The following is a 288,358-nucleotide window of genomic DNA, read 5'->3' on the forward strand; positions in this document are numbered from 1 at the left end:
TGGCCTGGGAAAGCAGTAGAGGATGGCCCGAAGCCTTGGGACCCTGCACCTACGTGGGAGACCCAGAAAAATCTCCTGGTTCCCATCTTCAGATCAGCCCTGCTTGAGCCATTGTGGCCACTTCGGGTGTGAACCAATGGGTGGAAGATCTTTCTGTAGCTCCTTCTCTATGCCTTAAAACAAAACAAAACAACAACAAAAAAACCCCAAACCTTAAAAAAGGATTTACTTCATTCACATTTTGTCAATTACACACTTTCTCAAGTGAACAGTAATAAAAATCAATTGATTTAGTATAAATATGTTGTGAAAATATAAACTGGCATAAGAGAAAGTCTTCTATTAAATTTTTAATATATTGCTGGTAAACTTTGATTATTCCACTTCTGCTGCAGAGATGCTTCCAAATCATTTCTTCCATTTCCTCGTTTGCTTTCCATCCACCTCCTTCCTCTTCTCTCTTATCTCTTGTTTTCACCATTTTCTCGATAGTTCAGTTACTCAATCTAGTTGGAGAACAGTGAAGAAAAATGGAAGAGAATATTTTAAAAATTAAGCTTTTTATTCAGTGCTTTTCTCTATATTAAAATCTACCTCATTGAGGCAAATCTCCACAACTTTGGGAAGAATGGAGAAGAGCCAACCGTGGAGAAATATTTGGTGGCTTGAATGATTTCTAATTTTATTGTGATTTGTGCTGACAACGACGTGGTATTTCTGGGTAGAAGGTAAAATAATGTTAGGTCTATAATCACTTTACATTTTTTATTGCATTAAATTTATACCAGTTTACTTGAGTATTTAGAATCTCATTGCCTAAAATACTGCAAGTATTATTCAGTTTGAAGAATGAAAAAAGATGGCTAGTAGAACATCCCCAAGGATCTTTACCTCTAGGGTAAGACTGCTGCTGAGGTTCAAGTTCTGGGTCCTTGTCTCCCAGCATATCCAGCGGATCGCCTCCTGCAGGTGGAGTGACTAAGCCTCCACTCCTGAACCTAAACGATCCTGCTAATCTGTGCTGAGCCTGTCTTCCAGTTCCTCAGCCACACATGTCATCTTGCTGCTTTGTCTACAGTGACTGCGCTGACAGTTTCAAATCGGCTAGTACATTGCACAGGAAGTTTTCTTGAATAATTGATAAACCTGCATAATTTATGGAGGTGAAAAATGATAATGCAGAGGAATTAATAGCTGTTCTAATTCTTTCTTCAGGGGTATGGCATTTTTACATGTGTTTCAGAAAAGGAACATCTCCTGACGATAGAGTTCATTTTGCGTAGGGAGATAGAAACGGCACTAGCAGGGAAGTGTTGTTTCCAGCTATCCATGCGTGCCCCCGGATACTTTTCACTTTGTAGTGAATGTTCAGTAAATGTTTGTTGAATGAATAAGAAAATTCAGTTCTATTAAAATTCTGATTATGGAAAAATTACCAAAAACCCCAAATCCTGTTTGTTAAGAGAACTAATTTCGAGCTCTGATTTAATTCGTTGTTATGTTGTTACCACCTATGTCACTAGCAGAGAGTTCCAGACTTTTTAGCTGTGCTTAGATTTCTCTTTTTACTTTTTAGTAATTAATTTTGCTGACTTTGGTCATTTTTTAGGGTCCCTTGGTCAAAGACACCGTATAGCAACCCCACCTAATGCTTCAGAAGTACACAGAAGAGTCATCTAAACAATTGATTATTTTTATTAGTTTTTATTAATAGTCAGCACATAAGTATAAATACAAATGCCAATGTGGTGTTTAATCCATGTGTATGTTGTGGAATGAACAAATCAATATGATTAATATATCCATAATGACTTGTAAGCTCAGTCTCTGAAGTTCTATCATACTGGGGCAGGGCAAAGGTAACTTTCAAAAGCCCTCTATGTGATCTTTTTTTTTTTTTTAAAGATTTATTTATTCTATTACAAAGTCAGATATACAGAGAGGAGGAGAGACAGAGGGGAAGATTTTCCGTCCAATGTTTCACTCTCCAAGTGAGCGCAATGGCCTGTGCTGTGCCACTCCGAAGCAGGGAACCTCTTCCGGGTCTCCCACGTGGGTTCAGGGTCCCAATGCATTGGGCCGTCCTCGACTGCTTTCCCAGGCCACAAGCAGGGAGCTGGATGGGAAGTGGAGCTGCCGGGATTAGAACCAGTGCCCATATGGGATCCCAGGGTGTTCAAGGCGAGGACTTTAGCAGCTAGGCCATGCCGCCAGGCCCTCTATGTGATCTTTTTTTTGTTGTTGTTAAAGATTTATTTATTTTTATTACAAAGTCAGATATACAGAGCGAGGAGGAGAGACAGAAAGGAAGATCTTCCGTCAGATGATTCACTCCCCAAGTGACCACAATGGCTGGTGCTTTGCCTATCCGGATCCAGGAGCCAGGAACTTCTTCCAGGTCTCCCACATGGGTGCAGGGTGCCACGGCTTTGGGCCATCCTTGACTGTTTTCCCAGGCCACAAGCAGGGAGCTGGATGGGAGGTGGAGCTGCTGGGACCAGAACCGGCGCCCATATGGAATCGCAGCGTGTTCAAGGCGAGGACTTTAGCCGCTAGGCCATGTCGCCAGGCCCAAGAGCTAGCAAATATTTTTTTAAGATTTATTTATTTTTATTGCAAAGACCAATATATACGGTTAGAAGGATCTGAAGATAGAGAGAAAGATCTTCTGTCTGTTGGTTCACTCCCCATGTGGCCTCTACAGCTGGAGCTGCCCCAATCCGAAGCCAGAAGCCAGGAGCTTCTGGGTCTACCACATGGGTGCAGGGTCCCAAAGCTTTGGGCCGTTCTTGACTGCTTTCCCAGGCTACAAGCAGGTAGCTGGATGGGAGAGGGAGCAGCCAGGACATGAACTGGCACGCATATGGGATCCTGGCACATGAAAAGTGAGGATTTTAGCCACTAGGTTAGTGCAGGGGGCCCAGGCATTGTGTTTTAACATATATAACTCTAAATATAACAGCTTGCACAGAAATAAGTAAATAGATACAGCTTAGTGTTTTTGTTACTAATCCCTGTAAAAAAAATTTGCTTAGGGGCCCAGTGCAGTAGTCTAGCAGCTGAAATCATTGCCTTGCATACCAGGATCCCATGTGAGCACTGGTTCTAATCCCGGCAGCCCTGCTTCTTATCCAGCTCCCTGGTTGGGGCCTGGGAAAGCAGCAGAGGATGCCCCAAAAGACTTGGTATCCTGCACCCATGTGGGAGAACTGGAGGAGGCTCCTTGTTCCTGGGTTAGGATCAGCTCAGTTCCAGCCGTTGAGGGCACTTGGGGAGTGAATCATCAGACGGAAGATCTTCCTCTCTGTCTCTCCTTCTCTCTGTATATCTGGATTTTCAATAAAAATAAGTCATTTAAAATATATTTTATATATAAATATATAAAATATATAACAATTTGCTTAGAATTTGTATTTCATACTCAGATGTTGATTAAACTGTTTCTCTCACTCTTGAAATAGTTTCATTTTTACATTGCATTGTATCATATTCTCCTGATTATATTTCCTTAACTCACAGATGTTGAATACAGGAAAAAACAGTATCTAGAAACAATGAAATTCTGTTTTTGCAAGATGCCACAAAGTTTTCAAGCAAATGAAGAATTCCATAAATATGCCTGAGGAATGGCAGAAGTGGGGTAGGTGGAAGGAAGCTTGAGAAGCGACGGAAAAAGTGAAGGAAGGCCGGAGAGGGAATGAGGAAGAGGCGGAGCCTGTGCAGCACATAAGAGGAAGGACGGCATGAAAGAGGTCAGAGCAGAGCAATAACAGACGCTTTCCCAAGAAAGGCATGAGTTGGAGGTCTCTTGATGAAAAACCTTTTTTTAAAAGATTTTATTTATTTCTATTGGAAAGTCAGATACATAGAGAGGAGGAGACACAGAAAGGAAGATCTTCCATCCGAAGATTCACTCCCCAAGTGGCCACAATGGCCAGAGCTGAGGTGATCCAAAGTCAGGAGCCAGGAGCTCTTCTGGGTCTACCACGCGGGTGCAGGTCCCAATGCTTTGGGCCATTCTCTAGTGCTTTTCCAGGCCACAGACAGGGAGCTGGATGGGAAGCAGAGCTGCTGGTATTAGAACAGGCACCTATAGGGGATCCTGACATACAAGGCAAGGACTTAAGCTGGTAGGCTACTGCACAGGACCTGGAAAACTTTTTGTCTTTAACACAGCTGAGGAATTTACTTATCAGATTAGTAGTAATTTGACCATTTGTTAATAAAGTTAATAAAAATGAAGCTACTGAGTTGACATCCTGTAACCCCAGGCCTAATAATCCTTCATGTTTTTCTGCCAGGTGGAAGGCAAGAAGAATAGATATAGCTGCCTTTGAACCTTGGTGCATGTACTGCACTTAGCTGTCTTGTCTACATCTTAGGTCATCCTTAGAAATGTCCTCCTGGACTACCCAACCTAAAGTCGATCCCTGGTATTGTTTGCCTTTTGAGTTTTTACTCATAATCCCAGAGGTGGGGAATAATCAGCCCATGGGCCAGGACCTCCAAAAAGATCTGGTGTGGTTCTTCCAATGCCACCTCAGGTAAGACTTAAAATTCAACATATCTACAGTAGGGTATGTTTTAAGCTGATCATGTTTGTATAAAAAAGAAAAGAGTTTCTAAATATCCAAGTGGCCTATAACAGAAAAGAGGCTCCTTTCCCCTCTATGGTACATATCAAGGATGTTTTAATGCATGATTATTTTCTACAAGCATATATAGTATGACAAAGATAACCAACATTAAAAAAAACCCATTAATATTAGATAGCATTGGGCCTGGTGTGATAGCTCAGTGGCTAAATCCTCACCCTGCATCTGCCAGGATCCCATAAGGATGCCGGTTCATGACCTGGTTGCACCACTTCCCATCCAGCTCCCTGCTTGTGGTCTGGGGAAGCAGTAGAGGATGGTACAAAGCCTTGGGACTCCGCACCTGTGTGGGATCCCGGGAGAAGCTCATGGCTTCTGGCTTCGGAGTGGCTCATCTCCAGCCATTGTGGTCACTTGCGGGTGTGAACTGGCAAATGAAAGATCTTTCTCTCTGCATCTCCTTCTCTCTGTATATCCACCTTTCCAATAAAAATATTTTAAAAAAGATTGGACAGTGTTGTGGTGTAGTGGCCAAAGTTGCTGCTTGCGACACTGGGGCTCTGGTTTGTGTGTGGACTGCTCCACTTCCAATCTGTCTTCCTGCTAATGGCCTGAAAACAACAACAACAACAACAACAGAACTGTAGATGCCTATCACCCAGGGATGGCTGTTGAGACAGAGGAGGAGTGAACTAACAAATGGCAGATCTCTCTCTTTCTCTCTCTCAGTGTCCTTCCCTCTGTTTCTGTAACTCTGACTTTTCAGTAAATAATCTCTTTTTTTTCCACAAAAAACTCCTTGTGAATTGGAAAGTGAGGAGGAAAGCTAGGAGGAATTTCATTATATTGTCATAACTGTATCTCTGACCTACACTGAAACTGTTAAAAGCTAACTAAAAATAAAATCTTTAAAAAATTTTAAAAATCCTTAGGACTGGGGTGTAATGAACCAAACCTATTCTTGCTGATGCTGGCAGCCCACATGGACAGCAGTTCATGACCTGGCAGCTTCACTTGCAAATCCAGCTCTCTGCTTATGGCCTGCGGCAGCAGCAGGGGATGGTCCAAGTCCTCGGGCTGCTTTCCACATGTGGTAGACCCAGAAGAAGCTCCTGCCTTCCTGCCTTGGACTTGCCCAGGTGTGGCCTTTACAGCCATCTGAGAAGTGATCTAGCAGATGGTAGCTCTCTCTCTCTTCCTCTCTGTGTAATAGAATTTGCAAGTAAAATAAAATAAATAAATCTTTAAAGAACTCAAAACCTTGTAAGAACCAAAGCATTAGAAGCCTACATATTAATTAGAAGTTTCAGTTTGACTTTTCTTCTCTATCACTGTGGTGAACATACTGGATTCCTTCTTATCATGTCTTCTTATAAAATCTTCAGTGTTAAATTATTCCTGGCTAAGACACAAAAGTAAAACAACCCCAACTCTTGTGGATTCAAATGAAAACTGGCAATGAAATCAGGCATAACTCCCACAGGAGACACTGGAGAAGAATCAAGCTGGGCCTGCAAGGTATCACACATGAGATGGATAGCATCCATATTTTTGCTGTATCATTGTCAGTGTCCTTCAAACTTACCAAGCTCATATGTGACTATGGTCTGGTTGGCTGGATGTGTGTGATTGGGGTTGTGATTAGTGATTTGATTCAATGATAAATAAATGAAGCCTTTTGGGAAAAAAAATAGAAGGCTTCAATTTGAAAAATAAATAATGCACTACTAGTTATTCATTTTAAAACCAGAAAATTAAATTTGAGGTCAAAGTGTTACGGTAAATAAAAACAAAAGCATGTATCCGGGACAACTAGATCAGGGCAAGCGTAATTTGAACTTCCCACTAAAACAGCAAAACCACCCCTAATTTTACCTTCACCTCAACCCCTGGAACTCAGAATCATAGACAGCTCTGCTGTGTCTAAGTTATCTAGTTGTGACATTCTTAGTATACAGGTCAAGGTTAAAAACAGTGGCTAACTATCAATGGCTGTTTTCCTGGCTAGTTTTGTAGTAGTTATAAAACTGGAGAAGCATTTTAATACACTATGTTTTCAGCATGAGAAAGGTACTATTTCATATTAGTTTCCAAACAGGAAAGAAAAAGTACCATACGCAGTTTATGTTTATATCATGATTTCCTTTAGCCAACAGGGCTCAACTGAATTTATGTTTCTTGCCTGGTTGTATGAAAGTCAAAAGGCCAATATGCAATAAGCAGTAAGTCACAGCAATGAAGGAAACATAATCACAGATTATTTCCTTTTTCATTCGTGTGCAACACGTTCTTGATGTAGAGCCAAATTGTGAAGCCATTTCACAGGACACTCTTTGCTCAACAACACAGCGGTTCCTGTCACCTGCAGCATTCACCCACATCCCTCCACTGTCCATGCTGATGGAGATAATAAATACCCAAAGGCCATTTTAAAATGGTGGGTCTCCACAGAATGCTTTGCATGTTTTTATGTATATGCCCAGGGAAAAGATATAATAAACATCAAGTGACATCACAATATTAAATACAAAGATCTAAAAGAATCCTGCTTCTCTCTGCTGTCCTCATTCTAGCTCTTTAAAAGTAAATATATTTGACAGGCAGTGTGATAGAGGGGGAGGAAAAACACAGAGATCTTCCATTTTCTGGTTCCCTCCTCAAAGGACTGCAACAGTCAATTTGGACCAAGACGGAGCCAGGACTCCGTCTGGGTCTCCCTTGTGGGTGGCAGGTGTCCAAATACTTGGGCCAGCAGCTTTTGAATTCCCAAGTGCATTGGCAGGAATTTCACATCACAAGCAAGTTGCCAGGGCTGAAACCAGCAGGCCCACCTGGGATATGGCGATCACAAGCTGTGCCCTGCTCTGCTGCACCCTACCCTTGCCCCTCAACCCCAGCCTTTCTGTACTTCTCACCTCAACCTTTGGTGGCCCCAGTCCATTCAGAGATGAGCATGGGCAGCCCTGGACTAGTTACCAAGAAACAAGAAATTAGAAAATATTAAGCATTTCTGTTTACCTTTTAGTTATTCTTTATGGTTAAATTGAGAGGACGCTTTTGGGCTACAGACCTAAATCTACATCCCTGATAGAGGGAATGCAGAGAGATAAAAACAGCTGCCTTCAGAACCGTGTTCCTTCTCTCCCTCTGTTCACTCTTACGCTTTGACTTGAAGAAACACACCTCCGTGGTCTTTTGTTTTCAGCCATTCTGTTTACTGGCAGGAATGGACTTTAAAGACCTCAATAATTATTGCTTCAGCAGTTTAGCACTGTATTAATGTTTATTCTATGTAAAAATACAGGCTATGTGTAAAGCCAGATTTGGAATCATGCCACAAAGAACCCAAAGACACGCTGAAAGTAGGCTTGATGCTGTTTGTAACATGAAGCCTAGTTAACCATAACTAGTCTTGACATTCACTATCTTCTCTCTATTCTCTCAATTTCTCTGTGCAAAAGCCACCACTGTGTAGAGTGAGGAACACATGCCAACAGTGCTTTCCAGTATAAAACTATCTTACTTTCAAAGCGTGAACATTTGGGGGGGAAATGGAGATGCATTTAAAAACATCATGAAATGCTAGCTTCTCCAAGGAACTTTTAGTTCATAAATCATTCAGGGACTGGAGAAGGCAAACCAATATTTACCCCTAGGCTGTTGGAATGGTTTGGTCTTTACAATGGTAGAAGACAAACAGCAAAAAGTCACCCAACGGAAATTGCACGCAACCCTAATTGAGCAACATGTGCCCAGCAGGTTATTAATTATCTTGTGGTTGATAGATTTATTTAATCTCTACAACTTTTAAGGTGTTTCAAGAATATGTGTGTGTGTCTGTGTGTGTGTGTGTGTATATATATATATATATATATATATATATATATATAAAATTTAGACACAGCAGAGCTGTCTTTCTATGATTCTGAGTTCCAGGGACTGAGGTGAAGGTACAATTGCTGTTTTAGTGGGAAGTTCAACTGGTTGATCCATTTATAATGAAAAGCCCGGGCCATACAGGTGCCTGGGCGACTTTCTGATATTTTTTCCAGGGGCACTTTCAAGACAAAATAAAGATTTGTCTTCTGACACTGTATGGTGGCCACTGCCAGGGTCAGAGAGAAGTGATCTCCCTTTGAGCTGTTTGCAGTCTGCACTTTAACTTCCTCCTCCTGGCTCAGTTTAGTCCAGACATTTCAACAGCTTGACTAAGAGCCTCATCACCATGTAGCTGCCAAACTCGGTGGCTGCCAACATCACTACTAGCTTTTAAGTACACCCGTTGCCAGCACTATGTCTGAGTCAAGAAGGCTAGACCTTTTGGGCTTGCCCAAGTGGCTAGGGTGTTTTTTCAAAGGAGAATTATTTTTAATATCATTTCATCATCATCCTTCTTCAAGGAAAAAAAAATCACCTTGTTTTGGTAGTACCTGGAATAATAATGGGCTTGATAATCAGTCCTACCTCTAATTTTCATTTTTACTTGTGTGAGGCCAGCCAAGCTGAGTAACAACACACAAAGACTTTATGTGAACCAAGAGGTGTTGAAGTGTAATAGTCAAATACAATCTATGGCAAAACTAATCTTAAAGCTGATGGTATATAGTGCATGGTAACTATGAATACATGCTAAGCAGTTCATAGATGAGGTTGTAATGATTGTATATTATGGGACTAACAATCATTTCCAGAGCAAGCTCATGAGGACATGAACAGAAAAAGCAGTTAAAGCTGGCTCCTGCTGTAGAGATCACTGGACCCAGAAGGGCCTTTTTGGCTAGGGCTCATGGCGTTTCCATTGGCATTGATTGCAGGCTGGAAGGCCAGGGGCTAGGAACAACCTTTCCTGTCTACCACAAAGGTGACAGAAAGCTGTAAAAAGAAAGTGTATGGATTCAGTGTGCAGTCTTCCCCACCTTTGAAATACTGCGTTACTGCTTCGACGCGCTTTTACAGTCCTGTAAGGTGGAGATTGAGCAGGCAGTAGATTGTTTCCATACTTCAGGCAGTCCAGAATGCCTGCTAGGATTCTCCTTCACAGCTGGTGGGGCCCCCTGAGCTTGTTTTGATCTAGTTGCTCACCAACTTGTGGTCCTATGGTGTGTTTCCTTCATACCAACAGGTTATATGCTCTGTAGATGAATCTGGAGCTAATCTGAACTGGACTATCTTAGAGGTTACTTTTCTATCTTCATTTTAAAAAGGTGACATAAAAGATAGTAGGAAAAACCCGCTTACCTATGCTTGGGGTCTCAAGCTGGAATGGTTCTGTACTGGCGTGTTTCTCTTGCAAAATGTCTCTGTGCCTGATGTGACTCTGTTCCAATTTTAGTGTGCTGGTGTGAAGTGACAGATGATTTGGCTCAAATGCTACCTTTGCTGGCTTCATTTATCCTGGCATCTTTTCCTTGCCTCATATTCACTGCCTCAGCAAATCCTGGTCAATCCATCTTAGAAATGCTTTCTGGGATCCGACCACGTGTCACCACCTACCATGAGCATAATAGTTTAAGTTGTCCCTAAATGTCACCTGGACCAGCAAAATGGCTTCCTATCTTCTAGTTGCTTCTGCCCCAAGTCAGGTTTGGTCACCCTGCCAGTGGCTCTCTATGTCATCCTGAACACCTTGGGAAAGTTAGGCTCTGGAGTTAATGCCTTCCCACACCTTAGCCTCCTTCTCACTTCCCCAGCCACTCGTCTCCCTGCTCTGCTCACTGGATTCCACTGACCTCTTGGATATTTTGGGGGCATGCCCAGCCCACTTCTGCTGGGGGATATTTGCATCTGTTCTTTTGTGTGACACACTCTACATCCTGAGAGAACGCAGCTCATCTTCACACGTCTCCAGGTCTCTGCTCAAACGCAAGAGAGACCCTCCCAGGCAGTGAAATAGCAGCCTCCTTCTCTAGGTCTCCACGGCCTGTGACTCACTGCTTGCCCCAGTAGCTATTTGTTCAGTCTATTTTTTCCCTTTTCCGCTTATGAGGTAAGTTCCAGCAGAGCAGGGACCCTGTGTCTTGGTGAGCTCTTGTGTCCAGCGTCCTTGGAACCCTGCCTGGTTCAGAGATGGACGCTTCTGCAGCTACTTGAATCAATAAACCATTGATTTTCTCCCTAAAAAGAAGTCTGAACTCTGCAGCTTTAACATTTTGAATGTTTGAGCTCTAATCTACCCCTTCTTGGCTCTCGTCCCATTGGCTGAAGGGCTGCAGAGTAACTACTTCATGAGCGCTTCTTGCAGGGAGAGTTCGTGCGTCAGCACTCGGCGGTGTCGCCTTTCACTCAGCAGTCTTGACAGGTATCACGGCTATTGTCTTTTTTTTCTTTTTCAGACAAAGCCAGGGCGATCTGGAGCGATTCAATAATTGGCTGGGTCACGAGACTCCAGGTATGGCTGACTTCATACCGCCTCCTTGTTGTCTCCTCCAGGAGTTCACGTCCAGTTACCTGAAGTGAGATGGTGAACCCAAAGCGTTCCTCCGTGCAATTCTCCATATTCGGGGGTGGGATGGGGACAACATTTGTACACACATGCATGTATATGACACATAAAATATATTTATGTATGCAACCCAGACCTTAGAGGGACACAGATAATACACACATTTAAACACAGCATGTGTGCGTTCCCCCATCGGAATCTCCATACAACAGGTGTTTCCTCTTTCAGAAACGTCCGGCAACTGCGCACCTGCTCTAGCATAAGGTGCGCCCAGCTGACTCAGGAAAACGCCTCTTTTCCCCTCACTACCCTGCAATATCATTAAGCACGAAGGTACCTCGCGCCACCTGGGAAAGACCAGATAGGAATCCCTAAGAGAGGGGGGACGTCTCCCAAGTCAGCTCCAGGCTTGCCACCGGTGGGGGGGGGTTCAGTCCCGGACGCCCAGCCACCCCCCGGCCCCTCTGCTCTCCCCCCCCCCAGCCGGGGTCGGGGGACAGGCCGAGGGTGGGGGTGCCCAGCACGAGCCGCCCCCAGGCAGGACCCGCACTGGGCCGAGCCCGCGGCCGGCGTGGGGCGGCGGGGAGGGGCCGGCGCCCGCCCCGCCCTTCTCCTCGGGGATGCCGGGATGTTTACACTCCTGACAGCGGCGGCGGCGGCGGCTGTGGCAGCGAGGCAGCGGGAGTCGCGCGAGGATGGGTCGCCGCTAGCCTCGCCCTCGGGCCGCGCCTCGCCGTGCGCAGCGTGGGGGCCGGCGCCGGCAGCGTCCGCCGGGGCGGCGTGGCGGGAGGTGGCCGATCGGCTCGGGGCCTCGCAGCCACAGCCCCCGGCCCAGCGGGCCTCAGCGCGGCGGCGCCTGGCCGAGCCGCCCGCCCGCCCCGGGCGCCTCGCGGGCGGGAGAACGGAAAACTCCCAACTTCCTGGTGAGTCGCCGTCGGGGTCGCCGGCGGCCGCCTCAGAGACGGACGGGTGGCCGGGCGGCTGAGGGGGCTCAGCCCCGCTCGGGGTGGCCTCCGGGAGCCCTCGCCCCGGGATGGTGGTGGGGAGTCGGAGGCGCCGCGCCGGGTCCCGGAGCGGGCGCGGCCCGTCGGGTGGGCAGCGAGGACGGCGGGCTGGCCGGGACGTCCCGCCCGGTGGCGGCCGAGGCTGCTGCAGGCCGCGCGGGCGCCGCCGTAACTAAGAAACTCGGCGGCCACGGCCGCGGCAACAGGTCTTGGGTTTCGGGACCGGAGGAACTTGGGCGAAGTCCCGCCCCGCGGCGGCCGCCGATTGGCCGCGACTGTTATTTATCCCTCGAGGATTGGCTCGGACCGCCTGTCAGGATTCGGCCGCAGCCCGGACTTAGAAAATGAAGTTGAGGAGGGGAAAAAAAGTTGGGGTGTGCGCGCGGGTGCGGGCGCCGCGGGAGGAAGCCCGCGTGGCCTGGAGGAGGGCGGAGAGGCTGAGGGAGAAGGACCTTCAGAGACACCGGGTTAGACCAAGTCGGAGACCGGGACTGAATAGTGGCGGTGGAAATTGAAAAGTCTGAGGGAGGGAGGGAGGGGAGTCCAGAGCAAAAGTGGGAGAGTGAGAAGCCCACGAGGCCCTTTGAGCGTTTCTGGTGGCGGAACCTGCGAATCACAAGTGTGATTACGGCAGAGAGCGCACTGCCCTCCGCCTACCAGAGGCCTGATCATAAAGATGCGGTTGAGGGCGCAAATACCCGCGTTGGCGGGGCAGGAGGTCCCTGTCCAGCGAACCCACGGTTCTCCACTCCTCCTCCAGGGGACTCGGAGTATCCGGGAGCTTGCACGCGCCCCACGAGCGACCGCAGCGAGCCTTGTCGGGTTGTGGTACAGAGATAGTATGGGGTGTGCTTGTCACGGGTTTGCACAGGGTGGCACTTGCACTTAAAAAGTTTGCGTTGTGTCTGGGACCACCGGCCCCACCCTGAACCGGTGCTGGGTCCACCATAAGAGGCAGCTGCTCCCAAAGCTTTGGAGCAGCCTTGTCTGAAGGGACACTGGGAATTCCGGAGATGGCTGGTGCACTTGAGGGACTTAACGAACAACTTCAGCTGGGGATCCTGGGCTCCCTTTGGGGAGATCCTGTCCACAGCTTGCTGCATTCGAAAACCGCAGCATCCTCTATTTGAGTTGGCCTGGGAACCTGCCGGGGAAGGGGGACAGTTGGTGGGGTCAAAAGCGCAGTTAGCTGCAGGTGGCCAGGAAGATGCTGGCAGAGGATCTCTGGGGTTTCTTTCCTCAGCAGAGAGATTTGGAGCTGCGGGAGACCCTCCAGGGGTGCCTGCTAGGGATTCCTCTCCGGGGCGTGAGTCCACGCCCGCGGAGGACTGACTGCCGGTGCAGCCAATGCGCGGCGAGGACACCGCGGCACCCTGCTCGCAAGGGCGGGTACTTCCCATCCCGGCGGCGGCTGGGAGAGGGGAGTGCAAGTTTCTGCTCTCGGCTGTCTGCCGCAGGCTGCACGCCGGCCGGGCAGAGGCAGGGCCGTGGGGCGCGGATGCTGGACGCAAAAGGTGAAGGGAGAAGGCCCCCAGTGTCCGTCAGCCTGCCACGCTCCTCCCCTCACGACTGCCGCACCCTTCAACTTCCCACCCGGATTGAGTCCTGGACTGGAGAGGGAGCTGCGCAGCAAACTAAATACCGCCCGCGGCGCTGATGGGGGCTTACTGTGAAATCACCTGAAAGTGAAAACCAGGAAATGTCTGAGTCTTTATCGTTAGGGTACTCACAGCTGCGGGGAGTCGCTCTACTTAATTGAAAAAGTACAGTCCGTTTCCAGAACAGATGGAGCCGTTTTATAATCTGAACCATTTGCGGGTGTGTTTCTTTAGATAACAGCAGTGGAAGCCCTGTTGCCCCCTTACCTAGCCTCCAGTACACATTCTGCTGACCGGAGAGTTGCAGGAGCTCGCTTCCAGCCCAGTAAAGTAGCGTCTGCTCCAAGCATGAGGGCAGCACGTCTGGGACGATGGCAGCGCGCTAGTGGAGGAGGGGACGCTCCAGTGTAATGGGTTTACCGGATTGATTCGCAAATGGAAAGTCAGCCTGCGGTTTAACAGGATTCGACCCGAATTGCAGTGCGGTGCGTGTGTGTGAATCAGCTCGGACGGTCCTGGCTCCCGCCTGTCATGCTCCTGGTCTCAGTGGACACTTGGGAGCTCAGATTTGTTGCAAACATTTAAGGATTCCTTTCTTTACAGCTGTTGTGCATTTACTGAAATGTAGACTCTTTTTTTAAAACCCTTAAAATGTGATACAAGATATCGGAGAACTTGATAGTGTTTCTAGAACCAAGTGCTAAAGGAATTGTCTGGTGTTTCATCAAAGCCGTGTCTCTGCAGTATTGCCAAGGTGGCCCTCATTCCTGACATTTGGGGAGGAGGCAGTGGTAGTTGTTAAGTGCAGTTTTGTTCAATGCAGTTGCTTAGGTAGATGATGAACTCTTAAATTCCTGTTAGGTTTGTTCCTTTTCATTTTTTAAAAAATAGGGCCTGGCATTTAAAACATGTGCAGCGCAGCTGCAGCCCTCTGTCCCGAGTGTGGGTTTCATCCACGTTCAAGTATTTGTCCCTAGAGACATTTGTTTGGAGAGCTATATGGGTAGGTATTTCAGTGCGTCAGTTACAAAGCACGGAAGCAAGAACAGTATTGTTGGAGAGTGTTGTGGCATTTGCATGCATGTTGTTGTTTTCTCTGAATTACTGTGTTGGCGGTTGCTTTAAACAGCATTCTGTACGTTTTTAGCATTAAGCCTTTCTTTATGCTCTTGAAGAAGTCTAAATTCTGGTTTTCTCCTTCTGCCATTTTGACAGGGAAGGTGGGTCAATAGCACTTGCTTATATAATTGTAATCAGATATATGCCACTGTAAGATATAGTGGCAGTTCAGAAGTTTTAAATTTATGCTATTAAATGTCAAGGTTATAAATTTCCACACTGCTGATTGTTTTGAATAATTATTTGATTATTCTCATATGTTACACATTTTTGCAATTTTTTTCACTGTAAAGAAAACAGAATGTATTTTGTCATTTTTTAGTGAGAAGTGGGCTTGAGAAGAACATGTGGTTGTGGATTAAGTATTCTTTATCGAAGCAGGGTAACTTCTTTTTTACCCTTTGTCAAAATAGCAGCTCTCTTGTACTATTTATGTAATGAGTTTATACATGATGTAATGAGTTTATACAGTAAGCTGTTTTGTAGCAATAACTTTCCAAAGTGTTCAGCCAAATTAACAAAACGTTTTTAAGGAGGACCTATAAACATTTAGAAACACACATTTTCAGTGATTTATGAAACCAGGTCCTTTTGTAACTCTTTTAGTGAGCATACATTGAGGCTGGTTGTGGGCTGCTGTGGTGTAGAGCTGGGGTTCACCAGTTCATTTTCTGTGAAGTGCTGGGCACTAAGTATTTCTGGTTGGGAGGATGTCTAGTCTGTCTGCAGCTGCTGTCCCTGCAGCCAAAGACAGTGCCTGACCAGGTGAGCCCAGCTGGTTGCCAGGATAACAGTGCTGCTACAAACAGGCCCCAGCCGACCCCCCCTCGCAGAGATAAGACCCTTGAAATAGGGTTCTAGGCCACTGTGTTTGGGTTGGTGGGGAATTGGCTGTGGCAGTGTTTTGTAGTTTTTTGTTGCTTTGGACCCTCGTGGCGTTTGTTGGTTTTCTCAGGTTCCCTCAGGTTAGCATCTGGCTGGGTACCTCCTGCCTCTGGGTTTCCTTCCAGGAGCTCAGGAACCCAGAAACCTCTGGCAGCGGTGTCTGTCTCTGCTGAAGGGGGCGGGGACTCCGAGGACACTGGGTTTCTCCCTGGCCGGTGGTCACTACCAACCCGAGATAGAATCTGGCAGCAGCCATTGCTTGCAGTTGACTGCCTAGCGCCACTTGGTACTGATGACTGTCTCACTATGCCTTTCGTTTCAGGCCTTGTGATATGACCGCCTTTGTTGCTTTTAGAGGGAATTTCTGGTTTGAGTAACAGGGTGGGCAGATTTTTCTTTTTGAGAAAAATTGACTTAATCTTTCAGTAAAAACTTACTTTTTTTTTCCAGTTAGGAAAATATCAGCAAATGCCTGTACTTTGGAGGGTTTATAGTCCAGGTGTGTGTGTAGCCTGGGGGAGAGGTTACTCCTAGCCTTGCTTTAGAAAGAACTGAGCTGTAGACTGACCTGGTGCAGCCACTGAGAGTCTATGTAGAGCGGAATGGAAATTGTAGTAGCGTTGAGTTACACAGGAGAATTTCTCAGCCTTGGCCAGGCGTGGGTTTTGGATGTGCTAGAAGTTTGACCTCTTAGCCCTCAGGGAGGCCATGTGGAACCTGGCGTATTCAGAGTTTCCTGGCTGGTTCCCACCAGTGACAAGCAGCCTCTTCATTATCACTTCCGTGTTCACAGTGACGTGGAAAACACAAGTTAGGCACCAGGCCCTAGATCTGTTTCCTATTTAATGACCTTGGTAGAGTCACTTAATTTGTTTAGAGTAAAGTTTTCTCAGCTGTAAGGGTTGTTGTAGGGAATAAATGAACACATCCTTGTACATGCATGATAGGAGGCCCAGTAAGCGTTAGTTTCATTTCACCTCTTCTCAAGACCCCGTGTGTGTGCGGGGGGAGTGCACTCCCACTCCGCTGATCCGTTTCTTCCATGACAGGCCTCCTCACCCACTCTGCCTTGTCGCTGTGTCTCAACAGGCTGCTTTGCAGGTCTTCTCTGTTGGAATTCCCCTTGCCTTTTGCCCATGATTTCCATATTCGTAATTCAGTGGTTACCACATTGGTTGAGTTACTGTGTATGATTTTCTTTTTTTTGTAGATGTATTTATTTTTATAGGAAAGGCAGATTTTACAGAGAGGAGACAGGGGGATCTTTTATCTGCTGGTTCAATCTTTAAATGGTCGTAGGCTCAGCTCCAGCCGCTATCTGAAGCCAGGAGCCAGGAGCCTGGAGCTCATTTTAGGTATCCCTTGTGGGTCCAGAGGTCTTGCACTCTCCTCTTCTAGTTTTGCAGACCTTAAGTAGGGAGTTGGATCAGAAGTGGAGGAGCCTGGACATGAACCAGCAACCATGTGGGATTCTGGTCCCACTGGTGAAGGAGTAACTTGCCACGCCACCACCTCGGCCCCTGCTGTGTGGTTTTCTTTGGAGGGTGGGAAGAACAGCAATCCTTACTTCCTCTGGGAAAAGATCCACATGAAGCTTGAGGGCCTGTGCTCTGCAAGTGTGAAGGAAGTTTCAGAAAATAAAAGCAACAAAAAATTATTTTTTATTTATTTGAAAGGCAGAGTTACAGAGAGAGGGAGTGAGATATTTTCTGTCTGCTGATTGGCTCACTCCTCAGATGTCTGTAGTGGTCAGGGCTGGGCCAGGCTGTCGGGAGCCAGGAGCTTCTGGGTTTCCCACGTGTATGTAGAGGTCCAAGCACCTCGGCTGGCCCTCACTGCACTCCCAGGTGCGTTAATAGGGAGTCGCATCAGAGTGGAGCAGCCAGAATTTGAACCAACTTCATTTGGGATGCCTGTGTAGCGTTGAGGGTGGTGGCTTAACCCATTGCAACACAACACTGGCCCTCTCAGAAAGACTCTTAATAGCTGATTCAAAAATGGCGAAATTTAAAAAAATGTCATTTCTAGCATGTTTAAAATTCTGATTTATTTCATTCTTCAAATGTCTTGTTTATATTGTCATATTTAACTAAACATATTGTTGTAATTATTTATTATAACAAAGCCGCATATTCTGTTATATCATGAGTTGGGAAGAAATGAATGAATATGCTTATGAAATATATACAAGCTTCCAAAAATGTAAGAAATTCCAGATCTTATGTTGCCTTTATATCTAAGGATGAGCCCTATAGTAAAGAAATAAGATGGTTTTGTACTCTGTCACAGAGACACCCACACCTGGCCAATGCGTGAAGTATTGTAGGCAACATGTCCTTATTTCAAGCAGTTTCCTTCTAGGCCGGATCTGTTAGCAGACAGATACATGTAAATTTAAAGGTATTATGCAAGAAGATGATGTTTTGATGGATTGGTTTTGTGGAATGAAATTAATTTCACATGGCAACAATACAAATTCACTTCCTTTGTTTTCCTTGGTGTTTGTTGTTCAAGCATGTAGAAAACATGTTGTATTTGGTAAGAATATATTTCCATTCAAAAATAAATCTAAAATTTTAAAATGCCTTTTTGATTTAATAAGGATTTTATCATTTATTTATTTATTTAGAGAGACCAAGAGACAGACTCACACCTCTTATCTTCTGGGTCACTCCCTCAAAATCCACAACCAGTGGGAAACCAGAAACTTAATCCTGGCTGCTCCCTGGGTGGCAGGGATGCAGTTCCCTGAGTTGTGACCATTGCCTTCCAGGGCCCGGGGTAGCAGGAAGCTAGAAATCTGGGGTTGGGTTTTGTGTTCAGTGTGGGGCAGCTGTTTGAAATGATTATCTTATGTGCCAGGCCAAATGCCCTCCTCAGTTTGATAAATGTTTTGATTGTTGAATGACAAATGACATATTATCTCTGTCTTCACTTGGATGAGTTATGACTCATTGAAATATCAGCTTTTGATAAAGCTTGTCTTTTATTACATAATTCTCCCATTTTCTCTTTAATTGCTCCTTAAAGTAGGAAGTTATTTCATGGTATTTAGTAGTATTTGATGGTTATGAGGGAGTTCAGGCTTCGAGCAAAATGTGTCTATCCTAGGCTACCAAGAAGTTGCTGCCTGTCCTCTGATCACACAACCTCCAGTTTGTGAACACACAGCTGCTGCTGCCATGAGGACAAGGCCCTTGAGTTAGCTCTGACCGTTAAGGTTCAGAAAGTGGATACCGTGGGCTCTGGCTGTTGCACCTGATTTTGTCTGGTTGCTGGTGGGCTGTAACAACAGAAAGCCGTTCTGAAGTCCAGGAGTTAGAAGTTAAGGTGTTGCCAGTGCCATGTTTTCGCTGAAGGCCACAGTGAAAGTCCACCATGACTTTCTCTTGGCTTCTCATGCTGAGGGGAGTTCTTGCCTTTCCATGCCTTGTGTCTCCGTGTCTGGCACAGGACTTCTTCCTGTATATCCTCCTCTCTTACAAGTCCACCCTCTGGTGCTTCTCAGCACATACACTGAAGATTGCAACAAGGTCATCCTAATGACCCCATCTTTACTTCTACTCATTCTTACACTTGAAGACTTGACAAGTTACTCTACTTCTCTACTCTGACACTTTACTATGCCAAAGGTTTTCATATGTCTGATCTTCCTGGTTTTAACAGCAGATTTTAAGGTTGTGCAGTGATTGTGTTTGTATATATACATAGAAAGTTTTCTGTAGGTGTGTGGGAAAGTGCAGATTATGAAAAATGATGTGTGGATTTCAGAAAATTTTGGGCTCAGATAAACAATTCTTTCCATGTGCACTTTGAAGTGCCCCCTTCAATGTAGTTATATTCTATTGTTACTATGAAAGAGATGGTACAGAGTCAAGCTGTCTGTTTCCATTATCATCCTGGGATTTCACTCAGGAGAAGGTGAATGCGTATTTCACTAAGTCAAATACTGGTAGAATTGGAAGGAAACGTCAAGATTGTCTAAATTTGTCTTTTCATCTAATGTGAGGTAAAAACAAGCTCAGCTAATTCAAACTGGCTTACCCCTGTTCCACTACATTTCATGTGTCTGGAGTTGCGGGTAGGGGCCTTTTCTGTTTGCTTTGTAACAGTGCGTGTTAGTGTATAAGGTTGTTGACAATAGGTGCAGCATTCTTTTCCATTCTCCTCAATTACCAGAATCTTGCTTTTTTCATATTATGTGTTCAAATCAGTCCTTTACTTCATTATTCCTTTATCTAGTGTTATTTATACATCCAAAAAATTTTAACAAAATTTCTGTAGCTATTTAAGAGTATGTTGCTGAGCTTTTCGCTATCATTGAGATTGGTTGCATTTCCAAAGCATTGGTCCTATTTCTGCGTTCTCATGGGTCTCAGTTTACCTGCTGCGATCATCAGAGGTTCTGATGTGATACCTGTGAACATTGGCTTTTTCCGGCAAATCTCCCAGTTGTTCCTTATTGTTACTCGTAGTTAGAAATATCCATCCATCATTCCTCAATGCCTGCAGTATCCAGGGCTGAGTCAAGTGGAGACCAGCTCAGAACTCTGCATCTCCCATGTGGATGTCAGGGACCCAACCAACTCCTTGAATCATTCCCTGCCGTCTCAACGGCTGCACATTGAGGAGTCTCAAGCCTGGGCACTGTCTCAAGCAGTGTTTTAACCTGCAGTGTCAAATACCTCCCACCCCCTTCTCACTCCCATTGGTGAATTTTGTAGGCAGATTTGGAGGCCTTGCATGTAAATAGGCAGTGCAGGTGATGCAGGCTGTGCTGAGAAGTACCACATGATCTTTGTTTTTCTGGTTTCCTAATGAAAGGCCTTCCTCCTTCTGACGTCACTGTGGGGATGTGCAGCCCTTTGGAATAGCAGTATCTAGTGATGGACTCTTGCAGCACATGAAACCAGTGTCTTAGCAAGGAAAATAGAAGATACTGTACTTTTGCTGTTAGAAATTTGCTATAATTTTTAAAGAGATGTAATTATCTTATAAATTAACATTGGGTCATAAAAGGAGAGAAATTTTCACTTTAAACAAAGTGAAAGAAAGTTTCTTCCCTACCAACTCATCTCCTGTTGGGGTACTGCTTCTGCTGTGAGCTGTTCTCTCACCATTTTTGGCATTTGTACAGCTGGGTGTGAAAGCTTACCACTTCCCGTACCCCTGTGGTGGCTTGTTTTCTGCGTAAGGACAAAAGCCCCTTGCCTTGCTCTGTAGAGTTTTGGCCTCTTAATTAGCACCGCCCGAGACCTACCTGTTCTCTTTGTTCCATGGCGTGGCCGTACCAGGCGTTTCGGTCTTGCATATCTGGCTGTGCTGGAAAGTGTTCAAGAACACTGATGAGTAACCTGTCCCTTATTTCCATGACTGTCTTATTTCCATTTGGGACTGTGATAACAAGTAACTGGGCCCTGGTCTCTTGTAGCTTCCCTCCATGTCAGTACATGCAGTCCTCTCCATTCGTGAGGTGCTTTATTCAAGAGTACCTGTCTGGTAATTTAAAATCTGCTTTCTATCAATGGTTCTTTTTACCTCCACTTCATCTTCCGAAAGCAATTTGAAGCATATAAACAGTATAGAACCTTTTTGTTAATGACACTCTGCCATTTCCCCCACTTAATTTGAGTAGAAGGGTTCCAATTTGATGTTGTCAGTTTGTTTTGAAGTCCTGGATTAAGTCGGGTTCATTTTTTATGTTTTCAAATGCCATTTCCAAGTTTAATAAAAGTGAATTTAGTATCTGTGGAACTTGGTTTAAGAGTGGAGTGTCTGGCCCAGCATCTGTAGTGTGATTAACGGAGCACATGACGGAAAGAAGCTGGGCTTTCTGCACTAGCCATGGTTAGGAATGCCGAGACTTCTTTTCCCAACTAGCAGAGCTACCATTACTAGACCTTTTGTGTTTATTTGTGTTGTCATCCTCAGAATGTGAGCATTTCCACACTTCCTGATTTGTGAACTCTGTTGGAGTGTTTAAATGTTTTGAGAGTACTCGTAAGGTGATGGAGCTGACTGCACAGCTTTGCAGGCGAGCCTTATCTCAACGCAGGAGCCAGACTTGCCTGAAAGCAGAGCATCCCCTCTGCCTATAAGGTGTGAGTGATAGTGAGGTCACTTTCTCTTTATGATCACTCTTTTTCCTTTTCTTTCTGTTCACAGTCCAGAGAAAGAGAAATTTGGGGGCTGCTGATGGGTAACTGAAAGTGAGAAGAAATGGTTACAGTCGAGGAAGGAACCACAGGGGAGTGAGGAGGAGACATTTAGGCAGTAGTGCTAGGCACGAGTGAGTGGAGAGATTTAATGGTCATTTTAAACCTGGGGGAAAAACGAAGACGTTAAAAGGCAGAGGGAGAGCAGAAGACAGGGAGAGGAAACTGGGAGGTGACTTTCTGTAATGTTTGCTTGATTGAAGAGCATGTTCTGAGATTTATCTAGATTACTGTTATTTTTAAAGATTTATTTATTTTCATGGGAAAGGCAGATCTACAAAGAGGAGGACAGAGAGGAAGATCTTCCATCAGATGACTCACTCCCCAAGTGGCCACAACGACTGGGCTCCAAAGCCAGCAGCCAGGAGCCAGGAACTTCTTCCAGGTCTTGCACATGGGAGCAGGGTTCCAAGGCTTTGGGCCGTCCTCGACTGCTTTCTCAGGCCACAAGTAGGGAGCTGGATGGGAAGTAGGGCTGCCGGGACCGAACCAGTACCCATATGGGATCCTGGCGTGTGCAACGTGAGTACTTTAGCAGCTAGGCTACCATGCTAGGGCCCAGATTGTAAGATTAACACAGGTACATAAGCTGCCTGGTTGGTTAGTGTGCTTAATTTGCAGTTTAAAACTGAGATGGTATATACATGTCACCTAGATTTATGTGTTAGGTTTTAAAAATCTACATTGTTTGCAGTGTTTGATTATTAATTAACTCTGGATATGACTACTGCTTAGCAACCTCTTCATCTTTGTTGGTTAATCTCGGAAGGAAGATGCGATTGTTAAACAGATGGCTCAAAGGGATCCTTCCCAATTTTGCTGGGTGATGCTAAGTTTTCACAATGAGAGAACACTTGAAATCATGCGCTGTGGATCATTTCTGATCCTCCTTTGAGCCTGGAGGTTCAGAGTTCATATGGAAGCAAATATGCAGTGAGTGCCTTTTAGAGTAACCTCAGTTTCTATTGTAGATGGGACACCAAGGGCTGCCCTGCCGCTGTGTTCTCTTGCCTGGCTTGGTCATCTGTAATGCTGTATGTGGAGGCGTTCAGCCTGGTCCTTACCTAGCTTTCTAGGCTTATCACTCATTTCTTCCCTTGTACATCTAACAACTTACCTTTTTTTAAAAATATATTTTGTATTTCTGTATTCTCTATGGCCTTTTCATTGCTTTTGATACTCAGTTTCCAAATCTCACCTACTCAGTCTCTGTTTATTGTAGTCATCTTCATCCTACAAGCCTCTACTCAAGTATACAAAAGATCCATAAACTTCTCTTTCATCTACCTCTTTAGGCCTTTTATACTGATTAACTCTGTTATTTGTCTTCGTCTTAGCTTCCTTCCTGGAATATATGCTTCTGAAAGGTGTGAATCATGTCCTGTTTTGTATTTGTGTTTCCTGTAGGGCCTAACCTTCTTGTCAGAACTGGCCGTCTCGAGAATGGCACGTGTGGCTGCTTCCCAGAGAATAGAGAGGCAGGAGGTCTGGGCAGGTCTTGGCAGTGAAAGAATGTCCAGAACAACTGAGCTGTCAGTTTCAGGGAAGTCTGGCATGCTTGCCAGGTGCATGTTCCTACATGCCTGTAGAGCATGATATGAGGGAGGTCTTACTGTGTGAACAGGCAAAGGTGTGCTCCTCTGCTGGTCACCGTCAGGACCTTCAGGGGTCTGGTTAGTGTGTGGAGTCTAAGGTCTGAACCATCTCAGTGGAGCGGCTGAGAACTAGGACTCAGAAAAGCAGTAGTGTGTTGGACACAGTCCAGTCTGGGTCATGAGTGCTGTGGAAGCAAGACAAAGAGCAGTTTGCACATTAGATATAAAGTAGAAAGGCATCGAGTGAGAAGTGAAGTTCGTGTACGACACAGTGTGTAATGGGATCAGAAGCCAGATGTAGTTGACGTAACAGGATTTAAATTGTTCAATACATGTCTTATTAGACATTTAAAAGCTCGTCATACTTCATGTTTAGTGTTCTGGCTTTCTATTAAGGGATAGTAGCCGTTATGTTGTAACAATTACTATTTGCCAAATTAATGTCATTTTGAGGTTCGTCACGACTGTCCCTTTATGAAGAAAATATGCTGAGCCAAATAAGGCTAATACTTGAAAACTATGGTGGATAGGAACTTTCATTTGATGTAGGACTATCAGATACTGACAAAAGATGGTCTACTTTAAAATGGACACATTTAATTAGTGTTATCTCATGGTTTTATTGTAAGAAATTGTAAAGTTTATATTTAAAAAAAGTCATTTAAAGTAATTATAAAAGGCCTAATGTGTTCTTTCTCCACCTCCTTTATACTTAGGATTGGGTTGAATTTAGTTATTCATGCTTTTTTTTTTAATGGCTCAGTACCTTCTACTTGCTTTGAGTTAGTGTTTTCCTTATTCAAAGTCTGAGTTGTTTTCTTCAGAGTAATTTCAGCCTCTGAGTTTCTTAAAAATGCTTTGTGATTTGGGCCTGTGTAAGCCTTGCCTTGTGACTGAGGGGTCCGGCTGCTCCAGTTATGTGTGTATTCCTAGCTGTAAACTGGAATGTCAATCAGGTCCGCTAAAACCACGGCTGGAGTTGGAGATGAGGGATGAGCGGGAGAGCTCAGGAGGCAGGAGCTGAGGAGAATAGGGTTGTCTGTAGTTTCAGCTCTGTTTGACTAGCTGTGGCTTTTGGTGTCAGTGGATTGAAATAAAGTAATTAGAGGCTCAACTGTATTCTTTTAACATTTGTATTATTTTCTGTGGTACAATTTTGTAGGTCTAGGTATTTCCACCCTTTTTCCTTCCTTTCTGCCTCCTCAATTTCTCCCCCCGCCACTTTTATCCATATTAATACAGTAATGTAGTCCTTTAGTAACAGTTTAACATTCTGCTGTTTAGTTGCATAATGGCATTATAGGTATAGAAAAGGTAGAAAGCCTAATATCATATTATCAAGGTATATTTAACTGTTTTGCTGGGAGTCCTTTTATTCAGGGTTAGAGATTCCTGCTGCAGTATTTCTTATGTTCTCATAGATGAACTGTGTAACAGAGGCTAGCGTACTGGGAAGTCGAGGCTCAGCTTTATTGCAGATTCCTAGGGCGTTTCTTTATGCTGGGTTTACTGCCTCATTGTGGGCGGGAATGTCTTTGCACTAGGGATGAAGAGGTTCAGTGCTTCTGTTAGAATGTTTTTCTGATTCTTTTGTAGCTTTGACTTTTTTTTTTTTTAAACTAAATATGACTTAGAAGGACCAGAGTGTTCCATTCTGGTTTTGAAGATTTTTTTCTTCATGAAAAAAGTTTGCTTGCCTGTGGCTTTTCCATGCTGCCTGGTGCTGACTGAGACATTGTCCCCTGCCTGGAGTCTGCTAATAACGTGAACATCAAAATTGTGAATTCTCTTGTTGGCTAGGGAAAGTGAGAGGTCAAAGAGTCTGAAGCACAAGGAGATGCTGGTTTGGCCTTGGTAGGGAAGAAGCTGTCACACCTGATAGTAAAGAAAAATAAATGTTGACCAGATGTGCTCAGAACTCAGAAGCCTATTGTGGAATAACTCAGTTCTGATTAAATTGATGTCTGACCAGTAGTTTCGCTGGGATGCTCGTGAAATGTCCAGGTGACAGTGCCCGGCAGACAGGTGCTTCTGCATGTCCTGAGCATGACAGAGGTCTGTGCTAGAGCGGTGCTCCCTGGAATCACCTGCAGTAGCAAACAGTAGTGGCTTCAGTGTGCACAGCATGTTGGACTGTGTAATGGGGGTAGGTAGGGCAGCATGTTGCCCATTTAAAACAAGTTACATTTTGAAGAGTAAGCGCTTAGTGAATCTTAGGCAAAGTTAAAGGAAAACTTGTGAGTTACTGCTTAAGTGTAATACAACTTCAAAAAGTTTGTTGCTGGTGGGCAGGATGGTGGTGAGGGGAGTGAAGGCACTGTGGCATGGTAGGTTAAGCCGCTCTCTGCTGTGCCAGCATCACATATGGACACTGGTTCGAATTATGGCTTCTCCACTTCTAATCCAGGTCCCTGCCAATGTACCTGGGAAAGCATAGGCAGATGGCACAAGTCGTGGTCCCTGTCCCCATGTGGGAGGGCCTTTTTTTTTTTCTTTAGTTTTTAAACAAATATCTTTTTTGTTGTTGTTAAATTTTTATTTTGAGGGCCTGGCATGGTGGCCTAGCAGGTAAAGTCCTCGCCTTGAGCATGCCAGGATCCTATATGGGCGCCGGTTCTAATCCCGGCAGCCCCACTTCCCATCCAACTCCCTGCTTGTGGCCTGAGAAAGCAGTGGCGGATGGCCCAAAACCTTGGGACCCTGCACCCGCGTGGGAGACCCGGAAGAGGTTCCTGGCTTCTGGCTTCTGGCTTCGGATTGGCACAGCACTGGCCGTTGCGCTCACTTGGGGAGTGAATCATCAGACAGAAGATCTTCTGTCTCTGTCCTCCTCTCTGTATATCTGCCTTTCCAATAAAAATAAGCACATCTTAAAATTTTTTTTTATTTTGAGTTTTTGATTTTTATGGTACAATTTTGTAGCGACTGTGATTTCCCCCCTAAGCTCCCACCCTCCAACGGATTTTCCATATGGGAGATCCTAAGAAGGTCTTGGCCTCTACCTAGCCCAATAGCAGCTGTTGTGGCCATTTGGGGAGTGAACCAGCAGATAGTAGATCTCTGTCTGATCTGCCACTCTGTGTAACTCTGCCTTTCAAACAAATGTTTAAAGTGAAGTTTGTGGGAAAATGGAATTTAAAGATAAGTTTGTTTTGGTGCAGAATGTTTTTGAAATTGTATTTACTGATTTAGGTTATTTTTCTTGTGAACCCTCAAATACTCTCCCTTCCATCCTTTTTACATTTGTTTTTAAAACCTTCTTAGTGGGTGCCATCTTCAGAATATTTATCATCCTTTAGTAAGAATAATGGATTTTCACAAATTTGGAAGCTTTCCTGAAAACAGAATTTATCTGGACATCAATGATACAATTCTACTTGGCGTCTGTAAGTTTGTTGTCAGCGTTAACTAGATTTCCAACACTGGTCAGAGTCCTTCATGTTCAAAGTCTCCGATGTAACAGTCTGAATACCTTCATCAGCATGCCATAGTTCCTAGTGCTATGTAATCTTTATTTGGTTATTATCCCCATAAAATCATAATTTCATGTGGCAAGTACGTCAGGGAAAGGACACTTGCCTGGTGTCTGTGTCTGCCATCCACGCACCTTTCGTGTGACGCTGTTGTGTGCTTCAAGGAGCAGGAGAAAGGCTACAGCATAGTGAGGGTCAGGACTGAAGGGTTTGATAGAGTTTGGTGAGAAAGCTTGCTTAGCAGCTGCAGAATCCAGCCAAAGGATAGTGTAGCTTTGGGATATTAAGAGGAATTTAAGAAAGAACATGTGTACATAGTTTCTCAGAAGTAAATTCTAAAGCATAAACTATAACCATGGCATACTTTATAAGGGCTTTAAAATATTTGGTTATTAAGCACAAGGGCAGTGTAACTGAGCCAGCAGCCTTTCGTATATGTGCTTTCTTCTTTCCATCTTACAGTTCCTCTTTTCTTCATCTTGATTTGCATTGGAAGTCTATGCTTGATAAAAAAGGTAAGTATAAGGTTACAGGAATGCTTCCTGTGTGTGGTTGGAAGGAAGGGGCAGGGAAAAGAGGTAAGAACATGTGAATTTTCGAAGAATTAAAACAATGAGCTAAGCTTGCTAATAATTGATTTTATGTCCCACCAACGTAATACTCATGAAGAACCACCTCTTGTTATGATTAACTTGAAGAATGCCGTCAGGGCCTGGAAAAGTTACCTGGAGAATACATCAGAAGCTAGTCCTTTACTGATTAGCCCAAGGCCTCAGTTTGCTTGCCTAAGGAGCATCAGCAGCAACTGGTTGAAAAGCTTTTAGAAACACTTGCTTTTATTGCCAAGAAGATTTGGGAAGCCTTGGGATAATCAAAGCACAGAGCAGTGTCTTTAATGGAATAGGTGTGCAAAAAAGCTTTACCGAATTAATATGAGCACATGTTATGCCTTTCTGTGAGGATAAAAAAATGAAACCATAATTTGTTAATTCAGAACATTAATTATCTTTTGATTTTATTAAAATAAGTTTTTTTTTTGGTTACATTTTTTTCTGTTAGTGACTGTCATAGCCAATTTATCACAACAAAGGTTTTTAGAAAAATTGACCTTAAAATAAGTAATGCATTCTAAAGAAAATATTTGAAATAATTCACCAGTACAAATTGTTTAGTACAGGGAATTCAGAAGAATGTTTTAATCATCAGGCGTGGCTGGTGGGTTGGATCTATTTATCTTAGCTCTTCGAATGATACCAGTTTGGTTGCCATGATTTTCCTTGTTCTTCGGGAGCATGATTAGCCTGGTGAGCGTGTCCTTTTGTCTGGCTTTAATTGTTGCTGTGTGAGTAACTGAAATAGCAGACAGATATGGGAAAGTTAAAACAGTGTTTTATGTTCATCAAAAGGTTTTTGGACACACTTTAAAAGGGTTTTGTAGGGGTCACTCATCTTGTACATTTCCAGAGGATCATTCATCTGTAAAGATTAGTAGAAGAAAAAAAATGGTATCTGTCATTGTGTACCACTTAGGATACTTCATTCTTGCAACCACAGTAGAAAGTGCTCTGTGTTTGTTACTTCTGAGATAAGAATTTGAACCTCACTGTGTTACCTTGTGCTGTGTACTCATCAGGAACATTCTTTTTCTTCTTTTTTTTGTTCAGATTCTGTTTATTTATTTGAAAGTGTTGTGTGTGTTCACACACACAGACACACACGCAGATCTAGTTTTCTTTCATCTGCTGGTTGGCTCACTCCCCAGATCGCCAGTTGGTCACACAGCCAGGACTGAGCCAGGCTGCAGCCAGGAGCTAGAAGCTTCATCAAGGTCTCCCATGTGGGTGGCAGAAGCCCATGAACCTGCGTCATCTTCCGCTGCCCTTCTCAGTCCATTAGCAGGAAAACTGGATGGGAAGTAGTTCAGCTGGGACTTGAACCAGTGCTCTTATCAAATGGCAGTATCAGTGTCCCAGGTGGTGACTTTATCCAGTATGCCACAGTGCTGCTGGCCAAGTGACCTTTGTTTACAGGAGAGGACACTGAGACACAGAACCAATGTATTGTTGACAAGTAGACGTTCTTGTGAATTTGAACCTGGTGTGAAGACTGTTAGATCTGAAGTCTTTATAATATTCCCTACCTTGACAAATTTGCTTGGTTATCAGCAAATGTTTATTGGATCTCAGCTTGTGCTAAAAAATGAAGAATAAAAAGATTCGGCTCTTAAGCAGTGGTTGCTAATATACAGTTAATGGACTGGATCTCAGGTTTACAGACAACCAGTGTATGGAAATATGAGGGCATTGGGCTCGGCATGGTGGTGCAGTGTGATAATCCTCCTTCCTGTGGTGCTGGCATCCCATAGGGGCCCTGATTCGTGCCACTGCTGCTCATGAGAGTCTGCACTGAGTAGACATATCTAAGAGAGAGAAAAATAGGAATTGAAGACTTGTGTGGAGTAAGAGGCAGAAGGATTTGCTGTGGCCTTGGGAATATGTGAGGCAACTGGATGGCAGAGTAGAATGCATTTAGTGTTCAGGATCATTGACGCGATGGGCTGGGTATGTCAGGCAGGAAAAGACAGCAGACATGGGAATGCGATTCAGGAGCTACAGGTTTGTGAATCATCGGTATGTAGGAGGCAGTTGTGTGGCAACTGAAAATACATGATTATTGATTTAAATAACCAAGGGATTGGCCATGAAAGGAAATCTGGGCAAGAGTATTAGCAGCCTTGCTTATTGATTCCAGGGTAAAAGATTTTGTATTTCAGTAATGAAAGTAGATAAAATAATTTCCTTGTGTTCTTCATAGTAGTAGTTCACATTATTAGTTTGATTATTTCAAGAAACTTTCTTAGTGTAATAAATGCTCATGCAGTTTTACACCAGTGGTTGGTTAAAAAATGCTTCTGGAACTAAGATCTTTATCCAAGACATGGAAAGTGATCAGTTTTCTCCTTAGTATCCTAAAACTCTGGAAGAAATGGAACAGTTACTTTAGTGATTTGATGAGAACAGAGCTGAAGGTTGAAAATTGTATACAGAGCTAAACAAGTATAAACGTACAATGATATAGATGATTTTAGATGTTTCAAGAGCTAAGGAAAGTGCGTTGCATATGACATGTACTGTTGGAAGAAAACTAAAGTTGTGAGTTTGGGAAAGGGATGCCTTTGTACAAGAACAAGATTAAACCACTGTTATGAAAAACTGGAAATAACACAACATTCCAGAAATTACTTAGAAAGATGAACTGTGGGCTATAAAGTTATGGCTGTGCTCTGGAAACTGGGAATGGGGTATGAAGTGAAAGGGACAAGTACAGTGATGGTACTGTCAGCCCTCCAGTTAAGTTGGGGTTGGGTGCCAGAAAATAGGTTTCAGTTTTTTTGATTAAGAGTCAAAATATAATTGAAACACGACTTTAGCAACTTGGAATCATTGTTAGTGCGATTTTAACAAGAAAATACATGCTTGTTTTTTAATGGCTAGACAAGATCAGAGCAAGCAGACTTAGTACACATTGCAGAATATCAAACGAATAAACAGCAAGGGAACAATAAAAAAAGAATATAAAGTGTGTCAATAAAACAATTTATGTACAGCATATTAAATTCCATTTTAAAAGATGGCTCAGATTAAAAAATAATCCTGATTTCTAAACATATTCTTAGCACAAGAAAATGTAAAAAGGTTAAATGTAAAAAGATAAACTGAGATTTATAAGGAAAACATAGAAGACAGAGGAATAGTTGTGTGAATGCCAAAGTAGATATCAATGAGAAAAGTAACTAAATAAGATAGAGACCAGTTGTATGAATTGACTCAGGCCGACTGATGTTTGTGGAAGAAGGAAAATAATGAATTTCCTTTGTAATTAAGCCTCTAAATCCTGTTTAAATGTTTTACTTTTTAAAATGTATGGAAGTATTTCAGGGTGAACATGTGGCTCAATAGGCTAATTCTCCACCTTCAGATGCGTGCATTGCAAATGGGTACCAATCCATGTCCCGACAGCTCTGCTTTTCACCCAGCTCCTGTTTATGGCCTGGGAGAGCAGCAGAGGATGGTGCCAGTCCCAGGAACCCTGCATCCACGTGGGAGACCTGGAAGCTCCTGGCTTCAGGATGGCCCCAGTCCCGGGGACCCTGCACCCATGTGGGAGACCTGGAATAAGCTCCTGGCTCCAGGATGGCCCCAGTCCCGGGGACCCTGCATCCACGTGGGAGACCTGGAAGCTCCTGGCTTCAGGATGGCCCCAGTCCCGGGGACCCTGCACCCATGTGGGAGACCTGGAATAAGCTCCTGGCTCCAGGATGGCCCCAGTCCCGGGGACCCTGCATCCACGTGGGAGACCTGGAATAAGCTCCTGGCTCCAGGATGGCCCCAGTCCCGGGGACCCTGCATCCACGTGGGAGACCTGGAAGCTCCTGGCTTCAGGATGGCCCCAGTCCCGGGGACCCTGCACCCATGTGGGAGACCTGGAATAAGCTCCTGGCTCCAGGATGGCCCCAGTCCCGGGGACCCTGCACTCACGTGCGGGAAGCTCCTGATTCCTTTGGATTGACTCACCTCTAATTGTTGTGGATGTTTGGGAAGTGAACCAGTGGATGGGAGATACTTTTTTCCCCCCCTCTCCCCACCCTTCTCTCTGCAAATCTGCCTGTCAAATAAAAAATCTTAAAAAGAAAATCTTCCAACTCATGCTCTTTGTTTACTATGTTCTTTATACCAAATCTGCCAGTTTGTATCACTGAAGAACATTTTATTCAGAGTTGCCAACCTATGCTCAGTAGACTTTGAGGGTTTAAAAGACAATAATAATAATTGTGTGGAAGAATTTTGAGTCTGAATAGGCTTGGAAGAAGCTACCTGGGCTACCCTTTTGTGCTTTCCATCCAGTGCATTTTAGCATATTAGGATCCCTAATCAGTCTTAACAGTTCTTGACTTTAGCCTAGTGTTTTACAGATTATTTTGACCATGGATACCAACGTCCCTACCATCCCTTGTATTCTATTACTTATTAAAAATTCATAGGATTCTGATGTATTGAAGAGTAGAGTTTGAGTGTAGACATACAAAATCAATAAAATGGAAGCTAATGATATAGTTAAGGAGCGATCAGTATTGAACAAGGATGGTTTATCTGAATATATAAAAATGGTTTATAGGAAGATCTAATTGTAGGATTCATTTCTCATTTGGTTCTATAAGAAAACTGGTGTCTCATTGTCAATTGTTTTTTCCTTGAAAAATTTGGGGTATCCTTTGACATAGAATTTGGTCAACATTATCATTTTGTAACCCAATATAAGTTTGTTTTTGTTCTTAATTGCTACATTGTAAGTTCTTTGAGGGTGAGAAATCAGTTAATTTTGACGTTTTCTGTCACCTTATATTATGAGGCCTTGTGTTTTTGGAATTAAATGGTGTAAATATTTGTTAAGTGAAAACGTCTGGAAATACATCTTTGACTACTTTCTTGACTAATGTAGATTTTAGAAAAAAATTTTATGCAAAAATTTTTCAAAATGTAAAATATTCATAAATTTAAAAAACTGATACAGTTAGTTTTCAGGATGAACCTTTTGTTTGGTTTATTTACTTATTGTGCAGGCTCTGAATTTTTAAGATGAATTTAAATTTGGTGTGTTAAGTGATAGGGAATTTATAAAAATTCTTGGACAATAAAGGAATACGGTCAGATTGGCCAGGATCGTCAGCATGATGCACAGAGAAGACTCCTGCAGAGAGTGTGTGCTTGTGTTGGAATACCAAGGGGCCTGGGCTGTCTGCACTACTCTCCAGGATGTGGTTGGCTTTTGAGCTAAACATGATTTTTCTGTGGTCTTGAGGATGGCTTTTATAGTCCATGAAACCCTAGCCTTAAACTGTGGCTTTATAGAGTTTAAGAAAGCTTAGTGCAGATTGCTGAAATCTTTCTGAGGCTGGGAAGAAGCCTTGGTGGCAGCAACATGGTACCTCTGCGTAAATACGAAACACTAAACTCGCTTCTGATGTAGAGGAGTCAGGAAGACTACAGTCTATGATCTTTTCCTTGTGTAATTGTGAATACATTCAGTAACTTCTCTTTTGAGTTTCTTATCTGTAATCTGGAAATTTTTCCAATTTGCTCTACTGTAATGTTCTGAAAGATACCTGTGGCTACCTATTGATAATTCCAAAACTATGTGAAGTCATCAGTAAGGCATATTGAGGCTCATTTTTCTGGGCGAATACATACACACACGGAGTTTGGAAACCTTAAAAGTCATGGGATAAGGAAGCATGATGATCTTTCATTAACCATCCCTGCTTTTTGTCTTTTGAGATTTCACTTAGAATAAGTATTTCATTTAAATTATTATATTAAAGCCACCCTTGTGTAGAGAACGTTTATCAATAATGTAGTTGTGTCAGGATTCTGGATCTGTTTAAGGTGCTATCAATGTAGTTAGTTACTGCAAGGTTATTTAGGCTGTGTTCTGAGATGTGTGGTTTTGGCTGTGGCGCTGATGGAAGTGGGAGGTAAGAGGTTTGAATGAGGTCTCTGTAATAGGGTCCTGAGGGAGGGGCCAGTCCTGCCCCCGTGACACCGGGTGTTAGGAAGGGCTCTGAGGAAGGACTTCCCAAGCTTGTATTTGTTCAGTGGAGATGGAAGTCGGCGCTACCTTGAATAATGTTTGTTTCTGTTACTTAGCACATTCCTTTCGTTTGAGATCAGCATTTTCTTGCTGGTAATATTGACCTTGTAATGATTTTTTCAAAATTATAATCTTTTGGAAAGATCATCAAAGGATGTGTTGCTTCTTGAATTGAAGAATCACAGCGTGAATGCAAATGTAGTGTTTTTAATAGAGAACATTGAGTTTTTACTTTGAGGAAATAAGTTGCATTCATATAATTTACTAAAAATAAAAATGTGACTAAGCGGGAGGTTTATAGCGCACACATTTTTCAGTGTTGATTTATAATAGGAGAAACTGTCTGTAGAATAGTTTGTGGAATGATGCCCTAAATATACATTCTTAATATGATCAACTTTTTTTTAAATATCTGCATGGAAAAGGTTAAAGGGGGCAAGTTATAAAACTGAGTTCACCTATTTATATAATGTTCTCCTTAACTTTAAATGCATAGTTCCAGTGCTACTTTGATGAACTGTCTAATCAAACTGGAATCTTACAGCATTGCACCATCTTTAAATAGTATAGAAAACAGCAGTTAGAGTTCAAAACAGCTTAGCATTCTTTTTTTTTTTTTGGAGATCAACCACATACTTGGTATGTCTCTTTAAGTGAATAAAAGTTGATTTGTCTTGGCCTTTTAGATTTCAAATCAGTTGCTCATTGATTATTTTTCAATAGTGCTGTCATTCATGAAGATGTTCTGGTAAGGGGAAGTCTTAGGAATTAATCAGGTGTTACCAGTGAGGCTCTGCCCTACAGCAGCCACAAATCCACGGCACTCCAAAATTCCTTGTATGGAGCTGTTCCCCTTGAATTGAAATGTGAATATATTCTGAATTTATACATTAGAACTTATTTACCTATTTTAGAAGTACTTAAACTTGAGTAAGCTATTTAGAATGGAAGGGCCTTGGAGTTCCTGTAGCCTAATATCATTGGTGTATTTGAGGTAACTATGGCCTAGCAAACTTGGTAGACATTGTAAAACAATCTCGGTAAAAGTGAGTTAAGACTTATCTCTTTTATATCATATTCTAGAGCTTTCCTTCTTATGTTAAACATTCCAGTCCTTTCCCTCATGTGTTTGTGAGGCTTTCCTCAGCCACACTGACAAGGGTATGAAATCAGTAAACACTAAAAAAAAATAAAGATCTAAACTTGTAGGATTGTGTGATTGCTAGACTTCCTTCAGTGTTCTTTCAAAATTTCACTTAGAAGATTGACTAATCTCCAACTTGAATTGAACATATGTTTGGTTAACATTTACTAGGAAAAGGTGAATAAGTTCTTTTAAAAAGTCACACGTGAAAGGTTAAGTGTTTGTGGTGAACTCATGCTTCTCCACTTAACAGAGTTTTGTTTGTTAGGACTAGTGGTTTTTGTTTTAGTAGAAAGAAATGGTGAAATGTGCAACTTAAAAAAAAATTTGCTTTTATTTTTATTAGAAAGGCAAAATTAAAGACAGTAGGAGGGATGGAGACAGAGATCTTCCATCCACTGGTTCACTCCCCAAATGGCCACAGAGCCGCAGCTGGCCTGATCTAATGGGTCTTTCGTGTGCAGGGGACCACGGACTTTGTTTCCCAGACCATAAACAGTGAGCTATCAGAAGTGGAGCAGGCAGGACATGAACTGGCACCGATATGGGGCGCCTACATTGCAGGTGGAGGCTTAGCCTGCATATTGCAGAACCAGACCCCAAAATATGCTATTTTAAAGTGGCTTTGTATGTTTGACATATAAACAAAACTTATTTTAACCTAAGTGTCTAAGTGGGCAAAGTTGAACTGAAGAGAATGGATATGATTAGGATATGATTAGGGTGTGTGTGAGAGATACACAGAGAGACCGAGAGAGACCGAGAGAGACCGAGAGAGACCGAGAGAGAGAGAGAGAGAGAGAGAGAGAGAGAGAGAGAGAGAAGATTGAACTTGATTGATCTGTGTTGCCTGGTTCAGGTGGTTTTTTTTTGTTTTGTTTTGTTGTTGTTCTGTGGTCTTACGTTTTACATTTGTCCTTTGATTACTATATTCATAACAAGAAATTAAGTAGATGGGAAAAAAACAATGTAGGGACATATATTTATACATTAATGTATGTATATAAATGTGTACATAATGTTATGTATGTATATATGTGTATGTATGAGTGTATATGTGTGTGTGTGCATATGTGTATGCATGCATGTGTGTTCTGGAGATTAATATTTTCTTTGGTCTGTGCTAACCATCTACTTATAGCTTTCATACACTTAAATGATTCAGTAAAATACAACTAACTAATTAATGATAACTAATGATTCCTTGTTTTATCTTGCAGTCTTACTGTAGAAAAAGGATGGTGGAGCCTGGCATTGTGTTGCTGCAAGTTAGGCCTCTGCCTGCAACACTGGCCTCCAAATGAGCACCGATTGGAGACCCAGCTGCTGAACTTCTGATCTTAGCTCCCTGTTAATGCATCTGGGCAAGCAGCAGAAACTGACCCAAGTGATTGGTCCCCTGTACCACTGAGGGAGACCCAGAGCAAGCTCCTGGCTCTTGGCTCCAAGGCTTTGGCCCAGTCCAACTCTGGCCATTGTATGCTAGTGAAAAGAGATGGAATATCTCTTTCTCTCCCCGCCTCCTTTCTCCCTCTCTCTCTCTCCTAACTCTTTTTTCTCTTTCCTCTATTGCTCGCTCCTCCTCTCTCAGTAACTGCTTTTTAGAGAGTTCTACAAATTTTGTTGTAAGGGGCTTTATAATCATGATTGCAGTGCCATTTGCACGGAAGGCTGGCTTTTGGTGGCCCACGATAATACCATAGTACAGGAACACTGCAGAGGCTTCAGAGCAGGAGGAAGGCACTTTTGGTTTGGATAGATTCCATGAAGGCCTCAAGGGGCAGAGGGATCTGTGCCCAGCTCTGAGCAGAAGCCATTGTGGTAGGAGAAATCAGGATATCCGAAGCTCAGAAACGGGCTACTTTGGCAGAAATAGGGAGACACGAGGGTCTGATTCATTCTCTTTATAGCTGCCAAGATGGTGGTATTTGTAAAGTGAGATACCAAACTTCTAACTCCCCATCTGAGAACGAATCTTTGGAGGTTTCATTGGGTAGCTTGAAATCCAAGACCTTTCTTGCTTTTTTTTCCGACTGTGGCTTCTATTTTTCTAATTCTTTATTAGGCTGTGAGCTAAAAAATGAAAAGGTCTGTTTGTTGTTCCTGTTTTTATTCCCAGTACCTGTCTGGTTCAAAGAAGGAGTTTAGTAATCTTAGGTTGAGTAAGTGGGGCCTGTGGTTCTAAAGGGGAAAATTTGGCAAGATCATGGGGAAGTATTGGAACATTTTAAACAAAAGAATGATACAGTGAAAACTGTATTTTAGGGAGATGAATTTAGTGGCCGGACATTGGCTGCCATGCATTCTAACCTTCAAAATGTTCATTGAGATAGTGAATAAAGATTTATGGTTAATGATGTCCTCAATGTGGGGGGTAGTCAGTTGGTGGGAACAAAGGCTTAAATCTCTGCTGCTACATTTTTGACTGAATTAACATTTAGAGATAATATTTACCAGGGGTTTAAAAATTTATGAGAACCAAGCAGGTTTAGATACGATTTATTTTTTCGTTCTTTCAATAGATATTTGAATGCTGTGCTAGTGAAGTGTCCTGTGTGCTAGACGGGGAATGGTAAAAGACAAACATAACTTGTAACTCTAGGAGACATTTTGGAATGTTGAATGTCATTTGAAACTCTAAAGTGGTTCAAAATCTTGTGAAGATAATGTAAGGATTTGTTTTTCTTTAGTTTTATCCTCAAGAACCTGTGTTGTTCTGGTAGTTGAGGGGCTTCCGATTACTTAAACATCTTGTGTATTTGTGGTCAGTGGGTATTTGAATAGTTTGATGCTTATTTAACAGCTTTCATTTAAAATGACTCTTAGAGTGAGATAAATATATGCTAGATTTTAAGAATGTTTTAGAAAGTGCCTTTGTTGGGCCTGGCATGGTATCCTAGTGGCTAAAGTTCTTGCCATGCATGGACCAGGATCCCATATGGATGGCAGTTTGTGTCCTGGCTGCTCCACTTCCCATCCAGCTCCTTGCTTGTGGCCTGGAATAGCAGCCGAGGACGGCCCAAAGCCTTGGGACCCTGCACCTGCATGAAGACCCAGAGGAAGCTCCTGGGTCCTGGCTTCAGATCACCTCAGCTCCCAGCCATTGCGGCCACTTGCCGAGTGAATCAGCAGACGAAAGATCTTTCTCTCTGTGCCTCCTCCTTTCTGTGTATCTGATTTTACAGTAAAAGTAATTAAATCTTTTTTTAAAGATTTATTTATTTATTTTTTTATTACAAAGTCAGATATACAGAGAGGAGGAGAGACAGGGAGGAAGATCTTCCGTCCGATGATTCACTCCCCAAGTGAGCTGCAACGGCCGGTGTGCCAATCCGAAGCCGGGAACCTGGAACCTCTTCCAGGTCTCCCACGCGGGTGCAGTGTCCCAATGGGCCGTCCTCGACTGTTTTCCCAGGCCACAAGCAGGGAGCTGGATGGGAAGTGGAGCTGCTGGGATTAGAACCGGCGGCCATATGGGATCCCGGTGCATTCAAGGCGAGGACTTTAGCCGCTAGGCCACGGTGCCGGGCCCAAAAGTAATTAAATCTTAAAAAAATTTATTTGTTGCCTAGTATTCTTTGATTTTTTACAATGTACCAGGTACTGTAACAGTTTGCGAGGTTTGACTTCAATTATTGAACAGTTTTTACAAATGGTAAAGATATTAAAAATAAATGTTTGGAATGGTTTCCTTATTCAGATATCAAAACAAATTGTTATAATTGATTTACGACTTTCTCTATAACCAAGTGAGTTTTTTGAAGGAGCAGATGAAGCAACATTTTTTGATCTTGAACTTGATGTCTTTCACTGATAGGCTCCTTTCAGCCTGTTTGAATTAGAGCAAAAACTTTACTTGATTGTTGTTGGAAAATTCAAAATGTGTTTCCTATGATGTATGAATATATGTCGGGCTGTTTTTAAGTATATCACTCAGAGATCTAGAAGGCTAGTGGTTGACTTAAAGATTGATGAAATTTGAATGAAAACAAGTTTACCAACATTACATCATACAGCTTAATGACTGGCAGTATCAGTCACAGTTCTGCATGTGTGGCGTGAACTCACCTACTGGCAGCATCACGTTTGCCTCCCAGGTTGAACAGCAGCAGGAAGCTGGGATTTGAGCAGTGCTGGGCTGAAAGCTAGAGACTTAGATGTGGGATACAGGCACTGCAATCGGCAGCTTCACTGCTGGGCCAAATGCCTACCATTGACAAAATATTCTTAATTAAAATAAAGCCTTACTGGTGGTTGTAGGAAAGATCCATGGTAAGACACTTTTGGAAGATACCGAGAAGGAAAATTTATATTACAAACAGGGTCTTCACTTTTGTGTCTCCAAAACACAAACGAGCGTGCTGGGCCTGTAGATACCCTCTTCTACGCTTGAGCTCTGCTTTGCCTTACAAGTTACTGTCCGTGTTCTATAATTTTTTCTCAAAATCTTTTTGCTTAGTGATTCTCTGAGCAATAGGTGTGGTTTCCCAGTTGAGATAAGACACATTTTCTAGCAGATATTTGCATTTTAAAGGAGGGTTGTCAATGATCATTGCATTTGGTAAAATTTGTGAAACTACTTAAGGAGAGAAGTTTTCTTACTTTGTCCTCTCCCGGGTGCATAAAGTGAATTTGCCCAAGCCTAAATATCCCTGGGTAGAATTTTCTTGTTAGATCTTGGGAAATCTTGTTCTAATCTATTAGAACTAAGAATTCCATTTCCTAAGTAATGGTATTCTAATACGAAAAGCATTTGAAATGTAGGAAATATCTGATTTTGATAAGGACAGTTGCCAGCCTGGAGATGGATATGGTTTTTCTGGTGAAGGAGTATGCAGAGTCGCCAGGGTGGCTCCCATCTAGGCCCCATGTTCTTTCCTTCTCTGATTTCTTCAACATGGACTTCACCTACTAAGAGTACCTGGGTTTTAAGTCCCAGGTCTGCCTTCCTTTTCCAGCTTCCTGCGAACACGCACTTTGGAATCAGCACATGATGGTCCTTGTGATTGTGTCCCCGCTACACATGTCTGAGACCAGACTGAACGCTTGGCTCCTGACCCAAGTAATCAAAAGGGAGATCCCGTCCTCTCTTTTTCTGCCTTTCAAAGTAAAGTTAAATACATTTTTGAAAAGAAAAAACTCACCTTGGCAATAAAAGGGGGACTAGAGGAGAGACAGTTTCACTAAGACTTACATGAGGCATATTTTAGATAGGTGTAATATTATCTATTTTTGATTGTATAATATAAGGGGGACTCTTTTAAAACTTCATGGAAAATGAATTGTGAAAAAACCATTGTATGGATTTTCATTTTTTTTCACTGCAATAAACTTACTTTTAGTTCCATATATATATATATATATATATATATATATATATATATATATATGGGTTTTATTAAAAGAAAGGGTTAGTGCTGGGTTGCTGATTGTCTTCCAGTTTACTTTTCATTCTGTTTCAGTTTCCTGAGGCTATCCCAGAGGGTACACGTAAAATTACGAAAGATAAAAATAAAAATGTATAAATCATCTACTTTGTTAAAAAGAATCGTGACCCTTGGTTATCACTTTAGGTCAAAGCAGAAAACTTATGTCCTTTTCTCTTGAATACTTATATTACTGAATCATCTTTGCAATGGCCAGTCTGTTTAAATGTGTGGTAGATAAGTTTTGAATAGTGAAATGATTAATAGAAATAATTTTTGCGAAAGGATGTGCATAAATTTATTTCCATAGTTATTGAAATAATATTAGTTTTCTGTTTAATAGATGCTTTTAAGGTATGTAGATTGTGATATTTGATGAAATAGAATATTGAATCCACTGATGGGAATGTTTAGATGTACTGCACTTCCCTTTGCAGTTTTCTTGGAAGTTTTGAAATGCTTTAATACTGTGTAAAGAACAAGTTGTGCACATTTTGTTCTTTTTAGGGAAGAGCTCATGGTTTATAGATAAAGCGAGGGCTAGTCAGATACCAAGGAAATTACTCTTGAACAGATTGACTTGCCACAACTTCATAAGTGATGGAAGTAGATGAGATTTACTGATCTGAGCAAGGCGCAACGGAGGAATGGAGCACCAGTGTGGTAGTGCTTGGTCTGCTGCCCACAAGGACTTGGCTGGTAATCATGTTTGCTCTAAGCTGAGTTACAACAGAGGATCCCAGGGCCAAAGGCTCAGCACTTTTTGGAAAAGTAGGAAACATACAGCCACGGTTACCCAGGAGTGTGCGGTGATACTGAAGTTACACTGTGATAACCTTGGCCTATGTGACAGCTGTGGTAAGGAGGCAGGGCCAGAGAATGGCTGCACCTTTTGCTTTGTGGACTCTGATACGACATAGGCCATTTGGTCTCCTTGTCTCTCCTGCATGGTGATGATTATTAATATTGTAGTCATGTTCTATTACATTTGCGTTCAGAGTGAATAAAATACTTTCGTGATTTATGTCCATGAGTCACCATGAGTACTTTGTGATGTGGGTCAGGACAGCGTTAATCATCTGCATGTGCAAAAAAGAAAACCGACATTCAGGTTAAGTGCTGGTACGTGGAGGGTGTTTGTGTATGGGACTGGTGCGACAAGACCTGGGACCCTGTTTGCTTTCCCTGCCGTGAACCAATTCTGCTTGGATAAGTAGGAAATGATGGTTTATATTATGAATGAGCAGTGCATACCCGTGAATCTTTGAGCAGAATCATCACTCCCTGGAGGCTGGTGAATCCTAAGTGAGCAATTTGCTTAGGAAGTACATCAGTGTGAAAATCTAGTTCAGGTCATGTGTGACGCATTACATATTTTGAGAGTCTTTGAATTAGGACTGTACTAATTTTATTGTTATGTAAGAAAAGAATAAAAGAGGATGTTATTTGAAATATATATTCACTTTGTTATTTTTGCTTAATTCTGGTGTCATGAACTCCCATTTGTATGAGCTGACATCGTGTAGTTTGATGTTATATTTAAAACACAATTGAGCGGAAGAATAGGCATTTATACTTTGCAAGTTAAAAGACCTATGGATCCATTCTAACTGAGCAGTGAGCAGTAGGATGCTATTAAGCAGAATTTCATAGTAGACAGGCTAGTGTTTGGTCATATTTTCCATTATTAATCCTTTGGATATTTATAACTTTTGGTTAAAAATTCTTTCCAGGGAGTGATTTGTATATAGATTTTCATGATCCACTTACAGGTTTCTTTAAACATTCAGATTAACATTAAGGAGTTTTAAGATGAAAACATATTTTGTTTCAAAATATGTTTTCAAGGTATTTGTTCTTTTGGGACCAGCAGTTTCATGTTATTTTATTTATTTCATCTGCAGCTGTAATATTCTTAGTATTAAACTCAGAATACCTACTAAGCTTGGATGATGAATTATAGAAAAGTAAATTTTACCTATTATGAACATTATGAATTAAAAGATGAAAATATTACTTCAAGTTTCCTATTCCTAAACTTGCATGAAAACATATTCAGAGTTGGTTGTTTTCCTCATAAACCTTTCAGAATTGTCATCAAAATCCACTCTGAGATCCTGTCATTCAGTCTGTTTTAGGCTACTCATCTGGGAGCATGTTGCCAGTTTTCAGTCAGTAGCTACAGGAGTTACAGTCTTAAGAGTCTCTGATATTCTCTTAAAGCAGACAAGCCAACTTGAATGGGCAAACTGGTGGGATTTTTGTGCAAGTATTTTTTTTTTTTGATGCTTTTCAATGACTTTGCTTTAGTAGAAATTTCCTCTTAAGAGTGTTTGAAATGATAGAGCTAAAATTCAGTTTTACTAATCAAAACTGAGCAGGATTATTGGATATTACAGTGAGGGTGAGGACAAACGTCTGTATTGGAGTGGCTTCTTAACTCTGAATTTTTAAATCTGGGATTCATGGATTCATTCTGGTCCTTGATTATTATTTTGTCCTCTTCTACAGTAATAGTGGAATTGCAAATCTAGATGGTAGTATTTTTCCTAGAAATTATTGTTCTTGATTTTTATTTCCACCATTTACAGATTGACCCAGAAAGAGAGGGATGATAATTTTTACCTTGTTTTTAACAAATGGAATTTGTTAGATTCTTACCAGAATCTTGGTTTTTCCAAACCAGTAGAAGGATTTTGCCCTGATTTTTGTAAGACAAACAGTAATGGAGTTGTCCTAAATTTTATTAGGGTATTTTGTTTGGTGCCTTTGCTGTTATTTTCTGTGTTCTTCATGGCATCATTTTAGTAAGTCTGAAGTGATTTAGCACAAGTAATATCAGAAATCAACATTGAAATTTAAAAGTTTCTTTTATACTGTTCCAGTGGTTTTGAGTCCTAAACTGGGCAACAAGTGCGGTGGTCCCAGGCTGCTGCTCTGGATGTTTGTAGTGGAGGTGACGTGTTCCCTCCTCGGCTGCAGTCACCTGCAGTACTGTCCTAAGCCTTGCTGAGTCTGTCCTGTGCATGTGTGATTTCCTTGGAGTGCAAAGGGCCTACAAAATGTGCATGGAAGTATGTGTTGTGAAAAAAATTATACATGACTTCAAAATGTTTTTGTACCAAATTATCTTTGTTTTAATCCCATTTTGCTTGGACTTTCTAAAGTCCTCCTGTGTGTACTACAGGTGATTGGTGTATTGCAGGGACATTGTTCAGATATCTCCACTTGTAGTATATTTGAGTTCCATATCTGTGTGTCTCAAGGCACTAATAATCAAATTTCCATTGGATTGTGAAGTTTAACCTTACAAAATCACAGTAAGTACTTTGTATTTGAAGATGATATTTATCATTCTACGATAATTTAAGGAAAAAAGCAATTCCTTTCAGTGATCTGGTATACCTTTAATAAAGAGTATCTGTAGAAATATCTTCTGTACTGCTGTTGATATCAGCAGACATTTTTTTTTGTTCTGGAATTGGCCCTTAATGTGAACATTAAAATCAGTTCTGTTGAATGCAAATTGAAAATGTGTTCCAGGAAAACTTGAAAGTTTGATGGCTTCACACTTTTGAGGTACAGACTGCATTATAGCTTACAGACCAATGTCTGCAGAGTGGTGTTTAAATTCAGAGAGGGACCATCACAGGCTTCTTTCTTCATTGTCGAAATGAAGTAAGGTCCACTGAACCTCAGTTTTGGAGTGACACCTTCTTGACTTTACTATGAATTATAGCAGTCAGGCTTTAAACACATTCATGTGTGAGCTATTACTATTTACAGTGTACAGTAAACTTTCACAGAGAGGTTACCCAACATGATTGGAGAAAGAGGGACCTGTTTTGCACCTTACATGCTAACTATAAAACGTGTCTGTTAGGAGTGCTTGGAGCTTCAGTAGCAACAGTGGCACTACTACAGAGGGGCTTGTTTTCCTCACATGATGAGAAGTCTGGCTGTCTGCCTGTGGATTTCCAGTGATGGTAATGTTCATTGATGTCAGGACCAGTCTATCTATGATCCTTTGGCCTTATTATTTATCTGTTTACTTATTTGAGAGACACACAGGAGGTGGAGAGTCGGAGTCAGAAGAAATATCCCATCTTCTGGTTTGCTTCTCAGATACCTTCAGTGGCCAGTGGTAGGCCAATCCGAAATTCAGTGGGGCTCTCTGACATCAGTGGAAGTACTTGCACTCTTTCCACTGACTCCCAGGATTTGCATTAACAGAAAGCTGGAAACACAAGCTGGAACCAGGAGTGAAACCCAGTCCCTCTGACATGGGATCCTGATGGTGTTCTAACCACTAGGCAAAATATCCATCCCTCTGTGGCCTGTTTCTTTTGAAATGAAACAAACATGACTGCTTCAGTCTGAGTCATCATGTTCTCATTGTGGCCAGGGACAGGATAAGGACAAGAGCCTTTTGCTTATGTCTTAGGGCCAGGTCAAGTTTGCATGGTCTGTTTCACCTGGAGCAGACTGGGAGGTGAGTGATGAACTTGTTAGCCTCTGTGATAGTCTTGCAGGGAAGAGTTGGATATGGGTGTGAGTGGGTTGATCTGGGTTTATCTGGGTACCATATGTAACCTGAATAAGCCATACTGAATCTCTGGTATCTAGAATAATGCTTGACAGGTGTCCTTGCTTAGTAAACTAATAATGAAGATTATTTTTGTGGGGATTGCATTAATTATGTACATAAAGCTAGTTCTTATAAAGCTAATTCTATACTTGGCATATAGTTATGTATATACTTCTTTCAATCTATGCAGTGGTTGAATTGGTAGTGATGCAAGCACAAATGGAAAGTTTACAATTCATTGCATTTGTTATTATTATTCACTTTCTACATACTCTTGAGTTATACTGGTTTGTTGATAGTTAGCTTTTCCAATAGAGAACAGCTTTTAATTCATGTACTGTCTGACTTACTTCATAGAGTCACAAAGGTAAAGGTAGATACATGTAAATACAATTGACTGGGATGATACTCTGCTGGCTCTGTCTTCAGACCAGAGAGGGTATACCTAAGAAGCCGTTGAACTTGACGGGACAATAAGATACTGGACTCTATGTTTGGTATACGCTTGCAATGGGGAAATCTCAACTGAACTTGAGCTGTGGTTATGCAACAAGGTGGAGGAATCCACCATGGTGGGAGGGTTTGGGGAGGGGTGGGGAGAACCCAAGTACCTATGTAACTGTGTCACATAATACAATGTAATTACTGAAGTTAAATAATAAATAATTAAAAAAATAATAATAATATAAATTATCTTATCACAACGGCTCAAATGAGAAGCTATTAAATGATGAACTTTCAAAAAAAAAAGTTTCTCAAAGCACATTTTCTTGAAAGTGTAAATTGAATATACCTGCTTTTTTCTCCCCCAAGAAAATCTTTTTATTGAAATGCAGCAGATGAAAACAGCCATCTCTTTAAGTGTATGTTAGTACAGTTTTACAAAGTGAGTGCCCTTAGGAGTGTACCATGTAAGTGATTGTGTAGAACTTTCCAGCAATGTGGAATCCCTCCTCAGGCCTCTTTTTGTCTTTCCCTCATTCTATTGGCTGGCCAGGAGGGATTGTAGAAGGCCCGTGTGTCTTGGGTTACAGTGTCTGGGCTGTCTTTAGAGGAGAGAGGAATGGGTGTCTCCTGAAGTCTGTTTTTTTTTTTTTTTTTTTTTGCTGGTCTATATTCTGGCTAGGGTTGGGTATCTAATGTTGGGCATTGATGGTTTGGTTGGTGATCTGCTGACCTCGTTGTTAAATCTTGAACCTGATATGCGTAAATGTCTTTGTGAATTCAGAAGAGGGAAGAAGAGGGCCCTTCATGCAATGACTTTTCACATGTCAGTTTTTCTTCCAAAGATTTATTTTTCTTAGCTTTTCTTCCAAAGATTTATTTATTTGAAAGGAGGAGTTTCTGAAGGAGATAGGAAGAGACAGAGATCCTCTAGCCACTGGTTCACTCCGCTAATGGCAATGATGACGAGCTGGGCCAGTTCAAAGATGGAAGTATCCGGCTCCCTGCCTGTGGCCTGGGAGGGTGGTCTGGGATGGTCCAAGACCTTGGGATCCTGCACCCGTGTGGGAGACCTGGGTCCTGGCTCCTGGCTTCGGATTGGTGCAGCATCGGCCGTTGCAATCACTTGGGGAGTGGGTCATGGGATGGAAGATCTTCCTCTCTGTCTCTCCTCTTGTCTGTGTATCTGACTTTGCAATAAAAATGAGTAAATTAAAAAAAAAAGTCTCCTCTAGGCTCCCATGTGGATGCAAGTGCCCAAGCATGTGGTCCAGCCTCCACTGCTTTCTCAGACTTGAACTGGCACCAATATGGGATGACAGGGCCAAAGGTAGTCGCTTTGCCCACTATATTACAGCTTGGCCTGCAATCTGTTTTAATCCCTTTCTTCCCCCTCTTTTTGCAAAGGCTTTCAATGAGAGCTGATTCTGTAACCCTTGTGATTAATACTTCCTGTTAGCCCATTAGCTTTCTGAGACACTTAACATCTCCATCAGCTGACTGCAGTTAGCGTCCTGTCTCTGTTGATGCCTGTAGACAGTTTGAACAGTTGCACTCCTGGCCTGCTTCAGCTTTAGCTGTCATCAGGTGGGTTGGCATTTCTCATCGCCAACCAATGGCTGAACTGCAGATTCCTGTCTTTGAGGTGCTCTTAGATTATTTTTAGCTGTAATATGGGCAGTGAATTTATTAATTTTTAATCCAAGCTCTTGTTTCCCACAGAGGTAGAAATACCAAGTGGTGACTGATATTGCATGCAAATAAGACCAGTTTATTTGGTGATGAGGAAATAAACATATATGGTGTTTGCTGTCCTACACAGAGAAATGCACAGCACAGGAGCCAAAGTGTCTTCCATAAATTAGGGAGAAAAGAGAAACCAGAAATGCTGCCTGTGATAGAGAAAGTCTGTATGAGAACGGGAGGATGGGAGAAGGGGAAAAGCCGAGTCCTAGTGCTGAAAAGATGAGCATTATACCTCCAAGCAAGGTCCGAGGTGCAAATAGGGTGCTCTGCTGCCTTCCACCACCTTTTAACTCCAGTTCTTCCAGGTCCTTGATGCAACAGATGCATCAGGGGAAGACCTAGGTTCCTGACTGACTGATAGGTTATACAGAGAGGTGGATAGCAGCAGTTTATGACTCCTGGGTCTACAGACCTAATTCCACATACTTCTGGTTCTGCAGGCATAACTGGCTGAATGCCTGTTTATCCCCTATCAGTCCTGAGAGGACTGTGAGGTGGAGACCTGCATGCATGGAACTAATACATGTCTTTTGGGAGCCCACCAGGAATTATTTCAATTTATTTTTGTTAGTATTTACTTTGTCTATTCTGGCTATTATTCACGTTTTGTATTGTTTTGCCGAAGTGTATCTTTTATTTCATAGCATATTATTTTCTCAAATGTTTTTTGTCTGATTTTATTATTTTTATTTTATTCTTAACATTGTTTATATAGTTGAGAGGGATGCACACCCATGTGGGTCTCCAATTAGAATTGCGAGGGTTGAGGTATGGAGGAGAGTGGATGGGCAAATATTTCAATTATTTTTTTTCCCTCCAGTGTCTGCAAGGAGGGATGGGAGCGGGGCCATTTTTTGCTGTTAAATTACATCAGCACCCAGGGATGGGTGGCACAGTTGGTTGATGATACTTTAGGGGTCCCAATGAGGGGAAGAATGTTCTGAGGGTGTTAGTTGATTAGTTTTAATAGTTTCGAGTTGTTGTTGGCTTCCTTGCACCAGGGTTGAGAAAATCTTTCCAAGCTTTGTTGGCTGACCAAGTCTACCTTAGTGCATCCACAGACCCAGGAACATGTTACAAAGCTTGGCTAGGAGAGTGGTCCAACCTGTTCTGCTGGCCTAGATAAGCTGACTGTCATATCTTCCGTGTTGCAGTTGGGGCATGTTGTCCCTTGCAAAAACAGCAACAATAAGGAGACCCAGTCCTGATACATGCACTCCAAGGTTGGGCCACATATCTTGTGATTTTTTTCTTGTGTACAGGGTTTGAGTCCAGCCTGGGGAGACCCTAGTCTCCTAATTGGGGAGACCCTACTCTCCTAGTTGGGGAGACCCCCAAGAAACCTCACCTGGAATGACCTAAGACAGTTCTTGTATGTGTCAGCCACATCAGAGTCTAGTTCATTTTGTCGCCTGCCAGCGTACATACTGGTAGGTGGATGCAATTGTCTAGTCAGTTTTGCCCCCAGCCTCATCTCTCATGTGAACTGATGGGTTCTGCAACCTGTCCCAGCCCAGCCCAGCCCTTCACAGGCCTGGTTTTCACACACAGGAGCAGGTACCGCAGTCATGTTGGGGTGACCCCCAGTACCCCCAGCAGACCTTCCCCCAGCCATGGTTTTTGTTTGTGTTGGTGTGTTATAGCCTAGCCCAGTCTGTTCGGCATTCCATCTGGCTCTTGTGCACAACCATTGATGTTGCAGCTTAGCTCAGCCCACCCTGCCTCCAGACCCAGCCCACATGCATTCTAATGGGTGTTGCTGCCCTGCCCAGCCTGGTCTATCACCAGACCTGGCCCTCAGGCTCCCCAGTGGGAGCTGCAGCCTAGCAGAGGAGTGCCTACAGTTTCCCTACCAGGCCTTCTTCCAGACCCAGATCTTGTGCTTGACAGGGGTATTGTGGTCCAGCCTGACACGACTTGTACCCTGTCCTGGTACTTGCCAGCTGGTGCTGTGGTCTATCCTGGCTAGCTCATACTCATTTTGGCTGTCATACATACCAGTGGGTTTGGTAACCTAGCCCAATCGGGCCCATTCCAGAATGACCCACCCCCATTCCCAGCTCTCATGCTCACCAGTGGAACCAGTGGCCCAGCATTGAAATTCTAGAAGTTCTGCTATCAGGCCTGCTCCAAGCCCTGGGTCTTGAGCATGCCAGTGGGTGATGCAGCCCAGTCTGAGATGGCCTACCCCCAGGCTTGGCACTTGCTAGCAGGTGCTATATCCTGGCTTAGCCTAGCCTGCCTCCCATCCCAGCTCTTGCTGGTGGGTACATTAACCTAGCCCAATCTAGGTTATCCTCAGCTCTCAGAAGTTCATTGTGCTCCAACCCAGTGAGGACTGCACCCCATCCTGACTCTTCCTCATGTCAGTGTGTGGTGTAGGGTGGTCCAGCCTGGCCTGCCCTCAGACTGGGTCAGATATGTTCTGCTAACTGTTGCAGCCTCGTCTGGTCTGGCCTGGCCTGCCCCCAGCCCTGGCTCTTCATGTTCAACAGTAGGAGCTGCAGCCTAATAGGGGAGTTCCCTAAGTTACCTTAATGGGCCCATTTCCAGCCCTGGATCTCATGTATGCTGGTGGGTGCTGGCCACCAGTCTTAGCACTTACTGTGGGTACTGTGGCCTAGCCCAGCTGGCCTGCACCTTTGCTTTCCTTTGCTTTCAAGCATGTGCTCAACCACTCCTACTCCAATGCGTCCCCAGATCCCCTTCTCTGAGCAGTCTGCAGGCCCCTTCCCCCTGCCTAGGGGCTGGGATAGTGTTTCCTGGCCTGGAGTTCCCCACCGTTGTCACATATTTTTTAAAAAATAGGATAGAATTGGCAACTATGCTGGCATATTGTACAAAATTTGGCATTAGCCAGGCCCTAAATGCCCTCCAGCTGCTGGCTGCTTCTCTACCAGCAGTGTAACACTTTCCTAAGGAATAAGGCAACCTAGGCAGTTGCCTACAGCTGGGATTTTTCTTTGTCTTAGATGTTAGTTTGTGTAATAGAATATCAATATATAAGTTTTTTTAAGCCAGTATCTACAAGGTGTTGCTTTTTCATTTTTAAAAGTATTTATTTTTATTTGAAAGCAGAGTTACATAGAGAGAAGGAGAGACAAGAGAGATCTCCCATCCATTGGCTCATTCACCAGTTGGCCTTAAAGGTTGGGGCTAGGCAGGTCTGAAGGCAGGAGCCTGGTTCTTCTGGTCTTCCCACATGCGTGCAAGGACCCAAAGAGTTGGGCCATGCTCCACTACTTTCCTAGGCCAGTAACAGTGGTCTGGATTGGAAGTGGAATAGCCTGGACTCTAATTGGTGCCCATATGGGATGCTGTGTAATAGGTGGAGGCTAGGTTTGTTACGTCATGGCTTGAGCCTCTTGTATTCATTTAAAAAATTATTTTGTGATCCCATATGTCATATATATCTTTACAAGCAACTTAGGAACTTTAGAATCCATTCAGATAATTTTTGTTTCATCATTGAAACATTTAGTTGATGTTTCTTTCTTAATCAGCTGTTATTCTACCTCCTGCCCATTATGTTGCTGTTTTTAGGTTCATTCATTCTTCTAAGTGATCATCATAGTTTCATTACATCTTTGACCTAGTAGAACTGATGTTAAATCAAGACTTGTGTTATTTCATGGATAATATGTTTAATTTTCATTATAGATTACAGGCTTTTTTTTGAGAACGTGTCCTCATTTTAAGCTAATTTTTATCAAACATTGATTTCTTTTGAAGTTTGTTTCTGATGAGTCTAAAATCTGCCCCATTATATGGGCCTAGTTCTGTTGCCCTCCTGTCCCCCTTTTGGCCAGCTTGGTGATTTTTCTTGCACAGCAGCTGTTGTGTATGATACTTTCTGGAGCTTAGAATGGTGTCACTGTCTCCAGAGAGGATTCATTCTTTTCTGATGGGTATGCCACCCCTTACTGTAGTAACACGGAGGCTGCTCTGGGGTCAGGGTTCTGACTGAACTCTGCCCACCAGACCTCTGTCCTGGGGCACTTCAAGCCCAGTCCTGGGAGTCTTCTCACACCTCAACTTTTCTTTTTATGCTGGTGTCCCCTGCTCTCCCTCTGCTCTCTGGGCTTCTTTGGGATAATGGACTTCATTGGTACCTCTCCCTGGGGAGTTTGGATTTATTCCTGTTGCATTGTTCGGCATCTGTAGAATTTAAGACAGTACATGATTTTTGTTGCATGTAGTATATAGAGTATTTTTCATTATATAATTTCTTCATTTGTGGATTCCTTTTAGTGGAAGAGGGCTCTGTTCTTATTCACTGTGATACAGGTGGATAATAGAAGCAGACAAGAGTGTGTCCCACTGGAATTTGTTCCAATAGTCATATCTAGATTGATAAAGCATGTAGAGTAGCCACAAGATGTTTTTAAGTCTTATTTCAGTGTAAATGGGACAGATCTCTATTCTGTTCTGTCTCAAAAACTTACTTTGCTAAATCCATGTGAAAACTAGAGTTATGAGTTTTTAGTAGAGCCACTACCTGTTTTTATAAATAGTTTTTTTTAGAAAATAATCAGATTTATTCCTTTATATTTATCTATGACTGCTGTGCCTTCACAGAAATGGATAGTTAAAACATGCAGCATGTCTAACGTTGGAAACTGTTGTTGATGTTATGTTACGGCATTTAATTGGTCGGAACGATATTCTGCCAGCTATGTCTTCAGACCAGAGTTGGTCTCCCCAAGAAACTGTTGAATTGAACTGGACAATAAGATACTGGACTCTATGCATGACACATGCTTGCATTGAAAGAAACAAGACAAGATTTGAACTGTAATACTGCAATAAGGTGGAGCAATTCACCATGGGGGGAGGGCTTGGGTAGGGAATGGGGAAACGTCAGAGCCTATGAAACGTTGTTACCAAATGAAATGCAATAAAAAAAAAAACTAAAAAAAAACATACAGCATTTGATACCTGTGAAGATTAAAACATTTATTGTTTGGTCCTATAGAAAAGTTTGGTAATCCATGATTTAGGTTATTACATCAAAGCGATCAATTCTCTTCTCTTCTTTCTTTCTTTTCTTTCTTCTTTTTTTTTTTTTAGAATTCATCATCAGTATTCCAAGTAATTGGCTGTAGCTTAAAACATACATCTTCTGTCTCCCTTTGCCCTTACATGATTTTTAAAAATTTTTCCTCTTCCTCTCCTCTCTTCTCCCCTCCTCTCCCTTCCCTTCTTCTCTCCTCGTTTCTGTTCTCTCATATTTGCTACCCTCCTCCTCCCTCCTCTCCTTTCCCCTCCCCTCCTCTGAGAGACAAGTATCTTCCATTCACTTTTCACTCCTCAAATGGCCACAGCAGCCAGGTCTGGGTCAGGCTGAAACGGGGTTTAGGAACTTCATCCTGTACTCCAAGGTGGGAGGAAGGGACTCAGGTCCGTGTGCCATCATCTGCTACCTTTGCAGGTGCCTTAGCAAGAAACTTGTTCATAAGAGGAGGACCTGGGCTTGAACCAGTGCTCCGATAGGGAACGCAAGCTTCCCAAGTGATAACCAAAGCCACTGTACTACAACACTGCCCCTTACACAAAACTGCTGTTGTTTCGTTTTTGTTCTCTGTCTGGGGGATGTCACCTTGTTGCTAGTCTACTGTGATAGTAGATGTGATATTGAGATAGACCTGGGGATGCTGCCCTAGAGATGGACTAGTGTTGAGAGGTAGTGGGAGGAGCAGGTGAGTTGTCCCATGCAGTCACTCTGAACCTTGACATTGATTTGAGACACCTTGGTACTGGGGGCCCTTTGTTCAGCAAAGGCTTTTACTAAGCCATGCGGCAGTCACCGAGAGCACTGTAGTTTGGGTTTAGCACCTAGCTAAAGTTTCATGTCTGAGGACAGTTGATTACAGTCATTCATCTCAGGGCATCTAGTCTGCTGACTCTTTTTGGCTGTACCTAAAAAGTCAGGGATGCTTGAGCCATGTCTGTGTCCAAACCAGAAATAACTCAGACATAGCCTCAGCAGCACTTGAGTTCCACATTAGTTACACTGGCTTAGGGTTTAAATGTTCGCAGGCATCAATCATCTTGTTAAAGTTTTAGTGCTGTTGTAGGTGTTGTCAGAAATGTGAAAAAACGTGGCCCAGGCTTTGTTCCCACGGCGGACTGGGGAGGCCTGGTTTGGTGTTCTCATCACTATAGCAATCCCCTGTCAATCACTGAGCAACTTGCCTGAGATCCAGCATGGAAACTCATTACTGGGGAGGTGTTATTTTTGGGTTGAGAGCAGCTGACTGTAGCACCTGTGTGGGTCTGTGTGCCCAGCTTCTCGGCAGGTGGTGTGCAGCCTCCATGTGCTTCCTTCACCGTAGCAGAAGTCATGGCATTGGCGCAGCTGCTTGTTTCTCCCAGGTTCTCTCCCTTACCCACGGGACTCTAGGGTCAGGGTGGAAAGCCTGGTATTGACACTCTTACTGGAACATTCTACATTGGAGAATTGCCATAAAGGACACATTTTGTGTAATGAAGAGAATAAAAGCTTACCATTATCATTTGCAAGAAGAAGTTGAGGGCACTTCTCACATACGCGAACTGAGTTCTGCGTGATCCTGTGGGTCGCTGAGAAGTCTGGCAGACATGGCACTAAGACACTTCAGAACTCTGATACTTTAATACCCAGGAGAAGTACAGACTCATCTGCGCAAGCACTGCTGTTTCAGCCAAGGAAGCAGAGATGATTCTGTTGGGACTCAGTAATTCTTCTGAGTTTTTGAGGATAAAACCCTTGTTCACTGAGTAGGGAGTGTGATGAGTAAATAACATCAGGTAGAAGGGAACTTCAAAATATTAAAGAAAATAGATTAAAAAAAACTTACTGCAAAAATTACAAAATTCACTCATAGCTTTTTTATTATATGTATTTTCCTTAAATTGTTTGAAGACCTCTCATATGTGTGGATTTCAAAAAACTTTTTTTTTTGGCCAAAATAATTTTTTCTTAATTCAATTGTCCATGAACTTTCTGAAGTATCCCTCTGTGTGCTTACACTTCCTAGTCAGTGAAAAAGCTAGGAGCAGTAGAAACAGAATAGTAGAAATAATACATTAAACCTGCTAATAATGAGAAAAAGATGAATTGGTTTGACCTGTGGCCTAGGAAGTGACAGAAGTTGGATTTATTGGGCTTTTTGTTTGTGGCTTTGTCCTTTCTTTCCTGTGACCCTTTGAATTTGTTCTTCATGGATTCTTTTCAAGAAAGGAGTAGTCTGTATTTTGATGGTATAATACAGAACTCTAAAGAGGAAGGAATGTGTGCTAATTTTTGTATACTGCAAAGTTACTTGCTACCTGCCTCCTCAATTGGTAAATATTTTATTTTTTTAAATTTAGTAACTTAGATCCATGTATTTATTCAAAAAAATCAATGTCAGATATTTTACTTACTGGTAATATCTGTAATAACTTTCGAAATATTGCAGTTTGGAGAGGGACCCATACTATACTGGGTGGATTTGAAACTAATGGGTAATCCAAGATCTGTGCCATAGAACAGACAGGGCTGATGCTCATCTGTGTGTTCTGGAGAGAGAGGTTTGAATTCCTGCCCAAGTCTCCTCCTTTTTCAGAGTAGTGTGAAGAGTAGCAGTGTTGTTACTAACAGGGCCTTAGGGCAGCCGCTTCAACCTTCCTCTTACTCCTCCTCCTGCTGATCGGTCAGTCATCAGTCACTGGCCTTGCATAAAAGCCCCATTCCTTGTTTTGTTTGTGTGGATCCAGTTGAGACTCTGGAAGGCACGGAGCATGAGCAGCCTCTGTGCATAGTTTAAAAAACTTTATCAGTGGGGCCAAACATAGGTTCTGTTTTGGCAGCCATTGCCAGCTGCTCATCACTTCAGACATGGAGAGTTAAATGAAAATAGACTGCACCTACTACTTGCTAAAGTAAAACACTATAGGTCTCAAAATCTGTGTGTTCTATCACTGGTGTACCTTTTTACTTGCTTTTAAACAGTGGAAGGACGATCCCATTTCAGATATATGGAGCTTAATCCCAGGGTGGAAGTTAGAGTGGCTCACGCTGCTCTACTCAAAGAAAACAAGAACAACAACAAGAGCCCCCCGAACACAAACCTCCGCAGATGATCCTGACAGCCGCCCAGTGCTGAGAACATGGACGCAACACTGCACTCAGCTTCGGTTAACAATGCTGTATTCTGAGATAATAGATTTAGGTTTAAGTAATCGTATTGCCATTGGAGAAGTAGACTCATCTATAACTGGTACGCAGAGAAAACAAGAAAACGCACCTGCTCCTGACATAATCTTTGTAGTTTTTTTTTTTTTTTTCTGGCTTTTTCTTACAGATCCTTAGGACCACTCTTTAGATTTGAGGTGATCACTTTGCCTGTTTGGTAATGGTTTTTGGATGCAGTTTCTTCTAGGTTCGTTAAAGTATTGAAAGAACAAGAGCCAGTAAAAAGATAAGTGAAATGGTTCACTTTTTTTTTTCACTTTGGAAATATTAAAAAAATTTACATTAGAAATATGAAAGGAAAGTCGTTTAAAAGACAAACATGGCATTTTCTCTTCCATATTGTTATAATGATTTTGGAGAGAGGTGGGAAAGAGGGAGTGATTTGATATTTCATAGGTTTAGGATTTAGAATTTTGTAGAACAGATCCTAAAGGAGCTGTATGCTCCTTTGTTCAGTATTCCATTGTTCTCAGCTTACATTGGCATTAGCAACTATCTGATGAGAAATCTGCAATAAAGTTTGTGGTGGGTGCATATTATGAAAAGATTATGCATGGCTTTTAGCATTTTTTACACCAAAATAAACTTATCTTTTGGTTTCATCTTCCATAGACTTTTGATGTCCTCTTTTGAGCTCTCCATTTCTCCTCTCATTTGATGAGCTTACAAAAATACATTTCCAAATTAGTGATGATACACAATAATGTAAGTACATTTAGTATCATTAGCTGTACACTTAGAGATAGCTAAAATGGCAAATGTTATATCTTATGTATGTTTGAGCACAGCTTTGAGTAATTATGAATATATCCCAAACTGTTGAATTATTTGTTGTTAAGTGGCTGACTTGGATGGTATATAAATTTTATCTGAATGAAATTGTCATTTTAAAAAATAAAAAAAAACCAAAAAAAAAACAAACACAAAAACACATTTCCAGTAGGCAAATACTGTTTATCAACTTTTATGATAATTGAATTAGACTGATGAAGAATAGAAGAATGAATAAAAGGAACACCATTGAGACCATAGGGAAAGAGTGTGGGTGATATAGGGCCATCTGAGATTCTCTCTCTCTTTTTGTTTTATTTCTGGCTATGCCAAAGAAACTCTCTTTTTTCCATGCATCTTAAATTTGTTAAATTTAATATAACTGAGCAATTTCATTCCTAAATATTGACTCAAGTGAAAGGAAAACTTAGATGTATGTAGATCTGTGCAATGACTTTATTTATAACTGGCCCTAAGTAGAAGCAATGCATTGAGCCTCAGTTGCAGCTAAATTTGAGTGGCATTTCAATTTAGGAAATTGATGTTGCTGTATGCAATAACATAGGTGAATCTCAGATACACTGGACTGAGTGGAGGAAGCCATGTTTCTGTCTGGCTTACCAGAAGGAGAAAATTGTAGGCACAGAGTACAGATCTATGCTTTCTGCAAAACAGGGGAGGTTTGACTCTAAGGGGGCATTGGGGAGATGTATGGACTAGTGGCACTGTTTTGTATTTTGGTTCTCACAGTGGTTATATAACACAGTTTTTAAACTTGTTGAAATTTTACACTAAAAATGACAGTTTTACTGTATATAAATTGTAACTTGCTTTTAACAAGTGGTAAGAGTAAAACTAAAAAGCAAATGGATGGATGTAGAGGTGTGGACATTTGACCTGGCAGCTGAGCTACCAATTGACACCATGTCCCTGGTTCCTGCTAATGTGCACTCTGGGAGGCAGCAGGTGGTAACTCAGATGCTTGGGTGCCTGTCGCCCACATGGGAGTGTTACCCTCATGACTAAATGTGGAATTTGTCCCAATTGGTGTGTGACAATTTCTCAACATTCCTGATCATCACAGAAATGCATACTAAGCCTGCTGTGAAATGTCATCTCATACCAGTCAGACTGGCTATCAGAAAATCAGAAGATAAATGCCTGCAAGAATCTGGGGGTGGGGACAGAGGGAAGAAACCCTTGCACACTATAGGTGGGACTGTAAATTAGTATAGAGAATGTGGAACTTAGTGTGGAGTTTCTTCAGAAAATTAAAACTAGAACCACCATGGCATCTTGCAATCCCTCTTCTGGGTGTATATCAAATGGAAATGAAATCAGTGTGTAGAAGAGATTCCTGAATGCTGATGTTCAAGGACACGATCTGTAGCAGTTATGATGGGGAGCAGCCTGAAACCGAGACAAAAGCATAAAGAAAATGTAGTATGAGAATATTGTTCAGCCTTTGGAAGGGAAGAAATGCCATTGTGGATGGAATGGGAAGGTGTTCAGTGAAATAGCAGGGCATAGAAAGACACATACCACATGGATTCACTCATCTGTGGAACCTTAAAATCATTGAATTTACAGAAGCTGAGAGGCATTGTGGCTGCCAAATAGGGGGAGGATGGTTTGGGGAGATAATGACCATAGAATATGGAATTTTAGTTAGCTAGAATAATTTTCAGAGATCTTTTATACAATATGGTAACTATGGCTGATGAGGTGGTGTTTGCATGAGAATTGCTAACAAAATAGAATTTAATTGTCTGTGCCTCAAAAAATGTTAACTATGTGAGAGGTAATACATGTCAATTTGCTCAGTTTAGCCATTCCATGATGTAGGTGTATTTTGAAACATCACATTGTACACAATAAATATATTCAGTGTTTATTTGTCAAAATCTAAACACAAATTGGGGGGGTTGCATTTTTGGCTGGAATATCACAGAGGTGTTAGTTTTAAGCAAACTGATTTTTTGACTAAGGTGGCATCTAATCAGGTTCTATTCTGTGAAGTTGTGGTTCCCTTTTAATTAATAATTGTGTGAAATAACTAATTTGCTCAACTAATTTAATATCAGTTGGTGATTTTTTTAAATTGTATTTTGGCAATCTTTACGTTGTTAATTAGAGTAAAAAGGTACAAGGGCTATATGAAAGTGGGTAAGACCACTATTTCCCTATTGTTTCCTTCATATATCTGAGGTAAAGGGAATATTGATGGAGAAGCCCCACCCAGTCTCTCACCCACCCCAGGTCCCGGATGTAGGGCATGCTCTGAGATCCTTGTTCAAGTGGTTTTGATAGTTCACCAGTTATGAATCGCTGTCAATCTCGCCACTCCAGGCACGAGGAGGCTGTTGAAGAATCCACTGATTGGTATAGTCCATATCACAGAGTCTCCCTTTGTCCAGTATTTTGCTGGCAACATATAGCGAGGTGGTTGACTGACCTGTTCTATCTTCCATCTTTGCTTGGTTAAGGTTCTGAGTCCGCCATTTCAATTGAGGGGATCCTCAAAGAAACTTTGAGGTGTTTCCAAACCAGATTCCTATACGTACTAGCAAGCACAGGGCCCGGCACAGTCCATCACTCCGATCAGGTGGTGGTTGCAACTGCTGGGTTGGTTCTGTTTTCAGCCCCGACTTCCACTGGAACCAATGGGTGTTTGCAGTCCATCCTGACTCTGCCCATCACATACTCGGCCCTCACATAAACCAGTGGGAGCTGCAGCCTAGTCGGAGCAACCCACAATAATCCCCACCAGGCCTGCCCCTACCCTGGTTTGCCAGTTATGTGTGGCAGACTAGTCCAGTCTGCCCCCATATCCCATTTGGCTCTCGTAAATGTCGATGGGTATTGAAGCTTAGTTCCATCTAACTAGCTCATAAGTTGGTGATTTTTACCTCAATCAGTTATTTCTGTGATGACCAGCAAATAATGATTTTAAAATCCCATCTTTCTTTTTTGGCTGGGAGTTTTTTTGAAAATGAATATTTTCTTTTCTCACTGTTTACTGGTTTTACAATTTTTTCTAAAAGATTTGTTTATTTGAGAGGCAGAGCATGAAAAAGAGGGAGGCATGAGGCAGGGACAGGAGGGAGTGAGAGACAGAAAATCCATCTGGTCCTTGACTCTTCAGATGGCTCAGCCAAGATCCGGGGACTGCATTAGGGTCTTCTGTGTGGGTGGTAGGAGCACAGAGCACTTGATGCCCAAACCATTATCTGCTGCCTTCCTCACTTTCTTTAGTGTAATAGCAGGCAGCTGGATGGAAATTGAGAACCCCCGATCAAACTGACACAGGATGCAGCATCACAAGTTGGTGGCTTAATGTGCTGTATCATAACATTAGCCCTACTGATTTATATCTTACAAACTTTTAGGCTTTTCTTTTTTAATCAAAATGGGTTGTAACATTTTACTTTAAAATGACCCCAAATGTTGCCACTGGGGACTTGTTCAAGCTGATGTTTTTTCCTTTGTTGTTTGAGCACTAACTTGTTTTCTGGCAAAATAAGTTGTTTTGAGATCAGTTTTCCGGCTCTGACCCTGGAACTAGCCATTTCTTCAACTGATTGTTTTAAGAGTTGAATTGTTTAGAAATCAGAATTGGTGCTATGTTAGCTTAATGACTAGTACTCGAGGAATAGTCACCATTTCCGTCAATCTACCAGTTCTCTCGTTGGTTTTTAAAAGCTTGCCTATGATAACAAATTTAAGAATGGAATATTCTAAGCATTTATATGTAATGTTCTTTGCATTGTTTGAAAGAGACATGCCACTTGCATGATTATAGGAAATCCTGGATGACTCAGTGAGTGAAATGGAAACACGAGGGTGAGGTCAGGAATATTTCTGTTGAATGATGACTTAGGGCCAAGCAAAACATTTAACTTTGGTTTGAGTATTCACTCTGCCAAGTATCAATCACCCTAAAGTTTCCCTGATGTCTTTTCATTTTGTAGTTGTCACATGTACCTATGGCTAAGTCCGTAACTTTGTTTTGGACCAGGTGTATTGTTATTTTAATACGATTCATTCTCTTTCTGTATTGTTATTCATAAGTTACAGTTTTGATCAGTGAAAGTCTTAATATATCTCAGAATATTGTTCTAATGGTATGTATAACTAAGGAATACTGAAGATATTTTAGTAGCCTTGGTTGTCAAACGGAAATTCATCTCAAGGAAAGATAAATCATTAAATAAGTTTGGTTTAGTGTATTTTAGCTCTTTCTAATTCTGCAAAATTAAAAAAATTACTCTTGAAATTGTTCGTCTAGAATCTCAGATTTTTATGCACATAGTTTCAATATTTAAGATTTCATGTTTTGTGAAGAATCAGTTTTAAAGAAATTGTTATGGATCCAGCATTGTCAGTACAGATTCAGTAGTTACCTATGGTCCACTATCGCATATTAGGGTACTGATTAGTGTCTGGGCTGCTCTGCTTCCAATCCAGTTCCTTGCTAATGTCTGTGGGAAGGCATTGGAGGGTGGCCTGAATTCTTGGGCCCCTGCACCCATGTGGGAAGCCCAGATGGAGTTCCAGCCTCCTGGCTTCTTGCTGGCCCAGTCCTGGCTGATATGACCCTGTGGAGAGGAAACAGCAGATGGAGGGTGACTTTCTTTTATGTCTCTTCCTCTCTCTGTCATTCTCCCTTTTCAGTAACTAAAATAGCAATTATACTGCACGTTGTTAAATTGTTGTGGTAATTATGTAGGGAGGAGGTGTGATTAGGGGAAGACTTGGTTTTGAGCCACACATGCAGGTATGCTGGGTTTAGGAGAGAGCAGATACAAAGCTTGTGTTGCCTGAAAGGATCTGACAAGTTTCAAAAACTGGAGGGAATTGAAGGTCCACGGAAGGTGATCAGTGAGGGACTGGGCAGAGTTATGTGGCATAGGTTACCTGCAGGCTCTTTGGTATATGGCAAGAGGTTTGGATTTTGTTCTAAGAGTAATGGGAATGTCCTGATTTGATTTGTTTTCTGAAACACAAATGGAGAGATTGGTGGAAAGGAGAGGCAAAATACTAGTAGGTTCCAAGTGGAGACATAAAGAAAATTTGTCAGAGTGCAATATTAGAAGTAATGGCGGGAGATGGGCACTTTTGAGATTGTTTTGTAAGTAGAACAAATGGTACCTAATGATGGGTTTGATATGGGCTAGAGTGCTGAGGATACTACGAAGAGTGCAATGCAGATGTTTTTACCAGACCAGCTCTTCCAAAAGTATGGCTGTGGACTCTAGGAAGAATGTGTTCAGCATAAATCTTTTGGTGAAAACCTTTTTTGTTGCTGTTAAGATTTATTTTGTTTATTTGACAGAGTAGGAAAGAGAGAGACAAGGAGAGTCACAGAGAGAAATCTTCCATCTGCTGGTTCACTTCCCAAGTAACTACAATGCACAAGTTCTTAGGCCATATTCTGCTGCTTTCCCAGGTCAATTAACAGGGAACTGGATTTGAAGTGGATCAGCCAGAACTTGAACTAGTGCTGGCATCACAGGAGGCAGCTTTACCCACTACACCACAGTACTGGTCCCTGGTGCAATTCTTGACACTGTTTCATGTGATCTTCAGGATTAAATGTTTTTTGTAATAATGCTAAGACATTACCTGCAAAATCACTAATGCCCGAGTTTTAATGCAGTGGTGGCAAAGTATGTTATTCTTGTCTTCTTTATCTGCTTGAAATTGTAGTGCAAAAAATTGGAAGTTTCACTTAAAATGTCCCTGCAGAAGTGTTGAAGAGTTTTATTCCAGTGAACCTCAACCTGTATGTGATTGTGTGATACATGGTTCATGGGAGGTATCCTTAAAATACTATGGCAGCAGGATCGTATCCAAGCAAAGCATCTGTGCAGTTAAATGTCAAGCATGGCACCTCCTGCTACCACGGGGCATCGATTGTACTTGAAGGAACAACTAATAGATTATTCAGACACATATTCTATAGACACTTTCTTGAAACTATCTGTCATTTCAAGGGAAACAGCTGACATTTGTTGCTCATTTGGACTTATAAAGTGAAATTAGAGTTTTTGGAACTTTGTATTCATCAAAATGACCCTCATGTCCTGCCATTTTACAGTTTTCTGATGAGATTTGTGGTGATGTTTGTGTCATGCACATTTTAAATGATATGATTAAATGAAAAATATTTATAAGGCCTAAGAAATGCAGTAAGCTAAAAACTCCCAGATGACTGATGCATGTAATAGAATCATGGCTGAGTAAAAGATCTATTCCAAAGGCAAGGTAGCCCCTTGAATTTCAACAGAGTACAAACGTGCACTAGTATGATTCGAGAGTCCACAGTTGTCAAGGTTGTTGTAATACCTAAGAGAGATATTTACAGATATTTTTAGTGGCCATTAAAGTACTCTTATTTTTTCCAACTATACAATTGGGTAAGCCCAGGTATTTTTATATACTTAAAGTCCATACCGACAGATTAGATGCAAATGCTGACTCTACAAGGATAGACATCAAAGAAATTTCAAGATGTAAAACAGTGCTTCTTTTCCAACATTTTTGAACATGCAGGTATTTTATAAAAATAATTTAAATGTAAGCATGTAATGGATTTATTGTTACTTATAAGCACCTTAGTATATAATTAAAATGGCATATTCTAAAAATTGTGTACAACTTTAATTGCCAATATAAGGAAATATTAATAACTTAGGAAAAGCTGAATTTCTGGTTACTAGTAAATTAAAGGACAGATGCCATTAAGAAGGTTGTAAGAAGACAGAGTTGTAGCATGCAGGAAATACTTGTAACATAGATGACTCATGTTGAGAATATATAATGTTTATAATTTTATTTTAGATGATAACAATGTTGATCAGAGTGGGGTAGGTCAAGGGTTAGGGAAAAGTGGGTGTGATCTTTGTTTCCAAATTATCTATTTCTCCTTTCTGTTTCGGGGTATGGGGGGATAAGGGGAGAAGCCTTATCCAGCCTCCCAACTACCCCAGTACCCAGGGATGGGGAGCCGCCTCCCGATATCAACCCTGAGTCCCAATGTGGCTCACACGCCGAGAGTTCTGCCCAGGTGGTTTTGATAATTCTTAAAGGTTGTTGATCTTGCCATTCCAAGTATGAGGGAACCGTTTCAGTGTCCATTGGGTGACATAGTCCAGTCTCCATTTACCCAGGTATTTGCTGGCATTATTTGGCTGTGGTAGTTGTCCAATTTGTTCTGTCCTCCTTACATTGAGATGGTACAGATGTCCCCTGCAGGGCTCAGTTGGCTGCCTTATCATCCATGTGGATCTGGACTGATGTCTACTACTCTGTCTTTTCTACTGAGGAGGACCAGTTCTTGCAGGTGGGCCAGGGAGCCCAGCCAGTTGATCCGGACCCCACCAGTCCCCCATACCCATGGGGCTCACCAGCCCAACACCCATGACATAGGCAGGCCTAAGGACTTAGGCCAGGCAACTCAGGCCCCACCAGGACCCCCCACCCCTAGGGCTCACAGAACCAGCACTCACTGTGCACAGAACCAGCACCCGGGCAAGGCAATATGAATCCCACCACCCTCTGCCTCACCCCAACTCCCAGGGCTCACAGACCCAGGACCTACTGTGCAGGTGGGACAAGGCACAGGCCAGGGCCCTGCTAAACTCCCCACCCCCAGGGCTAATGGAACTGACACCCACCACACAGGCAGGCCAAAGACCTAGGCCAGGTAACACGGGCCCACCTGATCCCTTGCCCCCAGGGCTCACGGAAGTGGCGCCCATTGCACAGGCAGGCCAAGGACCTGGGCCAGGCAACCTGGACCTGCCTGATCTCCTGTTCATGGACCCAGGGCCCAGTGTAAAGGGGAATATTTCATACCTTGATGGAATGTGGAAGTGAAGATGATCTTGATTAATGGGACCCTAGGTTTGTGACTCACTAGATTGTAGTTGTAGAATAGTACTGATAATGGACTTAGAAGAACTTGGCAATGAATAGGGCAGAAATGGCTCCTGCAGGCCAGAAGCTGTGCCTTTTTGATATTGCAATTCTGGAGTCTTACATGGTGCCAGGGATGATGTTTACTGAATTCATGGATGAATGCTTTGTAACTATAAACAAAGTATGCATAAAAGGTAAACACTGTTGTAAAAGGACTGTCCTTTTACATTTAAGTCTAAGAAACGGCAGTAAACTTTATAGTTGGATAACAGAATAAGAGTAACAACATTTTTAGAAAGTGGAAATGAGGTGTATGTAAAAACACAGGGCTTGATTATAGGGGTTTACCATGTATCTTGTTTCTTAATGGGCAGGATAAAGAGAAGTATTTCTGATCAATAGACAGAATGGAGAGAAGAAATTTCATCGTAGTAATTTTTTTTAAAAAGCTCACAATGCTACTCTGGAGAGGTGGAAATGGTTGTATGGTGAATGTGAGCTACACCGGATGTGGGTGTAACCAGTGGCGAGAATGAGTGTGTCTTCATTCTTGGAACATCAGAACATATCTGTAGTGCAGGAGTGGGCACTGTCCCTCCAGGGCATCCACAGGAAGATTCAAAATTCAATCATGTATAGCAGGCTAATTTTTCAATTTATTTATTTATTTTTAGTTTTAGTTTTGATGATGTTCACCTTGTTGATTAGGGTGGGAAGCACTGAGGTTTAGGGGAAAGTGTAGGAGACAGTTGTTTCCACATTTTCTCTTCTTCATCTTGTGTCTGGGGAAGAGGCAAGACAAGGAGAGGAGCTGCACCCAGCCACCAACTGCCTCAGTGTGTGTGGCTGGAGAATGGCCCCATGACATCATTCCAGGGTCCCCAGGGTAGAGCATGCTCGGAGGGTTCTGCTCAAGTGGTTTCAATAGTTCGATGGTTCTGAAATGCTATCAGTCTCGCTGATCCAAGGATGAGGAGATCCTTCCAAGGTCTGTTGGTTGACATAGTCCATTTTAGATTCTCCATTCACCCAGGTATTTGTTGCCAATACTTGGATAGGGTAGTTTACCAACTTGTTCTGCCCTCGAGGTTTCCTCTGTTATGGTACTAGATGTCCTGTGCAGGCTCCAGTGAACTGCTTATCCTCCATGTGCAGCTGGGTATGCTGTTCACTGCTCCATTTGAGCCACAGAATCCTAGCTCTGACACATGCATTCCACGGCCACACCACACATCCTGTGAGTCTCCCATGGTTGGAGTTCTGAGTCCAGCGGTTCAGTTGGGTAGATTCCCCAAAGTGACCTAGTCTGAAGTAATCCCAAAACTGTGTGTATTTACCAGTATGGGGTCTGGCTCTGTCTGTCACCCACATCAGCCTATGCACATACTGGTATTAGCAATTGCTGGGTCAGTTTTGTCTCCTGCCTTGTCTCTTACATAAACCAATGGATGCTGTGGCCCAGCCCAACCCTGCCCACCTACACATTCAGCCCTCACGTACAACAACAGGAGCTGCAGCCTAGTTGGGGTGACCCCTAACAACCTTCACTGGGTCTTCCCCCAGCCCTGGTTCCTGTGCTTGGAATTTGTGGAGCAGACTGGTCCAGTCGGCCCCACATCTTATTCAGCTCACATGCATGTCAATGGGTGTTGAAGCCTAGCTCAACCCAACATACCCCTCTATCCAGCCTACACTCATGCCGGCAGGTGCCACCACCTGTCTAGTCAGGCCCATCCCCAGCCTGGTTCTTATGCTCACCAGTGGGAGTTGCAACCCATCAGAGAAGTGCCCACAGTTTCTCTGCCCACTCCCAGGCCTGGATCTTGTGCTTTCCAGGTAGTCCCGCAGTCTAACTTGACAGGATTTGCCCCAGTCCCAGCACTTGCCAGCTGATGCTGCAGCAAAGCCCAACCAGCCTGTGCTTCCTCTTGCTTATGCATGCATCGGTGTATACCGTAGGTTAGCCCAGTCTGATTCTCCCCCAAGCCAGCACAACAGTTGTTGTATCCCTGCCTGCCCTTGTCTGCTCCCGTCCCAGTTTTCACACTCACCAGTGAGTGCAGTGGCCCAGCAGGGGAGCCCCCCACAGGTCCCTAGCAGGTTCACTCTACCCCCATCCCCGTACTCCCAGGTGCACGTGTGCTGATGGGTACTCTAGTCCAGTCTGCCATGGCCCGCCTCATCTTAGCATCTGTTGGCAGGTGCTGTGGCCTGGCCTGGCCTGGCCCGGCCTGCCCCAAGTCCCAGCTCGTGCTAGTGGCTGTTGCAGCCTTGCCTAGTCCAGCTATCTCAAGTCCTGACTTCTGTGAATTGACTGGTGTTGCAGCCTGACCTGACCTGACCTGCACCCTGCTCTTGGTCTTGGATCTTGCAGGCTCATTTTTAAATTGGTAATTTTGTGTGTCCTGTGAATGTTGTTATAAATATCCAAATGACCCATAGCAGGGTTCCCCTCTTACATTGTACTGTTTAAAAGCTGGTATCAGGCCCAAAATGATGGCGTACATTAGTAATGGTTACTATATTCACCTTTCAACTTTCCCTTGCAGAGTTCTAAGTTGCTGTTGCTTCGTACAATGGATGCACAGTCACAAGGAATGCAAGGGCCACCTGTTCCTCAGTTTCAACCTCAGGTAATTTGTTCTGATGATGGGGTAGGGGTGTATGCATCTCTGTTAAATATGTGCAGGGTGACAGTGTGTTCACAATTTCCTGAGGAGATAAGGTAGCCCAAAATTCTAATTTTAAATCTCCAACTTTAGTCAGAGTTGGTTTAAAATTCTGTTTTTGTTAGTTTTCATGTGCTAACATGGAAATGAAAGGGTAGCATTGGGGCCCAGTGCCGTGGCCTAACAGCTAAAGTCCTCGCCTTGAACGCCCCGGGATCCCATATGGGCGCCGGTTCTAATCCCAGCAGCTCCACTTCCCATCCAGCTCCCTGCTTGTGGCCTGGGAAAGCAGTCGAGGATGGCCCAAACCTTTGGGACCCTGCACCCGCGAGGGAGACCCGGAAGAGGTTCCAGGTTCCCGGCATCGGATCGGCGCTCATAGGCCCGTTGCGGCTCACTTGGGGAGTGAAACATCGGATGGAAGATCTTCCTCTCTGTCTCTCCTCCTCTCTGTATATCTGGCTTTCCAATAATAGTAAAAATCTTAAAAAAAAAAAAAAAAAAGGAAAGGGTAGCATTGGCTTTTAACTTGGAATGACCGATAGACTTTAGGAGTTAGTAGTAGGCTTAGGGAAAGAGGGAAGGGAACATGTGAGGCTGTTTGGGCAGAGTCTGTATTTTTTGTACCTAACTGTGTTCTGACTGGCGACCTTGTCTTGCATGCTACAATCTTCCGTCATTGCTTTTTTCTTTCCTGTCTAGCAGTACATTGCTCCTGTTGTATAGCTGCTTGTTTCTTCTGATAATGCAATGGGGGAATCTCAACTGAACTTGAACTGTGGTTATGCAACAAGGTGGAGGAATCCACCATGGTGGGAGGGTTTGGGGAGGGGTGGGGAGAATCCAAGTGCCTATGAAACTGTGTCACATAATACAATGTAATTAATGAATTAAAAATAATAAATAAATAAAAAGAGGAAATGAAAAAAAATGAAGTCAAACACATGCCTTGGTACAAACTACACACTGTTGAAATCTATTATTTTGCTTGCTGCATGGCTGAGGAATGATGGACATAAGGCTTGATATGTAATGGCAGGTTAAGTAATGCTAGGATAGTGCCTCTTTCTATTGGTGTCACTCTAAAACTTTCTCAGCATGGGGTTTGGTCCTTCTGTAGTGGGTTCCCTAACATGTTCTGCTAGCCTTGTGCCATTTTTGCCTGCCAATTGTTTGAGAGTTGATAACTGTTTTTTCAACTGAATTCCATAGTCAGATAGGCCTGGGAGCCCGGGGTAAACACTTGGCTCTCTGGCAGAGTGCTCTGTGTATGTGTGACATGTACTGATGTGCACTGTGAATTTGGAAGAGAAGGATTGTGTGGGTAATCTTTTCCAAACTTGTATGTGGCCTTTTATTTCCATGTAATATTGTCTTGCCCTAGAAGCACAGTTCAGAAAATACTTTCAAGAACAACTTAAAAGCTTCTCTTTTGTTCCCTCCGTCTTCTCTGACTTCAAGGACTTTATAGAAGCTGTCTTTAGGGAGAGGCCTGTACTCAGCGGTTAGGATGGGGCCACCTGGAACACCCATACTTCTTTGGAATACTGGATCCTAGTCCTGACTTCACTTCAGCTTTCAGTTTCTTGCTGATAGCACTCCTAGGAGACAGCCATGAGAGTTGCAGTAAGTGGGTCTCTCCTAAATCTGTGAGACCTGGATGGAGTTCCTAACTCCTGGCCTCAGCTTGGTCCAGCCCTGGATGTTTGTGGGGTGAACCAGCAGATGGAGGATGGCTTTTGTCTTCTCTCTAACATTTTTTGTTGTTTTCTTTAAGCACCAGCTTTGCCATGGAGCAGTTTGTGGCCTTCTGAATGTGTTCTTTTTCCTTGGAAAGTCTGATGTATTGCTTGCCTCTCTTCTGCTGTTCTGACACCTTGTCTATTTCTGTCTGGAAATTTTTCTTTCTCTCTCCCAGTAGGTTGAAATTTTGAGGTGTAGGAATGGGTTTGTTTTCAGTTTCTCACCTGGAATAGGGGCTCAGTAAGAAAATGTAATTTAATTCAACTAGGAACTCCTTAAAACAACATGTTTGGTCATTCTTTAATAGCCATGTACGTTGTTGTTCTTTGTTATACTTATTGAATTCTCTGTATTGAGTAGAGATTCTTTAAAGTAAGGCCACTGTTTCTATTTAAAGATTATTATTTTTTAAATATGCCATCTCTATTTTGTGCTATAAGTTTTATTATCAGGATCATAATAATCAATTTATGTGCAGACATACCTTAGTGCCAATTTTACATACATCCACAGGCATTGTTTTATATTGTTTCTGATACAGATGATAGAAGAACCCCTGTAAAATTAGGTAGTTCATGTTATGATTATGGAATTCGCAGTTTTTTACTGCTCTGTTTCAATGGAGAAAAAAAGGACTTTCATTTTTGCCTGCTATGGACTTGCCTACCAGGAAAGGTCGGAGTGACAGTTGGAGGCAAAAATGAAAGTAATTGTTTTCCTATGAGACACTTGGCTGCCACACAGTGTAAATTTCAAAATTATAGAAGTGGTTCTGCGTTTCTTTTCACACTGTTCCTTCTGCTGTTGCTCCCGTGTGAGTGCACCTCTGTCCTTGGAGAAAGACAAGTATTGGCCGGGCTCTGGCTGCCTTGTGGCAAGCAGGAGAAGGCAGTAGGATTATTTTTCCCCTCTCTGCCGTCAGAGTGATAGTGTGAGACATCAGACTGATGGTGTGAAAGAAAGATTGCTTGACAAGAGCTTATAGGCGTTATTGCTTATTAAGTCTTTGAAAAATGTTACTGCTCTCAGTAGCATTATTTTAAAGGACAGCCTCTGCTCAAGGTTGACAACCTTCTTTTGTTTTGTTCCACACCACTGGCCCGAATAATAGGGTGATATGGCAACATATGGTTATCCCAGTGACTTCTTCCACTTTGGGAATGCTAATGTAAGCCTGGCCACAAACTACAAACTGAGGACTTCAGCTCTCCAAGTGTCAAATACCAATTCCCTGTTCTAATGAGCAATGGTGTATGCTCTTGGCATATCCTTTCCTTTTCTTGTTTCAAGATGAATACTTTAACCCCCACAATACGTAATATGTGGTCTCATTTTAAGTACAATATGAATTCCTTTTTTAAGTTTTGGAATGTGACTTATGCATTTTTTTACATTACTGCCATTGTCTTGAACTTAGTGGAATGTTCTTTTTCTTCTTTGATTGCTTCTATTAATGTAGAGATTACTATTCTATATACTTTCATTATTTTTGGAGTCTTATTTGTGAAACAATGAAGTTACCTTTATTATTTTAAACTCAGACTTCATTAAACGTGATGACAAGTGGCAAAATAGTTTTTACTTTCAGACTAATTTTAAGCAATGGAAGTGTACAGCTCACATTTTGTAATTATTTTGACTCATGGTCATTGAATGAAGCTGCCCATGGTACATTCACCTCGTCATAAAGATAAACAGTCATAATCATGCAGATTGAAGTTTTGAGAGTTAATTTTAACATAGCAATAGAGGCTAAGTTACACTTAAAAAAAATCAAGGGCAGCCCAAAGCCTTGGAATCCTGCACCCACGTGGGTGACCTGGAAGAAGTTCCTGGCCCCTGGTCTCAGAAAGGCTCAGCTCTGGCCATTGTGGCCACTTGGGGAATAAAGCAGCAGACAGAAGATCTTCCTCGCTGTCTCTTCTCTGTGTATCTGCCTTTCCAATAAAAAAATTAAATCTTTAAAAATAAATAAATAAAATTTGAGAATGGCACAATACTTTGACTGCCCTTGAGGGAAAGGATATTTCTCAGATCTGCAGTTAGGAAAATCACCATTTCTTATTTCTGTAGCCTGGAAGGTTCAAGAGTCTGGCTTGGAGCCCTCCAAGTCTGTCCCTGAGATGGACTAACATTCCTTTAAGCTTCATGGCAGCATAGACTGCTATCTGTTTGTGATATGATATGTGATATGATATGATATTTGTGATACTGAAGAGATGACATGAAAGTTACCTTGAACATATTCATATTAATTAAGCCCCCATGGATTCTCTTGAGTGGGTAAGATTTTGAGACATTATAATTGTATAGCCTTCCTCTTATGCTTATCTTCCAGAGCTTCTCCCTGTAAAATGAGGTCCATTGACCTTGCTTCTTCAGATAAGCCCATTTCCCAAGATACTTGTCATATGACATGGAATAGAGTTTCCCCTTTTTTAAAGCTTTTATTCTTGACAGTTTTCTTTCATTGAATAGCTATACTGATGTTAGAACAAGAGAATGATAGCTGTTTTGAGAGAAGAACTCTCTTATAGTTTCAATTAATGGCCTGGTCCTCAAGTAAAACCTAATGCTGTTCAGTAGCGATATCCATAGAATATTCATTTCCTGTCGCGGCCCAGCAGCGACACTAATGACGAGGCACACTCTTGAGGGTCTGCGAAAAACCGGAACCACAACTGGACCCCTTGTTGCCAAAAGCGGCTGCGTTTATCCCTTTCTCTCCGCTGCCTTTATCGCCGTTGGTCTTAGCTTTTCTCCTGCTTCTCTAGCCCTCTCTCTGCTCCTTTGCTTCCTGTTCCTCTCCTCATGGGTCTGTATCGCTTTTGTACCCCTCTCTGCCGCTTTTCTCCATTCTTCTCCCAGTCCTTCTCCTCGTCCCGCACGCCTGAGCTTTTCTACCCCCCTCTGCTGCCCTGTTCTCCTCATTCAATACTTTTCTCTCTGTACTGCTTTCGTACCCCTCTCTGATTTTTCTCCCTGTACGCCTTAGCTTTTCCACCCGAAGATCTCAGCCGCTCTTCCCCTCTCTGCTGCCCTGTTCTTCTCCTTCCGTCCATCGTTCTTCTCCCCGTCTTTCTCCTCATCGTCCCCCTCCTTAGCTTTTACCAGCTGCTTTTATACTGCTCTCCACCAATCACTTCTCCCTGTGGGTCCGTTTGGCACTACCTGATAGGCCAGTAGCAATGACATAATCGCAGCGAGGGCATCAGCCTATTCTTGTGACTTCCTGTTTACCTGCTGGTGAGACCAACCCCACCTTGGGCCAGCCGCCATCCTGTGAAGGCCTCTCCTTTTCCTGGAAGTGGCTTCGGCACCCTGCTCCCCACAATTTCCTGCTACTTTTCACTCCCAGCCTCTGCAACCTTCTCTTTTCTCACTGCAAGACCTCATTGTATCCTCCTACCTCCTATGTTTATTTAAAAAACAAACAAACAAACAAACAAAAACCAGAAGAAGCCAGAAGATAACTGTGACTGTTCCCAGGGACACTCTTCTAAAGTGTTCACAAGCTCTGGTTGGCCTTGTTGTTTGTCAACAACCCTACACAGTATCTTCAAGCCAACAACCCTACATAGTGTCTTCAAGCCAACAACCCTACATAGTGTCTTCAAGCCAACAACCCTACATAGTGTCTTCAAGGACCAGCGTTCTCTTGAGCACCAGATCCCATTTCCATCCCTTACTCTGTTTCCTGTTCCCATCTCCTGGGTCCTTGAGACCATACCATTATCTCTTCCATTTGTACAACCAATGAAAACAAGAAAACTCAGCAGATTTTACGAAGTTACTTTTCCCGTTTCTTCCTGTTATTGCAAGTTTCTATGAAGATTTACCATACTTGTTGAAATCTTATCTTCATCTGGCTTCCAGGGATCATGCTTTTTAGTTTTTTAGGGGTCCATTTTGAACTTCTTTAATGTGTCCAAGGCTTAGTTCTGAGCCAATCTTATTCCAACCTGGTGATTTCTTCTGGTCTCATGATTCTGTGCTGGTGGTTTTCAAATTTAGGTTTCAACCTAGGTCTGTGTCCTGATTTTCCAAACTTACATATTCAGTTGATTCAGTGATATAAAATTAGCATGTCTGAACCGTGATGTGGTTGAAACTGAATGTTGCTTATTTCCACCAACTTCTTTTAGAACCCCAGTTTTCTCTATTTCATTTGGTGGCAAGTCCATCCTTTTAGTTGCTAATGTTAAAACTCTTACAGCCAGTCTTCACTTCTCATATTTTCTCATATTTTTCACATTGCTGCCAGACACCAAAGACTCATTAAATGAAGACTTAATCTCAAATAGATAAACATTTAAAAAAATATATAGTAAGGACTGGAACATTTCATACTTCTTCTGTTGCTATCACTCTGGTGGGAAGCTACATTAATCCTTTGCTTATCTTATTTTATTACCTCCCTAATTTGTCTCTTTATTCTCAACATTGCCCCCTTCCTCAGTTTGCTTTTAATACAGAAATCAGTGAGCCTTATAAAAGTTCTGTCAAACCATGACTGTTTAAAAACCTATCAGTCCTTTCCCATGACCTAGCTCACTCTATTAGTGAGTATTTAAGTATTATTTTCTTTGAGCATTCAATGAGAATCATCTCCTCCTACCCACTCATGATATCATTTTGTGTCATATTTTTTCATTGAATGTATCACATTATCACTTTCAAGTTCATTTATTGTTTTACTTCTTCTAGAGGATGAACTTTATTCCTACCTCCTTGATTGGCACACATAGAGGTATTAATACTTGCTTCTAAGACTTGTTTATTTGCAAGACATAGTGACAGAAAAAAAGTAGTTACATTCACACAGAGAGAGAAGAGACAGAGAGAGAGAAAGCATCTTTCAGCTGTTTGTTAACTTCTCAGATTGTTAGAAAGGCACGACGGTTTGGCCCAGCTGAGACCAGAAGCCCAGCAATCCCTCCAGGTGTCCTAGGTCACAGGTACTTAGAGCATCCGCCATTACCTTCTTAGACATGCTAGTAGAGAGTGAGATAAGACATGGAGCAGCCAGGAGTCTGACAGGTGCTCTGGTGTGAGATGTTGGCTTTGCAAGTGGGAGGTTTAACAGGCTACGTCACAGTGAATGAACACAAACTTAGCTTCAAATGGGTCCTTCCTGTTTGAAGTACAACCTTGCAAATGAAAATAGAACTATATATAAATATCTTCAGAACTTCTCATTTGTTATACATGGAACCACTTGCATCCTTCATTTCTTCCTTCACTTTTTCTACTTCCTTGCTGTAGTAGGAACATTTTTCTTCTCCTTAGGACACAAACCCACTGAAGTGGAGGCAACATACCCTAGTGTCAGGCGGAGGAGAGAGAAACATCAACCTTCTTGTCCACAGTTCCTCTTCCAGAACACTCCTTGGGAAATACAGCTTTGAGGTTTATATCCTCAACTAAAGGACTCTCACCTTCCTTGTTATTGTTGTCCTCTGGCCTCCTCATCACCTTTATCATACGTCATTTAGAAAACTTGACCACCTAGCTCATTCTCTTACATCCAGTTTCTCCTGGGTAGTCATACTGCGGCTACTGCCAGCACATACTGTTATTGAGTTCTTTTCATTTCTAATACATTGTGTCATGTGATTTAGAGGAAGCTGTACAGAGACATTATTGCTCCCACTTTGCAAATGAATATACTGAGACTCAGTCTAGTTAACTAACTTGCTAGTGATCACATAGTAAATGGGAAAGCTAGGACTTGACTTGTTAGCCAGCCATTTGTTTGTTTTCACAGAAAAGCTCCTCACAGGTTCTTTGGCCCCTCTCATCACTTCAGCTACTGATTCTGCTACTTGTATAGATACCTTGCATTTTAGTCTTCAGTTGAAATTCATTTCATTCCACCCAACATTGCCCTTTGGCTTGTGACCATTGCTACCACCTCTAGTTGCCCAAGCTAGAAACAGGGAATTTCAGTCCATGTTTAGACAATTTCCAGAGGGTCTTAATTTTACCTGAAGAATGATGGCGTCATGACTGTAATTGCTCTGGATTTGTCACCATGTGTCTGGATTATTATAGCAGCTTGTTAACTGGTCTCATTCTGCCATTTCTAGTTTATTTGTTATATTGCAGCAAGATTCATCTCTCCAAACCACATGCTTTAGTATATTGTTACTATTTTTCTGGCTTCTTTAGGATAAATTCTATATCCTCTATATAGCCTAGGAGCTATATGCTCTGATCTCCTTTTCCTGATCAAACTGTTTTTGTCATTCCCTTTTTTTGAAATCAGATTCAACAACATCTTGATTACACCAGCTTTTTTTCCATCTCCAAATCTAAGGTGATGAAATGATAGTTTTAAGTGACATTCAAGAAGGTTTAGTCACTAATGAAACTGAAAGAGCATGAATGCTCACTGCAATGCATATTACTTATAAAAGTGGATTTATGATAATGGCTGTTGGAAAAATATTGTAGATGAAGTATATGAATTTAGAAGACAATAAAACTATCGTTCTAAATTATGGTTGGTTCTTTTCACTAGCAAGCTTCTAATACATGAAAGTATACTATACCAGGAGTTCATTGTTCAGTTTTATATAGCATATTTTATATGAATGCATGTTAGTCAAGAGAAAACAGAGTCCAGTATTGTGTAGAGGTAAAGCACCCACCTGCAGTGCTGGCACCCCTTATGGGTATGGGATTGAGTCCTTGCTGCTCCACTCCATCCTAGCTCACTGCTCATGGCCTGGAAAGCAGCATATAGCCTTGGGCGGCATGAATGAAGCCTCTGATTTCTGGCTTCAGCCTGGCCCAGTCCTGGCAGTTGGGACCATCTGGGGAGTGAAACACTAGATGAAAGATACTTTTCTCTCTCTGTCTTCCTCCCCTACTTTCACTTTATCTCCCTCTCTGTCTTTGTTTCTCCCTGTTTTTCTGCAAGTCTGACTTTCAAATTAATAAACATGTCTTAAAAAAAAAAAAGAAGTAAGAAACAAGGGCCTGGCACTGTGATCTAGTGGCTAAAGTTCTTGCCTTGAACATGCCGGGATCCCATATGGGCACCTGTCTGATCCTGGCAGCTCCACTTCCCATCCAGCTCCCTGCTTCTGGCCTGGGAAAACAGTCAAGGATGGCCCAAGCCTTGACCCTGCACCCACGTAGGAGATCCAGAAGAGCTCCTGGCTCTTGGCTTCGGATCAGCGCAGCATCAGCTATAGCGGTCACTTGGGGAGTGAGTCATTGGATGGAAGATCTTCCTCTCTGTCTTTCCTCCTCTCTCTATATATCTGACTTTGTAATAAAAATAAATAAATCTTTAAAAAAAGAAGAAACAAGTGTTTGTGGGGAGTGGATACATCATCTTAGTTAATTTGTAACTCTACAGCTAAGTCTATGTTGTATAAATTCAGATTACTTTAGAGTTATTTTAAGAAAAGGCTATGTAAAAATCCTCTCTTTTGAGAACACTTCTACACAGTCAATGCTATATACAAAAAAATCCAACACCAGCCTTACTAAACTTGGAAAGACTGAAAGCTTTCCCACTAAGATCTGGCACGAGAAAAGGATGCCCACTACTACTCAACGTAGTGTTGAAAGTCCTCAACGTCAAATTGTATTCAAATTGTAAAGGAGGAAGTTAAATTATCTCTATTCACAGATGAGATCTATACACAAACAGCTGCATGCCTGAGAGCTTGTAAGAATAGTCCCTTTCAAAATAGAGAAGAACCTTAAAAGCATTGGGATAAACTGAACCAAAGATGAGGAGGACTTCTATGATGAAAATTACAAAACATTAAAAGAAGTAGCAGAAGACATTAAAAGATGGAGAAATGTACCATTTTTCTGGATCGGTAGAATCAACATCATCAAGATGCTCAAATATACAGATTCAATACAATCCCAATCAAAATCACAACAACATTCTTGTTAGAGGTGGAAAAGTGATACAAGAATTCATCTAGAGAGAGAACCACAAAAACCAAAACTATCTTGAAAAATAAAAATAAAGCTGGAGGAATCATAATTCCAGATCTCAGGACATATTATAGGCAAGTGGTAAACACAGCAGTCTTGTACTGGTACAGAAGCATAAGATCAGTGGAACAGAATATAAACACCAGAATGGAGGCCACATGTGTATAGCCAACTAATGTTTGACAAGAGAAGTAAAAATAATCCAGGGAAAAAGTTTGGTTTCTTCAATAAATGCTGTTGGCACAATTGGGTTCTACAGCCTGCAGAAGAAACCAGAGTTCCAGCTTTCACTGTATGCAAACATCAGATATAAATAAATCAAGGACCTAGATCTGCACCCAGGAACCTTCAGACCATTAGAAGTAAACATAAGTAGTACTCTCCAAGACATAAGCATTGGTAAAGACTTTTTAGAAAGTCACAACAAGCAAAGGCAGTCAAAGCAAAATAAATAAATATGACTCATTAAGCTGAGAAGCTTCTGTACAGCAAAGGAGATGACCAACAAAGCATGGAGGCCACTGACAGAATGGGAGAGTCTGCATTCTACGCAGCAGATAGGGAACTAATATCCAGGATTTACAAAGAGCTTCAGAAACTCCACAAGAGCAAAGCAACCCTGTTAAGAAATGTGCAAAGGAAATGAGCAGACATTTTTCAGAAGAACAAATTCAAATGGTTAATACACATGGAAAAATGTTCAGGCTCTCTATCAGGGAAATAAAAATAAAAACATCATTGAGATTCCACTTAACACCAATGAGATTGGCCTACATTGTTGTCTACTAAGAACAACTGCTGGTGTGGATGTGGGGAAATGATACTGTACTTTATTGTTGGTGGGAGTATAGGCTGGTGCAGCCACTATGGAAGTCAGTAGGGAGAGTGCCAAGACAAGTGAAAATTGTCATATGACCCAGCTATCCCACTCCTAGGAATACATCCAAAGCAAGTGAAATCTGCATATAGGAAAGTGACCTGCAGCCCTATATTTGTAGCAGCACAATCTACAGAAGCATGTATTTTCTTTTTCTTTTTTTTTTTTAAAGATTTATTATTATTGGAAAGCCGGATATACAGAGAGGAGAAGAGACAGAGAGGAAGATCTTCCATCCAATGTTTCACTCCCCAAGTGAGCCGCAATGGGCCGGTACTGTACCGATCCAAAGCCGGGAACCAGGAACCTCTTCCAGGTCTCCCACGCGGGTGCAGGGTCCCAAAGAGAAGCATGTATTTTCATAGCTGAACTATATAATGGAGGCTAGCGTATCGGAAAATAAAGATGCATTGCAACATACATCTCTCCTCCTGGAAAAAAAAGACTCCAAGTTAAATAGCTAAATATGCCTCAATAATATACAAGAATTTCCACCTTTGTCTATACCTACAATGTCATGATGAATATAAATAACAAAATATTAGACTTGTCACTGCTGTCATACATTTAAATTTGGATTATTATTATTATTTTTTTTTTGCAAATTTACACTTTTCTGAGTAAGAGTTTCTCATGTGTTTAAAGGAGAAATATCCTGACAGTTTCATATGGTTTTGAAAAGAATGAGAACATGGTGTTTCTTATGTGCTCTCTGTGTTTCTGCTTGAATAGTCTGCTCAGAGTGGTGCAGTCAAAGATGAGGCTGACAATCAAAAAGCTTTTCAACTTTGTTTTGAGTTGAAAGCCCAAAATATAGTTTTAATAACCACAATGATTAAGTTATTCTATTTTTGAGAGTGCATTTGACATTTGGAAATATTGCAGAATCCTTTGTAGCCTTGCGTGGTTGTTGAATAGTGCAAACGGTTTTGGTATTTATTTTTTCCTTACCAAAATGAGATGTATTCTTAAATGTGACCAATAATTTTGTGTGATTCACAAAGTGGCTCTGATTACAATTCTAGTCATTTCATGTATATTTTCAGTAATAGAAACCTTTTTGTTTGGAAGAGCTGTTTGGAATAGCATCATTGATTGTATGCCATCTAATGTGTTCCCGAGACCTTGACCTTCGTTCAAGACACCTTTACGCAATTTTAACACTTTGATGATTATTTCTTTGTCCAGACATGTTTTTATGTAAATTTATGTCCTTTTTGTTTTTTAAATTAAATGCTATTCAGCATGGGAGTAGAAGCAGATATAAGAGGAAGAGTTCGCAAATGAGTTTGGTAGCGGATGGGGCAATACCTGGAATTAATTTACTGCAACACTGACTTTCAGAACCAGCGGAGAGGGTTATGAACGCAAGTCTGATTGCCTGGATGACGAGCCAAGTGAAGAGAGGCCGCTGAGGGCGGTGACCTGGAGCATCAGCACTTGTGGGGAGGAGTCTGTAGGGAGGGCGGAAGAGAACTTTGAGGATGCTGTGGAGAGCATGGACTCTAACGCCAGGTGCCTGGGATCGTTCTTGGTCTCTGCTTCGTAGGAGTGTGATAGAGGGCTGGTTATTTAATGTCACCAATCCCCTCCCCCCTTTTTTTCCTCCTATGAACATGAGAATAACAACTCTGCTAGTTTCCACCTCATGGAGTTGGTATGAAGCTTTGGCTGTGATGCTTCATGTGTAGTTAGCACTCATGAAACGGTAGTGCTGTTGATGGTGGGCATGTGCTACAAACAGTTGTCTTGGCACCACAGTGTTCTTTCCCCCTACTTGATTCCATATCACATTATACTCTTTAGTATGTGCTTATGTTTACTTCCTGCCCAAACCTTAGCCTTGGTTGTCCCTATAACTCTAGCTCCTATCATCTGGGTGCTCAAGCCAAAAGTCGGAGTCATTCTTGCTATCTTTCTGTCCTGCAATCCTTGTATTCAGGTCATTGACGAATCTGTAGGCTCTACCCCAACATCATCTCTTGATTTCGTCTTTGCGTCTTGCTTCAGTCCAGTCTGTTAACTTCTGTTTAGTATTGGTGCTCTCACTTTGCCCTACTCACCCTCTTCCAGTCTCCTTTTCTTGGCAGCATTAGGAGTTATGTCTGTAAAAGCTTGTGAGCATGTACAGTGCTCTCGCACTGACGTCCAACAGGCCGTGGTTGTCGTGGGCACTTACCTCCTTAGCTCAGCCTTGTTCCTAACCAGTCTTCGCCTTGTAGGACTGCAGCTGCGTGTCCATGCTGTTCCTTGAAGACATCAAACTCATTCCTTGCGTGGGACACTTTTTGCAGCTGTTCTTCTTGCTGTGATTGCTGTTTCCTTGTCTTTTAATCACAGTGTAAATTTATATCCTCAGCAAGATCATCCTTAAATTACCCAACCTAAAATAACCACTTGCTCATTTCCTCTTCCATTAGCCTATGTCGTTCCTCTGCCAAGTACTTAACAATGCAGAATAGCAAGTAGATACCATTATTTATTTGTTTATTGTCTTTGCTGTTCTGTATTTGCCATTAATAGTTGTAAAATAAGTAGGTGTGTTCTGAAAATACCTTTGCTGTCTGTCTCTCTCAGTAAAAGACCTTTTCTTTCCATGTTTAACTTTGCAGATGTAACTAACTGGTGGAACTTGTGCGGAAGGGGGGAGACAGCAGTGTCTTAACAATTAATTATCCTGTTTATGAAAATCCAGGGGAGATGATCAATATTTTTAGTTTCAACATTTGGATGTAGTAATTGTGATGCTGTGTAATAGAACTATTGGTGATTAAATATGTTTATCATGTTATAAATGTTTAATTAGATAACTAATTTTGGTTGTTCCTTTTTCTTATATTAAGTGAATTTTTTCCTTTGACAAAAACCAGTTATAATGACTGATATTCATACTTTTAAGCTGATGAATGACCCTTTAGAATCTTTATACATAGGTTACTGTTGAAATAGGTAGATAAGTTTTAGAGAGATGATTTTTGAAGTGTTGGAAATACAAATAATTAAGCCTTGATGACTTGCAAGTCTCCAAGAAACCTCATCTGGAGTGACCTCAGATTTGACTTGTGTGCACCAGCCAGGGCCTGGTTAAGTTAGGTCCTTCACCTGCACCAGCCAATACACATACTAGTGGAATCAGCTGCCTATTCAAATTTACTCCCAGCTCCATCTCTCATGCAAACCTACAGGCACTGCAGCCCAGCCCAACCCACCACAGGCCCGGTCTTCATGTGTTACAGAGGGTGCCCTACCCTAGTTGGGGCAACCCCCAATAGGTCTACCCCCAGCTATGGTTTTTGTGTGTGCCAACATGTACTCTGGTTTAGCCTGGTCCATCCTGTGCCCCACCCAGCTTTTGTATACATCCACCTTGCCTCCAGATGCAGTTCACACATATGCCCGTAGGCACCATTGTCTTTGTCCAGCCTGGTCCGCCTCCAGTTCTGCCTCTTCTACTCACCAATAGGATCTGCAACATAGCAGGGGAGTGCCCATAGTTCTCCTATGAGGACAACCCTCAGCCCTGGATGTTGCACCTGCCAGGGGATACTTTATGGTCTAGCCTGACATGACTTTCATCCAGTCCTCGCTGTTGCCAGTGAATGCTGCAGTAAAGCCCAACTGAACCACTTCTATTCTGCCTCTTGTGTGCACCAGCTGGTGCAGTGGCTCAGCCCAGCCCACCCCTCCCACCTTGCCCAGATTCAGGTCACAAGTTGGCCAATGTGTTGCAACCCTGTCCAACCAGCTCTGCCCCCAGTCCAATTTCTCATTCATGCTCACTAGTAGAAGCCTTGTTTTACCAGGGGAGTCTCTGAAGTTCTCCTAGCAGGCCAACCCCCCAGCCCCAGGTTGTGGGTATACCATTGGATGCTACAGTGCAGTCTGGCATGGCTCGCCCCATCTCAACATGTCAAGGTGTAACACCTGTCAAGGTGTTACAGCCTAGCTCTGCCTAACCTGCCCCCAGTCCCGGCTCACAATTATGGGTGCTTTAGCCTGTTCCAGCCTTGCTATGCCCTAGTCTCAGCCCTCATGTGAACTGGCAGATGTTGTGGCCCAATCCAGGATGACCTGCACCCCATGCTGGATCCCAGACATACCAGTGGGTTTTACAGACTAGCCCAGTCTAGCCATCCTCCAGACCAGCCCACATGTATACTGATCGGTACTGTAGTCTGCCCCAACCCTGGCTCTTGTGTTCACCAGCAGGAGTTGTGGCCTAACGGGAGTCCTCCAACTTCCCCTATCAGACCTGCTCCTAACTGAGGATCTTGTGTGTGATTGTAGATGGATGCTCAGCTCTGCCTGACAAAGCCTGTCTTGGTCCTGTCACTTACTGGTGGGTACTGTGTACCTGCTTGACTGGCTTGCATCCATTCCAGTTCTTGCTGGCTCTTGTGAGCTCCAGTGCCTGTCCCAGTATGGCCTTTCTCTTGACCCAGCACACATGCATGCAGAGGAGTACTATAGCCCTGTTCAGTCTAGTTCAACACCTCCCCCCATGCCCTACTCTAGCTCTTGTGCTCACCAGTGTGGGAGTTACAGCCTAGCACAATATTCCCCATAGTTCCTCCTGCAAACTGCTCCAAACTCTGGACATTGCATGTGCCAGTGGTGCATCTACTTAACCTGGCATGGTGTGCTCCCAGTCTTGGCACTTGCTAGCAGATGCTACAACCTGCTCCAGTCCTGGCTGGCATGTGAACTGGTGGGTGAGACTGCCTAGACTGGCTTGGCGTACATCCAGTCCTGGCCACTGGGTGAGCTAAGGCCTGGCCCAGCCCTGTCCAGCCCACACACATGCAGACTAATGCTGCAGCCTTGCCTGGTCTGGCCCACTCCCAGTTCTGGCTGTCGTGGCCACCAGCAGAAACTATGGCCAAGTAGCGGAGTTTCTCAAGTTCTTCTATCAGGCCCGCTCCCAGATCTCACATGTGTCAATAGGTGCTAGGCCCCTGTCTGGTATAGTTTGCCACAAGTCCTGACCTTTTCACATGCTGTGACTGGCCCAGCCTGCCTGCAGATCTAGTTTTTGGTATGCCTAGGCTGCTGCAGCCTGGCCCAGCGTGGAGTGCTCCCAACCCAGCTCGCCTGAGTGTCAGTTCTGTGGTCATAATTGGGTCAACCTGTCACCACCCCTAGCTCTTGCACAAACTGGACATTACTGCAGTCCCACAGGGGTGAGCCCACAAACCCCCTACAGAATCTGGCCACAAATTTGGTTCTGTCAAGAGCTGATTGGTGCTGTGGCCACCCCACACTGCACACCTCTACTCTGACCCCTGCTGCTAGGTACTGTGGCCTACTCCTACCAAGCAGGCCCCCAGCTTGCTAACTTTCCTGTGTACTGGCAGTTTCTGGATAATGCTGCTTACCCCATCCGAGGTTTCCCATGTGGGTAGGTGCATTATTCTGACCTAGAAATGCCCTCTGGTTTCCCCTTTCTAAATCACTCCATCTCAGCTTCCTTGTTTATCTGTGGGTGTAGTGGTCTGGTCCATGTAAGCCCCTACAGTCATTTCTCACCTGCAAGTGCAGTGGCCCAGTCCTTGGTGTTACCCAGAAGTTGTGAAATACTCCCTTGGTGGCCCCACTCCAACACATCCCCAGATCCCCTTCCCCCCTGCAATCTACAGACCCATACCGCTGTGTAAGCTCCAAACCATTTAATATCTTTTTGTGAGTTATCTTTTTTGGCTTCTAGTGAGGTTTGTATAGTGACAATTAAGTTAGATATTTTCAGAAAGTATGTTTTGTTTGTGTAACTTAGAGTGAAGTAACATTCTTTTTAAGGCAAAATACCACAACAGAGTTTTATTGCTAAATGAGGTTGAAGAGTGGTTCAAAGTTGTGTTGTTTTTAAATTTTGGAAAAATTCCAACCAATAACAATAAGTTATTATTTGTTTAAATAAGTGTTGCTGGAAAAATTGCCAGTAAAGGATAAATTTGTAACAACAGTGAAAACCTTGATGGTGTTAAATCTTGTAATTAATACCAGTTTGTATGTTAGATCATTGATAACAATCCCTTCAGCAATCATCAGGACATAATTTCTCTCTAGGGAGTCTGTTGGGTCCATGCTGTGACTCTCCTGATTTCCCCAGAGAGAATTATCGTCATGTTAGCCTGAATTACCTTATTGCTCAGTAAATGTCCTTCCCTCCCAATTTGAAGCAAATTAAAGAAATTAATTTAGTCCTTGGAAATTATTAATTATTTAAGGGGTCTATGCCAGTGAGAATACGAGATAGTGTCACACGGAATGAATTTTATTTTTAAAATGGAAAGGATTTACCTAAAAGAAATGCAAAAAATGTAAGATTGACGTGTAGTAGTTAATCCTAATTACTGTAGTTGGCAAGAGCTGGTGTGGTGTGATTAGATTCAGATCAGGAAACTTGCTGATAAGAGCCTGAGACAGTTAGAGCAGTGTATAAGGCTTCATTCGTGCTAGGGTTTGATTTCTTAGTTGTACTTTGTGACTGGAATATTTGTTTTATATTTCTAATATCTCATAATACGATTATAACATGTCCTGTTCCTACATAGATTAAGATAACTAGTTGACTTAAACCTAATATGCGAACACAGAATGCAATGCAATTTATTTATTGAGGAGTTGTATGTATTTTGTAGTTAGGCTTGTACTTATGTTGTCCATGTTACTATTGTTTTGAAAATTTTGGTTCGGAGGATTTGGGGCCTTGGGGTTGGGGGCGGATGGCAGCCCCCCACCGAGTGACGTCTGTGGGGGGCGCCCCTGCCCAGCCGGATCCAAGACTGGGGCTCAGCAGGCCAAAACCTTTCGGCAGTGACTGAGTGCTTGGTTTTGGGTGGCCAGTGCACCAAATGGTGCCAGGCTCTGCCTGATGGCCGCCCAGCGGTGAGCTCTGGGGGTTTTAGGATATGAAATTGCTGCTTAGGGACTCCTATGAATAATGCCAGCTTTAGTATATGTAAGAGATGAATTCTGGCTGATTGCCGGTTTCAGGGTCCTGAAACTTTCGAGTAAGCAAGGAGACTGAGACCTGATGATTTGGAGGGGAGGGTCCATAAGATCTATTTGAGCCAGACTGAATCACCAGCCAAATTAGGAATCCTGAAAAGGGCTATTAGCATAGAGCATCACTGACTTCCACACACACGTCCACACCAAAGCTATGGATGGGGGCCTGTCTAGCTGGGCACCATTACTTGACTGGGTGGTGGAACAGTGGACTGGTCACATTCGGCAGGGTCAAGACACTTACCAGCATGCGAGAGAATTTGGTCTGGGGGTAAACTCTATGGGGGAAGTGTGGGCCTAACCCTGTGGAAATATAAGTCCTGCAGGTTAGTTCGCGAGCTGGGGTGGTGAGGGGCTAAGCTAGAAGTGACCATGGCACCTGCCATCACTTATGGGTAAAGGAACCAGTGGCATTCTGGGCAGGTCAAGGCAGCATCACCTGAAGGAGCATCCTAAAACAGGATGTGGAGTGGGCCAAACTGCAACTGGAAGGGGGCTGACTGGGCAGGGCCAAACAAATTTCAACTCACAAAAGAATAGAAATCAGGATGGAGCACATGTTATTTCAACCCAGGCTCTTACAACAACTGGTCTACAGGAGGCAGGGATACTATGCCACAGCATTGAAGGCAAAGGCTGAGACAGATGAGGAGAACACCTGTGGGCCTCATGGGAGCTAGATTGGGGAAGGGCCTGATTGGGCTGACTGTTCCGAATGGTGCAAGCAAAATTAGAGTGGGCAAAGGTTGGTAGGGCTTTGCCACGTCATCAGATGGTAGAGACTGGCACTGGGGGCCAATTCTGTTAAGTTAAATGCCAGAACCACCTGGAGAGTGCACAATCCAGAAGTTGGAGTGGCCTAGTAGGGAGATAGTGGACACCTCCCTCGTGGGTAACCACTCCCACTAGAGAGCATGAAAAGCAGGACAGGGGCAGGGGTAGCTAAACAGAAAGGCACCTGCCAGTATGTGTGTGGGCTGGATAGTAGGCTGATTGGGTCGAACTAGGCTTCAATGCCCCTTGACAAGTACCAGAGCTTAATGCGAGGTGGGACAGACTGAACAAGCCTACGGTACATACTTGCAAGCATGGGAACTAGGGAAGGGAGCAGGCCTGATGGGAGTTATGGGGAGTCGCCCCAACTAGGCTGCAGCTCCTACTGGTTTGGGTGAGGACTGAATATGAAGTGGGTAGGATCGAGCTAGACCACAAAACCCATTGGTCCAAGTGGATGACAGGGCTGGAAACAGAACTGACCCAGCGGAGACCAGTCACATTAAGCAGGACCATGACATTAACAAACACGGTAGAGAACCATATCCAGGGGAAGATTCTGTGGAGGGTGTGTGGGCCAAACCCTATGGCAGTTCTAGCCCCACAGGTCACTTCAAGAGATGGAGTGGTGGTGGACTAAGCTAGGTGTGATTGGGGAGCCTGCCATCAATCACAGGTTGGAGAACCGACGGCAGTCTGGACTGGTCGGGGCAGCGGTGCTCGAGTGTGCATCCTGAGTGGGCAGAACAAGTTGGACAGGGCTGCAACACATTGGCCAACTTGTGACCTGAATCTGGGCAAGGTGGGAGGGGTGGGCTGGGCTGAGCCACTGCACCAGCTGGTGCACACAAGAGGCAGAATAGAAGTGGTTCAGTTGGGCTTTACTGCAGCATTCACTGGCAACAGCGAGGACTGGATGAAAGTCATGTCAGGCTAGACCATAAAGTATCCCCTGGCAGGTGCAACATCCAGGGCTGAGGGTTGTCCTCATAGGAGAACTATGGGCACTCCCCTGCTATGTTGCAGATCCTATTGGTGAGTAGAAGAGGCAGAACTGGAGGCGGACCAGGCTGGACAAAGACAATGGTGCCTACGGGCATATGTGTGAACTGCATCTGGAGGCAAGGTGGATGTATACAAAAGCCGGGTGGGGCACAGGATGGACCAGGCTAAACCAGAGTACATGTTGGCACACACAAAAACCATAGCTGGGGGTAGACCTATTGGGGGTCGCCCCAACTAGGGTAGGGCACCCTCTGTAACACATGAAGACCGGGCCTGTGGTGGGTTGGGCTGGGCTGCAGTGCCTGTAGGTTTGCATGAGAGATGGAGCTGGGAGTAAATTTGAATAGGCAGCTGATTCCACTAGTATGTGTATTGGCTGGTGCAGGTGAAGGACCTAACTTAACCAGGCCCTGGCTGGTGCACACAAGTCAAATCTGAGGTCACTCCAGATGAGGTTTCTTGGAGTATTGCGTTCTTCATAGCATCTATATACAAAGGTGAAAAAAAATTCTGGCACAGGAACCCATGTTGGTACAACTTTTTATAGCAATGAATGACAGCTGTCTCTGCTGTGGCAGTGCAGTGGCAGAAAACCAGTGAAGCTGCCCAAGTGAATGTGGGCTGATTTCTTATAGGAGTGAGCAGTAGCAGTGAACCTCAAAGATGACCGAGAGCTTTGCAGGTGTAAACAAAGGTATTTGGGTGTTTGGGCACATGCAGAGGCTATGCTGTGGTGAGGACCAACACTCATGGTGCACGTCAACTAACACTGGAGGTGCCGCTGGATGGGGTCCATGGTTTCTTGCAGAAGTGACTTCGGCTGCGTTGTGCTGAGGTGAGCCATCATCACTCTAATTTTATAGAGGAAAAAACAAAGGGAGTATGTACGTTCATGAGAGTTGGAGGTCCTGTAAGTGACGCATCTCAAATTCAAAAGCTGTGTGTATAGCTTAGAAAACCACCCTGGTCACTAAGGTTCAGTTTACACTCTAATTGAGAACAGGAAACACCAATGTCAGTGACTTTGCTTGGTTTATAGTTCATAGTAGGTTGACTCCCATTGCTTTTCCAAGTTATTTTATTTTCTGTGTAACCCCAGATGCTAAACAAAAAAGCAAGTATAAAGAATTAAACATCATTCAAAAAGGAGAGTATAACTTTTTCCTAAAATAAACCTTTTCTTGAGTGGGAACATGTTTAATGATGTCATTTGTTATTCAAAATGCCTAATATAGTGTGACCAACAGTTGGCTATAACTCATAAGAATGAAGTATGGCAATGAATACAATCTAATGTAATTGTTACTGAAGTGAGCATTTTACCTGCCTGCTGATCTCTTGATGAAACCCTCATTCTACACACGCTTATTTGTATACCAATTGCACTGTGGCACCGAGACCCAGGGGTAGTTGGAGATGTGCAGCTATGCTCCTTCTCATGTCAGCTCTCCACTTCGACACTGGGTGACAGGACACGGCAGCAGATGAGACAAGCTGTCACTCACCCACACTGCCCTTTGAAGAAAGGCCATGGGGGGAAAGGTGCCGCAAATGGGCTGTGAAGTTTACATACACTGCCCACTGTTAAACAGATTACGTCTAATGAAGTGTCTAATGCTCAGGCCATATCAACCTAATCCTTGGTGGCAGTTCATCCCTCAACTGCCAAAAAACACCGCCCTCTGGCCCTCTCTCACCACTCTGGCCGCCTGGCACAGGGAGGTGCCCACTCTTAATAAACCAAGACAGTGTGTGATCTGACATGCAAATGTAGGTCATTGCATATGTAAATGTGTGATTACAAACCTGCACGCCAAAACACATTAGTGAGACTTTGCTCTCAGCATGCGGTTGTCACACTGCCTTAGCGGTTCACGCTAATATTTGTCAAGTTATTGTGCAGACAGAAGATGGAATTCCCAGTCAAATTTAAACTGTGTGGACTGTGTGATAGTGTTCCCAGTGATGAAGCTGTGTTTTACTGTTGGTACTGACAAGGCTTCATCGAGAGAAGGGACAATCCCTGTTTGTGGAAGAGGAAAGGATGTTGTCTGTTAGGGGCTGTAGAGTATGCTAGTGTATCCATCTAAAGAATTTCTTATAAAATCATAGGCAATTAAAACTACTTCTAAAACCGGTATTTTTAAAACGCTTTAAAATTATTTATATTCATTGGGTATATCTAAAAGCTGACTGCTTTGTGACTTTGTTCTATATGCTGAATGTCATTTTGTCCCTAACACAATTACAAATATGTTTACATCAGAAAGAACTCCTTTTGAAAGACGTGGAATAGCAAGTTATCTCTGTTGGTCTGAAGTTTCATTTTGGTTCCATGCTTTTTATGATGGTATACTTTTACACTTTCACTTTTCATATTTTTTAGTCAAAAGAATTGAAATTGGATCATCATGGAAAGTTCCATGAGGTTGGCTCATCTTGTGGGTGGCTTTGACTAGTCACATGGCAGGATAGCGTTGGCTACACTTAATCAATTAGATGAGATTTAGTTTGCTAACATCTACATGATAACATTAGCATTAAAATTGTGTTAGATGGCAAATAAAGTTCTAATGTATGGTGTCTGTTAATGCTGCAGGCTCCAAAAAGGCCGTTTCTGTTACCATAGTAATTATTGCTACTGTTTCTATCTCATTATCATAACAATTTCCTAATGTTCTCATACTTGTGAGACATAAAATTTCTCATGTTACGTTGTATACTTTGAAAGAAGAATAGTATTTTTCTTGACAATATTTTGAATTTTCAGGAGAATAAAAGCCTATTGTAAGAATCTTAATTACAGTAACATTTTTCTCTTTCTGAGAAATATTGGGTTTTATTTATAGTTAATAAACAGAACAACATGTTTTGTAGCATGATCGATGTAGTGAAACTACATAAAATGTGCAAGTAGTTAATGTATAAGGTAGTGCTCATATATCAAAATACACTTCTGCATAAGACAAGGTCATGGGGTCATTGGCCTTACACTAAGATCAGATCTAAATGGATAACAGATCTAAACCTACATCCAGAAACCTTCAAACTTTTGGAAGAAAATGTTGGAAACACACTGGAACACTTAGGGGTAGGCCCTCACTTCCTAAAAAAGACTCCAGATGCAGTAGAAATCAAGACCAAAATAAACAATTGGGACCTCATCAAACTAAGAAGCTTCTGTACAGCTAGAGAAACAATCAACAAAGTAAAAAGGCAACCCACAGAATGGGAGAAGATCTTCGCACACGACATAGGTGATAGAGGGCTAATATCCAGAATATACAAAGAGCTACAAAACAACCAAAATGTCAAAACAAACAAGCCACTCAAGAAATGGGCACGGGAAATGGGCAGACACTTCACAAAGGAACAAACCCAAATGGCAAATAAACATATGAAAAAATGCTCAAGTTCCCTGGCAATAAGGGAAATCCAAATTAAAACATCAATGAGGTACCACCTAACGCCAGTAAGACTGGCCCACATGAATAAAAGCACCAACGACACTTGTTGGCGAGGTTGCGGGGAAAAGGGAACCCTACTCCACTGCTGGTGGGGCTGCAGGCTGGTACAGCCTCTATGGAAATCAGTATGGAGAATATTCAAACAACTCAAATTCAACATACCGTATGATCCAGCAATAGCACTCCTAGGAATATATCCAGAACACTTGTTCTATGAGAAACCAACATGTACTCCTATGTTCATAGCAGCACAATCAGTAATTGCAAAAACATGGAAACAACCAAAATGCCCATCAACAGAGGATTGGATAAGAAAGCTATGGTTCATCTACTCCATGGAATACTACTCAGCTATTAAAAAAAACAAAATGCAGTTCTTTGTGGCCAAATGGGCCCAACTGGAAACCATAATGCTAAGGGAAATGAGCCAATCCCAAAAGGTTAAATACCACATGTTTGCCTTAATTTAAGATGATATGATGTTATGTATAACATGTTATGTTTTGAATGTTATATGTTGTGTATAAACTAAAATTGAAGTATAGGTGAGGTGGTCACAGAAGGTGGCTGGGAACCCGCATTTACTTTTAACATATTGGTTACTCATTACTATGTCAATTAATTCCATAATGATGTAAATTTTTGCTGATGGTATGTTGGAGCTTTCAATTGACTGGGATGATACTCTGCTGGCTATGTCATCAGACCAGAGAGGGTATACCTAAGAAACCGTTGAACTTGACGGGACAATAAGATGCTGGACTCTATGTTTGGTATACGCTTGCAATGGGGAAATCTCAACTGAACTTGAGCTGTGGTTATGCAATAAGGTGGAGGAATCCACCATGGTGGGAGGGTTTGGGGAGGGGTGGGGAGAACCCAAGTATCTATGTAACTGTGTCACATAATACAATGTAATTACTGAAGTTAAATAATAAATAATTTAAAAAAAAAAAAAAAAAAAAAAAAAAAAAAAAGAAGGGTCTGTTTGAAGTCCCAAGAGTTCAGGTTGAATGTTATGTGTTTATGTTCCAGTGCTACCTTTGAATGCACTAGCAGGCGTTTAATATTCAGTCTCATTAGGATAATAGTGAAGCCTCATAAGAATGTCATGTTTATCTGAAGTTGGCTCAGAGAGGAAACAGGGTTCACATGGGTAGTAGGTGAGTGGTAAAAGGCATGGAAGAATGTAGTCGTCAATACTGTGGAAATCCTGAAAAGACCCTGGCATATTTAGCCAGAAAAGCAAAAACCTAAGGGTGTACAGCAGCTAACATGGACTGTTTCTGTTACCTTTTCTATCAAAGGTGACACTAAAATGAACATTTTCAGGGGCATAATAGCATTCACGGAGTAAATGCTATATTCCAAGGTCTGACTCTAGTGGACATTGCATTAGTGTTTACCCCATAATGGAATGACTAAATGAGTGAATGAAGCCATGACCCAAGAAACGAACAAAAGAACTAGGACAGTGGATAAAATAAGTACATTGAATTTTGTCTCCCGATCAGATGACCACTGTGCCCGCTGTTCTCAGTGCCCAGTGAAAGCCCCTCCCAGTGCTTATTTAGGTGGTTTGGGGACAGAAAACACGTATGCACTATCCCTGCCTGCTTCATACCATGGTGCTTGGCAGAGTGCATATGGCAAAAATGTTGGTAAAGCAAGTAGTTCCCCTAGAACTATTCTTTGCAGAAATTAAACAGTTCCTAGGAAGTTAAGAAGAGTGTCATGCATTGACTGACTGGTTGCACTGAAGGAGTACAGAGGAAATCTACTTCAACCCAAAGATTATTTGAGCAAAATAGGGAAAAACTGTCAGGCAAACATTAGATTGAATGTGCTGAGTTTACAGTTTGTGAGCAAAAGTTACAGGGAGTTCATTTTTAGAACTATGTTTGTGTATAAAATCTGTGAGGCTTTTAATAGTATGTATTTTCCATGAAACTTTCAGAAGACACTTGAATACACATTAACACATTTTGAATAGTAGCATTCATAGGTGTTAAGTATTGGCACAGATGGGAGCAGAGCAGTACTATGAAGTGTCCTTGTGATGAAAATGTCTGTATTTTGACCCTATCGTTGTGATGTACTGGTGATATTGGCAGAACACTGGCAAAGGCTACATAGAATTTATTCTTCACGATGACGTGTGAACCTATGGTTGTCTTGAAATAAAAAGCTTAATTAGATTTAAAGACTAAAGAGGGAAACATGATTGATAATGTTGATAATGCTATAGATGCAAGATTTGATAATTGCGAGTCATATTAACCCTGACTTCATTGGCCAAATTGAACTTGTAAAGACAAGTACTTTTCAAGTTTGCAATTTGTGATAGCATATCCAAAGTCTCCTTGTCCAAATATTATGCAAAAGCACAGAATGAATATTGAGCCCTTCCCCATCTTGTACCTGTCCATTTCTTATCCCCAGTGACATTCCCAGGGCTAATTTGGTCGAAACACTGCTAAATTTTATTATTTAAAATTTTATTTATTTGAAAAGTAGAGCAAAAAGAGAAGTACATTATTTACTTGTTCACACTCTAATGCCTGCAGTAATAGGGCATTTTTATGTAAAATTTCAAAATCCTTTTCATTCCTATAGAGTATCTCTCCCTTGATTTATTTTTCCTTCAGGCTTTACTCTCTTGCATATTAAATATATGTATATGTATATTTCTGTATAACCATGCATACTTACATGTAATTATATGTTACATAGAACTATATGTGGTTTTTATGTATTTGAAAATCAGAACTACATGAAGAGGAAGAGTAGCTGGTAGTGTATGTTGGGGGGAGGGATGTTTCTTCCTTTTGCTATTTTACTCTCATGGTCATAACAGCAATGACTGTGCCAGGCCGAAACCAGAAGTGTCATCTTGGTTTCCCACATGGGTAGTAGGAGCCCAAACAGTTGGGCTATCTTCTGCTGCCTTTCTCAGGCCACCACCAAAGAGGTAGATTGGAAATGAAGTAACCGAATCTCAAACCAGCACCCTTATGGGATGTTGGCATTGCAGACAGTGGCTTTACGTGCTGTGCCACATCACTAGCCCTGCCATGACATATTTCATATTCATGGTGTGTGTTGTTTTTCTCATCCATCAGTATATAAGTTCCTCAGTGTATAGAACTGGTGTGAATATATATTCAGTAAGAATTTGTTGAGTGAATAGATGTTGGCAAACTTACCGTAGATATCATTTGCATATATAGACATGGTATGCACTTGTGTACACATTTTCTGATTGAAAATTGTTCTGATATTTTTAATTACAGAAAGCCTTACGACCTGATATGGGCTATAATACATTAGCCAACTTTCGGATAGAGAAGAAAATTGGTCGTGGACAATTCAGTGAAGTTTATAGAGCAGCCTGTCTCTTGGATGGAGTACCGGTAGCTTTAAAAAAAGTACAGGTAAGATGGTTGTAATTCAGTATAAAATTGGACTATTTGAATGATGGATAGTTACAATAAGCAGTGAAAAATGTTTCTTGAATGATTTGGTAATGGAAATCTAAAGTTGAAATTATTTTGGAAGAATGACCATTATCTTTCGAAGTTGGTGTGGACAGTACCCAGGCAACTGAAAATTCCCCTACCATATGACCCACAATCCCACTCCTGGGAATATATCCAAAAGAACTGATAGACACTCATCAGAAAGCAACATGCATCCCTATATTCATTGTAGTACAATCAACAATTACAAAAACATGGAAACCTTGATGCCCATTAAAACTGTGGTACATCTACTCTATGGGATATTACTCAGCTATTAAAAAGAATGAAATTCTACCATTTGCTGCCAAATGGTCCCAGTTGGTGACCATTATGCTCAGTGCCAGGAACCAATCCCAAAAGGACAAATATCATAGGTTCACTCTAATACTACACAACCTCCATCAAGAACACAAAACAAAAACTAAGGTAATCTCACAAACAAGGGATGTAATGGAGACCAGAGTACCAGGAATCAAATTAAGTCTACAGAATACATCTCTACAACTGAATAAAAGTAGACCCTCAATGAAACTTCTATATATACTTTGACAACAGAAAAATTAAACTTTCTACAATTGCCTATGCCGATGGTGTCATGATTTACATAAAGAGCAAGAAGTTGGAGTCAAGACTTGATAGTCTGTTTCACTACAAAACACAGGAGACAATTGGGGGAAATTTATAAATGTCTTTTTTAATACTGTTTTTTTTCTACATCTCATGGGCTCTGATATTTTTATTTTCATTAAATTTTTTTTCTTGACTTTCATAGTTTGTACAGTAGCATTGCTTTCTTCAAGAAACATTTTGCATTCTGCATAAATCAAAATAAATGTTAAGGGAGAAATGAGTAACAGTATAAAAACTATATAGAAAAAAGTTATATAGAAAATATGTTTTGCAATGATAATGTAAAAAATGGAAGACAAACTATGTTTAATCTGATACTCACAAATACGCACAGAAAACGTTGGAAACAGAGAATCAAAGTTTTACAAACAGCACATCTAATTGATAGTGTTATGAGGAATATTTCTCACACTTTGCATATTACTTTATATTCGAGGGAGGGGTAGCACCTGTTCTTTAATTAAAAAAAAGAAAAAAAAGAATGACCATTATCTTTCAGAAGGATCAATTGTGTATAGTACTTTAACTGAACTAACTTCTACTTTTAAAATTTTTTCATGATTATTATTTGAGATGCAGAATGTGGAGTTCTGTACCTCCTCGTTTTTTTTGCCTGATGTTTCCACTGGCTAGGGCTGAGCCCGGGGAAAGCCTGAGATTCGCAGATGAGTGACAGGGATTCCTCCACTGGCTAGGGCTGAACCAGGGGAGAGCCTGAGATTTGCAGATGAGTGACAGGGATGCCTCCACTGGCTAGGGCTGAGCCAGGGGAGAGCCTGAGATTCTCAGATGGGTGGCAGCAACCCAGTTAGTTGCTATCACTACTGCCTCCCAAGGTCACGTTGGTGGAAAGCTGGAGTCAGAAGCTGGGATGAAAACCCGGGCACTGAGACGTGAAACATGAGTGTCTTGACTGCTAGACTGAATGCCTACTCCCTAACTTTTAAGACGATCTTTACCTATTCATTAGATAGTATTGCACACAGAGAGGAAGAGATACATAGAGATATGTTTCATCCACTGGATCAGTCTTCAGATGGTCATAATGAGCAGTGCTGGACCTAGCCAAAACCAAGAGTCAGGAGCTAGGGGCTTCGTCTGGGTCTCCCACATGGGCAACAGGGACCAAAGCAGTTGTACCTTCTGCCACTGCTTTGCCCAGGTGCATTAGCAGGGAGCTGGCTCAGAAATGGAGCAACCAGCCAGCAGCTCATGTGGGACGTCAGTGTCACAGGCAGGAGCTTTAGTTGTTGCACCGTAATGATCCCTGCCTCCTGCCAAGTCCCCAACCCTGCCCTACACACGCTAGTTTGCAGTGTTAACATTACTTTTAGTCTTTAAAAATCTGGCTGGTCTTGTTTACCTGCATTTAGCAATGACTAGAGTGATTGTAACAAAGCTTCACAACCCAGAATTGTTAAGAGTTATATGATATCTATGTTAAACAATTGTAGAGACACTTCATATTCACAGCCAATTTAAGCAAATATTAAACATTTTTGACTTGGCTTTTTTTCTCTGCTCCCTCAGAGGTAACCATATCTTGAATTAAGTGTGTGTAGTTTCCTTTATTTTTAATATATAGTTTCCCCTGCATCTGTAGGAATTTCTAGAATAAAATGATTTTATAGAAATGAAACATTTTGTATGTGCATTATGTATGTTCATTAGTTATATTCCAGTGCCTGCAGTTTACTTTTGTAAATAATATATTTAGCAGTTAATCTGTGTCATTGCATGTGTGCTGACCTTTCACCTGACACATGGTGCCCAGTTGTTCTTGGTGGTCCCTGTGAAGGTTGCTTGCAATTGTTTCCTATTATAGACGGTGTCCCTGTGATATTCCGATATGCCTTCCCCAGTACATGCTTACAAGGCTTTCTTACTTTCTTTGTACCTGAGATGGAAATAATGAGCCACCGGGGATGCAGGGCATGTGTACTACAAGTTAATGCCAAGTTGTTGGGCTTTTTCACCAGCAATATAGAAGACTTGTAGTTGTCTCTCTTCCAGTATCCCTGTGACAGTACAATGTAGAATCCAGGTACTACTGTTTGTGAAACTGATGACTTCTGGAGTGATTATTACTTTATATAAAAACCCTGGTTCATTTTAAAGGATATACTGGATTTCTTATGCAGCTGTGAGCATTGAGGGAAAATAGAGTAGTTGAGAAGCCAAGAGTGATACTGTCCTGACAATTAAATAATAAACCCTCTAGCGTGGATCATGATTTCAATAAGGGCTCACAGAATGGAGGTGTTAGTTTGAGCCATTAGGTTGAGGCAGTTGGAACTTAAGCCAGGCAGTATCAAAAGCGCTGGAATTTGTCTAGCCAGCAAATAAGGATTCACTATAGATTCTCATGTAGGATAATAATCTTCAAAAGTCTTGTTTCAAAATAAAATTACACACTCAATATACAGAATGCTAGCTGTGTACTATGATCAGTAGAAAAACCCATTTGGAGGCCCCAGGGGCCTTCTTGGATGCCTCTCTGCCTCCTTACTGATTCTGAGTGTAGAAAAAAGACAAAAAGTCTGCCTTTTTGTGATTATTGCTTAACTTGTATAATATGTCAGTAAGGATACAAATCAAGAAAATGAAGTAAGAAATAAGTAAGAGACGGTGGGGACTGGAGGGGGCGGGCGCTCCTCTAGATCCCTCACAGCACCATCCAGGTTATTTGCACTTGCCTATATTTTTTCTTATTGATTGGAAATTTGAATGGATAGGAATTGATTTGCACACTTTAGTTTGTAAGATATCTTCCTTCTATTGTACCTACTTTATACTGTGACAAACATCAACTTGCTATGGGAAGTTAGTGTGTGTCCTTTTGTGTTATGCCATTCCTTGGTGCTTTATTACATGTTGATACTGTGAATTTTCTATTTTGAATATAACAGTATTATTTATTAAGGCAGGATGACATAGGAGGAGAGACAGAGTGAGACCTTTTATCCACACTCCAAGTGCTCACATCAGCTGGGATTGGGCAAGATCTAAGCTGGGAGCCAGGAATTTATCTTATCTCTTCCATGTGAATTTCAGGGACTCAAGTCTTTGCATCTTCACCTGATGCCACCCAGGGTGTCCATTGGTAGGAAACAGGAATTGGGACTGGAGCCAGAGCTTGACCTCAAGTTTTCCTTTCTAGGATGCCAGTGCTTGAAGGTGGCGCCTGTTGAGCCCTGGCACCAGCCCCCTAAATGTTACTTTCTAGTAGAAATGATGTAAAGTTAATTTTAGTTTCTCTAATTATGCAACCATATCTTAAACCTTTTGGAAGACAGATATTTGTGTTTCAGGCATGTATTACAATTGTGCTAAAACTGGAACCTTCCCTTCTACTTTTTAGAAAGTCTTTGTGTTTAGGCAGGGAGATGCTGGTGGTGGACTTTGGAAATTTTCTGCTAACTAAATGTGATTTCTGTGTAGACAGGCCCCTTTTGCTCACTCATCCTTTACTTCTTTAAATAGGGATAGATTTTGGAAGGGAAAAATCTTTGTCATTCATATAGGAAGGAAAAAAATCCCCAGATATTTGTAAGCTGGAAGTAAAATATATTCCTTACGTGGAAGAACAAGGAATAAGAGAGATCCCCCTCTTCCTGTCTTCTGCCACAGCAGATGCGGGGAGTTTCTCTATGGTCTTCGGGCTGTTTGAAGACAGGGGTGGAAGTATCACAAGAGCAGCAGGCTAAAAGGGGCAGGAATGGGGCAGTGCAGAGGCCCGACCCAGGTTGGAAGCAGACAGAAGGGGCCTTGCTGCCTGGACTGCAGAGGTGCCCCGCTGAAGGAGGTACCCCACTGAGGGACCTGCTGCTCCAGGGCTTCAGAGGGCCAGACCTGGGAGCAACTGGTTGTGATTTCTATACACATAAGATGCAAGGCTTATTTAAAATGAAAGAAGCCAGGTTTGAGCGTAGGTATTTAAGTACTTTCTTTGCTTATATTTTAAGTGATTTTTCTTGTAACAGCTTGACACATGCCTTTTAAGGACAATTAAATTATAGTTAACTAACTATAAGGCCTGTTTCTCTTTCAAGATACCTAATATTAACTTTTTCAGCTTCATTAATTGTGAGTAATGTTGGGAAAACCTGTAGATGACAGAGGGAAACTTTTAAAATGATGCAGAGAATCAAAAATATATGAGCCAATATTTGCTTACTGTAACTTTGCTCTTACCAAGCGTAAAATAAGTTTAAAAAATCTGAAGAAACTTTGGTAGAGCTAAAAAAGACAACTTCTGAAGCCTTGCTTATCAATATTTTATGAAAAATATATTTATAACATCCAGATTCTTCCCCTTCCCATACATATTGGCCTTTTTAAGCTCATGAAATGACCGGCAGCTTTGAATCTATGTCTGGGAATCACTTAATCTAAAAAGTCAGTGTTTACTTTAATCTTGATTTCCCACTAGGAGAAAAAGAAAGACAAGATACAATTTCTGGTTAAATATAATTGGGCCAGACATCAGCTTTGCTGTAAATATATCTTCAGTGTTTATTCTTTCTGGTGTTTTAGAACCAACTTCTGATACTATTGAAAATTCAGTAAAAATATAAGTTGATTTATAATTCTAAATTGATTATAAGTTGGGTTACAGGCACCATTGTTTTTAGCATTTTTCTACATTGATGTTTTGAATAAAGTGAACATTTCCTAGCGCTCTCATGCCCACCAGAAGGACACTGATTACTGGGAGCTTTAGTTAGTATGTGTCTCCAAGCTCATGATTGTGTCTATTTTAATCACCAGTACCAACATTATCATTTTGAGTCTTCTAATTTTTTTAAAGATATCCTTCAAGATGTAAGATGCTTAAAACTGGGCCCAGTGTGTTAGCCTAGTGGCTAAATCCTCACCTTGCATGTGCCAGGATCTCATATGGGTGCCAGTTCATGTCCAGGCATTTCCATTTCCCATCCAGCTCCTTGCGTGTGGCCTGGGGGAAACAATAGAAGATGACCCAAAGCCTTGGGACCCTGCACCCAAGTGGGAGATGTGGGAGACCTAGGGAGGTTCCTGGCTCCTGGCTTTTTTTTTTTTTAACATTTTATTATTATTATTATCATTTTATGATACAATTCCATAGGCTCCTGGCATTTCCCTTATCCTCTCCCCAATTCCCTCCCCCCTACCTAGTTCCTCTGTATCATTACTAAAATATAGTTCTTCATACACAGTCATATGCCCATCATTGTAGGCATGGACAATGGCAGAGAGTCCAGCATCTTATTGTCAAGATATAGTGAACAGTTTCATTGTAAGTCCATCTTTGTCTGGAAGTAGATGCATACTACATTGTATCCTCACATCTGGATGGTAGTCTCCATTTCACAGCTACTGTACATCCCCTCAAATGAAAAGTCATAATACGAAATCAGCAATAGAAAGAAAAATAGAAATTAACAACACCATGAAGTTAAATAACATGCTATTAAATGACTAACGTGTAGCTGAAGAAATGAAAATCAAGAACTTTCTTGCGGAAAATGATGCTACTGTATGATCTATGAGTCATTGAAGGATTTAATCAGAAGAAAGTGTTTTGAAGAGATGAGACCAACAGAAAACAACAAAACCCATGCAACATAGGGGGAAGCAAACAAAAAACTGGAAGCAGAGCTGGATCAGGCCCAAAAAAAGTATTCAAGAATGGAAAGACACTATTAAGAGGCCAAATATAAGAGTTATGGGAGTCCCAGAGGTGCAGAAAGAGAAGCTGAGTTTGCAAATGTATTTACTGAAATAATAAAGGAAAATTTTCCTGATCCAGAGAAAGAATTGGGAGACAACATCCAGGAGGGGCACAGAATTCCCAACAGGCTTGATCAAAAGCGATCTTCACCAAGACACATGATCCTCAAGCTCTCTTCTATTGAACTTAAGGAAAAGATCCTTAAATGTGCACTTGAAAAAAAATCAATTGACATATAAAGGAATGCCAATTAAGCTCACAGGAGACCTCTCACAGGAAACTCTACAGGCAAGAAGAGAATGGAGTGACATATTCCAGATTCTAAAAGAAAAAAATTGTCGGCCTAGGATAACATATCCAGCAAAACTTTCTTTTGTATTTGAAAATGAAATAAAATGCTTCCACAGTAAAGAAAAATTAAAAGAATTTGCCTCTTTCAAAACTGCCCTACAAATGATACTTCAAGATGTTCTCTTCACAGAGAAGAGGAATAGCACCAAACAAAGCCAAAGGCAAATGGGAAGAACATCCCAGTAAAATGACAACAGAAGACTAAACCAATGAACAACCCATTCCTAAAATGACAGGACCAAACTACCATCCATACGTATTATCCCTGAATGTAAACGGCTTAAGCTCAATCAAACGTGATAGATTAGTAGACTGGATTAAAAAACAAAACCCATCTATTTATTGTCTAGAAGAGACACACTTCACCAACAAAAATCAGCGGAAACTATATCGCATGGGTTTTGTTGTTTTCTGTTGGTTTCATCACTTCAAAACACTTTCTTCTGGCTCCTGGCTTTTGAATGCCTTAACTCTGGCTGATGAAGTAACTTGTGGAGTCAATTTGTGGTCAGAAGATCTTTCACTCTGTCTCTCCTTCTGTCTGGATAGTTGTCTTTCCAATAAAATAAATAAATCTTTTAAAAAGATGCTTAAATTTTGTGCCTCTCTGCATCCTGAGTTATCTCAAAGTCCCTCACAACTAGTCATTTCATGGAATGGTGTTAACACTCATGATTTGAGTAGAATCTGTTATTTCTCTTCACCGCATTTCCTCTTCTGTTGTTTGTTGAAAGGGGGAAACTTGATGTCTTCTAGCTTGACTATTTTTATAAACCATCAACTAAAATATGATTCTGTATTTTTTCAAATTTACAACAGTATGCAGTACTCAGTCACTTTACATTAAAACTTGCAAAACATAAAATCAGTGTTGGAAGTTTTCATCAGAAATAGTAGAGCCCAAATACCTTGAAGACAATAAAAAAACATGAAAACCATTTTCCTATAATGTTAGATAACAATGCATATTAACCAGTTTATGAAGTACTTTCATTAGACCAAAAAAGGAAAAAAAAATGTTTGTGCTGGAAATGGAAAATATTGAATAAAAATGCCTAAATACTGTATGGCAGTGAGTTGGTAGATTTTATTGGTTTTTACATTTTTATTTAATGTCTTCATTGATTTTTTATTTTTAATTGAGAACAAATTAGAAATATGCATTTTTGTATGTTATAAATGCTATCCAGCAGATACCTTTCCTAAGCTGTAATTTTAGATGCATTAGATATTAGTTCTTCCCTGTAACTCTTGGAAGTTTGGGTCTAATGTTACCTCCTGCCCACAGGGGGATTTCTTGTTTAGATTTCTGATGCCACACTTGCACACACACACATTTAGTATATCTGCTTGGTTGTATATGCATTAGACTTCATGGTAGCCTGGACCAATGGGGAAAGCACCGCCGAATGTCCTGGTTCTGATGTGCTCTGAAGCCTCTATGAGTTGCAGGCCTCCTCTGTAAATTGGAGCCAGTACTGCCTATCTTACACAAATGCAGTGAAGACTGTCTCAGCTTGTGAAAGGATGTTCAGTCGTTCTAGATGAAATTGCTTGATTGTGGCACTTACAAGTTCTGCATCTACTCTTCCTGGAGTAAACTGGCCAAAGGAATCAAGAAGACCTGAGCAGATTGACTCAAAATGTGACTGAGGCTTTGAAAAATTAGTAGCATTGGCTACAGTGATGAAATTACTGCTTTTTTTATTCTTTATTTTCCACAGCTTTAAGCTTGAAATTTTCTTCTTTTAGGGACTTGTGAAATATCCTTTTGAATGTATTTTAATGTAGTTCAATGCTTTTCACATTAGATTTATATTGCTCAACCTCCCTTGCTTTCTCCAAGGAGGCTTTAAAGTGTTTTTACTCTAAATTATTTTTCCCAAGAAGTGTCGTTTCCGTGCATGTAGCACATGTTCATGTGTGGCCTGTGTATCTGTTCTTCACACTTAGGAAGAGAAGAAGCGGTTTTCGTCCCTTTAGAGTGATTCAACCCCAACAAGAATCACTACTTCCCCTTTTGAGCATGAGGTTGACTGCTTAGAGCTCACGTTGTGGTGAATAATTCTGAGTATACATTCTGATGTTCTGTTGGTCAGCTGTGTTTTAAAACTTGGGATGCAAACTCAGAGAATGAGAGATTACAAGCTCCCACCCACTGATTCCCTCTCGTGCCTGGGAGCTGGGAACTTAGGTTGGGCCTCCTAGTTCAGCCATCACCTACTGCCTCTCAAAGTGTGTTTTAGCATTCTACTCAGCAGTAGAACTGTGAAGTAAACCCATGTGCTTCAGTATGGGATAAGGAGGCCCAGCTGGTATCTATTGCAGTGCTAATTACTCACCCCTGTTAGACTTTCTAAACTCCCTTGTTGTCTTCTGGAGGATGGGAATACTAATATCATCCTCATGAGGACTGAACAGAAACAGATATGGTATTTGATGCAGCCTGTTTCGTATATATTTATGATTCAATGTGGATTGATTTTATTATTGGTCAGAACCTCCATTTTCTTCACTTGAATTTAAGAACAGAGAGTCAAGATACATGTAGCTGTTCTCTTTCTCTCTTTTTAAAAAAGATTTGTTTATTTTTATTTGAAAGGCAGATACACACAGAGAAGGAGAGACAAAAACATCTTTCATCTGCTGGTTCAATCCCCACATCCCTGCAATGGCTAGAGCTGAGCAGATCTGAAACCAGTAGCCAAAAGTCTGCTTTAGTTCTCCCACATGGGTACATGGGCCCAATGACTTGGACCATGCTCATCTGCTTTCCCAGGCCATCAGCAGGGAGCTGGATGGAAGGAAGTGGAGCTATTTTCTCTTTTATACTGATTGTCTCTGAATAGAAGAATGTTAGGTTTACTGGCCATGTGAGCCGAGCTGAAATGCGGGTGATCTGCACAGTTGCTCAAAGCTAGTAGGAAAGAAAGCATGCACATACTGTGTAGACACTGTTTTAAAGAAATTCATGGTAACTTGAATCATAACTTTATTAAATAATTGTCAATTTCATTTTCAGATATTTGATTTGATGGATGCCAAAGCACGAGCTGACTGCATCAAAGAAATAGACCTCCTTAAGGTAAATAATGAACTACTGGCTATTTCAAACATTGCTGAGCATGTAAGTGAAAGTGATGTATTAAAATACCGCACTGAAATGCAAAAGGATTTGAAAGACTTGTGCCACACCAATTTCAGGTAACATTATGTAAATTTTGAATTTCAGTACATTGAAGAATGTAATTGCATTTTTGATTTATTATAAAATAAGGAGAATGTTCTTATTTCAAACTTGAAATAGATGAGAAGAAGGTAGAATTCTTCAGAAAACTTGGTATTTTTGAAGACTGCCCTCTTTTTTTTTTTAACATTTTATTTATTTGAAAGGCAAAATGACAGAGAGAGAGGGAGAAGGAGAGAGATCACTCATCAAGTGACCACAAGAGCTGTGCCTGGCCTGCCTGGAGCCAGGAGCCAGGAGCCAGGGGCTGTATCCAGACCTCCAACAGGTGGTGGCAAACCAGACACATGGGGCACCATCTGCTTCGTGGGTACATTAACAGGCAGCTGGATTGGAAACAGAAGCAGAGATGGGCCTCGATCCTAAGCTCTCCGATAGAAGAGGCCTGCATCGTGAGTGGGGACTCAACCTGCTGTGCCACAACACCTACCCCAGCAAAACTGTTGTCGACCTTCCAAGCCCAATTCATTGTAGAGCTTAAGGACTATAAAGGCATGCATGAGTAATATCTCAAAATGTATTGCGCTGAGAATGCGGACTAATATTAATGGTTCATATTTTATAATATTTCTAAATAAATTTCCTAGGCATAGAGAGAGTAGACATGAAGTCGATATCAGAAATTGGTTTGAGGTTTCTCATCCGCTTCAGAAGATCTTTTCTGGTTAAGCTCCTGTAGGCAAATGCTCTTGCTTATGGCATGTTTTTATTTTTAATTCAGACTAGAGTGTTTTAGGCTATCTAAAATGAATCAGACTCACCCAAAAAGGTAAGGTTAACTGATTAACTCTTCTTCCAAAGTATTTTGTTTTTTTTAATTATTTCTTGACACATGAAGTAATGTATTTTAGCTTTTACTATAACATATCAGGGAACCCTGCGTGGTAGCCTAAGTGGCTAAATTCCTTGCTTTGCAAGTGCTGGGATCCCATATGGGGGCCAATTTGTGTCCTCTGGCTCCCTTGTTGTGATCTGGGAGAGCAGTAGAGGATGTCCCAAAGCCTTGGGACCCTGGGAGACCAGGAAGGAGCTCCCAGCTCCTGGCTTTGGATTGGTTCAGCTGCAGCTGTTGCGGCCTCTTGGGAAATGAACCGGAGGACAGATGATCTTTCTCTGCCTCTCCTTTTCTCTGTATATCTGACTTTCCAATAAAGTAAATAAATCTTTAAAAAAAATCTCTGCAGCAGTTTGTCCAGAAAGTTTAGTTTAAAAAAAATAGAAAATAACATATCGGGGTCAGGGCTAGTGTGCAGCAAGTTAAGCTGCTGCCAGTGCACATCCTGGTGCCTCTGGTTCTCGTCCAGCTCCCTGCTAATGTGCCCAAGTCAGATAGCCCAACTACTCGAGCCCTGCCATCCAGCTGGGAGACTTGGATTGAGTTCTGGGCTTATGGCTCCCGCTTGGCCCACAGCTGACCATCATGGCCATTTGAAGAGTGAGTTAGTGGATAAAAGATGGTTCTGTCTTTGTAATTCAGCTTTTCACATTAATAAATCTTTTTAAAAATGTAACTGGTGTGAATCAAGAAATGATATAAAAATAATCTGCACAGTATATGTAGAGAGAAAACTTTTAAGTAAAATGTTCAGAAGAAGATTAGCTATATTGTTGAATAGTTTTCCTTAAGAAACGTATGCAAATGTGTGTAGACTAGTGCATAGGCTTCTGCAGGTGGAATTTTTTGGGATGATTTTACAGATCCACTCACATGGATAACTACTATATATTTGTAACATTTGATGTAAAAGCAAGATACTTTTATGTTATCCAAAATACCGTATAGTGGAGACCATTTTTGTTGTTGGTAAGGACTGAAGTTCTAGGATCAGTCTTCAAAGCAGAAGTAAAAGGGATGCTTCGCTGACTACGGAATGCCTTGAGGTGACAGAGTTCATTTACACAGTTGGTGATTTAATTCTTCTCTTGACTTTTTGCATTATTTATGTTTACTGAGCCTATCAATACTTTTAAAAGTATTAAGTGCATAATTTCCAATAACTTAAGGTTAATTGATTTGAGGTTTTACAATAAATCACTGATAAAATTCACTTTAAATAAAAATCCTGTACCGTTGTAAAGTTTCTTTGAATTTGAGAGACAGTCACTAAGCTTATTTCAAAATCACAGTACTTAAGTGATTCATGGGAGTTTACAATGAAAACTTTCTGATACTTATTTTGTTTGTTTTCTTCAGCAACTCAATCATCCTAATGTAATTAAATATTATGCATCATTCATTGAAGATAATGAATTAAATATAGTTTTGGAATTAGCAGATGCTGGTGACCTCTCCAGGATGATAAAGGTAAGATTATTATTTTTTTTTTATATTCATTGTTTCAGTGACAGCGTGTAGCATTGTCAGCACGGGTAACAGATGCTAATGAACCTCTTCACTTCCAGATACAAACTTCCTGACTGATCTTACAACAGTAACCCAACCCAGCATCCTTCTGTAGTGTTACTGTGCTTCAGTATGCCTCTCCAAACAGCTTGCTTACCTTGCTGACACTATGAATGAACTGATTTATGACAATGCAGTATTCTCACACTCACTTTTGAAGTTGAGTTTTTTTTTCCCCCGATAGAGTTGCATATTAGTAATAGGGCATATTAGGGACGTCAGAGGCTTCAGCACCTATCTTACGGTAGTTATGTAATTACATGGGGGTGGCAGTGATGATCATACTGAAGCTGCTTTTCCTGTTGAGGTTCATGGAGGCCCACTTAAGAATTTGAGCACCCCAAAGAGGAAGTCGGCCTTTGTTTTTGTCCTTTGTAAGCTCAGGTTATGACTTTGTTGCCTAATTCCTCTGAACAGATCATGCTTGTTCTGTGAATCCTAAAGGAAGGAGGCTGAGTGCTGCGTGATCTGCTTGGGAGAGGCCCCTCCCACAGGAAAGGAATCTTGGCAATCAGACTAGGACATCAGCCCTTGAACTTAGTAAAGTTTGCTTAGCTTTCTTTTCTGAAAGTTTACTGAGTTTAAACTCAACTACAAGTAATAGAAATCCCTAAATAACAGTAGCCCCCAAATTGTCTTTTGGGCAACTAACTTCTCTATGTGATATTTTCTTAAAACATAATCATAATAAAGTCAGCTTAACAGTTTATTTGTTGTGATGATTACAGTAATCAGTCTATATTAAGAAGTTAGAACTCTGCCATATACATTATTTTTTAAGAGCAGTTGTTGCTGTAGCATTTACACTTTGCCCTCATATTTGTCTTTGTCCAGTAAAAATCTATGGCCAGTAGGGTGACTCTTATCTATCGAATGTAATTGCACAGCACTGTAGACTATTTGGCTCTCTTTTTAAAGCACATTCCTGAGCTCAGTAATCTCTAACTGGGACCATTTTGTTGCACATGATAGAATTCCATTCTTCTTAATGGCTGAGTAGTATTTCATAGAGTGGATGTACCACATATATTATCTATTCCTCTTTAAACATGCAAAGATTGTTTCCATGTCTTCACTGTTGTAGATTGTGCTGCTACAGATATAGAGCTACAGAAACACAGCTACTTTTTCATATGCAGATTTCACTTCCTTTGGAAATGTTCCCAGGAGGGGGGTAGCTGGGTCTTATGGTAGATCACTTTTCAGTCATCTTGGCGTTCTCCATTCTGATTTCCATAGTGAGTACTTTTATGCATAGTGAAATAAGCCAATCCCAAAAAGACAAATATCATGCAGTCTCTCCAACATAAGGCAACCTTCATGCATAATACAAAACCAATGGGATATATAGGAAAACATGTGTATACATATATTCTCACAGAAGAATTGTAAAATGGAGTCTAGTCTCATAGGAAATGAAGATATATGAGGTATGCACTTCTACACCTGAATAAAAGGAGGACTCCTAATGAAATAGAAACTGAGTTTCCTGTTATTTAAAATGGAGATAGGTTATGAAAGTATTGCTGTTGTTGACATGGAATACTGTCTCACAGACTCTGTTTTAAGCTCTGTAGGTAGATGGAATCATTTATAGTCAATTGTCAGTCCTAGAGAATTCCTTCTATTAGTCCAGACAACCAAGCACAAACAATGCATTGTCTTTTCAAATTAATAAACAATAAAACTTAGTCATCATTTTTAAAAAGGAAATGGAAATATATGCAAATTTTGATAGAACAACTGTCTACCAGATGAGGCATATCAAATTAAATATCAAATTAAATGTAATAGTCTTTTTGGGAGAGTATACCTAATATAAAATTGTTTGCCACCTTTAGGTATGGGATTATTTTAGTGGAAAGAAAAAATGGAACTTCTTTTTTTTGTGTAAGAGAGATTTAGGAAAAACTATTATAGAATTAATGAATACCCTTGGAATAATATTCAGGTTTCTAACTGAAATTTGAGGGGTCTATCATGGGCCATTGTCGGGGAGCGGTTGAATAACTAGTATCCACTGACTGCTAAGTTCCAAGCTTTGGTAGGAACTCAGTGTGTCTTTCAGAATACTGGGATGGTGGTCGTTCCTTAGAGAAATAGAAGCAGCAGCCCTCCTCTCGGTAGAAAGCTCTTAGGCTTGCTTGTATAAGCTTGTAACTGTGCTGCCCTTTATTGCAGGGATCCTTGGTTTTGGCCCCGTCAGTTTGCAAGACTTTCTGGGTCAGTTTTCCTAGGTGCTTTTGGAGCCCTTAAAAAGGTTGAAAGTCAGCTTATCCAGCTTGTGGCTGCTTTGGCAATCCTAGCATAACAACCATTAACAGGAAATTTGACCAGGTAGTTTCACAGGGATATAGTATTTCAAATCCTGATTATTTTTCTTTCTTTTTTCGCTAGAGCTTAGGACACTTACAAACCAAGAATATCATAGGCAAATAAAAATAATTCTTACCCCTATTAATACAACATGAGGAATTTTACATTCAAGAGTAGACAGAGTGACCAACCCTCTTGCCTCCAAATCCTCAAGTCTTCTACCACATGATTACTGTATACAATGCATAGCTCTTTATAGAGAGATTCAAATATTCCTTTCACACTAGTTGTATTTAGTATGTTTTTCATAGTATGATTTAGACCTGAACAAAATTGGATTTGAAGAAAGCAATTGAATAGTTTAGCAGAACCTGACGTATAAAATCTATAGTAAATTTGTACATTTTGCCAGTACACATAGTTACAGCTTTTCTCTCCATTTAATTTAAGCTTTGTGTTTACTTTAATTTTTACATCTAAAAAGAAAGAAACTTATTTCCAACGTGGTGAAAACCCTTCCCTTTTCTCCATTTTTCCCCCATGACCCAAAGGTAGCAACAGGTATAAATTTATAAATGTAGAAACACAGTAATTATTGTTTTATTAATAGGACTGTTTTCAGTTTTCTCTTACAAAGCCTTCTGTATATCAAGCTGTATCTACACATACGCTATTCTGCTACATATTCGTAGGAGTAATATTGCTTAGCAATAAGATATGACCATTTTAAATTATGGACAATATAAATGACTCTTAAATTGCTACACCACTGTGTATCTTTCTAAAGATACTAGCTATGTGTTTTGTTTGTTAGGTATTTACTATGTGCTACACACATGGTTATGCCTTTTTGGAACTCATTTTCCAGTGGAAAAGATAGGCATTTTTCATAATACTCAGAAAAATTATACATAGCTGCAGTTGTAGCAAGCTATGTAAAGGACAATCATGGGTCATAATGAGTGCTTATAATAGAACAACTGAAGGTAAATTGGGAATGTGTCATAACAATAGAAGGATTATATATGCATGATCTTAATGTGCCACTGAATTTTAATTACTGAGTCCAGGCTCACAAAGCCAGGCATGAGGGCTAATACTATCTATTTTGTAGTACTGTTAAGAGTGTTGGTGAATTTATACATATAAAACTTATGTATCTACATATTTATATATAATTTTTATATGCATGTTTTCATATATGCACTTGTTTTATTTGGTTTATATAGAAATTCATACTTATTTTTGGAAATGTACAAATATCTACACACATCTGTATGAATATATGATGGCTAATAATACTCAGGTTTTCTTTGCTCCATTTACACCTCTGCTGTGTTCTCTGTCTCTGCTTTCCTTACGTCATACAAAACTTACCCCGCTTCACTGATGACCCCATGACTCTCCTTTCCCAGTGCAAATAAGAGTCATCAGGCATGAATGCACTCACCTGCCCATGGCTGTAGCAGCTGGCCCACCTGGCAGCGGTTACGGCTCTCCCTTCTCTCCTGCTACCACAGCATGCGACACACAAAGATGGTTAGGTGTTCCTCCTCTTGGAGTCTCTATCCTTTCTCTGCCTATATTTCCAGAAACCTTTACCCTTAGGATTATCAATCCTTGGTCTTGTACATTGTGTATCTTATGGGTCAACTGTATTATCGTTCCAGTGAATTCAGATCATGTTATCTGAAACATGCCTTTATGTGTACACAAGCCTGTACCATGTCCCTCTTTCATTCCTTAAAGAAATTTCTGTAAGACAATAGGATAAGTAATTGAACATACGATTTGCCAGATCTGACACCTGCAGGGAGAAGAACGGAGAAGGCAGTAAGGAGTTTGGAGAAGGGGTGTTGCTACTTTACAGAAGATAGAAGACCCTCCTGATGAAGGACTTGCCTTTCCCTTCAGTTACTGCCCTGGTTCTTTTTTCTCCTTTGCAATAGCATACTGCCTCCTGATCCTGTTTCCAGCTGGTACAGAAATTGCTTTCAAGTGACCTCCCTCTGTCGTGGAGTCCAGCAGACTTCCTTTGGTCCTTATATTTAATCTGTTGGCAGCACTCAGCTCTTCTCAAAGTAGTCCTCCAGTAGCGTATGGAGTCCCAAAGCAACTTGCTTATCTTCTTGCTTCTCTGGAAATATTCTTTTGGTTTTTAAGATTTATTTATTTACTTGAAATCAGTTTCAGAGAAGGAAAGATAGAGATCCTCCAGAAGTGGACCAGGCCACCATCCAGGTCTGCCACGCAGGTGGCACCGACACACACACTTGGCTCCCCTTCCTACTTCTCTGGGCGTGCCAGCAGGGAGATGGATTGCAAGTGCAGCAGCCAGGACTGGAATGCTGTTATGGCATTGTGGAATGCCAGTGGTCGCTTAATCCAGTACACCACAACACAGGCCCCGGGAATGCTCATCTTTAACTGAGTAGTTTTCCTCCCGGCCTTTCAGGGTAGAGTTTGTCTCAGTCCTGGCCTTTGTTTTTGTGTCATTGCTGCTTTGTGCTTAACTTTTTTTGGTAATCCCAGTCATTGTTGTGGATTCAGTTAGTCACTAAACTCTTCAACTAATTTGGGTTACTTTTAAATCTTTAGCATGGAGCTGAGTTTTAATTTGGAATCCTTGTAGCTTGGTGTGTCTGTAAATGAGATTCATGGGTTTTTGTAGTGCACCCTCTCCCAGGCTCCCGGCCTCAAGGCTCCTGCTGGCTGGGACCCAGACTCTTGTACGCTTCTCTTTCTCTTTCAATCTGTAACCCCAGTTCTGTTTGTTTTTTTCTTCTAAATGATTTCAAATGTCTCCCTCCAGCTCCATTTCCAGCCTGTTGTCCACAACTGTTTCTCTAGCAATCTTGGGGAGAGGGGAGGGGTGAGAGAAGAGTCAACATCTCTTCCCTGTGTTGGATCTTCCAAGGGTTCCCCAGTGCAGGTATAATTCCCACGTGAGGTGCACAAGACAGCCTCTTGAGGAAGGGGCTTGGATTTGTTTGCTGACTCTGCTCCTCAGTGCCTAGGACAGGCCTATCACGGAGTGGGCTCCCAGTGGACATCAGCCATCCCAGTCAGCCCCGCTGTGCTGTGGTGCCTTGACCTGCCCATTCCATGCCTGTGCTCTCTGTCTGTGTCCTTCCTCGGTGCATTCGTATCTGCAGGTAGGTCATCCTGCCTGGCTCTTCTCCGTTTCTGTGTATCCTTGGGTTCTTCATATGAATATCCTTGACCCCTAGACTACTCTTGTGATATTAATATTATTTGAGTATTCTTTCAGTGTTAGTAATAAAGTCACATAATTATTGGTATGATGGTTTTATTGATGTTTGTATATCTTATTATATTTAATACTTGGCTGCTGGGGCCAAGTATTAAATACTTGGCTTGCTCACCAGGCCATATCAGCTTCTGGGGAGGTACCTGGCCCATAAAAGGAACTCAGTAGGTATGCGGTGCCTGGATTTTTAAAATTTGGTTCTTTGACCTCTGTCACATTTCTCTGTCCGGAGGGCCTGCAGGTGACAGGAGTGGATCTGTGACATCTGACTCCCTGGTCTCCTGGCCGGTGTGGAGAGAGTAAATGCCGGCAGAAGAGGACACAGTGTTTTGACACAAAAATGTTTTTTGTGGTAGAGAAGAGGTCTAAGAAATTCTGAAATGGATTGAAAAAAAAAAAAAACACTATTAATCCTATAAGCAGTTTCTAGTAAAAGATTATACGGAGGGGGTGGAATCTTCTGAGCTTCTTTGGTTAAGGAATGTAACAGTGACCTACACTTGATAAAGGATGGCAGCAAATGTTTGAATTATAACAAAACATAATTCATTTTCTTTGCACTGAGTGATATTGTAAATCATTGTGTATCACAACAGTATGTTTCACTCTCTCAAGTCTTCAGCTTAATTGGGGTAGAAGAGGAAATATAGCTTCTGGTCTATATTCCAGAAATGAACCTCTGGATAGCATTGCATCAAAGATTTTTATGAGTAAATAATTAATTGGTTTGGAGCTGGCTGACAAATATAATTAAGCAATTTATAGTTGAAATATTCAGTATTTCTCTAATTAGTGACAAAGGAATACCTGAGGCTGTGGTCAGATGAAATACTTCCCAGATGAGTTTTGGGATAAAAGGAAATTCAGAATTTTTCATCATATATTTCTTCATTATCTGTAATCAGAATATTAAAGGAACATAGACTCTTACAAAAGATATTTCAGTTAAGGTGGGCTGTTCGTTTTTGTTGTGGTCCTAGTTGGAGCACTGCGTGCTTCGTTTCCTTATATCCTTCGCTGATCTTCAGTGTAGAAGGAATGACACCAATCATAAAAATGGATAAATTTTGATTTATTTTAGCTCTTCAAAATTTGTTAAAATATGTTTTAAATTGTCATAGCCATATTTCAAAATATGCCCCATTGAACTATTTCTAAGAGCGTGTTAGAACATCAGAGACAAATTAAAGAAAATATAATTTATATATTTAATATTATATTTTAAAAACATATTTTATTAAATTAGTAATAAGGCAAAATCTAGTAAAAGAATTTCACACCATATCACAATGGCAAAGAAGGAATTGAATATTGTGGTTTTTTGGCAAAATACACAATATAATTTAAGTAAGTGTCTATTTTCTTGCAAGAGTTTGGCACTAGTGCAACTAAGTAATTTAAGGCTATTTGTTCTTGCCAGTTTGGGCTCCTGGCTGCAGCCTTGCCTAGTCCCAACTAAGGTGGGCAGTTGGGAATGAGTCTTTGAATAGAAAATCTGTCTTTGTGGTGTGTGTGTGTGTGTGTGTGTGTGTGTGTACATACGCCTACCTTTCTGTGTTGCAGAAATCCAAATGCTAGTTATTAGGCCTCTGCTCCATGTTATCATCAAACAGTATAATTTGCAACTTTTGTTTATTTGCTGTGTGTGTGTTTTACATTGTAGGCTTATTTTTTTATTTGTAGTTAATCAAATTTCATGTTGTATTAGAAGCAGAATTGTCTTGGAAATGCCTTTTTAGCCTCTTGACCTCTGGGTGCATAAAGCAGTGAAGGCTTCCCGGCATACTGTCTATCTTGGATAACTGGTTTATTGTGGAATCCTCAGGCTGCAGCCTGTAGTCTGTGTCGGACAACCCGAGAATCGCCCCAGTGATCTCAGGTGCAATCTGCTGTCCACTAGAGGGTGTATCCAAGACACATGTGTCTTATGTGTCTAACGCTATTCTAAAGTCATCAAGTTGCGGGTTATTTGTTCTATCTGAAAACATAGGAAACTGAATGGAAGGTAGCTGCCTATAATATGTTTATATTCTTATTTCTCTACACATACATTTATGTCTCTGTATTATATGTGAATGTGTGTTTTGCAGAATTGTTTTTATAGAATCAGTGATACTGATCAAATAGCATTTGGGTTTTCTTTGATTCTGAAGTAATTTAGTAGTGAAACAGTATAGGATTGAGGGGTTTTAGAATGTGGAAAGATCAGTGTTAACTGAAAGGTGAAATAAAGCGTGATCTGCATTTACATGGGAAAGGTTAGAAGGTAACTTAGCAAGCACTCTTTGCTATTTACATGTGAGACATGGGGAGTCAGTCGGCTGACTACACAGATCTACCTTGGGTGGCAGCACCAAGTGACTGGATGTCATCCTTCCGTCCTGTGGAAGTAGGAAGCTGAACCACAGTGGAGTGAGATCTGCAGCCATGCACAGAGCGGGGTCTGGAGGTCGCAAGGCGCCTCGTGGCCACTGTGTAGATAGAATCCCTACCCTCACAAACTGTTTGAAATCCCCTCAGTCTTTCTGTCTTACTGTTGTTTGCTGTAATATAACAGAAAGTTCATGAAAGAGGCAAATGCTTCCATTATCTTATTCCCTTCAAAATCTTCCTTGAGAACCATTTCTTGTAGCAATTTTAGTTCGACATGTTTTTATTAATGTTTTGCTTTTTCAATACTATGAACAAGTTGCCTTCTAGAGGCTTTTTTTTTTTGAGGAGGGAGAGAACATCATGACCTTATTGGAGCTTATTTTTCTTATTTACTAAGTAATTTAGACATAGCATCCCACCACCATCCCCAAAAGCCTTACTGAATGAGGGAAATCTTCACCGATTCACACTAGTACCGTCTTTAGGATGAAATGTGCTCCCCCCTTCTGTTGGCAACATGACAGTGGTGTTTTCCATGGTCCCAGGATTGGCGGGCCCTTGTGCTTCTCACTTTCTGAAGCAGCTTGAGAGAATTGAGTTTCATTCATAGGGTCAGGAGTGAAAAGATCCACACATGGCTAAGTTAGTATTACCTACCAAAATTCCCATTGAGATGTGCTTTACGTGTGTATGTAATTCCCCCAGAGTTACAGATAGCAAATCTTGGTGAAGTTTATTCTGTTGGTAATTCCTAGAACCTTCAGAACATGCATGCATAGAGTGATTAATGTGTAATAGAAAAACCCATCAACGTGGAGCTACACCTTCAGAAGCTATCTTTCCCACCACCCTTTTTTTCAATTAATTCTTTGAAATGACCTGTGAAAATATGGTCCTACAGAAATACATTCTAATTACAAAAAAAAAAATGTTTTGGAAGGTACTACCCCTTCCGATGTTACATTTATGATGAAGAGCTCTGACAAGTAATATAATGGTGGCTCCGGGGGCCTTTTCCCTCCTTTTGCTTCAGTTTCAATGTGGAATGTGATGATTAGGACGATCAGTAAACTATCATTGGTTTTAACTGTAAATGAGGTAAACATAGGCTGTTCACGTGTTGGTTGTGATTGAGACTGTTTCAAAAGTGGTGGATTCGGCATTCCATCTCTGAATTCTGTCTCGTAAAATGAGGAAACAGATGCAGCCGACTTGTGTGGCTTTTTCAAGGTCACATCACCAGTCACTATCAGGTCTCATAATCAGATCTATTAAAACAGGAATATGGATTGTGTTAGTGACATGTTTAAACGTTTGACCATACTCCCAAGCAGGAAATGCTTCCACATATGTGACATTAATCAATTACTTCCTCTTGTTAGATTCTTGGAAGAGAAGGAGAACAGCTGGTGCCTGTAATTGTATTCTCATATAACTTCATTTTTTCTCATCATTTAGTTATATATATTTTTCCTAATCCTCTTTGAAAATACCTCACACAGGGGCCAGCACTGTGATATATCATGTAAAATTGCCGCTCGAGGCACCAGCATGCTATATGGCCACGCAGTTTGTGTCCTGGTTGCTCCACTTCCCATCCATCTCTCAGCTAATGTCCCTGGGAAAGCAGCGAAGGATGGCCTACGTCCTTGGGGCCCTTCACCCATCTCCACCCATTTGCAAGACCCGGAGGATGCTCCTGACACCTGGCTTCAGATCAGTACATTCCCAGCTGTGTGGCCATGTGGGGAGTGAACCATTGGATGGAAGACTGCCCTTTCCTCCTTTCATCTCTAATTTTCAAGTAAATAAACAAATCCCTTTAAAAGATGCTTTACACAGGAGGATCACATTGGTCGTTCTTAGTTTTTCAAAAAACACAACTGTACATTTCTGAAGAATGCTCTGTATGTATTCTCAAGATAGGCTACATAATCGCATGTCTCCTCCTTTTAAAATTGTTCATGAATTTCCCAGATGGTAACAATAGATTATCAAGCTTTGTGCAGACCCTGTAATCAACAGGTTGTGCGGCCATGAAGCTAACTGTGAAGGTTCTAGATGTCTTGCCCAGATTAGCATACCAAACCATATGCTTCAATGTTTTGATACACCAGGGATTAATGCTTTTTATAAAAGATGGTCATATCTATTTCATTCTCTGTTCATAAGTTTATACTGGCTAATATCATTGAAGTACTTCCAGAAATTTCTTGAAAAAGAAGGATAGAATTGCAAAACTTAAAGATGAGCAGTAACTAGGTTGCCCAGTTGTATTTGTAAAACAGTACTTAGATGATCAGTGCCCACCGTTAGCCTGGATTGGAGCTTGGGCATTTCTTTGTAGGAGGATGCTTGGTGAGATATATTTTTTTAAAGATGTGATTATTAAGCTGTGACTCCCCAAAATGTTTTAATGGAAGTATATTGTACCAGTTGGCCTTACTGGTATTAACAGAAGTCACTTAAGTGGTGATGCACATGTGTGTAATCAGGTGTGAGTTAAGATTTTATCTAAGCAAGAGCTGGTGTGTGCACATGTATATCACATGTAAATTGGTTAGCTTTTTTTTGCATATCTAATCTATTTGCATAACAGCCAGTGCTTATTTTAGTAATGTAGACAGAGACAGAAAATGTTCTTTTAAAATAAATGTTATTTAAAATTTGCCTAGAGAAAAAAATAAGCCTTCTCTGATTAAAATATTAAGTGTAAGTGATCAAGTATATGAGTATTAATTTCAATCTGCTCATAAATTTTCAGATACTTTTGAGGTATAAAAAGTTGCAATTTTATTTCATAACATAGTGTCATACCATATAATGTTTATTTTTCATTTCATTTGTATTGATACTAATCTTTAGAAATTTAGGTTGCATTATTTATTACTTTACTAAAATCTTATTACATGAAAATATGTATGTTTTAGATTTTTATATATTGACTCTTATAATCTAGAGCTAAATGTATATATAGGGCTGACTTTTTTAAAGGAAACTGGAATTTTTGAACAAGGATGATATTAGGCTGGATAATTAACTTTTAAAATTTCGTGTTTATTAGCATAAATTTTAAGAGAATGTTTTAACACTATAGCATTATACAAGTTCTTCCTAATGTAAAGTTTACCATTAGTAAAAATAATTCAAATTTATATTGCCTTCTTGCTGTCCATCCTTTTTTAGAGATAGCCAACAGTGCCACCATCAGAACAAACAGGCTTTTGTCAGTTTAAGTGTTAGAAGAAAAGAATTCTCAAATTGGCCGAACAGCCACTGTTGCTTAAACAGACACTTAAAAAATGGGAAATATCAATATAATTAAATTTATTTTTTAACAAAATAAAATTCAGAGTGTTTTCTTCAACATTCTGTTACTCAGTTAGACCCTTAGCTCCTGCCCGGTCCTTCTGTCTAGACAGAGTTTTTACCATGTGACTTTGTTTCCATCTTTAATTTGTTGTTAGAGGCGATCTCAAAGAAGACTATAAACACATGAAAGTCATCAGACCACATTAGTCTGATAACACCTAACCTAACATGCATTTGAGAATATTTTTTGCATTTTCCCTTTTTAAAATATTTGATTTATTCTTAATAATGGGATTTAAAGAGGATATGGTCAGATAATAATTGTGATGATTTCAGAATTTATATGAAAGCGTAAGTTTTTCCTTTCATGGTCTGATACTTACATGATATGGCACAGTTACTTTGAATGAAAAGAAACCTGCTCTTTCTCCTTGTTGGCATCAAACAGCCTTCTGATATGCTAATCTGTCATTGGGGAGAGCACATATACAGGCTGCATTTGGAGTTTTTCCAAGTCTGAAAGAAAATATGTGTAAAGAAATTATTTTCCAGGATTGCCTCCTCCAAGTAAAAACTGATGTTGACACACACTGCAGTTAAGAAGATTTCATGTTAAAATAATCCTGTGGGCAGTTTTCAACATTTTAGTAATGCCTGATTTGTTAAAAACCTGATCATCTAGGTGTTATTTTTTTTCTTTGGTATATAATGTTACTGGAACTTGCTAATAAGCTCATTTCCATTGTATTTCTTATAATTAACTTAACCAAATTTGTTATTTTGTCCTTCAAGATTTATTCCTTGGTATGCTGAGTACATGTGACACAATAGATACTAAGTATGAGGCAGGGAAATATAAACAGATTTCCTTACATTATGTTTTCTATTTGTTTGTTTTGTTTTTGTTTTTTAAGCCCGCCCTCAGCAGGCTACAGGTCTGAAAACTGAGAGGTGGTGGTTTTGGGATTGTCCCCTGGTTCATGTTTCCTTATTAAAAAAAAAAAATCAAAATCCCTCAGCCTCCTAATAATGTTTTCTCCAGATAAAATGTGTTAAATACTTACTTTTTCATTTTATTAATAAGCCTGTTTTTTAAATTAAAAGAAAAAATTTTGAAGACCTGTTTAAAATGCAGTATTTCTTCATGTTGGTCATTTGTAAATATTGTTAAGTAGGAAATCAATTGCATTTTTGTTTTGAAAATAGTTTCCATAGGGTAGATCTTTATAAGTGCTCTGAAGTAGTAAATTTATTCTTGAATAAATCTGTTACTGGTTTAATCCCCAGGAAAGTTCTCGTAGGAAAAGGAGCATGCTTGTGCAGTTATTTTAAGAATTGTCCTGTAAGGCGCTGGTGCCTGCTCCTGCTCTCCGGTCTGGTGCTGCTCTCAGCACTTTGCACCGGTCTTCCAGTAAGGTTTTTCTTCTGTGGAGTTTAGTTTCATGCTTTCAAAGTAAAGTGCGAGCTTGATTTGCATTGTACAGTACATTCATTAAAACTTTTAAATTTCTTTTATTAAATTTTATTTTTAATTCGTGGTATTTTAACTCACCAAGGTGTTGTGGTATTAAAAGGGAATTCTGTAGTGAAACCCTTTGCCAGGAGGATTGTTTTAAATGAAGATAATCGCCTTCAGGTTTCTTTCTTTGCTTCTGTCCCCTGCTTCCTCCCTCCCTCCCTCCTTCCCTCTAGTCCTCCTCCCTCCCTCCCTCCTTCCCTCTAGTCCTCCTCCCTCCCTCCCTCCTTCCCTCTAGTCCTCCTCCCTCCCTCCCCCCTTCCCTCTAGTCCTCCTCCCTCCCTCCCTCCTTCCCTCTAGTCCTCCTCCCTCCCTCCCCCCCTTCCCTCTAGTCCTCCTCCCTCCCTCCCTCCTTCCCTCTAGTCCTCCTCCCTCCCTCCCTCCTTCCCTCTGGTCCTCCTCCCTCCCTCCCCCCTTCCCTCTGGTCCTCCTCCCTCCCTCCCTCCTTCCCTCTGGTCCTCCTCCCTCCCTCCCTCCTTCCCTCTGGTCCTCCTCCCTCCCTCCCTCCTTCCCTCTGGTCCTCCTCCCTCCCTCCCTCCTTCCCTCTGGTCCTCCTCCCTCCCTCCCTCCTTCCCTCTGGTCCTCCTCCCTCCCTCCCTCCTTCCCTCTGGTCCTCCTCCCTCCCTCCCTCCTTCCCTCTGGTCCTCCTCCCTCCCTCCCTCCTTCCCTCTGGTCCTCCTCCCTCCCTCCCTCCTTCCCTCTGGTCCTCCTCCCTCCCTCCCTCCTTCCCTCTGGTCCTCCTCCCTCCCTCCCTCCTTCCCTCTGGTCCTCCTCCCCCCCTCCCCCCTTCCCTCTGGTCCTCCTCCCCCCCTCCCCCCTTCCCTCTGGTCCTCCTCCCTCCCTCCCTCCTTCCCTCTGGTCCTCCTCCCTCCCTCCCTCCTTCCCTCTGGTCCTCCTCCCTCCCTCCCTCCTTCCCTCTGGTCCTCCTCCCTCCCTCCCTCCTTCCCTCTGGTCCTCCTCCCTCCCTCCCCCCTTCCCTCTGGTCCTCCTCCCTCCCTCCCTCCTTCCCTCTGGTCCTCCTCCCTCCCTCCCTCCTTCCCTCTGGTCCTCCTCCCTCCCTCCCCCCTTCCCTCTGGTCCTCCTCCCTCCCTCCCCCCTTCCCTCTGGTCCTCCTCCCTCCCTCCCCCCTTCCCTCTGGTCCTCCTCCCTCCCTCCCTCCTTCCCTCTAGTCCTCCTCCCTCCCTCCCTCCTTCCCTCTAGTCCTCCTCCCTCCCTCCCTCCTTCCCTCTAGTCCTCCTCCCTCCCTCCCTCCCCTTTCTTTCCTTTCTTTCTTCCTCCCTCTCTCTTTTCTTACAGTGAAATTTGATGTCTTTATTTTCTGACAAGAAATTGTTTTACATAGATGTTTAACGTGTGGGATTGATGGACATCACATGGAATAGCGTTACATAGCTTTTGCTAACCTCAGGCACAAAGTTAAGTTACAATATTAGGTAGAATTGAGAGAATTCCTGCTGAATGGAAAACCATGTGCTGTGTAGTTGATGATGGGTGTGTACAAGTAGGTGTTTTTCTGATCTGGACTTTTCCCTGTCAGGATCTAATCTTAAAATTTTTAGTTCTCAAAGATCTTATTTTTGATTTTTTTTCAAAAGCATTTTAAAAAACAGAAGAGGCTGATTCCTGAGAGAACTGTCTGGAAGTACTTTGTGCAGCTCTGCAGTGCCCTGGAACACATGCACTCTCGGAGAGTCATGCACCGAGGTAAGACGGCCTCCCCTCAGTGCATTCAGTGTTGGCCTGAAGGATGTTTGTGATGAAGCAGTGTCATTGTTCTCAGATCTCAAGGTTCAGTTTGACAGAAGTGATTAACGTGTAAGGAACACTCTACTTTTCCTTAGTAAGAATTATAGTCTTGACTCTTGAGCATCCCACTAGTTAGTGTTGGGAAAGGGGAAAAGACACAGGAAAGCAGTTGAATATGCATAGATAAGAGATTTTTTTTCTTCAAAAGAACAATGTATTTCAGATTATTAGTTTTCAGTGTTAATTCTGAATACATTCTACATTATCAATCAAATGTTTTGGCAGAATACGTTAAGATTACAACACTACAGAATTGATACACTGCTTTGGGGGTGTGCAGATTTCCAGTGCAGTGTCAAAGCAATTAAGATTTCTCCATCCATCTTAGTAAGTAATGACATGCGTAATAGTGTTAAGCCATGTTTGTATGTCACATGTAAATATGCCAATAAACACCTTTCCTAAGGTAGTTGTCTAAAATTTAAAAAGTCACACACTTGTTCCCTGCTTTCAGCTTCACAGCAGATTATTTGGAAGTGGAAAATAAGATGTGTTTGAGTGGAAATTCCCAAGGTGGTTCATCCCGCTGCACTTCCCCCGCCAGAGCACTGAGCGTGCGAAAGGGTTGGGACGCACCAGTCACTCAAAATTGTTGGTCAAAATTCCAGGCATTCATGCTTAAGATACATTTTAAATTCTGCCCTGCAAAGTGGTTTTTAGCCTTTTTTTCTCTAAGTTTCTAAGGTTGCAGCATCTTTCACTCGATACCTTCATTTATTCACAGATATCAAACCTGCTAATGTGTTCATTACAGCCACTGGGGTGGTAAAACTTGGTGACCTTGGTCTTGGCCGGTTTTTCAGCTCCAAAACCACAGCTGCACATTCTTTAGGTAAGAGGTTTCATTCGCGTATGTAGTGGGGTTTTTAAATCTTATGATTCAAAAGATAGGAGAGGTACCAGTTATATGCCAGCTCTCATGTTCTTAGTAAAACTATTCTTGAAATCATCAGGTCTTATAGAGAACTGCCATTCCTTGTCAGGTGCAATGTGTTCTTTCTCAGGATACTGGAGACCTGTTAGCTTGGCCTCAGGCTGGCACTGGTTTATAAAAATGCTGGTAAATTTTGTTTTTAACCATTGCTGCAGAACATTACTTTTCAGTGTATCTTAGAATTTTAAGTCTTTATTTCACAATGTAAAAAACTTACATGTGATAGTGTGTAAATGTTTATAAAAATTATGCAAATGGTTGTAATTATAATAGCAACATGTCAGGTGATCTATGACTAATGAGGAAAATATTTCATTAGGTTTTAAAGTAGAAGTTTTTCATTCTAGAGTTAATAGTACCAAACAGAATTAAACATAATTGTAATATTAACAATGGAAACTCTCTAGATAAAATAGAAATTACTAGGTTGAAATTATCTTTGAAATGAGTAACTTTAGGGAATTTAAACTTCTTAAGCCCTTCCTGCCATATCATTTTTCACTATAAATGCAAGGTTTAGGTGAAGTGGTGACATTCAGAATAAAGTAAGAATTAAGGCAAAAATAAGCTGGCTTTAATTTAATGGCATACATCTTTTGTACTGTAATTTCATTGATGCCCTGAGTTTTGTTGAAATGAGTATTCTTTTATAGCAAGGATAAATAAAAATCTTATAAGCACAACAGTAAGGATCAAATGATTTATACTAAATTACAAAGTAATAGAATAATCATCTTAAGTAGTTGACTAGTGATTTTTTTAAGTTTTGTCTGGCCTTGTTAATAAGGCTCTGTGGAGCCTGGAACTGGTCATTTGATTTTTCTGTGTCTACAATATTTGGTACATAAATACAGTATTCACAGGGTAATCAAATATTGTATCTTAAGAGATTTTAAAAATTGTTTTACTTCCCATAAGAGTTCAGTTTTTTCCAGTACTCAAAAACAAATAACTTTCACACCAATACAACTAAATTTTTCTCTCTTCCCTTATGTTTATTTTTCTGAGAATTATAGCTTTTATGGATAAAAAAATTTGATATGAAATTCCATTGGAAATATATAATTGTGTGCAGCGCTTTAATAAAAGAGTTGTGCTTGGGAAGTTGCAATTCTTACAATACAAATAGCAAAGGATCACCATAAAGAAAACAAAGTGCTTTAAGGTACTTTCGCTTGTCACTAGTGAAGATGCCCCATTTTTACGTTATGTTACTCACTGGATGAAGTGTCTTAAAAGCATTCCATCATTAATTTGCTTAGAAACTCAGTGTTATCTTACAGAGAGGCTCATACATGTCTGTGCTCAGATGCTGAAAAAGCTGGTGGAAATGGACTTAAGAGATACAGTTTTATATCAAAATCCTGTTATCTTTAATTCCATTTTACACCAACTTTTTAAGTCCCTACTACTATTTATGTTGCTTTGCTAATTGGCTCTGAGCTAGGGTAACCACCAACCCTAAAGGACCTAGATTATTAAAGGGAACCCAGATCTTAACAGTATTAGAAATGGACTTCTTTAGCCTTTCTCTCACTGCCTACCCAGTTGTAAATGTTCTCAACAGTTTCCAAGCACAGAGGCATTTACATTTATTAAGTGATGTGCTGTGTCAAATCTTGTGATGTATAGAGTCATTAACAGATTCAGTCACTCATTAAGAATTTCTAATACTAAGCTTTACCAAAATCTACCTTCTCCATCGTTATAACATGCAGATATGCTGTGTTAATAGTTTCACATTGCTGTGTGTTGTTATTAAAAGTATAGCCAGTGAGGAGACAGAAATCAGTCTGCTTCTTTGAGACTGAATCATTTCAATAATTTCTTTTACAAATATTCTTTGATTTCTATATTAGTTTGAGAAAAAATCCTTAAATTCTTAGAGCAAGAATTTCTTTTATTTTTTTCTTCTGTGAAGTAAATATTTTGATGATTTGAAATAAAGTTCTGTTAGCAAAGTACACTGAATACTGAAAAGTAATGTTTGAAGTTTGGCTTAAGAAACCTATTGTAACCTATTTTAAACCTGTTTTAAAAGTTCTGTTTAAAAGGGATCAAGAAACATTCCCCTGACCAGAAATATTTGTAATATAACCATGATAGAAATTCTTTTTTCTTTACAAAGCAAAAACTTGATTGCTTATAAGAGATATAGACAAGTGCACAATGAAGTATTAACATTTTTCTCTAGTGTGTGATAGAGCAGATAGTATAAAAATCATCAGGATACTGGGGGTTTACCAATACCATCAATCAACCTGATTAATAGATACGATATACATTCTGATCAGAGTTTTATTGACAAGTTGCCCTAATTTTTACTTTTAGGGAATTATTACTCTAATTTTTAGGTCTTTTAGCAGCAGATTTAAAGGTGAGTTTCCAAGAGTTTGTGGAGAAAAGTAATTGCAAGCATGATCACTTGTACAAATGAAAATGTCAAAGTACATTAACTCATTTTTTGACTTTACTGAGGATAAAATCTCTGGGTGATGATTTATCCATAGAGCAGTTCTAAATTTCACTGAAACTGCAAATAAGTGAGGTTTGCATAAAGTTCATAAAGAAAAATCTGAAAAAGTTTGAGACTGTCCAGGAGCCAAATTTTGTTTAAATCTTAAAGGGCGTGTTTTCAGAAATTTATAAAGATGCATAGGCTTTTAGAAACATCTTTCTGCAGTCATGCGTTTATACTTTGCTTTTACCAAAAGCACCTTTTGTTCAAAAGTTAAAGATCACATTTTATCTTAATTTGATTAATTGGAATATACACTCTAGAATACTTTGGACAATCCCAGTTGTCTGCTATTTGTGCATCTCTTATCTCTGTCATTTGATTCCATGATAGCAAATTGATATGCAATAAAATTTATAATTCAATCTTTTCTCCTGGAGCACATCAAGCTGTATATTTCAAGTCAGTTTTCAGAGCCAATTCAATAATTGTAACATAGAATAGTTATAATTTTTGGGTGCAAGTAATTTTTTAAGTATGATATTACCGAATTTTCAGATTCTGTTCAGAGTCTTAAATTTGAAAATAACCTTAGCAGCCTTCATTTTATTTTCTAGTCCCTGCCTCCTGCCACTACATAGCTTTCTCCAGTATTGGTATTTTCTCTTCTTTAATTCATGAGCACTTCATGTTTGGATCAGGACGTTAACCTCTTTTGCTTCTAATGGGTTATTCTTTAATTCATTCTACAAGTTCTCACTACAGTTATCTTCCTCAGTGACATCCAATTCAATTACTTTCTGAAATGTTCTGTAGAATATCGGTCAGTGTCCCTGACCTAACAGCAGGGTCACTTAGGATTTGGACGCGGTGGCCCTTCTCTTTCCGCTCTGGCTCACTGTACCTTTCTAGTGATTGTGTGCTAGCCATGTGGAGCCCATGGCTTTGCTGTGACGTGAGAAACGACATGATGCTGTGGAGAGCATGGAGTACGTTGGATTTGCATACCCATTGCTCTGTAGGATCTTGATCAAGCCACTTACTGTATAAAACTCAGTGTTTATATCTTGTAAAAGGAAAAAATGTGGATGATAACTACTCATTTTGTCCCTTAATCCATGATCAGTCCTTAACCAAGTGATAGAATAAATGTGAAAGTGTTTTCTGAACACTGATTTTCTGATTGGATATTGGGGTGTTTATACTACGATAATAACAAGAGTGATGCCTGTGGTGATGAAGATGTAAAAGAAAGGTTAAAGTTGTGCAGGTGCAGTTTATTCTGTTGAAATACATGAATCAATTTAAAGGATCCTTTTAGTAAATTTGTGTAGGTTTTAGGGAAAAGCAATGTGGCTGATCAAGACAATCATTTCAATCCTTTGTCTTCAGGGATCTCACTTCCTGCATAAGGAACACACAGCAGTGAAGCAGGCCAGGAGATGATTGCGCCAGAGGGTGTGGCTCATGTGAAGCTCTAGAGAGAGGGACAAGGCAGACCAAAGCCTTTGGGTGAAGGTGATTTTTGAGATTCGAAGAATGCAAAAGAGGCAGTTCCTTTTAGGAAACTTAGGGATAGTGTCTCAGGCTGATTGAGAGCATTTCAGGCCAACGTGGGATGCTTAGTCGCTCCCTTTGCAGAAGGTTGGCTGGGGTGAAAGAGGGAGGGTTCAGGGCACAGGGCCTGCCACAGGAGTAGTTCACCTTCGGTGTGAGTTCAGTAGCGAGCTTTTTCAGGATCGTAATGAGGAAAATGCCAAGGGGTGCGCTGAAGAAACCTGCTTCTTCTGCTCTGATTACCTACTGCTCTCAGGTTCTTCTGTGTCCAAGAGTCGACACTGTTTCCTAGTAGGGACTCTTGGGCTGTACTCCTCAGAACTGAGCAGGAATTCAACAGGACTTAGAATAACGAGTTTATCCTTGCCTGGGATCTGTGATCCACAATCCAGACAGTTGTGTCCCCTCCCCATTTGTTTCATACATGAACTTATATTAATTGTTCACTTCATACCAATTGTGGGAAGGAGACCAATTGTAAAATAATAGTAATATCTTAGTGCATTTTTCTGTGTTTTCTCTCAGTGTCTGCTGATCTTATCTAACAGATGTTAGGAAACTTGCTGTGTCTTTAAAAGTCACGATCAGGACCCAGCTCTTTAGTAAGATTTTCTGGGGTTCTAGATGAGTTGCTTTCAGATTTCTTGATCACTCCCAGTAACATTGAGACACTATGGAAATATCATTTATAACCAAAGCTAAAATTTCATTAGCAGTGATTTCCAGTACAACTCATGCTTTCTGATGCAGTTATTTTGTTTCACTGGCAATAATGCTAGTTGCAACCTACTAACTGAATGTCATAAATCAGTAAAGGATTTTCCAAGCTGTAATTGGAAATCATTGGTCTAGATGCGCAGTGCTTCCCTGCTGCTTCATTCACTCAAAGGCTAATCCCATCACTTGTCCTCCTTTTAGAGGTTCCCTTGTGTTGCCATTGGGTCTATGGGCTGGCTACATGTAAATTAGTCATTTGCAGTCATTCCTGTGCTTCTGGAGGTGAGTAGTAACATGCACAGCTTTTTATACATTGCCAAAAGTTCAGCTCCGCAAAATCCTTCCAGAAATGTGTGCTGTGCACATGTTCCTGTGCAGGGGTGGAGGAAGTGAACCACGGGAAAGTACGTGGGCTTGCTTACCCACACAAGTTCTTATCATGTCAATACCTTGTTATATTTTCTTTTTCTCTATTATTTATGGTTGCTTAGTCTGGAATTACCTTATTCTGTTTTGTCCCAGTGCCTAGGAGCCTACATTTGAAAGCATAATTTGCTCTGGCTCCAGGACTTGAGTGCTCTTGCTTCTCCAAGAGCTGGAAATAAACAGAAAATGGGCCTCCAGGATATTAGTCTCTTTTTGTGACCATTCTGTCTACCAACAACTATACATATTTCTAAAAAAATTGGCCCTTTGAAAGCTGAAACTTAGCCAGTACCTTTGAACTTGGTCATGAAAATCAAGTTGTGATTTTTCCTGTTTCACAAAGGCAGAATATGCTTTTGGTGCATTTCTATTTCTTAACTTACTCTGAAACCTTTGAGCAAATATAATATAAATATTCTGACCCAGAGGCAGCTTGGTAATAGATCAAGCATCTTTATGTAAAGTATTTAGATATGTAACAGCATACCAGAACATTTCTAACAGTTTCCAAATATATGCAATCATTTATAGTCAAATCATTTCAAACTACTCTTACTTCCTGTGCTAATGATGCAGAAACATCCTCTATTACTACCAAGTATCAGTGTAGCAATGAATATAAACATAACATTCATGATTTCCAAGCGATATGGGAGCTTGTATCCTCCGCTGTCCCCAGTGTTTTGCAATGGTGGAGTGGGGGTTGCAGATCAGGATGCTGACATTGTTTTATTTAGTACTGAACTTGACCCCCAGCTTCGCTGTCTCTAGAATCCATGATCCTCACTCTGGTTTCATGTCTGTTGTTTGCTCTCAGGACTTACCTTCCAGCCTCCTGCATAATATACTTGTTTGTACTATCAGTACTCATTGACTCTCCACCAGCTGAAATTCAAGTTTTGTTAAGTTTGAAATTATTATTATTATTATTGGTTCCTTGACACATACCACAAGTTTAGTAGCTTAAAAACAACAAAAATGAAGAACCAGCCTTGTGCCTCAGTGGGTTAAGGCACCACTTAACATCGCTTTTTGGAGCACCGATTTGTGTCCCAGCTGCTCCACTTCCTCACCAGCTCTTTGCTTATTCACCTGGGAAAGTGGTAGAAGAGAACCCAAATGCTTGGACCCCTGTCAACCTTTGGGAGACCTGTATAGAGTTGCAGGGTTTTTACCTTTGGCCTAGCTCAGCTGCCTCTGCCTGTCCCCTGTAATATTACTTTACCAATTAAAATATATGTACATTTGCGGTTCAGGAATCCAATGTGGCCCTCCCTGAGCCAGAACCCATGGGACTACATTCTTTCCTTGAGGCGTTAGGGGAAAACCCTTCCCTGCCTATTTAGGCTGTTGGTAGTTTGACTTTTTTGGTGGTGTGTTGAGGCCCCATCCCAGATGCCAGAGGATGCCCTTGCTCCTTGACTTATTTCTCTATCTGCAGTGCCAGCACCTTGCCCTTGTGTCTGTAGAGTCCTCTGGCCATGAACTATTGCATACAGAACTGTTACAACAGAAACAAAGATCTCGGGAGGCAACATTACCTCTGCCACCATTTTAACAGGTGAGGGTGGCAGGTGCTAGACCTTCTTCTAAAGCTTGTTTGAAAACTGGGGATGTCAGTCTAAGTGGAGCTAGACTTGTCTGAAACTAGATGCTAGGAGCTTCTTCCCAGGTCTTCCATGTGGCGCAGAGCCCAAGCACTTAGGTTATCATCCTCTACTCCTTTCTAAAGCCATTAGCATGGAACTGGCTCAGAAGTGCAGCAGTCTGGTCTTGAATTGGAACCCATATGGGAAGCTGGCAGGCTGGAAGGCTTAACTTACTATGCCAAATTACAGGTCACAGAGACTACTTTTTAATTTTTTGTCATTTTAAAAATTTTATTGTGGATTTGTATAGACATGACATCATGCATTGCATTTACTTTTCAAAGAAGAAAGTACTGCATTTGGGCTTAATATAAATTTCAGAGACAAATCATTTTCTATCTTTATTGGAAGTTCTGTTGTTTAATTACATGGAAAAGTTTATTTAATCCACAAGGGGATTGCCACCTTCTGGCAGTCAGGCTTCTTAGTGGCCTATTCCCTTATGGAGTGGGATGTGGTATAAATAAAAAGTAATTTCTACAAAGCTTAATTAGGAGGATAGAGCGATCCTCTGTTACACAGTCTAACCACTTCATCCAGCCCTAAGGAACCTAGAAGTAATCGGGGTAGTTCTCTGCTCAAGAATATCTACCTGGACCAGAATTGTATTTGTCCATGCATTTTTATTTTATTTTTTTTTCTGCCACTTGTTGTAAAAAGAGACAAACACCTACCAGGCAGACTCAGTGTGTTGAGTCAGCATTTTCCTTGCTTTCATAATGTCATCCGGAAGGTGAAAGATGAAGAAATTTCTTTCTGTATCTCCTTGTGTGTGTGAATTTAATTGCTCTAAGTGGTTGTTTTACAGCTTGAAAATGGAATAGAAGTAAAAAAAAAAAAACTATTGATATTGATCCTCATGCTTCACAAATATTTGAAACCCCTTGGGGGGAGATTATGAAGTTGTTGTTTTCATTATAGGATTGCTTGAACTCCTGTTTACCTTTCCCAGTGAGACAAATGGTTCTTTGATTTCTGTGATGTTGCCAGTGGAATCCGTGCATGGCCATCAGTCAAGCCAGATATCAGAGTTTTCACACTGGAGTCTCTTGAGTGCACAATTCGTGTTCCCCACACTATTTCCAAGTGTGATATATCCTCTGATTTCAACTTGGAGAATTACTGTTCTTGAACCAGGCATTAAAACCGTGTCATTTTTGCTGCCAGGAGCCACCTGTGGTCACATACTTGTTTTCCCACATCTTTTCTTAGCACCTCTTTGGATCTTTCTCTGGCTTATCCCCTTCATTGTTCAAGGTGGCTTGAAGCCATAAAGGCAGCATATGTTCCATCGCAACTGCAGGCTGCTTTCACTGAATTATTTTTAACTTTCAGTCCTTTCTTAAGTAAATTGCTCTGGAAGAAGCTCTTATCTAATTTTAAATTGCACATTTAACCTCTCAGTCATCATCACAAGTTTTTATTTAAAACAATCAGAATCACTGCAAAGCAGCATAGTTTTCATTTGTGGCTCACTGAAATGGGACCTTTTATTCCTGTGTGTGTTTTTTGAGAGGCATGGTGAGACAGAGAAAGAACTCATCTACTGATTCAACTCCCCAACTCCCGAGCGTCCAGGCCTGGACTGAGGACAGGTGATGTTCTGGTCCCTACCTGGGTGGTAGGGACCCAGTTACTTGAACTGTCTCCACTCCGTGGTCTGCATTGTGGGAAGCTGCAGTCAAGAATTGGAGGCAGGCATCCACACAGGCATTCTCATGTGGAATGCTGAAACCTTAACCCGTTTCTGTCTAAACCATTTGGCTACATGTCCCTATTGTGACTTTTATTGTTTTCTCTGCCCGTTAATTTGCAAAGGCATGTATTTTTCAGTCCCATTTCATGGTAGTTAGTTCAGTGAAATAACACCGATTATTAAATGCTGGGTCTGGATTCCAGGTGCACACCCAAGCTGCCATGTGATCATTGACACAGCTAGAAGTCCTGTTCCTTCTAAACTAGGGTAGCCAGGCTAAGGTCTCACAGTACTACATCACAGCAGTCCTGGCTTCACTCAGAGCTCTGCAAGATGAAGTCTACCTCTGTCTCGCTAGTGCCTAGAACAGTGTACACCACTGTAGGATTCCCATAAGATAATGCACCGGATGCGTGTGAGCCAGTGCCTGGACAGGGGAGCAGCACATGATGTGCTGAGCGGTTTCTGCTGTCATTAGTAAGTCTCTCAAATGTTGGTCCATTAGACTTAAAAGATGACAAATTTTATCTTTTAGAAGCCTTTTGCAAAAGAAATATTGATCTGCCACTTAGCCATTCTCTATTGACCTCAAGTAACACTCCTTCAAATGAAATAAACTTGGTCAGTTCAATCTACCGACCTGATTTCTGCGCTGACTTATGAGTAGGCAAGGAAAAATGGAAATTCATTCCTATTCCCTGACATGTGTATGTGTTTAAATCAGTCTGTTCTATGACTGTCTCCTTTAAAAACTGTCAACAAGCAGGGTTCTAGTTTTCTTTTCTACCTTTGGTCTCATACTAGGAGAAACAATCTTTCTATCCTGAATTGGCTTGTTTGTATTCTGACTTGAAACATTTCTCTCTCAGCTGTCCTAAGTAATAGTTTAAGGAGCTTATCACTTTTTTTCCATTTCATGTTCCATTTGGGTTTCTGTAGAATGTTCCTGAGTGCTTTGGGATCTGAAAGCTAAAGGCACCTCCCGCATCATCTCTTTGCTGCTTCTCAGAGAAGGAAAAGTGAGGTCTGTTTGTTCTAGCTAGTTAGTGGTGAGAGGGAAGATGACATTTGCTGGCCTGTGACTGACTTTATGCTAACTCCCTGATACAAAGAACAGCACAAGAGCAACCAAAATCTAATCATGTGAATAGCACCTTATAAAGGTGGCTTAGTTGGTTTATTATTTTTTTTCTCATTCAAGTCTCTGCAGAGGTTACAATGCTGGTGTTATTGCTCAACTTTTTGAAAATATTTTGTCACATATTCCCTAGTAATGGAATGCTAGCAGTGTTTTTGGACTTCTAATAATTGGTCTTCATTTTATCCTGTATAAGTTTCAGAATATGCTTATTATCTATGGAATAGATGCCATGTGAAACTTTCTTATATAGTAAGAATAAGTCAATGTAGTATGGTATGACAGTGACTGCCTTAGTGTACTTTCATGTGATATAAAGCTCAGATAGCATTTTCACTTCTTTGTGGTTTTCCCATCAGGCTATCTGTCTTTTTCATGTTATCAGTTTCTTAGTTTTATTCATGTCAGGAGTTAAAATGGCATAAGTATCTATTATGATTATAAAATGTGTTTGCATTTTACACTCATAAATTCTTGAAACATGGGGGCATTCTCTGTCCCGCACAGGTCTTCCATACATAGCAATTCATGGGAGTGTTTTAATGTCTAATCATATCACTGCCTGATTCTTCTTGAATAGCTGTTAGAAGAAGTCACAACATTCTCGAGGTAACAGTATCCCAGCCACAGCTGTCACGGGTTTAGAGAAAGTGTTTTAGGAAATAATTATATCTTCATTAAGCTTGAAATGTTGAAAACCTATCACTGCATTAAATGTATTGCAGATTATCCTGAAGCATTAAACTTTTAGCATTTGGCTGATGAAGCATGGCCAGGACAAGGTGGGCTGTGTGATGGGGCTGCGCCTGCTTGTTCAGTGTACACGAGCAGCAGAGCCCCCGCCCAGAGCAGAGGGTCCTCTAGGGAGACACAGCACCCCCATCCTGAGTTCAGTCATTGATTGTGAACTTATCCAAATAAGAACTGCTATGCCGCACACAAACTTACTCATTTTTTTGTTACATAATGAATCTGGGAAGAGTGTCCACCAAAGAGGTAACATATTTAGCTATACACTTTACTAAGTACTCACGATATTTATCGTGTCAATGCTGAGATAATCCATGCATGTGGTTTACCAAGAAAGTAGCTGAAAGCCCACAGAATGTATCTAGGTTTAGAACTACAGAACTCCCTCAGTTAGTAACTTTTTGCCATGATCTCCAGCAGCTTGGTCCAAAAGGCTTTTTTTTTTTTTTTACATTGATCTTTATTTTTACATTTTCAGTTTAGTTCAGAAAAATTCCTCATCATTTCTTTCCTTGGTTCCTTTGGCTTGTAGGTCGTCATCGGCAAGCTCAGTTTGTGTTGCGGTTAAGGTGTTAGGCTGGGGCTAATCTCTGTAAAACGCCAGCATTTGTTCTTCTTTTTCCCTATCATCAATCTTTCACACCTGTATCAAACCCCTATTGTAGCAGCAGGTTTCCCAGAGCTCCTGGTTAAAATTACCTTTGCTTTTGGTAAACTCTGAACCTCGGAGCCTTGGTGTTTTCAGTTCCCCCCTGTGGATTCTGCGAAGGCTCTCCGCACATTCCTCACTGCCAGTCGCTCAATTTATGTCCTGAAACCAAGAGCTTGTGCAGGGCCGCTTATTAGTGCAGTTGTACCCACCACCCTTCTGTAGATGGGGAGAGAGCGTGGATTTTTTCCAATCATTGCTGCTGCTTATGCAAACTCCAGCCAGTGGATGTGTAACAACTTCCAAAGCTTAGACACCTGGCATTTATTTGCCACAATATAACATCTTTAAACGTAGCTCTTTCGAAAAGTTTTCTTGGCTATTTTGACACAACAGAAAGTGGCAGAGTCACATGTCGTCATAGTAGATGCTACAATTTGTCTTGTTAATTTCAAATCTTGATTGTTCATATTTCAAATTTTTATCCTATAGGCATACCTTCTTTTCATTTTTTTTTTCATCTCCCTAAGTACTTTCCTCTCATCCTTTCTGCCTTGGACTGTCCTTTCTGTGGAAATGGTTCTTACAGAAGTTGGATTTCTGGGAGACCTAGTTGAACTCTTAGGTTGTAACTTCATTCTTTTGGAAAACTGTCTTTGAAGATGGTCTTTAATGACTGATGTGACTCCATGGTTTGTTTGGTATTGTGTGCCTCAGAAAGGTGTAGAGTAAATAGCTAGAGAGGTCTGGAAAATTAACAAAGGAACATCCTTGTTTGTCTGTGCCCAGGGTGATTGTAGTGATTCCTGCCTCTAGTAAATAAAATTCCTACATATTGTTCTCAGACTGCGATTTTATATTTGACAGAAAGCCTTAGGCTGCTGCTGATGAAATAAGTCACGTAAGTTTGTACTCAAAGACAGTTGGAAAATCACCTAAATGTTTTTTATCCTTCAAAATATAACATACATACATTTGTTTTTCAACAGTGTCATAAAAAACATTAGCACATCAGAACACAAATCATCCGGAATATCTTCTTGCTGGAAGGCTCTCTGTAATGGAAATAACCCAGATGTTTTACCAGAGTTGTCGTTGCCTTTCTGATGATATTTTGTATACAAAATCTGTTATATTCTCTTTACCGTGCAGACAACTATAGTGTCAAATGTTAATGGTTATGTCATTTGTAATTTGAAGAATTAGGATTACGTTCCCTGAAATGTTCCTGTAAAGGATAATGATCTATTAGTGAACCACATTGTTATACAATATAACACTAGTTACATAAATTTCCAATTTAGCTATTAGGAACATGCAATGTTTTTTCAAATGAAGAAACAAATGAATGCAAATGACGTAGGTAGATTTTTCTTGTTAGAATTGGTTTTATTTTCCCTTTAATTAATATACCCCCTAGACTTTCCCTGGATTAGTCAGAAGGGAATGAGAATCTGACCTTACATTTCCTGTTTAGTATAATGTGGATGTTACTGTGCTATTTAGATGTGGGGAGCAAAAAGGAAAGTGCAAAGTTTGAGTACTCTTAAAATAATTCCCTGCTCCTAATGATTTCAGTGACATTTTTAATCTAAAATATTCCATGTCAATCCTTAAGCATCTTCATTTTTATACTTCTGTTTTATTTTTATTATTTTTTAGTGGGTACACCTTATTACATGTCTCCAGAGAGAATACATGAAAATGGATACAACTTCAAATCTGACATCTGGTCTCTTGGCTGTCTACTATATGAGGTAGGTTGTGCTGATAAATTCCGTATATTGATGCATCTTTGCCCACTGTTTCTCCCTTATTTACAGTATTCACTTGACTGTTTTTCTTGATGATATTGAGAAAAGCTAACTATGAATAATTTGTTGTGGCAATTATGTTCATAATAAATATTTGAGTAACTGTGTCACTATACTTTTCTATACATTTGCTACTCTAAAGTATTTTAGAATTATGTCTTTCAAGTGTGAATTTTTATATGTAAACTTTTAAGTAATGCTTTTCTACAAAACATATTTTTTAATATATCTGAACATTGAAGAAATACGTGCATCGTGCATTGTAGGAGAGAGAGAATGAAAAATTTGAAATATGAAAGTGAGTAAATATCAACATTTTATTGCATTGGTATCTGTAACTCATGTGTAAGGATAGTATGCAGACTATCTTAATTTTCCTAGATTGTCACCTGAATTAGTTTCCATGAGTAATGCTTTACATTGGTACAGCTCTGTCGCTGTTATCAAAGAAGGTGAGATCGTGTAGGTAAATATCCAGAAATAATTTGCAATAATTTGATAGGCAGAATCAAGGCTATAACTAGCGCATTTGGCATTCATGTCATACAGCAGTGATGCCAAAGAGTATCTCAAGCTACAGTTAACTTTAATTTTCTAACCGACCAGTAGGAACTAGTAGGCTTTGAGTCTACTCAAATTAAAGTTTACACAATACCTTTAAAGAGGGTTCAGTAAAGTGAAGACAGTCATTTCATGTCTCAGGGTATATAGCAAATGTAAAGAAGATAGATAAAACCCAGTCTGTTTCTTGCAAATATGCCATGTCCTCTTGACTTAAATGTATGGTTTGTTCCTCTCCTTGTACTGCCCCTAATTGGAAGTTGAGCTTCAAGCGGTGGCTTTGGTTTTGTTTTCATTTTTAATATATGTAATCTTATTGATTACAGAGCCCAGGTTCCTTTTTTTAAACAATATGAAATTTTATTCTTATTATTAAATAAGCAATGACTAAAGTGAAAGATATTTTAAATGTTCTTAAATAAACCCATTTTTAATAAAAAGTATGAATTGATAATGAATACAATATATCTTTATGCATGTACATTGCATTCAAAGATTTATACTCACTGTATTATATCCTGATAATAATGTCGCACATTGTTAAAAAGGAAATGGTCTGATAATATTAAGTTTCAATAATGTTTAAAAGTTAGCCACTTTATACATTTAAAGTGTTTGTCTCTCTTTAGGTCCCTTAGATTTTGCTTCAGGCCCTAGTCTAATGTTATCAAAGCAGCATTTTCCTTTTAAGTACCTAAAAGTAAACAGCAAATTGGTTTCCAATAATGAGGTTAAATTTAACAATGAAGAAAGTTCAGTTGAGAAAACAAGTGTTAAAGGGGAAGTTCATGTAGTGTTTTAGAGTTAGAAGATTCTCATATCAGAACTGATAAAATAATTTTTCTGTTCTGAATTTTTGTTTGAGAGTCAGTGTTTCACTTTTAAATGTGCTTAAAATGATCACCAAAATAAAAAAGTATTTTTTGGACATGCCTACATCCCAGAATTGTGTGTGTTGTGGATGATTCCCAGTTGAAGTGTTTATCATGTCAGTGTTGATTTTCAGCTCAATGTATTTTTTTCCATTTGTCCCTGCAAGTCTTCTGGAAGAACTAGAAATTCTCTAAAGATTTAATTTACCCTTATATGTGCTCTGCTTCCACTGATGCGTCAATACAGTGTTAATAAATACCTAACGATTTAGCTTTTCAAACGTAGCCCTAGAAGCATGCAGAGATTTTACATTGCAGCCCAGTAAGAAGTTGCTATTACCAGTGAAGGAGAAGGAATGCTTTTCTGGATGTTTAAACTCAGAAAATTAGACTTTCAAATATTCCTGAAACTGCAAAAAAATTCATATCAGCACAGTTTTAATTGATATGCAACAAAGTAGACTTTACTAATTAAAATCAAGATGCTGTGCTTTTGCTACACGGACCTTTACATGGAAAAGTAGGTTTTACACATTTCCTTTATTGTTCAGCGCAGCAATCGCATCCTTACAGGGTTGTAGGTTGGTGGCTTACAGTTCAAAAAAAAGAGAGCTGCCACCAGGCCTGAAGACAGACAGTGGGCTTTCGTCCTCCAACGCCCCCAGAATACTAATCAGGAAAGTCAGACCCTGGAGGTCAGGGAGCAAGTCAATCATCCCAGGATCGTCTCAGTGTGGAGGATCAAATTAGCCTGAAAAATTCAGCTGCTGGGAGGAGAGGGCGAGCAGCTGTCAGGGGCAGCGTCGAGGTGCACTAATGAACCAGATGAATAGTGCAAAAGCTTGAAAATAAAAACAGGACAGTTGACATTTTTCATCTGTCAAAGCAGGAGATGCATGAAAATACACTGTTCCTGTTTAACTCCTTAGGGGACATTCCGATTTTTTTTTAACACTCTACAGTATTGAGACAAAAGTACTATAATGAACTCTCAGCATATGATACTGCATGTATATATATATGTGTATGTACATGTGTATATATATATGTATATATATTTACTTAAGGCTCTGCAAATACAGAGGGACTATGCTTCATGCATATGAAGTGTATTCTTACAGATGATATTTTAAAATATTTATTGTAATAAAAAGTCTTTGCATTTTAAACAAAAGACATGATCATCAATGGCTCCTCTTCTAGAAATTTCCTCTCTGGTGGAGTGCTTTATATCTGTGGAGGCAAGTTGTTTTTGCTTTTTTTCTGGCCATGTGGATCAGCCATATCCAAGAGGCTATTTTCGTATATGGTTTGGATTTTCTGTAACACAGAGGTGAGGTCTTTCCCAGGCTGCATTTCCACTGGCAGCCCCTCCTGGCAAGGCTCTGAAGGGGTTAACACCCTCCGTGGAGCGCAGAGGCAGATGAGAGCCATTTTCAGCTTGTCCTGTCCCCACTGACACTCACTGAGTAGCACAGCATGGACGAGCGTGTTTCACACACACGCTGCCTGTCTGGGGAATGTACACATTGTCCTTCCAAAATCAAACTTATTAGCACATGTAGAAAAGGGTGACTGACTTTGGGGCAGCCTGGCACTCCGTGTTGTATTCTGGCTGCTGCGGTTCAAGGATTTAGGAGGTTTTGAATAGGATAGCAACATTTTAAATTAAATTTTTAGTTTGTAACCCTGCTTACCACAGTACTTGCTTGCACTTTAAATGTCAAGCGAGAACCTTGTCTTAAATTTAAATTCAATAATGTCTCTTCTAAAGTTGTTCAGCCTTTGAGTTGTGTTTTTCTGCAGATACCTCACGTGGATGACTTGAATTACACCCAAGACTTGCACTGGTTGTGAACATATTCACTGCTTTTGAGACATTATCAAAAGAAAAGAAGGCCCAATCCATTGTGAACTATTTAGAGATTGGTTATGATATTCAAATTGAAAAGCCGTTTTTTTTACTTCAGAATAATTTTTCCCTACAGAACTTGTTATGCAAAGTAAAAATGCTAAGTATCGTATTCCATAAAGCATTACTAAAGTGTAATTTAGTATTAACTTTAGTCTCCTATTTGCTGTGTTGTGACCTTTGCTAACCAATGTGTGGATATCTCATTTCATCATTGGATATGCCTGTTGTTCCATGACATTGTTTACTATCATGTTTACAAGAGTTAAGTCACAATCTAATTTTTATTAGCATGGTTTCAGCAAGAATATCTAAAAAATTATGCTGAACATTTCTGTTTTAGGGCATTTTAAATACGGAACAAAACTTACCAAAGTTGATATTTAGCACTTAATGTAGAATTCTCAAAAAGGAATAGTCATACTCATCAGATACCTAGGTATTTTAATTTAAAGGATTTATAATTATTTTCTACCCCAGTATACTTGATGAAATCAGCTTTAAAGTTGCCCTGTGACTATATCAGTCTGATTGGGAGCATTTTACAGATGGCTGCATTACAGAGTCCTTTCTATGGTGACAAAATGAATTTATACTCACTGTGTAAGAAGATAGAACAATGCGACTACCCACCTCTGCCTTCAGATCACTATTCAGAAGAAGTAAGTCATTTTCAGTTGCTCTGTTTCTCTTTTGTTCATCTTGCTAGCATTTGTATTTTATTAAGAAATTTGACTTTGTGCACAAATACCAATGGATAGTATATACAGCAAGAGTAGCCCTTTTCTGTCTGCATTCTCTCGGAGACTTGGTGTTCACAGTAGACTGCAGTTCACAGTGTGGAGAACACAACACAGTGTGTGCTGTGAAATTCACCCACTCCCCCACTTGCCAGGTGTGATGAGAACAGCAGCTCGCCTGCCAGAGTGCTGAATACTGCAAGAACAGAATTTAAGGCTCACACCCAGATTCATGTTCACCGACATGTCTGCTGGCTCTGAGGAGGCCACCCCTCGTGTTCCCCTTCTCAGAACTTCAATTACACAATAGAAACTAGAACTCTTGTGTCAGAAGTTCCCTCCTCTTCATGTTGACCTCGAATGAAGCATACCTCTTAGCCGGATTCTGAACCTATTTCATTAGCTCCCCCACCTCCCCCTTGGACAACACCTGTCTTGTAACCACCTCATTGCTGCAGAGTCCTTTGGGGAAATGTTTTGAAATTCAAAATTGTATTGGACAGGACTGAAAACTTTCCAAGACGTTGCCTTAAGATCAGAACCTAAATCCCTACTTACTTTGGTAACCTGTTGAAGTGAATTGCCTCGGCTCTACCCAATGTCTAGTTATGCACTGAACGGAATGTCTCCCATTTTAGCCTAATGCATCATGATTTTACCCACATTTAAGGAACAAGATGTACAAAAATCACAGTGTCTCAGGTCAACTGAAATGTGGTCAAAAAAGCTCTTTCTGGAATATTCATCAGAGAGCAACCCAGAGAAAACAGTCTTTCATCAGGACTTCTGAACAACAGCTTGTTGTTGTTTGTTCCTCCAGGAAAATGGAAGGAAATGAAAGAAAAATAGATAGCAATTATACTGTTTACTTATTAGGTAATTCTGTCAGTCTTTCTGTTATAAAATGAACAGCATTCAGTGTTATTTTGTGAGGAAATTTGAGGCCATGTAACTTGAGTAATAAATATCTCTAGACGGATCCTATGTAAAACATTGGTGTTATTTGAACATAATAAGGACTACTTCTGTTGTGATGCTGATTGTCAATGATGCCTTTTTGCTTCCTATCAGTTGTATTCAGGTAATTAGAATAAACTCTTAGAAGGCAGTGAAGATAATTTAGAAATATTATCTTCATTTGATGTTAATGCTATTATGTTAGCCATTTTTAATTACTATTTTGGGTATGGAATATCAATATGGCATTTCACAAAACCAACTTCAGACCTTTGGGCTGGGAAATACAGTAGGGTGTGAACAATAATGCAAAATGATAGCAGGAATGTCAGGGGCCTTTCTTTGTTGTGTCATTCATGCTGTCTTCTTTTTTCCGTGAAGCACATGAATATTTCACATATCTGCATCCTCATCCCCTATTCTTCTTGACTAATTTTCAGACTGTCTGAATTTGCATTTCACATGGTAGCTGATTAGGAGATGCGAGTGTGGCAGCGAAACCTCAGCAGGCGGTTACCATGGTGACCTTCAGCAGGATTTTAATGATGATACCACTAGTGGTTCGTTGAAGTCGGCCTGCCTGCAGGGCTACTTCACTGCAGCTAAGTGTGAAGTTGGATATGTGGATTCTCAGCCAAGGGGCAAATATCAAAGTCTGGCCCAGATAGAAGGTCTTAGAGTTGGGAAGGGAAAATAAATTCCACTTCTTACTTCCCTCTGTATAGTTACCAGTTTTGAAAAGAGCTATAAAGCAAAATACATTATCTGATACACTTTCCAAAAAAGACAGTGCAATTCCTCATTTTGATAAAAATCTGTTGTCATGCTCTGATAAAATAGAAGACTATACCATATGGGTAAATATGGAAAATAATTCCTACTAAAGAAATGAATATAAAAAATATACGGACTGTATCACAATACTACTTTAATCTGTTCAGTTATGTAGACGAGTTCTCAGAACAAGAACTTTGAAATGCAGATGTACTGCCAAATATTTTCTCTCCCTAAGTAGGAACTCAGTTTGTTTCTAAAATAATTATTCACAAGTAACAGTTGGAAAAAAAAATGGACTTGGTGCTGCCACAATATTCCCTTACAGAATGCCTTTTAGATTTTTAAAAAAATCCTAGTTGCCATTTAATTTATTAGTGTGCCAAAATATAGAAACCAATGAAGAATAAAGTGTAAAGTTTTTTTTTAAATAACCCTAAACAGTAACTAACACATTCTGAGACTGAAAAATAAAATTTGTAAACGCACGAACTTGACATATCTGTACTGGAGAATTAACTAAATTTACTTGACTACTACTAAAATTTCAAGGTTACTAGCCAAAGAAGCTGTGAAAGGAACATTTCCTGAGAAGGCTGCCTCTGTCTGCCACACAGCCTAGGTTAATGGGCTTCCAGGGTTCCAATGGATTGATTTAGATAGAGACATTCTGTTTAGTCTCAAAGTTTGAGTTTCTTCTTTTCCTATATTGTAAAGGATAGATACGATTAAGAACATTTTCCTGTATAAAAAGAAAGGCAAGCCTGTATGAATATTTAGTTCTGAATTTTTTAGCTGTACTGAATGATATCAGGAGATGTGTATTGGAAGACTTATGGAAATATTTCTGCTTGTAACAATCTTTTATGGTACCCTGTATTCCTTTTTAATAAAGATCTCATGTGTTTATCATTGAGAGTTACAGTATTTAAAAAGAACATTGGATTGAAACGATATTTTCCCTTAATTGTATCATAAATTATATCTTGGTGTTGCTGGCAACAGTTAAGCAAATGTTCACCAGAAATTGTGATGCAGAATGTCTTTCCTAATGTTCCCTGGATTTAACACTTCATTTACTGATTCAAATTCTACCAGTGCAAGTTCTACTTGAAGTTCACATTTCTTACGGGTGTTCTTTCCTCTTTCTGAAATGCCCCTTCCCCAGTGCTTGAATAGGAACACTCATTCTCTTCCTTTTCAACACAGCTTGGACATCATCTGCGAGAATTTTCCCTGGCTCCCTTTCCCCACTCCCATTCCCCCATCTTTGGCAGGCCCACGTTGTTGGATTTGCCTTTTCTGCAGACTGTCAAGCACCTCCCCAGAGGGGCACTAACTTTGCTTTTTATCTGTCCATCTCTGGGGCCTGATGCATTTTAAAAGGTTTGGTGATTGATCACTTGATTGATGGAATGAGGGAGTGAGGAAGATAAAAGGAATAAATTTGAAAATAGAATGAGTGAACCAGTGACAATTGAATGAAACCTCTCTGAAGAACTCTCTTACTCTCAACATGAACCAGAATTTGAGTTGTCCTTTAAAACCATATGTGGTTTTACTAACCTTTTACATAGCACTATGATCTCTGAAATGTCCAGTGTCCATTTACTGAGAGTTAGACAAATTTCCCTCAGTTGTAGTATTTCACCAAAATTAAGCATTTGTTCAATAAATTATTTCATGAGACCCTTCAAAAATATTTATACTGGCAATTATTTAGAAAGTTACACAATATGTTAACTGCTGAGTGAACTCTTTTTAAGTGGATATCTTTCAACCTGAGCATTGGACATTATTCAGAGTATGGATTTTTATCTTTTTAAAATACTTTTATTTATTGCTTAAAATTTGTGTAAACAAAGATGACAGAAAAGATTGAGTGGAACTGCATTCAGTACTTACCTTAAATAGATCTACTTTAGGTTTCAATAGATAGGTTTAGAAGAAAGTTCTGAAAAGTTAACTGTAGGGTTGGCAAAGGACAGTGTAAGATGGAAATGATAAAGGATAATAAGGACTATCTTTGAGATACTAGAATGGGGAGAATTTGATTCAAGATAGATGCGCATTTTGAACATTTATAAAATATTGGGAAGATGGCTAAAACGTTTTTAGTAAAGATAACTGCATGGTGATGTACTTGTTGCTCTGAAGTGATGGCCATGGCTCATTTTCGCATCTTCGGTAGCAATTTTAAGTGTATTGTAAATGAGACTTTTGAAGGATTCAGTATTTCTCTTCTAATTATACTTTTGGAAATTCATTAGTTTTAGAAGTCATATTGCTGTTTTTCATGGGTGAAGGAACCATGATTGATGTGCTTTGGGGATCAGAAATACATTATCAGTGATCAGGTTTTGGGTTATCTAATGTTTTCTTTGCTTTTAATGAGGTTTATTTGTGGCCATATCCCTTTGTTTTCGTTAGGAAGTAACTGCTGAGACAACTTCCCAGTTACACAAAAATTACACTATCAAGTGTCAGCTTGAAAAGTCACATCCAATCAGAAAGCCAATAAACAATATAAGAAATCTCACCTCTACCTCACATAGTAATATGTATATTTGGTCTAATTTTTTATTTTCCTCTCCAATTTGACAGCATCTCTCTCCTCCCCCTCGGCCCCCCACACCAATCAAAGACATTGAGAGGCAGGTAGGGCAGATCTTTGCTGATCTTTCTTCCTTGCCTTCTGTTGACTTATCGGGAAGGTATCTTGGCTTCACGCAAAAGTGCATGGATTTTCAGCATCTTTTTCATTATGCTTGACAAAAGAAGTCTTGGTTTTATAGAGAATTTAAAACCGAACATAAAGATTTACAAGTCATTGTTTCTCATATGGTTATTTCTTTTAAAAACCCATTATTTAAATGTAAATTAATTTCAGTCATCTGCATTATTAGAAAATAAGATATTTATGTGGCATTGAATGAAATAATGCCAGTTTATTTTCAACTTTTTAAATCACCATTTTTATCTGTCTCACAATGCTGTTATTCAAGAAAGAAGGACCGTAACATTATTTCCATTATACAGTTGAGCAAATAGAGATATAGACAGTTTAGAGCAAATGTAAGACTTAAAGGTGGCTCTGTTTCCTGGTTACCCCTCTTTGTGGTATGTGAACACAAAAACCTAAATAAACTCTTAGCTGCCTTAGGAATGAGCCTTCATGATTTTTATATCAAGCAATTCTTAATATTTCTCCTCTCTGTCCATAATCACTCACCATTCATACCACGATACTGGCCCTATGACTGATTTTTAATCTAACACTTATAAAAAAACTTCTGTATTTAAATTCTGAGCATAGTGAATGAAGATTTTTAAGTAACAAAGTAAAGCCTTTGTTTGGCCCATAAAGAATTATTTCATGTAAACAAGCCAAAAAACGAAAAAAGATGAAAGTGTCAGGGGAGATTGTTTTCGCATTTCTTGAGGTTGAGCTAAGGTTATAAAACTTTCATTTGAGCAGTCTAAGTATCTTTTATACTTACTGGACTCAGAAATTTTAAAGAGTTATAGAAGTTCTCTGGAGTTGTTTTTGGAAATTAATCAAGGTTTACTTGTTTTAAAAGATTTTTTTTTTCTAATTCATTAGCCCAAGAGTGTCTCAATGAAAGGCGTTTGAATTCTGTGACATCATATATAACAGTAGACTTCTAGGAGAACTTCTATAGCACTGTTACCTAAGCAGATGCTGAGTTAGTTTTTATTTTACTTTAAAATGCAGATACATAATATTTCTAGATTGTGCCATCATTTATTAAAGCTAACTTAGCATCAAGTGCCATCTTAAACACTTACTAACATTTTCCTTCCCACAAATTCTTACGCATGATATCAGCTTGCCGCCTTAGTGAAAGGTTCCTTATGAGATTAGATTTTTAAGCTTAGGATGTGCCATCTGTTTGTTTCAAAAACGTATTTAAGCAGGCCCTGTGCTCACCTATGCTTCTGAAGTGACACTGGGGACGTGCTCCTTGAAGACACGAATCCAAAATGGTGCACTCTTTCCCAGATCTTGTGGGAGTCCATGAAACCATGTAACTTCCTGTAAGACTCACAATTTTCGAAAGACGCTGAATGATCTTCAGTTCTGAAACAGACATTACATTATTTTACTTCTGTGTCAGATTATTTTCTTTGCCCTCTCCCATCTATCTCCCAAGTAAATCAGTAGTGACACTTTGGTATACAAGTTGGATACGCCTAATCATTTTGCATAAATAGCTAAAGCTCCAAAATGCAGTGTACTTTAATGCATTAGACCCACTTTGGGGTGCTAAAATGTGTCCTTGGGTAGATGGAAATTGGTATATCTGGGAGGCTGATAGAACGTAATTGGTCTCAGAGGGATTAGCATGAGGGTGAAAAAGAAGCAGTACCAATAGCTCTAGTCTTTATTATTCCATTGAGGATTGTGTTAGTGACCTAAAGCTATCATGCACAAAGAGCCCTATTGTTACTACCTGTATTTGCCTGAACTTGATCTGTAATTGGGTTATCACCCCACAACAATGGCTGTCAACTCTCTCTTTTCTTTAATACTTCTGATATCTTTAGAAAGAAATGATAAAAATATATTAGTGTTTTCCATGCTTTATTGAAAGCTCACTAATTTCCATATGATCTGTGATTTTATAATCCAGTCAAGATGTTATTTTTACTTTATTTCCATGTAAATATTTTGTTGCTTTTCAGATTTCTCTGAAGCATCTACATTAGTTTTCCCTTCTCTGATTTTTTTATGATTACATATTCAAACCTTTACTTTTGACTTGTTTTAACATGTTACATAAAACTTTTTAGCAAATTTTACTTTTTAACAAATAGTAATTTTAAAAATTAAATTTTCTGAGAATCAGACAATGAAATGTTTGTTTAATCTCATTTATTTTTACCAGTATTATAGAATCTACTAATCTTGGAATTATTTCTATGACTTAAATAATGGAAAGCTAACTCTCAGTTCAAGCCCAGAAGTTTTGTTTTTGAGTAAGTGACTCTCCAATAATATTAGAAATTGAAACCTGGCATAAAGGAATACATATAAATTTCTCAGCATTATTATTGAACATGTGTTTCCCTTGACCTTGGTTATAGCTTTTAGAATCATTGCAAAGTATTAATTAAATACTAAGGATTTCTAAAGTCATTTCCTTTCTTCTGGAGCCTAAGACAGAAAGTGGAAGAAATTCTAGAAATATCTTATTGTGGTTTTCATCAGAGAAAATATAGACTTCTCTCATAGTTATCAGATTCACTGTGTGTTGTTTATAATCTGAAATAAGGAGGCTGATCCACATGAAAAATCCAAGTATATTTTATTTGCTTGGAAGTGGCTACTGCCATGTTTTGAATGAGTCAGACTAGAAGTAGCACCATGCGGTTGCTGCGCTAGTCCTAATTCTGTGAACCTTTCTGTGTCATTCAAGTAGATCTTTTCATGGATAAAGTAAGCCTATAGCTCATCACTACAGAAAACGTTGGTTCTTATTTTTATGTTTTATCAGAATTGCTCTTTGAAATATGAAGACACAATTAGTTTTAGAAACCAGAGGAACTCAAGTTATGCTAATTGAGTTTCAAAAAATGGTAGAAGAGCACCCCACCTCAGTACAGAGGTGACCATGGGGATACCCACATACCAAGAGAGAATTTCCTACCAACAGAATACTACAAAATGTAAAAATCTGGCCCCTGAAACTATACAGCTTCAGTTCACATCCCTTCCCAGCATTTCACTCCTTTTGTGACCTTACGAATGTATGTTCTTGGTCTGTAAAATTGTGTACAATGATAGTAAAAGCTTTTTTTTTTTTGTAATTTGGCTAGCATTTTTATTGTTTGCAACAGATGTATGATCAGAATACAAAATTTTTTTATATTTTTCTTTTTTTAAATTAATTTTTAATAATCTTACTTAGTTGATTAGGGAACAAAGTGTCAAGGGCTACAGGATGAAAGTGGGTAATACCATTGTTTCCACATCAATATCATTTTTCCCTGTATCTGGGGTCAGGGAAAAAAACAAAGGGAAAAGCCCCACGCAACCTCCCACCCATCCCAGATCCCCAACGGGAGGCGCGCTCTGAGGGTCCTGCTCATACAGTTTTGATAGTTCATCAGTTCTGGATTGCTGCCACTCTCTCAGTTCCAATGGCAATGAACCCTATTCAGAATCCACAGGCTTACAGTCTCTTCATGGTTGGGGTTCTAAGCTCAGCAGTTCAGTTGGAGGGATCTCCAAAGAAACTTCATCTGAGATGATCCCAGGCCTGATTCTTGCGCGAGTTTGCTAGTACAGAGTCCAACAGCGTCCGTCACACCAATCAGCTTATGCTCATGTTGGTCGTTGGGATTGCTGGGTTCGTTCTGTTTCCAGCCCTGCCTTTCTCGTGAACCAACGGGTGTTGTAGTCCAGTTCGATCCTGCCCACTTCGTACTAGGTCCTCACGCAAACCGGTCAGAGCTGCAGCCTGGTTGGGGCGACTCCCCATAACCCCCACCAGTTCTGCCCCCTACCCTGGTTCCCATGCTTGCCAGTATGCACTGCAGGCTTGTCAAGTCTGTCCCACATCCTGTTTAGCTCTCGCACGTGTCGATGGGCATTGAAGCCCAGCTCAACCCAACCAACCTACTATCCAGCCCACACACTTACTGGCAGGTGCCCTTCTGTACAGCCACCCCTGCCCCTGTCCTGGTGTTCGTGCTGTCCAATGAGAGTGGTAGCCCCGAAGGAGGTGCCCACCATTTCCCTTCTAGGCCACACTCACTCCCAGATTATGCACTCTCCAGGTAGTTCTGGCATTTGACTTGACAGAATTAGCTCCAAGTGCCAGCCTCTGCCAGCTGGTGATAGTAAAAGCTGGTAAGAACATTTAACAACTTAAATCATGTAGACATGTATATAGTGGTTCATAGATAATAGTACTCATGAGATGGTTTTCTGTCTGCACTGGTGATGGAACTGGCATTTATTTGCAGCTCCAGTGCTACAGAAAATGAATGAATGTTGACCTGAAGATGTTAGTAAGGTCCATGGCGCATCTAAGTCCTTGATGTTCCGCTTGATGAGTTCAGTGGCTGAGGAGAACACGTCTCTGAGTACTCAATCAAATTAACCTGTCAAGTGGGGTTATAAACAGAAACTGCTTGGAAAACCAACACATTTTCTCTTCCTCTGATTGCTCTTTCTTAGTATTATTCCTGGTTTAAAATAGCATGGGTTGTTTTATCCCCTTGTTCTTTATGCCTGGGGCACAAATAATTCTGCCATCTAAAGCTGATATAGCAACTTTGTTATTTAGTCTGAAAAGAGACTATTTGTAAGTCATGAATTTGCATTTTAATCAAATTATTACAAACATACAGGTTTTTTGAAACATAAAAGTGAGTGATTTGTTGTGATTTTTCCCCACCTTATTACATTAAAAGATCAAAAATTTTTTTCTCCATTTTAACAGGTGTATTTAAATTTATCCTTTGTAAGATTTTATTTTGGATAACAAAGAGTTAACAAATTTCAGAGAAAATTAAAGAATTCAATCTTCCTAAATCCCCCATTACCTCATTTACAACCATCATTTATATGTGAAGAAACAGACAGGTCTCTGTTTACTGGTTCACTCCCCAAATGCCCACAACAGCCAGGACTGAGATAAGTGAAAACTGGGACCCTAGCACCCAGTCTAGACCTCCTGTGTGGGTGACAGGGACCCAACCACTAAAGCTCTCACACGGAGCTATCATGGTGCCTCCTAGGATGAGAGTCAATAGGAGCAGACGGAGGACCCCTGTCCAGGTGTTCTAGTATGGAATGCCAGCATCCTGAGTGGTGTCTTCACTGCTGCAGCAGATGCCCGCACTGTACAATGGACCTTTCTTAAAAGGATGAGCTCGGGGTTCACATTGTGGCTCAGTGGGCTAAGCCATTGCCTGTACTGCTGGCATCCCACACAGGCACTGGTTAAAATCCTAGCTGTTCCTCTTCTAATCCAGCTTCTTGCTAACAGAAAGCAGTAGATGACCCAAATCCTTGGGCTTCTGCATCCGAATGGGAAACATGGCTGGAATTCCAGGCTCTGGGGCTTTGTGGCCATCTTTCAAATAAATCTTGAGAGAGAGAGGTGAAATAGCTTACAGCAAAATACATGGTATACCAGTTACTAAAACAAGAAATACAAGTACAAATTGAGAACCACAGAAAGAAGGAGTATGAATACCTGCCCTCGTGGACAAAAGAGAAGCTATGATTGAAATTCTCATTTAGTTTCCGCTGCCTTACTATCGGAGCATAAAGGAAAGCATAGTAAGCATAGTGTTTTTGCAGAGGTTTTCTTCTACCATATAATAGTGGAAATAGCTCGCACAAGAGTGGATAATGTGCCAGACAAATGCCTTCAACAACAATATGTAGCAGATGCCTAATGGATGTTTGATGAACACCAGAAGTAAGTAATTAAAACAGTTTTGGAAAGGTGATGTGGTGGTAGGATAAACCAGATGCCCCAAGTATACAGCCTTGTGGGGATCTAATTCTATCAAAGGAGAGAACTTAGATTATCCAAAGTTGTAAAGGTGAATTTTATTTCCTACAGGGTCTTCCCTTAATTGTAATTCTCTCAGCAAGAGGCGGTAAGGCTCACTGTGTGCATACTGTTTTATGTGCTCTTTGACACACACCAATATTCTGTTGTTCAGGTTATCTTAAGGGAAAACAATCAGCAGGTCAACACCTTTAATGAAAACTGAATCATCAGGTGGGAGTTGTACACTTGTCTCTACAGTAACCTCACTGTGATAGTTCCCAAGTCTGCAATGACCACCTCATAGCCGACAGTTCCTGTTAATGCCCAGTCACTGTGTCCTGCCTGGAGCTCAGATAAACCCTTAAAACAAGTGGCTTTGAAAATCAACCAGTTACAGCTCCTGCTAAATATTAGACGTGCAAAGTGTATATTTACAGCATAAAGCACTGAAAACTGAAAGACAAAGTACAAATAAACAGGTTCTCTGCAAAGACAGGAAGGAACAGCCTTGCAGAAAAATCAGCTAACTTGAATTTTACCCTAAGTTCCACTGTCAACTTTTTAATTGGTTTTGGATTTCTTCCTCCATAAACAAATTGCTGTGCTTTAAAAATTCTCTAAAAATATAGATTCCAAAATATTCAGTTTCATGTAAGTATAAAATATTTTTATAATCCAGTATTACATCTGCCCTTAATTAGACTAAATGAGTACGTATTTGAAGAGAACTACCCAACTCAACATTGTTTAATTTAAATCAACTACTACTAACTTGAGCTTCCTTCTTTAAAATCCAGCTGTGGGAGAGTCCACAGTTTTTTAATATGTACTGTTTATTTATCTAGATACACATACAATTAACCCCACTATTTGGAATTTGGATTTCTGCCCATATCTCAACCATCAAGCACCAGTATCTTCAAAATTCCTTCAAAAGTGTCCTCTTGCTGTCTCAAGGCTACCCTCCCTCCTTTTTGTGTTAACTGATGTCTATTCACAAGAAAACCCTCCTTTGGATATCCCTGGGGAAAATACCTAATAAACAAAATCGTTTGCCTGAAATTTTACAGGAACTTGATGTTGAGCAGTCTGCTGGCAGGGGTTTTTCTGTGCTCCATTTTGACTCTACAAACATTAAGATTATCTTTGTGTTTCAGACTTGGGGTACCACAGCCAGCCAGCCAGACGTTGCTCACTCAATTCCTTCAAGCCAGTGAGTTTTCAGTGCTCATCCAGTCACCACTCTGGCATACCACATCTTATAACAGTCAGTGAAATACAATCAAGTGTCAGAGGGCTTTAATAAAAGCATATAAAGCACACAGCAGAGGTGAGGCATACTGTGCAGCGAGTAGGTAGTGAAGAAAGGCTTTAGAAAAGAGATAGAAGGGCAGAGGGGAAGAGGCTTGAGGGAGGCAGGATAAAGAAAGGACCAGCATAAACAAAGAAAAAGACAACATCTTTTGTGAGTACAGAACTGCAAGCACTTCATTAGAGTTAGAAAGAAGAATGGTGCTGGAATAAAATGGAGGAAGTTTGTCACTAAATGTTTGAAACTAGAGGAGGGATAAGCAGGAGCCAACTTGAGGTCATTGTGTGCAATGCTGAGCTGCTTTCGTTTCCAGAAGCCAGTGATCTTTGAAATGCTTGGAGTTGACATACAGTCGCTTGGTGATTGCGTTGCACTTTTGAGGTGTCAACTTTGAGCTGTTCCAAGAAGGTGGCTTAGAAATTGTGAAAAGAACAAAAATTCAACAATCTAGAGACAGTGCAACTTGGTTATTGATAGGTAGGCATGTGGCAGGTGCTGCTTGGGTATGGGAGGGTACCAGGGCCAGGATAAGATGTGAAGTCTTACGTGTATTTTATATTTCTGGCTCGAGAAATTGGAGATGTCATCTGACACAGAAAGAATCAGTTAGATGAACAAGGAATAAGATCTCATTTGTGAACGTGTTTAATGTGAGTGTGGCCAGAGATGCTCATAAGGCAGTTAGAGGCAATAAATGCAGCCAGAGAGGCCTGGACTGAAGAGGTGTATCTGTGGCTCCTGCACTTTTGTGGCTAGTAAAGCCGCCAAGAAGTTAGACACGGGAGCAAATGCAGTTGTCGAGGATGAAGTGGCAGTGAAAAAGTTGAAGTGGGAAGGAGTAGAAGGGGTGCGAAGGGAGAAAGAAAGGACGTTTGAGAGACTGTCAAAAAGGAGAGGACTGGCAAGTTGAGATGCACTGGAGGTGATCTCAGTCAAAGCAAGTTTTTAGAAATAGCCTTTGTCTCTGTGAAGATTAAGACCCGGTAATGAGGAATCTTTGTAGGAGTGAAGCACCCAAGTGGATAGCATGGGCGCCCTGGGTGATGGCTGCAGTACATGGGACGGAGAAGAGCCATGTGCTTACACAGATGCGGAAGGATTGCAAAGGAGCGGTTCCTTCTGGGCTGCTGCCAGTAGTCTTTGACTTCATCTCATACAGCTTTTGGGATGTGTATCTGTTATGAACTGCAAAGTGACAAAGTTCCCTCACACTCCTTTGTCCTATCTGTCTTTTCTCACTAGTTTGTAAGCTGTAGAAGGCCAAGTGCCTTCAGTAGTCATCGTTGCTTTGTCTTTACCATCTGGTGAAGTTTTTAGTGCGTAATACTCTATGAAAATGTTTTGCCTGAACATATGAATGAAAATGGAAGAAGCAAAAGGCAAGAAGGAAGGAGAGTCAGATAGCAAGCTGTGTCCTCACTTCTTTTTTTTGTGTGTGTGTTTTTTACTATTGTTATTTTCCATGATCCAGTTTTGTAGGAATATGAATTCCTCCCTCCACTTCATTCATACCACATGCCCCCATATTATTGCAGCAGTATAGTCCTTCACAGTTACAAATCCAACAGTCTACTATTTAAGTGGATCACGACAGTGTAAGGCCAAGATATTTTTAACTCTTTCATTGGAGGTCCTCCTTTTCGTTTGTGAGTAGAGATGCTTACTGCAATATATCTTCTCATCTGAACTGTAAGTCTTCCTTTAGGGCAATTCTGTCTCACCCTGGGTCATCAACTGCTCCCTCATAGTGTCTCCAATAGAGTAAATCCTCTGGAAATAGTGGTGTGACAACCGAATCACTGCCATATAACTTAGTTTTCTAAAGTGTTCTTTTTAGAGCTTATTGCTTATTATAGTTTGAGAAATCATGTTAACCATTTGATTACAAGGTATAGTGAGGCATTAACAACCTGCATTTCAAAGATCTGATCTTATATAATGGCAACTACTAATACTTCTTCTGAAAGAGGAAAATCTGAATGCCAAAGTAAGCTTCCTGTTTGGGGCCAGTTGGACCAAACACATGGGGTGGGAAAAGCAAACACTGTGTCAGTGTCTAACATACTTTCTGATCTGCGTCAGCTATTGTTGCTAATAAAGCCCATCCAAAAAGAGTTAGAAGAAGCAGCTGTTCCCTGGTGCTGTGTTTTCCTTATTCTTCATCTTTCTCCCTGTTTACTATCTCTAGATCTCCTCTTTGAAGAGCTGAAGAATCACCGTATTCTTCAGCTAACATCATTCTTTCTCTAATCTTGACATTAAAAAAAGCTGGCCAAGAGAAATTCAATGTCAGTCATTTTAAATCAGTGCAATGGAATGCCCTCCCTATTCTGAAATATAATACAAACAAAACAAGGCTTCTGAATGAGCCTGAAGGAACTGTCAGAGTTGCTTGTATTCTGGCGAAGCATACTTTTGTACCACAATAATCCTTTCTTGCCATCCGCTCTGCTTCCCGATATTGTGATCTCTACACAAAACACCTGGTAGTTAGGTGACCTGTTACAACACATTTTGTATTTAAATATAACTTGAATACATAGGTCCCTTTTCAGCTGTTTCCTGTATTATGCATAAATGATTGTTTTTGTCTCTTTAATAGCAAGTAAAATGCTGACTTCCAGATTAGGGTTCTCTTAGATCCATCATAGCATAATGTCTTTCATATTGCTATACATCTTAATGGTTTTAAATAGTAATTACAGCTTTTTAGTAAAGAAAATAAATTGTAATCTTTGGGCCCTTTTAGTAGGTGTAATATTGAATTTCTAGATTTGGCTAAAATTGTGTCATTACATTTAATTCTTCTAGAATTATACATTTTAAGGAACTGGAGCTAGAAGATTCCCCATAGATCATCTGCTGCTTAGATCCTCCGCTGCAGCTTCCATGTGTTGTGTAACACTGACTCAACTCAGGGCGCAGGGCTGCACAATACCTTTGCCAAAACTGGTTCCTGCTCCACTAAAAGCCCCATCTCCAGCCTGGCACCTCCTCACACGCTTCTTACTTGAGACCAACATTGCTCACAGGCATCTGCCCTCTCATAGTGCTAGTACCAGATCAGTCCACACACTGGTTTTCAACATCTGTTTCTATTTCAAAATTGTGTAGAAATTGAGGAAGATGAAGCAGTACAACAGTTTCCTAATCTTCTGTGTTGATACTCCAGCAAGAGTTAACACAAATTTTCAGAATGTCTAAATATCAAAGATGAGTTTACAAGGCAGGAAAGACTCAGGTGTTCCTCCCTGGAAGGTCATGGACAATATGAAACCCCATGGCTGCGAAAGTCACAGCAACTAGAATGGGGAGCAAAATCCCACATTCTGCTGCTTAGTGGCCCTGGAATTTATGAGAGGGTATTTTAGTGTATTGGAATGTAGGTTTTTTCCTGTTATGTAAATCCCAACTATTCTGTAAAGTGGGGACATTTAAATACTGTTTCACATAGTTGAGGGAATGTTTTTATAGCCTTTAACTTACTGTAATTTAATAATCTTAGCTTCAAGGTATGGTTTTTTCTAAGTGTTTATATATATTTATATAAAATGATTCACAGTAGTCCTCTTGACTGTACAAAACTTTAAATCAAAGTTCATGTACTGAATTCTAGGTCTGGGTACAAAGTACTTGAAAAAATGGGTATTAAAAGTAGTGTTGGGGGGAAAAATAAAATTTATGCATAGTCTTTCAGGCACAAAAATTTCAAGAGTTTTCTGCAGATTCCTTGTACAAATGGGTTTCAAAAAATATACATGCTTCAGTTCTGCTTCCCACCAACTTTTTGAAGTAAAGTTGTATCTGCTCAGTTAACTTTAGCACGAAGTTAAAAACTACTATCTTCAGTAATTGCAATCATCAGATATATCAGATCCATCTTAAATCCAAGGATTATATAAAATGCTTATTTCACATTAGTACTCTCCCTTGAATATGCTCCTTAAAGCATTTAACTGGTTGTAAGGTCATTGACAGTCTATATTTCTAGGAGAAGAATGGTCAGGAAATGTATTTTCTTTGTGAACATGCAGCTATTCACAGTTGATTCTTTTTGAGTAATGGAAAATCTTGAAGTATGTTGCATTTTCTTTCTTTGCAGCTGCGACAGCTGGTTAACATGTGCATCAACCCGGACCCTGAGAAGCGGCCAGACATCACCTACGTCTATGACGTAGCGAAGAGGATGCATGCGTGCACTGCCAGCAGCTAAGCAAGCGCAGTGTCACGATGAACATAACCAAAATAATTTAAAGTATTTTGTGCAGACTATACCTCCCCATTTTTGTCTCTGTGTTAGGATTAATATTTCAGAGCTGTGTGCATTAAATCCTTAACCAGTTTCCGTGTAAGCTTCCAAATCGCTTGCTTGTAAACCCCAAATGTCTTTGAAATAATTGAATCGCATGTTAGGAGAGTGAATGAAACACGATGGGTTTTGATGGCTATTATTATTATTATTATTAAGAATTATTTGGTGTTTTCTGCTGATAAATTGTGTTTCAGTAGACTGCCAGTGCCAATATTGAAGGTGCAGTTTGGCACACGTTAGGATAGACTTGAAGCCTGAGGAAAATTATCTTAGCACATGGCTTGTTTGCTTTTCATCATTTATGGACATTGAGGTGAGCACATTGTGAAATTTTGTGACTGCTTTGTCAAAATTTGAAGTATGTATTTTAGTTTTAGCAGTGTAGCATTCAAATATAATGTAGACAAAAACATTTAAAATACTTAGCTTATACATTCAAAGTGCAGTTTTTAAATGTGAAGATTTAGAGACAAAATGTGAGTCAGACACTGAAGAGTCTTTGCTTTGTTTCAGCAGACTTTATAGTTTCTTTGTATTAAAATGGTATAAATGAATTCATTTAAAACATGGTTAAGGATTTGGCTGTGATAGTAATTTTTAAAGTTGCACATTGCTCAAAGCTTTTGTGTTTTCATTATTTGTACATTTGAAAAATATTCTTTGAGTAATCTTGCAGTACTATATTTCAGTTTCTTTATAAATTTAAATGCATTTTAACTCATAATTGTACACTATAATGTATGCATGTTTTTATTCATAGATTGTATTGAAGTTCTGGTGGGTCCCCTTCATAAATTTTTTATATTCAAGTTACTTTATTTATATTGTATGTACATTTTAACCCATTATATTTTCAGAAAATCTGCAACATTGATATCTTTGAAAAAGTACTCGGTGTACCAACACTTCTTATGGATTTAACTTTTTAAACTTTTAGAAAGTTGGGCCACCTTGTGTACATCTGCTTTTTGTCTTGAGAGAGAAGAAGAAAGAATGTGTGTTACACTGTACCTGTGAATGTTGATACAGTTTTGATTCCTTGGCAAGGCTGTAATTTTAGAATGTTTGAAGAAGTGTACAGTGACTGTTACTGCAGTCAGAACAGCCTTGAGATGAGCATTTCTGTTGAGAAGCTTTTGAGCGAAGAGCTGTACTCGTGCGTGAAGATGGTAGAGATGGTAGCATTTCATTTAGTTGAAGGAACTGGGCAGAGCTGAGTGAGGCTGTGGTGAAGATATGTTAACCCCGAGAGCCTTCAAGTTAGCTATGACTGGCTCCCCGAGGCTGCCTGGCAGTCACAGCAGAGGGCCACAGCCACCACCCTAGTCCTCCAAAGGAGTATCCTGCCAGCATGAAAACCTCACCGTCAGAGAATGCCTGCCTCCAGCCCCTATAACTGCTGGACTCGCTAGCTCTCACAGTCATTGGCTTACACTGATAGGAATTCAAGTCATTTATAAACTTTAAAAATATAAAAACAGAAAACAAAAATGGAGTCTTGCTTATCACCGTTAATTGTATCTGGTTGATCCTTCCAGGAGGTCTTGTTGTATCCTCCCCTAGGCTGGTGGCCGGGCATCCACAGATGTCAGTGTAGCCCAGGGCACGCAGGAAGCCATTTCTGTTGACCGTTAGCATTGCGTCCACTGTAGTGTTATATGTCTGTCTGAGATGAAATGGTTCTCGGGGTGCAACAGGTACTTTTTTTTAAACACGTGGATCTAAAATTCATTAGCTTAACCCCCAAGGTGACTTTTAGGTAAAGATCTGAGCTTCTCTTCTCAGTAGCTGTTATCAGCTAGAAGGAAATCACTGGGAAGAATTACATAATCAGAGAAACCCATCATTATTTTCTGTGTGTAGAAACTTTTTGAGATTTCTCAAATCTAAGTGTTCATGTTTTTTCTGCTGAAACCACTGTATAAAACCAATTTGAAGGGATCCTACTTAAAGAATTATGAGGATGATTAAAGTTCTGATTTTTATGATCATCTGTAAAATGTTTTCTGTGTTTATCAGTAAATTTTATATTAAGTTACGTGTTTGAATTAATTTGAGAAGCAATAATAGAAGCTATATCTGGTTCTGAACCTCATGCAGACATCGGTACTAGTTACCCAGGGCTGAGCGTGGGGTAACCTTGTGTTGGGTGCTGAGGCTCAGGAGTGATGGATCGAAGGTCCATGCATGCATCCAGAGCTCAGCAAGGTGCAATGATGGTAAATCTAGTTAGACATGCCAGTCATTTCCTGAATGCTTTCCCATTCTCCATAGTATCTATTACAAAACACCTTGCTTGTACCCATATACTCAAGGTGTTGCTGTTAACATTTACTATATTTATTTTAGCCAAAATGTTATTCACTTTAAATGTCTGTTCTTTAAAATGAATGTATTATGTTTATAACCCACAAACGCATAACTACCCTATGCCTCATATTTCAATAGTACTGTAATATGGATTTCTTTTGTGAAATACTTTTATTTTATTATGCTTTAAATACACATACAAAAGATCGTCATTAGCTTTGAAAATTGTACTATATGGTAATATAAAAGCAAAAATAAAAAATGAGTAAGTTTATGTGTATCTGATTTTTTGCCCCTTTACAATGAATCATAACACTTTCTTAATTTTGCCATTTCAGCGAAGCCCAAGAATGGAGACAGCAGAAGTTGAAACAGTTTTGATAGCTTCCAAGAATCGTCGTGGGCTTTTTTTTTTTTAAATATGCATTAAATTAAAGGCTATCTTCACATATTCCTTTTCCATTGGCACCTCACTTGGTCTTTTATTGAGTAGAGTTTTCTGCTAAGGAATATTTATCTTTTCACTTTAAACCTTTATAGTTTGAGATTTGCACAATAGGTTCAGTCCTGTTACCACCCACAGCCAGTGCCTTTTAAATGAAAGTTTTTTGAACATTAGTAAACTTTAGGCACAAAATAGTATCTATCACTGTAAATTTTACTTGAAGATGTTTTTGTTTATGGGAAATATCTCTGTTTGGCCTGTAAGTTTGTAAGTATTAGCAAGTGCAGCTGTAGGACCTACTGAATTAGTGCAGCTGCTTTTTATGCAAAATGATATTGCTAAAGAACTGAAATCCTTGAGTTAATCAAAGGACTTGAAGCTGTTGCACATTTTTTTTCAGATTTATTCATTTTTTTTCTTTTAATTATTTATTATTTTTACTTCATTAATTACATTGTATTATGTGACACAGTTACATAGGTACTTGGGTTCTCCGCACCCCTCCCCAAACCCTCCCACCATGGTGGATTCCTCCACGTTGTTGCATAACCACAGCTCAAGTTCAGTTGAGATTCCCCCATTGCAAGCATATACCAAACATAGAGTCCAGCATCTTATTGTCCAGTCAAGTTCAACGGCTTCTTAGGTACACCCTCTCTGGTCTGAAGACAGAGCCAGCAGAGTATCATCCCAGTCAATTGAAAGCTCCAACATACCATCAGCAAAAATTTACATCATTATGGAATTAATTGACACAGTAATGAGTAACCAATATGTTAAAAGTAAATGCGAGTTCCTAGCCACCTTCTGTGACCACCTCACCTACACTTCAATTTTAGTTTATACACAACATATAACATTCATAACATAACTTGTTATACATAACATCATATCATCTTAAATTAAGGCAAACATGTGGTATTTAACCTTTTGGGATTGGCTCATTTCCCTTAGCATTATGGTTTCCAGTTGGGCCCATTTGGCCACAAAGAACTACATTTTGTTTTTTTTAATAGCTGAGTAGTATTCCATGGAGTAGATGAACCATAGCTTTCTTATCCAATCCTCTGTTGATGGGCATTTTGGTTGCTTCCATGTTTTTGCAATTACTGATTGTGCTGCTATCAGCATAGGAGTACATCTTGGTTTCTCATAAAACAAGTGTTCTGGATATATTCCTAGGAGTGCTATTGCTGGATCATACGGTATGTTGATTTTGAGTTGTTTGAATATTCTCCATACTGATTTCCATAGAGGCTGTACCAACCTGCAGCCCCACCAGCAGTGGAGTAGGGTTCCCTTTTCCCCACAACCTCGCCAACAAGTGTTGTTGGTGCTTTTATTCATGTGGGCCAGTCTTACTGGCGTTAGGTGGTACCTCATTGATGTTTTAATTTGGATTTCCCTTATTGCCAGGGAACTTGAGCATTTTTTCATATGTTTATTTGCCATTTGGGTTTGTTCCTTTGTGAAGTGTCTGCCCATTTCCCATGCCCATTTCTTGAGTGGCTTGTTTGTTTTGACATTTTGGTTGTTTTGTAGCTCTTTGTATATTCTGGAGATCAGCCCTCTATCACCTATGTCGTGTGCGAAGATCTTCTCCCATTCTGTGGGTTGCCTTTTTACTTTGTTGATTGTTTCTCTAGCTGTACAGAAGCTTCTTAGTTTGATGAGGTCCCAATTGTTTATTTTGGTCTTGATTTCTACTGCATTTGGAGTCTTTTTTAGGAAGTGAGGGCCTACCCCTAAGTGTTCCAGTGTGTTTCCAACATTTTCTTCCAAAAGTTTGAAGGTTTCTGGATGTAGGTTTAGATCTGTTATCCATTTAGATCTGATCTTAGTGTATGGTGAGAGATGTGGATCTATCTTTTTGTTTCTGCAGGCTATTAACCAGTTGTCCCAACAACATTTATTGAACAGACCTTCCCATTTGCCTGGATTGTCGTTTGTCTTTTTGTCAAAGATTATTTGGCTGTATCTGTGTGGGTTTCCTTCTGGTATTTCTATTCTGCTCCATTGATCTTCCTCTCTATCTTTGTGCCAGTACCATGCTGTTTTGATAACCGCTGCCCTATAGTATGTCCAGAGGTCCGGAACTGTGATTCCCCCTGCTAACTTCCTGTTCTTCAGGATGGTTCTAGCTATCCGTGGTTTTTTGTGTTTCCAGATGAACCTTTGGATCATTGTTTCCACTTCCATGAAGAATGTTTTGGGCAATTTGATTGGGATTGCGTTGAGTGTATATATTGCTTTTGGCAGTATAGACATTTTAATGATATTGATTTTACCTATCCAGGAGCATGGGATGTTACTCCATCTTTTGAGGTCTTGTTCAATTTCTTTTTTAAGTAGTTTGTAGTTTTCTTCAAATAAGTCTCCTACATTTTTGGTTAGATTTATTCCCAGATATTTCATACTTTTCTCTGGTATTTTGAATGGTATCTTGCTGGTTAAGTCTTTTTCCATCTTGGGGCTGTTCGCATACACTATGGCTGTTGATTTTTGTTCATTAATTTTGTACCCTGCCACTCTACCAAACTCTCGTACAAGTTCTAGCAGTCTCTGTATTGAGTCTCTTGGCTCTTCTACATAAAGAATCATATCATCTGCATATAGTGAGAGTTTGACTTCTTCGTTTCCCATTTGGATTCCTCTGATTTCTTTTTCTTGTCTTATGGCCTCAGCGAGTACCTCTAGGACTATGTTGAATAGTAGTGGAGAAAGTGGACATCCCTGTCTTGTTCCAGATCTCAGTGGGAAGGGTTCCAGCTTTTCTCCATTCAGTATGATGCTGGCGTTGGGTTTTTCATATATGGCTTTAATTATGTTGTGGATTTTTCCATCTATGCCTACCTTGGTTAGGGTTTTTAGTAGGAAGTGGTGTTGGATTGTGTCGAAAGCTTTTTCTGCATCTATTGATACTATCATGTGATTCTTGTTTTTCAGTTTTTGGATGTGGTGTATCACATTTATGGATTTCCGAATGTTGAACCATCCCTGCATTCCAGGGATGAATCCTACTTGATCTGGATGAACAATCTGTCTGATGTGTTTTTGAATTCTGTTGGCTAGGATTTTGTTGAGAATCTTAGCATCAATGTTCATCAAAGAGATAGGTCTGTAGTTTTCCTTCTCTGTTAGTTCTCTGTCTGGTTTTGGGATTAAGGTAATGTTGGCTTCATAGAATGAGTTTGGAAGGGTTGCCTCTTTTTCTATTGTTTTGAAGAGTTTGTAGAGGATTGGGGTCAGTTCTGTTCGGAATGTTTTGTAGAATTCTGTAGTGAAGCCGTCTGGGCCTGGGCTTTTCTTTGTTGGGAGGTCTTTAATCACTGATTCAATCTCTACTTCAGTTATGGGTTTGTTCAGGTCGTTTGTTGCCTCTGGGCTAAGTTTTGGCAGGTGGTAGAAGTCTAAGAACTTTTCCATTTCTTGGTGATCTTCTGATTTGTTGGAGTACAGTGCTTTGTAGTAATTTCTAATTATGGCCTTAATGGATGCGGTGTCTGTTGTTATGTTGCCTTTTTCATCTTTGATGCTGTTAATTCTTGCCTTCTCTTGTTTTTTCTTTGTCAGTCGGGCCAGTGGGGTGTCTATCTTGTTTATCTTCTCAAAAAACCAGCTTTTTGATCCATTGATTTTGTGTATGGTTTTTTTTATTTCTATCTGATTAATTTCCTCCCTTGTTTTGATGATTTCTTGTTTCCTATTTTGTGTGGGGCTCTTCTGCTGTTGTTTTTCCAATTCCTGGAGGTGTGTGTTTAGTTCCTGTATTTGGCGCCTCTCTTGGGCCTTGACATGAGCTCCAATTGCGATGAGTTTACCCCGTAGCACTGCTTTGGCAGTGTCCCACAAATTTTGGAATGTTGTGTCAGAGTTTTCATTTGTTTCCATAAATTTTTTGATCTCATCTTTAATTTCTTCTCTGATCCATTGTTCGTTTAATAGCATATTGTTCAGCCTCCAAGAGTTTCTGTATTTCCTGGGGCATTTTGAATTGCTGATTTCCAGTTTCGTTCCGTGGTGGTCTGAGAGGGTACATGGTATGATTCCTATCTTTTTGAAGTTATTTAGGTTTGCTTTGTGTCCTATCATGTGGTCGATCCTGGAGAAGGTGCCATGCACTGCTGAAAAAAATGTATAATCTGTGGCCTTAGGGTAAAAAATTCTATAAATATCTATCATGTCCAGTTGTTCTATTGTTTGTATGAGCTCTGTTGTTTCTTTGTTGAGTTTTTGTTTTGTTGATCTGTCTATTGTTGTTAGTGGGGTGTTAAGATCACCCACTATTATTGTGTGCATATCTGTGTCTCCCCTTAAGTCCGTGAGTAATTGCTTCACATAGCTAGGTGCATTTGAATTTGGTGCATATATGTTCACAATGGTAATTACTTCCTGATGGATCAGTCCCTTCACCAATATATAATGTCCTTCCCTGTCCTTTTTGATGTGTGTCAGATTGAAGTCCACATCATCTGAAATTAAGACAGCTACCCCAGCCTTTTTTTCTTGTCCATTGGTATGAAATATCTGTTTCCAACCTTTCACTTTCAGCTTCTTGGAATCTCTTCTGGTTAGATGTGTCTCTTGTAGGCAACAGATAGTTGGGTGCTGTTTGATAATCCATTCTGTTAATCTGTGCCTTTTGATTGGTGAGTTCAGGCCATTTGTGTTACGAGTTAAAATTGAGAGGTTGTGATTTTGCCCTGCCATACTTGTTTTTGTGGGTGTTGATATCTGTGTAATTGCCCTTCCTTGTGTGGACTTTAGTGGGGAGACCTTCCTGTTTGCCATCTTTGCTGATGATTCACCTCCTTTTTTTCTGGATTTAGTGCATTTCTAAGGAGATTTTGTAGAGCTGGTTTTGTGCTGGCATATTCTTCTAATTTCTCTTTGCTGTGAAAGTATTTGATTTCATTCTCAAATACGAATGAGATCTTTGCTGGGTACAATATTCTTGGTTGACAGTTGTTCTGATTCAGGATTTGGAAGATCTTTGTCCATTCTCTTCTTGCTTGTAAAGTCTCTTCAGAGAAGTCAGCAGTGATCCTGATTGGTTTTCCCCGGTATGTGATCTTTTCTCTGCTTCGTACTTGTCTTAGGATTCTTTCTTTGTCTTCGTTGGAGTGGAACTTGAGCACCATATGTCTGGGTGAAGATCGCTTTGGGTCATATCTGCTGGGAGTCCTCTGACCGTCCTGGATTTGGGCTGGGTTCATGTTCCAAGTGTTTTGGAAGTTTTCCTGTATAATTTCGTCGAGCACCATTTGCATTCCTGACTCTTTTTCCGCTCCTTCAGGAAGGCCAATAATCCTAATATTCGATTTTCTGAGGTTGTCTTTCATTTCTTGTATGGTCTTATTGGCTTTGTTCAGACTTGTCTCCAGCTGTTTAATGAACTGGGTATGTTCGTTTTGTGTGTCTTCCGTTTCAGAGATCCTCTCTTCTGCTGTATTTGTTCTGTTGGTTAGGCTCTCAATTTTGTGCTCTAAGTCAAGGATTTTACTTTTCATTTGTTGTATTTCTGAGGCTATGTGGTTCTTGAATTCCTTGAAGTCCTCCCAATTCTTCTCATTGTCTCTGACATATTTTAACATTATTTTTTTGAATTCCTTGTCTGGTAGCTCTTCTATGTCTTCATCTCGCATCTCCGAAATAGACATTGGCTTTCGATCCTTTATTGGTAGGGTGTTGGCTCTCTCATCTGGATCATTACCTTTTCTGGTATTTCTTCCCATTGTGTTAGTGTTTCTTTTTTGAGAGACCTAGGCACCAGTGTGCTGAGGGGTCTCCAAGCACTATCCTGTAGAGATCGGAGTCTGCAGGCGTGGAGTAGCAGGGTGTGGGAATTTTCAAGGCACTTTTGGTGCGTCTCCAGAACACTGGACCTCAGGGCGCCACTTCCAGGGCCCAGCGGATTCAAAGTGCACTCTCAGCTTGTCCCCTACAGGTATGCTACCACAGGGCATGGGGGAGTGAAGGCACTCTCTGTGCGCACCCCCTGTGCGCGGGATCACGGGGCTCGGAGGATTCTAGGTGCTTTCTCGGTGTGTCCCCAGTGCCAGGGACTGCAGGGCGTGGAGGTTCCAGGTGCTCTCTGGGAACGCCTCCTGCACACGGGTCCGCAGTGCTTTCCTGGTGTGTCTCCCAAGCACGGGACTATAGGGCGTAAGGTGTTCCAGGTGCTCTCTGGAAGCGCCTCCTGCGCAGGCCCGCCCACCCCAGCGCTTGCAGGGGACCGACCGCCCCAGCGCTAGTACGGGACTGCCCAGCCCAGAGGCCTGCTTGGGTTCCTGTGGGATAGCACCGCCCAGCTGAGTGCCAGACCACAAAGGCACGGGGGAGTATTCAGTGTGCCTTTTGCCTTTCTCCTCAGTGCACAGGACCACTGTGCCTCACCTCCCAGACACAGTTTTGGCAGTTTCAAGGCACTCGCCCTGTGTCCCTAGACGCTGGAGTCTTGGGGGGGGAGGGGCAGGGAGATGAGCATCAAGGGTGTTCAGGCTCTGTGCATGCCCCTGGGGGGCCAACTCCCGGAGCCTCCAACCCACCACTGTCCCCACCCAACTCACTCAAACCTCAGGTTCTTGCAGTCTGCCTCTTCCTCTGGTGGGAACCCTCGCCGTGGGTGCGTCTCCCGGCTACTGCGTCCATTGCAGGTCCCGGCGGGTGCAGGCGGATGGAACCTGGAGGCTGCGGCTGGTGCAGGTCCCGGCGGGGCTTGGCGACCAGGGTGGGCGGATGCCGGCGGGTCCCGATGACTCCAGGTCCTGATGTCCGCAGCGGGCGCAGGTCCTGGCGGGTCCTCGCGGGTCCTGGCGACCAGGGTGAGCAGGTGCCAGCAGGTCCCGATCCATCACCGCCACTCCTCACGGCCACAGCGTCTGAGGGTCGGTCTGCGAGTCGACTGCGGCTTTCAGCGTCTGCACTCAAAGGTGACTTAGCAAGTCAGTAACGGGAAGTCGTCTTCCCTGCCCTTTGTTTTGTTTTTCCCTGGTTGTTCTTCCGAGTTGTGTGGATTTTTTTTGGCTCCACACTGTCCAGGGAACTTCACGTTCTTCTCCCTGTAGTTCTATGCTGCTCCAGTTACGCTTTTGTCGCGTTCTAGCCCTCTCTGTCTGTGAGCTCCCTCACAGTCTTCCTCCTATGTCAGCCATCTTGCGAGTCTCCAGATTTATTCATTTTATTACAGCCAGATATACAGAGAGGAGAGACAGAGAGGAAGATCTTCCATCCAATGTTTCACTCCCCAAGTGAGCCACAACGGGCCGGTGTGCGCTGATCCGAAGCCAGGAACCTTGAACCTCTTCCGGGTCTCCCACGCGGGTGAAGGGTCCCAATGCATTGGGCCGTCCTCGACTGCTTTCCCAGGCCACAAGCAGGGAGCTGGATGGGAAGTGGAGCTGCTGGGATTAGAACCGGCGCCCATATGGGATCCCGGGGCATTCAAGGCGAGGACTTTAGCCGCTAGGCCATGCTGCCGGGCCCACTGTTGCACATTTTTAATTGCATGTGAATTTCTGGTACAGTTAATGATCATTTAAAACAGACCCAGTGGGTTATCTTTAAGAGAAAGACAGGAACGTTTGTGAAACTCATTTTTCATGTGAAGTTTATTTGAGGGACATTTCTTTCTGATCTTAGGATACACTGATTTTATCAATCGTTTGGCTGCCTATATATAATTTTAAACCTTGAAAAGATAGATAGATGAGCCTTTGAAGTTTGCATTTTTTAACCCTGGGAGTTGAATAAATTATTTTCACTGTGTTGCAATATGTAGGAAATAGTTTTTTTACCCCTTTCTAGAAGTGCAATTTAAATTACACTTTAGATTATTTTCTCAAATCTTAACATTCTGATACATAAAATATGCATACAGTTTTCTCAAATCCATAAGGAAAGAAAATTGCAATGTATTCCATAAGAGCTAAGTACAATGATGTGTAGCTGTTACCATGTGAGTGTAGAAAAGAATATACGTGCATCTTCAACTACACTTCCATCCCCTTTCTCGTTTCAAGTCTTCCTTTCTAGCCTAGCTTCATGACGGGTCCGAAGCCATTCTCACCTTAAGGTCGGTGTAGCTTAAATGGCTCCGTTTTCAGTAGAAAAAGATGCAGCTAACCACTCAAAGCTTATCTTGAATGTACTTCTTCAGGGAGCCACCCAGGGAACATCCTGTTCCTTTGCTTACCCAGCAGTGCCAGATGATTGTTTGGCATCATTCTTGGCTTTCAATCTCCCTGCCTGATCCAAAATGCCAGGAAGGCAAGTGCTTCCTGTCTTGTCCGTAATGAAGTTCAACACTTTAAAAGCCTCATTCTTGGTGGCATTCTATTTTGGTTGAATTAACAAATGAGCATTGTAATGCCACAAGTGGATGTGGAAACTTCAAAGGGTTATCCATTGATGCAGAAGGCATGGAACTCAGAAGACATGACCATCAAGGAGGTGAAGGAATTAAAAATAGAACTTAAAAAAGTAAAGCAGCAAAATTTTTTAAACTGAACAAAGATTGCATTATCCATTGCCACAGGTTACACAGAAATTCAGCACCAAGATCAGCCCCTGGATTTACAGAGAAACACATTGTTAACATATACAAAGTGGCCATTCACTAAGAGACTAGAGTGGAAACGAATTAGGGTTAAAAATAGGAATAATGGCACAAGGAGAAAAATCAGGAAACAGAGCTCAACACCTTAGGAAAGCATGAATTTAGAATGGCTTGATTTGAGGTGCAAGAGATGCAGTGAGTGACGAGAGAATGAGGCCCATGGAAGGGATTTATTTACCAATTCCACTAATGTTTACTAGCACTCCATATATTGGCCCCACATGTTGAGCTTAAGAGTATCTGTTTTCATGAGCTTATGTCACAAAGAAACATGTCTAAAAAGTATGGATGCAAATTATGATGAGTGCTGTGGAGGCAAAGAAGACAGAGGAAGTCAAAGCGAATGTCAGGACCTAATGAATGAGTCAGCCCAATAACAAGACGTTGGGGGATGATGCCAGGTAAAGGAGGATGCTTGTGACAACACCACTACTGCACATGGCGGGACAGGAGTGGCCACACGGAGCTGGAACAAGGCAAGGTACCACCAATGATAAACTCTCCAGCTCCCTGCTGACAGACCTAGGAAGGCCAGCAGAAGATGGCCCGCGTCCTTGGGAGACCTGGCCGAAGCTTCAACCTGACAATCCCTGGCCGTTGCAGCCTTTTAGGGAGTGAACCAGATGACGAGAAATTCCATTCTTGCCCTCTGTAACTCTGCCTTTCAAATACACTAGCTTTTTAAAGTAAATAACTGAAAAATAGACTGCATATTAATATACCATAACCAAAATACAAATATTAAAGTGAACCACATGTAATAAATAATAAATGGTAAAATGCAAGCCAATAGAGTGGGGATAAGGGGAACAAAGGATCTAAGTGAACAGCTCCCAGCAAAAAAAAAAATCTATAGTCAATAGAAAAAATATGAATCTATAACAAAGAATCATGGTGCTTCTTGCGAGAGAAGATGCAGAAAATATACTTTCTGATGGTTACAGTGAAATGTGACTTTTTTTTAAAGTAATTTGGCATTACCTGTTAAACATATAAACATTCTCAATGACATAGCACTATCACTTGGGGGATATGTTCCACAGAAATGAAAGCAACTGTGTCTACAGATTGTCTACATGTATGTGTGCCTGACCACAAAAACACAACACTGTTTATAGTAGACAAAGAATAGTGAGGAAGAACTCTGAATATACAAGCAAGCATTGAAGGAATAAATCAATTTATATGTATCATGTTAACTAAAGGATGAGTTTGATTTACTATAGTATTCCTAAGTTCATGAGCTCTTTGTATGAGTTCCAAGCCAATAGGATAGTATTTCCATTTAAAGGGAAAAAAAAAAAGCCAACAGACACACCTATGAGGATCTGCACATTAACCTGGAGAAGGCTGGAGGAGACGGGAAGCAACCAACACTGATGACCAATAGGTGGATGAATGACAGAGACACAAGCGTGGCTAAGGTCTTCCTTTTGTTTTCAAACTTTTTTTAGTGCATAAAAGGATGCATTTTCCCCTGGTACTCTTACTCTCATTTGAGTCTAGGCCTTTATCTGAAATAGTTATAACTGGAACTAATCCAACCAAACGTATAGAGCAATTGGAAGACTAGCACTAAGAACTGTTGTGGATTCTTTACCCAATTTCCCCACGTTAGCATTTGCCACTTTTGCTTTGTATTTGTCTCTACACACACAACTACCGTGCTTTTTTTTTTTCTTTTTTGAGACAAGGGAAACAAGTGGGAAATGTTACAGCTGTTAACCCAAATATTTTAATGTGTCTTTCCTGAAAAGACAAAGACTCTACTACATTACCATAGTAAAATCATTAACCAACAAATCACATCCAAGTTTCACCAACTGCCCTTCATAACTTCATGTTTTTCACTCAGAATTTAACCAGAGATCATGTTACATTTACTTGTGCTGTCTCTTTTGTCATATTCAACCTGGAACGGCGTCTCAGTCCATTTTTCAGCTCTAACAACCTTGACATTCTGAAAAGTACAAACCAGTTATTTTGTGGAATGTCCTTCAATTTGAGCTTGCCTTGTTTCCTCATGGCTATATTCTGAGAGGGATATCACTGAAATAATGCCAAGTTGATCTCAGTATACCACAACATGAAGCCATGATGTCAGTGTGTTACTGGTGATAGACACTTTAATCACTAAGTTGGTGATCTTAATTATGACTGTTGAATTTCTTCTAATTACTACTTTTTACTGGGTAAATACTTAGAGACTGAGTTATTCAGCAAACTTTCACCTACTAGATTAACATCCGTAGAATACTCTTGCCTGTCTTAAGTCCATGATGGTGCAAATCCCATCATTCCTCCTACATTTAATGCTTGTCATTTCATTCTGAAAACCTACCTTGGGCCCAGCGGCGTGGCCTAGCGGCTAAAGTCCTCACCTTGAATGCCCCGGGATCCCATATGGGCGCCGGTTCTAATCCCAGCAGCTCCACTTCCCATCCAGCTCCCTGCTTGTGGCCTGGGAAAGCAGTCGAGGACGGCCCAATGCATTGGGACCCTTCACCCGCGTGGGAGACCCGGAAGAGGTTCAAGGTTCCTGGCTTCGGATCAGCGCACACCGGCCCGTTGTGGCTCACTTGGGGAGTGAAACATTGGATGGAAGATCTTCCTCTCTGTCTCTCCTTCTCTCTGTATATCTGGCTTTCCAATAATAATAAAAATATTAAAAAAAAAAGAAAAAAGAAAACAACCTACCTCTCCCCTTCTCCAGTTTACATTTTATTCCTTTATTATTTATGCCAGTATGGAGACAGAGTGCTACTGGTGAATGGGTTACTTTCAATAAGTTACTTTCATTATTTCAACACATAAATTATTTCTTAAATGGATTTCTCTCTGAGCTGTCTTTCATATTGAGAAATTCCCATCTTTCTCTCTCCTGCATATTCATGCAAGCACGTGCACACACACACACACACACACACACACACACACACATTTTCTATGCCTATTTATCTTTATCTTTAAAACCGTCATTGCCTTTACTTTTCATCCAGTACCAGAATTTGGGGGTTTTTTGTCTTATTTCCAAGTTTAAACTTTTTCTTGACAAAACTATGCCTCTGTCAATATGAGTACTTCAAAAAGTTCATAGAAAAATGGAATTTCAACTTTTTTCCTTTTCATCACAGAGGTCTTCCATGTCTTTGGATGGGTTTATTCCAAGATATTTAAGATTCTTCTCCACTATTTTAAAGGGGACAGTTCTTACAAGTTCTTCCTTATCCATGAACTTGTGTGTACTAGAGCCATCTATTTATGTTCATAGATTTTGTATCTTGATACTCTGCCAAACTCTGAATTCCAGTACTCTCCTTATTGAATCTTTTAGTTCTCCACTGTATATAAGCATGTCATCTGTGAACAGGGATAATTTTAGTTCCTTATTTCTAATTTGAATTCCTTTTTTTTTTAACCAAGCAAAGAGTCCAGCATCTAATTGTCCAGATACATTCAACGGTTTCTTGGGGAGACCATCTCTGGTCTGAAGGTAGAACTGATAGAATATCATCCTGATCAATTAAAAGCCCCAACATAACATCAACGACAATTTACAACATTATGGAATTAATTGTCATGATATTGAGTAACCAATATATTACAAGATGCAAGTTCTTAACCACATCCTGCGACTACTTCATTGACACTTTGATTTTAGTTTATATACAACTAGCTTCTATACACCCTAAAATGGCTAAAGGGTACTATTCAGCTGTCTTGTGGCTCCTCATTTTAGTATTTAGCAGACCATGGCATTGAAGCATAATTCTACTGAACTTGGCAGATTTTAGGATAGTCCAAACTGGCTTATAACTCGAGCAAGGCATATGTCAACAGTTGAGGTGTATAACTGTTACCTAATAGTTCTAGCAATATAGCTCAATACTGTATTGAATAGCAGTGGTGAAAATGGACATCCTTGTCTAGTTCCAGATCTTAGTGGAAAAGCTTCCAGTCTTTCCTCATATTGGCATTGGGTTTTTATATATTGCTTTGATTGTACTATAGAATGTTACTTCTATACCCATCTTACATACGGTTTTCACATGAAGTTGTGTTTTTATCAAACACCTTATCATCATCTATTAAGATGATCATATGGTTTTAATTCTTCATATTGTTGATGTAGTGTGTCACATTTATTGATTTGCAAATTTTAAATTATTCCTGCATTCTAGAGATAAAATACATGTCACACACATCAATGATCTGTCTGATGTATTGTTAGATTTTGTTGGATTATGTTGGATGGCATTTTGTTGAGAGGATTTTTGCATGTATGTTTATCAGGAATAACATTCTGTGTAATTATTGTTGTATTTCGATCTGGCTTTGTTATTAAGATGATATTGGCTTCATAGAGTTTGGATGGATTGTTCTCCTTTCTGTTTGGAATAGTTTATGGAGGATTAGTCTAGGTTCTTCCTAAAATATTTGGAGAATTCAGCAGTGAAGCCATCTGGCCCTGGGCATTTCCTAGGTGGGAGGGATTTAATTACCAATTTGATCTCAGTCCTTGTTATATGTCTATTTAGATTATTAATTGCCTCATGATTCAATTTTGGTAGATTGGATATGTCCAAAAATATATCCATTTCTTCTAGGTCTTCTGATTTGTTGGCATATAGGTGCTTGTAATAGTTCCTGATTATTCTATGTATGTCCGAGATATCTGTTGTTATATTTCCTTTCATCTCTGAGTATATTAATTCATATTTCTCCCTCCTTTTCTAGGTTAGTTGGGTTAGCTGATTTTTCTCCAAGAAGCAGCTCTTTATTGATCTTATGTGTTGTTCTTTTGGCCTCTGTTTGACTTATTTATTCAGTTTTTTTTCCTAATCTTGGGATTATTCTGCTGTTGTTTTTTTACTAGCTCCTCCAGACATACATTAGCCAAATTTACCATCTAGTTTCTTGACATAGGTACTAATTGCAGTCAGCTTTCCTCCTAACATTGCCTTGGCTTTGTCCCACAAGTTTTGATATGTTGTGTCCACATGCTCCACCCAGCTCACCTCACTGGGGTCAGGGTCATTACTGATGTTAGCAGTGTAGCTAGAACTGCTAGTAGAAGGTATCCATGTGGACAGCCCTTCTGAGCCTCTCCTATGTGCCCTTTTCTCTGCAATAAGGATTCCTCTGGCCAGTGGTTGGGTTGCCAGTGACAACTGGCCTTATATTCCATATACAAAGATCCCATCCTAGTCTGTCTGGGGGAGAGGGGTAATTCCCATAATGCCTTTGTGCTCTTGCTCAGATCTGGTGTCTTCCTTTCGGCTTGTGACTCCAAATTCAGTTGCTATTTCTTGTTTTGGCTCTTCTCTGTGAAGAGGAGGTGAACATGGGCACCTCTATTTTCTTACCATAATACAGACCACAAAACAAGCCTCAGTGAATTCAAAACAAAACAACACAAAGCAAAAACCAGAATCATACCATGCATCTCTTCAGACCATGATAGAATAAAACTGGAGACCAACAAATCAAAATACCCCAGAAGATGTGTGAACATTTGGAAATGGAACAACATAGTGCTAAGTGAACAATGTGTTACAGAAGAATTCAAAGAGGAAATTTAAAAATTACTTGGAATGAAAGAAGACATCGACACAACATATCAAAACTTGTGGGACAAAGCCAAGGCAATGTTAGGAGGAAAGCTGACTGCAATTAGTACCTATGTCAAGAAACTAGATGGTAAATATGGCTAATATATGTCTGGAGGAGCTAGTAAAAAAACAACAGCAGAATAATCCCAAGATTAGGAAAAAAAACTGAATAAATAAGTCAAACAGAGGCCAAAAGAACAACACATAAGATCAATAAAGAGCTGCTTCTTGGAGAAAATCAACAGTTAAGGAGCTTGTTAATAAGAAATCCCATTCACAGTGCTCTCTCTGTCACACATACACACACAAACACACAAATTCTATTTAATCAAGGATATAAAATATATCTACAATGAAAATTGCAAGAAAATAATGAAAGAAATTGAATCCAGCCAAACCAAACAACAACAAAACCCCCCTATGCTCATGCATTAGATTATTAAAATATTCATACTCAAGGTCAGCACCATGGCATAGCATAGTAAACCTCCACCTGCAGTGCCAGCATTCTATGTGGGCACCAGTTTGAATACTGGCTACTCTGTTCCTGATCCAACTCCCTACCATTGGCCTGGGAAATCAGCCAAGGAAAGTCTAAATTATTATGTGGAAGACCCACAAGAATATCCTGGACCCTGGCACTTGACTGCCCCAGCTCCAGCTTTTGTGGATGTTTGGAGTGAACTAGTGTATGGAAAATCTTTCTCTCCATCTATCTCTATAATTCTACTTTCAAATAAAAATAAATCTTTAAAAATCATATTGATGGGTCCGGCGTGGTAGCTTAGGGGCTAAAGTCCTTGCCTTGCATGTGCCTGGATCCTATAAGAGCACCAGTGGTTAAATCCTGGCAGCCCTGGTTCCCATCCAGCTCCCTGCTTCTGGCCTGGGAAAGCAGTCAAGCTTGCCCCAAAGCCTTGGGACCTTGCACCTGTGTGCGAGACCTGGAAGAGGCTCTGGACTCCTGGCTTCGGGTTGGTTAAGTCCCAACCATTGTGGCCACTTGAGGAGTGAATCAATAGATGGAAGATCTTCCTCTATGTCTCTCCTCCTCTCCGTGTTTCTGATTTTCCAATAAAAATAAAATAAATCTTTAAAAATATCATATCTATGTGGGTGTTTTGCATAGGTGTTAACTGGCCAGTTAGAAATCCAATGCACCACATTAAAATACTTGCATTCGGTATATAACTCTGGCTCCTGACTCTGGCTTCCTGCCTGTTCACACTCTGGGAGACAGCAGCGATGGGTCAAGTAACTCAGTTCTTGTTACCCACGTGGGAGATTGGGACTGAATATTATGTTCAGAATATTGCAGAAATTTTAGGAGCAAACCAGTAGTTTTGTGTTCTTCCATGCTGGTTTTTTTTTTGTTTTGTTTTTGCCTGTTAACAACAAATGTTAAAATGTGTATAGTATCAAAAGTCAATTAACGATTCAAAATGACCCCCAAATTACCAAATTTCTTCATAGAAGTAGAGAAAAAAGATCAGCATTAAATTTATAGTGACACACACACACAAAATACCAAAATAGATGATATATCCATATACCAAACTAAAGTCCTCACAATGTCAGATTTTAAGACATGCTATAGCGCAATTGTAACCAAAACAGCATGATACTGGCATAAAAACAGACACATAGATGAATGGAATAGGATGTTGAGACCCCAGAAATGAATTCACACAACTATAGGCAACTGATCTTTTACAAAGGCACCAAAACATACACTGGAGAATGGGCAGGCTCCTTAATAAATATCACATGCAAAAGTGAATATCAAGGTACAGAAGACTGGGGCTTGACTATCTCCCTCCTCACTTTCACCTTATTGCAAAAACTGACTCAGATTAGAAAGATCTAAATGTTGAGACCTGAAATTACAAAAGTACTAGTATAAAACAAATTGGAGACATTTCAGGACACTGATATGGGCAGCACTTCTGGGAGTAAACACCTTAAAGCATGAAGAGAAACAAGAAAGAGAACAAAAGAGAAACAAGAAAAATGGATTTTAAAACACGTAAGATGCTTTTGGACAGCACAGAAAATAACTTACTTTTCTCCTCTCCAAATTCCTTCCACCCTTATTTCCATATATTATTTCATTAATATAGTCTTTCATCAGCAGTTATAAGTCCATCATTCTGCTACTTAAGTGTATCCTGGCATTGTGGGTATGCAAAATGGCAGAGTCCAGCATCCTATTGTCAACATATAATTAACAGTTTCATTGGGAGTCCATCTTTGATTTGGAGGGAGATGCATACTGCATTCTACCTTCACATCTGGATATGGTAGTCTCTATTACATAGTAACTATACATCCCCTTAAATTAAAAGCCATAAAACAAAATCAACAACAGGAATACATTTTAAAAATGTTCAATGCCATGAAGTTAAATGTCATGCTACTGCATGACTGATGTATTGATGAAAAGATGAAAAAGAAAACAGAAAACCTTCATGGATAAAATGATGCTATTGTATGACCAATGAGTCAATGAAGAATTTAATAAGAGAAAAGAAACATTCTTTTTAGAAACAGAAAAAAGTATGTCCAAAAGATCATCTGGAAACACAAGAGACCATGAGTAGCCAAAGCTATGCCGAAGAATAAAAATCAAGCAGGAGAAATCACAATTCCAGACTTCAAAACATACTACAGAGCGGAGGTCATCAAAACAGTCTAGTACTGGTACAGAAACAGAGAAGAAGATCAATGGAACAGAATAGAAACACCAAAATGGAGCCCACATATGTATAACCAACTAATCTTTGATATGAAAACTGAAAACAATGCAGGGAAAAGCCTGTTCTCTTCGATAAATGCTGTTGGGACAATTGGATAGCAGCCTGTAGAGGTAAGAAGCAAGAACCCCACCTGTCAACCTATACAAAATTCAGCTCTAAATGGACCAAGGACCTAAGTCTAAGCCCAGAAACCATCAAACTATTAGAGGAAAACATAGGAAGCACTCTCCAAAATATAGGAATGGGGAAAGACTTCTTGGAAAAGACACCAAAAACGCAGGTAGTCAAAGCCAAAATAAACAAATGGGACCACATCAAACTAATAAGCTTCTTACAAAGGAAATTTTCTTCAGATAAAGGAAATTATCAACAAAGTGAAGAAGCAAAATCTAATGGGAGAAAATCTTTACACACTATACAACCAATAGGATACTAATATCTAAGATTTATAAAGAGCTTCAAAAATTCAGTGACAGTAAAACAACCCTGTGAAGAAGTGAGCAAAGGAAATAAACAGACATTTTTCAAAAGGACAAATGCAAATGGCTAATAGACATATGAAAAAATGCTCACGGTTCCTAGCCATCAGGGAGATACAAATGAAAACCATATTGAGTTTCCACCTAACTTCAGTAATACTGGCCTACATTCAGAACTCTATGAACAACACCTGCTGGCATAGATGTGGGGAGAAAGGAATCCTCGTTCACTGTCAGTGGGACTGTAGGCTAGTACAGCCACTATGGAAATCACTACGGAGAGTGCTTAGAGAACTGAAAATAAATCTGCTGTATGATCCAACTATCCCACTACTAGGAATATATCCGGAGGAAATGAGATCTGCACATGAGAAAGGGATCTGTAATCTTCTATTTACAGTATGCAATAGCAAAGACATGGAAACAACCAAGATGGCCATCCAAAGAGGAGTGGATAAAGAAACTGTGGTACATCTACTCCATGGAATACTACTCAGTCATTAAAAAGAATGAAATTCTACCATTTGCAACCAAATGGTCCCATCTTGAAACCATTTTGCTCAGTGAAATCAGTCAATCCCAAAAGTACAAATATCATCTATTTTCTCTAATGTAAGGCAAACTTCATGCAAAATATAAGATCAATAACCCTTCCATACTGTCTACGGGCAACTCATGGTTTTGATACTTTTGTTTTCATTTTTATTTAGTCAAAATGTTTTAAATAGTTACTTGCCCAAAGTCACAAAGCTTGGCTGCGATGAGATAAAATGGTTTTCTGCACATGAGATGATTTTAAAATAAATAATTGTGTAGAAAAAAAATCTGCAAATGAAAAAATGTTAAAGAAAAATAATTTGAGAATGAATTTTGAGATATTGATAAAGGCTGAAAGGAAATATATCAGTTAAAAGGAAAATTAGGCCAGCACTGCAGTTCCAGGAGTTAGCATTCCGTGGGGGGGCCGGTTTAAGTCCCAGCTACTCCATTTCCAATCCAGTCCCTTTTAATGAACTTGGGAAAACAACAGAGGAAGGTCCATGTACTTGGGATCCTACAACCAGGTGGGAGACCCAAATGAAGCTCCTGGTTTCACCTTGACCCAGAACCAGACAATACCACCAGTGAATGGGAGATCTCTCTCTGTCTTTCTCCATCTCCCTCCTTCTCAATTCCCTTGGTCTCTCCCATGTGCATGTGTGTGTGTCTGTGTGTAGCTCTACCTTTCAAGAAAAATAAATATTTAATAAATAAAACGATAGGGCCCAGCACGGTAGCCTAGTAGTAAAGTTCTCATCTAGCATGCACTGGGATCTCCTATGGGTGCTGGTTCTAATCCCAGCGTGCCTGCTTCCCATCCATCTCCCTTCTTGTGGCCTGGGAAGGCAGTTGAGGATGGCCCAAAGCTTGGCACCCTGGCTTCATGTGGGAGACCTGGAAAGAAGCTCCTGGCTCCTGGCTTCAGATCGGCACAGCTCCAGTTGTTCTGGCCACTTGGGGAGTGAATCAGAGAATGAAAGATCTTCCTCTCTGTCTTTCCTATTCTCTATGTACCTGACTTTCCAATACAAATTTTTTTTAAAATTACATAAATAAATAAAAGGATAATGGCTAATGAGTATCATTGTATCTTACATTCATGACTTAGTTTTAGATGAGCACCAATTTGACTACATGAGCTCCACAAGCTTGTAAAGGCAAGCACATCACTTTCCTAATACTTCAGAAGTGTTTCGGTGATTTTCCAGATGTTAGTGAGAGACCAACTTATTCTACAGCTTGAAAGCAAGCATAATGCATTGTCTATATGATCCATACTTAATGTGAACTATAGTACAGAAATCTGGAAAAATGCAGGAGTGCTATAAAAATCGTAAAAATTCCTTAATTTCAGGCCACACACTTAGTGTTCTAGAGAAATCATGCCTTCATTTTCCTATCAATGATGTTCAGAAACAAGTGTTGAAGGGCACTGGACTTGTTCATAATTGTACTAAGCAGCACAAAGACAGCTCTGGGAGATTCATGAAAATTCAGACAGGACATGGCTATTGGGTTAGGTCTGTCACTTGCATTGCCCCTTTAGCTCTCAACTGTATTCCAGATACAGCTTTGGGAGGGGGCCACGCTGAGGTTCTCCCCTAATAATGAGGCAATAATGAGACAAATTAGGTGTAAATCACATTGGTGGACTTTTTCCCTGCTTCTGTTGATTTGTCAAAACACTTTGTCACAGAAAAACACAAATGCAAACACCTATTTTCTCCCTTGCACAGACAGCATGCGTTGGGGCGGTGTTCGCCCACAGTCTGCAATCCCGCCGCTGTAAAGCCCTCTGAGCCATTCTCCTGGAGTTCCATCAGCCAGACTGCCTCGCACAGCCTCTTTCTATCACGTTTTAACTCTGTTCTGTGTGAGGCTCTCTTCCAGTTAAGGATTCAAAGCTCACTCTCATGTACACACACACAAAAAATCAGATTTGTATCTTTGTACCGCAAAATGAAGCAATTATTTTTCTTCCAATGGATTCCTCTTTCCCCGCGCTGGCACTAGTGCGACCCACTGTTGTCAGCAAGGCGGTGACACTGGTGTAAGCTTCATTAAATAGAGCCCCGCTGACACTGACCATTGATCCAGCAGCCATCACAGGTGCATCTGGCCACAATGTTTTCTTCCTCTGCTCTTTACTTCTCTCCAGGGAGAACCAATCAGAAGAAAGGACGCCTCATGCCTCGTGTTTTGAGAAGCAGAGAACCGTTTGATTTCAATTGCCGACCTGTCCACTAGCTTGGTAAATCACATTTCAAGCTCCTAAGGGCAAAAAGAACACGCAGCCCGCTTATGTAGATCCAGGTGGGTGTGTATGTGCTCATGCGCATGTGAGCATTGTGCTCTGAGATCTGGTCTTTCCAGAGATTAACCACAGGGATTCACCTGGTGACTTACAAACGAGAAAATCAAAAGTGTTCAGTCTTTAGAAGTAAGATTAGTATTCTTCAAACAAACCGTTATCTTCTGCCATCTAGGATTACACTTATCACCAGCTATGCAAAATGGACTTGGATTTTATCTGCATCATTACTGAAACTGTGTTCTCCTTTTGTGACAAAAGGATAGAGAGGAATGACGTTTTAAAAACCTGTCTTCCTGCTAAGTCCTGAATGTAGCATGCCAATTTTTTTTTCCAATGAAATTTCAGATAAAAGCCATTCTCCCCACCCTATGCTGACTCCAGGACCCTAGAGAAGATAACAGATCTGGACGCTAACCTTGGTGTGATTCATTTAGCATAGCTGCATATGAAAATCACAGCACTGTATCAGTTTATCTCAGCTCTGTATGTGACATCCATTATTTTAAATATTTCATCTTCTCGGGTAAACCAGCTCCTCCTTACTGTCCCACACACATTGCACTGTTGAACCATTAAAATCTGTCAGCTCCACTTCTTCTGTGGGTTGAGACTCTGCAACATATTTTTTATAGATTAGTTTCAAATTTTATATGGTATTTTTCATTTAGGATATCTTACTCCACTTCTGAAGAAAACAGATTTATACTTGGCATTTCCTTGAAAACATCAAGTGCGAATCATGTTCAAAATCATTGTTGTTACATCTTCTAAATAATCACAAAGTTCTTCTGACTCTGGGGGGCTAGAATGATACTTGATTCACTTGTTCCTCTAGAAACCCCCCTTTCCTCTGTTCTCCTTGGATGTCAGTATTTGTCAGTAAACTTCCAAAAACTAAAGTAGAATTATATGCATTTTAACATTTTATGTGATATCATAGATTGCATATCCCAGATAATTCATTCGTGAACTCACTTCAGGATAAGGGGTTGGACTGTCACATTTTTAAGTCCCTCTTCACAATCTGTTCTATGACTTTTGAAACATCGCTGTTGAATGTATAGTATTAATAAGATTTGGGGGCTACTATTAAGATTTTTGTCTTTTTACATAGCTATTTTTTTTCTAGAATGGACATTATAAAATGATTTGGGACAAAGACTAGCAGAGTATATTTTTCTAGATAGTTTTCTAGCTATTATTTTTAAACTCATTTTGACTATCAAAATGACGTGAGTTGCTTATTGCAGCAAAAGATCTGTTTGCACTTTGTTGATGGTGAGTTGATTATAAAATTAACTCCAGGACCTTCTCACTGGGCCAGCTAAGGGAAGCCATTTTCTTCAGGGTGCAATTACTAATTACCAAGTGATTTCTCGTTTCCAGAGCTGTTTTTCTGTTTAATTTTCACTGAGCATTGCTTCGACCGGTGATTCTCATCTGCTGAGGTTTTATTTTACCCGCCCCAGCACTTGACAATGCCTGAAGTCTTCTGATTATCAAAACTGAAGGTAGGTGGAGTTGGACAGGAAGAAGGAATTGTTAGCATTGAGGGGGTGGAAACCAGACAAGCCCCCAGTAATGAAGGATTCCACAGCCCACCAGTCAATGCCAAAGGTCAGAAACTCAAGAATGCCAGGCAGGCATCAGGGAAGAGTCAAAACCAGGAAGGAAAGCAAGTTTATCCTGGAAGTAGTGATTGGATAGTATTAGTAACTGCTGCTAGCCAGAGTCCAGAGAGCTCGTAGATGGCCTTGAAAGAAAATTGTCCTTTCTTTTATTGAAGTTGAATATTAGGCTTATTCTCTAAGCTTGCCGTTTGTAAGGAGTCTCATCTCCTTCCTTATTTATTGCAACATGAATTACAATTCCTCCTGCACAGGGACATTCAATAGGTTGAGAATGTTAAGATTTGGGCCCAGTGCAGTAGCCTAGTGGCTAACATCCTTGCCTTGCATGCTCTGAGTACTATATGGGAGCTGTTTGTGCTTCACTTCCAGCTCCCTGCTTCTGGCCTGGAAGAGCAGTTGAGGATGGCCCAAAGCTTTGGGACCCTGCACCTGCATGGGAGAACCCATTGCTGCCACTTGGGGAGTGAATCAGTGGAAGGAAGATCTTCCTCTCTGTCTCTCCTCCTCTCCGTATATCTTTCAAATAAAAATAAGTAAATCTTAAAAAAAAAGATTCACTAAAAAGAAACTGATTATTCAAAGTAAGGTTTTTTTTTTTATTTGCCGGCTAAGCCAATTGGTAGAAAGTTAATTTTGAAGTTGAATATTGAAAACACACGTTTCGTATCTCAGGAAGTTTGTGATCTAAAACCAGTTCATTAACCTAAGGATGTCGCTACATTTCTCTGTGGTCATTCACGGATAACAAATAATTCTAGTAAGAAACCAAAGTTTGTAGCTCTCTGTGTTTAACTTTGTACTTGTTTTTATTACTACCTGGTTCATTGTTAGTTAGGTATTCCACTCATCTCCTCTGGTATGTTTTCCTAAATAGCATCATAGAACTGTTCACTCTTTAAAAACAAACAAACAAAAACCAAAAAACTAGTTTTTGAGCACCACTTACTTACACAAATGGGTCAGATTTTTGTGAATTGCATGCTTTGTAGATAACATAGCTGGTTCGGAAATCATCTATTTCTAAGATTCAGGGTAAGGTTCACATACAACACAGAAGAGGTCAAGTGCTTTAATGTGCCAGGTAATGTACTGATTTATACCACAGTTCTCCTCTGATTTAGAAACAAAATTACCAGATTGGCAAGATCATTAGAGAACGAACTGACTCTACCTTGTCTGCTGCTGTACCGTTGGTATCCTGGGCGGTGTTGGCCTGGGATAGCACTATAAATACTGGTATTCATTTTCTACTGCTGCTGTAGTCAATCAAAGCATAGAAATCCATTACCTTACATTTGTAGGTCGGAAGGTCCCTCCAAGGGCCAGCAGGACCGTGTCCCTCCCCAGGCCTTAGGGGCGAATGCACATCCTTACCTTTCCTGCCGCCAAAGAACCCTTCTCTCGTTGTCTCATGGTGCCTTCCTCTGTCTTTAAAGCTGCCAACCCTGTCACATCTGATTTTCTGTGGTTGGAAAAGTATCTCTGTTTCAAAAAATGGGTGCAAGTAGATTTTACCTACCTGGAAAAATCCAAGTTATGCTTCCCAACTTCAGTCTTAATTTGAATTCTAGCTGCCAAGACGCTCTTGCTAAGTCAGAGAACACGTTCACAGGTGCCAAGGGTTAGGACTTGGCAGTTCCAAAAGACCTTCCACAGCTTGCACTTGGTAAGTGAACCAAACCTCCAGCCTCATGGCCCAGGGACGCGTCTGCTGCTCCCACTCAGGGAGCCCTGGCTCTGCTAACTCCACTGTCTGCCTATGTCTGAGGGTGCTTTAAAACTCCTCTCCCTAGGACCAGGTGTCAGCAACCCCTACAGCTCCACCTGCCCTGTGTCCCCAGCATGACAACATTATTCAGAAAAGCCAGTCCGATAGCTGCTCCATCTGTCACCCTAATCTACCTTCTCACGAGATCTCAGCGAGGATTTTCCCTCAGTGCCCCTTCTCTCTGCTTCCTCTGAAGCTGACTGCTTCCCTTTATGGGTCCCTGTGGTGTTCAGTGCCACCTCCTCTTGGGACGTGCAACAAATTCTTTTGGTGTCATCATCCTCAAATAATAGAACTAATATTTTAAAATACACCCTCTGTGAAATATTTTTGCCGTTTTTCTAACTTGTGATACTCTTGAGTAAGATTCTTATAAAACTAAACTCCTAAACTAGCTCTTTTTGAAGAACTGTTATAGGCCAATTAGCTCTAGATATTGTGGGACATTTGAAAAATGAATAAGGCATGACATTTGTTGGCAAAAATCCATTTTATCTATTTGGAACCATAGGAGATAATAGCACATGGTGATAATATACACTAGATGACAGAATATATATTCTGTTAAATTGGGGCAAAATTTTGGAGATTTAGAAAGAAATAATGCTGGCCATTTGCTATGAAGGCCAGGAAAGGCTTGATGATAAAGAGAGCTTCTCCAGTGAGTCATGGAGTTTTGGGGGCATTTTGACAGTTGGATAGAATTTCAGGCAGAATTGGAGCATTACTGATTTTTGGTTGAACTATGTCACGCTCCAGAGACAGGACAGAAACTTTGGTTTCCACTGGGTAGAAATGGGGATTCATGCTTGGGAGAGGCAGACACCAGATATAGGTGATGGAATTTTGGAAGACCTTGGCTAAGGAATTACAGTTCAGTTCAGGATAATGTTTATGTATGGTTTAAGCATGAATAGATTGTATAGTTAGTATTTATGGCTTCTGTGAACTCTTGGTAGTTGGGAAAATCTATTCTGTTTCTCTCATTCTTTAAAGGATGAGTATATAACAAATTGGCCTCAGGTCCTAAGTTGAATATAATGTTAACCTCTGTACCATTACCCAGAGTTGGCTGGTTCTTCTAGAAGAGTGTTACCAGATAGAGCATAGAAATCCTGAATCTCTCCCCTTTTTGCTATCTATGGTATTAAAGAGATCTGAGAAGTATGACTTTTGCCTTATGGTCTACAGATGAAGTATAGACAGGCTATGACGTGTTTACAGAACTCACTACAGGTTCTGTATTTTGCTTTTCACCATAGGAATACCTCTGGGAACTTGGAAGCAGGCCACCTGCCCTTATATCAGTAAATAGGATGGGTACCCTCTTGAAAGTATAGATGGATTTCATACCTTAATTTGCCTGATTGCACAACCACAAAATTCATATATAAAACAGTCAGGAAGGGGCCAAGAGCGGTGGCCTAGTGGCTGAAGTCCTTGCCTCACATGTGCTGGGATCACATACTGGCACTTGTTTTAATCCCGGCAGCCCCACTTCCCACCCAGCTCTCTGCTTGTGGCCTGGGAAAACAGTCAAGGATGGCCCAAAGCCTTGGGACCCTGTCCCTGTGTTGAAGACCTGGAAGAAGCTCCTGGCTCCTGCCTTTGGATTGGCTTGTGGAGTGAATCATCGGATGAAAGATCTTCCTCTCTGGCTCTCCTGTCTGTATATCTGACTTTGCAATAAAAACAAATAAATCTTTAAAAACAAACAAAAAACTCTCAGGTAATGTAAATTTTGATTGGATTGGTAACAGTGTCACCAAGATCTATCCATTGCACTTTCAGGATCTTCTCCCTCTTGGTAAATGTGCAACAACACATGTGCCCCAAGTTCTTAGGTTGCTGGGTAGCCAGCATTTTCAGACCACTCTTGTAAACAGCTAATACCTCACATCAAGACTGTCTGGAACTGCAGACACAGCCCATTCTCAGATCTGCTTTAAAAGGGCAGATTAGCAAGATGTGTCTCCACCAGAAAGCAGTCCTTCAGCTTGGAGCCCTTGGTAGACATGGGCCTTATCTCTTGTCAAACTCCCCAAACTTTCTCTTTATCCTTACTCTTGCTTCAGGTTCTTTTTCTGTGGCTTACTCATCCAATTATGGAATTTGTCTTAAACTCTGGTAGATAAAATTTGTTGACTCCAAAGAAACCCACCTAGCCTCAGTGCAAGTTGGACACTTTATTATCTGAGGTCCTACTGAGGGGTGAACTTAACTTTTGCCATCTACAAAAGTCTTCAGATCCTATCTATCCATGAGAGGTGTTTGGAACTTAGCGGTACTATGTGTGAAGTGGCCATCAGAGGGCTTTGCATTAAGAAAATTCTCAGAAAAAGGAGCCACGATGGTGATGTTTTATATTGTAGATTTAAATATAAATCTATACAGTGCTATTTTTTATTTTATTGTATTTTTGTTCACAATCTTTACACAGTTAATTGCGGTTTAAAAAAAAAAAGGTTCAGGGAGTATAGGGAAGTATGTAATATTATTATGTCCATATTGTTTCCATCATGTATCTGAGGTAAAGGGGGATATTGACAGAGAAGCCCCACCCAGTTTCCCGCCCAGCCCGAGTCCTGGATGTGGGGCATGCTCTGAGATATGTGCTCAAGTGGTGTTAATAGTTCTCCAGTTATGAATCGCTGCCAGTTTCGCTCGATGAGGTCGTCCACTGATTGATATGGTCCATCATAAAGTCTCCGTTTGCCCCATATTTCGCTGCCAACATATAGCTGAGATGAATGATTGACCTGTTCTGTCTTCTGTCTTTTCTTGATTAGAGTTCTGAGTCCAGCAGTTCGATTGGGGAGATCTCCAAAGATACTTTGAGGTATTCCCAGACTAGATTCTTGTATGTTCTAGCAAGCACAGGGCCCAGCACAATCCATCACCCCGATCAGCTGGTGGTTGCAATTGCTGGGTTGGTTCTGTTTTCAGTCCCGAGTTGCACTGGAACCAATGGGTGTTGCAGTGCTATTTTATATTGTAGATTTTTAGATTATTTGAACTTGCACAATGTGTCCTGAGACCCAGGCTAAGTACATAAGGAAAAGGAGAAAAGGAAAGAATTCAGGCAGCCGAAGGTGGTTAAATATTATCTTGTGAATTGTGGAGGCTGGCAGTTAGGAGAGGCTGTTATTGGATGTATATATGAGAAGAAGTCTTCAAAAAGTTCATGGGAAATACAGATCATTAAAACTGCGTGATTTTCAAGACTTTGCACTAAAATAATGTTTCAATTTCATGTTCTACAAAATTTGTGAAGTAGCCTTGTGCTGTCCACGTTCTATGATAATTAACATTGAAGTTATTCATAATTCACATAGTTGTACAAACACATTAACATTTGCTTCTTCTACTCACACTGTGAGGAAGACAGCTCTTATAATGGCTGTTATATTTTCTTATTAAATACAGAGAAACAGACTCCAAGAGGAAGCTAGCTTTTTGCAAGACTGCTTGGTAGTGAGTAATAGAATTGGACTTTGAACATAGGCTCTCAGATTTCACTTGTGGCTAATGACCCTGCCATCTGTTTCCTAGCTAATAAAGACCCACTTGGTTAGAACAAGAGACACTTTTACAGAAACACACAAGTTAGAGCAAGGGCCACTTGCCTTACACCTGAGAACATGATCAAAGCAGCATGGAATTTTCTGCTCCTGAAAATTATGGCACAAGTAAACACATTGTTGTCCACTTCCTGCAGGAGTCCTGGCTGGCACCAGCTTGGGTGCCTTGTGCTCTCCTACCCCATGCTCTCAGCAGCTGTCCATCAGAGCCATGATAATATGTACCCAGAACTATTGAAACAGCTAGAATTCTAAAAAGTAGTGCAAAGTGATGATGAACAGATTTCATATTCTTCAGGACAGTCAACTTTAGAAATTAAACATTCAACAGGAAAGGAAAGCCAACTTGTGTGACACGCAGGACAAACGGAGACTACTACTACCATTGTGTAGAGCCAGGGCCTCATCCTGTAGAGAGAACCGCTGTGGAAGGATTTGGAGCAAGAACTGCAAAGATGTAAAGTGGAAGATGCTCAAACCTTTGGTGCAGCCTAGGATGGGCTGAGGAGTATACATCGAGTGTTCTAATAGGCACATGTTTATAAGAATAACCAAGCATAATGGACCTGGAACCATCTGCATAGGCTGTCCCCACCAACTAATCTGCAAGGGTGCCTTAAGTTCTCTTAAAGATCAGTCACCGTACTCTGCAAACAAACCAATGAACACATTGGGAAGTAAATGTCTTCTTTTTCTCTTCTCCTCATCCAATTCCCCAGCAGGAAGTAACTTGAATGTTTTTCACTGCTTTGGTCACTGCCCATAGCTGCTATGTCAGCTCATGCTTAGCTATCCCATAATCTTTGTCAAACATATTCCCCAAATCTTGATTGTTTCCAACTTACATTGGCACCATTTCACTGCTTCAATTGGACATCCCCACTTTGCTACATCTTTACATTATTGCTCTGATACATCCATAAGAATTTCACTGTTGGCTTCTGAATCTGACTCTAACTTGTTTCCTACTCAGATTTGTCATCTCCTGCCACTGCCTTCCACTTTGAATTTCTTCTGTTGAAAGATAGAATGAGGACACTGTCTTTTCCATTATTTGGCCAAAGACACTGAAGAGCTAACAATTGCCAGGAGTCCATGGCTCCTTGGCCATGGAAAACACTGCTATGCCTCCTCGGCATCTTGACCAAGTTGAACTACTCACACCTATTTACATGCAGCTTTCCAGCCACGAGCAGCAGCAATTGTAATTTCTGCAAAGCAACTATGATCTAGAGCATGGCTTTTTTCATTTTAAAAGAGAATTCAATTGACTGGAGCTCTGCCAAATCCTCCTGCAATGGAAGGTAGAGGGAAGATGACTTGACTTGTAGCTACCGATACTGATACAGGGCAGATTTTTTTCCTCAGGAACTGACGTGTTTTTATCCAAGAAGAAAATGTCCCTGCTGATGCAAACTTACTGGTACAAAGTAATTGTTTGCTCTATTTTTAGCCAACAAATAATTTAAAGCTGTGTCCTAGCAAATGTTTAGCTATTTACATAGGAAGAATGCTTTAGATGTCCAAATTTTAACATTTTCCATTAAAATGAAAAGTGGAACTTGAACTTAAAATGCAACCCAACAAAACAAAATATTTTGTAAGTACTGACCATTTGTTTCTGTGGTTGGGTTTCTTTTGGGAGGCCGGGAGAGTCTTCGACAACACTTGAAACAGTTTATTTGGTTGAATAACTTGACAAGGCACAAAAATAAGAATTACTACCAGATCTGTTTTCTCAAATTTAAGAGTGCTAACACACTGCTTGCCAACAGGTGCAGTGGCTAGCTGCCTGCACGCAGGTGCTGGCTGCTCTCTCTCCTCCCAGGCAGGCGATGTCAGAGCCCATCACGACATCCCACTCACTGTGCCGTGTTGCCAAATCATCCTGTACTCAGCCACAGGGAATAAGGAAGGAAATAACGAAGCTCCTGGAAAAAGAACTCCTTTTCTGCCCGTCTACCCTTCCTCAGCTGTTAGAGCCAGCATGAAGGAAGGTTTTGAAGTGACTGTGTACCAAGATGCAATAAACAAACAGAAGAACTTTTATTGATTTCCTTATTCTTTGAAGGGCTAAAAAACAGTCTAGGAAATTGTGAAACAGCAATATCACAGAGCTCGATATGGCTGCTCTTCGAGTAGAACCAAGCAGACTCAACAATGTACAGATCACCTGCTGCCTGGAGACCACTGGGTTCTGTGTGTGCATTTCTGAATTCAGAAAAGTTGCACAAACAGGTATTCATCTTTTGCATTGCCAGGTAGGGGGCTGGGGTGATCTTCCTTCTTCGATTCTTTACCCATTTTTATCTGAAGTACCACGCTGACTGCTGGAATTCTAAAAGAAGTGCCCAGGCTCCAAAGCCAACATTCCTTATTGTTAATCATATTTTAAAAACACCAATTTCACCAAATAATCTTTTCAATTACAGATAAGAACTCAAGTGGCTACCCAAACTATCTTGTACAGATTGCACTCTCGTTGAAAGCATGGAAGATTTTTTCAGGGGTGAAACTCACTGGCATAAATCCTTTACATTCACAAACGTGATCTGATTGTTTGGGACATCTGTCAGAATGCAGGGTCTGAAGCATGGTCCACTCTGGCAGGGGGAAGGCGTGCAAATCTTGCATTTTATTAAATTGTTACTAAAAAAATGACTGGCCCCTGGAGTTGCCGTGTCATAAATTGTACTATACAGGACCCTCCATTATTGTCGTCATATCTTCTGCAAAAGGCCTGGCAAGCTGAAGTGCAATATTTCATTTTTGACACTTAATCTATGACAGTGTCCTTGGAGATCTGTTGCACCTTTAAAATAATGTAGGTCCATTCTATGATGGTGCTGCATCAAAGGTGTGCTATTCAAATATTTTGGATCTTATAAAAAGATTCTATGGGAAAGTTAGAATAAAACTTTTGAAGTTAGGAATCACTGTAGGAATGGAATTAATCAGAAAAAAATAATGTGTAATAAAACCCTTAGCACATTGTAGATGCATGAATGCTGTTTTATCATCAATTAGATGTTTTGATAACTGTGGTGGAAAAAGCATTGCCTTTGAACCAGATGAACTTCATTCTTCAATTTTTCTATGCCATTTAGAATTGATTCGATTTAAGTTATCTCTTCTAGGCCTAGTCTCTTTATCTCTATGATAGGAACAAAAGTACTTCTTTCACAGTTTGGATTATGAGAGCACAAGAAGGCCCCGTTGTATGTTTGTCAACATTGGAAACGTGTTTGCTTTCAGCATCAGTCATGCACAGAGCTACATCCTCTCCTGGGACAACACCAGATGAAGTTGATACGTGAGGCTCCAGATTTATTCCAGAGATGATCTGTGGGAAGTTGTTCACTGCACTGTAGCTTTTGGTCAGTGAATGCAGGATTGGTAAGCAGCTTTTCCAAGAACCAGATCATTCGGCAAGGTATAGGAGCTTTCTGTGGTGCCCGATTCTGGTTTCATGGCCATTACTCCAAGCTTCAGGATGGCTCAACTCTAAGCTTCAGGATTCCATGTGGCCATAACATCCCCCCCACAAAGAATGGCTGTAACTTGACGTTTCACTACAGATCTCATTTTTCAGAACTTTTTTAGTGTTCCAATGGCTGTGAATCACTAGATCTCAAATGGCAAATATCAGGATATCTACAATATTGTGGCCTGGAACTACAAAGAAAGATATTCGTTTCCATCAGATTGAAAATGAGGCTGCCACCTGGACCTTTTGGGTTTCTGTACTCTTGGGCAACAAATTGCTTCCTCTAGTAAACCAGATTTGCAAAACAAGTGATCACTTATTCTTCAGGAAGTCCAGATTTTCTGTTCCATTTAATGCTGGCTATTTCTGCCTGAACAATACAAGCCTCCAAGTTCCCATGACCTGCCTCACAAAATAAAATTCTCCCCAAATCAACTGCAATTAAGATTAGGCTTAATTAGGATTGCACATTGTTAATTAAGTGTGATTCATTGCTAGTTTTTTTCAGGTATTTAAAATTTCAGGCACTCTTCAATTCGGATTTCTGAATGGCATCAAAAGTGACTCTTGAGTGTTTTACTGAAGATCATCCGCATTGCATCTGTGCAAAGGTGACTGGACCAAGGTAAGGGATGTGTATTTTAGTGGAGCATGATTTCTAGATGTGTTTTTAAGAGGGTGCTTGGCAGAGATGAACATTTGTTAGCATTTGGATTGGTCTGCCCTCACTAGTGCGAGAAGGCATCATCCAAGCCGAGAGGGCCTGGTTGAAAGGAAAAGGAGGAGACTGTGTGGACTTACAGCATGCCTGATGCTATTTCTATGGTCTTTGGACTAAGACACTCCTGGCTTTTTGTGATTCTGCAGCTCCAGTTGGTGGATGGTAGGACTTTTCATACTCCATAACTGTTTGGCCTAATTCCTCTAAACACTCGGAATCTCTGTCTTTCTCTCTCTCTCTCTCTCTCTCTCTCTCTCTCTCTCTCTCTCTCTTTCTCTCGTTTCTCTGGAGAATGCTTCATAATGTAGTTGAATCATATAGCCCTGAAAGGACCCTGGTAACATGTTTTGGCAATCAGTTTTCAGAGAGAAGAATCCTCTTCAGTTTGCGAGATTTCTTTCGTAGTGAGGGATTGGAATTTCATGCTTCCAAGTATGAGAGGGAGCAGTGTTGTTGAACAGGGTAACAGGATGCAATCTTCCCAAGGTTTGATCTATGTGCTAAGGATTTTCAGACAAGCAGCCAACAATGGGCATGTGGTGTACATCTCAAAATCAGATGGACTCTATTCGGGACCATCTCAGTGATACCAATTCAGGATGTCATCTTGCCCTTTGCATGAAGCAGTGTGACTGCATTTCCACTCACTGGCCATGCAAGAACATCCTGCTTGCCAAAGGCACTGCCTGCTTGGTGCACTGTAGTTTTTGGGGTAGCAGAAAGACCACAGAGGTGAAGAGGAGTAATGTTTAGGAACTTGCTAAAATAACTTGATCATTCGCTGCTAGTGGGGGCACTAATCCCACTCATGAGGCCTCCTTGTGGCCAAAGTATTCCCCAATGACCCCAGTCACCAAAGAACATAATAACGGGGACTAGGCATCAACATGTAAATTTGGAGGGAGAGATACATTCAATCCATAGTAATGTCCCACTTATGCAAATTTGGCAAAAAAGCAAAAATTCTTAAAAATCATGATGATGTTAAGATACTCTTCAGTCCCCTTCTCAGCCTTTGGAGGTGATGAGCTTCATGGAAAATATGCCTCTGGTGACAGAGTGCGGAACACCAGCTCTCTCAACCATCCTTGCCCTTGTGAAGCATCTGCTTGCTTCTACAACACTGGAGACCACGGGCCACACCCTCCATCCACTCCCAGGCTCCAGGGGAAATCTGGAAGTGCCCTACGATGGCAACCCTTCAAATGAGCTTCCTACAAGACTATGAATCCCTTTATCTGGTGTTCAGGGCACACAGAGCCTTAGGAAGCTGTGGTTGTGCAGGCTGCAGCTGAGTTGACCTCTTCTTTTCCTTGCTCTGGTACATACAGGAGGTGGGGGCGATGGAGTTGATGAACAAATACGTTGCAAACAGGCGTACAGTCAGCTGAGAAGATTCACCTTTTTGCAGGCTCTCCAGTCTTCACCTGTCAATGTCACTTTGATCTCTTGTGTCTAGATGAGAGGAAAGAGAGGCATCATTTGAACAGAGCTCTCCTCCAAACTGGCAGTATCAGCATGACTGCTCATGAATGAGACGGCTCCTCCCTTCTCACCTCAGTCAACCATTTATGCATTGAAGAGATCAGGGTTGGGCTGCGGGACAGATCAACATGCATGGCGTACCTCTGAATCTCTTCATAAGCCTTTGATTGATTGTCTCCAATTGTTGGTGTTACCCCTAGAATGTATCTGTCACTTGCGGGGGGGTTCTTGTTAATTGCAGAAGTACAAAGAAGTTAATGTGTATAAGCCAGATTTTCCCCCTCTAACTCAGTGCAGCACACTGACCTGCAGTTTCTTCTGTTAGCTCTGCGTTATTCCATTTCAGACACTCTATGCATTGCTCTCCCTCTTTGCTGTACTCTCTCCTTGGTTTATTTACTTCTACCTCGAGCCTCCTTCCTTTAAGTTAGGTCATATTGCATTCCAAAGAGCTCCTTGATTAAAAAAAAAAAAAAGGAAACTTGAATGTCATCTGGCCCAGTCCTTCATCTCCAGCAGTAAAAGCTTTTCCAACCAAATATCTTTGAAAGAATCCTGTCTGACCCTGTTATGTAGAGCACTGCTTCGATTTCAGCATTCCCTCAGCTGGCTTGGACAAGCAGCCCCTCACCACGTCATCCTGCTTTTACCCCAACATTTCCCCCAATGTCTTCATTTTCTTTTGCCTTTGACCTTCTTCTGTCCAACAGCACACAAGGTATAAATTTCTATCAGAGCTGCCCCTTTGGTTACTAAATATTCTTGTATAAGCATTTCTAAGGTGACTTTTCATTGGATAACTTTCTATTTGTAGGGAAAGAGGGAGGCTTTATTTATGTTAATAGATAGTCAATTTTGGAGCAAAAGTATGTTTTTTTCCAAAGCCACACATTCAGCCTGCTCTAGTAAAATCTCACGTGTGGTTGAAGCACTTGCTTCAAATAAAAACATTTCAAACAAAGCAAAGTAAGCCTCCCCAAAAATCCACACACAAACTTTCTCTCTCTTACTCTCTCTCTCTCTCTCTCTCTCTCTCTCACACACACACACCAAAAGACAACAGGAATGCACACTGAGTGTGCACAAAGTGACTATGGTAAAGAAAGGGATAGATCAGTCAAAAAATGATATTTATCATGGTGTCTAAGAATCCATGCGGAATACAACTATGAAAGAATAAGAAGCTAAGTGGTAATTCCTAAAAGCAAGTACAATAAAGATTGAATCAGGTAGAATCAATAGCAAATCACATTGTATCCCATAAATAAATTCAATAATTACTTGTCAATTAAAATTAATAAAAGAGAATTAAAAAAACAAAAGAGAATTTTTAGATTTTTCCAGTCAATAGTGAGCATTAAATAGGAGCAGGGAAAATAACAAGGAGGTGTCCCCCTTTGAGATTCCTTTAAGGTGGATTGTGGTGCTTTTGAGAATAAAAGAAGACATTTTAGCCTAATCCGTCTAGTATTGCATGGCAGCCAAAAAAAACAATGTATCAATCATGTTGGCGTTTTCAGCACTGTAAAACGGGAGCAATTTGTATGAATCATCAGCTGAATGACTGAGTCAGCACAGCCGTTCAGGCTCTGCTGCCTGAGGTCACTGCCTAAACCTTTGCACGATTCAAACCATTTTCGTCTCTGTTTGCACTTGATGTGATTCTACAGCTCTCAGATGCACACTGCTTCTCAGGCTTCAACCCGCAAGCCTGTCCTGCTGTTTGTCGGCTCTGGTTTTTGACTCTTAAGCTTCCCTTTTATCTAATTATTGATTACAATGCTACGGGATAAACACAAGCTGACACAGGACCAGCCATTCATTTTTAACAAATGATGTTTTGTGTTTCTAAAGAAATATGGCTCATAGCTGTAGTCTCATTTGTGGACACGTAATTACCCACAAATATATGCAAAAAGGAAGACCAATGCGTTAAATAATGCCATCAGCAGGTTCAAACCCAAATCCCAGGTAGACCACCATTGTCTTGAATAATTTTAACCCTCTTCAGCAAGTGTTTAGAAAGAATTCATCATAACCAGTAGTTCAAACAGCACTTTTGTATTAATCAGAAAAAAGAAAGCAATGTCATGGAGACATTTTATTCCAATCTGTTTGAAAATTATTATAAATACTTATTGCTTTAGAATAAAACACTTTCTGCCATCCTCTGGAGGAAATACAACAAGCAATGAAACAAATCTATGGTTGTAAATGGCACACACAGCTGCGGGAAAGCGAGGCATGGGTGGTGCTGAGATCAGCTGGAAGTACTATGAAGCTTCTCCAGTTTACAAGAATATTAATACAGTCTGGATTTTCTTTAAAAGAAGCAAACCACAGTAACCTAAGACATTGAAGGAAAGCCAAGACTAGTGTAGTGGGCTAGTTCCAGTGACAATTGTATCTTTTCTGACAGTGTTCCTATAATATCCAGGAGTTTTACATTTGCTTTTATTGCCTTAGGATAAAGCATGCATAAGTCACAGCTTGTTATGTAAAGATACATAGAAATAACTCTTAATTCTAAGCATGTGTAAGATAAGTATTTGGCAAGTTAGGAAGCTAAACTTTTTTCACCTGTGCAGGAGTGAATTCAGGTTTGGAAAGATAGATTATATAATTTTAGGAAACTTGGGGCCAGCACTGTGGAGTACTCAGTGAAGGCCCCATCCGCAGCACTGGAGTTCCTTATGGGAACGGACTCCCTTGCTTCCAATCCTCCTGTTTCTGATGAACTTGTAATGGAGAGACAGGAGGCACAAGTGAAGACCCCATGGAAGACCCATGCAGCTACCCTGGCAGCTGCAGCCCTTGGAGAAATAAACCAGGTGGAGGACCTCTCCCCTCACTTTCTCCCCACTCTCTGGTTTTCAAATCAATCAATCAATCAATAAACCTTTTAAAAAATGTGTCTAGACAATGAAATTATAGATTTTAAACAAATCTACAGAGAGAGGAGCTACTGATCGAAAGCCCATCCATCCATTGGTTCACTTCTCAAGTGGTCGCAATGGCCAGAGCTGAGCCAATCTGAAGCCAGGAGCCAGGAGCTTCTACCAGGTCTCCCATGTGGATGCAGGGTCCCTAGGCTTTGGACCATCCTCGACTTACTTTCCCTGACACAAGCAGGGAGCTGAATGGGAAGTGGAGCTGCCGGGATTGGAACCGGCGTCCATACGTGATCCTGGAGGCTGCACGGTGAAGATTTAGACATTGTGCCAGGCTCAGCATGCTTATTATTTTTTAAAAGAAATCTATTGAATAAAATCATACTAAATTTTTCAACACATAATTAGTTCAAATGGTAATTTTTATGTTGAGGATAAATAAACAAAATACAAGGAATAGAAAAATCAAAAAGCTTGCAATCACCATATACATCACAAAATATAGAAAGAATAATATTTTCATTAATTCATTGGTTGTGTACTCTTCATTTTTCTCTCCCAAGATCAAACATTTGTTATTATTCTAATATAAAAAGTGGAAGAGAATTCAGTCTTTTTTCCTACTTGGTTGATAAACACTTGTATTTTTTTTTTTCCTAGTGACAGAGAATACAGGAAGTCTCACTTTTTGGATAGATGTTTTTGGTGTTTGTAGGATATCTACAGGTTTGTGGTCTACAGACAAAAGAATTACTGATTTTATTTCACCTGAATCTCATCAAAAGAAGAAAAGGTTGTGATGTCTTTGTGATTGTATATGCCTCATCATCAGATAGAGAGAGAATTTCTGTTTTGACTAGGTATCTACAAGGGCTGAATCTTTTACTTATTAAAAACACATTTTAAGGACTGCAGGAATCTCCCACAAATTAGATTCTGTCTTGGCATGTTTCACATCCTGTTCCTTCTTCATTGCTTGCCACTCACTCAACTTCCAGTACTGGTTGCCAAAACTCGCTTTTTGCGTGATCTCTGTCTAAACACCTTCGAGTGTTTGATGAGTAAGTGCAGTAAGCTTTGGAAGTCATTCCTACACAAAAATGATTCATAATCAGTCCATTCTGCAAGGAAGTGTCTCAAAACTGCACAAACATATTTTGATTTTTTTCTCAGGAGATCTTCTGGACCACTGCATTGATGACACTGTGTAGACTGGATTTGGTACTTGTCGTAGGATGAGAAGACAGAACTGCGTAGAACTTGACGAGCCTGCCATTTGATAATGTTCCCGCAAGTCCACTAATGCGCAGCAGGCTGACATGTCCTCTTCCAAGTGGAAACACTTTCCTGAGCCTTGCTTCACCTGCACTGGACTACACTGCTTGTGTGCTGCAGGCAGCACATGACACATCAGTCCGTTTACAGAGTCTCTCCTACAGCGCTTTTTTTAATTTAATGAAGATTGAAGAAAATGCTGTGGAATCTAGTGGGTTTATGGTCCTTAGTCCTCAAGATGAGGATGTTTTCACCAGAGCACATCCTAACTGTTTCACTCAACTGAGACTGACAGCTGAGCATTTGGGGTTCCATTCACGCTGAATCAGCATGGCTGATTCTTCTGGCTTAATAAGATATGCCTGATTACCAGACACAGTGGGCTCCTGCTCTAGCATGAGGCCAAAGAGGACCATGTGTAGAACCTAAGGACATTTAAACACAAATGCAACAGTAAGCCAATAGAAAATCCAAAACCCACAGGTTAGTTAAGGAAAATGAGCGTCTGGGTCATTCCACCCAGCAGCCAATGCAGGGTGGTGTAGGCTCTGCTTGAGGCTAAGAGACACAATCAGGTTGAACAGCTGTTGAAGAGAGAAACCATAAACAGTAGCTGTAACTTCATGACCGATCGTACAAACTGGGACCATAAACAGTGGCTTTCTGTACTTTCTCTCAGATTGGTAGGGTGACTTGCACGCCCCTTTTGTTTCTTGCTCTCTCTCCTTCCTATGTTATTCTATAAACAAGTTGCTGGATATTCACTTTATAAGTTAGCTATCGTGATAGGATTTTCAGAGGGACTGTAACAATTAAGGATAATTAATGTAAAAGGCAATAGTTACTATGACTGCTGGAACTGTGAGTCTCAATTTGGGAAAAATGAGGATGTCTTCACTACAAGACCTCTTTTAAGGGAGGAATATAAAGTTGTTGATGTGTAAGATATCAAATATATATGTAAATAATGATGCGCATAGACACTGAGTAATCTTGGGTCTAAATTCACTGCCTGTGCTATCAAAAGGAACTGAGCCCTGGCTACGTTTCCTTTGCCAACTACCACATAGAAGTCTTTGCCAGTAGAGGGTGCTAGAGAGACAGCACAATGGGGAGCGTATTGCCCCTTAGGCAGGTGTCAGCGACCGGTTTCTGGGGTTAGAAAGGCTTCCAGGTTCCACAGTTTTTCCAGCCTCCCCAGGACCAGGCCCCTGCACTGCACAGTGGCCAACAACACCATTTCTTGCAAGTTCTCCCAAGGTGACACCGTAGTGACTTCTCTGGCATGCCTTTTCCAGCCAGGTCTGGATCTCAGTGTTGGTAGACACTTCCTTGATCGTCTATCTCAGGGGGTCCCTTTCACCGCTTCCTCCTATTTTGTTTGCTTACCAGCTGTTCCGTGTTACTCCAATTCATTTGTCTCAGTATTAGTTCTTTACATGAGCTTTCTCTCCTTGAATTACTGTGTGTTTTCTGTTCTGACAGCCCGGGCTGATACACCTCAATGCACATTCCCCACAGCCATTCTACACTATCTGACATAAGAAAAAACAAAAGTGGAGTTGGAAGAGGACTATAATCTCATCTCCCTGTGATTAAAATTGTTAATGATAGCAAATGTACAGAATTACAGCTCCGTGTGTATATCTTCTTGGTGTCACCCCAGATCTTGGAAGAGTATTGCGTGTGGGAGACCACTTAGGTCAATCTTCATGATAGTAGAATATATGATCATATAACTGCTCTAGTGAATTTAACTCCTGCAAAACATAGATCTCTAATTGTCCAAAATAGTTCATATCTACCTCATCTTTTCTCTCATCCTCTTTTCATTTTATTCTTTGCACTAGGTTTTACCTTTACATCTTTTTTAAAAACCCAGTCACAAAATTGGTACTTTCTAAAAGAAGATGCTGAGTGGTGGCCTTGTGGAGTGTAGGTTACCACGATCTGTAATCACAGACCCGTTGCGTGTCCTGGGAACCAAGTGCCCTGAGAAGACAAATGCTGTCTTAACTCACAGCCCATCCCTACTCCCATTCAGTTGCTTCCTGTTTTTTTTTTTTTTTTAATAATCTATTTCTTTGAAGAAAACAGGAGTGTCTCACATTTTCATATAAAAATATCCCAGTCTTCGTCTTTTCCCTAAAGAAAATGTTTCCCTTTCAGGTTTGTGTACCTGGTTGATATTTTTTATAGGAATTTCTATTCCCCTCAGTACATTGGTTGCTCTAATGTCAACAAGTCTCCATTGGGTTTGAAAACACACCAGTCATGGGCCTGACGTGGTAGCCTACTGCCTAAAGTGTTCCTGCAGCTCCACTTCCTTCCAGCTCTCTGCTTGTGGCCTTCCTTTGCGGCCACTGGGGAAGTAAAACAGAGGATGGAACATCTTTCTCTCTGTGTCTCGGGCTCTCTAAATCTGACTTGCCAAAAAAGGTAAAAGAATCTTCTTTAAAAAAGAAAAGAAAGCACACCAGTCATACATTAGATTTCCATCATAGCTTATATACCTGTTCTTGACTAAATTAAAGAAACGGTTATGATTACTTAACAGACATTTGTATTTAGATATAGATTCATTGAAAAGAAAGTTTTGCCTAAAAGACCTATAAATCCTCAGAGTGGAGGAATTCAGTAAGCCAATCTGGACTTTTAGTGGGAATTGTTAGCATCTCTTTTTGAAATCCAGGACTTTCCTCTGCATTCCCCATTTCTCCTTTCTTCCAATTACCTTACTATTTTTTATGCATCCTTTTAGCTGAACAGAGCACGTTACCTTAACCTTTCATCAGGCTGTGGCTGAATTCAGCTTCATTCGTCCCCCACCCACTTGAGCAAGTTCAAACACTATTCTGACTTACAGCTTTTGTTCCTCAAACTTGACACCAAAAAATGAAAAAAAAAATCTTTCTTTAGCTCATGTTTATTAGATACCAAAAAGGCACAGACATCGACAACAGTATGAATGAAGATGACTCCTATATTTATGTCTGCATAATAACTGAACACTGCAAATATTCAATCAATTAAAACATAAAATACTGATATCATTGGATAAAGTATTTTAAAATATTTTGAGGGCTTGCTTTTGTATGGTTTAGATTATATCTATTTAGATGATAACTCAAACATCAGCGTTTTAGAAAATGGAATTGTGCTTGGTTTGGTTGCTTCCATGTTTTCCCAGCTATCAATCTCATTTCGAGGAACTTCACTGTGAATATTTTCTGAAGTTTAGGATAACAAGCAATGCCACCTCCTTCAACCATGATGCCATGTTAGACACATGGGACAAGAATTGAGCAGAGGAAGAAGTGCTTTATTTTATCACGTAGAGTTTAGGGTCTGGTTCCTGTTAGCACTTCAAAGACAGCATTGATTTAACCAAAGTAAATACATCAATAAAAACAAGATGCTGAAGTAGATGGATGTCTTCTCATCCAGGCTATGTTGTGGCTCAAACATTCTGATGTCCCCGCGTTGACGACGCTCATTCAAACACAAATAGTGTGGCCTGTATTCATGGCAGTGGCCATGAGGCCTATTTCATTAAGGAAAATTTCGGTGTGGTAAGATATTTTAAATTGTGCAAATGCTTGGTTATATGTATATATGTACATATACATATGTATGTATGCATGTATGTTTAATAAACAACCACATGAATCCTGCATTAAAGGAGATGGTATTAAATTATCAGGAAAATGCTTTCGCAATTAAGTGGAATCTCAGATTGGTTTACTCTGAGCAATTAAGGAATTTTTATTTTTAACACACATTGTAGACTTATTTTAAGGAAGGAAAAACAGACAAAGTAACTGGCACCTAGTACCAGCTTAGTAAATTCATAGCTAAGAGGACATTAAATGAGACGATAATTGTGGCCAAAGGAAACACAGCTTGCATGACACCAGAGTGTAAAAATTAATTATGTGATTTTTAGCTTAAAAGCAAATCAACCGCATATGAGCACATCAGGAAAGAGCAGAGCCGTTTTGTGATCATGAGGAGGGCAGTGCTGACTGGTCAGGAGCCGTCCACGTTTAGAGGCAAAAGGAAAGTCAAAGGCACACTTCACATGTTCTGCTTTCCCTCCAGCTGGCAGGTGCCCCTCTGCGAGCAGCAGCTGCTGGGTCCCAGCTGGCAGCCAGCACGTGGGAGGTTGCGTGGACTTCTTTGTAAAGTTGTGCTCAGTCAGACCTGGGTTTGAATCCTGCCACAGTCATGGCCTAATTGCAGAAGAGACAGGCTTCTCACAACCTGTAAGTCTAGTTTCAGTTGCATCATGGGGCAGTGTTACCTAACTTTGCAAATCATAGTATGTAAGACAGAGATCATAGAAAAATGCCATATGGAGAAGTATGGACTGGAGATCATTTTCCTCAGGAGATAGAAATCCATGCTCCAACAACCCAAGTCTCCATGGTCAAATAAATGTGCTAAAAGCTGTTTTACCTAACCTCCTTCTTGGAAATTCATAGCCCGCACACTGGCAAATACATTAACAGCACTGGAGAAATTTTAGCAGTAGAAAAGGAAACCTGGTTAGCAGTTAAACATGTAAACCTGTTTGTTTGGGAGAACTTTTTTTTTCTAAGCTCTTCTAAGTACATCCTATCGAATATTTTTATCTCAGCATGTTTGGGGAAACCTTGGGCTTGTACAGCACACAGAGCATGATAGACTTAAATGAATGATAGCTATTATCTGTAGGTTTCTAAGAATGTAGCTTGGGGCTAATGAAACATATAAGGGTTTTATTTAGTCCAATATAAAGCTAATAATTAAGTTTAAAAATCCTGTAGGGAACGAAGCTAGTATAATTAGGTCATAGTTAATCTATATGGCTGTTTTCTTTGTCTGTTGATGGTGAAGTAGCTCAATTCTGAAAGTGCAGGAGTTTAAATATATAGTTTGGACTTGCATTAATGATCTTTGACAAATTAAACACATATACACATAATTCCTTTAAGTGAAAGAGAATACGTTTTCTCTGCATTGATTAATTTGAAAATAAACTTAAGAACTCATTTGCCTTGTAACATTAACCAATTCCCCTAGTTCTCAAAAGATGAGTTTTCTTTCCTATGTTTAGAATGGTTACCAGTTTTTTAGTTAACTTCTGTGTCCTGCAGACAAATGTGGAGCCTGAGGCTCAGTTCCAGTTTATCACATTATGGACCTTGGCAACTTATTTAATTTTCCTAACCTCGGTTTTCTCATCTTGCACTGTTTTGGGGTGTCTGGGTCCAGGTTCTTGTTTCCAATGGAAAAAGGAATTTGAGGATGAGATGTAGGCCAAGGTCAGGCGAGGATCAGGCCATAAATGCATGCAAAATAAAAGCATACATTCCAAAAGGAAAGCCACATGCTCAAGGGAGAGTGCGCTCAGCATGGTTTGGTTCTTCCCTCTGCAGGATCTGCAGGCACAGGGCAGGGGAACAGTGGCACCTGGGGTGGAGTTTAGTTGAATACACATTAAGGATAGAATTGGGGGAAGCACGAGTGTAACCCATTTCCTTGTTTTTTTTTTTTTTTTTTTTTAATAAAAATCTCTGAAGTGTCATGGCGTCAGGTACAACATGGGAGTGGAAATGCCAGCTCTGATTATTATAATAGCATTCTGAGCAAATGAAGGTTATTAAGGATTTTTTTTTTTTTTGCTACACAGAAATGGATAGAGCTTGGCAGTGTAGGGACACTGCAGTGTAGACGGGACTCCAGAAAGGGGTTTCAACCTCAGCTCCCCTTTGCTAGCTGCTTGCATGCTTATGTCAACACAAGCTCCAAAACTTATTGCAAGGATTAAATAGATTGATCCAGGTTAAGATGTTCCTTTCAGCTCTTGGCATACAGTAAGCATCTGGCAAATTATAGCTCATTGTTAGATGTAATATAAATGTTTCTATTTAGGGATGCAATTAAAATATGTATTTATTGAACAAATACCTGAAATAATCTGGACTGGATAATGTTTCCGTTCTTTATGAATCATTTAATCCTTAATGAGATTAGGTAACGTACCAAAGTGACACTTTGACTTAGGCAAGAGTCAGGGCCACTCTGTCCCTGACGTGAAATGAGATTGTTGTCACAAAAAAACAGTAGAGTGGGGGCCTGGCGGCATGGCCTAGCGGCTAAAGTCCTCGCCTTGAACACCCCGGGATCCCATATGGGCGCCGGTTCTAATCCCGGCAGCTCCACTTCCCATCCAGCTCCCTGCTTGTGGCCTGGGAAAGCAGTCAAGGACGTCCCAAAGCTTTGGGACCCTGCACCCGCGTGGGAGACCTGGAAGAGGTTCCTGGTTCCCGGCTTCAGATCGGCGCGCATTGGCCCGTTGCGGCTCACTTGGGGAGTGAATCATCGGACGGAAGATCTTCCTCTCTGTCTCTCCTCCTCTTTGTATATCTGACTTTGTAATAAAAATAAATCTTTTAAGAAAAAAAAAAACAGTAGAGTGAAAGCAACTCCTTTGTTTGCTAGCTGAAAATGAATCTTCTCATTCGTTCCTGCCTGCTCATGTCTTGGAAGACAGATACTTTTCTATCTCATGTTGTGAAATCAGCCAGTGAGTTTCGCTCATTGATGTAACAGGGAAGGGATTTGTCATAGATCTAGGGCCTGGATAATGCAGTAGGTCCAAGCTCTGTTCTTGCTTTTGTTATGGTCTCGTGAAAGCAAGCTTCATTTCACCCACCTGAGTGATGTGTCGATACTCCTAGAATTGGTATTTCTTCTTCTGGTCGTCATTGCCAACAGCATTTAGAAACGTCACTGTATATTTTCAAGTGTTTAATTTGCATAAGTGAGTTGACTGCACATAAAGTTGGAAGAATTTACACACATCGTTCTATACTTTTAGGAATTTAAAGTATTCTAGTTTAAGAATTTAAGGAATTTCCTTAAAATCAGGGATTTTAAGGAAAATCCCAGATATTTTTTCCCATGACAACTGTTATTTTTTTGTGAATGTCTGAGTTTCTCTCATTTTCAGAGCCTTTGCAAACAGTTGGTCTCAAAGGCACACCTTAGACTGAGGAGGGGTCTGCTTGGAGGACCGGAAGACCAGGGCCAAGGTCTGTATTCTATTTGTGTTTGCAGCTGTGAGACTTCGGGCAAACTGCTTCTCTTTCTAGCTTTCTATTTCCTTCTGGAATGGCGAGGATTCAATGAAATGAAACAAAGTGTTTAGCACCTGCCAGATACGTGGTAGGCATTCAAAACCATTTGTGATGATGTTATTTCAATCATAAAAAAGTGAAAAATATTCAAGACCTACTTGGATGAGTCCCTTGCCTCCATTGCATGGGAGTGCTGCACAGAAAACTTGATGGTAGTAACATTTTTTTTCTTCTTCTTCACTGAGACTTTTAATGCTTTTCTTGTTTAGTTTTGCTTTTGAAAAGGTGCTAATTCTTTTTATGACCTGCAATTTGTTTCTGTAACACCACAGACAAATTTAGTCTAGCCAGACATTTTAATCAGAACACAACATTTACTGGGCATGATCCTCCTTGTCCTCAAAGAAGTAATTTATGTTCTTAAGTCCTTGCTAAATAGCTTCTTTTGGACACCAGGGGGGACGAGTCTTTCCCTACTATGTGATTTAACCATGGCTAAACACAAACCGTGCGTGTGTGTGCGCGCACACGCACCCCGCTTCTAGCTTCTGTCAGCTCAAAATTCAGAGGGAGGCTGAAAGTTTGAAATAATTTGTCAATTTAAGCTTCTTATAGCGCCCCCTACAGGAATAACAGAAGACTATTGAAGACTTTTTTGAGTCTGATGACACACAGAGTATGCAATTTGCTTTTCATAACTCATATTTGCCCAATTTTAAACTCTGAGGAACTAGAACCTCTACCGGTTTTTGAGAACTCGAGCAACTCCATGACTCACAAACGCCACAACCAGAATGCTGATCCAGCGTCTGATATCTCCAATCTGGACACCATGCCTCTGGGTCCCTCACGAGGCCCCTCCTGCACATACTAATAATCTTGCCACAACAGTGCTTGATGGTCCCACAGAGCTTCCAGTTGCCCCCATATTAAAAATTTGCTGGTGATGCTTAAAAGGTTTGTATTTATCACATGGTAATAAAAGTTAAGGTTGTTTGATTAACCCCCTTACTGACTGATAAATGCAGCCCAATAAAAGAGAGATGTAATTGATGTATTCAGTCAATAGGAGGTAAACGTGATTTCAATGAAGTAGCAGTCTTCATAAAGTCTTTCAATAACTAGGACACTTAAATAAGAGCAGATTTTTGCCCTATGCCTTCACACGCTGTAGGGGAATAGCTGTATCCCATTTTTTGACTATTATGTTCTCCCTAAATTAATTCCTAGAGAAATTATAGGCAAATGGCACCTTCCCTGTAGCGCTTTTTTAATGCTGTAAGATAAGGATTAAGAAACCCAGTGGCCCAGTAAGAAACCTATTTTGTAGTCTCTTTGTACTGATAAAATTTCTTCTGGCACTGAACTCCCACTGTCAAAAATACTATAACATTTTACTAGTTTGCAAAAGATGAAAATGCTACCAGATGTTAAATTCAAGAAGCACATTAACAACTTCAGTTTCCACCTTAAAAGGAAATTTAAAAAAAGACTCTGTTCACCAGTAACAGCTTTAAAAAAAAGTCTAACTCACTCCTGCCTTGCATTATTCAGTTTAAAAAACTTAGCTTTTGGGTAATGTGATATGTGCTAATTACCTTAATTCGCAATAGGATGTCTCACTGCCTTCTTTTGAATCAAAAAATCCTGGATTTCTAGAACAAAGTAATTAAATAAATTTTACCCAGTGGCATTATAGCTGCCAGAGTGCAACTTAATGCAGGGAATCTTGCCATTGTTCATGTGTCCTGGCTCGTCCCCTTCCTTAAGCTTGTCTTCCCACCCTGCCCCGGTTCTTTAGCATAAAAGGTTTATTGAAATGAAAGCATTTCAGAGGTCATTTTCTCACCTGACTCCTTAATCAGGGCTGGCCTTTTTACTTAGTGGAGCTCCACATTGCACGAGTAACATTAGTAGATCAGCAGCCACACAGAAAATGCAAGAATAGAAAAAGAGACATGAATTCATGAACCAAGCGAGTGTGGGTTTGTGTTTTTATTGGTCTTCCGACGGGTTGCAAGGGATACTTGGGGGGAAATACTCACGTGGTGTTTTTTTTCATCTGTATCCCGGAAGGATTTTTCAATGTTTCACCTTAGGTTCTTCAAAGAATAATTCTTTGATTCAGTAATAGCTATGGCAACCTCTCCTTTGATAACCAAGGGTGGTGAAGAACTCTCCTTTTGATTAAGAAATGCTTAGGCAATTGGAGTACATTACAATAGATGAAAAGGAAGAGCTTGTCAATCATTTTATATTAAGTCAGGCCCATGGTAAAGATAAAATCGAGCTAAGCATACAAGGATATTTTGATGCTGCATATTAAAACATACCAAGTGGTTTTTTACTCACCTTGAGAAATATTTCTTTTTTCTGTTTCTTCCTGTTGTATGTCAATATGTTAATCTCTATTCTAAATGGCTGGTGTAGACAGTGTGGAAATCATGAACAATGAGCTTAATATTTCAACATCAAGTTGGCAAAATGATTGTTATTACTGAATACACCCAAATAAACATGTTTATTTATATTTACAAATGCCCTTAGCCAGGAAACAGTGAGTAGGTTTATAAAATCTGTGTTGGGATGCCAGTGGGAAACAGACATTTATTAATAACAGCAGTGACTTAACAACTTTCAAGTCAAATTTGATGACCCTACATACAGACCAGTGCATGCTGCTCCCCCTGAGTTCCAGAACCTCTTGTCTCATTTCCCTCTTTCCTTTGCTCAATAAAAACAGAGCTCACTGTGTGCCAAGCGCATGGGGTGCGCTCTAAAGCAAGAAACAGAGCATCTGTGGAATGTAAAACTTAAAGAGGAGACCTGTGGAAGACATGATTCTACAAATACAGAGGGGGCGTGGTAACTAACAGACTTGCTAGAATTTCCCCACAGAAAAAACACCGATGTTGTGAGAATGAGATCCTGTGAATGTGGAATCCAGGAGTTCTAGACTTTTGTCTCTCCTCCTCCTCACGCCAGTCAACCAATGGTGTCAATCAGACCTTCTGAGCGTGTGTTGGGTCAGTTTCTCCTGATATTGTTCCTTCTTCCTGTCTAGAGGCTGTCATCAACTCTCTTCTGTGTTTCAGTAATTGTAAAACTCACCTCTCTTTCTTCTGTCTCTCCTCCAGTGTAATCTGCATATTCATTTTGCGCTTTCAAATACGCCAGTACCTGGTAATACCCAATCCTGCTAGAATTCTTTTGAATATAGGAATCTGATATTGTCTTCTCTTTTCTTAAGATATAAACTTCTGATGGGTTCTGATAGCCTCTGAAATAATCACAGTCCTTCAGTTTAGGTCTCAGCTTCTCTCTCTCTCTTTCTGTTTCTTAGTTTTCACTGTTAATCATCGCCACGATTTCTTACTATACCAACAACTTTCATTCATTTCTAAGACTGAGGTCTGTGATTTTTATAAATTACTCTTTAGGTGAAAAGTTCCTGTTTGTGTTTGAAATCAGGTGGTGATTGCTCCTTTCTTGCTGAAGCTTATGCCGACTCCCCAATCTTGTGTCTGTTTTGTTTCTCACCACCATGTTGTACTTACATGCCTGCCTCTCACGTCAGACACTGGGTTCTTTGCCGCCAGAGACTAGCTCATTCATTCCTGTCTCCCACTGTGTGTTTCATTACTAGCACATCATGGGTGGTAAGGACCCAAGCTCTTGGGTCATCTTCTGCCACTTTCTGAGGCAATTAGCAGGGAACTAGATCAGAAGTGGAGTACCTAGGACTTGAATGGGACCCAAATGGGTTGCCAAGCTTATAAACAGCAACTTCACCTGCTACTCCACAGTGCCAAGCAGAGGGGAAGTAGTTGTTCTTGCAGGAGAGAGTGAGGGAAGGTTGATATCCTTGTATACAGATCTGGATTCCATATTCGTTCCCTCTGTGAATGCTCTTCTAAACTTCTCTGCTTTCTCTTTAAAATTTACCACAATATTGGGCAAGCATTTGTGGTACTGTGGATTAAACGGCTGCCTGTGTTACTGGTATGAGTGCCAATTTGAGGCTCAACTGTTCTACTTTTAGTCCAGCTCCCTACTGATGCTCCTATCAAGGCAGTGGGGAATGGCCTGAGTGCTTCATCCCCTGGCACCTTGTAGGAAATCAGATGGAGCTCCAGGCTCCTGGCTTTAACCAACAACCACGACAGCCATTTGGACAGGGAAGCAGCAGACGACTGGCACTGCAGCTCACTTCCTTGATGCTGTTTTGATGAAGCGACTGTACGTGTACGTCCATATGCTCACGCTTGCACAGGTGAACTGAAAAGAGAGATGCACATCTCTTCCCTGTGGTGAAACATAGGAGAGAATCATTGCCTTTAGAAAATAAAATCCGGGGCCCGGTGTGGTGGCCTAGTGGCTGAAGTTCTCACCTTGAACGCACCAGGATCCCATGTCGTGCTGGTTCTTATCCTGACAGCCCCGTTTCTCATCCAGCTCCCTGCTTGTGGCCTGGGAAAGCAATTGAGGACGGCCCAAAGCCTTGGGACCTTGCGCCCATGTGAGAGACCTGGAAGAGGCTCCTGGCTCCTGGCTTTGGATTGGCACAGCTCTGGCTGTTGCAGCCACTTGGGCAGTGAATCATTAGATGGAAGATCTTTCTCTCTGCCTCTCCTCCTCTCTATGTATCTGACTTTGCAATAAAAAGAAATAAATCTTAAAAAAGAAAATAAATCCAGTCCCCAAATCTGCAGCCCAGAAGGTGATGCATTTTACTAAGAGTATTCTGATCATCTCCATGGTTCTCTCTTGATTACTGAAACTTGCTGTTATTTACTGACTTTGTGAACGAAAGGTGTACAGATTTTAGCAGGAAATGAATGCAGTGAGCACCGGATTGCATTGTCATTGCTCAGACCCATCCCTGCTTGGCACCCCTGTGAATTTGGTTCTCCCAGAGCAGGGTGAGCGGAGCAGTCAGGATCCGTGTGTTGGCTGCAAGCTGCAGGAGTCCTCAGACCAGGAGCCAGTGCTCTGTCCTCCAGGGCTGTTCCGTAAGGTCAATATTGCATTTGAAAGCAGTTTTGCTTTGAATATGACCGATAGGTTACAGAGAAGACCACAGGGATGCAGTCGCTTCCCGGAATAAGTGCTAAGAACTGAAATAGGAATCTTCTCCTCGAGTGCAAATTTGACAACTGACTATGTCTGACTAATATCGAACATCCATATCGACCTGTTGAGGTCAATAGTTGGGCTTAGTTATGTTCTGTATTGACTGCTTGCATTTTCTAAATGAGGAAGAAATGGCCAAATGGGAAAATTCAATCGCACCTGGAGAAAGGGCTTTTTTATTTTTATTTTTTGGTAAGTGTAATATAATTTTATATGGTAGATGAAGGCTAGCTCTTGAAAATGTGGTCTTAGGTTGATTTTTTTCCACATGGATTAGTCCTATAAAGATCAAGTGGCTTAGAGGAATTAGGATAGAGTCGTTACCCTCACACAAATATAAGTCTTAGCCGACATTGTGTTGTAAGCCAAGAGGCAGTGTGGCATGACGGCAGGAGACCACGGCTGTGGTTTCAGGGATCTGTGCCTAGCCATCGGCTCCATTGGCTCCAGGTATTTTCTTAATTAATATGGATAGAGCAGAAATCCTCTTCTAAGTTTTGAATGAAATTTAAAGGCAGCCACCAAGGGTGTGTGGCGCATGGTCCTTCGCCTCAGACATTGTAAAGGCAGGGCAGAGTGAAAAGAACTGTGAGAGTTCAGGCCCTTCTGTAGAGATGCCAGCCCCTCTTAGAGACGCTGATCACTGTGTCCGCCGTGAGGGAAGGCAGCCAGTGGGGTCCTAGCCAGCGCCTGGGCCACACTGTGCGGGCCAGCAGCTTCCGCAACCTCCACAACTGTGAGATAACGGAATTTTTTCCCTATAAAGTTATCCTGCCTCAGGTATGTTATAGAAATAGTGAGAAGCAGATGAACCATTCTCCACTCCAATGCAATTATGTCCATTGATTAATTAAGAATATAGTTTCAGTGGGAGAACATAAAAAGACACCTGTACAATGGAAAATTTTGATTTCCCCTCAAATGTCTACAAAGCCATTTGTTCAGCCATTTTCTGATACTAGCTCTCTGGATGATTAGAATGAGATTTTCACCTAAATAACACCCATAATACGGTGTACATATTCCTGGTTTTTATATAAATGAGGCTTAATAAAAATGTTGCAGTTACTTGTACTGACCATTAAGGTGTTTTACAGTCTGTCTGCCTTTCTCATATTCATCACATCTACCTAATTCAGTGCCATTTATTTTAGCAACTAGCCTCTCTCTGAAGCTTTTTTTCTACAAATAAATAAAAAGTTTTAAAATATTTTTCTTAATTTTTTAAGGATTTTACTCATTTTTATTGAAAAATGAGATATACAGAGAGGGGGAGATATAGAGTGGAAGACCTTTCACCTGATAACTCACTTCCCAGCCGCTGCAACAGTCAGAGCTGACCCGATCCGAAGCCTGGAGCCAGGAGTTTCTTCTGGGTCTCCCATGAGCGTGTGGGCTTCCAAAGCGTTGGGCTGTCCTTGACTGCTTTCCCAGGCCACAGGCAGGGAGCTGGATGGGTAGCAGGACTGTCAGGATTAGAACCAGCGCCCATATAGGATCCTGGTGCGTGCAAAGCGAGGACTTTAGCTGTTAGGCTTTCATGCCAGGCCCCTTTTTGCTTAATTTTTAGCCAGGTTGCTTATCAACAATAAGAAGTACAGAGGGTTAGTAATCAAGCGTGTGAGAAAGGCAGCTGATTGTTGCTGCACTGCCAGCATCCCTGCTGGGGACACAGGGAGCCCTGTGCCTGCAGTGCTACCGGCCAAGTACAATTGTGCAACACGTATGCAATTTGAAGGCTTTTAGAAACCACATTAAAAAGTAAAGACAAAGGGTGAAACTGGTTCTAATCAACAATTTAACAGCATACATTATTATGTCAACAGGTCGTCAATATAAAGCTATTGAGACCGCTGCATTTTTTTCTCACATGCAGTCTTGCAAACACAGAGGGTGATTTGCGCTTGCATCACAGCCTGCTCTAGATGGAGCACATTGGTAGGCGTCCAGGGTCGCAGGGGACTTCCCGAGAGTCCAGCTCTAGAGATGAACCGTCACTCACGGGCAGACGTGCCGCTGGGAGCTGTCCTTTTTTGTGCTCAGGGTGTTTACTGCTGTGGTCAGTTTGCTGTGGCCGTGGAAGGGGAGGGATTTGTTGCATCTGACCAGCCTCCTGGTGGGTAATGAGTACTGGTGATCAGGATGTGTCTCATTCCCGAGTCCTCCCTGAGCACGTGGCAGCAGCATCGTTGCCTGTATCCACATCACTGACACACAGAGAGGCAGGCACAGAGTCACAGGGCCAGGGACCAGGGCAGCTGCCGTAAAACATCCTTGTATGTGAAGGTTGGTATCCCGGGCTGTAAGAACAGCCATTGATGATGGCAACCTGGAGGGCCTTGTTGAATTTGCGATCTCTCCTGTACGCTGTTTGAAGAGGCCTGAGAATTGAGGGAACCACCTCATTCTAATGCTTTTCCACCTCTGGCTGTAGCCATGGGGTTTTGGCAAGGCTTATTTTCTTATCTAACACAGGTCCCAGCTGCACATCCCTGACCCACTCCCTTTTTAACAAATCCAGACTAAAAACTCTCCTTACTCAGCTTTTCCTGGACTTTGCTTTTAACAGGCTCTTTGCTTGCTGTCAGGAATGCAACTACTTTGTTTTATCCCTTAAAAAGAATTGTGGATCGCCCTAGTAGACTGTTATCTCAAAGCCTTAAATAGAAAGAACATCGCATTAATTTCTTTATTGCTATTTTAAGTCATCACATCCTGTCCCAAGACCTGAGCCAAGCATTGTGGATGATTTGGGAGATGAACGGGTTGCCTTTTGTGTGGGTCTCACAATCAAATAATGCAACAGTGCTATTTCTGAACTTCCAATCTGCCACGGCTTGTGGTGCCTACCACATATTGTGTTTCCATTGACATAGGTGTTACATGTGCTAACACATTTAATCCTCTCAAGAGCCCCACAGAACGATTGCTGCTCACAAAAATATGAGCCACAGAGAGGGTGAGTAGGGTCCCCAAAGTCGCACAGCTCGTAGTCATAACCCTCACAGTGCTCTGGGCCATGATGGCGATGTGTGGTGGAGCAGCCAGGAGCCTTCCTCATGGGGGGGGTGAACACCTTGTAAACTGCAAACACAAAATGATTGTGTGATTATGTGTAGTAGAAAGAAATCATGGAGGAAACTCAATATAATCTATCCCTACTCCGAGAGGCGCAGGATGAGTTCCAGGAGTGTGTGTATAAGGGGATTTCTATAAGCCCGTGAAAAGAATGCAATAAAAAAGATGCTTATTTTGTTTGGAAAATGTTGAAACTCATGTAGTTCATGAACTTTTAGAAGACCTTCTATTGCATGGGTTTCAAAACTACTTTATGGCAAAATGAACTTCTCTTTTAATTCAATTGTTCACAAACTTTCTGGAGTCCCCTGGCATATATAATCATAAGAGGTTCCGATTGAGACAAAAGTGTGCAGGAACTGAGATGTCACCTGGCAAAGTCTCTGGCGGGACAGCTGTCCCAGGACCTGTGGTTTAGTGGAGTAAATTAAGCTTCCAGTTGAAGTGCCAGCACCAGATGGGTGCCGATTTCAGCCTTGGCTGCTACACTTTGATCCAGTTCCCTGCTAAGACACCTGGTGCGTGGGCCTCTGCACCCACGTGAGGGAGCTAAAAGAAGCTGTTAGCTTCTGGTGTTGGTCTGGTCCAGCTTGGGTCCTGCAGCTGTTTAGGGGGTGAACCAACCAGTGAGAACTCTCTCTGCAACTCTTTCAACTACAGTAAATTTTCATTTATTTATTTTTTTAAATAGAGTGCTCTAGGTAGAGACCATGACTGCTTGGGTGCAAACAGAAGTAAGATCAGCTCAAGTGAAGGCAACAGAGCACACAGCGCTAGAGATGGAAAAATAGGACTGAAATGCAGAAGAAATGCTCTGAGGCACGGAAGCCAAAGCATTAGCCTAAATAAACACAGCCCTTTGATTCACCCATAAATCAATGCATAAGCAAAGAAATAAACACGTACAATCCAGACTATGTATCGTTGCTGCTTTGATCTTTTTCAGCAGTTGCTGATTGTTTGGACAATGAGTCATAGAAAGTTCCCATCCAGAGCAGCCAGGGAAGTCCAATGGAAGTCCAAGTGGTTCCGGGTGTCTTTTTAAAACCGTGCAGGACATCATGCTTTCCATGATTCTTTTCTCTCCATTCCATACCATTTTCTTTGCATATCCATACACAGGGTTTTGTCTGAATCAAGAAAAACCCTTGGAACTCACTTATAATGCAAAGCACTAAATAAATAAATAAATAAATATTAAAATAAATAAATAATAGATGCTCTGGGGCTTTTTGATTTGTTTGTAGCCACTGAGGCAGTTGATTTGGTTGGGTTCTCGGGGGACAGAGGATGGTAAGTACATGAAAGCTGGCTTTTAAAGTCTCCTTAAAGAGGCTCAGTGATATGATGAAATTCCTTAAAAGAGGATGGTTCTCTTCAGAAAGCATGAAAAAAGTAAAAGGGGAATGAAATCAAAGTCACAGAGAAGGGGGAAGATTATGATAAAAGGCTCATACGTTAAGGGATGTCATTCGGGCTTAGGGGATGGAATGTAAAAGCAATGGAGCTGAAATGGGGGAATACTGAAGACCACATACCACACAACACCTCCGAAGCAGCACTGGCGTCTCAAGAGTGGGAGGCTATTTGTTTAGCAAGGAGGTTTGCATTAGACTGGAATGTTCATTGGGATGAGATGAGTTAGTGAAATGAACAGCTCATTTCCATTGTGTTGGTGGCAATGCACTTGCGTGTTAACTTCCGCTCGCTCTGTCTGCTGGAGGCACAGGAGAGGGTCAACCTTAACCCACAGCTCAGGTGATCTAATGTGAACACAGCATTGGATTCCAACTCTAGAACCGACTCGGAGAAAAAGCCAGGAAAGATTCATGTATCATTGTGACTTTGCCCATTTGAATCCACCAGCATCTGCTCAGAGCCTATCTCTCTCCTGTTTTGCCATGCAATTAAAACCCAGTTTGTACCCAGGGGATATTCTAAGAAGACTATTTTGAGCAGCTCCAAGAAGATATATTGACAAGTTACCTTATTTGTTAGTGAGTTATTCAATAAAAAACTGCCCTTCTTAAAGGTCAGCTATGAAAAAAGAATAATGTAAATCATTCTTAGAGTGGCAATCTGGCAAAAACCTAAATGTTTAACATGAATGAAGTTTCCAGACAATCTGATGTTAAGAACACTCTGCTTGCTCTTCTAACACAGGGCTCTTGTCTGGCCCACACCGGTAACTGCCACTTTATATATCATCTTCCCTGGTTTCACTAAGTCAAGTTCAGACTGAGTACGTATCATTCATGTGGTAACACCCATAACAGGTACATTTTTCTTCCGAATTTAGATCAGGATTAACCTGATACACTAAAACAGACCTTAAGAAGATGTTTTTCTTTCTGGTTGCACTGGTCAAGACTCCGCTGGTGAAACCAGCATCCCGTGTCCCAGTGTTCGGGGATGATTGCGTCTTGGCCCAGTTTCTGATTCCAGCTTCCTGCTGATGCAGGCATGGAGAGGCAGTCGAAGAAGACTGTCTTTGGCGTCCGTTTGGGAGATTCAGATTGTGATCTGGGCTTTCTGACTTGGCCTGGTCCAGTTCAGGCTGTGGCAGGCATTTGGGGAGTGAACTGGAAGATGGAAGATACCTATCTTCAAAATAAACTGGTAATAAACAATTTTTTAAAAATGGAACAGATTATAATCAAATATGAGAATGTTTCACACATCAAAAGCGTAATGTGTGATAAAGCTTAATGGTGTGAAAGCTTCATTTTGAATGTTGCATGTATGTTTGTACTAATTGCTCACAAGTGTATTGGATTTTCCTTTTACATGTTGTAATAGAAATTCTGAAATGCACTGGTCTGTGAGTCGTAGTTGCTGTTTGGTGGCGTTCACCAGCTCCGTCAGAACCAGCTTTATCCTGGCTTCCCAGCTTGTGCTCTCTGCTCTTCATTTTTAAAAGCATGGTACACAGCTGCCTTGGGCCCCCCGCCCCAGTTCCCTCTCTGGATCTTTGTGTCTGAGTGCTTTTGCTCATTCCTCTAGGCCTTCCAGGGCCTATTCACAGACCCCACACCCTCCCCCCAGGCGGCGTCAAGCACTTCCTGCAGGGTTTGGATGTGTCTCTCCCACAGCGCTCACCGCATGCTGTCCCTTGTGGTGGTTTCTTCATATTTGGAGACTCCTCGGAGAACAGCTTAATGACATGTCAAAGCCTCAGAAACCACTGGTCAATGAGGCAGACATACACACGACTGAACTTTCTTGAGGTCTAGAAAAGGCATTTTGACTTCCTAGTTACGGGGTGTGGGGGAAATACTGAAGAAAACACAGGTAGTTACTGGGAAAGAGTGTCCAGCGAAGCCTGGCTGGGAGTTCCACAACCACTACAATGGGAAGTGGCTGAATCACAACTATTAAGGATGAGGGTCAAGAAGTTTTACACAAATGGATCAGTTTAAAAAGAAGCATACAAGCCAAAGAGATCATACTATTTTTTAAATATTTGCACTGAACAGTAATAAAAATGTCTGTGGCAACCTGGTAATTATTATTAATGTATGAGAGACAATCCAGTACATCCACTTCTGAAATACTCAGTTCCTCGCAGAGATTTTATGATTTTTTTAACATATTTTTGCTTTCAGTTATGAATGTACTTTGTTTACTTTTATTATTTTGGAGGTAAACTTTTATTTTTTAAAATTTAGCTATTTTTATTTATTTGCTAGGAGAGTAACACACACACACACAGAGCTTTTACACAAATGCCTGCAACAGCTGGGGCTGAGCCAGACCGACTGCAGGAACCAGGAACCTGATTTGCTGTCAGGGATACAAGACTTTGAGCCATCACTGTTGCCTGCTGGGATGCACATTAGCAGGAGGGTGGATCAGAAGCAGAGGCCCTGGAGCATCTATAAGGTCTCAAGCGGCAACTTCAACCACTGTGCCAGAGTGTCTGGCCCTGCTACATGAATTTGCATTCCAATATGTAAATAGTTTTATGAATTCCACACTTAATTTCTCAGGAGAAAGCAAATTGTTAGTATAATGTTAGACAATTATCATTCTCACACTTGAGCAACTTACTCCAGATCTGAATTTTGGTTCCCTACGACCTGCGTTTGTGTTCATTAACCTGAGAGATTTCCACGTCTCGGGGAGTTTTCACTCCTGCCAGTGAAATACATTGTTCTTTCTATTGCTTACAGATTGATGGTCGTAAGGCATACGGGTTATCTAACTTAAGTGGAAGGAAGCAGACCAGGAGGAATTAGAACTAAGAACAAAAAAAACTTGTGTTCAAATTTTAGTTTGATAAAAGCCTGACATAAATTGCAATATAAATATGGCATGTTGCTTGGCTCCAACCACTTGGAAAGGAAATAATGACTTCTGCTCTTTGGTAGAAAATCAGCTATTTTTCTTTCTTGACAGTGCACTTGGCCTCTGCTATCTGTTGGCACGCCCACATCATTGTGGGTCCCTTCTTCTCTTCATGAGTCGGTATGGTTTTCAGTCCCCCTCCCCGCCCACGATTTTCCTCTCCTCTTTATTTATCTTCAAAAATCTCTTCCCCACTCCTTGCTGTTTGCTTTACTCTCCTTGCTTTTTCGGTTCTCTCTTTCCGCCTTGCCATGTTGTTTAAGCATGCTGTAAACTTATTCATTCCCCAAAGGCAAAAACAGCTATCTGAGCAACACTTTGTCAGCATAATACATTTACAGAATGCATATTTATGAACCTTTGAGCTTTTATTGTTCCAGAGGGCAAATAAAAAACATGAAAAGTAGCAATATAGTGTTTCAAGGGTCCCTTAAGGAAAACAAAAGTAGCTGGAAATAAATTTGGAAAAAGGTTCTGTAGAAACTCAGCCTTGAATTTGTACATGCAAAGGGTAGAAGAGTGGAAACCACTTTTGCTCTTCCTCCTAAACTAAGACTTAGGAAATCTTAAACTTTTTAATAGGTCTAGCCCCTTAAAGTCTGGAAAAGAATAATTTTAAAGGGGGTTTGGACATAAACGTTTATAATGCACAGACTCTTAAAACAGCATGTTGTTTTTGGCTGTAATAAAAAAAAGAGGAAAGAGGGAGATTTAAATTGAAAAGCCCCATCTTCTAAATTACAAGTTTGGCTTCCAGCATGGAGTCTTCCACTAAATTAGCCCAATTAAATAACTTGGTAGTCAAAATGAAAATCTTACAAAATGCTTTTTGATAGCCTTATTTTAGTTGATGCTAGAAAATAATTAACTTTTAGATGCATTCTCCAACCCTCCTAAATGAATACACTATTAATATTTGATATTCTGTGGAGAAGTATCGCCCATTGACCATGGGCCAAATTGAGGCAGAGGAGAGGCCCAGAGAGGAGAACGGTGGATTTGGGGGCAACGCAAAACTCAATTCAATATCAGAGATCAAGGCTGTGGTCTATTGAAACATCTCCATGTTTCAATGTATTGGATGTATAGATATTGCCAGTTTCAAGAACTCAACAAACTCAATGCATATTTACAGAAATTTGTTATCTGAAAGGCATCAATGCGATCTTGCAATAGAGGGGTCCTGCATCTTGAGCAGTTAGGAGTAGCTAAATTATGAACTATGTATCAGAAGGAAAAACAAAAGGAACTAAATGCTACTTGCAGTGGGAAGAACTTGCTCTGAGTGCTTTATAGCATTAGCCTCTAAGAGTGTGTGCTGGAGAATGGTGCACTCATAGCACTCCCGTGCGTCTTGCTCTAGGTGCAAGTTCATACAGATGCCCAGACACAAATATCTCCAGTGAAGTGCGGAAGCTTCAGTCATAGCCTACACTCGTCTTCAAAATACAGTTTTCTCGACTACTTCTTTCTTGCATTTACCTTCTAATGCAGAGAAAGGCAAAACCTCCATGTAGTGACAATGAAAAGTCTAATTATAATTTGGCCAAGTCAAGTGAAAGGTGAACTTCTGATTAATTTTTGAGTTCCTTGAAATCCCATTCTTTGTCTTTTGCTTTATTAATAAGAAAATCACATGCTGGCAATGTCTCATGGGTCTCTCCATTGAGCAAAGAATGATAAATACCAAAAAATAGCAGAAACAAATCTATTTCATTTATCACTCTATGCCTCGTGTCTACATTGTGCCTCAGACGTGGCTGGCAGACAGTAGATATGGCATACTTTTTTAATGTGAATAGAAGTTGATTCTTTGCCAATTGCCTATTGCATCTATTGCTTGCTAGCTCTGCTCTGGAGCTAAACATCCTCGTAGAAGTCCGCTGAACAGAAGAAAGGAATTTCAGTTTTGTGTTTTGACATTAAGGTGTGCTGTGTTTCCTTCTCCCCTCCCCATTTTATCTGCTTTTCTCTCTATTTTTTTTTTAATCCCAGCTGCACTGATTCTAATTCTGTGTTGGATATTAACAATCCTAATGACTGCCTCTAGGAAGACCCACACACCAGGAGAGGACTTCAAGAAGCAGTAATTACATGATATTATCATCACTAAGAAGCATTTAATACTTTTAGGCCATCTGTCTGCATCACTATTCCTTGTAGAAAAGCACTAGAGATGTTAGGGCTTGGAAGGCACAGAGAAAACATGATCTTCGAGAATGGAGTTTCTCAGAGGTTTCTCTTCTGCTACCACATCTCCACAGCTGCCCTGCCTAATACACCATTGTGTAGGCATGTCGTTGGAAGTCTCACTTATAGCTCTAGGCTTAGCCTCAGTTGGTTCCCCACACATACTACAAGTATCTTTTCTGTTTTTCTGAACTGCTCTTATCTGCCACCGTGCCTTACAGAGGCTCTTTCTTTTTTCTGTGACAGGACCCCTTTACCTTTGCTATAACTACAAAGCTTTGAGTTGCTCAAAGGAAGTGACTAAGGGTAGTTCCTTTCTACGTCACTGAGACACATAGCACAGTATCAGTCATACAGAAGATACTCCAAAATATGTGTTGAATTAGCAGATACATGATAAAAGAATGAATTCATGAGTGAGTAAGCTTAAAATGTGATGTGGCTTCCAGGGTGAGGGAGATAGTAATAATCAATAATCATATAAGACAAGCTAAGATGGCGTAATTTACTGCCTCCAACACATTCCCTGTGAGTGTAATCAGCTTTTTAAAAATGTCACCCCTATGTTGTTGCATTTTGTTTGAGTGAAATACGCCTTGTGTTGGTAAGTGTTACTAAATTACTTTTGATGGATTCTTTCTTTGAAATGCTGCCTACCTGAAGATCTCAGAAGTAATTTAGTAAAGAGGTGGCCAGTACATTCCCACTATACCATAATGTTCCAACCATTCTAGCTCAAGCGACAGACATGCGAAGGATGCCATCTTGGATTTCCAGCCATAGTCAATGGCCTTGGATAATTGAATGACACGAGTGAGGCCAGGTGAGATCAGAGAAGGAGCCACCCCACTTGGTCCAGTGTGGATTGCAGAATCACGGCCATGGCTCTAAACTCCCAAGCCATAGGGGGTAAATTACATAGTAGATAACTGGAAAAACTCAAGTCCATGGTGATTATTTAAGCTACCCTTAAAATGATGTCCCACACGGTATATTCCACAGCAATGGGTTTGACATTCTGTGATGCATGCAAAACATTCATTACAATTAAATGGTTTTATTTTAAGACACATTTTATAGTTTGTTCTTTAAATGCCTTTGGATCTGTTGTTTATGTTCCCTCTGCTGTACTCAGCAGCTTTCTTTTAAGCTTGTGTCAATTCTTCGACAACAATATTCTTTTGGAATTTATAACATGGCCATAAGACTTTGACCCCTGTGTGCATCTTGGGATCTAAAGTGTCAAAAGGGGACTTTAAAAAGTTTATCTTGTAATGGGGTCAGAGAAATGAGTATAAACTTTATATCGGCTTCAATGCTCACTAAGTAGAGAAGGTTGCAATGCCCAAAGGCATGTGAAAAACACCTGAGGTTTATAGCATGATGGAATTACTTTCCGCTAACCTTGTCCTCTGTCTTTCAGCTTATTCCACCAGGTATAAAAAGGTAGGAATATTGATAAAGAAGCCAGTTATGATTGATATGACACTTTCCTAAGGGAATGTATAGTATCTTCCAAGGAAATACCCTAAAACCGACCTCACAGCTCTTGGCTGACATACACTCCTGAGCAATAAAAAGCTTCAGTTGATGGAGCAGACTACTTCATGAAGAAAACTTGTGCAGAGAAAACGGAGTTGTGAAGGTCGGAGACGTTTCCATCTGAATATCATTCTTAATCAAAGAACTTCAAGGACACCTCAGAGTATGGGAGGTGCTCCTTGTATTTTTTTGGGGGACAGCTTACCTCACTTTCAAGGTCCATGACCATGGTGGGGGGGTGTTGCCTCTGAGTGTGTAGAAGCAAGTTAACTGTGGGAACTGTAACATACAAGTTGGGGAACTCAACTGATAGTGTCTTTTGAAGGGATCTTATGCAGTGGAGGAGATTTCCATGTATGGAGAAGGAATTATTTTATTTATACAGTCTATATCCTGAAGGAGTGACTACATGAAGGGATGTGGTGTGGGAAAGGGAGGACCGTGGTGGTCCTCCCACTATACCTCAGTCAGAAAATGGATGAGACATTTGAGTGTGGATAAGTCATCTCAGAAAGGACTTCAGTTTCCCATCTACAAAATGAGAGGATTGAATTAGATGACTCAAATTGAATTGCTTTTAATATGAGTGTGGTTAACAGCACTTGGTGGGCGCTGTGCTGGTCCCTGCGAGGACATTCACTGATCTTGGGGGACACTGTGTGGGGTCTTGCCCTGACCACAGTGGACACTTTGATTTCCTTTCCTTTTAAACTTTTGAAAAATATAATTATTCTTGTTCGGGCCTTGGGTTTGGGGGCAAGTGCCGCTCCTCACAGTGTGGCGGCTGTGGGGGGTGCCCCTGCTGGGTCGGACCCAATGCTGGGGGCTTATGCCAAAGACACTGCCGCAAGGCAATGAACGAGTCCTCCGCCTCCCCCAGGACCCAAGAGAGCTCTTTCCTCAGGGTAAGTGCACCATGAGGGAACTTGGGAACTGGCTTAAAATTCCTAGCTCCGCCCAGCTGCTAATATCTGGTGGCTGGGTGAGTTTGGGAGGGGTTCGGGCCTTGGGATTTGGGGGCAAGTGCCGCTCCTCACAGTGTGGCAGCTGTGGGGGGTGCCCCTGCCGGGTCGGACCCAATGCTGGGGGCTCACGCCAAAGACACTGCCGCAAGGCAGTGAACAAGTCCTCCGCCTCCCCCAGTGCAGCCAGTGGACCATGTGGTGCCAGGCTCTGCCTGCTGACCGCCTGGCCAGGGAGCTCGGGGGTATTGGTTGTCTGAATCGCTGCTTAGGCAGCTCCAGGTTGATCCCACTGTGCTTCTGGGATCTCAGTCAATCCTTAACATTCCCAATGGTGGTAACTCTTCCTTTGAAGAAATTGGTAACAGAACAGAATATACTGGGCAGGACTGAGCAAACCTTCGCCTACAAGCAAAACTAGAAACCAGCATGGAGCACAGGTCATGCCGAGCCATGCTCTTGCACCTACTGGTCTACTTGAGTCAAGGACACTAAGCCACACTGTCTATGGCAGAGGCCAGGACAAGTAAGGGACTGAGACAAGCTAAGTCAGAGCAACCACTGGCAGGTGCATGATCTATGGCTAGGAACAGGCCCAGTTGGGGAGGTAAGGGGACACCTTAACTGGGTTGAGGTTCCCACCAAGGGGCACGTGTGCTGGAATGGGGTTGCGTTCTATCTAGGAAACAGTTGCAATCTCCCGAGGCACTAGTGTGGGCTGGGATTGGATACACCAGGCCAGGCCAGACCCCAACATCATCTGGTGTCATGGGGAACCAGGGTGGATGTGGGACTGACTAGGCTGGGTCTCAACCCCATACTGAGCCATGTGTGAGCTGTACGTGGGTATGGACGAGCCATGGCTGGGCTGAAACATCCAACAACAAGAACCAGAACGGGGTGAAGGCAAGCCAGGAAAAGCCACTGTTCCTGCTAGGACAGGAGGTGAACTGAATAGGGCTGGCTCAAGGACCCCCTGGTATGCGCAAAATCTGGCATTGGGAGAGGTTCTGATGGAGGAGCCTGGGCAACTCCTCTGGCAGGACACAGTCCCTGCAGGTAAGTGCAAGAAGCATGATAGGAAACAGCCCAGAATAGGCCATGGAAAGTTTCCCACTGGCATACATTTGGCATGGGTCAGGGGCAGACCAGGCTGAATCAGTTCATGTCATACACTGGTAAATCCGAACACCAGAACAGAGTGTGGGTCGAGCCAGGACTGGTCTTGACAAAACCAGTGCACACTATGGAACGCTAGGGTGAGGTTGCCTGTACTGGATTTGACAGCAGCACCCAAGCAGCACTCGCAAGATCCAGGAAGCGAGGGGCAGAGCCGGCGGGGGGATTAAGGGGCTGGTCCCCTCGCCAGACAGCTACTCCCACTGGAGAGCTTGGGCTGGGAAGGGGACAGACCAGACTAAGCAAGGCTGCAACACCTGTGCGCTGCATGTGGACTAGATCAGGGAAAAGCCAGGCTAGGCGGATTATTCCTGCTGGTGCAAGCGTAAATTAGAGTGGGTGAGGGATGTTTGGGCTTAGCCACAGCATCAACTGGCAGAAGCTGGCACTGGGGACTAATTCTGTCAAGTCAAATCACAGAACCAACCGAACAGTGCATAAACCAGGACTGAGAGAGACCTGGGAGGGAAATTGTGGGTTCCCCCCTCTTGGGTCACTACTCCCGCGGCAGGGCATGAAAACTAAGACGGGGGCTGGGGTGGCTAGACAGAGAGGCACTCAACAACATCCGTGAGGGCTGGAGAGTTGAGTTGGTTAGATGGAACTAAGCTTTAATACCCTTTGACAAGTACAAGAGCCAAATGGGATGTGGGACAGACTGGACTAGTCTGCTATGCATACTGGCAAACCAGGGTAGGGGGTGGGCCTGGTGGGGGTTGTTGTGGGTCGCCCCGACTAGGCTGCAGCTCTCACTGGTTGATGCAAGGGCCGAGTATGTGCTGGGCAGAACCATGTTGGACTGCAACACCCATTGGTTCCAGTGGAAGTCGGTGATGAAAACAGAACCAACCCAGCAATTGAAACCACCAGCTGTTCGTGGTGATGGATTGTGCCGGACCCTGTGCTTGCTAGAACATACAAGAATCTGGTCTGGGAATACCTCAAAGTTTCTTTGGAGATCTCCCCAATCGAAATTCTGGACTCAGAACCCTGGCCAAGAAAAGACAGAGGACAGAGCAAGTCAATCAACCACCTCAGCTATATGTTGGCAGCGAAATACTGGGTAAATGAAGACTCTATGATGGACTGTGTCAATCAGTGGATGACCTCATCGAGTGAAACTGGCAGCGATTCATAACTGGAGAACTATTGAAACCATTTGAGCAAGGATCTCAGAGCATGTCCCACATCCGGGACTTGGGGTGGGTGGGAAACTGGGTGGGGCTTCTCTGTCAATATCCCCCTTTACCTCAGGTACATGATGGGAACAATAGGGACATAATACTATTACCCACTTCCCTATACCCCCTGAACCTTTTTTTTTTTTTACCGTAATTGACTATGTGAAGATTGTCAACAACAATACAATAAAAAATAATAATAAAAAATATAATTATTCTTAGTTTTTATTTTTATTAAAAAGTCAGATACACAGAAAGGAAGAGAGACAGAGAAGAAGGTCTTTCATCTGCTGATTCACTCCCCAAGTGACCGCAATGGCCAGAAATGAGCCAATCCGGAGTCTCCTCTGGGTCTCCCATGTGGGTGCAGGGTCCCAAGGCTTTGGGCCATTCTTGACTGTTTCCCAGGCCACAAGCAGGGAGGTGGATGGGAAGTGGGGCTTCTGGGATTAGAACCTGTGCCTATATGGGATCCTTGGTGCATGCAAGGCAAGGATTTTAGCTGCTAGCCTACCGCACCGGGGCCTTGATTTCTTCTCTTAAGCTTAAATTCTATGCAAGCTATTTATCCATCAAATACTCTGGAACATTCTTGTTCACTCAGAAATGCTTTGTGGGCAGCAGTGTGAGACAGATTTAAATAAGTGATAGATAAATACATCAGAGATCAAATAATTCAGATATATCTGGCCTTTGGGAAAATAAATATTTTTCTGAAAGTGTTGAACAGACCAAAGTAGATTTTTATTAATACTGAAAAATGCTATCTAATATTGTAGTTAATCTTTTATTCATTTTGAAATTTTATTAAAATGTACTATTGTCATTTTTGGAGGACAGTGTAACTTCTTAACACACATATACAGTATAAATCAAACAAGGAGACTAGCTTTTCCGTTTTCTCCTATTTTCTTTGTGTTTGGAGCCCTCCAGCTCGCCTCCACAGTTCTTACATGGAACAGAGCACATCATTGTGAACTTTATAGTCACCCCACTGTGCTATGGAACATAAAGAGTTTTTGCTTCCATCTGGCTGTGTTTTGGTACCTGTTTTCTGATCTCTCTCTAAAGGAAATAATCAACAGTGTAAAGATACAATGAACAGAGTGGGAGATAATATTTGCAAACCATTCATCTGATGAAGAGTTAATAACCAGTAAGTAGAGAAAGCTCAAACACAAATAGGCAAAACAAAGAGAAAATGTGAAAGGGCTCTAAATAGATGTTTCCAGAGGAAAAATATGAATGTAGTTATGTTTCTCACAAAAGACATGTGTGATGGCTTGAGTATTTGTCTGATAGATGCTGTTTCCCAAAGACTCAAGCATTAAAGGTTTGGTGCCCAAAGCCTTGTGTTAAAAAAGCTAAGAGCATGGAAAGTTTATCTACTTAGTTTGTTTAGAAATTATGGAGGCTTTGGGAAGTGATTGGGTTGGGTCATTAGGGTGGAATCCTCATGATCAAGTCCTCGTGAAGTTTTTAAAAAATGTTTATTTATTATTATTATTTTACTAGAAAGGCAGATTTATGGAGAGAAAGAAAGAGAGAGAGTGAGAGAGAGAGAGATTTTCTGATTGTTCACTCCCCAAGTGACCACAATGGCCCACGCTGAACAGTTCCAAAATCAGCAGCCAGGAGCTCCTTCTAGGTCTTACGTGCAGGGTTTCAAGACTTTGGGCCATTTTCCACTGCTTTTCCAGGTCACAAAAGTGAACTGAATGGTAAGTGGAGCAACCGGGACATGAACTGGCACCCATATGGGATCCTGGCATTTGGGGCTGGAGGGTTAGCTAGTTGGGCCATTGTGCTGAGCCCAAGTCTTCATGAAGTTTTAAGAGATGACATTTACAGAGAGAGAAGTTCTGCTCAAGAGTCTGCAAGTGCAGTGATGATTACTCAAGAACCTGTGTGCCTGCCACCCATATGGGAAACCTGGGTGGACTTCCTAACTTCCGGCCTCAGCCCACTGTGGGCATATGAAGTGTGAACCAGCAGATGGAAATACCTGCCCTCTCTCACGCTCTCTTTCTTTCAAGTTACTAAATCCTTGGAGGGAAAATCCACCTTTACGTCAGTATGTGGCCATGACTTTGAAAGATCAGATATCCTAGTAATTTCTGTTGCTTCCTGCTTGGCACTCCATCTTCTTGCCAACAAAGACTCGGTGGAAAGGGTGGAGTAGGGGTTGGCCAGTTCCTTTAATCCGATGCAGTAGAGCAGACTGATGCAAATTGCTGTGCCTTTGTCTCCTCCCTTTTTTTCTGCTTGTTGCTGGTCTGGTTTAAACCCTTCTGAATGAGCAAGTAGAAAATTTTGCTGAAAGTTGCTGAGCTGTAATCACATATAGTAAATCAAAATGAAAATGAAACCTGTCTGCCAAGGACAAACCTACTTAACCACATCCTTGACAACTTGTATCAAATACGCTTTTCATAAGCATATGAGCAGAAAGATTATTTCTCCAGTGTGATGATACTATAGTATTACAAACATAGTTGATATGTGTGTGCTTGTGTGTCAGTGTGCAGATTCTTGCACTTAGAAGCAATCTTCTTCCCATGTCATCCAAATATTTCTAGAAATCAAAAGATTACACCATGCTGTGCAATGAAGTGACCAACAAATTGTACACACACAGTGTTTTTCCATCTGTTTTCAGATTGCTTTAATTTATTTACCTTCTTCCACACAGAGTTCATATATTATAAATCACAGGCATGTTTCAGGGCCTGACAGACCCCTCATTCCTGAACAGAGTAGTCTCTCATGCATAACTTTCTTTGATCAACAACTCCAGCCAAATGAGTTAGGGCGAGAGAACATGGGACATATTTAAAGCAGAGAAGACAACAGCATATGGGCTGTCCTTTGGTGTATCACATACCTATTGTTAGTATGATGCTTTGTGTTTTTTCTGCTTATGAAAACAAATGAATTTCTCAGTGGGACATGTCTAATAGATTTTAAATCTTGTGAGACTTCACTCATTGCTGCAATTCATAAAAGTGAGCATTTGGTCTGATGCTCTAGAAGATGAAGACTTGGGTTACTTTTTGATTTAGTTCTTGGAAAATAAACCAAGTTAATATGAATCTATAGTTCCAACTCAAAATGTGAATCTTGTTCTTCAGGAAACATTACTGATAAAATAAATGAATCTTAATCCACAAGGAAATCTGGCTGGAGTTACTACAAAATCTACTATTACAAAAATATTATGGACAATTTAGTCTTTAACACTTGAAAGAAATTCTATAACTTTAAGTTGAAATGAAGGGTGATTTGATTACTTTCATGTTGCTGAAGATAGACTGCCAAGAATTAGGTTTAACTGAAAAATAACTTCAGTGTTTAAGGCTGATCTGATGTACCTGTGCCACACAGAAGAGGCTTGTCTTTGCTTCATCACCCATTATATAACCTTTTGATTTATCTATTATTGAATGAGTCTGGTAGTAACGCTAGCTGATGTAATGTTTATGAAATCCCCTTTAGCTTAAAACTTAAATGGCATCTCCTGTGTGTTTTCAGTAAACCTAATGAGTTTGGGCCAGAATTTTATTGGAATGTCTACAGTTTAGATATATTGGCATGATAAAACAGACATTTTTTGTTTGAACGCATGATCCCCGTAGAAAGAAATCGCCTAATTATGCAATTATGTGGAGAGTTTGGAATAAGTCCAACACTTCAGGTAAATAATATAGTACACATATTTAACAAGGGTGGAGGGGCTAATTGCATATTTATGAGGAAGGCAATGTTTCATTTACAATTAATGTGTTTGGTCACCTTTGACAAAATATGTTTTGCTAAATAAGCTTCAAGAGTTGAAGATGGGAAAAAATTTAACTCGAATAATCAAATCAACACTATCTTATCACAGGAATTCTCAGATTAATCTCTTTTTAGAAATTGGAGACTAGGATTAATGGCTTGAAATAGTCCTTTTACTCCTAAAAAATTTTTAATATTTCATGATCGTAAAGCAAATTATCCAACCTAAATTGTGCGTATTTCAGGAAAAAAAGAAGCAGGTTCACCATAGCTTTAATGTCTTTCATTAAACATGTTTATTTTAATATACTTATCCATGATTATTAGCACATGTGTTAATCAAGATTATATTTACCTTCAAAATGGTCCACATGGCTGTAAAAACAGGGCTTTGTTATTATCACAGTGCACCTGTTTCATGGTGAGTTCTGAATTTTATGTGTAAATTTTCACTGAAACAGCTAACTTTCATTTAGGAAATTTATTTTTCATGTTATTTACTATCCAGTCCATTAACCCAAGTCCCTTTGATTGCTTCTTTTTCACTGTGTCTACTCCATCCTTCCCTCATCCATTTGATAATTCAACCTACGACATTTGTAGCGTACCTACCAGGGTACAGATACATTGCTACTCAAGGTAGACACCTTTTCTTTGTTACAATTCTTTCTCCTAGTCAAAGACATTCAATAAGCAATTAGGCAAATAATTATTTAGTCATTGGTGTAGATGGAGAAGGATTCTCTGAAAATATTTAGTGAAAGGAATAAACTGGTATGGGAGAAATGTGCTCATGAGTCAGGGGAGCATCCCAGAAGACTGGAGTTGAAGTTTAAACTTGAGAGATGCAAGTAGTTGGCCAGAGAATTGGGGTAACAGATTAGTGGAAAACTATTTTTGGCAGAAAGAATACCACAGGTAAGGGTCCAGCTATGGAAAAGGGACCTGTGCTTTCTGGCCGGAAGATAAAGGAGGAAGCTGGGGAGGAAATCAAGTGGTCTGACACGGCCTGATGCTTCTCTCAGCTGCCAGAGGGACAGGCAATGACGATGACATGGAATGTGACTGTCCTCAGAGCAGCTCTTTCAGAAAGCTTAGAGAGGAGGAGATGAAGCACTACAGTCAAGCAATTTACTAAGCACTTTCTCCAGGAGACTTCTAACTTGACCCTTCTATGGTCTTGAGTTTTCACCTCTCCACTCTGCTTTCTCATGGCCGTGTCTGTGTTAGGGAGAAAGCTGCACGAAGCACTCAGCAGTCAGCTCTAGCAACACTCTACCTCAACGGGCGTGCTTGCTCCTACATCTTCATCTTCACATCTCTCACCTCCCTCTCCCTGTGCTACCAATCATTTCGCATATCCAGATCTCTACTGCCACCCACCTGTGCATTCTTGGAGGGAACCTGGAATGCAGGTGTCTTAGCCCTATCTTCTCCCTCATTCACACTTTCCATGGGGTGTTATCCCTAGGTATTACGTTCAAATCGTTGATGGTGGCTTAAAGCAACACTTACCAACCGTTGCTTGCATCCAGGTCCCATGCAGTGATTAGAGCCATAGATTGAACTGAAGTATTTTCTTTTAGGATGGCAGCCTAAATGTGGCAGGCTTCATGTTGTAAGTTTCCAGTGCACTCACCAAAACTCAGTCTTCTGCTTTCTACCCTGGCTTTGCAGAGTTTCTACAAGTCTCCATGAACATTTCATGAATATGCTATTTCATCCAAGTTTTAATAAATTGTGTTTCAGAAATGCTCCTATGTGTGCCCAAGGATGCATATGTAGGATGGGCTAAGGATGGAATATTCATTGCAATTTTTTTTGCAATAGTAAAAAAAAAAATAAATTAAATTTCCAACAGTAAGTGATTGAATGCATTAATAAAAGTTATCAACATGTCTGAATTCACAAAGGAAAGGGGGAGATGCATGCCAAGCTGTTAGTGATAATTACCTCTGAGGATGCTATGCACGTGGGTGAAGAAATCACAGAGAGGACTTTATCATTTATTCCATAGATGTTTTTATTGTCTGTTTTTTAAGTGAGTGCAAATTATTTTTATAATAAAAGCCAATGAAATGTTTCTTTATCTTCCTAAAATGTAGCATTTTAGGGATTGAGATGAGTTAATTAAAGAGATACGGCTTTAAAAAAAAAACCTATTTACTTAAACAGCAGAGTTATGGAGATAGGTAGGGGACGAGTTAGAGGTTTTCCATCTGCTAGTTCACACTCCCAATAACGATGAGAGTCAGGGCTTGACCAGGCCAAAGCCAGGAGCCAAGAGCCAGGAGCCAGAAGCCAGGAGGTTCTTCCAGTCTCCCACATGGATTTTAGGGGCCCAAAAACTTGGGCTGTCTTCCACTATCTCCCCAGGTATGTTAGTAAGGAGCTGGATCAGAAGTTGAGTAGCTGGGGATGAAACCTAGTTGAGCAATTTTAGTCAAACAAAACCCTTGGAGGTTCTGTTTTCTCTGCAAGGTGGGGGCATTAGTTCTAACTCACAGAGATGGGCTAGCAGCTAAGCTAAGAAACAGAAAGGAGCTGGGAGACTCAATGTGTGGGCATTGTCACAAGGCAGTGAGTTGTACAGTGGGAAATCATACAAAATGTTGTCAAATGGCAAAGAGTAAGCCTCACGCTCCTCGCACAGGGCCTGCTACTTTTGTGTCTGTATTGTTTAAATCAGTTACAGTTGTTTGCTACAGCAATGTTAGTCTGTGGTAGAATGTACTCAGTCAGATGGAAGAGGCAAGCCTGGTGTGGCTGAGTGATTATAACATCTCAGAGGATGACCAAGTGGCATCACCTTCCAGGCACAGTTTCCACTGCCGGCATCCCCTTTTCTGCAGATTTCAGAGCTCAGAGGGACCTCAAGCTAATTTCAATTTTATGAACATCTGAATTGGGAGTGACCTTTTGATGCAACGGCAACATTAAAGGAACTTACAGGGCCAAATCCTCCAAGCAGCCATGCTTTTAATGTCCCTGTTCTTGAAAATGGCACAGCTGCTGGAAGTTTGCCAGGAGAACCCCACCGAAGCGAGGGGCATGAATAAATAATAATCATGGTCATCTCTCCTTCCTTTGTTTGAGCTCTTAGGGCAAAGACAGCAGCCTTGATCACAACGGATTTTACATTGCTTTCTCTCTCTTTTTAAAAATGTTTTGTCCTTCCCTGCCCACCTCTTTTCAACTTCTTTCGTGTAATATCCATGTTTTATCTGTTTCTGGCTCTGGTGTTTTTAATTTCTTGTTCATCTCTGTTGACGTTAACTTTCTGCTGTTCAAACATGTTCCCTTTGGTCCTGAGTTAATTTCCATTCTCCACTTCGAGTATTCACTGGTTCCATAGTTAACAGCCTCTTCCTTCTTATCTAATCACCAAATGTTCCTGTGCTGAAATTTTTCTAGTGCCACTTAAATTTCCCACTCCTCGCCTACCCTCCTTCTGGTTTGGTTCATGTTCTCTGATTGAGATAAACTTTATGTAGGGAATTGAGGAGATCTTAAGTGCATCGTCTATGTTTTCTGTCTTGGGACCCTTTGGGTTGTGGACTGTTGCTCCAGTGTAGAGGAAAGTGTCAATCCCATGCTCATAAAGGATTTCTGTGCCTACAGATGAACAGTGTGACAAGCCTCAGGAACAAGGAGTCCCTATAAATGTCAGAATGTGGGACTCTTCAGGGGTGGTCTGAACTGCCTGGGTGTGGTTCCACAACTGTGGCTTTCCTTCATGTGCGTGATGACACTTGCTTCTAGAAAGAGATGGGTTGCTATCTAACTCCTCATGTTCCAGCCAATATTTTACCATTAAAAGACTGCGGAATTTCTGAGAACACTTGGTAAAATTGTTATTGCTTTTCTTCACTTTGGGAATTCGAAGAACAGTTTGGTCCATCAAGGCTGGGATAAATTTTATTTTTGTTTTCTGAGCATGAAGGATGCTCTGGGAAAAACTAGTGTTTACCACCTTGTTCCCAATTAACCTTCAGATTTTGTGGCCTCTCTCATGCCTGCCAAGGAGATTATGGCTTAGTGGTGCCCGGAAACACTGCCAATGGCAATGAGTTTCCTGATAAGCTCATGTAGGCTGTATGGGAGAACCCCTTCACAATAGTTTTAGTAGAATGTGGGTACCCACATTTGGGGGCATGCACACACACAGGTGCACTTGTGGACACACACGCGTGTGCATGCATATTCATGGAGTTTCTGCATGTCAAGCTCCCCACAGTGATCCAAAGTCTCTCCCTATTAAGTGCAATCTTAAGCAGATGTTGGGGCTGCTGTGAGTGATTTTTTTCACTGAGACAGGATCTTTTTGTCTTAATCCTGCATTTTAAGATTCCCATTCAGACACCTGAAAATATAGGCACAAACTGTGCAAATGGATAAGCCAGTGGAACAGAGGGACTTTCAGGGCATCCGCTCAGCCCATCTAAGAAGCTTGAGTTTCCTCCCTTTTGCAAGTTCCCCATGTAGCCATTCTGTGAAAACAGCCAGTAACTGGAAAGTCCTTGTTTTACAGCTTGAACAGAATTTTAATCACTAATTTCGGCTGCTAAAGTTTTCATTGGTAGTAACTCATTAGATTTCATATATCTATATCTATATCCTATATATAAAGGTTTCACTAAGAGGCAGAGAAAGACAGATTCCATCCCCTGGCTCACTTCATAATGCAAAGATGGGAACTCAATTCAGGTGTCCCCAATGGGCAGCAGACATCCAGATAGCCGGGCCGTAAACTGTCACGTTAGCCAGAACTTGTAGGTGGGACATGGACTTCTAAACTGCTTGGTCAAATGACCTCCTGGAGTTTGGTTTTCATCCCTGGGCTCATAAGGAAAGTGTAGCCTGAGCCTCAAAGCTCCATCTATATATACCTTTCTCTGCTTTTGCCCCTGTCCTTTGAATTTTTCCTCTAGAACCTGTGGAGAATTGCAGAGCATTTTCCTTCAGACACTATCTCAGTTCTTAACTGGAACTTTACTTCAGAATGTGTTTAGCTCATGGCCCTTTGAATGTCATCTTCCCAATGGGCTTATAGAGATGAAATTTCATCCATATAGCATCATGTATTCAGAATAACACAAATAAACCTTTGAACATACACTCATCACAGATAATCACACCCATAAATGAAGTCACCAGTGCTTGCTGGAACCAGATCGAGCTGTTACGGTGTGTGCTCAGCCGTGCCGAGGTTGGCAGAGGACATATGGCGACTCAGAAGTTTCCTTCCATCCCTTCCCTTTCACTTATTACTTTCCATAATGGTTGATTTAGATAGGTCATGGAGATGGATCTTCCTGAATGTCCTATCATCTGCTTTGTTTTACACAGGGCAACTTCAGGCTTCTTCCACTTCCCTGCCAAAAACCCTGGAGGTCATGGTTGTGTTCCCTACTTTGGTTTTCCAGACAAAACAACCACAGTTCCTCCCGTCCCTTCTCTTAGGACATGATTCTGTCCCTTTGTGTAGCTTGCTCTCTTTCTCCAATTTACTCTACCTTGTGTTTATGTGTTTATGGAAATAATTGTTTAGTATAGACGGAACAGATTTTATGCACTGCATAGATGCAGCTCTAAGAATATAACATATCCCTCCTTCTCTCCTTCCCTGCAGGACCTTTCCCTTCTTTCCTTTTTAATTTTTGGGATAACATTTTAAAATTTACTTTGTAGCCTCAGGCTTAATGCTCCAACAAATAAAGTGCTCAACAGACCGCTGATGAGCACGAATCTAGATAAGCACCATACACACTGGCCACATTATGATCCGCCCATCCAAATTTAGAAGTGGAGCCACCTGTACCTCCATATGAAGTATCTGCTGAACTGAAGAATGCACATGCTCATTCTAAATAGGATGTTCACCGTTTTAATACCCAGGGGGACCAGTGCATGCCTTACCACCTAGTAGGTGTCTAATAAGCTATTACTTGATAAATGTTACAAGAACGATACTGCTGAAGTTTTTGAAGAATTAAAAGAAATATAAGACAAAATGCCTATCTTGAGGAATCTTAGGGAGACAAGTGTGTATTAATGTTGGATCATCCCAACTATGAGTTATTACATAAATGGAGAAGGTAATAAGGTCTGTGGAGACATACAGACATGGAGTCTCTCTCTCTCTCTCTCTCGCTCTCTCTCTCTCTCTCTCTCTCTCTCACACACACACACACAATAACAGAGCATTACTGGGATAATTAGAATGTCAGACAGGCTTTTTAGAGGTGGGAAACTTGAATGCAACATGATCAACTTGGAGCTTCTTTCTAGTTCTGAAAATGCTACCATTCTAGACCAAGCAAATATTTAGGAAGAAAAAAGGAAAGAAAAAACTCCCACTGGGGAGGCAAGAGCAAGATGGCCAGGGGCCTGGTGCCAGGGATGGTGCTCTGTCACCGACATGCACCTGGAGGACCGGGCACACAGCAGGTGTAGATTCCCTCAGAATCCACTTTTGGCATGTGTCCTAGGTGGGTGCTGGCATTCTCCTTCTCCTGATTACAATAGCAACGGGTGTACATTTTATTTAACTCTCTTTAAGGCAAGGATGGGTCTTTGAATTCCTAAAATGCTTAGGACTTAAGGGAGTCTTTTCACCTCCTTCATATCACAGATTGGACAACAGAGTCTGGGAGGGGACACTGGTGGTCAGGTGTTTCAGCACCTGCAGAGCCTGAGTGGACGTTAGCCACATCTGGGATGTGCCTGTTCCCATCAGCGGGAGACCCTGCATTGCAGTCTCTTGGAGTTTCTTGGAGTGTTGTTGCACTAATGTCCTGGTTGCCATTGTAGCTCTGCTTTTTAATTTTTATTTTTTAAAGATTTATTTGTTTTTATTGGAAAGTCAAATATACAGAGAGGAGGAGAGGCAGAGAGAAAGATCTTCTATCTGCTGGTTCACTCCCCAAGTGTATGCAATGGCTGGAGCTGAGCCTATCCAAAGCCAGAAACCTGGAGCCTCTTCCATGTCTCCCACACAGGTGCAGGGTCCCAAGGCTTTGGGCCATCCTCGATGCTTTCCCAGGCCACAACCAGAGAGCTGGATGGGAAGCAGGTGGCCAGGATTAGAACTTGTGCCCACATGGGATCCTGGTGCATGCAAGGCAAGGACTTTAGCTACTAGGCCACCACATCATGCCCTTAGATCTGCTTTTAAAAAATAATATTTTCTCACAGTCTTGAATTTTTTTCAGAGATTCAGCAAATGCTTGAAGAAAGGGATTGAACGGAGGGGAGCTGGCGGAGAAGCTGAACTAATAAATGAAGTGTCCGGGTTCGGTTCTTGAAGCCCGGGGAAGACATTCAAAAGCATTGCGTGCCCTTTCCCTAAGTTCATCAAACAGTGTTTTCCAGGGAGGAGTGACTTGGTGTTTTGAAGAAAGTCTGGGAAATCTGGGTTGGAAATATCCAGAATAGCCTGAGATATCTGCCAAGATGGACAACCTGCAGAAGTTATCAACTGTGCTTAAGAGGGCCAGTCCTGAGGCGAGACACGCAGGGACCATCAGCTGGGTCCCTGAGGCTTTGTCCACACCTGCCGCCTGCACGTCACCCTGAGACTTACCCAGGGGCAGCAGAATTTAGAAAGTGGTAGAATTCATGACTCCCACCCCCACAAAAAAAACTTGTGTTCGCATAGGAGTCGTGTCTCGCCCGACTTTTTGACCCCAGCTTTTTACTTCGGGGTGATCATAAGACAGATGATCGATATTAAATGTTCTCATTTGAAAAAAATGCTCAAATGCGTCCCATCCACTCTCACCAGCGTAGGCACACGGCTTCCGGCTTGCTGTGCTTGTTGGCCACCCACTGGCGAAAGCGCAGGCTGGAGGAGCCAGGCTCTGCAATTAGAGGAGGGGCTGGCTGGGGTCCCCAGCGCGCCAGGCTGCAGCAGGCGGGCCCACCAGCTGCGGACCTGCTCGCTCAGAGAGCAGCCGAGACTGCGGGCCCAGAATCTCTGCAGTCGTTCCCATCTTATTAATGCTTCCGTGTAGCATAAAGCTTCATTCATTATTCATAATAATCCAGTCAGAGGGCACTTGGAGGCCTGATAAATTCTCACCTAAGTGACAACGGCTGACAGGGCTCAGGGTTTTATAGCCCTTCTCCTGCCGTTGCAAGGAGTTCTGGGCAAAGGTCCAGAGTGATCCCCCACTAATGACCAGTGTGATGTACGAGCAGCTGCTGATTCCCTGACACCACGGCTCCTCGACGGAGGCTCCCACCTGCAAGCTGCGATGCAGAGACGAATGCCTGTCAGGCTGGGAGACAGCAGCAGCCCCCGGTGCCGGAAGGCTTGGGTAGGAACAGGTTAACTGAGAGAAGAACAGACACCAGCCTCCAGAGAAGAAAAAGGAGGAAACAGATGCCCACAACCCAGCGGGAGAATGGGTGGGTTTAAATCTGGGTTCAGGGGAGGTGAGTTCTCCGCCAGGCACACTGTGCCCCGGGAATGCTCATTGGGACTCTTCAGGATCTGGAAAAAATGGTTTATAGAAACCAGAGATTGGCTTTGGAAAAAATATGAAGTGTTCCATTCATGAAGGATGACATCCCAGGAACACTGTATCCGACCTCACCGTGATCTGTGCTATCACAGGACATGGGAGACACGCAACTTGCTTCTGTTCGAAGGCATCTGTTTTCTTAGAGGTGCGTCTCTGTGCCTCCATGCTGTGAGTTGCAACTCACAGAAGCTGCGGCGGCCAGCATTTTCCCTCAGCTTTTTAACTTCCAGGGCTGACCACTGTGAAGATGTTTGCAGGTGGCACAACCTACTTTCCATTTTCATGGCATCTGTGTCTGATTGGCTGGACTCTTGAGTTTGAAAGCTTCCCTAGATTTTTCTTGATTCGGAAAAAAAGGTGGAAGAAAATGAATTAAGAAAAATTGGGGGTTCCAATAAGCGTCTATTGGCCTATGCCTGCCATCAGTGTACGCAGGAGTGTGCACAAAGTTCATGGAGATGTGTATAATAACATGATGATATTTTTGCTTCAAAATGAAACTGTCTTTTAATGTAACTTCCATGAACTTTTTGAAATATCCTCGTGAGGACAGAATTTGTATGTGTGAATAAACAAAGTCACAGATATAACTACATAAAAGTAGCTGTTAAAGGGGATAATTTATCCTCATCGGTAGATTTCTCCAAGAAGGGATTTTCACTAAAGACGCTTGGCCTCCTGCCATGCCTTCTGCCTCACTTTGTGATGGGGAAAGAGTGAGTCCACTGTATTTGGAAGCTAAAGAGCTTCTGTCAGCTCTACCTTCTCTCCTCCCAGGTACCTACCTTTCTAGAAAGCAGCTGCCTAGTCTGGTCTGGTCTGGAAATAAACCTAGGGAGACCTGGAACTTGGCAGTAAGATGGGTGTTGGGAAGACCATGATGGCTGCAGGACTAAACTACACATTCCAACTTGGTTTCTATCCATAGTAAAACTTTTTCTTTTTGCTTCTTTGCTCCTTATGTTAACCCACTACCCCTCCATGACTTAAGCAAGCATTTTATGACTCCCACTTAAAGTAGGGGACTGATGCTTCAGGCTTGCCTATGCCCTTTGGCTCATGTTGCTTTGTTTGGTGGCTCAGCTTCTTTTACAGAGAAGGGGGCCTGGTTAGGCTAATCTCTCCACCTGTGGACTTCAAGGAGGTCCATGAGCAAAGAGAAAGAATGCATCTCCACCATCTGATGATGAAGCATGGCGCCTGTCCCCTGAGGCTTTCAACTCTGTAGCAACTTTACCATACCAGAACCCTCTTCCTTGCAAGCCCTTTATAAGCCCCAAACACCCCAAAGGACTACAGAGCTGTAGTCCTTAAGACACATAAGTCTGCTGCCACCTTCTCATCTGTCACAGGATTGAATGTGTTTTTCCTTCACTCTAAAGCCTTGTCTTGGCAATTTTGATTTGCACTGGGGGACTGAGCTTGTGGTAACACCATTAATATAAATAAAATTCACATGGAGTAACAGTATTACTATGATTTTATAGTGGAAGTCTAACATAAGAACCCAGACCTGGAACTTGTTGGAGGGACTGGCATGAGTGACTGCAAATGAAGAGCCATGTACCAACTGCAATAAGTAAAATCAAACTGTAGGCCTGTGGGTGACAGCGCTTAGAAACCTGCCCAAAGGAGAAGAATCTGCTAACCAGAAGTACAATGGCCAAGAGCAAAAGAAGAGACAGAGGCACAATGAATATTACTGAAGATTCCCCTGCAAAGGAACAAAACCCTATGCCAGGGCCCGGCACAATGGCGTAGTGGTTAGGGTCCTCGCCTTGCATGTGCCGGGATCCCATATGGGCGCTGGTTCTAGCCCCAGTGGCCCCGCTTCCCATCCAGCTCCCTGCATGTGGCCTGGGAGAGCAGTCGAGGATGGCCTAGGGCTTTGGGACCCTGCACCCGTGTGGGAGACCTGGGGGAGGCTCCTGACTTCTGATTGGCTCAGCTCCAACTGTTGCGGCCGCTAGGGGAGTGGGTCATCGGATGGAGGATCTTCCTCTCTGTCTCTCCTCTCTGTATATCTGCCTTTCCAATAAAGGTAAAATGAATCTTTAAAAAAAAAAAACCTCTATGCCAACCTCAGAGTTCATTGAGATGAGGAAGACATTGAGAAAATGGGGGATACAGAAATCAAGACTTTTGTTGTAAAACTTCTTACCAACAACGAGAAGCATGCAAAGCAGACATTCAAGGAATTTAAGGAATATGTCACACTGGAAATGAATCAAATGAAAGCTGATGTATCAGAGATGAAGAATACAGTGGAGCAAATTATAAGTATAATGGAGAGTCTCCAAAATTGAATGAAGGAGGCAGAAGGAACAATCTCAAAATTAGAAGATATTTCCTGTCACTGGGGGAAACAAAAAAGCTGGAAGCAGAGCTGGATCAGGCTAAAAAAATATTCAAGAGCTGAAAGACACTACTAAAAAGCCAAATATAAGAGATATGGGAGTCGCAGAAGGTGCAGAAAGAGAAACTGGGTTTAAAAATGTATTTAATGAAATAATAAGGGAAAGTTTCCCTAATCTAGAGAAAGAATTGGGAAACAAGATCCAGAAGGGGCACAGAACTCCTAACAGGCCTGATCAAAAGCAGTCTTCACTATGACACATGATAATCAAGCTCTCTTCAATCAAACATAAAGAAAAGATCCATAATGAAAAAAAAATCAACTGACATATAAAGGATTGCCAATTAAACTCACAGGAGACCTCTCACAGGAAACTCTACAGGCAAGAAGAGAATGGAGCGACATATTCTAGATTCTAAAAGAAAAAAATTGTCTGACCAAAATAACATACCCAGCAAAACTTTTCTTTGCCTTTGAAAATGAAATAAAATTCTTTCACTGTAAAGAAAAGTTAAAAGGATATGCCTCTTCCAAACCTGCCCTACAAAGGATACTTAAAAATGTTCTCTTGACAGAGAAAAGGAATAGCGCCCACCAAAACCAAAGGCAAATGTGAAGAACATCCCAGTAAAATAACAAGTCAGCTCTTGTGAGAAGTCCATCTTTGTTCTTAAGGGAATTAAAATACACGCAAACAGTGGATGGTTTGGTTTCCTTCTTTCACCCAAGGCCTGAAAGACTCCAATTCCATTTGAAATGTTAACCCATAAAGAAGCCATTTGAAGAAACTGATGTCTCTCCTTTGCAGTGCATGCCCTGCTATCTAAAAACAAATGAAAGCGGGGACATAACACTGTCAATAATGTCCCCTCAGACTTTACTCTCTTCCCTCTCTAGAACACCCACTTTTGTATTTTTTAAATTATTGTTATGCATGAAAAGCAGCACAAATATTTCAGACCCAAGAGCTGACTAGCATTTTCAACACAGGTAATTCTCTTTCCCATTCTTTCCTCTTCCTCCATTTATTAGAATCGTTAATATAATTTAATAAGGAAAATGGCTTTCTGATCCATTTTGGGGCCATGGGCCTTCAGACCTGGGAATTCTGGCTGTAAGAAACTTCCCTGTGATCTGTCGATGTGGAAGCAGAAGTGGCCCCTTTGTTCACGTCCTAAGCAGGATGCAAAAATGTCTTGTGTGGTGAAATCTCATCTCCTCCCAAAGCACGTAGAAGGAAAATGCCTCTAATCTAAAAGCAAAGGCTAAAAATGGCTCAATAAGAAGTTTAACTAGACATTTTCTTCAGAGAAATGAGCTTTTCACATTTTGGAGTTAGCCCTGTTCCAGGGAGTTGTAGTTTTGGACAGAAAACTTTTGAGCTGAAATTATAGTGCTGAAGTGAGGTCTTTCTGTGTTTCTAAACTCAATGGATAGTAGTGGTACAAGCAGAGGTTAACCAAAGAAACCATGGAGCAGCCACTTGGCAAATGTGCTGCTTTCCCCAATAGAATGTTCTTTTGGGTGGTGCGCACATGCAGTGGTACCCAACCCCATTTCATCTCAGAGCACCTTGGATTTGCTTTGTTTCCTCTCCTGGTCTTGTTTCATGGGCTCCAACTTTCCAAGCTCATCAGTGGATGTCAAAAGATATTCTTTGGTGGACACAGACTTCCATCTCCATTAACGCAACACAAAAAGATAAAAAACAATAGGAATTCTTCTTCCTGAAAGTCTCCAGGCTTGACTGCAGGTGCAGAATGTGCTGTTTTCAATTCACTTGATCAAATCAATGGCAATATCTGGACATAAATCCAAGCTTGAGTTCTTTTTAGGCAGGCCCTAAGTGCAGTTGTTCACACTTTGCGTTTGGGTGTGGGGGTCACTATTCCAGCAAATTCTCATTTTTTCAGTCCTTGCCTTGGGCTCATAGTTTGTTACAAAGCTCCATCTCAAAAAATGTCAAACTTAATGAAAAGGAAAAGAAATCATAAAAGAGAAAGATGGCTGCAGTTACCACCCCAGGTCACTCTCACTCTGGCACTGCAGATCCATCACCCGGTTTGAAGAGAAGGCCACTGCCTTGGCAGCTCTGGCTACCACTGCCCTCTGCATCACTGGGGTGCCATTCATCAAAGAACACTTCTGGAAGAACAGTGTTGCGAGACTTGACTGTAGAGTAGCAAAAAAAAAAAAAAAAAAAAAATCGAACTTTGTTTCCACATCTCTCAGTCTACCCAAGGCAACATTTATATCAATCATCAGTGTTAAAAGCTGTGAACTTTTAATTTACGGAGCAGATGGTCTTTTTTTCTTACTTTGTTGTCTTATAAACTGGGAGATCTGGATTTGGAAGAAGCCTGGAACAGTAGGAGTGGGAGGAAGATTATAGGAGCCTACCAGTATTTTTGTCATATATTCAGCTTTCAGATTCTGCTCTGGTGACGGGGCTCCTGCTGAGTGAAAGAATCCAATCCAGGCTTTCTGGCACTGTGGGGTAGCAGGTAAAACAGGTAGCCTGCAATGCCAGCATCACATCTGGGTGTTGACTCATGTCCCCATTGATCCACTATTGACTCCACCTCCCTGCTAATGGCCTGCAAAAGCAGCAGAAGATGGGCTCAAGTGCTTGGATCCCTACATTCACATAGGAGACCCAGAAGTTCCTGGCTCCAGGCCCAGTGATATTGTAAGCCAACTGGAGATTAACTGCAGATGGAAATCTCTTCTCTCTCTGCCTCCCTCTCTCTGTAACTTTGCCTCTTACACAAATAAATATTTCAAAAAATTTAAGTTAAAGAACAGAGCGTAGAAGATTACCCCTGAAACTTAAAGGAAATCAGCTGCAGGAATCTCTGACGAGAACACATTAGGGACAAGAAAGACTCACCCATTTACTGAACATCTGTATATGGGGCACAGTGCCATATGCTTGGTTATGTGAGTCAATGAAATAAGCTCTTATGTAGTGACATTTCATTGGACAGACACATTTTAGAGAACACTCACAAATAAATGTAAAACTACCACTCTGAATAGTGATATGAAGAAGTGACAGTAGATGCTTCATATGAAAGTATCTAATAAATTACACAAGTGGGCCAGATTTTGCTACTGAGAGCTGTCATTGGGATTTTGCCTCAGATGTCCCCGTTTCTTAGGACCTCACAGTGATGCCTGGATGTAGGGCTTGCTGGAGGAGACAGGTTCGGCTCAATGGTGAAGCCCAGGGCAAAACGAGACCCGCTGGAAAGCTCAAATTCCCTTTCGCCTCAAGTTCAATCCTTAATCAAATCTGTTTTGAAATACAAACGTTTTTTAGCCTCAACCCCTGCCAAAACAGTGATCAGGCCGATGGAGTTAGTGAAAACGAAGACATGCATTATACATATTAAAAAATAATACTAAATTTTGACAACCTACTGACTTAGGGGACCTGATTCATTTGGTTGCTCCCAGGATGTTTCTGTATTTCTGGTTAAGTAAACAGGATTACAGGCAGGGTTAGTGGCTTTAAGAAGTACATTAATCCTAGATATTTTTTCTTAAGGTGAACAGGAAGTGAGGTTTATTTGGGGGCATAAGTGAGGAGAGGGCGGCATAGTGGAAGCTCTCAGTAGTGTGGGTCCACTACTCATGCAGGGATCCACCGTCAGGCATACGTGTATGGTCAACCCCACACATGAGCCACTTCGCAGTTACCATACCCTCCAACTCATCTCCACTAAACTTACTAAAGCCCTGCTTCTTTGAGTCTTCCAATGGGTAGCAAGCACAAGCTTGACCTCACGTAAAGTTTCATTCATGTGCTCCTTGTTTTATAGCATGGTGCTGCTGACTGGCTAAGGTAAACTTGGCCCACTATGTCCTAGAGCCTCCTACAGGCACCGGGACACTTGTCCAGAACCGGAGCAGCGACATGAAGCTCCACTGAAAAGGGCTCTCTCCAAGACCCTTGGTACAAGAAACTAATACAAGTGTTTTTCCTATGGCATGAGAGCTATAATAAAAATGGAGGATTGAAACAAAACAGGCAAGCGAAAGTAAAACTAAAATAAGAATAGAGATAGACTGTAGAAACAAAACCGTAGGAACAAATCCTCTGATGTGAGGTATTACGCCTGATTTGGAAGTCATTTTTGTCAAAAATTCCAATTTAAGTGTCTATTTCATAATGACTAGTTTATAGAAAATACAGGAATTAATGAGCTATGTTAAACAGTACCAGAAGGATATAAACAGCCAAAATCACCATGTAGGAATTATTATAGGACAAGTGAACTGTAATTCCATCCAATAAACATTAATTAGAATGGAAGCGAGTGTAAGAGGTGGGAGGAGATGAGAGAATTGCCAACCATTGCTGTGTGTGGAATTTGGAATCTGATCCAAATCAATCAACTGTATGTCAATGTTTTCGAGAGATTTGAGAAAATGAAATATGTACATTCATGTGAATTAAGAAATTGAAATTACTGCGATCTGGGTGTCATAAAAAATGACAATATGAAAAAGGCTTAATCCTGTGGAGATTTAAAAACAGATAAAGGAATAAGTGGCTACATGTTAACTCTGGTAAAATCACTTTGGGTAAATGGAAGCGCAATGTCTTGGGCTCTCTATTTCTCTGTATATTTTAAGTTTATCATAATAAAAATTCAAAAATAAATAGAAAATATGTTACAGATTTATATGCCTGAGTCTATTAGCAACAATAGATTGAAATAGCAATAACATCATTTGGGGACTTTTAAACTGGTGAAGGATAATAAAAATAGTACTGAGTGTTGGTGGTGTGTCATGAGACAGACACTCTGTTATGCTGCAGTAAAAATGTAAATTTATTTGTAAGTATGCAGAAGTTTCTGGGAAGTGTCTGAGAAAGAGAGGTGTTAAAAATGTTCTTACTCCCATTCTGTGGGACTTTTATTAGTTATTCGTTTTGTGAGCACTGCATGGTCACGTGGAAGTGCAGAGCAGCGGCTGATTAGCCAGTTCATGGATGTCGACTCTGCAGTGTGGCAAATGCACCGTGCTCTGACCGCCCAGACTTACTACACTAACCTGCATTCTTACATGATGGTGAGGCGTGCTTGGAAGCCAAGGTGGAGGGGGCAATCCTAACACCTATAAAACCGTATCGTGGAAAATAATAACAATAAAAAAGGACAAATAAACCTAAATGAAGTCTTCCCCTTTCCAAAAAGTGAAAGTGTTAAAATCCATCATTCTTTCCTATTTTGTGCTTAGAATCTGACACAATAGCTTGGTGCTTCTGTTTGGCTATATGAATGAATCTAAAAAATAGAAGATTCTTATTTTCTTTCAAACATTTTAAATGCACAGTTAGAAACTATCAAAACTGCTTTTCAGTCACATGTTTAAACATTTTACTGAGGAATAGTTTTAAATTAATAAACAAAAATTGTGAAAGAACAATTACAAAGACTTCTCATATACACCTGCACTCATATCCCGTATTATCGTCTCATCTTAGTACTGTGTTACAAATAATGGGATAAAATATGCTTATCCTAAATAAAGCGAGAGGTTGTTCATTTTCATAAATCCAATATTTTGCTTCTTCCCTGGCATTCTGATTATGCAGACTTAATTATTCTCTTTTCTTTCCCTCCCACTCTTTTTAAAGATGAGACAGAGAGAAAGCTGCATTCTATTTATTTTCCAAATTGCAGTAATGAAATGCTGGCTCCTCTTGCTAGTGCTGTTAAGAGAATTCTTCCAGCCTCCACCTACAGTGCCATAAACTGGCGACTTTATTGGCTTTGCCCTGTGATTTGAATTCTCCATCATTGCCACATGCACAGGCTTTTATGAGAGCTGTATTTTGGATGTCTTCTTTCTCTACCCCATTTTCACCTTGTGCTCTTCCTTTTTTATCTTATGCTTCTCACAGTGGTAACAGGAAACAGTTCACAGGGGAAAGAGGTTGTTCTGTTCATTAAGCAACCTCAAAACGCAAGCTTTCCTCCATGTTTCAGCCAGGAGAATTCTGTTCTGCCGTGGCTAAATAAAAAAATGAACCCCATATCCTTGAATTGTATGTTAAATTTAAAGCTATAAATAATTTTCAATTTTAAAAGGCTATATTACCAGGCATACACAGGTGTATCTAACGCCTATAACATTTTAGTAAATAGTTTCCTGTTTGAGAGTAGAAGGATTCTACTGGGTTGAGTGTTGTGGTATTTAGAGTATTTTTGAAAAGTGTTATGACAAGTTAGCAGTGTTCATACAACTACTCCAGAGAAAGCTTTTCAGCAGAAAGAAAATAACAGTTAAATTCTTGAGACCTAGAAATGACACAGAACTTTGGATCATGCTCCAGCCAAGTTGTGAATGATGAAATGGAACTAAGCCAAGTCATCACTGTAGTGGCATCCCACTAGAAATGTCACCACAGTTTGTTGAGAAACATATACAAGAAAGACTGTGGGTTTGTGGGCATAGTTCATGTCTCCTAGAGGTACTGTGAGCTTCCGGGAACTCTGCCTTTTCTCTCTCTCTCTTTTTTTCTTTCAGCATTCTGGGAAACTATGCTGGAAGGGAGCACACGTCAGGGATTGTGCAGGAGTGAAGCAAGCTTGTTTTGAGACTCCAGCCACAAGATGAGAAAGGTCTCAGATGGATAGGTCAGCCAGGTGACCTCTTGCCCTTGACCTTCAAACAAATGTAGAAACAGAAGTCTTGGGGATGCTGTTCTAGTTCCGTTCACAAGCTTCGTTTTGAAAGGAAAAGGAAATAATTAAAGAATGTGCTAATGGTGATCTGCATCTGCGCTTGGAAAGAAGTTGAAGAAGTAAAGTTTGCCTCTCTGAGCTCCTACTTCTACATGAGGAGCTTTGACCTTGTCTCATGAAACTTCCTTGCTCTGTGCCCATGTCTCTGATTTCCTATCCCACCGTCACCCATTTTCCTTTGCCAAGTGCAAGCCCTCTCTGTGCCCTTCCTGTGGTGGATCCAGCCCTGCTGTTTCTTCTCTGCTCCCACTCCAGGTGACTGCTTCATGACTACACAAATTCTCTAATGTCAGAATCCTCGCCTTGGCTCTGCCTGGGACCCCCATTCCCCAGTGACTCCTAATTTCCCCCACTTTCAGCTTCTAAATTCACCTCAGTGCACAGGGCTTCCAACAGCACCACATATAAGTAGCTCCTTTTCTCCCTCCATGGCTCCCTGTCCCCTATCCTGCCTGATTCTGCCTGATTCTCTGTTCTGGCAGCAGTCTCCACCTGACATGAAATACAGAAATGCACATGATTCCTTGGTGTTGCTCCTTGGAACACAACCCCCTGAAATCAGAATTTTAGTTTTATGTATTGCTATATGCTGGCATATGAGGTGTTCGATAACTATTTGTTATATTTCACAACTGTGGATGCTGTTTCAGTAGCACCTGTCACACCATGTTTGTCCGGCCAGCAGGTTTTCTGAAGTCATGGTGACTTCAGAGCATCACACCTTCAGTGATCAAAAGAAAAATCCTGTTTATTCTCATAAATGTTGGCTGTTTAAATGAGCCTAATAGAATGACAAAGCGGGAATATAGACTAGTGTCATATCTTAAGTCATGACGCTTAAAACATTTCAATTGGTATAGAAAGACAAAGTATATTATTTTTTGTCTGCGTAAGTGAACAGACTTACTTTAGTCTTGAAAGAAGTTCACCTTGCATAAACTGTTTTATTAAATTTAAAGTAAAATGACCACCAGCAAAGTGATGGTACTGTGAAGCAACAGTTCAGTATTATCTACTGCATACAGACATCCCACTTTGATAAGGATGCTTGGATATCCTGTGCTTGCCCAATGTGAAGCATTGGGCCTGGAGAAGTCTGTCTCTACTGTTCAATTTGCATAAACTAAATGGCACTACATTAAATGTATTATCATTTTTCAAATAAGAAGTCTCACCTTCATAGGTAAAATGAATCAGTTGGGGAGAGGGAGACTATATACGTTGTTTTCAAGTCAGAGATCATGACCGTTACAATTCTGTCTCCTAAACTTCAATGATTCCTGCACAATTCATACGTAATAACGAATCACAATGTCAGTCATTTCTAGCTACCACACTGATGCTGTTTATAGTGCTAAGTACACATTCATTCCTCAGGACCATCGGATGCAGCACACCCATCATTATCCCCACTTTACAAACAGGAAAGCTGGTGCGGAAGTTGTGTTTTGAAGGTCGTGGGAGGTCGAGCAGACCCTGGACCTGCCTTCTCAGTGGCTGGTTTCCACGATGCCTCCGAGTCCAGTCTCCTGACAGTTGGTCACACCCTGTTTTCAATGTCCGTGTGCAAACTCCTTTCAGGTATGAGACTGAGAATAATCGAGATGTTCTCCATAGGATGGCCAAATTTTATTTAGAGGGTGCAGTCATTGTTGATGTTTTTAAAAACCATATAGACATTTGCAACATTTCTCATTACTATCAGAGAGAAAATCCTTAATTGTGCATTGATTAATAAATCTATATTATTTAATATAAATAAATAAATAATAAATACATATATTTAGTACTGTCTATCATAGCTGAGCACTTTATAATAAGTCATTCTTGAGTAAAATTTTTATTCTTACTACTTATAGCAAATTATTTATAACAGTCACTAAAAGATACTGTGGTGTTTAAGACCTCTCTGGATTCATTTCTAAGAGAAAAAAAGAAAACAAACAAACAAAAACCACTCTGTTGCAAAAAAAATCAAAAGTTAAATATAGTTATTTTGCAAATAACTACTGTTTTATAATTTATAAGTACTCCATCTGCTTGGGGATAGATTGAAGATTGTTGATTATGTCACAATCTGGTTTGAAAATTCTTACTAATGGGACAGAGTTCACACAGAAAGGACCTGGTAAGACACATTAGAATAAGACACGTATGATTTTGCTCTGTGATTTTGCAGCAACTAAAGCTAAAGGGGAAAACTACCGAACTATTTGAATCTCACTTTTCTATCAAAAAGTTGGAAAACTGATAAAACTGGTTCCCCTTTCTTTCTTGAGTTTAAAGTTTCCTCTATTTATTATGACATTGGACAAGCCATCACATAGTGTTCTGGGGCTATGATGTCACAACACTGAAATGAAAGAGCTTTCTCATTTTTAGCTGAAGGACGGACACTGGGTACAGGTATGTCTTTTTCTAAAGAAGCAATCCCAGTCACTCCCAATACTTTGAGTTCTAATGACTTTTGGTGTTAAAACAGGTGGTTTTACCAAATTTAACCAAAGTTTTCATCACAGCCAGAGATTATTTAAGGAGCAATCATAGTTTTAAACATTAAAGACTGTTTAAGTATACTGCATAATTTAATACAGCTTGATCCAGTCATTACAGAAGGCAAATTCTAAAGGTTTCAGTACATTTATTTTGATTCTGTATTCTTATTAATGTGAACTTTTGTCTCTTAGGGCCATAAAAGGAAACGTGACAGTGTGGAATGAGACATTTTTCTGTGCTTGCTCTTCTAATCACACTCTCGCAAGAATTTCTGCCTTCAGCAACTTTTCAACAAACACTTATTTAACATCAGTTGCAGCTCACGTCCTGAATCTGATTAGAAGGCTTCTGGTTCCAGAGTCCCAAGAATTCAACTCTGGCCTCTTTTTAGCCCCAGAATAGACCTTCCAGCCTCTCACAGGCATCTTCACTTGATGAGGCAGCTTTTTTCTCAAATTGTACACATGGTTTTTAAAATTATGAGATGTACCACTAATTTGTTATGTCCTAACATGGTCCTTTTCATTTGGGTAATACTACAGTGATGTAGTTCTTTCTGTATGTGTAGGTACTACACATAAGGTAGAGAACAGGAAGTGGCAATGTCTTGCCCTATGCTACCTAAAGACAAGGAACAAAGAAGTATAGGAGAACATGACTTATTTACATTGTGAAATGTATCCAAGGGATGCCACTTCTTCTGGGAAATGCCTCTTTGAGACCTGAAAAATTCTGGTGTACTCCATTCTCTGAGTTACTCAAGGAGGTAACTTCACACTCATTCCTACTTTCTCATTTATTCACTCATTTATTAATATACATTTGCTATACATTTATTAACTCCTGATAAATACTAGATACTGCTAACAGGTTTGGGAGATACACATAAATGAAAGTCATGTTCTCTACCCCTGGGCATTACAAGCTTTGAAAAGGCAGGTCTGCCAGCAAATTAAGTTAATCAAGTGGCATAGTGCTTTTAACAGCAAAGTGAATGAAGTTATAGAGATCACTAGAGTCCAGACACAGGAACATAAACTGAATCTTATTGCTCTTCATATCCCCAGTGCCAGGGCCGGGAAATAGGTATTCAAAGGGATGTGATGGATGCATGCAGAATGTGGGAAACCGATTTGAGTTCCTTGCTGCCGACTTTCCTCTTGACCCAACCCAACCCTGGCTGCTGGAAACACATGAAAGCTGAAACAGCAAATAGGAACTCTGATTCTTTGTTTCCCTACCTCTTAAATAAATAGCTAAGTAATAATGATTGTAAAGAGCTAAAGCATGTGTTATGTGACAAAACACCAAGAGAGAGACAAATATTGAAACAGCCGAAACACTGAAAATCACAACCCTAACGTGACGCTAGGAATCTGTGCTTTTGGCACATCATGAACTACGGCTCTTCTCAACAGCCTTGGGCAGACACTGAACTTCCTGAGTAGCTGAATAATTCCCTGAAGTCACAGGTCTCATAAATAACATGGTGGGCAGTGAAATCCCAGCCCTGAACACATACCAGCAGAAGGGATTCTTTCGTGTTCCTCCCATGCTGACTGCTGTAGAAGGTTTAAGTCTGAACCACACTTCCAATTTTAGCTCTAAGAATTCTACCACATCCACTAAGAGCTCACTGTTTCAGAAAGTTCACATTGTTAATTTTGCTCTGTTGCTAGTATAACTGGAAATAGTAATTTTTTCACTTGTTTTTGGTATATTGGGAAAAAAAAAATAGGTTCTCTTTCTTTCCTAAGTAACTTACCCTTCAATGTCTCTTCTTCCAGGTAAGTAAGTCATTCTTTGTCATCCTGTGGATCTTTGTTGTTTCAGCTGTCTTTGTAAGTTTGAGGAACAAGTTACTTCTTGTTGAAACATCTTGTATTGGCAATAGGGAAATAAACAGTTATCTACTCTGCTACGAAGTTTCTCATAATGTGCTCATATTTGAAGGAAATTAGTTGCAGCTCAAAAGAAGGTTACTACTGATAATACACATATTTGTATTTGTTTATGACTTTATTACTACAGTGACCTGGAAAGGCAACAAACTCATGTTACATAAATATGAATGTTTTAGGTAGTGCTTTTCTTAGTTCATGTTGTCTGTGTACTCATCTATACAAATACTTTCAGAATGCACTTTGATGTCTTATCATCTGGAATAGCAATGTAATATAGAAGGTATTAGTCTTTCCTGATATACTTAAAAACTTAAATAACTCATTTATTAAATTCATTGTAGAATATATAGATTAAATGGTCGGGAAATGTGATATAAAAACATTTTGAGAAGTCTTAACACTTTCATGGGTAGAATTTTTTAGTGAAGTTAATGGACAAGATTTTTTAAAAAAATAATCCCCCAGTATAAAGGAAGTTGATTAATCTGAGTGGAAATCCTTTTTTAATTTAATTTGCCAATTGAGTAAAGCTTAAAAAAATGATGGCTACCCTGTCATTATTGGAACCCCTCAAATTCAAATGACTTGTGAGACACGACTCGGTGTTGAGTGGGCTGGGGAGCAGAATCAGTCCATCTGGCAAAACTGAATCATGAAAAAACAATGCAGGCTTCACTTCTTTTTGTCTCACTCTTAAATTTGAGGGAAAGTTGGAGAGCAAGTTGGAATCAATGAAATCCCCATGACTGCTATGAGAGAATGCTGCTAAAAGAAGGAAGAAGATACCAAATTGGAAATAATGACAGAGGAAAAATCCTAGTTAGAAAACCCCAAGAATGGAAAGCAGAAGCCTCATTGTAAGGTGCACAGCCGTGAGCAGGCACATAGAGAAACTTGGGTCTGAGGTCCTCTGGAATAACTCTTTGGTGATAACAACACAGTCCACAACAGGGATACTTTTATATTTATTTTATTCCCCATTATTGCCAGAGGCCTCAAATCCCACATAGTCAAAATCTCCATTCACTGCTGCCTGCTGGGCATTTAACAAGGGCTCTTGTAACAGGACCCAGAACAAGTATGAACATGAATAAAAAGTGCAGGGGCCAGGCAGGCACCACAGGCTGTGAGGTGGCCAACTGGAGGCATTGGAGAGAAACAGAGAAAGCAGACAATGACCCTAGTGCCTCAAGGCATGGCTTCAAAAGGTGTCAACACCAATTAAATTGTAAAAGCTCTGTCAGATTCTGAAAAGTCATCCAGTCAGGGACAAGACAGTACATAATCAAAGGCATGGGATGCGAATCTGTGCGGTCCACCCCAGGCCCGGCACACACAGGCGTGCCTGGCAATTTGTGATCCAGATGTGAGCCTTCAAGGTAAGGCTGCCCTGAAAGCTGGAAATGCCCAGGTCCTGGGAGCTCTCCAGCTTGACTGCTGGGCAAATCTTGCAAATCTTTGCTAGCAGGTAGCTGCTGTGGCTCCCACAGGTAAATGGCCTAAAAACAGAATCAGAGCTAAAATGTGGGCCTTCCATTAGGCCCATGGATAAGCTAAAGGGTAATTGCCTAATCTCTTGGCTTGAGCTAAGTGCCAGTGACTAATAAGCTGTCTGTCACAAGCAATATTTATGGGAAGAGCTTTCTTTGTTGGCAAAAACAAAACAAAACAAACAAACAAACAAACCCAAAACTCTGCGGAATGTATCCTTTCTGGCCATAGAACACCCTGATACAAATGAAGATACAAGGAGTTTGTTTTGAATAGTCACAGTAGACAGCAGATACTTTTGCATTTCCTATTTGGCCTTGAAGATGTCATTGTGGCTTGAAATAATTTACTGGTTTTAGGGAAAGGTACTCTGATGTCAATTCATAAAGTATTGACTCTTTCTTTTTCTCTCTGTCTCTGTTGCCTACTGATATCTATGATAGGCATGGCCAATTTATTGGACAGTTTTCAAAGTAAGAGCAGGGTTGGAGAGGACAGGACATGCATTTTATAGCTAGCGGAAAAGAGATGGAAAAAAACTGCCACAGTGTTTCTCACATATTTAGAGCTAAGTCACCTTCTTGGTCTGAAGAACTCTTTTATTCACCAGATCAAGCAGAGTGCCTGGGATAGGAGGCAGATGCATTCATGCTGAAGAGGAGGTGCCAACGACCTAAAAGTTCTAAGCATGGCCGTTAAAAAAATCACCAGGAAAGGCTACCCTTAAGTATGAAATCTTATGGTTTGAGAACAATGCTTAATAAAAGGATTTGGAGAACTTAGACTATAATTGTTCTTTTTCAGTAGAAGTGTTCAGGTGTTCTTAAATTGGTTGAAATCACTCCTACTTTTAAGGAAAGATTACCCAGATATAGAAGTTACCATATTGAGCATTAGATTACAACTATAAATTGTTAGATTCTCTATAATCACAAGTCGAAGTAAATTAGGGAACATACTTATTCAAATTCTAGTATTGTCCTTGGGTTAGTCAAGATAGGCTAAGTTATGCCACAGTGACAAAGGAAGGAAGACATCCTTGTTGCGTAGGACAGTCGTCCATAGGCATGGCAGACGACAGAGTGGGTTCCTCCACTTGAGTGTGTTTTGAGAATTATCATGGCAGGCAGCAGCAGTCAGAGACCACGTAGCTGCCATTAAATGTTTCCACTCACATGAGACATATCACAGGGCTGCACCTAACTTCTGGAGCACATCATGACTAACTCCATGCTGGGGGAATGTTCCTCAGTTCAGCCTATGGGATGAGATTCCTGGTCTATTTTTCATAGTGACTCCTGGGTCGACATCTTGAAAGCTTCAATCTGTTCTTTGTCCTTGTGGTAAGCCTTAGGGGAAAGTTTGTCTTGCAGACAAATCCATTTAGCCGCCTGAGAAATGCACCAAAGATGCCAAAGGTGATTTCTGCATCATAAATAGTCACAGTCTCTTTGAATCTAGTCATGAGCTTCCATTGGCAATATCAGTCCCTCAAACATATGTAGATTTGATGTGTATTTGGTTATGTAAAGACCCAGGTAACAATCTCATGCCCTCAAGATTTTCTGAGATCTGAACCCTGGAATATTTGCTTTCTCTCTTCCCATATTTGCTGCTGTTTATGTTTGGAGCAGTTAAGTTTCTACGGGACAGTCCCGCACCAGGTCTATTTTCCCTATCTATTTTTTGACCAATAGAGGGGGTAAATGAGATACTCTGGATACTCTGCTTAAATTATATCTATTTGTTGTCTAGAAGAGACACATTTCACCAACAAAAATCAGCGGAAACTATATAGCATGGGTTTTGATGTTTTCTGTTAGTTTAATCTCTTCAAAATAGTTTCTTGTGATTATATCATAGATCATACGGTAGCATCATTTTCTACAAGAGGGTGCTTGATTTTCATTCCTTCAGCTACACGTTAGTCATTTAGTAGCATGTTATTTAACTTCATGGTGTTGTTAATTTCTTTTTTCTTCCTGATGTTGACTTTATTTTGTGGCTCTTCATTTAAGGGGATGTATAGTAGCTGTGTAATGTAGACTGTCATATCTAGCAACATGTTATTTAACTTTATGGCATTGTATATTTCTGTTTTTCTTTCTATTGTTAATTTTGTATTATGACTTTTCATTTGAGGGGATTTGCAATAGCTGTGAAATGGAGACTAACATATCCAGATCTGAGGATACAATGTAGTATGCATTTCTACTTCCAGACAAAGATGGACTTACAATGAAACTGTTTACTATATCTTTACAATAGGATGATGGACTCTCTGCCATTGTCCATGCCCACAATGATGGACATACGACTGTGTATGAAGAACTATATTTTAGTAATGATATGGGGAGGAACCAGTTTTGGGGGGGTAATTGGGGCTGGGATAAGGGAAATACCAGGAGCCTATGTAACTGCCTCATAAAATGATAATAATAATAATAAAAATGTAAAAAAACACATAAAGTTATATCTTTATGTATCTGAAACAGGTTTATGCACCCCAGACTTTAACATGGCATGGTACTAGCCATACACTAGCTTTCACCCTTTTGTTGAGACATTGGTTTCATTTTTCTGCTTTCCCAAAAGCTAGTCTGAGTTTCATTTTGTACTCTTTTGTAGCTGTGAAACTTACTTTTTCTAACCCTTCCCCTCCCCCTTTGAATGCTTGTTTTTCTTTTTGTTCTTAATAGCAAATCAGTCTATTATTTTCTTAGATCTCTCTTCTTTTTTTTTTTTTTTATAACACCTAGCCAGTTTCAGGCAGCATTACTCAGCAGACACTAATTTCCTGTTTTTAATTTTTTTCCAAGAGCAACAAGTTTATTTTGCAAAAGCTCTGTCTCATAAATTATCAGAGGTGATAATATCACCAAATGGTTTGCCCCTGCATATGACTGATTGCTGTTTTACAGCCTCCATAGGGGGCTGACAGCCACAGCTCGCCCCCACTGTAGGAATCAGCCACTAAGCCTATGCCACATATTTTAGAGTTTTGTCATGGCAGCATCCAATCCTAGAATAAATAACTGTTACAGTCAGTCTGGAATAGGTTAAGCTATACAAACAAACAATTCACCATTTCAGTAGCTTGCAGCAAAAAGATTTATTTCTGTCTCATACCATGCCCTTTAGGAACCTAGAAAACTCTCCAAGAAGCTGGCATGTCCACCATGTGGTGCCCCTTTCTTAGCTCTGTGATGTCCCTGTCTCAGTTTCCATGCGGAGAAGTAAGGTACAGAGTCAAGCCCCAGTAACGAAAAAGCTCTTTCCAGGAAATGGCATCCAACATTTTTGCCATGTTTCTACAAGATAAGAATGCCTTTTCTCACATATCCAGAGAAAGAGAACTGCTAACAGTGTGCTGGGGCTGTGTCTGCCACGCATCCCAACCGTATGTCTCCATGAATGGGAATGGCAGCTCAGGCTGGGGTTTCCAGCTCTGGCCACTGCAAGCACTTTATTCTGACTTTTAAAAACCACTAAATCCCAACTAAGAAACTTTGTATAATCACGAAGTCTTAAAAGTGTTTAAAAGCTTTTAGTAAACAATTTTAAAAGAATGGCTTTTATCATCAACTTATCCAGATTCCAAATGATTTTTCAAAATGGGGGCTTTAAAATGTTACCTGTTCAGTTTGCCAACTACAGTTGCAGCGATCGTAGGAATACTTGACTTTCTGTCTTAATGTAGCAGTACTGAGGTGTAACTATCTACAGTGGACTAATCGTGGTCCCTGAGAAAGTAGTCTATATCCTGGAAATGATGGATGTGATCTTTTTTGGAAGATACGCCTTTGCAGATTTCATTAAGTTTGGAGTCTGGAGGCAACCCTGGACTAGGGTGATCCCCAAGTCCAGTAACATGTGTCCCCATAAGAAACAGAGAAGAAACAGGGAAGCCATGTGAAAGGGGAAGCAAAGAATGCGGATGCCACCAGAATCTGCAATAAGTGAGGGGAGATTTGTCGTGGAGCCTCCTGAAAGAGAATAGACTTCCGGCCTCCTTGAGTAGAGAGACTACTTTATATGGTATTAAACTGTAGGCTTCATAACTTGTTATCAAAGATTTAATTATTTTTACTTGAAAGGCAGATTTATAGGGGGAAGGGGAAATAGAGAGAGAAGGCCTTCCATGCATTGGTTAACTCCACAAATGGCCTCAATGGCCAAAAATCAGCTAACCTGACTCTGAGAGCTAGGAGCTTCTTCTGGGCCTCCTGCATGGGTGCAGGGTCCCAAGGCTTTGGGCTCTCCTCTACTGCTTTCCCAAAGCACAAACAGGGAGCTGGATGGAAAAAGGAGCAGTGGAACATGAACCAGCACCCATTTGGGACACTGGCACCACAGCGCAGAGGATTAGCTTGTGGCGCACAAGCAGCACCCTGTGAGCAAAGATTTTTACATGATATACTACAGGGGGCTCATAGCAATTCTGGAAATTTAATTTTACTCTCTTTTTGGTCCTCCCAAAAGCTATTGCGTACTCACTGGGTGAAAATGTTGTCTGTGGACTTAGAAAACTCTCACATTGATTGTGTCTCCATTGACTGTGCCACGTAAGTGGGGTAAAGTTGTGCTGGGTGCTGTGCCTTCTAGCAAATAAGCTAGCAGGATGATTTGAAGTTCTTTGGTGTGAAACATTATACATTTTGATAGGATTCAAAACCCTGGTCATAAATATTTAGGGCAAATAAATTAGGACAGAAGTCATATTATGAACTCAGAGAATTTGAGATGATGAGATTATCATCAGAAAATGCCCAAATGCATGGTCATTAGGACCAAAGTATAATCTGTGGCTAGATGTTGACCGGGCTAGATTTCTCAATGGCAAGAACACATCTATTAACTTCTGCAGGCTTTAATGGTTGGGTGTGCCAGCAAGTCTTACATCTCTGCCCAGAAGCCTGGTGGTAAAGTTACTGATGCGTTATTTCTGGGTGTTCATGGTCACTGAAGCCCCTGAATCTCCCATGGATCTAGTTCTTCTGCATACTTCGTCCTTCCTGTCCCTAAACCTTTTGGAATTCCAGCTCCTGCTTGGGTACCTATCATACCATCACTCTCTGAATATTTCTTTCATGAACTTGCTTTAGCTGGAAGTTGGATACCTCCTGTGCATCCTTTTTCCTGGAAAGTTGGCCATGGAGAGGCTCTTTCCCTCTGCTACCTCATTAGTTCAAGGGCAGGGTGCTGTATAAATTTGGACATTGATTCCCAGTTGATGGATGCTTCATGGCTGACTCCCATCCTCTTTGAAAACCTCAGCTTCCTCGAGCCCATGACGTTCTTCTCTGCCATTTCCTCTTACTGCTTTCATCTGCAACTGTCACAAAGTCCTTGGCCTCTCATTCGGTGCCTTGTAACACTTTTTGCTGCTCTCATTGTTAGCAGTCTTAGCCTCCACGTCCATGAGCCATCCAATTGATTTTTTATGCCTTAGTTTCACCTTCAAAAACCTTTTTCTTGAACTCTTGTTTCTAACGTTTCTGATCAGTTTTTGAGCTTTACTATCTATGGTCACTGTGCCCTTTCCTCTAACTCCAAGCATCCCATTCTTTTATTTATAAAATTAATTTATTTTGGTGGGGAGAAGATGAGACAGAGAGAGCCAGAGAGAGCTTTCCTCCATCTGTTGGCACACTTCCTAAATACTCTGCAACAGCCAGAGTTAATGAAGCCTAAACCCAGAATCCAGGAACTCCATCCAGGTCCTCTGCGTGGGTAGAGGGTGGAAGGGTGGCATGGACCCACGTTGTCGGGCTATACCCTCCCAGGTGCATTAGTAGAAACCTGGATCAGAAGTTGAGGAGTGGAAGCTTGAAATGGCAGCTGAGCCAGATGCAGCCCAGCGTTTGTCCCCAAGAACCTTATTCTTTGACCTCTGCCTCCTAGTCCAGCTTACTCACAAGATAAACAAGGGTTTTGTTTTTGCAGAGTCACTGGATACCGTACCAGCACTGAAGTGAAAAATGACCTATGGTTGTTCAGTACATGGGAGACCCTATTTTGCTACTCACTGTTTCTTCCACAGAAACCCTTTTGCCCAAGCAGATCTGAAATTGACACTCATACAGGGAAAAGAGTCTCTCAATCTCTTTGTGTCTTTTTCTTTCTTTCTTTCTTTCTTTCTTTCTTTCTTTCTTTCTTTCTTTCTTTCTTTCTTTCTTTCTTTCTTTCTTTCTTTCTTTCTTTCCTTCTCTCTTTAATTTTCTTCTTTTCCTCCTTCCTTTCCTTTCTTTTCTTTTTTCTTTTCTCTTCTCTTTTCTTTTCTTCTCTTTTCTTTCCTCTCAGACCTCCATGTTGGATAGAAATACAGCCAGAAATGCCTAAGGAAAATTATGACAACATTTTCTGCATAATTCCATTGTGGTGTTTGCATATGTTTTTCTCTTCTCAGTTTAAACTCACTGATACTATAATACGAATAATAATAGCAATACTGTCTGTGAGTCCCAGTGTTATTATTGTGGTGGTTTCTATCTAAAAGAAAGATTGGGGTTCCCACAGCAATGCAGCTTCTTGCTTGAAAATGGCATCTATTTTACAGTGAGAACTGCAGAGGAACAAAATAACATGCAGTGAATGAAATATCATTTGTAAAGTCAGAAAGAATACATATTCTAAAAAAAAAGCTTTAGCAGTTTCCTCTTCATTTGCAATCTTACAAAATGAAAATTTGCATCAATGCCTGTCAAGGAATAGGACAGCATTTGAGTTTCTTGGTGGCAGAGGAAACAATTAAATGAATTCATTGTCATTCTGCATTCAGTTGTTCAGTTTCTATTCTTTCCTGCCCCCACAGAGGCATCCATTCTTTACCTCATCTGTGTTGCATTTTAATATGCATAACCTTGTATTCAAAGACAAAATTAACATAATGCAAATTTACAGTAAAATGCCAAAATTGATTTTTTAGAAATTAAATATGAATGTGTTATGATGCTGATACTTTTATTAAGTATCAACAAAGTTTATATTTTAAGTTTTGCTTTTATTTTAAAACTAACCTAAATAAATGAATGTTAACTAGGTTTGCTTATTCTTAAGTAAAATTCCAATAGTCTGCAATAATAGCATGTATCTTATAAAACTCTTTTGAAAACTCTTACAAAACTCTTATTCTGACCATTATACCAAGCCATAATCTTTTATTATTATCCATATGATTAGATTCATAGTAGCTGTCAGAATGAAGTGACGTTGCCATTGCCTTAATCGTCAGGGCTACTTTGTCTTCTGTTTGGTGCATGTCATCTACAGATGTTAGACCAGTTCAGATGCTTTTGGAAAATACAGAAGAGATTTGAATTCAGTTAGAGCTGGGAGTTCAAACTATCAGCTTTCCCTTTTTCCTTCTTCTCTCTCCCTCAGAATTATGAACTCCCCTCACCAGAATCTGCTTTATTCATCCCTATGGGTTTTTTTTTTTTTTTTTTTTTTTGCCTCTTTCTTAGAGGTCTCCATATAGTAGCTGCATACATGGAAAAGGTGGAAACGTATAACAACTTAAGTTGACATCCTCTTTAGGCAGTTATTTGTATTACTCTTCCAAATAATAAACGTTTTAGAAATAACTCTTTTTAAACAACAGGTTTATTTATTTTTATTGCAAAGTCAGATATACAGAGAGGAGAGATAGAGAGGAAGAGCTTCTGTCCAATGATTCAATCCCCAAGTGACCACAATGGCCGGAGCTGAGCCGATCCAAAGCCAGGAGCCAGGAGCTTCTTCTGGGTCTTCCATGTGAGTGCAGGGTCCCAAGGCTTTGGGCCATCCTCAGCTGCTTTCTTAGGCCACAAGCAGGGAGCTGAATGGGAAGCAGGGACACCAGGATTAGAACTGGCACCCACATGGGATCCTGGTACATTCAAGGCAAGGACTTTAACCCCTAGGCCAATGCGCCATGCCCAGAAATTATTATTTACAGGATGTTGGCCACATGCTTATCCATGAGCAAACCAATGGCTAGGAAATAGATTATTCTCAAGTCTGGGTTATAGGCCCATTTCTGGAGCCTGGGGACCAGCTTAGGCTAAATCAAATGGACAAGGAATAAAGATAGAAGTTTTCTGGAAACTTTATTTAAAAAAAATAGAGCTTAGAGCATCTGAAGCAATATTGCATGCTATGTAATGCATCTGCAGGTAACGAGACAGCTGTTGATCTAGCGGGGTACTCATGTCTGTGCAGAATTATTGATTCTTAGGTGCCACTCGCCCGAGTTCTGAGTATTTGTCAAACCTCCACAAATGCTAGAATTGAACAGTCCTTTCTGTTTACATAAAGTCAAGTAGCAAGATTAGAGGGAAGGATGGTGGGAAAGAGAGGAAAGAGAAACAGAGAGAGAGAGACGATTCAAATTGGCTTAGATATTATGAAGTAGGAGAAGCAGTCGCGTTGTTTGAATGGGTTACAGTTCAAACACAATGTTTTCTGAGAAACCTTGAGCAACTCAACATTGACTTCTTTTTTCCCTGCTCTTCAGATCCTTGAGAGTTTGTGCAGACAGTGTTTGTCCACAAATACCTAATACAAAAGGAAACAGGAAGGAAAGGTTAGGGTTTTTTTTTTTTTTAATTTTATTTTAAATTCATTAATTACATTGTATTATGTGACACAGTTTCATAGGTACTGGGATTCTCCCCACCCCTCCCCAAACGTTGAGCTGCTGCTTGTTCTTTTTTATCAAACTCACGCTCTGACATTCATTCGCTTCTCTTACTGTCTTTAAGTTCTCATGAGCATGAGATAATACTTACTTCAGTGACTACTGAAAACAGCTCGTTGTTGAAACCTGTGTTGAGTCACCAAAGCTGTATCTCCTGTCTTTTTTAAAAACCAAAGATTGGCTCAGTTAGCTATGCGTCGTTTAAACTGAGCCTGCAGGTTGAAGCAGAAACATCCTTATGTGTGTCAGATTCATCCGTTCATACAAAATAAAGCTTATAATTGCTTCATGTAAGCTGTACCTTTGCAACATAATGGCAGATTTCACACAAGTGACAAATATTCTAGGTGTAGCTGATGTTTTGGTGAGATAAAATTACTATTAATTCTTTCAAAATATCCCTAGATGATTTACAAAGAAGTCCATCTTGTCTATCCTTTTCCAGAACTTTCTAGAAGGGAAAGGTTGTAGATCTGGCCGGTAGAATAAGCAATGCTGCAGAAGCAGCTATGAACAGTACCACAAGAGAAGGCCAGAAGGCAGGACAAGGACTTACAGAAAGCCTTGTTCCCCATGGTGTAATCCCCTTTTTAATCACATGGCTATATCCTGTAGCTTTCTGCTAAAATCTTCTGTTGGGGCCAGCTGCATGCAGCACTCTGGCTCATGTCCTGGCTGCTCCACTTCCTATCCAGCTCCCCGCTTAAGGCCCAAGAAAGCAGCAGAAGATGGTTCAAATCCATGGGTCCTTGCACCTGCCTGGGAGACCTGGTTTCTGGCTCCTGGCTTTTGGCTTTGGCTGTTCAGCTCTGGCTGTGGTGCCTATTGGGACAATAAACCAGCTGATGGAAGATCTCCTTCTTTTTGCCTTTGTAACATTGACTCTCAAATGAAATAAATCTTTAGAGAAGTTTTTACAACCTTCTCTTGAGGCTTTCTTCCCTAGACAAAATAAAGCCTGACCCTTAACTTAGAGTGAAAACCTCCTACCACAGGATATTCCTTTAGATAGGCTGGTACATTATTCAAGTCACTCTTTCTGTAATGACGTGTGTGTGTGTTTGTTGTGCCCACTATGTAGAAGCTGCCTCTCTGCATTTCTGCCTTTCAAGTCTAAATCTTTATTACAGACAAATTACAATGTGCATGAACATTCTCCCGCTTCACACTGTGCCTCCCTTTGGGTCCCAGAGGAAGCATATTCTTTCTCAGTCATGCTATTAGAGTGTTTTCTTCTTCTGTCTTCCGTGTGGCCTTTCTCACTTTCTCTCTGGAATGATACACTAGTCTGCATGTGTGTCCATATGAATATGCATGTGTACATTGCATATCGTATACATAATTGAATACCCATTAACACTTAATGCGTGTGTGCATGCGTGTGCATATGCATGTGTGTGGTTAACTCCTATGACTTAATTGTGGGCTCCTAGACAACAGGAACAGTGTGCCCATTTCATTTACTCTTCTTGGAGGCCGCTAGCACAATGCTTTGGACGTGGTTGCTGCTGTGGGGAGAGAAGCAGGGTATATACTCTAGTCATTTAGAGAGGTTTAAACAGAGCTGTGTGGCAGTCGATTTTTTCAGGGAGTTTGCCAACTTGAAGGAATCATTCCTGGCATTTCAGGATGACATGTGAAACAAATTAATGACAATGACAATTTTCAAGTTCCTTTTGAGCAGTGAGAACAAAACCGTGGCCCCTGGTAAGACAAATCATCTTTGAATAGCAAACTCTTCGGAGCTCGCATTAGAGAAAGATCCTACTTGGGGATGAACTGAATTTGTCAAGCGGATGGGAAGAATAGAGTAGATCTAATGATTTTCAGTAACTGTTACCTCACCTTTGGAATTTATTGCACACTGCCCCCTTTTCTGATATTGCTGAAGTTCAACCCGTATTTTCTCTGTTAAGATTATAGGTATATTTCAGACTTCCTACTGGTGCCAGAAGAAAAAGATTGGTAATAATGTTCCATGGAAAATCTATTCTTGAGTATGCTGGGACCAGCAGACACAGGGGGCACTTGTGAGTTTAAACAGGTTTAGTGAGAGATTAAGAGGTTGAACTCAGGAGTTTCATAGACGCTGACGTTATTCCACTTCTGGTAAAAAGCATTTGTATGTGAAAAGTCTGGTCCATTTTTCACTATGTATGGCCACTTAGACACTCAAGTTTCAGCACTAATCGGAGCCGCATTCCCCAAGCACTTGGGAAAGTGGATCAGAAGAAAAACCCAACACAACATGCTTAGGAATTCTCACACTCCAAAACAGTGTTCTACCTTCTGTGAATGGGTATCCGAAAGAAAATAAAGCATTGCCCATTGTTTTTTTTAAATATTTGCTTCAGGTGATTGTAGAAAGTAAACATTTTGGGGGGATTCTTGGACGTAACTTCTCCTAGTTCTGTATTGCCTATAAGCAATGCCCCAGTGCCCATCTACTGTGCTGTCCGTTACAGAGCAGTCTATTCCTTCCTCCCTTTCGTCCTTCAATTTCTACTTTCTGGTCACCCCTTTATTTTCTGGTCAAGTAATTTTCCTCATTTGCTTTCCCTAGTATAGCCTGAATCAAGGACACATCAGCTTTTACTTGGAAGCAATCATTCTCTTGGAAATAGGAAAGACAAAGTTGTTTTGACATCCTATATTTTTGTTTGTTTTCTTTCTCTTTCTCTTTCTCCTTCCTCTTCCCTTTTTCTTTCTCTTTTGTCTTGGTTCTTTCTTTCCTTCTGTCTTCCCTTATTTCCTTATTTTTTAAGGAAATCTGGTAACAATTCTTCATAGTTTGAAGTTTCAAACAATGTATGTCTGAAAGAAATTTATTTTTAAGCCTGAAGACCTTTCTGACCTAATTGCAATAAATTTTAGAAATAAGGCATTTGCTATCCAACATTCTTTCCACTGACCAACTCATATGAATATTTTTATTTCTAAAGAAATGCAGGGGTTGGAAAGATCATGTGATTTTCGTTTACTGAATTCTTTAATGCAAGATTCTTTCTTTCCTGCTGCCGATTGGTAATCTGGGCTACTCTTGAGTGATTTCATTTAATGGGAATTTACTAGCCTGCACAGAAACGAAAGGATATTTCTCCCTCATATAGAAGCATGATTTGTATTTGTGTGTGTCTCTGGCTTATCTCTCCTACTTATCTCTAAGACTCATGACGGAATTAGAATGTATAGGAGGAGGGATGAGAGAGCAAGTGAACAAACTGGTGTTTTTCCATCTCCAGTTCACTCTGCCAGTGAAGCTAGGAAGCAGGGCGTTCCTCGGCCTCTCCCACATGAGCAGGGACATACCTCTGTGTGTTATGACCTCCTGCCTCCCAGGGTGTGCACTGCGAGGAAGCTGAATTTAGGCCAGGGCTGGGACTCACACCCAAGCACGGGCTCATGCCATGTGGTGGTTCCAAGCAACAACTCAATCACTGCACAATGCCAGCTCTCCCCTTAAAAAAATAACTTCAGGTGTTTTAAATATGCTATCATAAAATATTTTTAAAGGGTACACAAAGCTCTTCAGAATAACAAATTTTACAAAGTGAGATTAAAGATAAAAGATGGGGATATGAGAGATATAGCTAGAAACAAAGACACCAGATTTAAAGTGGATGCATTAGTTGAATTTAATAATAATTATTATATAATAACAGTTATGCGCTGTATTAATCTCTGTTAAAGATTGATGGTTTTCTCAAAGTTCTCTCAATCGGTAGTTATTTTGGGCTCCATTTTGTCCTTATTTTCTTGGCTTCAACTCTAGTTCCTTTCGAAGGGTATTAGAGCATGGCAGCCTGAAGGGAACCAAGATGGTGGATTTATCTGAAGACTATTGGATTTTACTGTGTACAGACATATGGATATTTATTCATTTTTTCAAATTGATCAGTATTCAGCACACAGCACACAGCCAGCTCACAGCTAACCTTAGTAAACAAATGCAGTAAATAAATTATGGCATCCACTACAAAAGAAAGACTTTTAGTAGAAAAGAATCCCTAAAATAAGACTAGAATATGTTATCTTTTACCCAGAACTGAAAATATATGAACTTTATTTTTCTGTTGTGGTTTTTCTGATCTGTCTTGACTAAATAGAAAGGGAAACACACACACACATACACACACACAATTGACAGATTGTTCTAAACATGCCAGAATAAAAAGGCATTTAAGGAGATTTATGTTTTTCTTCAAATATGCCAGTTTTCCCATTTTATGATAAAGAAAAACTATTTGCCGCAAGAAACCAGTTTTAAATGTATAAAGTTTGACTACCTTAAATTTTTGTTGTTTCATTTTAGTAATGTTGAAATATTTGAAATTATATCTTTATGTTATTTCATTTTTTAAGATTCATTTATTTTTTGTTGGAAAGGCAGATGTACAGAGAGGAGGAGAGAGAGAGGAAGATCTTCCGTTCGATGATTCACTCCCCAAGTGACTGCAACGGCCGGTGCTGCGCTGATCCGGAGCCAGGAGCCAGGAACTTCTTTCCGGGTCTCCACGTGGGTGCAGGGTCCCAGGCCACAAGCAGGGAGCTGGATGGGAAGTGGAGCTGGCGGGATTAGAACCGGCGCCATATGGGATCCCGGCGTTCAAGGCGAGGACCTTAGCCATTACGCTGTTGCATCGGGCCCTGAAATGATACCTTAGAGCATCAAGAGCGTGATTCTCTTTCACTTCCCAAGACTGAAGTTGTGTGGTGAGATCATGAACAATGCAAAGCGTTTTCTGAAGCAAAGTGAGAATGTCGCAGCAGTCACAGAGGTGGAGAGGCGGCGATCAGGCTAGGAGATCAACAACTTTGTGAGGTAGTGCCCTCCAAGCAGGCGAAGTCTTTGTGGTGGGATGTTGTAGGCATGGTTTCTGGGCTGTGTGCTGACTTGGAGTCAACTCTGAGTCAGCTCATGACAACCTCAGGTGGAATCTTGAAGGAAAGCGCTGTGGAAGCGAAGTTTGCTGAAGATGGAGCTGCGAGGCTGGAGGTTCAGATCCATTTCCAGCACTGCAGCTAATTAGCCAAGGGAATGTCAGGAACCTCTCTGTGTCCCTGCTTCTTCGTCTGTGAAATGAGATTAAATGCCATCAGTAGGAGGCTGCGTGCTTCTGTCCTTTGGGGATTGCTGGAACTCTCTGTGGAGATTTAAAAGACAACATCCAAGAAGAAAACAAAGCAAAGCATGCTGACGTCTGGATTGTTGGTGTTACTGAACGATGGTGATAACCATGATGAGGAGCCGATTTAGGTCTCCTCATGGTAGGGAAGACATCATCATGAAGTAGTATGGGATCTGTCACAGGAAGAGGATAAAGTGGAGACGGGCTAGGTCTGCAGAACAGGAACTCTGGCCCCCTTTACTGATGCGGTATAGTGTCTTAAGACTGGTTCAGACTTGCAAAATGTCTTTGCTTTCTGTGTAAGTAGAGAAATATAGCAGAACTAAAAATGATCAGACTTTAAATATTTAGTTTTGAAAATGGATGAAAACAGTTGCAAGTAGCCAATAATTCAATGTTATCAAAGTAGTTGGAAATTGTCATGAAAAAATCAGCACGCCAAATCCATACAGTACCATGGGAAACTGACTCTTAACATATAAGCATCATTGCAAATATCTGAACATTTCTGTCAATTTAATGTAACTAATTGATTTGTTCTCACTATTAAATTAAGAATTAAAGGAAGTGACACGTGGAACCTGAAGCTACCACTTTCCGTTGTGACACAAGTACAGCGAGCTTCAAAACAAATGCTCAGAGCATGGTCCTTCACCCCAGCAAACAACAATGGCTGGTGCTCTTTTTCAAGCTGCATGGAACACACAAGTGGAATTCTAGGTTCTTGTCTTCAGCCTGGCCCAGTGCTGGCCTTGAAACCATTTGGGGCATGAACCAGCAAACAGAAGCCATCTTTGTGTATGTGGGTGTGTGTGTCCCAGTCTTTTTGTAAATCAGCTTTCAAATAAATAAATTAGATATTTCACTTTTAATTAAAAGTGGAGCTACTAGGGTGAGTCAAAGAGAAGACAAATATGTAAACACACAACACACACACACACACACACACACACACACACACACACACAGTCAGTTCTTTCACTTGCTGGTTCACCCCACAAATGGCTACAACAGTCAAACCTGGCCCTGTGGGAAGCCAGGAGCCAGGAAGCCCCATGTTGGTCTCCTGCACTGAAAGTGGAGTAACCAGGGCTTGAATCAGTGCTCGAATATGGGATGATATTGCAAACAGTGGTTTAGTACACTACGCCACAGTGCTGGCCACTTTTTCCTCTTGTAGCAGAATTCTATTAAGTGTGGAAGAATTTCAAGAAAACAAAATTATGAGATTCTTAGGACACAATTTTTCTTTGTATTTTCAGACTAAATTCAACTTTAATTAACAACTTATATTTTTTGAGGGTAGATTTATGAAATTTGAGAGGAAGAAGTACGACTGTTAAAGTCAACGGAGAATTATAAGTGAATGACTTGATAAAGAGTGGATATCAACCATGCAATGTGAAAGATAATTATTATGTGATTAGAATTTGTTGCTTCACTCAGCCTGTGCTTTATGAAAACAATCCTAGCTTCTGGAATGTGAAGCAGGGAAAGCGTGAATGCTTCTCATTTAACGTCACCAGGCACTCCGGAGTCACTGAGACCCCAGAGCGTGCTGTGGCTTGGCCTATCTGCCTCCCTCCTGGTGGCGATGACCCTGGCATGTTCCACCACAAGGTCCGCCGCTGGCAGAGCCTCCTGGCGTTCTGCCTGCCAGAAACAACACCACAGAGTGTTTTTTTTTTTTCAATATGTCTACTTTCATGTAAAAACAGGAAAGGGAGAGGCATGTCAAAACTAAATTTTTCATAGAGCAAACAGAAACAAAATAGAACAATTTCCTTTTGGTCTGAAGGAGTATTAATATGGACCCTGATTATTAACTAATCTTGCTTGAATAGAAAAATTATTCTGCCACGTACTCAAGATGTTAGCCAATCTCTGAGCATCATTTCTCGGCACCGGGGCTTACAGGCTGAGGTGACGATATCTGACTGGCCTCCAGGAGCTTGTCATGCCATTAATCTCTTGGGGCAGATGGACACTGAAGGTGGACACTGGCTGCTGAGCTCAGATCAGCAGGATCTGTGCTCTCAGAGGAAGTTTCCTTTATTGCCTTTGAAATAGTAAAAACTGAATAATTGATTTATGTTGTTATTGTACAGCTTAACATTAACAGTCAACATTTGCTGAGGTGCATTATCCAGGAATATGGCATATACTACACCAAAATTCCTAATCCCTATGCTTTCCAAGTGATGAAAATCTTTTGTGCATAAGTGCAATATCATTTTTAAAATTCTGAAGGGAGGAGCGTCATTCTCTTCGTGGATGCTCAGGAAAAGATGAGCTTTTGCCTTTTTTGTGTTTCCTTTTGGGGATCTGTTGTCAAGGAGGACAATAAACAGATTTCTTGTGTCTGACTATCATGATAGCCTCCTGTATTCCTTTGGAAATGGCAGCAATTTTCTTCTGACACTATTGTTATTCCTTCTCGCCTGGCAACCTTGGGCTCACAGCACACCACGGTAAATGCTATGCTTTTTGCTTTAAGGCTTTTCTAATTTTTAATTAAAAAGAAAAGCTAGATTCTTGCTGATCACCTACAGGAGTGTGACTCTCCATGGTTACCTGTCACTCAAAGAGCTCCGGCTCTGAGGAATGCTAATTAGCCCCATGAAAGCACTCTCATTGAACTGGAGAGAAAACAGCAGAGGTATAAGTTCTCCTTCATTCAGAGCGCCGTGGCCACCTGAATGGACGGAGCCATCCTGACAATGTGAGGACAGAAAGGGAGAAGGGCAGAAGCAAGAAGAACAACAACATTCCATCTGCCATTTTTTATTCTCAATCTTCAACTGATTATCAGATGTAACCTGGATACCATATGAATGCAAAAAAAGAAAGAAAGAAAGAAAGAAAGAAAGAAAGAAAAGAAATATTTTCTTCAGCTATAAGAAAGTGAGCCAGGCTTGGACAATGATCTCTGAGTGGCAAATGCATTTGAACTGCCTAAAAATGCATCCTCTGAAACAAACAGGCGCATCGAGGTATCTGTGTGGGTGGTCATAGCAATGAGAACAGGTGTCATGGCTGGGACCACAACAGCATTCATTTTAACGAGGGTGGTAGTCATACCCGAACAACTGACCTTACAGGAGTGCTTCTTGCCTGTGTTTTAGAAAAAGAGAGAAAGCTTTTGGTATTATAGCATCCTTCAAACATACACACATATTGATATTTAGGCAATTTAAAAGTAAAACGTAAATATAAGGTCTAGCGGGGAAAAAATTTCAGACAGTAGTATTCCAAACATTTTAAATTTCTTATCTTTGATTTATTTTTAAATATTAACATGGGAAACAAATAGTTGTGAAATGATAGTGTACTTGACATAATGGAACAGTGCAGTGTTTCATATTATTATGGAATCCTAGTGTTTGGAGTTTAGAGACCATAGATGACATCAACAGAAAAATGTTGAGCAAATGGAACTTTCTAGGTGTGAGGTTTTGTTTTGTTTTGTTTGAGCAAGAAATGACCAACAAGTCAGGCAGCTGTCAGAGCTAGCTGAGGTCCACAACATACCAGTCTTCAGGCTGGGCAAGGCAGCATTTTTGCACAGAAAAGGCAACAAGGGAGGCTCAGAGACGGCTTGTTGCTTGCAGCACTGCAGTCGGCTTATTCAAACATAAGGCTGCCTGTGAGTCTAGGCTGCTGAGAGTGACCGAGTTGACGGTTAGACTTCCAGTTAAATTATCTCTAAGCTGGGTTGCAGTTCTTTACACAGGGCCTCCAATTATGGAAACAATCTCAGTGCACACTTAGTGAGTATCACCACACAAAGCCTAGGAGATGAAGGCCTAAAGAAGGCAACACAACCCCAATCTCCAGAAAGCGACACAGTTGAGCTGGGGGAAGAATCCAAGTCCCCTCACCTGGTGATCCCCTTTGGGGTAAAGAGTACAGGTGAAATGTGATGAAATGTGATTGAACAAGGCAATAGCCATGAAGGCTGAGGAGTTTCTCTTCTCTTTCTTAAAATGCACTGCTTGTAGCACTTGTAACAGTGCCTGGTAAATATAAACCAATATATCTGTTGAATAACTACGTGAACGATTTCACACCTTTTTCTTTTTTTTTTTTAAACCAAGTTTCCCACTTTATTTTTTTTCTTTCCATTTCTTTTCTATTAACTATTTTTATTTTGATGACTTTTACATAGTTGATTAGGGTGATAAGGGTCAAAGGCTACAGGAAGGTGGATGAGATCACCATTTCCACACTCTCTTTTTTTCCTTCTTGTATCTGGAGGAAGTGGACAGACAGGGAGAGAAGCCGTACCCAGACTCCCAAATGCCTCTGCACTCCAGGATAGAGGGCAGCCCCTTGATGCCACCCCAGGGTCCCCAATGTGGGGCATGCTCTGAGAGTTCTGCTTAAGAGGTTTCAATAGTCCTTCAGTTCTGAATTACTGCTGATCTCACCACTCCAAGCACAATGAAATCTCTCCAGAATCAACTGGTTGACATGGTCCACCTTAGAATCTGTGTTTGCCCAGATAGTCATTGCCAACACTTGGCAGGGGTAGTTGGTCAATTTGTTCTGTCCTCCATCCTGTGTTGTGGTACCAGGTGTCCTCTGCAAGCTCCAATGTGTTGCCATTCCTTTTTAAAAAGCAAACTTTGTTCTAACATCAGAGTCACAGAGAGAGAAGGAGAGACATAAAGAAAGCGAGAGGGAGGTCTTCCATCTACTGTTTCCTCCACAAATGGCTGCACAGCCTGGGCTGGATCTTCAGACATAAAGAAAGCGAGAGGGAGGTCTTCCATCTACTGTTTCCTCCACGAATGGCTGCACAGCCTGGGCTGGATCTTCATCTGGGTCTCCCAGGTAGGCGGCAAAGGCCCAGGTACATGGGCCAGCTTCGGCAACTTTCCCAGACACATTAACAGGAAGCTGGATTGGAAACAGGTCCTGAACCAGCACATTCTTAGGTAAATATAATTTTAAAAATTATTTTCTGATATTTAAAATGCTACACTACCCAGTAAGTTTCTTGAGTATCTTTCTTTCCTTCCTTCCTTCCTTCCTTCCTTCCTTCCTTCCTTCCTTCCTTCCTTCCTTCTTCCAGTTGTGTTGGTTGAGGTAAATTATACATATTTAGAAGGAGCACAGGTTTGAGAGCCTCATGGAAGTAATAAACTTTATGTGTTAGGGGAAGAAATGGAGGATCCAAGTACTAGGACAAACGTAGTATGGTGAGAGGATGCTCTGAGATGGGGTAAACAAGGCAGGATCAGTCAGTTTCTGCAGGATCTGCTAAAGGAAGGAGAATTTTAGGAGGAAACAACTGCAGAGGTTTTCTTTCTTTTAGCATGAATAGGTTATAATACCATTGTCAAAAAGATCACCAACTGGGTAAAACATGGTCATAACCAAGCATACAAGTCAGTGGGCCTGCTTGGCGACTGACCCACCAGCTACCAACAAGACATCAGGTTTTCTTTTGGCAGTGCGGCCAGTGGGAAGCCACGAGTCAGGACTCCTGTCGGGGCCAGAGTGTAGTGGAAGGAAGGGATGGGAGCCACACTGGGAAGACTTCTTTTGCTCTGAGAACAGGTGCATGGCAGTGCTCATGACCACAGTATGTGAGGCAGAAACAGGTCAAGGGATAGATTAACATGACACTCTTGCATAAAGTGTTCTCATTATTCATTTACAAAAAAATATTCAAGAAGGACAGAGATCTAAGATGTTTGATTTTGGTTACTGAGTCACTTCTATAAGAGGTTTTTTTATTGAATGCCTTGGTTTAGTATGAAGCAAGGCTACTATTTTGAAGTAAAACAAACAAAACCAAAAAACAATGCCATAATTAATGAAAAAGTACGTTACTATATCATTCAAGAAGTCACATGTTCCGGAAAGAAAAATTAAATGACTGTGAAATTTCTTCTCAAGGTTAGCTAGGAGAGTTAGAGGAAAAAAAAATTAAGAAAACAAAAGAAAATTAGGAATCGAAAGCATTTCAAGAGGAGGGCGCCACACCTTTTCCCACCTGGTTAGTAAGAAGCCACACCCTATCCACCTGCCTTGTTCACGTGAATGGAATGCGCAATGGGACTAGCCCTTTTCCACACCCTTAACATTTGTCTTCCACTTTGAAGTAAAAATAAAAACTGAAAAAAAAAAAGAAAGAACGACTTTTGGTGAGAAGAAGCCAAACACAGCATTAAAGCTATAAAGGCCAGAGCCATGATGGCTCCTGTGTGCACTTGTACGTGTGGGTAAAACTTTTTGCTCCTCTTCCACTAATGACTTTCATGATTAATATCAGACACAGTGAGTTGAAAGTTCTTTATCAAACATGAACATCAACAAGTAGAATGTTCATTAACAATAAAAATTCCAGAGCAGCGTTTGTTCCTACCTTGGTGAGAACTGTTTTTGCTAGACTCATTTGTTAAGAAGGTTGTCACCAACCCTGACAGCTGACCCTTCTTCACCAGAACATTGTCCCATAATTTCTCTAATTTTCCCCCCTGCATCTAGTCTATTTTAATTTCCTGCCTCTGGCCTTTAAAATTTAAGCATTTAATTCCTTCCATATTCTTTTTTTGTATTTTGCTTGGTGCAAGTTCTTCGTATATAGTGTTTTCTTCTTCCAATCTGCTCCAGATATGTGTCTGGAGGGGAAGCCTGGGAACAAGGGAGCGTTTGCTAGTAGAAGTGGATACTTGAGCACCATATTTTCTCTATCATTGTGAGTCAGCTGTCGAAATGTCAAGCTGGTTGTGTGTACCTGCACAGTTCATGTCGTTTTGACAGAGCTCAGCATGTGTGAGGATCCGTTATAGATGAGCTGCAGTTGTTCTACAGGCAAGTTTTGTATGCAGTGGGTCATGGCAACATTCCCACTATCCACTTACCTGATGACTATGTCCGTCTTCTTCCATGCTCTTAAACTTCATCAACTATCCGTCTGATCTGCACTATCAGAAATGGGAGTTGGGCCCAATAGACAAAATGATACCTTCACAGATGGTGAGGCTGAGGGATACAAGGAATCAACACTAAGGTATTGAGAGAACGGACAAAAATGTTTGATTTCTGAAACCTAGACCCTTGAATGAAACCATGAATCTTTATTCTGTTTGAAATTTGGGGGTGAGTAGTTATGTATACAGAGTATTTGGAGATGCATTTATTTTGAAGGACATTTCTCTTTTACCTTTAATATTGCATTTCTGCTGCTGACAGACACTACGGTGGTCCCCAGCCATTCTCTCTAGTGACAATACGTACAGATGTAACAAAGTGCTGGCCAGTGAAATGTATGTAGACATTATGATCTTACACACTAGGTCTAAGGAAACGCGATGTGTTATCTCCTTACCAACCTATTCCAGCTAGCAGAGAAGAAGGATCAGGGAGGAAGCCAGATCCTTAAGACCAGCAAAGCAACTGGGCAGAAGAGAGTCTGAGCTTCCTACTGCTGGGGAGAGCACAGCCAGAGAGTAACTCATAAACTTACACAATATAAAAACACCCTCATAAAACTCATTAAGATTTCTTAAGTTGTTAATATATTTTTTAAAATCCTGCAAAATACTGAATTCACTTTTACTATTTGTGTGAATAGACTTAGCTATTGACTTGGCTACATATGAGATGCAATTTTTAGAAACCTATTTATTAGAGTGTGTGTGCATGTGTGTGTGTGCGTGTGTGTGTGTGTGCGTGTGTGTGTTCATGTTCCTGTTGAAGAGTTCACTCCCTGAATGTGTGTAATGGCCAGGACTGGGTCAGCATAAATCTAGGAGCTGAGAATGCAATCCAGGTCTCCCATTGCAGGTGGAGAATTTTAATTACTTGAGCCATTAATACCTCAGATCTGCAGGCGTGAGAAGCTGGAGTTAGGGTCAAGAATTGAACTCAGGTACTTTGACATGGCACACGGGCAAAGTCCCACTTTCGAGAGATGCATTTCTATTTAAATGGATAAGAAATACTTTAGCTATATTTATGGGCTATTTACATTGTACCATAGGATTAGTAGCTTATTGCAATCACTACATTAAATCTGATTATTTTAGGTGACAGCCCTCTCACATTAGAATGACAGATTTCAACATGAGCAATCAGATGTTTGTATCAGTGCTTTTGTTGTAGCTTGTGAAGTTCTCCATCCTTGGAAGATGAAGTATGATACGCACTTGACACTGCTGAGGAATACGCCCAAGCCTTTCCTGAAGGCATTGATTTATAGACACAGTTTTGCATAAAACACATAGAGTGGCCACAAGTCACAGGCAGGCTCTTCAGATTGTTGGTAAGAATAAGCATACTCGCTAAGGCAGAGAGAGTAAAGACAGAAGATGCCGAAACTGCTGCGAGGCTTTCTGGCTGAGGACGCAGTGCGACCCCACACACTCAGGCTCAGCTGTCAAGTCTGTGCTGCACAACCTTCACACATCATTCTTGTCCAAGACTTGAGAAGCTGCTTCAGCATTCAGGCCTTGAATCATGGATTTGTCAAGACCAACGGTCCACTGCAGGGCATTCAATCGTGTGGACAGTTTGAGCCCCTGGGGAGTGGTTTACAGCAGATGTCACACAGTGGCTCCCTGTAGACAGGAAGCCAGACATGCCAAGGACTTACCATGGCTTGGAAAAGTTCCGTCCATGCCAGGAAGGCCACTAGGGCCATTGTTCTCCACATGCTTCGGAACTACCCCAGAGAAACTTGGCTGATTTCTCGGATTATTGTCCCCAGCCTTTACTAGTGCTATTTGGGAAAGTACTAAGTTCTAAAAGCTGTGACACAAAGCAGAAAGGCTCTAGTATACAGATATTTTCCTGACAACACTTTCAGAAATGCTTGTGACTTTCTAGTTAGTTGCAAGTGCTAACTGCAGTTCTCAGATATTAATACTCGAATATTCTTTGCAGTGGAAAACCATGGTGATTATCCAACACTCAGCAACTGGTGAAACATAAACCGAGCATGGTTATGCTAACTGAAGGGTTCCAAAGAAGTTGTTCTGGGGGAGGGCTGGGAGTTGGCATAGGTGTAAGGTAACTATCAATCGTTAAGTACTTACCAACATTCGAAAACACACCAGGTACTTGATTTGGATGATTTTACTCAACATTTACTCTGAAGTAGACACTCTTGCTGATTTTAAAGGGAAACTGAGACATGGTGTTTGGTGCAGCAGTTAAATCCCTGCCTAGGACACCTGTAGAACACATCAGAGGACATGGGTTCAAATCACGGCTTAACTTGCAAAGTTCTGTTCATGAAGACACTGGAAGGCAGCGGTGAGCAGGGAATCTCTTATTTACTTGGGGCCCTTGCCACTCACATGGGAAACTCAGATCAAATGCTTGACTCTTGCTTTAGTCTAGCTCAGCCTCAGCTGTTAAGAACATTTGAGGAGTGAACCAGTGGATGAATGATTTTTCGGTGTCTGCCCTTTTTATCTTTCAAATTAAATAAAAATAATTAAATACCTTAAAAAATAAACTCTGAGATTTAGAGACTTAAAGCGCATTATCACAAACCACTATAGACAGTGCCAGAATACAAAGCTTTGTCTGACTTCAGATTTTGTCCTTAAAATTAAATCTTTATTAATAGAAAAAAATGTTCCAATTACTGTAAGGCATTGCATCCGTGTGTCGCAGGCTTTAAGACCGAGTTGGTATATTACAGAGCAAAGAGCGTTGCCATTCAGCAGGGGCATCTTCTTTAGAAGCTAGATCCGTTTTTGAAACTTCTTCCTTTGAGGCTCTGGGAAAATGCACCTGATCTTCCATACTCAATGTCCATGTGCTGAGGGGCTTTGCTGCTCCTGTGGGGTGTTGAGATACCCATTTTCAGTGTTCCTGAACTGTGGAGCACCCTCCTGAAGCCTTGGAAATGTGGGCCGTCACCGAGTGACTGCAGGCTTCCACAGGGAAGGAAAAGACAACACATTTTACCTTCTCCCCTCCGTGGGCCAGCACCTAAATGACCAGGGTTCACTCCACATTCAGGGAAATAGCTGGAATTTGGAAATGAATGTCATTTCTGGCAGTAGAAGCAATGCTGCAGAAGGGTGTTTAAGATAAGAATTGTTTACAGGATGGAAAAGATAAAAGGTAAAAAGCTGTTGGGGAGAAAGAGAGTAAGAAGAGTCTTCATTTCACAGTTGCTATCATCTGTTTTGAGAAAAGTTAGATGAAAAAGCATTATTTTTGTAATTTGAAGTTTAATAAAGAAAAGCCATCAATCATCAGACCATGTGAAACTATTTGCTGGTATTCATACATCAAAAATTCCTGACTCCTTAGAAATTGAAACTTATTTGCTTAGTGGATTCCAACATTGTTGCATTGAATGCTTTTTCATTAGTACTTCTTATTTTTCATAGTTTAAGAAATTTTAGAGTCAGATTTACAGAAAAAGTGTGCAGGGAATTGAGACAATAGATCCACCATTAGTGAGAATCAAAGAAAAAAATATGATTAAAATAGATGTATCCATCTATCGAAAAATGTTTCATTCTTACACTCTACAACATTTAGAATGTGCGTTTCATGTAGAACTTGGTGCTTTCAGAAGAACAGAAGAATCAGGCTTCTCGTGAGTTCCGTACAATGATTTGAATCTATATTCTCTCTCATTTTGGTGCTGGAGCCCCTTCTCTCCCCCTTCCACGCTTTCTGTGTCTTGGGGCCAACTGTCCACTCCAGAGAAAGTAGCTCTCCTCCAGTCCTGAAATTGGTGTGTGAATTTTAAATTAAAAAATTCAAAAATAATTTTAATAACTTTACAGAAAGAACTTTCCGAACTAATACCAAGGAAAGGTATTAGGAATAAGGTCCATTCTTGTTATCTCACTAACTGATGAGATATTTGGGGGACACTGTCGGAGGGAACAGCAGAACTGACTTCCAGTTAATGTTGATAAGGAAACTGACGCTAAAAAGCATGATCTTCCTTCTCTCTCTCTCTCTCTCTCTCTCTCTCTCTCTCTGCATCCCCCTCCCCCACCCTCCTTGTTTTCTTTCTTTCTGTGGTAGTCAGTCTCCCACTGAGTCTATAAAAAAGAAACCAAATTACAGTTTTCCTGACCCGCTGCTGGGAATTCCGCTCTTGCGAGGCAATGCTGACTCTGCGATAATGCCAGCATTCTCCACAGTCATTTATTTACAAATCCAGCATCTAGGGCTGAGGTGCCAGGTGGGCTCCAGCTGAGAGCGGATCTGGGAGAGAGATGCCCTGGTGTTTAGTTCTTCCCACAGGGACTCACTGAATTCATGAAAACTTATCTGCACCACACTTGCTGACCTTTGCTGATGACTTATTAAAAAAGCTTCTGCGTGGGTCTGTAGGAAAACTCTCTGTCATTATATTACGTTGCAAACTGGGACCAACTAAGTGCGTTATGTTACTTGTTATGAGCAAGGATAACCTTATAACTAATAACATTTCTGCCTGCATGAATTTCTCTGGCATTTGTCTGTAATTGAATAATATCCACCACCAACCTTTGCTAATTAGACATCTGGAATAGCAGCTCCCCTGTTTTCAAAATAGGGCTTATCACTGTTTAGCAAAGACCCAGCACAATATTGTTGTAAAGATTATATTTAGTTCTGGATTACATACACATAAACACATATCCCTTTATTCATGAATATAAGTACATGCGTATTCAAAAACAGAATCTTAAAATGTTCATCACTGTAGTATTCCATGAAATGATTAAGAAGGAGCTAAGTTGAAACAAAGATCCAGCCAGGGCGGGTTGCCCACTGGACATCAAGGACTGGCCTTGCTTCCCTGCTCTGGAGGGCACCCTGGAGGGCAGCACAGGCCATGGTGGGGTTATGGCCACTAGGGGGCGTCCGTAGGGAGCCCCAAAGGCTCCCATCTGATCTAAGTATCTGTGAAGTATCCCATCAGCCATGTGAGTTGATAGGAAACGGTTAACAAAGTCAAAACGGTGGTATTAATATTGTGGCCAGCAAATCCTAACGAACTTGATTCAGTTCTATATTTCAAAGGACATTGTGGGCAACTTCATTTTAAATTAAGATTAAAATCCTATTCAAATATGTGAACAAAATGTGTAGAGAATAAGAATAATACAATATACCTAAAAAAATAGATAGGACTTGGTTTGCTAAATCGGAGTGTTATCTACATAATCTCTTTTGTTTCCATGTAAAAGGTTTGTAGGAAGTGTGGAGACTACCTGTTTTCCTACTTGGAAAACTTCATCTTTTCAATTTTTTATGTATTCATTTTATTTTTATTTGAAAGGCAGAGAGACAGAAGACAAAGACCTTTCGTGAGTTAGATCCTCACAAAATGTCTGCAATAGCCAGGGCTGGGCCAGGCCACAAAAGCAGCCTGGAACTCAATGGAGTTCACCTGTGTGGGTGGCAAATGTCCCAGTCCTTGAGCCGTTATCTGCTGCCCCCAGGGTTACACTCCAGGAAGCTGGGTCAGAAGTGAAGCAGCCAGGACTTGGCTCTGCCACTCCGGTGTAGGACATAGCTGTTGGAGTGACAGCTACTGCTGGGCCGTGTGCTCCCCCCAGAAACCTGAATTCTGATGTTGATGGACTTGTGACGGATTCATAACCTCTTACCCATTTAGTAAACAATTAATGGGAAGTGCTTCTCTGTACTTTATGACTGTATTCTAGCACTCTGTAGTTTTCCTGTAAGCGCATCGAACATAAATGAAGGGATGAGTTGAGTATTACTAATCTTTTGGAATAACCACTTGTAAAATTTTGGCTGAGATGAGGAAAATACAATGCAGTTCGAAGTGTTTCTTCAGCGGACATTAGAATGGAGAACGTTTCTCCTGTTCATTTTTGTTTTAGATTTATTTATCTTTGTTGGAAAGTCACATATGCAGAGAGGAGGAGAGACAGAGAGGAAGATCTGCAATCTGTTGATTCACTCCCCAAGTGGCTACAACATCTGGAGTTGAGCTAATCTGAAGCCAGGAACCAGGAGCTTCTTCCAGGTCTCCCATGTGGGTGCAGGTTCCTAAGACTTTGGGTTGTCTTCGATGGCTTTCCCAGGCCACAAGCAGGGAGTTGGATGGGAAGCAGGGCAGCTAGGATTATAGCCAGCACCCATATGGGATCCCAGCGTGTATGAGGCAAGGACTTTAGCCTCTAGGCTACCATGCCAGGCCCTGTTCATTATTTTTAATTTGATAAATGAACTAGGCTATGATACACTCACTTTTATATATGGCTTTAAAGGGGAATTCAATAGAATAATAATTTATTTGAGAAGCTGAGAAAGAGAAAAATAGAGATAGAGACGCACAGCAAGACAGAACAGGAGAGGCAGAAGGGGGAGATTCCACCAGCTGCCTCACTCTTCAGATTTCTTCAATGGCTGGATCTGGGCCAGGTCGGAGCTGAGAGCTGTGAACTCATGCCCAGGCTTCCACAAAGGTGGCACGATCACCACTGTCTCCAAGAGTCTGAACTACCAGGAAGCTGGAACCAGGAGCCAGAGCCAGGAATCAAAATCAGCTGATCTGATATGGGCCACAGGTGTCTTCGCCTCAGACCAAACTCACACTGCTTTAAAACAATGAGTACACCCACTGGTGGAGTGCTGCGAGTGCATACCTGTGTGTTGTATCTTCAGGTCTAGTCCCTGACTCTCAGCAGTCCCCAGGGCAGCAGGTGTCCGACATGTGCTCTCCATCAGCTCCAGCTGGTTCCTCTGCTTGTGCACCTGCTAAACTCCCATTTCCCCCTAAAGCCAAGCTCACATGTAGGCTCCTCTGGAGATGGCTAGAGCCTTCTTGAAGGTGTCTGATAGGACATTTGGCATCGCGCCTGTTGCATGTCTGCATGTCCCCGTTATCATGACCGTTTCCAGGACACGATGGTAATTACTGATGATTACTGTGATGCATTAAAGCAAAGATATATATGATGTTTAATTGGGATTAACAGTGCACTCATGGGGTCTGATGCTGTGGTACATCAGGTAAAGTTTGTAGTTTACTGACATAAAAATTAGAAAATATGGGATATCTGTTATGAGATATGGGATATCTGTTGTTTTATTGTAAGATACAGGCATTATGATCCCCTTGGAATGTATCTCTACTTATCAAGAATAACACGGAAAAAATAAAACAAGAAGTATTGATCATACACTGAAAAGCAGCAATTAATTTGGGAGGATGCTTTCCCCATTTTGTGAAACTTCTGTAAGAAACATCTGTCTCCATATGTTAACAGAAGCATTTAATAAAAAGAAGACAATTGCTGGAGGCACATGCTGTGGAGCCATGGAAAGCCGCCGCCTGGAGCACCACATCCCGTTTCTGAGTCCTTGGTTGAATCCTGACTGTTCTGCCCTTCTGCCTAAGCCTCCTGTGAGTGCTCCTGCGAGGTGGCAGACGACTACCCAAATGGGAGACTTGGAGGTGGTGACTCGCTGCCAGCTCAGCCCCAGCTGCTGCTGCCATTTGAGGAGTGAACCAGAGGATGGAAAATCTATTATCTGTCCCCTCCTTTGTTTCTGTCACTCTTCCAGTAAACAAATGGAACCTTTTTAAAGTTTGTGGGGAAATGGTATTAAAAAACTAAATCTTTAAACATAGCAATTGCTCTAGTCAATGACTGGCAAGGCGACAGAGAGGTACATCTTTCCTGAGGAGGGTGGGGTGGGCAGCAGTCCTGAGCTGGGGCCAGGCCTGTGGCTGTCGCAGAGGGGAGACTGGCTCTGAGCAGGTAAGTACATACATGGCATGCTTCCAATGGCTAATTCAATATTTGTATCTTTACTAGGAATGGGACAGAAATGACTGTACCAGGGGACTCGCAGTGTCTGTCCCATTAAAGTGACATAGACTTTGATTACTCGACCAAACTGGAGCTTCAGTTTTCCTACAGTTAAATTCTTATCTTTGTAATTTACAAGGATTTTGTGAAGCCACATTTTGAGGCTCAAAATAATGAGTTTCTTATCGATACTTCAAATTAATTAATCAATTAATTAATCATACTCACTATTCTCCATTCTCTCCCTAAGTTCTTTCCCAATGTTACCTGAGTTATTTTTAATTTGTTTACTTGGATCATAAACTCCTACATGTAAGGGTCACCTTCCGCTAGTCCTCAGCCATGCCTGGACACCCTTCTCATTTCATTCAGACCTAAAATATCTAGCCGAGCCCATCATAAAGGTGTTTCTTTCAGGACGCCCTGCTCTGAGATCTTACTCTGGGCCACTCCATGTTCATGTCTACTTTTCTGGACCCTTTGCTATTGGGCTAACATGCATGGTAAGAAAAGAGGGAGGGATGAAAGGGAACATGATGTGGTAATAGAGGAGGAAGTGAACAAAGACAGAAGTTAGGTAGTATTAGGAAACTATCATGTTAGATGATGACCGCTGACCGCCCACTGGAGAAATAACATCAGCAAGTTATCCGAAGTTGTAACGGAAGCTTTATTGGAAAATCCACTCCCTCCTGGGCCTCCATTCCGCGGCGCTGAGGGAGGCGGGAAGAAGCGAAAAGGTCGGGCCGAGATACGTGTTGGGGAGTCTTATACCCCTTGGGCCACAGGGGCTGGCAAAGGAACTGTGTGTGCCCTAGTCAGGTAAGGAATGTCCGTTCAGGTGTGTCATTGGTGGGCTGGAATCCCACCAGGCCAGTGATGCAACTGGCTCCTGCGGCTCCTCCAGCTCGGTGTGAGTGACATCTTGAGCGGCATGCCGGTTCTGGGGTGGACCCAGCCCCTCCCCTCCACTGCCCTCGGTAGCTATCATATAAAGTATTTTTAAAAAGATTTATTTATTTATTGCAAAGCCAGATTTACAGAAAGAAGGAGAGACAGAACAATCTTCCATCCGCTGGTTCACTCCCCAAGTGTCTGCAATGGTTAGAGCTGGGCTGTTCCAAAGCCAGTAACCCAGGGCTTTTTCCATGTCTCCCACGTGGCTGCAGGGTCCCAAGGCTTTGGGCCATCTTCAGCTGCTTTCCCAGGCCATAAAGCAGGGAGCTGGATGGGAAGCAGGGCTGCAGGGATGAGAACTGGCGCCCATATGGGATCCTGGCACGTGCAAGACAAGGACTTGAGCCACTAGGCTACCATGCTGGGCCCGAAACTATAAAGTATTAATTCCTGAAATTTCCAGTAAGTAGAAAATGAAGATTCAAGTTTATGTTAATGAAAATATTTATTTAATTTAAATTTATAATTTGTTATAATTTACACTACACTTATCAGAATTGCTAGTTCTTCTGATCATTTCACAATATATTATGTTTCTACACAAAGTATACCAAATAATCTGAGACATGCCATGTACAGAACTTTTAAGTCATAATTAATAAATATCTGGTATATGTACTCCTATTTTCATATTATGTTGTAAAACTCTTAATATATTGATATTTTGAAGCATCCTATAAAACATAACTGTTTTTAAAACTAAAATAATGTAAAAATTACCCATTTTAAACATTTGGCTGATGCAAGTTTAATGTGACTGTTAGATATTACAACATCTTAGGAATATTCACATTGTTTAGTTGGCTATAAAAGTGAATGGCCAGCTGTTCATTCAACAGCAAAATGCAGTAATAACCCGCGTTTGTCTCTAGCATTGCTTTAGTATAATCTCAAAAATATAAATTGTGCCCTTTTTAAAAAGACATAATGTAGTTGAAGTCTTACAATGTACAGATATTTTATTTTAGCTTTTTTTGCTTAGTAATATACTCATAAGATTCTTCCAGGTTTTTCTTGACTTAGTTGCTCACTTGTTTCTAGCACTAAATGATATTCCATTATCTGCACAAACTGTAGTTTATCTATTCACCTGTAAAAGAGTATTTTGGTTGTTTCCAAATATCCACAATTATGAATCCAGAGGCTATATACATCTTCGTATAAGACTTTGTGTGGACGTAAGTTTTCAGCTCTTTTGGGTAATTCAGAAGTATGGTTGCTGACTGTATGTTAAGGATGTTCAGTTTTGTGCAAGATAACCAACCGGACTGGCTTTCACAGTGGCTATACCATTTTGCATTCCCACTGCTTATGAGTGAAATATTATTTATAGCTTCATAAGACCCAAGAGGATTTACATAAGTAGTGATGAATTCTACTGGTGTCATTTCAAACACCCCACTACAGCAAAAAAAAAAAAAAAAAAAAATGGAGTATAAAGTTGACATTCTCTGATAACTATTACATGGATTTCTTCCTCATAGTTGTCTGTTGACTAAAAGGTTGGTAATGACTTTTGCACTCAGTTATGCTACAATCGCTTACATTGTTTTACGTGTTCTTTCTTCGCTCTATTCTTTCCTTTTCCCACCCTACTTTAATACATAGTTTTATTCAGAATAACAATTTATGACTTATAGAGTTTTAAAATGTTCTTCTAGAATAGGTTTATATTTGTATGGGAAAAATGGTGAAGGGTGTAGGCAGATGTCATATGCTCCAAGCCCAGTGTCTCCTATTACTATCATCATTTATTAGTGTGGTGCATTTGTCACAATGGATGGACTAACCACCTTATTATGTAAGGTCCATATTTTAGTTGAATTTACTTGGTTTTAACTTACTACCTTTTTCTGTCTTACACATGGTAGCAGTCACGTGTCCTCAGCTCCTCCTGTCACAGTTTGTGTGTGATGAGCCTGACAATGTTGAGGAGTAAGGGTAATTTGAATAAGGTGCCTTAGCTGGAATTTGTCTGATGTCATAGTTAGGCCAAGAGTGTGGGTTTTGAGTAGGAAGGCTTTGGTGCTAGCCCCCCACCAACAGTGCCAGTGATGGTCACCTTGATCATCTGCCTGAGGTATGTGCATCAGGTTTTCTGTGGTGAATTGTGTCTATTTGTGGAGAGTCACCATGCCCAACTCACACAGAAGAAGCTAGGAGTGATGCCAGGGAGGCCAGAATGCGCACTAACTGCTTGCGACACTTCTTGTCTAATCTTGTCCATTTACTTGTTTATCCAAATGTTTAGTAAATATTCCTGCATTCCTTTTTTTAAATTGTTTTTTGATACAATTTAGTTGGCGCTGGGCTCTCTCTTTCCCCTCCCCCAAGACCCCTCCCCTCTCCTCTGTTCTCCCCCCTCCCCAGTTTCACAAGGTGTATCTTTCGTGGATTTTCCCAAGTCCATCATGCTGCCGCTGGCTTTTCTCGCAACCATGTAGGAGACTGTCATTTCGATTTGAGTTCATTCTTGTATCCTAGGGTCCTAATGTAGGTACAATGAGCATTAGATCTTTGTTATTTATGGGCAGTACCAGTAACAGTGATAAAATGGATATTGACCGTCTCAGGTGATTTTAAACTTGTGTTCTTTAGGCTTTGTGATTCGCAGGCTTTGGGGTTTGATGGGGAGTTGGCCTTCCTGCCAGCTGAGCTCCTGCTACTCCCCAGCACACGCCCCCAAGTCCCGGCGCTTGTTCGCTCTGCACGGGCCTCCCTTCGCCCACACACAGTTACTGCTTTACTTCAATGCCACCGTCCATGTTTCGTACTTGACTTTGTCCCAGTCCTTGGAGAACTGGCTCCTATGATTGCTGGGAGTTCATTTAGCTTCCTTGGCAGTCTGTATATGTCTCTATTGTCGTATTTATCTGCTATGTAATATTTGCCTGCCTGCTATCTTCCTAAGCATATCGCTGTTTTGATAGCCTATTACATTTGCCTGTTACATACCTACTGATCTCTTTTGCTGTCTACCTCTCTGCCTGCCATAGGCATATATTTGAATGGATGGATGAGTAAATCAACAGAGTTGATTTTAGCAGTATTCTCTTGAATTCTTTTTAAGCAAAATGATATCCTGGACCTACTGTTAATAGGATATGGTTGGGCTACTTGTTTACCTTATAGTGCTGTGTTCATACTGATCATCTAGACTTTTCTATGCAGTAATCTCTCAAGATTAGGGATTTGTGAGATGCCCAGCTGGAGCCAAGGTTGCAGTTTCTAGTTAAGGAAAAGCCTTATTTCCTGTGAGGAGACTGCTTCCCCCGCAACCCCCAGGCAGGAATGGAAACCAGGGTGACCTTGGCCTCATTAGCTGCTTGTCCTGACCAACCGAACTAGCCAGCCAGACTACAAAGACAGCAGACAACACATCTAACCACTGTAGATGTTCACTTTGTAATGAACAGCATACAGCCTGTATTGAAACACATACAAACTGCCTTGACTGTTTTGACTGTCAAGTAGTCAAGAAAATATTTAATTCAGTCAAAAACAGTCAAGTTAACCAACAGGCATGTCTGACTTTCCTCTCTCTACCCACTAGACTGAGTGTGGATTTGACTAGTTTGTGCTATAGAAACAGTCACGTTTTCCTTGCCAAAGAGGATGCTTTTTTTTTCTTTACTGAAACTTAATGAAATAACTGTTACATCATATCAATTCATTTCCTTACGAATATATGTCAGACTATCAAGTCAGTCAAGGAAAAATTCTCATGTTTTTTTCTCTTTGAAATTAGGAAGGGCTGGTTTGTTTCCAAGTTGAGTGAATTCATACTGCCATCTAGTGTTGGGCAACTGAATGGTGACAGCAGCGATTGGAACAATTAATAAAAATAATACTCCCAATTCTGTTTAAATGTGGCCGTTCATTGATTCAGCCTGGAATCAGCTTTCTTGGGTTATTGCTAGTAGCTTAGTAGATACTGATGTATGGCACACTTTGTGGAGTGAGGAATCATTGATTAAAGTTGAGCTTGGAAGGAATTCTCGGAGCGTGCCTTTTCTTTTATGCAAAAAAATTAAGGGGGGGGGGCACACACAAATAAAACCAGACGGTACTGCACCAAGTAAATTATGGCAATGGCAACCTTTGAGTGATTCCAGCTCTTCCACTGACACAGAATGAAGTAAAGACAAGGATTGGAGGACAGGGGCTGCTTTGTTCCACATCCTTCTGAAAGACAAGTTCCCTGAGCAGTTGAAACGAAGATGGAAAAAGAAAAAATGCTAACTGTGGAGAGAAGCAGTATTCACAGAGGAGGGGAATGCTTTGTTTCTACTTCAGGTAAACAAACCAATGTCTATTTACCAAACAGTGCCTGTCTTGGTTGCTCTCTATTTGCATATAAAATTGTACTGACATTTTCAAAACATTCACAGTTATGAGAATAAATATGTATGCTGAGTTGTTTTAGAAGCGTTTCTGACCAAGGCACAGAATGGACATGTTTATATATTTTCTCTGAAATTGAAATGTAGTGATGTTTCCTATCTCTCTCTCCAGCAAAGCCCTGGTATGAGTGGTATTATCTCCCTGCAACACTGTGAACTATCACTCGGCCCCACATTATGCCAGAAGCAAAGTTGGCGTTCTGAACCTGCCTCCTGCCCTCCCCAGCACTGCGGCATATCTGCCTTAGTTTCCCTCTTACTGGAGTCGGGAGCTTGGGTTCAACACAGGAGGAAAAGGATCGTGTGTCCCAGCAGCGCCCCTACCAAGCCAACCAGGAAGGAAATGACATCCGTCTGGTGAAGTGACAGAACTCCCAAGCTGACCACCAGGGCCGAGTAGGCAAACAGCTCATCTGTCCACCTGCTGGTGGACGCATGAAAAAGATGTCGGGCCTGAATAGTGGAACACTCTTCAGCTACAAAAAAGGATTACACCTCATGTGCCACAACATGAATGACACTGGAAGTCACTATGTGAAGCCAGGGGGCGGGGGAGGGGAAGCCAGGCACCGAAAGACAAATATCTTAGGGTTTCAGTCCGACATACAGTCTAAAAGACTGGAATCCTAGAAGTTTAGTAGCAGAATGGTTGCTACCAGAGGCTGGAGAAAGCTTGGTTAAAGGGGATTGAGTGGCAGGAGAAACCCAGAAGGGCGACTGTAGACAACAGTGCTCTGTGAATTTCAGAAAAGCCAAGACAGAGTTCTGCTGCGGCAGCCACGGAAAAGCAGCAGCCATGTTTCTGCGCGAACCTACCGCGGGGGCCTCTCAGAGACCACTGGGTGACCAGGAACCGGAACGAGCCGCTATGCGCGCCTCACTAAGTCGTGGGGTATGTGACCCAGCAGGTGTGCGGCTTTGCTCCGCAGGAGCGCAGCGCTGTGCGCCATTTAGGGTCTCTAAGGACCAGCGAGCCTTAAAGTTCAGCAAGGAAGACGTGGCAACCCGCATCCGAGAGGAAGCGGGAGGAGCTGAGCAGCCTCCGGGCCGCCAGGAAGGACTGAGCGCACACCGAGGCATGCATAATAAACCCGGCTAGTTCCTGTCTTCTGGCCCTCCTGCCTCCCTGAAGCCCAGCTCTGCGCGGCTATCCCAGCAGTGGGAGGGAGGGCAGATTCAGTCCGCGCGCCTGTGAGGACCACACCCCCTCCCTTCTGGTTAGGGAGCAGCAGCCAGCCAGTGCCTGGAGCTTTTAATGATAATCAAATCGCTCCCGAAGGAAAGCTAGGAGAAGGGGTTCTTGAATGTTTCCACCACAAAGGAAATAAATGTTCATGTAGACAGGTTTATTTTGATCGGCCATTATGCACTGCAGGAAAACATCATGTGATGTCCTCTAAACATGCACAATTTTTTTGCGCAAACGTTAAACATAAAGCAAAATTAGGAAAAAGAAAAGGAGCAGGTGCACGGGGAAGAAGTACTGAAGGTAGTAGGCAGAGGAGCAGGGATGCGAACCTCGCCCGACGGGCAGGCTGCGGAGCTTTGTGTAGAGTTCCATGCAAGCTTTACGCTTCACAAAGTTAGTCCTGTAAATAATGGGGGAAAAAATTATACTGTCAGATGCAACTAAACTCGAATGAACTATTTCTAGAGAGAATATTAATAATTGACCGTTACTTTTATTACCAAACACCTACCAAAACTTGATCAGTAATTGATGGAAATTCATTATAGATTCTTAACAGCTGAGTCAGTTGCAGTTGTCACACAAACCATGTTTTTCTTTTTCCTAGCCATTGTGATTCATTTCTGATCCTTCATTTTTTAGCCCTGCTTGCTCGAGACACAAAGTTGTAATGCATAAATACTTTGTGATGAGAAATAAGTAATATAGTTTTCTAATGTGACCCTAAAGCTTAACTTTAAATAGTTTGGTTTAAGTCATTGTGCATCAGACACGTAATGTCCCCAAATAAGAGGAGGGTTTTTTATTATGAATATTCTAATGATTGTTTCCACCTATTTTAAATTGCCCAAGCTAGGGGAAAACCCTTTACCATTCCAGTGTTTTGTCACAGTGGATGAAAAAGCCTAAATGCTAAAATATTTATGATTTCATCCACCTGTATTATCAACTCATCACAAATTATTGGTAAGCAATTGCAGTGCCTCTTGGCTAAAAAAGGCAATGGCAGAAGCGGTAAGGCTCATGTTGACAGCTGCGAAGGGGCTATTGCTTGTGACTTCAGTACTCCTTGCCCTTGGCAAAGAGCTTAGTGAGAGAACAATAAAACATATTGTGTAGAGCAGTGAAATGAACCCAGTTTGCCAGTTTGCATATTTCCCTGCTGCTCCCCGGGATATAGGTAGCTGTGGGCAGAGCTTCCAGCTTGGCCAGCTCTGTTGACTTTGAACAAAAGGGTTTCGTTTTAGGCCATTCCATTAGGAGAGTTCCTGTGGGTATTTTGAGAAGAATAGGGGAAAGGGCGGCTTTCTGTTCTGCTTTTACTTTGCTTTGTTTATTAACAGTAGTAAATGAAGAATTAATTTATCTCCCACAAAACCCAAGCAAAGGGGAGGGAGGAGGGGAAGCCCTGGGGACTCGGATTTGAAAGGAGCTGACAGCCAGGGGCAGGAGATCCCCCGCAGGGAGGAGAATGCACTGGACTCTTTTCTTTTCCTCATCCACCCACAGCTTTCACTTGACTTCACTTTTGGGTTTCGGGGCACAGGTAGTATCTGTGAGCACCCTTACCTGGAGCCTAGGTCCACCAGTATGGCACAGAATTCCACTTACAGCAAATACGTGGGTGACCTGCGCTTGTGCAGGTCCGAACAGTGAGCTGATACCAGCTGAGCTGCAATAACAAAAAACAAGAAGGAAAGAACCTGGAATTCAGAATGGGCTAATGTTTCTGTGCCTCTGAATTAAAAACATGAATATTTTAAATTTTATTTTTCTGCTTCACTGAACAGGAGCTCTTTGTATGTCCAAACTTTGAGAGTTCATTCCTGAATACTTCCACCAACACTGAGCATCTTAAAGCTTGCTGTACTTAGCTCCTTCTGGACTCCATGGGTAGTTTCCAGAAATGGTTTGTGTCTGCCTCATGTTAGCACAGAAGCCTTGTGTGTGGTACCTGCTAGGTTTTTATTTGCTGAATCCACAAAATCTGCTAGCAATCTAACACTAAATTGTTTTAAGATTAAGGTTAAGATGGTGAAGGACAAGATTATATACTAATGAATTACCTTTTAGAAGTAGCAAAGCACAGGTGAATCTGTCATTTGCTTAAGTATCAACGGGTCCCATAAACATGGCTTATGCCTGAGAATGTCTAACAGCCTATTCCTTCATCATATTTTAGTTTTCCTATAAGCTATCTATAATGACTAATTCATTTTTTAAATTATATATATATATATTTTATTAATTATTTAGCATTATGTGACAGTTTCATAGGCTCTGGGAATTCCCCCATCCCTCCCCCTCCCCTCCCCCCTGGTGGATTCCTCCACCTTGATGCAGTATTACAGTTCAAATTCAATCAAGATTCTTTCCTTGCAAACATATACCAAGCATAGAGTCCAGCTACTTATTGTCCAGATGGGTTGAACAGTTTCTTGGGGAGACCATTTCTGGTCTGAAGTTAGAGCTGGTAGAATATCATCACATGACTAATTCATTTTTAGAAACGAGTTTTGATAGTTTTCTTTATTATAGACTGAAAACTTAATCTAAAAGTAGATAATAATTGGGTCCGGCGGCGTGGCCTAGCGGCTAAAGTCCTTGCCTTGAACGCCCCGGGATCCCATATGGGCGCCGGTTCTAATCCCGGCAGCTCCACTTCCCATCCAGCTCCCTGCTTGTGGCCTGGGAAAGCAGTTGAGGACGGCCCAATGCATTGGGACACTGCACCCACGTGGGAGACCCGGAAGAGGTTCCAGGTTCCCTGGCTTTGGATTGGAGCGCACCGGCTGTTGCGGCTCACTTGGGGAGTGAATCATCGGACAGAAGATCTTCCTCTCTGTCTCTCCTCCTTTCTGTATATCTGACTTTGTAATAAAATAAATAAATCTTAAAAAAAGTAGATAATAATTATAAAAGAAAATAAAAATTAACATTCATTGAAGTTTAAGTTCAAAGAACTTAGTTTTGAGTGTTTTTGTATTGTCCTTGGTATGAAATGATTGAAAATATTAAAAATGAATTATTGCATAGACTGTTTTAACTATAGGGTATAACAGAACCCGGTAAAATGGCTCAGTGGCTAAATTCTTGCCTTCTGTGTGCCAGAATCCCATGTGGGCACTGGGTTATGTCTTAGTTGGCCCACTTCCCATCCAGCTATCTGCTTGTGGCCTGGGAAAGCAGTCAAGGATGGCCTAAAGCCTTGACACAGTACCTATGTGGGAGACCTGGAAGAAGCTCCTGGCTCCTGGTTTTGGATTGGATCAACTCTGGCCGTTGTGGCCACTTGGGAAGTGAACAGAAGGTTAGATTTTCATTTCCTCCCCAAATGAACAGATGATCTTTCTTCCCCTCTCTCTTTCTCTCTGTAGATCTGCCTTTCTAATAAAAAGAGATAAAAATCTTTTTTAAAAACCTATAGCGTATAAGAAATATTTGAGGTACTATGCATGAGATTATCACAAGGTTTTCCTTTTCTCTCTTTCTGCTCCTCATCTCCTTCTCTCCCCTCACCTGAAATAACTTTCTCTTTTTATTTCTCTCCAGGTACTGAGCGATTTAGGGAGGAAACACTAATCCAGATGTTTTCTTCCTTTACAAATTCATGATAGCCTTTCACATCCTGTCTAAAATAGTAGTATGTGAAAAAATAATCCCCAGTAAATGTTCCGAAGATTGTGCCATTTGCTCAGGTACCCCATTGTTCAGAGATCTGTGTAGCGCAAAGTGGAAAAAACAAACACTAAAGTCATAAGAATAATACAGTTGAAGAATATTGAAAATGCAAACTGGAAAACTGACAGTGTTCTGTCGTTGACAAAGGTAAACACAGGCAAATGCCCAATGGAGATGAAACATTGCAGGGATTGTCCACCATAAACGTAGGAAAAGATTTGTGCAATTACATACACAGACAATGTTGGAAAAACAGGACACAATCAAGACCAAGACATTTCTCTTAAATACATCTGGCTAAGGGCTTTAACTCATTGAGGAAGGCCTGGCTTCCCAGTGCAGGACAGCAATGTAGCCATACCCAAGCAGGGAGGTGAAGGCGCACTTGCCGCTTGGTCAGTATTTGCTGTACATTGGACATCTGTGTGTCCCCAAAGGACACACTGAAAATCTAACTTCTGTGATGAGGTTTGGAGTTGATTTAGTTCCCTAAGTTCATGAGGGTAGGACTCTCATGATAAGGTTCATGCCCTGGATTATGTTACGCTAAATGCTGTAAGCCAGGTACAGAAAAGACAAATACTCTATGAATTCACTTACACAAGGAACTGACTGAAGTAAAAGCTAAGAGTAGATGCTGGTAGAGAGAAATGATGAGAGGGAAAGGCTGGTTAGAGTGCAGTTTCTGGTAGACTGACTAGAGGAAGCTTAATGCCCTGCTGCTCTACGGGGTGACTGCAGTTAAATATGTCTCTCTTCTCTTCATCTAGCAAGTACCACACAGTCATCTTACCCCTTCCACAGACTCTAGCCTTCAGTGAGGAGAAGGGTGTTAGGAAGATGAGCTCCAGGGCTAGTGTTCCTTCTCATTGTGAGACTATAACATGTACTTCTGATCTTTAAAATCAGGATAATCATATCCACCTGACAAGATGGTATCAAAATGACAATGTAAAGTGAATTATATTGTTTCTAGTCTGGTGCCCGCCAGGCAGAGAGCATGGTCCGGCAAGTGCTCGTTTCTTTCTGTATGAACATGCCTCACCCCTAAGATGCTGACTCTGTGAGCCAGATTGAAGTGCATAAGTCACATCCATTATTCACGAATGAGACCTAAGAGTCGATGAGAGAGGAGAAAACAGCCAACAGTAGGGTGAGGCGATCATGTTAATGGTCATTCTCTTACAAAAACGAAAGATAACCTGAGGTTTTAGAGCAACTCTCTGATAAGAATCTGGGGTTATTAATCTTTTAAGTGAAATATTCGCCTTGGCTATAAGAAGAGTAGAAGCTAAGTAAGCCAATTCTAGAAAATATTAGTAGATTATTAACTTTATACCAAAGCACGGCCTGCTATTCCCTAAAATAACTCGCGAGTTAATAAGGAACACAGAATAGGTATTTGGAAAATAAGAGATTGTGAGTTCATGTTTTATATGAGGATTTAGACAGTGACACTATAATTTCTCTTTCTGTTTTCTATCTCTGCCTCAAGAAACAGAAGCATTGTTGTTTCTTAAAAGAGAAACATTCTTTCTTCCTCTATTATTTTACTTTTCTGCCCTTTTCCAGACGCAATTCTGGAAAGAACAATACAACAGAAAGAAATTAATGTTGGAATTTTCAAAAGGACAATCAGTTCACTGTATCTGAAACTTGGCTTAGCAGGCAACCTGCTAGTTGGGATGCTGCAATCCCCATGAATCAAGTCAATTCGAGTTTTGGATCTGCTCCAGTTCTGGTTCTAGTGCTCCATGAGTGGCAGCTTAAGTCCTTGAGGAGGCTTTGCCACCTTCCTAGGAGACCTGGTTTATGCTCCGAGCTCTTAGCTTCAGCCTGGTTCCGTTCCAACAATGGAGCAGATGAGAGGATGAGAATGTGCGCTCTCTCTCTCCCAATCTCTCTCTTTTTGATAAGGCAAGACCACAAACAGAAACAGATAAGACCCATAGACGAAGACCACAAAATCTATTCTGTGGAATTACGTAAGTCCAATGCATACCACTGAGACTAGACAAGG

The 288,358-nt window shown here is 41.1% G+C and overlaps 1 protein-coding gene and 1 pseudogene across 1 annotated transcript; both read left to right on the forward strand.

Annotated features, from left to right (window-relative positions):
• Positions 1-5,957: 5,957 nt before the first annotated feature.
• Positions 5,958-6,256, forward strand: LOC101517041 (large ribosomal subunit protein eL39-like; annotated as a pseudogene).
• A 5,441-nt stretch (positions 6,257-11,697) lies between these two features.
• On the forward strand, positions 11,698-153,970 carry NEK7 (NIMA related kinase 7). Its single transcript, XM_058668969.1, has 10 exons — positions 11,698-11,960; positions 66,384-66,467; positions 92,636-92,776; positions 102,580-102,642; positions 104,999-105,109; positions 119,592-119,700; positions 120,527-120,634; positions 133,439-133,533; positions 137,484-137,597; positions 153,358-153,970. The coding sequence occupies exons 2-10, from the start codon at positions 66,411-66,413 to the stop codon at positions 153,466-153,468; spliced, it is 909 nt and encodes a 302-aa protein (XP_058524952.1). The 5' UTR covers positions 11,698-11,960; positions 66,384-66,410; the 3' UTR covers positions 153,469-153,970.
• The last annotated feature ends 134,388 nt before the right edge of the window (positions 153,971-288,358 follow it).

This window comes from Ochotona princeps, chromosome 10 (assembly GCF_030435755.1).
Source record: "Ochotona princeps isolate mOchPri1 chromosome 10, mOchPri1.hap1, whole genome shotgun sequence".
In the NCBI taxonomy this organism is placed as follows: Eukaryota; Metazoa; Chordata; class Mammalia; order Lagomorpha; family Ochotonidae; genus Ochotona; species Ochotona princeps.

Bases quoted from the DNA above. Each gene is read 5' to 3' on its own strand.
- NEK7 (XM_058668969.1), top strand. From the start codon at position 66,411: ATGGATGCACAGTCACAAGGAATGCAAGGGCCACCTGTTCCTCAGTTT. The intron at 120,635-133,438 runs GTAAGAGGTTTC...ATTATTTTTTAG, and splicing joins CACAGCTGCACATTCTTTAG to TGGGTACACCTTATTACATG. The intron at 133,534-137,483 runs GTAGGTTGTGCT...AGCATTTTACAG, and splicing joins TTGGCTGTCTACTATATGAG to ATGGCTGCATTACAGAGTCC.